This window comes from Manis pentadactyla, chromosome 13, assembly GCF_030020395.1.
Source record: "Manis pentadactyla isolate mManPen7 chromosome 13, mManPen7.hap1, whole genome shotgun sequence".
Taxonomy (NCBI): Eukaryota; Metazoa; Chordata; class Mammalia; order Pholidota; family Manidae; genus Manis; species Manis pentadactyla.
In genome coordinates, this window is record NC_080031.1 from 35,257,555 (window position 1) to 35,470,332 (window position 212,778).

General features: G+C 35.8%; 2 protein-coding genes and 1 pseudogene across 5 annotated transcripts; 2 read left to right on the plus strand and 1 right to left on the minus strand.

Moving 5' to 3' along the window:
• Positions 1 to 33,318: 33,318 nt before the first annotated feature.
• On the minus strand, positions 33,319 to 82,705 carry LOC118921051 (protein NPAT). Its single transcript, XM_036902655.2, has 18 exons — positions 82,496 to 82,705; positions 68,686 to 68,804; positions 66,946 to 67,006; positions 65,353 to 65,425; positions 63,750 to 63,790; positions 63,013 to 63,237; positions 61,487 to 61,568; positions 60,425 to 60,512; positions 59,810 to 59,901; positions 59,639 to 59,726; positions 46,471 to 46,567; positions 45,720 to 45,848; positions 41,894 to 43,570; positions 40,369 to 40,484; positions 40,190 to 40,298; positions 37,331 to 37,391; positions 36,077 to 37,229; positions 33,319 to 34,931 (listed from the first exon to the last, which is right to left on the minus strand). Exons 1-18 carry the CDS (start codon positions 82,530 to 82,532, stop codon positions 34,854 to 34,856), a joined length of 4,326 nt encoding a protein of 1,441 aa, XP_036758550.2. The 5' UTR covers positions 82,533 to 82,705; the 3' UTR covers positions 33,319 to 34,853.
• A 180-nt stretch (positions 82,706 to 82,885) lies between these two features.
• ATM (ATM serine/threonine kinase) lies at positions 82,886 to 210,319 on the plus strand. 4 transcript variants are annotated; one of them, XM_057490684.1, is made up of 64 exons: positions 82,886 to 83,217; positions 83,531 to 83,669; positions 85,358 to 85,459; positions 85,540 to 85,652; positions 86,827 to 86,972; positions 89,847 to 90,011; positions 105,450 to 105,615; positions 106,209 to 106,447; positions 107,977 to 108,140; positions 109,003 to 109,172; positions 110,444 to 110,815; positions 111,306 to 111,500; positions 112,299 to 112,394; positions 113,224 to 113,449; positions 115,558 to 115,683; positions 116,253 to 116,378; positions 117,275 to 117,364; positions 118,436 to 118,607; positions 119,646 to 119,845; positions 122,017 to 122,099; positions 122,195 to 122,350; positions 123,130 to 123,205; positions 123,336 to 123,466; positions 125,291 to 125,411; positions 127,030 to 127,203; positions 128,306 to 128,475; positions 129,408 to 129,654; positions 130,879 to 130,985; positions 134,463 to 134,589; positions 135,064 to 135,263; positions 139,888 to 140,062; positions 140,607 to 140,771; positions 141,569 to 141,701; positions 143,016 to 143,111; positions 145,723 to 145,894; positions 147,111 to 147,252; positions 148,277 to 148,453; positions 150,790 to 150,967; positions 153,473 to 153,554; positions 155,951 to 156,106; positions 164,996 to 165,083; positions 172,258 to 172,346; positions 172,446 to 172,548; positions 173,080 to 173,228; positions 174,595 to 174,699; positions 176,180 to 176,299; positions 179,528 to 179,762; positions 180,218 to 180,385; positions 181,466 to 181,579; positions 182,238 to 182,455; positions 182,944 to 183,155; positions 183,808 to 183,917; positions 184,243 to 184,401; positions 184,858 to 184,996; positions 186,039 to 186,121; positions 187,140 to 187,280; positions 188,046 to 188,162; positions 193,907 to 194,056; positions 197,176 to 197,341; positions 198,681 to 198,767; positions 204,466 to 204,580; positions 205,279 to 205,342; positions 206,971 to 207,107; positions 207,215 to 210,319. In XM_057490684.1, exons 3-64 carry the CDS (start codon positions 85,388 to 85,390, stop codon positions 207,396 to 207,398), a joined length of 9,159 nt encoding a protein of 3,052 aa, XP_057346667.1. In that variant the 5' UTR covers positions 82,886 to 83,217; positions 83,531 to 83,669; positions 85,358 to 85,387; the 3' UTR covers positions 207,399 to 210,319. The 4 variants fall into 4 exon arrangements, 3 of the variants coding, with proteins under 3 accessions (XP_057346667.1, XP_057346666.1, XP_057346668.1); XM_057490683.1 differs by having other exon boundaries at positions 82,886 to 83,669; XM_057490685.1 differs by lacking the exon at positions 193,907 to 194,056 and having other exon boundaries at positions 82,886 to 83,669.
• LOC118921176 (60S ribosomal protein L9-like) lies at positions 143,218 to 145,679 on the plus strand (annotated as a pseudogene).
• Positions 210,320 to 212,778: the final 2,459 nt, after the last annotated feature.

Genomic DNA, 212,778 nt, shown 5'->3' on the forward strand with positions numbered 1-212,778 from the left:
TGGAGCAAAAGACAATGTAGGCTGTAACCCGTTGGTAGGGCTTGCCGTTGACCTTTGAAGAAGTCAGCAGAGCCTAGAAGGAGTGCCTTGAGTGCTCTAAAAGGGACTTACAGTGAGTCCCACAGCAACATGGGACAATAGTAAAGGGGCTGATACCCCTTGTCAGGTGGAAGATACACTATGGATTTTGGTTGCTTTTCCTGCATGTTGTGCAGATTCGCAAACCACCAGAGGGGCCTATAGCATCTCTTTGCAATCTATGGCTGGCCACAGGTGATGGAGAGAGATCAGGGCACCCACTTTACCAGACATGCATTTCAAGGAAGGGTGCAGAAATTAGGAATAAAGTGGAAGTTTCATGTACCATATAATCCTAATGAGGCAGGATTGAGAGAGAGGTTCAGTGGTTTGTTGAAATCTGGTCTGATGAAGTCAGACACCAACAGTCTACAGGCCTGGTCAGATCCCTTATGGATAGTGCTACAGTGTTTGAATGAGAAGCCCTGAAAAAGAGCCTTGAGCTCTGTGGATATGCTCACACACACCCTGCTGCCTCTCCTGTACAACTGTATGTGCAAACCAAAGAGGAGTTACTGAAGCCAGGATACGGCCAGCAGAGCAACATCCTGCTGCCAGCCCCAACTGCATTAAACCTTGAAGACTCTGCTGAGTGGATCTGGGCCTGGACATTTTGACACATGGACCGGTGATGGCTGGACCTTCTGGCACTTGGTGAAAAGGCCTGGAAGCTGGCCTCATGTTTATTCCTGGAGTAACAGCATACTGGCCCCCAAAGATCACGGTAGTGAACCTGAACGTCTGGGAGGTAAGAACATCTTATGGGGAAGGTATTTTTATCTTTATGGCCAGTGTATGTACCTCCCGTAGCTCTATATATTGATCCATCTCCCACAGGGAGGGGGGTGAAAGTTGGGTATACTAGACCAGGATGAGATCCCATTCCTGCCACTATTTTATCACAAGACCACTCCCTTGCATGTATCCTACCTGAAGGACAAGATTTGCCTATGCTGGGATCATTAAAGCATGTATCTTATCGTCCTTAAGGTGTATTTTCTTCTACAGTCATTGTGGCTGCTGTCATGTGATTATTGCTCTGAACTTCGTACCTGTTCAGCTACTGACCACCTGTGGAATGGGTGATCTATGGACTTGATCTGCATAGGTCTTTGAACCTAGTTGAATCCTCTGGCTTGAGGATTTTCATGATTTTATGTTATTAGTCTGGCTACATTGTTCCAGTTTCTCGCACTGGGGCCATCGTGGAGATGGGGAATGTGTAGATTGTGACATGAGATTTCTGGATGGGTGGGCTGTGGGTAAAATTGTATTATTCACAGAATATCTCGCCTGGCTCTAGTGTATCTGCATATCAGTAGGTGTTTTCAAGAGGTGTAGAGAAGTAGTTCATATCCATATCAATAGGCATTTCAAGGAGTGGAGAGAAGTGGTCTATCTACATCTCATTAGGTAATTACAAGGGAGTGGGAGGGCTAATCTGGACCTTATCTGGACCAGAGAGGTTGGGTGAAGAGCTCTTCTGCTGCAGCCTGGTCAAGAGAGAGATGGGATGACTGCTTATAAAAAATAATGGGTCTCTTATCTTTATTCCTCCCTCTGACTGATTTCAGTTTCAAAGGTATTTTTGCCCCAGGATTTTCTGCTAGTGTTACAGGCAGTAATAGCTATATCTATTATGAGACATATATTTTCTGCTTCTCTCTCTTTCTATGATATTAGCAGTCATTTATCATTTCTCAGAACCATTATTTCTTTAAGCAATTGTTTTTGTCTGCTGCAGCTGCCAACATCAAATACCATAGACTAGGTGACTTCCAACAACATAAATTTATTTTCTTAGAGTTCTGGAGACTGGGAAATCTAAGGTCAAGTTTTCAGCAAATTCAGTTTCTGGTTAGAATTGTCTGTGTGGCTTACAGACAACCACCTTCTCACTATCCTTACATGACAGAGGGAGAGAGAGAGAGAGAGAGAGAGAGAGAGAGAGAGAGAGAGAGAGAGAGAGAGAGAGAGAGAGAGAGCACTCTAGTGTCTCTTTGCTTAAAGGGCACCACCTCTAATTGGATTAGGGCCCCACCCCATGACTTCATTTAGCCTTAATTATCTCCATAGAGGCCTAATTACCAAAAACAGTCACATTGGGGGTTAGGGCTTCAACACATGGATTTAGGGGGTACAAAATTCAGTCCATAGCAGCATTGTAGAATGTTATCTTCTAATCCTATCATTTATTCTTTATTTATTAGCCTGCATGCCCTATAAGAGAATCCTCTTCTCATCCACTATTTAGGTACTCTGAGGGATGGCTTTTAATAGGAAAAATGAGAATTCTTTTCCTATATTATTGGTTTTCAAAATAAAGAGTTAGTGTATTATTCATCTTTGTTTTCCAATGTCTTTAAGATGACTAACATATAGCAGGTGCTTAGCAAATGTTGCATGGAATTGAGGGGCCTTCATATTACCTTAATGGACAATATTAATATTTTTTCTCAATACTAAATTTTCTTCAATCTCATTTTTCTTTAGAATAACATTTTCTTTCTAACTTTTCTTGATAGTTCTCAAATTCAGAGATTATTATGGTTAATCTCTAGATAAGATCTATATATATATTTTTTGATAAGATCTATTTTTAAGCCTTTTAGAGCAAAGTTGTCACTACATGAAGATACATGAGGAAGCACTATGAGGCCTCAATCCCTTATTATTCTTATTCAGAGCTTGAACAATAGATCTCAAGAAATCCCTCCAAAACATAGCCCTGCGGCCCATCTACATAAGTTGATCAGACCTTTATCTGGCCTAGGATACAATTTAACATTGCAATTTCCATGATTAATGTAATATGTGCCAATTGCACATTGTAGAAGCTGGAGCCAGCTTGTCTGTTGGTCATGCCAGAACTTTAGCATAGAGGAAACACTGAGAACAAAAAGAAAGCAGGGACCACATCTACAGTGGCTCTAAATACAATTAAGGAAAAGTAACCCAGTGATGAGGCTGTCCCCAGTGAAGACAACCAGTAGGCCCAAGGGCTAGTTGGAAGGGAAGGTACCACCAGATCTTAAGTCTGACAATCCAAATCCTCTCTCTGCTCTCCAAGTTTAAATGGGCACATGCACACACTTACACACACACACACACACACACACACACACACACACACACACACACACACACATGCTCAAGTGTATAAATCTTCCATGTAGTTTGAGGCTGCAAACAGCTTTCCTACCTATGTCAGAATTGGGCCAGGAATCAAAACTGGACTTGTTTGACTCCAGAAACAAACTTTCTACCATTACACTGGATTGTACCACTATTTGCTTTTCAATCTCAGCTTCTGTAAGCTACTCCAAATCCTTCCTCAAAATGAGCAGGACATTTGAATATATATATATAACATAAAGCATATATATATTTGAATGTACATGTGTGTATATACATACAATTTTGTATTCTTCTTTGGCATTTACCCAGTGATGTATCTGCACAATAAATATTTATTAAATGAACAAATCAGTTCAAACAGATGGGCCTGCATGGATGAAAGAACCAATGAGTACAGAGATAGAAGAATGAAACTGTGTTAGTCAGTCGGCTTTCAGAATTACTCACCTATGGTCAATTTATTTCAATGATTCTATTCATTCAATAAGTACTTTTAACAATATGTGGTGAATGAATGATTGCATCATATGGCTAAAATCACTCTAGATAATATATTCTCTGGATATAAAATTATTCAAGTAAGTCCTATAATGAAAACTGAAATAGGAGGTCATAAGCAGAACAGGCATTACAAAAATCATAATGTCCTGCTGAAAACTAGTACCAACCAGTCTGATACCTAATCAGATTGTTAGCCCTTGTGCTGCCTTTCTTTCTATTATGAAAGGAAATGCAGCGTTGTTTCAAAAATTTCTAAAAATCACTGAGAAGGGAATAGCAAGATCTGAATACCCACATAGGGCCATAGTTTTGTTTCATTTGGTTTTATTTACTCTAGGAATACGTGTTCTCTTGGTTTTGTTTACTTTCCATTCAAAAATGGGGACAAGAGAGGAGTTCAGGTAACATGCATCCACTATGAGCCAAACACAGCAAGCACCAAGTGGTTTCTTCCCAAACAACTGTTAATATATATTATTATAATCATTTTAAAAATAAGAAAATTGAAACTCAGAGGTTAAGTGGTTTTCTCAAGGTTGGAGAGCAACTTAAGTGGCAGAGCCAAGGTTTGAAATCATGTCTGGGGTCTTCAAAGCCCGTGGTCTTTCTAACATGTTCTGTACCTCCTCACAGCACAGCCGCTGTTGATTTCCCATTTGAAGAGCACATCGATATGCTCAGCGTTAGCAGTTAGTACCTTATGAGCGCCCCCATGAGTTCAAACAGTAACAGAGGGTTAATATTATGCAGCTACGCTCTTTCCATGAGTGTCGTTTTGATGATACATAGGGGAAAAAATAGATATGAAAATAATAATAGAAATAATATGATACAATATAAAATTTAGGGATGAGGAAATTGATAAGAGGAGATCAGAAGGAAAGCATATATGTTAAAAAATTATTGCACCTTTTAAGGGGCACAAATTTGTCTACATGTATTAAGCGCTTTTTCTTATCATCTCTAATATGTAAATGGTCTGGTGCTAAGCCAGTCTACATGTGAATAATAATGCTTTAGCAAAAGTCAGCATGCCCACTAGTTACTCATAGAGCAAAACTGTTTTTATTAACAGTGAAATTCCTATAGAAATAAAGTTATTTGATCTGAATGAGTTTCCTACCATTTCTGTTTCCAAAAATATCTCAATGTAACATGATTATCCTCAGAATTATTCTTCCCCAGTGATGGCACTCTTTAATCATAGGGCACAGCTACCCAAGCTAAAATGGACTTTTTTGGGGTTCAAAAAACATTTGGCCAATAGTTAGGCTTTATCCTATGCTAACTTTCCATCATAGAATATGGAAATGTAGGTGTCTCTATTTTCAAGACACTCAGCTCTATTAAGGCAAAAGAAATTTGTATCTTTTACTTACCTCTAGAGTATCTAGAGAATGTTCATTCATTCATGCAACAAATTGTGTTACAGGGGTCTATTTATGTCATTTCTGACTCTCACCATGACTTACAGTGTTGTTATGACAACTGATATTGGCTGAAAGTCACTCAGTCACTAAGCGGCAGGGTCAAGACTTCAGTCAAATCTGTTTGAATGCCAAACTATCAGACTACATACTATGCCCCACAACAATTTCACTATTGTCAAGGGTGTGTGTGAGAATTTTTTTTAACTAAAAACAAGAAACTATAATCAATACCACAAAAGTGAAGAGACAAAAAAAGAAAAATTATGGAAATTTGGACCCAAAATAAATTATAAAAAATAATATTTTAAATTTATGAGCTCTGTTTTCTAATAGTTTTTATTCTGCTTTTATGGAATTGTCCAGATTATAAGTAGATTGAATATAACCTTGTGCAGATTTTAAATACTGATATTCTTATGGTCTAGAGTAATAGGAGGGAATGTAATAAAGAAGACAGTATTATTCTTTAAGCAAATTCAGGAGATAAGCTTTCTAGCAAAATGCAAAAATCATTATTTTCAGAGATTGATTAAAATCCTCACATGATATTCATCTCCCTACCATTATCTGAGGGAAACATAGAACTTCAACCCCTTATATCTACTGTACATAAACCTGACTTTGACTGCCAGTTTGCAAAGAGAAGCAAAGACAACAGTTATAAGGCTTGAAAGGAGTCTTGCAGCTCATCTCATGGATAAGAAACTGATTTTATCTCCAAAGCAAACACCAGCCAATTAATAGTAGCTACCCAAAATGCTGTACTGGGGAGAAGTCTGAGCTTTATTGGAGTTTAGTAAACAATTAGCAATGTCTGTCATGGGCCTGTATAGAAAGGCGACTTCAGTCTTGCCATGTATAGTGGGCTGAATGGTTGCCCCAAAAATAATATGTCCAAATACTAGTCCTAAGAACCTGTAAAAATTACCTTATAGAGTAAAAGAGTAATTATCTTGTATGGCAAAAGATGTGATTAAATTAAGGATTTCACCAAGAGGTATTTATACTGGATTATCTAAGTGGGCCCTAAATCCAATAAGTGTATTTCTAAGAGTGAGGCAGAGGGAAATTTGAAAGAAGAGGTAAAGACAATGTAACCACAGAGGTGGAGTTTGGAGTCACAGGTCAAAGAATGCTGACAACCACCATAAGCTTGGAGAGGCCAAGGATGGATTCTCCCCTCAAGCGTCAGTAGTATAACTCTACAGACACCATAATTTCAGACTTCTGGCCTTCATAAATGTGATAATATGTTATTTTAAGCCATGCAGTTTCTGGTAATTTGTTATAACAGCCACAAATAACTAATGCACCGTGTATCTACTATCTCTTTAGCTCAAGCGCTATCATGTTAAAGAAAGAGAAAGATCTGGGAATTGCCCAGAGGCGCTCACTCTCGTAAGTTGGTATGCTTTGCTTTCTAGGGGTTTCTCTACCCATGAACGATATCTTTACCCCTTAATAATGGAACTTCAGCTGCCTCCTAACTGAGAGCCAGTGAAATAGAAGAAGAGGGAGGTAGAGGTCCAGGACAGGCAGATGTCCAAATACGGCAGTACATAGGTGTGTTGATCACAGGACAGAGTTTAGACAAGGCAGAAATAGCAGGCTCCAGGTGACAACAAATATTGGTAATTGGGCTGAGTCTAAGCACAGAATCAAAGAAACTAAATGATGGCAACCCAACAGCCTAGAGTCATGCAAGGAGAAAGCAGAGCAAAGTAACTAAGTGAATGGGCTCTGGATGTATATGATTAGGTCTAAGTCCTACTTGACCTTGTAAATTGCTCAACCTCTCTGACTCAGTTTCCTCATCTCTAAAATAGGCCTGAAATATCTACTTCATAGGGATATTGTGAGAATTAACTGAGCTAATTCAAACAAATTATTCAGAAGAATGTCTGGTACTTGGTTCGTATTCTATAAATTTCAGTAGTATTACCACTAGTAGTATTATGAAGAGTGCTTACAGAAGCATAAGCCAGGAAACTAGATGAGATCAAATAATAAATACATACGCTGTAGACAGAAATCTGCTGTATGTCCAGTTATCTTAATTCTTATTTATTTTATTTCTCACCACCAGGGCCTAAAAGAGGGCAAACAGCTTCTAAACCCTGTGGCAAGCCTTAGGGAGAGAATATTGTGTGGGCATGTCACAAACATTTCTGGCCATCTCCTGTTAACCTGGAGATTGGCTGTTTCTACCTAAAGCTGGCTACATGTCCAGCCCTGCATAGAGAGGCAGGGCCATGGGAGACTCCTATAAGGATTCTCTGCTTCATTTTCAGACAGCTTCTTTATTGCCATTTTGTTGTTGTTCAGCTTTGTCTGCTGTCTCAAAGATCATAAAATGTTAAAGCTGAAAAACCATCAATCCCCTCCCTCTTGAATGCAGAAATGAGCACACCCAGTCCGGGCAAGAATATGACTTGCTCAAATTCTACACCTAGCTATAGCTATATTCAGATTCTCTGATGATCACAAAATATCAAAAGTTATTAGGAAAGGGTAGGAGAATATCCCTTTCTAGAGAATTCTATCAATTTCTCTCCATATTTTTGACAAGGCCTCATCTCTATCTTCTGGTGTCCAATCAAAGCTACAGCAAAGTTACAGAAAAAATTGACCTGAGTAAAAATAGTTTTTAGGGCAAACACTCCTGCAAATTATTATAACTTTTATTTCTCTAGAGCAATAATCACAAATTACCTAAACATTAATTATACTGGTTCTGGTACATTTCAGAATCAATAGGTATTCAGTACCATACTGTTTTAATTACTGTACCATTGTAATATATTTTGATATCAGGAAGTATGATGCCTCCTGTTTTGTTTTTTTCTCAAGATTGTTCTGGCTACTCTGGGTCTTTTGTGTTTCCACATGAATTTTAGAATTTTTTTTTCTATTACTATAAAAACTGCCATTGGAATTTTAATGGGAACAGCATTGAATCTTTACAACACTCAAAGTAGTAATATGGATATTTTAACAATATATGTCTTCCAATCCATAAACACAAGAAGTTTTTCCATTTTTTTTCTCTTATTTAATATCTACCATCAATGTATTGGCATAAAGACAGACATATAGACCAATGGAACAGAATAGAGAACTCAGAAATAAACCCACAGATATATGGTAAAATGGTATTCAATAAGGTGTCAAGAATGTAAAATGGGGGAAGGATAGTGTCTTCAAAAAATAGTGTTAGAAAAACTGGATATCTGTATGCAAAAGAATAAAGTTGGACCCTTATCATATACTCTACACAAAACCAACTCAAAATGGATTAAAGACATAAACCTTAGACCTGAATTATAAAATTCTGAGAAAAAAAAAGGAGAAAAGTTTCATGACATTGGTCTTAATGAGTTCATGGATATGACACCAAAAACATAGGCAACAAAAGGAAAAATAGGCAAGTGGGACTTCATTAACTAAAAATTTTCTGCAAAGCAAAGCCTATAGAATGGGAAAAAATATTTGCAAACCATATAGCTGGTTAATTTCATAAGAGGTTAATTTCAAAATTATGTAAGGAACTCATACAAATTAGTAGCAAAAACAATAACAAATAACACAAGACATCCAAATTGGAAATAAAGAAGTCAAACTAAATATTTGCAGATGACATAATATTGTATATAGAAACCATAAACACTGCCAAAAAATCTGTTAGAACTAATGAACAAATTAAGTAATGTTGCAGTATACAAAATCAATATACAAATAATCTGTGCATTTTTATACATTAAAAGTGAACTATCGGAAAGAGAAATTAATAAAATCCCATTTTCAATTGCATCAAAAAGAATAAAATACCTAGGAATAAATTTAACCAAGGAGGTGAAAGACATGTACATTGAAAACTACAAGACATTGATAAAGAAACTGAAGAAGACACAAAGAAAAGATATCCCATATTCGTGGATTGGAAGAATTAATATTGTTGTCCATATTACACAAAGCAATGTATAGATTCAATGCCATCTCAATGGCATTTTTTTCACAGAAATGGAACAAACAATCCTAAAATTTGTATGGAACCAAATAGGACCCCAAATATCCAAAACAACCTTGAGAAAGAAGAACTCAGCTGGAGACATCATGCTGCCTGATTTCAAACTATATTACAAAGTTATAATAATCAAAACAACATGATATTGCATAAAAATAAGGATACAGATCAACAGAACAAAATAGCCCAGAAATAAACCTATGCATATATGGTTAATTTACAACAAAGGAGGTAAGAATATACAATGGAGAGAGGACAGTCTCTTCAATAAATATTGTTGGAGAAAGTGGAAACCAAATACAAAAGAATTAAACCAGAAATCATAACACTCCTAAAAGAAAACCTAGGTGGTAAACTCCATAATGTTGCTCTTGGAGATACTTTTTTAGATCTGACTTCAAAGGCAATAGCAAACAAAATAAAAATTAGACAAGTGGGATTACATCAAACTAAAGAACTGTATGGTGAAGGAAACATCAACAAAAAAAAGACAGCCTACTGAATAGGAAAAGATATTTGCAAATTATGTATCAGATAAGGGATTAATATACAAAATATATGAAGAATTCATAAAATTCACTAACAACAATAAACACTTCAATTTAAAAATGGGCAAAGGATTTGAATAGATTTTTTTCCACAGAAGACATACAGATGGCCAACTGTGGTACATGAAAAGATGCTCAGCATCACTAATGATCAGGAACATGCAAATCAGAACTCCAAGGAGATATCACCTCACATCAGTCACAATAGACACTATCCAAAAGGCAAGAAATAACAAGTGTTGGCAAGGGTGTGGAGAAAAGGGAAACTTGTGCACTGTTGGTAAGAATGTAAATTGGTATGGCCACTTTGGAAAATGAAGGTCCCTCAAAAAACGAAAAACAGAACAACCATATGATCCAGCAATTCTACTTCTGGTTATTTATCCAAAGAAAATTTTAAAAATAATAATTCAAAAAGATATATGCACCCCTACATTCATTGCAGCATTATTCATAATAACCAAGACATGGAAACAACCTAAGTGTACACTGATGGATGAATAGATAATATCTAATACACACACACACACACACACACACACACACAGAGGAATACTACTCAGCCATGGAAAAGAATGAAATCCTGCCACTGTGACAACATGGACTGACCTTGAGGATATTATGCTAAATGAATTAGGTCAGAGAAAGGCAAATATCATATGATTTCATTTGTTGTATATATGACCTAAAAAACAAAACTCAAAGATGCAAAGAACAGATTGGTGGTTGCCAGAGGGCAGGGTGAAGAATGGAGGAGGAGTTTAAGAGGTACAAACTTCCAGTCATAAAATAAATGTCAAGGAGATGTAATGTATAGGATGGTGCCTATAGTCAATAATATATTGCATATTACATAACTATATGGTGATGGGGGAAATGACTTACTGTAGAGGTATTTTGCAGTATACACAAATATCAAATCAATGTTTTACAACTGAAACTAATATAGGTAGACCTCAAGATATTGTGAGTTTGGTTTCAGACCACTACAATTAAGTAAATATTGCAATAAAGAGAGTCAAATGTTCTTGGTTTCCTAGGTGCATATAAAAATTGTTTATGTGATATTATAGTCCATTAAGTGTGCAACAGTATTATGTCTAAAAATGTACATACTTCAATAAAAAATATTTTATTGCTAAAATATGCTAACCATAATCTGGTGTTTCAGTATCATAATCTTTTTTCTTGTGGAGGGTCTTTCCTCAGTATTGATGGCTGCTGACTAGTAAAGGTAGTGGTTGCTAAAAGGTGGGGTGCCTGTAGCAATTCCTTAAAATAAAACAAGTTTGCCATGTTGATTGACTCTTTCTTTCATGAACAATTTTTCTATAATATTCAGTACTGTTTGATGGCATTTCACCCACAGGAGAACTTTTTAAAAAATTGGAACCATTCTTCTCAAACCTTGCCACTGCTTTATTAACTAAGTTTAATATTCTAAATCCTTTGTCATCATTTCAACAATCTTCCCAGCATTTTCACAAGTAGATCTCATTTTCAGAAACCACTTTCTTGCTCATCCATAAGAAGCAATTCCTCATCCAGTCGTTTTGTCATGAAATTGTAGAAAGTCAGTCATATTTTTTATCTCCACTCATAATTCTAGTTCTCATGCTGTTTCCATCATATCAGCAGTTACTTTCTCCACTCAAGTCTTGACCCCTCAAAGTCATCCATGACAGTTGGAATCAACTTATTCCAAACTCCTGTTAATGTTGATATTTCGACCTCTTCCCATTAATCAGAAGTGTTCTTAGCTGAATCTAGAATGGTGAATTTTTCCCGGAAGATTTTCAATTTACTTTGCCCAGATCCATCAAAAGAATCACTATCTATGGCAGCTATAGCCTTCAAAATATATTTTGTAAATAATAAGACTTGAAAGTTGAACTTACTCCTTGATCCACTGGCTGCAGAATGGAATGTTGTGTTAACTGGCATGCAAACATTAACCTCATTGTACATCTCCATAAAAGCTCTTGAGTGACCAGGTAAATTGTCAGTGAGCAGTAATATTTTGAAAATAATCTTTTTGCTGAACAATACATCTCAACAGTGCACTTGAAATATTCAGCAAACCAGGCTGTAAACAAATGTGCTGTCATACAACCTTTGTTGTTCCATTTAAAGAGCACAGGCAGAATAGATTTAGCGTAATTCTTAAGGGATGTAGGATTCTCAGAAAGCTAAATGAGCATTGGCTTCTACTTAAAGTCACCAGCTGCATTAGCCCCTAACAAGAGAGTCAGTCTTTCTTTGAAGCTTTGATGCCAGGCATTGACCTCTCCACCTATGAGTGTCCTAGATGGCATCTTCTTCCAATAGAAGGCTGTTCCGTCTACACTGAAAGTCTGTTGTTTAATGTAGCCACCTTCCTGAATGATCTTAGCTAGATCTTCTGCTGCGGCTTCCACATCAGCACTTGTTGCTTCACCTTGGAATTTTATGATATGGAGACAGCTTCTTTCCTTAAACCTCATGAACCAACATCTGTTAGCTTCCAACTTTTCTTCTGCAACTTCCTCACCTCTCAGCTTTCAATAAATTGAAGAGAATTAGGGCCTTGCTCTACATTAGGTTTTGGCTTAAAGGGATGCTGTAGCTGGTTTAATTTTCTATCCAGAGAATTAAAACTCTCCCCGTATCAGCAGTTAGACTGTTATACTTTCTTGTCATTCATGTGTTCACAGAAGCACTTTTCATTTCCTTGAGGAATTTTTCCTTTGCATTCACAACTTAGCTAACTGGCACAAAAACATGGCTTTTGGCCCATCTTGGCTTTCAACATTGCCTTCCTCACAAGCTTACGTATGCCTAGCCTTTGATTTCAAGTGAGAGATGTATGGCTCTTCCTTTCACTTAAACACTTAGAGGCCATTTAGGCCTAATATGGCCTCATTTCAATATTTTTGTGTCTCAGGGAACTGGAAGCCCTGAGGATAGGGAGAGACAGGAATGGCCAGTCAGTGGAGCAGTCACCGATGCAACGTCCATCAATTGTTGTCTTATATGTGAATGATTTGTGACACCCCAAGGCAATAACAATAGTAATACCATCACAGATCACCGTAACAAATACAATGATAATGAAAAGTTTTAAATATTATGAGAAGTACCAAAATGTGACACAGAGACACAAAGTGAGCAAATGCTGTTGGAAAAATGGAGCCAGTAGACTTGCTCAATGCAGGGTTGTCTCAAACTTTCAGTTTGTAAAAGAAAAAAAGCAATGTCTGTGAAGTGCAATAATACAAAGTGCAATAAAACAAGATATGCCTATTTAATGTTGTATGTCAGTTATACCTCAATTTTTTTTTAAAGTAACGTTGAGGCCACCTGATCTGAAACCTATTTTTTATGGCAGGTATGAAGGAATTCCTGCCACTGAAAAAGATATCTTTCCTGAGGCAATTATGTTTCTTAAATATATTTTTAAAATCTTTTATATATTTTAAATATCTTATTTCATACATAGAGACAATGTAGGGAAGGTATTTTTTAAAACCACATGTATCATTTCTATTTTAAAAGCTCATCTTTCCCACACTACAACTTCTAATCTTGAGGTTCCTACAATGATAAAATCATATACAAGCCCCTTTATTGTTCCCACCTCCCAATATATTCAGGTCAACTAATTGAGTGCAGAAAAAGAAGCAAGAGTCAAAGTATCTACGGGTTACAAATGATTCATCTCTTAAAGAGCAGAGGGAAATCTGCCATCTGCTGTCCATCTCTTTCTGTAGCCTTGGGAGCAAGGCCAATGCCTTCCTGATAACTAAACTGAATAACCTCATTTCTTATTTCCAGGACAAACACACACACACACACAGATACCTTTACCCCAGCTTATGAATTTAAGTCTAATTGCCCACTTGGAAAATTAGTTCATTTCATTAAATAAATGGGACAAATGAAGTATTCTTTTACTCTGTTATTTTACTCTTCTCTTAGTGTATTTTGTATGAGTGCATCTTTGACAAGAGGGAGTAAAGTACTATGAAGCCAGGGAGATATACAGTCAGATTATCATCAAAAGAGCATGTTGAAAGAAGCATAGTTGAATGATTTCTCAGAGCTGCTTGCTGTGAACCCCAAAGCCATGCTTCTGCCTGGCTTCTTGCAAAGACTGAACATTACAGGGAAACTAGTTATGTCCCCTTCCTGCCCAGTGTAGGAATGTTCTCAGCAGCAACTGGGGGCTCCCTACCAACCTGACCAAAACATTCTGAGAATGGCACCACAAACTGAGACTTTTCCTTCCCAATCTTTTCTTCTCCTTTTCACAGGTTTTGGATCTGGGTCACAGCCAAATGCTCTCTCTGCTTATTCTTCCTCCCTTAACCTTCACAGGTATTTCCCCAATAAATCTCCTGCATATCTAATCACACCTAGGCATCTGCTTCTCTGAAGGACACGAGTAAGAGATGACTTTGCTAGAGTAATAACCCATCAATATTGTATTCTAATGACTGGTCAATATCTGCAAGAGGAAGATTTGTTTGCCTTATGGATATGTCTTTTGAAGACTGTGGTGGACCAGAGCTTCACACAGGGCTTAATAATATGACATTGCCTCTTCAAAAACTGGAAAGCTGAAAGGGACTAAAGGGGAGAGAAAAATCTGGGTGGTGGTAGTGCCCGGGGGTTGGGTGGGGTCTATGAAAAAGGAGACAGGGAGACAGAGAAAGGATGATCCATGAAAAGAGAGATTAAACAGGAATTTACAAAGCCATGTTACTAGTAAAAAATTCAGTCCTAAGTATAGGATATGTAAGTGTTAAGAAATGAGAAGCAATCTTTCTATTGACATAAACAGTAATCAGGCCATTACAAGTGATGTTTTAAAAGGCTGGGAAAAGGAAACCAATACATACAGAAAAGATCAAGGATGGTTTGATTTTTTTTTTTTTTGAGGGCATCTCATATTTATTGATCAAATGGTTGTTAACAACAATAAAATTCTGTACAGGGGAGTCAATGCTCAATGCACAATCATTAATCCACCCCAAGCCTAATTTTCGTCAGTCTCCAATCTTCTGAGGCATAACAAACAAGTTCTTACATGGCGAACAAATTCTTACATAGTGAATAAGTTACATGGTGAACAGTACAAGGGCAGTCATCACAGAAACTTTCGGTTCTGCTCATGCATTATGGACTATAAACAGTCAGTTCAAATATGAATACTCATTTGATTTTTATACTTGATTTATATGTGGATACGACATTTCTCTCTTTAATATTATTATTTTTAATAAAATGCTGAAGTGGTAGGTAGATACAAGATAAAGGTAGAAAACATAGTTTAGTGTTGTAAGAGAGCAAATGTAGATGATCAGGTGTGTGCCTGTAGACTATGTGTTAATCCAAGCTAGACAAGGGCAATAAAACATCCACGTATGAAGATTTCTCTCAGAACGGGGGGGTGAGGTTCTAAGCCTCACCTCTGTTGATCCCCAATTTCTCACCTGATGGCCCCCCTGTGACTGTGCCTGTCTTACGTTGTTCCTCCCTTGAGGAATCTTACCCGTCTCTGGCTAACCAGTCATCTTCCGGGGCCATACAGGGAAATGTGAAGTTGGTAAGTGAGAGAGAAGCCTTATTGTTTGAAAAGGTTAGCTTTTTACTTCTTTGCATATTTATGCCCTGTGGCTTCTATGCCCAGCATTTGTCTTGAGGTATCTTTACCACTTGGAAGAATTATGATACTTGGTAAATTCGATATGAGGCACGAATTCTATTTAAGGGTTGTAATTAGGAAGGAAGAAGAAAAGCTATAGAAGTAGCAGGCGGAAGAAAACATGGGAAGATTGATTATTTCTTTGACATATCTTCTTGTAGAGTAACTTCAGCATGTATAGTTTTTAAACTACTAAGTAAATTGCACACACATTAACATAATACGAGTACAGTTACATAACAAAAGCATACCTGTAATTACCAGCCATCTCCAGTGAAACCAAGAAAACCAGTTAGGCACCTTAGGCATTTGTGAAAACTTATCTATGATATGGTGGATATTGTCCAAGTGAACTTGAACAGTCTGAGAGAAATCAGACAAATTAAAACAACCCATTCCTGGGGACTGTTCACATGCCATATGTTCTTTTAACAGTAAATAGTCTGTAGTTGTAAGATTTTGGAGCACTACAATTTGCACTTCTCCTAATTCTTGGTTGAGTTCCAACAGTATAGATCCAGTCAAATTTGTTGTTTTACTGTATGCACAGGCCAGCTTAGATATCTCCTTCCTCATTCCCATGGCAAGTCCAGGAACTGGTGGGATGAGTGCATCTACACCTGCAGCAGTACGTGGATCTTTGTTGGGGTTTTTTGATGATCATCTTCTGGCATGACTCTTCCAGAGAGTGCTGATGTTGGAAGTTCTTTTTCGTATCGTATCTTAGTTCATTTTCGGGGTAGCCCAATTAGGCTTTGATCCTCTGTATAAACACAAACAGACCCTTTGCCTACACTTTTATATGCCCTTTATATCACTGTGTAGAACTCATTGGAGATCACCACACAGGAACTGCTTTTTTTTTTTTATCATTAATCTACATTTACATGATGAAAATTTTGTTTACTAGGCTCTCCCCTATACCAAGTCCCCCCTATATACCCCTTTACAGTCACTGTCCATCAGCATAGCAAAATGTTGTAGAATCGCTACTTGTCTTCTCTGTGTTGTACAGCCCTCCCCTTTCTCCCACCCCCCCATGCATGCTAATCTTAATACCCCCCTTTTTCTTCCCCCCCACTTATCCCTCCCTACCCACCCATCCTCCCCAGTCCCTTTCCCTTTAGTACCTGTTAGTGCATTCTTGAGTTCTGTGATTCTGCTGCTGTTTGTTCCTTCAGTTTTTCCTTTGTTCTTATACTCCACAGATGAGTGAAATCATTTGGTATTTCTCTTTCTCTGCTTGGCTTGTTTCACTGAGCATAATACCCTCCAGCTCCATCCATGTTGCTGCAAATGGTAGGATTTGCCCTTTTCTTATGGCTGAGTAGTGGAATGGTGTTTCTTAGAAAAACAAACAGTACTCTCAAGCAATAATGATGCTATAATAGAAGAAGAGCTCAGGTTTACTAACTGGGAAGATTTTGAAGGCCTATTTCATTAGCAAAATTAACAATCACACTAAGACTCTAGAGAGAACATAATTTCTCAAACATCTAGGTAGAAAAATGGGTAGCCTCTGTCCTTTTTACATTAAATGCCAGAAAATAAGTGACCATCTTTTTAATGAGAAAAATATACTAGGGATATGACTCATCTGATAAGGGGTTAACATCCAAAATATATGAAGAACTCATACACCTGAGCACCCAAAAAAAACCCAAATAACCCAGTTAAAAAATGGGCAGAGAACCTAAGCAGACATTTCTCCAAAGAAGAAATACAAATGGCCAACAGGCACAGGAAAAGATGCACCCACCACATCACTAATCATCAAGGAAATGCAAATTAAAACCACAATGAGATATCACCTCACACCAGTTAGGATGGCCACTATCCAAAAGACAAAAAATAACAAATGTTGGGAAGGATGTGGAGAAATGGAAACCCTTTTATACTGTTGGTAAGAATGGTAATTGGTACAACTGCTGTGGAAAGCAGTATGAAGGTTCCTCAGCAAACTAAACATAGAAATACCATTTGATCCAGTAATTCCACTTCTAGGAATTTACAGAAGAAAATAAAATCCATGATTCAAAAAGATATATGCACCCCTGTGTTTAATACTTCACTATTTGCAATAGTCAAGATACGGAAACAACCTAAGTGTCCATAAGAAGATGAATGGATAAAGATGTATATGCATACAGTGGAATATTATTCAGCCATAAAAAGAAAAATCCTGCCATTTGCAACAACATGGATGGAGCTAGAGGGTATTATGCTCAGTGACATAGCCAAGTGGAGAAAGACAAATACCATGTGATTTCACTTTTATGTGGAGTATAAAAACAAAGCAAAACAGAATGAACAAATCAGCAGTAGACTCAGACACTGAGAAGTGACTCATGGTTAACAAGGAGGAGGGGTTGGGGCAAGTTGGGGGGAGGGAGGATAAAAGGGCACAATAATTCGAAATCTCAATATAAGTTGGTCATGGGGACAGGAGCACAGCAGAGAGAAAATAGTCAATGATTCTGTAACATCTTTGTACCTTGATAGTAACTGCACAAGAGGGAGTGAGGATTTAATAATGTGTGTAACTGTTGAACCACTGTGTTGTACATCTGAAACCAATATAAGATTGTATATCGACGATACTTCGATAAAATTTTGCTTTAAAAAGGGAAGCATACCACCAACCGTCCAAATTTCTGTGAGGACTCAGTAAACTATATGGTGCCTGGAGCAAAGGTGCTCAACAGAGGCTAGGATTCTTTATTATTATTTGTCCTTTAAGCTCTTCATGACAGACTTGCATCTAATTCATCTCTATATATATATCACAGTACCCAGTGCAAAGATATGACAGTCCCCTAAGCTAGAAACCCTCACCTGAGGATGTTGATACAACCGTTGCCATTTGTCAGGAAGAACATGTTATTGTCATTGTTCCAGGAGATTCCATTGACCTCAAACTTGAATTGCTCCTCTGCTTTGGAAAGGTGTGTCTTGGCGTCGATAGAGGTCACCACATCATCTTTGTTGCCTACAGCAATGGTCTGCACATCAGGACTCCAGCAGATATTAATGTTCTCTCCTGGAAACCCAGATATAAACAGCAAGATATTGTTTGCCCACAATCCTTCAGAAGTTTATTTTGTTATCCTAGAAGGACCAGAGCTATCTCCAGAGCTCAGTCACTAAGGTCCTCGTCAATGGAAGGGAACTACCACTTAAAAATCAACTGTGAGTCCAGCACTTTTATAGTCCTCATGATCCTTCTCTAAGAGACCCTTTATTATCCCCATTTTACAGATGAAGAAATGGAAGGTAAGAGAGATAAGCCAAAATATCAAAGCTATGAAGTAATAGAACCAGTATCTAAACCCAGATTTGACTCCAAAGCCTTTCATTCCCTTTTACACCAGTATTTCTCAAACTCATCAATCACATGCCACTTTCACAATTTTTGTCCTATCAATGTAACAACTATACTTTCTCTAAGACTTTTCTTAAAATTGACTCAAAAAAGTTTTACTTAAATAAATTCAGCTTCAATTTACCAAAAAACAAACCACGAGGGGTGTCGAGGCATGCAAGAACTTACAGAATTTACAGCACTCTGATGTATCCTGCCAAAATGACCGTTTACCAGCAAGTGGAAAGAATAAAAATTTAGAACTGAGGAATGTGAGAGTTTAGAATTTCTTAAATGATTAAGGACTGTCGGGGGAGAAAAGGAAGGCAGTGGGGTGTGTGTGTGTGTGTGTGTGTGTGTGTGTCGGGGGAGAAAAGGAAGGCAGTGGTGTGTGTGTGTGTGTGTGTGTGTGTGTGTGTGTGTGTGTGTCGGGGGAGAAAAGGAAGGCAGTGGTGTGTGTGTGTGTGTGTGTGTGTGTGTGTGTGTGTGTGCTAAATAAAGGCAAATGCCAGAATGTAAAAATGAATTCTATATCTTAAATTACAATAGAAGTTAAAAGCTGAAAAACCCAATTATAAAGTAAAAAAGACGGTTCGCATATATCATGCATTAGAAGTCAAGGCAGGAAGTGTTAACATAGGACAAGAACTATTCTGTATAAGGAAACGATGAGTCCGAATGAAGTCATGGGTAATTCAAAGACAGAGGAGCACAGAAGCGGTTTTTATGGAGGAGGATGAGAATTTAGCAGGCATCTGGGAGCTGACGGAGGTCCTTTCGAGACATCACCTCTGACTTGCCCCTGGAGCCCACTGGACATCACTCTCCCTCCCTAGGAGCTCGTTGCCCCGCTTTTGCAGCTGCCACCCAAGGGACAGGCCTCTGGATCACTTGGCTCTGACAGCCAGGAGGGCTGGCATGCATGGGGTCCACAGAACTACAGCCAAGTTATTAATGGGCAAGGGGCACACGCCAAGGCTATACACCTGGGCCCAGTGCAGAAGGAGCAGCTCAGAGATCCCACCTCCCAGTTTCTCCCTGTAAGGGCTCTGACTATTTTTTCTCAGCTGCTGCCTGATGTACAGCTTCCATTCAGCCTGTATTCACGTGCTGTGATTCTCCTCTTTGTGATACTTGTAGTTTTTGGCACACCCTCTACGACTGGGGGCCACAGAGAGGAATTGAGCAACAACCAGGAGCTTGGGCTGAATGACTAATGAGGTTCATTTCCTACAAGGGAAGACTCTTATCAGGACTGGAAAAAGTGGCTGTTTTTCCTTTTGTATAGAAACCAATACAGAGGGCCGAGGAAAATGAAGTTGTGGGCTCAAAGGCTTGCTTGTTCTCCTTACAGTCAGTGATATGTGCGTTAGGAATATCATATCTTGGCCAAGGTCAGTTCCCGCAACTTAGTTATCTCCCCTATTGTGTTGTGCTGGGGAACGTTGCGGAGGGAGTTGTGCACTGAGATCACAACGAGCCAATGGTTGTATGCATGAGATTACCAACTGTCCTTGGATGTATTTCTGTGACTAATAAATATGAGAGGTGCCCTCTCAGCAGCACTCTCAAGCTGGTATGCCTTGAGTCCCCTGGGTGGCCTACTCAGGTCTTCGATATCTCATCGTGTCGCCTCCTTTATCTGCGGGTCGGAGATGGGGAGGAGGCCAACATGAAGTAACAGAGGGAGATCACCCAAATGAACAAATCTCCAGAAACAGATCTTCATGAAATGGAGATAAATGATTTACCTGAGAGAAAGTTCAAAATAATGATCATAAAGATGCTCATCAAGGTCAGGAGAAAACAATGAAAGAAATTTAATAAAGAAAATACTAAAAAGTACCATACAGCAATCACTGAAGCAAAAATGCAATGGAGGGTTAAGCTAGATCAAGTGGAAGAAAGGATCAGATAATTAAATACAGGTTAATGGAATTCATCCAATAGAGAAACAAAAGAGAATTAAAAAGAATGAAGATAGCATTTTAAATGGACTTATGAAATACCATTCAAAGCACCAGTAACTACATTATAGGGTCCCAAATGGAGAAGAGAGAAAGGGGCAGAAAGCTTATTCAAAGAATTAATGGCTGAAAACTTTGCTAACCTGGGAAACAGACATCCAGATCAAGAAGCCAGAAAATTCCAAAAAAGATGAATCTAAAGAGCCCCACATTGAAACATATCATAATTAAATTGTCACAAGTTAAAGAAAAGGAAAGAATCTCAAAGTAGCAAGAGAAAAACAACTTGTTACATACAAAGGGACCCCCATAAGACTATAAGCAGACTTTTCAGCAGAAACTTTACAGCCCAAAGGGGGCAGCACAATATATTCAAAGTGCTGAAAGAAAAACCCTACTAACCAAGAATACTTTAGCAGGCAAATCTGTACTTGAGAGTTGAAGAGATACAGTTTTCCAGACAAGCAAGAGCTGAAGGAGCTCATCGCAAGTGGACTGGCCTTACAAGAAATGTTGAAGGGACTTCTTCAACCTGTAAAGAAAGGATGCTAAATTGATACCAAGAAAACATTTGAAAGTATCAGTCTCCCTGGTAAAGATATATACATATATACACATACACGCACTTACATATATATGTAGTTTATAATATATATTATACATAAAATATGTATTAAAATACACATATAAAAGTACTGTATATATATATGAGAGAGAGAGAGAGAGAGAGAAATTCAGAATACTAATGTCTTAAAGCTCTAGTATGGTTAAGAGACCAAAGTATTAAAAATATAACTACAACTGATATACAAAGTAAAAATATGTAAACTGTGACATCAAAAACATAAAGTGGGATATGAATCTAAAGCTGTTATAGCTTAAGCATACTGTTGTAAATATGAGATGTTTCATGTAAACCTCATGGTAACTATAAAACAAGAACCTATAGCAAATAGGCAAAAGATGAAGTAATCTAAGCATACCACTTGAGAAAATCATCAAATCACAAAGAGAGCAAGAGATGATGAAAGAAACAAAGGAACTACAAAAGAACCAGAGAACAATGAACAAACTGGCAATAGTAAGTCCATACCTATACATAATAACTTGAAATGTAAATGAACTAAACTCTCTAATTAAAAAACATACACTGGCTGGATTAAAGAGGCCCAACTGTACACTGTCTACAAGAGACTCATTTTTAAGGACATAGAGACTGAAAGGGATGAAAAAGATATTTCATGTACAGAAACCAAAGCAGGGGTAGCTATACTTATATTGGATAGAAAATTTTAAGACAAAGACTGTAAGATAAAGAGTCATTATATAATGATAAAGGAGTCAGTCCAATAAGGGGGTAAATAATTGTAAATCCTTAATTAAGTACCTAACATTGGAACACCTAAATATATAAAGCATATATTAACAGACCCAAAGGGAGGAATAGACAGCAATATAATAACAATAGGGGACTTCTATCTCCCACTTTCAACAATGAATAGATTATCGAGATAGAAATCAATAAGGAGACATTGGACTTAAGGGAGATGTCAATGAATAAGATGGACTTAGACATTTACAGAACACCCCATCCAACAGCAACAGAACACATTCTTCTTAAGCGCACATGGAACATTTCTCCAGGATAGATCACATGTTAGGCCACAAGAGAGGTCTTAATAAATTTCAGGAGACTGAAAGCATACCAAGCATCTTTTCTGACCACAATGGCATCAAACTAGAAACCAATTACAGGAAGAAAAATAGAAAATTCAAACATATGGAGATTAAAAAACATACTACTTATTGAATAACTAATGAATCAAAGAAGAAGTCAAGAGAGAAAAAAATATCTTGACACAAATAGAAAATGGAAATGAAACACCAAAACTTATGAATGCAGCAAAAGCAGTTCCAATAGAGAAGTTCATGGAAATAAATGCTTACACTAATAATCAAAAAAGATTTCAAATAACGTAAAGTTATAACAAAGTAGAACAACAACAAACTAAGCTCAAAGTTGGAAGGAAGGAAATAACAAAGGTTAGTGCAGAAATAAATGAAAAAAGAGGCTAAAGACAATAGAATAGGTCAATAAAACTAAGAACTGATTTTTTAAAAAGATGAAAATAGACTGTCAAGAAACAGAGATCTCAAATAAATAAACTTGTAAATAAAAAAAGAAGAGACATTACAACTAATACCACACTAATACAAAGGATCATGAGAGTTATGCTGAACAATAATTCACTAACAAACTGGACAACCCAAAATAAATGGATAAATTCCTAGAAACATACAACCTACAAAGATTGAATCATGAAGAAACAGAAAATCTGAACAGACCAATTACTAGGTAAGGGGATTCAATCAGTTATGAGAAACCTCCCAACAAACAAAATTCCAGCACCCGATGGCTTCATGGTAAAGTCCACTGAACATTCAGACAATCCTAAAACTCTTCTTAAAACCTGAAGAGGAGGAAACACTTCCAAACTCATTTTATGAGATCAGCATTACCTGATACCAAAACCAGACAAGGACAGTTCAAGAAAATTACAGGCCAGTGTCTCTGATGAACATTGATACAAAAACCCTCAAGCAAATATTAGTAAATCAAATTCTACAGCACATTAAAAGGATCACATACCATGATCAAGTGGGACTTATTCCAGGGTACAAGTACGGTTCAATTCTGTAAACCAATTTGATACACCAGCTGACAAACTGAAGGATAAAAACCACGATCATCTCAACAGATGCAGAAAAAGTATTTGACAAAATGTAACATGATAATTAAAAACTCCCAACATACAGAGTGTAGAAAGAATGTACCTCAACATAATAAAGGTCATATATGATAAGCCCACAGCTAACAACATACTCAGTGATGAAAAGCTGGAAGCCTTAACTCTAAGATCAGGAACAAGACAAAGATGTCCACTACTGAATTTTATTCAGCATAGTACTGGCAGTCCTAGTCAGAGCAATTAGGCAAGAAAAAGAAACGAGGTGTACAAATTGGAAAGGAAGAAGTAAAACTGTCACTGTGTGTGGATGAAGTTATACACAGAAAACTCTAAAGACTCCACCAAAAAACTGTTAGAATAAATGAGTTTAGTGAAGTTGCAGGATTCAAAATCAATATACAAAAATATGCTGCATTTCTATACACTAATAATGAACTATTCTGGAAAGAGAAATGAAGAAATCAGTCCCATTTACAACTGTATTGAAAAGAATAAAACACCAAAGAATAAACTTAACCAAGAAGTTTAAAGTCCTATATACTGAAAATAAGACACTGATGAAAGAAACTGAAGACACAAATGCAAAAATATTGTGCTCATGGACTGTTAGAATCAATATTGTTACAGTGCCCATACTACCCAAAGCAATCTACAGATCAACACAATTACCTATAAAAATTCCAGTAGCATTTTTGCAAAATAGAACCAACAATCCTAAAATTGGTATGGAACAACACATACACACAAAACCCCAAATAGCCAAAGCAATCTTGAGAAAGATCAAAGCTGGAGGCCTCACCTCCCTAATTTCAAACTGTACCACAGTTACAATAATCAAAACAGTATGGCAATGGCATAAAAACAGACACATAGATCAATGGAAAAGAATAGAGAGCCTAGAAATAAACCCAAGCATATACGGCCAATTAATTTACAATAAAAGATAATGGCTCCTTATGTAATGGGGTAAAGGACAGTCTCTACAATAAATGGTGCTGGGAAAACTGGACACCCACGTGCAAAAGAATCAAACTTGACTCCTATCTTGTACCCACATGCAAAAGAATGGAACTTGACCCCTATCTTACACCATACAAAAAATGAAATACAAATACTTGAACCCCTACTTCCACCATGTACCAAAAAACAGCTCAAAACAGATTAAAGACTAAAACTTAAGTCCTGAAAGGAAAGTGGTTGCTAGGAGTTGGGGGATAGAGGAAATGTTAGTAAAAAGTTTTAAGATGAATAATCTGAGAGTCTAATGCAAATATGGTGACTACAGTTGACAATACTGTATTATATAATTGAAATTTGTTAAGAGTAGAACTCAAATGCAACACACACAAGTGACAAATTCATGAGGTGGTGAATGTGTTAACTACTGGAGAAATATGTTCACAGTATATGCACACATCAAATCATGATGTACACTTTAAAGATCTTACAGTTTTGTCAATTAGGCCTCAATAGCTGAAAAAGAATGTGCTGAGAAATAGTACTAAGACATTTGAAACAAAAACTATGCCCAACATAATTATAATGGGAAACTAAATGTTTATGACCAAAGTGTTAAAAAGCAAAGTTAGACAGGATTTGATAGTTTAAGATTGAACCTAAAATTTTATAACTTTATACTTGTTTTTAAGCACCCATGCAACATTTATAGAAATTTTAACCTATCCTTTTACAATAAAGACAAATACATTTTTAAGCAGAAAAGGCATTCTACCTTATTCCAAGTATTTAAAAAAATAACTAATCAAATCGAAAATACTCCATCTTGCAAATTTTGATGTCTGAAGTTGAAATCAGAATTAAATTCACAGCCTTAATTAAATGTTTATGTAATTATACGAGGAAAAAAATCAGGTAATTCTTTCAATTTGAGAAGTTAAATGAAAGAACTCTGAGGAAAACAGAAAACAAAGAATAAATTAGAAACCAGTAAATCAGAAAAGTATACAATTAGTAAATATAAGAGGCGATATTAAATATGAGGTTAGGAAAAAATAGTATTATCTAATTTTAAAGAGATCACAAGCAACAATTAGGAAAAATATATTTAATACAGAAAAAGCTCAAAGTCTGACTAGACCAGCCAGTCTGGAAGAAATTTGGAAGGAAAAAACTAAATTGCTTTTGCAAAGGCTTCCAACCATAGATGATTTAGTGGTGATTTACTTTCAAGGAACACTTATTTCCCATTGTAAAAAACTGTTGCAGAAAATTGAAAAAAAGTAACAAAACAGCATCAGCTGGAAAAACAGCTAGTTGTTAAAGTGGCTGTTTTCCAGATACTGACCTAAATGCTTTACATACATACTGTTTTATAGAAATACCACATTAATCTTCAGAGAAGTACTATTTATTATTCCTATATTTGGATCAACTAGAAAGAGATGGAAAGTTTCAAATTCATTGAAAAACTGGCATAAGCTTGAATCCAATCTCATTATAAATAAACATTTAAATAAAATGTTTGACAGAGTAAACTTAGTTATATTTAAAGAGCCACTAAGATTGCAAAGTACACAATATAAGGATTAATGTAATTCATGGATTTAATAAAAATAATTGATTGTGAGAATAGCAACTAATTAAACTGAACATATTCCTAACGTAAATTCTTAAAACACTACAAACAAAAGCCACCATTATACTTAACATTCCCATTAAAATAAGGAAAAATATTTGGGAGCCTATTTGATAATTATTAGTTGTACTTAAAGTGCTAATCAAGGTAGAAAGAAGAAATAAAACTGGAAAGTAGTAATTTGGAAATGATACATCCTTTGTAAATAAAAAACAAACATTAGGAAAGTCTTTGGCTGTAACAGATTTCACTAAGAAGTCTAAATATAAAATACAACAAAAAACAGATTTCCTGTAATAATAAAGATGGTGTGTTACAGACATAGCTTAAAAACAAACAACAAAAAATGTACCAACGGAACAGACTGGAGTCCAGAAGGAAACTCACATGTATACAATCTATCACCTTATGACAATAGTAACAGTCCAATATATTTGGATGAAGATGGTCTTCTCAATAAATGGTGCTGCCTTTAATTGGATGCCATAGGAAAAAACAATTCCAGATGGACGACTGATAAGATACAAAATAGTGAACAAGAAAAGAAAAGCACAGTAAAATATTCAGATTTCTGGTAACTATCTGAAAAAGGACTTCTATCTGGAATAATGAACATAAGCACATCAGTAGGAAAAGGGGCTATTAGTAAGGAAAAACTAAAACCACTATGTGATACCAATATACACTACCAAAATAGTTAAAATGAAACTATCAAGAATTCACAATGACATAGAACAACTGAAAGTCCCCTTATACTGTTGAGAGAAGGATTTTGTACAACCACTCTAGAAAACTGAAAAATCTGAACAAGGATGAGTTTATGCAGTCCTATGACCTAGTAACCCCACTCCCAAGTATATCTCCAACTGGAAAGTAGTATATTCACCAAAAAACATGAGCAAGAAGTCACAACAGTTCTATTCATAATAGCCCCAAACTGGTAATGTTCAACCCCAAAACTCCAATACACAGCATTGATGATGACAAATGAATCACATACAGCATGAATGGATCTCACAATGTAGAGCATAAGAAATTAGAAAATACTACTGCACGAAGCCATTTACACAAAGTTAAAAAGAAGGTGATGCTGTTGTGCTACAAGTCAAGATAATTATCCTTGCGGCCAGCAGTTACTACAAGGGATGCTAGGGAAGGTAACATTCCAGGCTTGAGCTGCGTGATTAAGAGTGGAAATATGTACTTTAAGAAAATTCACTCAACTGTATTAACCTGTGCACTTCTATGTTGAGTCCATAAAAATTGTACATTAACTAAAAAAGCAAGAACCAGTTAAAACAATGGAATGAAGAATTCCTTAAAAATAACAAAATATACAGTTTAGAAGGAATTTATGATAGGCATAACTACAACACTACTGAAGCACACCATGTTACCACTACCACTTGCTTTTTTCAGTATCGGTTAACTTGCTGGGTTAATGTACTTCAAATAAATATTCCAATAGAATTTTTATTTTGAAATAAAAAAGTGACTCTAAAGTTAATCAGGAAGCATAATAGGGGTGAGTACTTGAAAAAATAAGTTATAACTGACACAAAGCTATGATTTTATCAGTGGCACAAAAATAACCTATACACCCCATTAATATATAGTGTATATACAGACATAAATTTATCGCAGGTCTAAAATTGTTGATATTATTCCTTTATGGTAGCTGGGTTTCCTAATTCAGAGTATTTAGGATTTTAAAAAAGTAAAACAATATATGTGTCATACATCATCAGCTTAATCTGAAACAGCACACTAAAATTGAGCAAAATATGAATACTCATATCTCCAAATGAGATAAAGATCATATAGCCTCATGTCAAATCAGGTTAGGCTTTGCCATGAAATGAGTTCTGATGTTAAACTTAAGAGAAACGGTTGTCAGAACCTTCTGGTTTTTAGCATTGTGAATAAATGATTATGAATCAGTATAGAATACGAGCAACCTTATTCTATATATATAATTGTGGATAGGGAGAAAAACCTTATTTATTTTAACCAATTACACTGAGTCAAGTGGTTAAATATTTATGGGAAAAAGTGTACTTTGAATATTTATGGGAAAAGATATACTTTGATCATACCAAGTACCAAAACAAATTATATATGGATTAGGAACTAACTCCTAATTGTAACAAATCAAGAAATAAAAGTCTAGATAACAGTGATGGTTGACTTTATCTCTGGTAAGGGATAAATATATGCTATGGAAAAAATGACAATCTGTTGACAGGAATATAAACTGAAGAAATTTTCTGTAAGAATTTGGCAAATGTAGTGAGAGCCTTAAAAAAACGTTCTAACATCTCCACTTGGTAATTCTATTTTCTAAAATGTCTGCTAAGGAAATAACTGATGAAGTTACGTGAGGCTGGGGACAAAAAGAGGGCAGTCTAGGAGGGCAAGGCAAAAGCCTCCTCCCACACCGAACACAGAAACACAGCAAATACAACTAGGCCTGAAATCAACCCAAAGATGGCGGAACTGACCACCTACACCTGGGGAAGAGAAGACCCTACAGAAAAGAGTGAAGAGGCAGAGCCCTGATCTGGCAGAACCCAAGCCCTTCCCCTGCCCCAGCCCACAGAAGCCCAGGATCTCAGGGTGCCTGGCCCTGGAGATCTGCTCCTGGAGCACAAGCCCACATCGCATGGCACCCTGATGCTGGTGGGGCTGGGCAACAGAGATGGGCAGAAAATTGGGAGTGGCTGAGATCCTAGCCGCCTGTAGCAAACAAGCATGCCCTGCTGGCCCCCGTGAGAAAGAAAGCAGAGCGGGAAACTTGAAAGACTTCCGGCAGTGAGAAGGGTGCTGGAGAGGCAAGGACTGCACAGTGCTGCTTAGGAGAAAGGTCAGGTGGATAACACCTCTCCAGGCCACCCTCAGCCCAATAGGTTGGGAGCCCTCAGGAGCTTCAGATCCTCCATCCCCTTCTCTGACAGCACAGCCCAGAGACCCCTCAGAGTGGAACATGGCCCGCCAGTCGGCAGTGAAATCAGACTTTACTCCCACGTAGGTGGGGAGAGAATCCCCAGCCTGCTCAGCCCTATTTTTGGCCAGCCAGAGAGCTGTGTGCAAAAGCCAGCCCTGGGAGCTCTTTCTTTCCAAAAGACACAGGTCCTGCTTGCACTGGTCCCTGCAGGAGGAGGGCAGCTCTGCCCACGTCAGCTCCAGCACTGCTGCCCTGCATGAGCAGCCCAACCCCAGGAGGTCTTTCCTCCATGCAAGCGGTGGTCCCACTTTCCTGCAGCCCAGGCCACTGAGCCAGGCAGGATGGAGGGCGACTCCGCCTACCACAGCCTCAGAAAGTATTCTCCCTGCTCCTTTGACAGTTGAGGGCCCACACAGCCCACTTGAAATCAGAACACTACAAGCAAGGCAGACAGGTACCAAACCCACTGCATGCCAACAACTGGGACTCCCACACTGGAAATTGAGCTTCTGGACACTAGACGGTGTCTCCTACACAAATCTATTGTCCCAAAAGAAACACTAAAAAAATTAAGAGACAGAGGACTTTGGTCCAAACAAAAAAAAATATAGAAAAAAACACCAGAAAGAGGGCTTGGTGAAACTGAAATCACCAATTTTCTCAATAAAGATTTCAAAATAGAAGTCATAAACATGCTCACGGATTACAAAAAAGGATTCAATATCTCAGGGAGGACCTCAACAAAGAGATAGAAATCATCAAAAAAAGCCATTCAGAGTTGAAGAATACAGCATCTGAAATGAATCAAACGATGGAGGGATTTAAAGGTAGATTAGATGAAGTAGAGGAGACGGTAAATGAAATATAAATTAGAGAACAGGAATTCAAAGAAGCTGAGGCACAGAGAGAAAAAAGGATCTGCAGGAATGAAAGAATAAAAAGAGAGCTGTGCGACCAATTCAAATGGAACATTTGAATTATAGGGGTACCAGAAGAAGGAGAGAGAGACAAGGGATAGAAAGTCTCTTTGAGGAAATAATTGTTGAAAACTTCCCCCATCTGGTCATGACTCAGGTCATGGAAGCACAAAGATCACCCAACAAAAGGAGCCCTAGGAAGACACCACCAAGACATATAATAATTAAAATGGCAACAATCAAGGATAAGGAGAAAGTACTGAAAGCAGCCAAAGAAAAAAAGATCACTTACAAAGGAAAGCCCATCAGGCTATTAACAGACTTCTCAGCACAAACCTTACAGGCCAGAAGGGAGTGGCATGATATATTTAATGCAATGAAACAGAAGGGCCTCCAACCAAGAATACTCTACCCAGCAAGATCATCATTTAAATTTGAAGCAGGAGTTAAACAATTTCACCATCACCAAACGATTTCTACAAGATCTCTTAAAGGGACTGACATAGATGGAAGTGCTCCTAAGGCTAATTAGCTGTCACAAGAGAAAACAAAACTGCAGTAAAGGAAGCAGACCAATTAATTACTAAGCAAATACAAAAACCAACTACTCACAGTTAGTAAAGGGATACACAAAGAGTACAGAACATGACACCTAATATACAAAGAGTGCAGTAGGAAGGAGAAGGGGAGGAATTAAAAAAAGGACTTTTAGATTGTGTTTGAAAGAGTAACAAGCAATTTAATATAGACTGTTAGATAGTAAGGAAGCTATCTTTAAACCTTTGGTAACCACAAATCTAAAGCCTGCAATGGCAATAAGTACATACCTATTAATAATCACCCTAAATGTAAATGGACTGGATGCACTAATCAAAAGACTGAGTTACAGAATGAATAAAAAAACAAGACCCATCTATATGCTGCCTACAAGAGACTTACTTCGAATCCAAACATACACAGACTAGAAATCAAGGGATGGAAAGATATTTTGTGCAAATAATAGGGAGAGAAAAGCAGGAGTTGCAGTACATGTGTCAGACAAAATAGATTTCAAAACAAAGAAAGTAATAAGAAACAAAGAAGGACATTACATAATGATAAAGGGGTCAGTCCAACAAGAGGATATAACCATTATAAATACCAATGCACCCAACACAGAAGCACCTAATTATGTGAAACAAATACTAACAGAATTAAAGGGGGAAAATATAACTCAATTCATCTGTTTTAGGAGACTTGAACACATCACTCACTCCAAAGGACAGATCAACCAGACAGAAAAGTAAGAGACAATTTGTTATCATTCAGAGACAAATGAAAACAAAAACACAACAGTCCAAAATCTGTCAGAAGTGGCAAAGGCAGTTTTCAGAGGAAAGTACATAGCAATACAGGTTTATCTCAAGAAACAAGAACAATCCCAAATAAACAGTCTAAAAATCACAATTAAAGAAATTGGAAAAAGAAAAACGGAAACTCAATGTCAGTAGAAGGAGGGACATAATAAAGATCAGAGCAGAAATAAATTGAGAAGAATAAAGGATTATTAGAGAATACTAAGAAAAATTATTTGACAACAAATGGGATAATCTATAAGAAATGGAAAACTTTCTAGAAAAATACAACCTTCTAAGACGGACTCAGGAAGAAACAAAATCTGAACAGACCAATTACCAGTAATGAAATTGAACTGGTAATCAAAAAACTACCTAAGAACAAAAGCCCTGGACCAGATGGCTTCACCACTGAATTTTACCAAACATTATAACAAAGAGCTAATACCCACCCTCCTTAAAGTTTTCAAAGAAGTAGAAGAGGAGGGAATCCCTCCAAACTCACTCTATGAGACCAGCATCACTCCAATAGCAAAACCAGGAAAGACACTACAAAAAAAGAAAATTATAGACCAATATCACTGATGAACACAGATGCAAAAATCCTCAACAAAATATTAGCAAACCAAATTCAAAAATACATCGAAGAGATCATTCAACATGACCAAATGGGATTTATCCAGGGAGGCAAGGATGGTAGAATATTAAAAAATCCATCAACATCATTCACTATGTACATCAACAAAAAGGACAAAAATCACATGAGCATCTCAATAGATGTGGAAGCAGCAGACTCACAGACACTGAGAAGGGAGTAGTGGTTACCAAGGAGGGGTTGGAGTGAGAGAAGGGAATTAATTGGCACTATAATTCGCAATCACAATATAGATAGGTCACAGGGAAGGCAGTACAGCATGGAGAAGACAATGACTTTATAACACCTTATTATGCTGATAGACAGTGACTACAATGGTAGTGGTGGGGGCGAGGGCTTGATAATATGGGTGAATGTTAAGGCTTCATAAGATTGTGTATCAATGATACTTAAAAAAAAATGTTACTTGAAAAAGAAATTCGTATTTATTTACAAATGTCACTCCTCGATTTTTTAATAGCTAAAAACTCAAAATGCTTGATACTACTTGAATTGAAAAAAGCATTAGGAAGTTATATTTATAGTTATAGTTTAAGTATGGAGAAAAAATAATTTAGGAAAAAAACTAGTAAAGTATGCCAAAATGTTAACCAACATTTATTAAAAGAAAAGCCTATTAAAAGAGGAAGCCCAGCAGTAGTCAGAATTTGCTATATAATTTCAAGAAGTTGGGAATGAGTCTGAATGATGGTGGCTTGAGAAATGAATGCAGAATATATAGTAACATACGTTTGAAATAATTCCTTTTCGAAGCTTCAATTGTGGTCTCCCAAGTAATGATGACTTGTAGTCTTTGGCTGGATGTTGATGGATGCAACTTTAACTTACTTAAAGGGTTCTAACAATATCCAGGGCTAACATAATCAAATATTTTAATTGCAATATTTCTTAGATTTGGCATACACTGACTAAATTAACCAGTAAGTAATGTCCAAAATACAGTGGGTCCTCACATGTAGTTATAAAAGTAGCCACAAGTTGCTTGCGGTATACTTTAACCCTGAAATGCAGTCACTGGGCATTTGACTGCTGAAACAGGCTACCAGGCACAACACTACAGTTAAGTCCAGGACACCTGGATTTTTAAGGTTAAAATGGGAATTTTGGCCTTGCTCTTGAATATAACAGCAAGTCCAAGTAGAAGCTGTTTTGGACTATATTTAGTGGGTCCTGGCTAGAGAAGTAAGAATCTTGAAGAAAGTGAGCTTATTTAATTTATATATGAATTCTTAGTACTTAGCACATATAAATGTATATTAACTGAATGAGAAGAAAATCTGCAATTTTCAGCATTATGTGAACTTCCCAAAAAAAGCAAGAACTGACTTACAAAGGAATTTAATAAAACTATCTAAAAGAGAATGAATGCAAATATAAGTTAATTCAAACTTTTGAAGTTAATGAAAATATTTATTCAAATCTAACTGTAGTACAGTTGAGTTAAATAAACATTGACTGTGTGATATTTAGTTCCTTAGGAATAGACCACTGCCACATCATAAAAATTTCTTAAAACATAAATTTCTGCAGCTCAGCAATTAACGTGATTTCCACAGTAGGATAGATTTTTTTTAAATGGCCCAGTATTTAAAAAAAAATGGTTGAGGAAAATGACTCTTTAACAATATATACAACCTACAGAAAAAACCTTAATAATACTGGTATTTAACCAAACAGCAAGCACTTAAGAGAATATACTTTAATAGGCACAACTGGTCAGGTACTAATTATAATTTCTGTTGTCATTTAAAGGTTTAAGCCAAATCTTCACCTTGACTTATGTGTGTGAGTCTAATACAGAGAAGGCACCTCTTTCACTCTCCTTAAGGACTTTCTGAGAGTAATTCTTTGTAACATTTTAAGGGGCACAGAGACAATGCACTATATCTAAATATAGATACAGTTACAGTTATTTAACACAGCCCATTTTAGGAAAAACTAAATTAAAATATAAAACTATGATTTCTCTTTTTACATCTTATGATGGACATGGCTTTCCAAAAGAACACCAGAAGATATTCACCCACACAAACTTTAACACAGAATACAAGACTTAAATTAAACATACACTGGTCACTACTATGTAAGAAGTTCTATGAATTAGTGCAATTCTTTAAATCCCCAGTACTTAGGGGAAAAGTATATGCATACCAGGAAATTTCAACTACTACATAACCAACTTCTTATGGCTCAACAGTCTAAACACTTACTTAAAGTTCTGTACAAGATTTTGAAAGATACAAAGGATCAGAACACTCAAATGGTTTACAAAATTCTCTTTAAAACAAAACCAGAACAGTTAAAGTGTAAAATTTCAGGAATATAATCTTTACTGCAATTATAGATAGGGGTGGTAAATATTCACTCTAGAAAAACACCCAAATTGTTAATTTCTGATTACTACCAGTTTGAGGTGGTTATCACTTTTGTACTACTTAGTGGCTATGTGTTTAAGTCTTGTTGGACAGTCACCGAAGGCAATTTATAAGGAAAAGCATCATTTCCCTCAAAAGCGAGAAACTATTCCAGATGAGTAAGCTTCAGAATTAGAATTGTAAGAATTATTAAATCATAAGAATTCAAAAAACACAATTTAAGAACATTAGGCTGATTTAACCTCTATTTCAACAAGATTTACACAGTATTTACAATATGCAATTGTCAAAGCTATACAGTTCTGCAGATTGGCTTTACTTACATTTCTGCAAATGTTTTTCCCCAAATAAAAATATACCAGATAAATCTATTTACAAACTAGGAAGCTGCTATAAAACAGCATGATTTAGATATAAAGTGAAATTGCAGTAAAATGAAAGTGCAGGTCATGCTTTCAGATTTTGTCAATATCTCATTCCCTATACTCATAGTTTAAGGGATATGAGTTTTAAACAGATACTGTTCTTATTATATACTGTTCAGAAGGTTTACTCATCATAATGCAATGATAACAAAAATTTGTCCACATCCATTCCAGCTGGAAATGAACTGGGTAGCTTCTTTTTCTGTCAAAAAAAAAACAAAGAAATAAACCTAAGTTAACATATTGAACTCAAACAAGGTCAAAAGTCTTTCATATTAAGTGACTTAGAACAATGTATCAGGTTCTTCCATATACTTCTAAAAGTTTTGCAAAATTTTAGTTCATTAGGATTTTACTTACGTAGAAAAGTATAGACAAATTTTAAAAAGCCAAGGTTAATATACTTCAATGGCACTTAGGCATTAATTTAGGGCAAAAGACATTACATAAATCCAGAGTGTACAAATGTTGAATGAGACAAGACAGAACATGCTTTCTGTAAGGTGGTCATCACTGACAAACCAAAAAACCTTGAAAGCTTTACTAAAATATTAAGAGTAACAGGTTCTTCTCAAGTTCTGAAGATTTAATATACCCCAGGCACCTTACAAACATGACATCAGCCTTCACAGCCATCAAGTAAGATGTGTGTTCGCCTCATGTCAAATGATGCAGCTGAGACTCAGAGAGGTATGGGCTTAACCACAGTCACAGAACCACTGAGCAGATTCAGGATTCAAACCCAGGTTTGCATGGCACCAAAGCAAAGACTATTTCCCTGATACCACACTTCCTTTAACACAATTTAAGTACCGTTCTTTTCAATTCAATCCACTTACTAAATGGGTGTCATTTATCAATGCTATCCCTGTACTACCTTCCTACAGATAATCACGATTAAAGTAAAACAGATGCATTTTTTACACTGCTCCAACATATTAACATCTATAAGAGATGGCAGGGCATGTGAAAAAAACCCAAGTTGTAGGGGCTGCAAAGCAGTTTTTCATTTGTTAATTCCACACACAATAGTGGCTTCCCAACCTTTCATGCTGTATGTCATTCTCCCCAAAAACCTCGGGCCCTACCATGAGAAACAGAAACCTCTTTTTCCCAGGAAGTTGTTTCCAAATAAATGCCTTAACAATTATTTTGAAAAAGCTATGTTTCACCTACACACCACTGGCTGAGAGACACTGCTACCAAATGTACTTGTCAATGAAAACTCAAAGCTCTCCTGACCAGAGCATTCAATCAGGTAGCTGTGGCAAAAAAATTCTGAGATGTCTAATCTGTGCAGTGAAGAAAGGGCAAAGGTGTGGTTTTGAAAATAACTTTGAAACTTGCCTTTATTTTCTTCTTTTTCATTGGTATTGGTGAATTTGCAAGACTTCTGTTAGAAGTACGGGAGGTTCGTTCACACTCATCTAATTCCTCAATTTTCCGTTTTTTTGTGGTGCTCCTTGAAGATGTTCTAAATTGTTGTGTATTGTCTTTTAGAGGAGTTGTTGAAGTAGTCCTAGAAATGGCTGCTCTGGAGAGAATCATTAACGTATGGGCAGCCATGTTCACACTGTTTTCACTCCCTGTTTCACTGGCAGGGCTGCAGGCAGGCAAGTCTGGGGTGGCAGGAGGAACCATTACTTTGGCTGTGCTACTGTCATCACTGACGCGCCTACTAGAGGGGACCTTGATACTATCAGTAGGTTCTTCTTTATGTTTTTCCCCCACCCCTGAGCCAGGTATCCGGGATACAGGTAAATCAGTAGTATCAGTGAGCTTATCTGCTGGGGCATGCCACTGAACATCCTGCAGCATTTCTGTGGTATGTTTGGTTAGTGGGTTAATCGAAGAACTGGCAGACTTAGTTTGTTCTTGTTTTAGATCCTTTACAGCTGTACCTACTGAGATGACATTTTTACTGCTTGAGGATGTGCCTTGTTTTTTGGTTACTTCTTGCAGTGAAGTTATAGCTTTCTCATTCCATAAACCCCCATTTTGCTGCCCATTAGACAGTTTTGAAGTCTCTGGATTTTTCTGTGTTTCCACATCGCTGCATAATTCATTCTCCTTATTAGCTGCTTTATAGAAAGAGTCAAGCACAATTTCTGTTGGTGAAACTTTCTTTTCTGACTGTGTTTCTTTTATGGTGGCATGTCGGCTAATAGCAGTTTCTGATTTAGATAAAATCTTAGGCATAGGAGGTTTCTCTCTCTCTCTTTTCAGAGTATTACAACGGGGTTTTAAAGTGGAGGACAAAATGGATGAGTCAAGATCAGGAAATGAAATGTCATTTCTTTCACTGTTTTGGGCCACTGTCTTATGATTTGTCCCATGTGTGTCTGCCACAGGAGAAGCAGTGCTGTCAAAACACAGTACACGTCTATAGCTTTCAAATGGTTTGCTACTTGGAACTATACTCTCTACTGAGAAGGGAACTGTAATTTCTTCCAATTTTTTCCCAAGATCTGTGGTCACAGTATTGTCAGAAACTTCAGTTCTAATTTAAAAAACGGAAAAAAAAGAATTAGCAAAACATGAAGAAATCCTGCTTTTAATTTGAGCATTCAAATCTACAACAGAAACTACTTTTATGCTTACCTTTGTGCATGACATCCTGCTAAGTGACTTGATGAACCCACCAAATTATTTGCCTGCTTTCCTGGAATTATAAATGAATTATTTAGAAAAGAAAAATATTACTGAAAGAATATTTCCTCTCAAATAAAATGGAACAGATTGCAGTATCACACATTATGAGAAAAAAATCTGAATGATAACTAGGTACAAATGAAATGGTTTAAGAAGCAGCTTTGTAATATGTATAAGACAGTCAACTATTTTGCAAAGGAAATACAGACACAGCACAAATGACTTGCTTCAACTTCAGGCAAATATTATGAATTTAATCTTTGCATCTAAAAGTTACAATGTTCAAATCAATATAGCACCTAAAGGTACTACATAGATCAGAAAGCTAAAGAAAGCAATATATTTTGCCCATTTAACTGTCACGTTTGCAAGTTTGTCACTCAGAGCACCTGCTCTGGAGTTTTAATAGCCATTTTTAATTTCTATGGACTTAAGCGTTTATGTAGTATAGCAGCAAGATATGAACCTAGAAAGGAAAGCAAAGATGAGATCATGAAAGACATGTATTATGCAATAGGTTTTAAGAGAAGCCTTAAAAGTTTTAAATAGGGAACATGCGTGAATGGATTTATGTTTTAGGAAGACACTGGCAGTAGTAGAGAAGATGGACTAGAGAAGAAAAACTGGAAACAAGAATTCTAGTTAGATAGGTCTAAATGTTCCAGGTAAGAGATGATGATGGTTTTAGAGAGAGTAATGTGCATTCAAATGGATATGAAAGATAAAGAAGGCATCAGTGGTGGCATTAACCACGGGAGAAAAAAGTAGGCGGAGGAGGTTTATAAGACGTGGGATTTAGGTACATAGAACTTGAAGGTCTTTAGTTACATAAAGTTAGAAAGGGAAGTGGAAAGGAATGTTGGTTCCAGAAGCCAATAGTATCAACTGTTAGAAGGAAGTAATGTAATGTAAGACTGCAGAACGTCCATTGCATATGACAACATTATTAGAGACGGCTGGTGATCTTATTTTAAACAGTTTTAGTGGGAACATGATAAAAGACACTAAGGTGGATGACAGAGAAGTGGAAGAAGATAAGAGGGGCTGGGATGAAGGGTTGGCATGGGAGACAAACCTAAGCAACTTTATAGCAAGAAAGGCAAGGAGCCAAAATAGAAAAGTTCAAGATATGTAAAAGATAGAAATTAGAGCATAGGCAGAATGCATTTAACTTAGAAGAATGACATAATTATTCTTCCAAGAAAGAAAGGAAAAGGGAAGAATGATTTTAGAAGGTGAAGAGGTACATATTAAATGCAAGTCATGAAAGAAAATGGAGTTTACTACTGATGAGTTGGGACATAAAAGTCACTGGCCTAGAGGGAGAAGGGTGATGATTCGAGAAGGGCTGTGAAAGTCGGTAATAGTCTGAAGAGGGAAAGGGAGAGAAAGAAGATAGGTGGACATTTAATATGGTTGTAAGGGGCAGTGAGGGCGAGATATCTTTAAGTGGTATTGAATGGCACCACTTCTAAACCAATGCCAAAGGAGCCTGGATCAAAGGCAGAGGTGGGTGGCTGGACAGATCCACAGCTAGAGGATGGCAAGTAGGTATGGTAGAAGAATGTGGACATAAAGGTGTTTAAGTGCACAAGGAAAGGGGGTTGATGAGGACTGTGGGGTCTAGCTTGGACAGGGAAGGAACTGAAGTCAGAAAGGAACTGAAAGTTCAGGTAAAGGTGAGGAGTCAAATAACAGGAGCTCTCATTGGTTCAAGAGAGATTTAATGTATATATTAAAATGAGAGGCACCCCTTGGCACCATGACTGTTCTAAGGATGACCATCGAAGGACAAAAAGAGGGTGTCACCTTATTTCCCAGAAATCCCCTCCCTAATCTGAGAAAAACCCACCTAACCCAATGAATATTCCATCCCTGCTTAAATCCAGCTATAAGACTACCCAACCTGAACACAACTGGGCTGCTCACCTCTGCAGCATGCCTGCACTCCCTCCCTAAGTGCATACTTTGCTTTATTAAACCACTCTTTGCTTGTTAAAAGAAAAAAATTTTTTGGAGTGGTTACTGGCCTTTAAAAATTGTGTAGGTCTAATAAGTAGTAAAAAATTAAAGGTGAAGAAGATATGTGAGAGGTTGCCTGAAGCAAAGATTAAAGGCTTTGAAGTGGAAGGAGTTACCCTAGAAGGATCAGAGTTTTAGGTAGGTTAATGACATGGGCGTTTTGTCACATATGAAGATGGGGAAGTTTGAGGTAGAGAAGTCTGAGAACTAGGTGCAACATTCATCAAGGCCCTGAATGAAACTCTGGTGTCACTTTGTCTATGTTGTTTGTTGTTGGACAGATCTTTAATTGTGGAATAGTCAGTGCTATCAATTTTTCCATTTATAAATTGTTTTTTTCACTTATAAAAGCAATCCTTTTATCCCAATGTCATTAACATATTCTCTTACTTTTTTTTGTTTAACTGCTTTGCTTTTCACTTTTAGGAATTTAATCATCTTGAAATTTACCTTTGTAGATGGTATGAGGAAGAAACTTAACTTTTTCTTATAATATATATAATAGCTGATAAATTTCACTTATTAGAGAATCCATCCTGTCCCCTCTGACTTCTGATATTATCACCACCACATACAAGTTGCCATAAGTACATAGTTTCTCCTTTCTAAATTTTGTTTTGTCCCATTTGCCTTTTTGTTTTCATTACTGCAAAAGATTTTAAGCCAAAGTTGGACAATTACCTGTTAGGAATAGGTATAGGTATTCAAAAAGAAAATACTGTGGTGTTGCTGTAAACAAATGAATACAGAGACATAAAGCTGACATTAATGAACTTGAAAACGTACCTGTACAAGGCTTGTTCCTTAGTCCCTGAGTCTTCTGAGATTTTGGAGGGATGGGGAATTGAGGGGTACTCCTGTTGCATACAGGTGCTGCCAAAGGCATATGGAGGGCCTAAAAGAGAAGAAACCATTGATTATGTTTGAAAAGTGTCGCTGTGCCATGTTCAGTTCATAAATCTTACCTGACGAGGAGGAGCAGAAAAGGTATTTCCATTCTGTCCAACCACAGATACAGGGATCATTCCCACCACTCCCTGGAGCACAGGCTGGACTGGCGAAGCAATTATGATGGCAGATCCTAAAAAAAAAAAAGGAAGTTTAACAGATTTTCTTTTAGAAACATGACACTAAAGTAATTATTCATTTGAAATAAATTGTACAAAATTATAATCTCTTTTACAATTTACTTTCCTTTTTAAAAAACTAATTTAGGAACAACAGGAAAGCTAACAAAGTAAGAAAAAGTCAACCTGATCATTAAAGTAGTCTTACAGCACTTGGTCATGTAAGTATTATGAATAAGCGTAAGAGATCATATTAGTTATATATATATATGTAGGCATATATTTTTTTTACAGCTATATTTTAATTTCTCTAGAAAGAATAGTGAAGACTGATTAGAAAATTGATTGTGAAGGTTTCAAGTGTGAATCTTATACCGGAAAATTAAGATACCAATTGAATATCAATAGCCCAAGACTTGCTCACAACTCCCACATATTATCTCAATGGTATTGGTCAAAAAGGGTCAAGATAAATGCACAACCAAATTAGTCTGTGGATATCATAATTTAGTCCTGTCCTGTAAACGTGTCTTTTCCTACTACATTCACTGTTTCTGTTAGGTTGATTTCACTTTCATCAACACCCGCTTCAGTTTCTCAACTACCTACCTACACTGTGCTGTTTAAGACTACCTACCTTTTTTTACTCCAAATACTACCTTGTTTTTCCAAGCTTCAGCTCAAGTCCCACATTATCAGTTCTGACCCTCCTTTATCTTATTGTTAACAGCACTTGAAATAGATCCATCATGTTTAATACTTAATTGCTGATTTTAATCATTTTATTGTTGCCTAAAATATAAAAAAGAGGGGAAAGGAACTGGGGAACTAATACGTAACTTATGAATGAGTCATAAGCTATGTCCTCAAGGAACATACAATCACAAATGACCAAAAGGACAGGCATGTCAACCACTAAGTACATATAAAATGGCATAGAATAAATGCCACAAATGTGATAAACAAGGAATTCTAAAGTTGGGGATCAATCAATTCTGGAAGGTGGAAGACAGTGAGAAATTATGAAGGGCTTTATGGAGGGAGAATTTCAAGTTGTGCCTTGAAAGTCTCTCTAAACAGATTTCTTGAAAACTAAGACTATAATAGCTATTTTAAAAAAGTCTCCCACATTGGGTTTTAGTAGGTATATAGCTGTTTGACAAATTAGCTTTCTCTTCTCTCCCTTTCTTGTAGCTTAACACATGGATTGGGATTTAATTCCAGAGAGAAAAAAGTAAAAAACTAACCACTGAATTCCATAACTTACCAGTATACTTAAAAAAATGTTTGACTGAATTAACTAGTGAGAATAAAGGGGCATAATCACAAATTTCAGGATCTTTTCTCATTCTCTGAATGAGTCAGTAATTGCACACACAAGAAATTAGCTCTCACCACAAAGAAATGAACTTCTTAAAGTTACCTTGTGAAAAGTTGGGTGACACAGCTTGGCTGACAGCAAATACACTGTTTGACCTTGGTGGCGTTTGTAACTGAGGTTGAGGAGGTTGAGCACTCATGGGTGCAGAATTTCCAGGCAACACCACAACATTAGATTGACTCACAGTTGTTCCCAAGGCTGTTGGATCAGTCACACAGGTAGCTATCAGAATGTTATTAGAATTGCCAAAAGTTGTGCTTGTAGCTGGCATCAACTGTATGTATCCTCCATCCTTGGAAACACATGGAGTAAGACTGGCTGAAAAAGCAATGCTGTCTTCATTCTGAATGTTCTTTACCACAGTGTCTTCAGGGTTGAATGCTAAAAGGCTCTGCTGCACGGAGACTGAATCCCCTGCTCCTTCAGCAGATAGGACAGCACTCGCAGTTTCTTCTGAAGATAGGCATTGAACTAATTCTACATTTCCGGCAGGTGATTTAGCAGGAGAAGACAAAATTACAGTTGGCAAGTTTTCTCCACTGATACATGAAACAGCATTGTTGAGTTCAGTATCTGAGCAAACAAATGGATCATCACTGATGATAATTTTGAGAGAGACAATATTTGAAACATCTATCTCCGTTGAGTTGTCCAAAGCAGACTTATCGCTAGTATTCTGGGACTCGGGGTGAAAATCTCTCATTGAAGAACACACAGATTCCGAAGGAAGAGAAGGCCTGTCTTCTATCAGATTACCTTCTGGAGGCACCAGTGCAACTTCCCCACAGTTACCATTTTCACCTAAAGAGAGAAAAATACTATCTCCATCTTCTTTTACAGAAGACGAAGGCTCTTGTGAATCCAAAGCAACTTTCTCAGACTTGGAGGGCTGAGTTTCCTGTTCTGGATGATTTAACTCAACAGATGATGAATCATTAGATGGTTGTTTAATTGAAGCTATTGAGTCTCCAAGATGAATTTCTACTTGTTGTTCAGATACATTTAAACTTGAACTTTCAACAGTCACAGGTAATATTTTATTTTGAAGTGAAGAATTCTCTTGGCCATCTGCAAGTTGTTGTGATGAAACTGGTAATACATCATTAATTTCAGTTTTACTCTGGTGAATTTCTCTAGAATTGGGTGACTTAGAATTATGGAAATTAGTTTTAAGTCTTTCTGTATTGTTAGAACTTGCACAGAACTCACTTTCTTTAGATGGCTTTCCTGTTAATGGAATATTTTGGGATAAAAGTTGAGAACATTTCTCAGCGAAAATTAAGTTTTCATCGTTAGTTTCACCACCAAAGGAAACAAACGAAGTTATTGGCATATCAGACTGATTAGGATGTAATTGAGATTCACATGGCACATTTGGAGACAAAGAAATATTTTCAGCTTCCATAGCCATTTCAGTTTCAGTGGACATCTGACTGTTGTATAATTCAGCACAATGTTGATTACATTCACCGTTAGAATTTACTCTTTGGTTAAAGTCATTCAAATGAGGCACAGACTCAAAGGTAATATCAAGGTTACACTTCTGTTCAGTAGGTGCAACTGTTTTAAAGGACTTTTTCTGAATGCTGGAGCCTATCTGGGAAAAATGTCCATGGGCTTCCTGTCTCAGCTCATCGTGGTTGCTGCCATTCCTCAAAGCATCTGCTGTGCCTTCATTTTGGTAGGATGTACAAAATGGGGGCTGACCAGACTGGTTACCTGCAAAACAGCAGGATGGCAGAAAGATATGATGAGTATATATAGCTTCCGAGGTAGTCATCTTCACTGAAAAACCTATTTTGCCAAGGAAATCACCAATCTTTGACATATTAGTAAGTATTAAGTCTGTTAAACTGTATCTCCCATTTTCTGAGTATTAAAAACTTAAAGGTACTTATTACGAGGTCTCTTTAAACAAGTCTAATTGTTTCTTAACCTTCCTGGAAAAGAGTTGATGCAATGGAGGAGAAAGTACACAGGTTTAAGAACATCTAATATTTACCAGTATGTAAAAAAACTGGCTCCAAGCATGCAGCAGTTTTTTTCAAAACAGTTGCCTTCAATTTCTGCCATTTCTATTGAACTTATTTTTATCTGGTATATTCCTAAAGTGAAATGGTGCCAAGTACATTTTACGTGATCAACATGTGATGATATCATGTGGTGTTTGGAACGTTCAGCACATTTACTGAAGACCGACCATATCACTGATACTAGGATACAAAGAGAAATGGCCAAGTCTTAGCCGTTGGAGAAACCAGTCTGGTAAGGGAAGCAGATATAGCACAGAAAGTCATAATAAAACACAGTAAAAACTGTAATAGCATAGGAACAGAAGGCACCTTTTTGCCTAGGAGATGTGGAAAAGTGTTATAAAGGGGTATTATATGGAGATCTCAAAAAGTAAATGAACTGTTATATTGGAATAAGAAGAAAGGTTATTTAAGAAAATAACACAGTAGCTGATAATATTGTGGTCATACAGCCTTCAGTTTAGGACAGAAAACATGAAAAATATAAAAATATAGGGAAAATTTCAGAAAAATGTGTATCAACTATCATGTAATTATGTTAATGTGACACTGGTAAAATAGTATTTGGTATAGAGCACATTTAAGTCCCTATTGTAGACAGGTCGGTGGAAATCACACACAGGCCACATAAATTCAGGGGTAGTGAGTTTCAATAAAGCAGGAAGACTTTCTGAGAAAAGATTTCAAGTTTCATTTTGTGAAGGTTGGAGATTAACTGAAGCACAATCTTCCACACATAAGATACAGTAAGACATACACCCCACTGTAACTCAGCCTAAGGAGAAATGGAGAATTGGACTTGGGTGTAGGCAGAAGACTCAAAGTAGGAATGTAGTAGGATATTAAAAAACTAGTTTTTAGAAGACATGATGTAAAACTTGGAAGCCATTAAGTTTTTTTAGAGGTTTGGAGGAATAATGGCATTTAAGAACAGACGAACAAAAAAGATGTTTTGGCATAGCTTGTGGTAGAATGGGTAAAGGTGGTACTAAAGAGGTATCAAGTTGGCAAGAAGTGTGAGATGCCAGGATAATGGTTATCTCTGAGGAACAGGGATGGAGAGTAATAGGGATTGGGAAGGGATATGAAGACAGGTTTTTGTGGTGCTGGTGTTTTACTTTTAGACTTGAAAGATGGTTATGAGTATCTGATTGATGGTGATTCAATGAACAATATATACTACTACTATGCACTTTTGTACATGTTATATTTTACAAAAATAAAATTTAAAAATGGCAAATGTTCAAAAGATCTAATGTGGACATATTCACTGCCTTCCCTCATTCAATAAGTAGTTACTGTGGGCCATTTATGTGCTATCTTGGCACTCCAATGGAGGAGGGGGAAATGTAAAGAACTGATGTAGGCACATAAGAATATGCCCAAACCTCAAAAAATTAAGATTAACACTATAATATATAATTTCCTCTAAACAAATGAGATATAGATGCTGAGCAGTCAGCTAAACTTGCCTTACTTAGGTAGAATGATTAATACTATGCACCAATCTAATTTATTAGGGATTCAAATTAGTGCCTTAAAAAACTGTTAAATATTTAAGACTTCTGTAAAATTGGTCAACATTATTAGTAATCAAATTGTGCATGTTAAGAATCTATTGCATCATGAAAGAATGAGTACTAAAAATTCACCTTTTAACCAAAGTACTAAATGCTTCAGAGCAATTTTTTTTCTAAGATAGAAAACTAGAAATAGAAACATGACCAATGGGGCAACTGGAACAAATTCCAAATTAAACAATATAATCCTACCTTTGAAACTATGAGACTGATATTAGGATTTGGATTGATGATATAACAAAATCAGATTCTTACCAGATTCTTCTGTTTCGAAAGAACTTTTAGCTGCTAGATTAGTTTCATCTGCTAAGACTACATTGGGATTGGTTTCCATATGCTGATTAGAAATGCCTTGCGATATATTTTTATTATTCTTTGTTTTACCTATTAAAAAGGGAACAAAGAAGTAATTGGTTAAATGTCCAAAATGAAAATAAGCATCAATTAAAACAGCTTGACAGTGATTAAGCAAATGTTAAACTTTGGTTTTAACTAGAGTCTTTGGATGTTTTTGAACACGTTGCCTTGTATATCACTAACATGCACAAAGATTGTCCATCAGACTAGTAGTTCTTAAACTATCCAATATCAGAATCACCTGGGTCTAAGGATTTGTATACTTAACATGTTCTCAGATAATGTTGATATTGCTGGCTTGGAGACTACTTGGAGAACTGCTGTACTAGGCCAGAAGATTGAGGGCAATGGCCAATTTTTGTATTCCTTTGTATTACCAATTGTGTGTAGTATAATGTATATATAGTAGTAGACCTCAACACATTTGTGTTTATTGGCAAACAAAAACAAAACTGTTCTTCATTTTACAGCTAAAGTTTCTTTAAAAAGAAACAAAATCAAACCAAAAAAAAAGCCTTTCATATCCGTATGTTTGCTTTAATGCAAATAGAAACTTTTTTCAGATGCTCTGAGGAATGTTGCTTCATTTTGATTAAATTGCCAAAGAAACAGGAGAAACGTTAACTCCTTCAAAGAAATGTCTATTTACCATAATCAAAAAGGTCAAAGAGAGCCTGAAACGCTGGATCTGATTCTGTCTGCTCCAATATATCCTGTATTGCCTCTTCAGACATGTGGATTTCACTCTGCAAAAAAAAAGATTCTGAATTAATATGGTTTAATAGCAGCAAAATAATCAGAGGACACTTGGTATCTTTGACTTTTTATATAATACATATTCCCCTCTTTGGAAATTTCTGCTGGGTATAACACTAGGCCATTTAAAACAAGACTAGGAAACATATATAAAGAGAATGCCCCCTAATTCCACTTCCTAGTCTTAATCACTTTGAATATATTCCCCAAGCATTAAAATAAAAAGAACACAGGTACTATGTATGTACATATACATAAATAAAATCATATTATGTTGTCTTTTATACTTGACATACAGCACTGTATAAGTTTAAGGTAAAGAATAACTTAACTTAGATAACTTGATCTAGAGGAGGGGCGTAAGATGGCGGCGTGAGTAGAGCAGCGGAAATCTCCTCCCCAAACCACATATATCTATGAAAATATAACAAAGACAACCCTTCCTAGAATAAAGACCAGAGGACACAGGACAATATACAGACCACATCCGCACCTGAGAGAACCCAGCGCCTTGCGAAGGGGGTAAGATACAAGCCCCGGCCCGGCGGGAGCAGAGCGCTCATCCCCCCAACTCCCGGCGGGAGAAGAATAGGCAGAGCAGGAGGGAGACAGAGCCCAGGACTGCCGAACACCCAGCCCCAGCCAACTGGGCCCAGACACAGTACGTGCCCAGGGGGCCCTGGATACTAGGAAAACAGGGCAGCAAGAACAGTGAGCGGGCAGCGGTGGCCAGGCGCAGGAGGACACCAGAAAAGCGAGCGCCCATTTTTTTTTTTTTTTTTGCTGTTTTGTTTTGGCAAGCGCTTTTTGGCAGTCTTAAAGGGATAGGGACCCCAATACTAGGGAAACAGGGCAGCAAGACCAGTGAGCAGAGGCCTGAGGCTGGCACTGGAGAATAAAGAAAAACGAGCGGCCACCTTTTTTTTAATTAAAAAAAAATTTTTTTTTTTTTTAGTTTAAAAATTTTTTTCTTTTTTTCCTTTTTTGGTGGTCGTTGTTTTGTTTTGGTGGGCGTTGTTTTGTTTTGGCGGGTGCTTTTTGGAAGGCTTAAAGGGGCAGGGCGGGACACTTAATCCAGAGGTAGGGAATCCAGGGATCTCTGGGCACCCTAACCCCTGGGCTGCAGGGAGCAGGGAGGCCCCTTACGGAGATAAATAGCCTCCCAGCCGCTCCCGCTCCAACGCGACTCCACCACGTTAGAGTAGCTGCCCGAGCCAGGCCACGCCCACAGCAACAGCGGAGATTAACTCCATAGCAGCCGGGCAGGAAGCACAAACCCTGTCTGCGCGCAGCTGCGCAGCACAAGCCACTAGAGGTCGCTGTTCTCCCAGGAGAGGAGGGCCACAAACCAACAAGAAGGGAAGTTCTTCCAGCCGTCACTCGTCCCAGCTCTGCAAACTATTCCTATCACCATGAAAAGGCAAAGCTACAGGCAGACAAAGATCACAGAGACAACACCAGAGAAGGAGACAGACCTAACCAGTCTTCCTAAAAAAAAATTCAAAATAAGAATCATAAACATGCTGACAGAGATGCAGAGAAATACGCAAGAGAAATGGGATGAAGTCCGGAGGGAGATCACAGATGCCAGAAAGGAGATCACAGAAATGAAACAAACTCTGGAAGGGTTTATAAGCAGGATGGATACGATGCAAGAGGCCATTGATGGAACTGAAACCAGAGAACAGGAACACATAGAAACTGACATAGAAAGAGACAAAAGGATCTCCAGGAATGAAACAATATTAAGAGAACTGTGTGACCAATCCAAAATGAACAATATCCGTATTACAGGGGTCCCAGAAGAAGAAGAGAGAGGAAAAGAGATGGAAAGTATCTTAGAAGAAATAATTGCTGAAAACTTCCCCAAACTGGGGGAGGAAATAATCGAACAGACCACGGAAATACACAGAACCCCCAACAGAAAGGATCCAAGGAGGACAACACCAAGACACATAATAATTAAAATGGCAAAGATCAAGGACAAAGAAAGAGTTTTAAAGGCAGCTAGAGAGAAAAAGGTCACCTATAAAGGAAAACCCATCAGGCTAACATCAGATTTCTCAACAGAAACCCTACAGGCCAGAAGAGAATGGCATGATATATTTAATACAATGAAACAGAAGGGCCTTGAACCAAGGATACTGTATCCAGCACGACTATCATTCAAATATGACGGTGGGATTAAACAATTCCCAGACAAACAAAAGCTGAGGGAATTTGCTTTCCACAAACCACCTCTACAGAACATCTTACAGGGACTGCTCTAGATGGGAGCACTCCTAGAAAGAGCACAGCACAAAACACCCAACATATGAAGAATCGAGGAGGAGGAACAAGAAGGGAGAGAAGAAAAGAATCTCCAGACAGTGTATATAACAGCTCAATAAGCGAGCTAAGTTAGGCAGTAAGATACTAAAGAGGCTAACCTTGAACCTTTGGTAACCACGAATTTAAAGCCTGCAATGGCAATAAGTACATATCTTTCAATAGTCACCCTAAATGTTAATGGGCTGAATGCACCAATCAAAAGACACAGAGTAACAGAATGGATAAAAAAGCAAGATCCATTTATATGCTGCTTACAAGAAACTCATCTCAAACCCAAAGACATGTACAGACTAAAAGTAAAGGGATGGAAAAACATATTTCAAGCAAACAACAGCGAGAAGAAAGCAGGGGTTGCAGTACTAATATCAGACAAAATAGATTTCAAAACAAAGAAAGTAACAAGAGATAAAAAAGGACACTACATAATGATAAAGGGCTCAGTCAAACAAGAGGATATAACCATTCTAAATATATATGCACCCAACACAGGAGCACCAGCATATGTGAAACAAATACTAACAGAACTAAAGGGGGATATAGACTGCAATGCATTCATTCTAGGAGACTTCAACACACCACTCAACCCAAAGGATAGATCCACCAGGCAGAAAATAAGTAAGGACACGGAAGCACTGAACAACACAGTAGAGCAGATGGACCTAATAGACATCTATAGAACTCTACACCCAAAAGCAACAGGATATACATTCTTCTCAAGTGCACATGGAACATTCTCCAGAATAGACCACATACCAGGTTACAAAAAGAGCCTCAGAAAATTCCAAAAGATTGAAATTCTACCAACCACTTTTCAGACCACAAAGGCATAAAACTAGAAATAAACTGTACAAAGAAAGCAAAGAGGCTCACAAACACATGGAGGCTTAACAACACGCTCCTAAATAATCAATGGATTAATGACTAAATCAAAATGGAGATCCAGCAATATATGGAAACAAATGACAACAACAACACTAAGCCCCAACTTCTGTGGGACACAGCAAAAGCAGTCTTAAGAGGAAAGTATATAGCAATCCAAGCATATTTAAAAAAGGAAGAGCAATCCCAAATGAATGGTCTAATGTCACAATTTTCGAAATTGGAAAAAGAAGAACAGATGAGGCCTAAGGTCAGCAGAAGGAGGGACATAATAAAGATCAGGGAAGAAATAAATAAAATTGAGAAGAATAAAACAATAGCAAAAATCAATGAAACCAAGAGCTGCTTCTTCGAGAAAATAAACAAAATAGATAAGCCTCTAGCCAGACTTATTAAGAAGAAAAGAGAGTCAACACAAATCAACAGTATCAGAAACGAGAAAGGAAAAATCACGATGGACCCCACAGAAATACAAAGAATTATTAGAGAATACTATGAAAACCTATATGCTAACAAGCTGGGAAACCTAGGAGAAATGGACAACTTCCTAGAAAAATACAACCTTCCAAGATTGACCCAGAAAGAAACAGAAAATCTAAACAGACCAATTACCAGCAACGAAATTGAAGCAGTAATCAAAAAACTACCAAAGAACAAAACCCCCGGGCCAGATGGATTTACCTCGGAATTTTATCAGACATACACGGAAGACATAATACCCATTCTCCTTAGAGTTTTACAAAAAATAGAGGAGGAGGGGATACTCCCAAACTCATTCTATGAAGCTAACATCACCCTAATACCAAAACCAGGCAAAGACCCCACCAAAAAAGAAAACTACAGACCAATATCCCTGATGAACGTAGATGCAAAAATACTCAACAAAATATTAGCAAACCAAATTCAAAAATACATCAAAAGGATCATACACCATGACCAAGTGGGATTCATCCCAGGGATGCAAGGATGGTACAACATTCGAAAGTCCATCAACATCATCCACCACATCAACAAAAAGAAAGACAAAACCCACATGATCATCTCCATAGATGCTGAAAAAGCATTTGACAAAGTTCAACATCCATTCATGTTAAAAACTCTCAGCAAAATGGGAATAGAGGGCAAGTACCTCAACATAATAAAGGCCATCTATGATAAACCCACAGCCAACATTATATTGAACAGCGAGAAGCTGAAAGCATTTCCTCTGAGATCGGGAACTAGACAGGGATGCCCACTCTCTCCAGTGTTATTTAACATAGTACTGGAGGTCCTAGCCACGGCAATCAGACAAAAAAAGAAATACAAGGAATCCAGATTGGTAAAGAAGAAGTTAAACTGTCACTATTTGCAGATGACATGATACTGTACATAAAAAACCCTAAAGACTCCACCCCAAAACTACTAGAACTGATATCGGAATACAGCAAAGTTGCAGGATACAAAATCAACACACAGAAATCTGTGGCTTTCCTATATACTAACAATGAACCAACAGAAAGAGAAATCAGGAAAACAACTCCATTCACAATTGCATCAAAAAAAATAAAATACCTAGGAATAAACCTAACCAAAGAAGTGAAAGACTTATACTCTGAAAACTACAAGTCACTCTTAAGAGAAATTAAAGGGGACACTAACAGATGGAAACTCATCCCATGCTCGTGGCTAGGAAGAATATCATCAAAATGGCCATCCTGCCCAAAGCAATATACAGATTTGATGCAATCCCTATGAAACTACCAGCAACATTCCTCAATGAACTGGAACAAATAATTCAAAAATTCATATGGAAACACCAAAGACCCCGAATAGCCAAAGCAATCCTGAGAAAGAATAAAGTAGGGGGGATCTCACTCCCCAACTTCAAGCTCTACTATAAAGCCATAGTAATCAAGACAATTTGGTACTGGCACAAGAGCAGAGCCACAGACCAATGGAACAGACTAGAGAATCCAGACATTAACCCAGACATATATGGTCAATTAATATTTGATAAAGGAACCATGGACATACAGTGGCGAAATGACAGTCTCTTCAACAGATGGTGCTGGCAAAACTGGACAGCTACATGTAGGAGAATGAAACTGGACCATTGTCTAACCCCATATACAAAAGTAATCTCCAAATGGATCAAAGACCTGAATGTAAGTCATGAAACCATTAAACTCTTGGAAGAAAACATAGGCAAAAACCTCTTAGACATAAACATGAGTGACCTCTTCTTGAACATATCTCCCCGGGCAAGGAAAACAAGAGCAAAAATGAGTAAGTGGGACTATATTAAGCTGAAAAGCTTCTGTACAGCAAAGGACACCATCAATAGAACAAAAAGGATCCCTACAGTATGGGAGAATATATTTGAAAATGACACATCCGATAAAGGCTTGACATCCAGAATATTTAAAGAGCTCACACGCCTCAACAAACAAAAAACAAATAACCCAATTAAAAAATGGGCAGAGGAACTGAACAGACAGATCTTCAAAAAAGAAATACAGATGGCCAACAGACACATGAAAGGATGCTCCACATCGCTAATTCTCAGAGAAATGCAAATTAAAACTACAATGAGGTATCACCTCACACCAGTAAGGATGGCTGCCATCCAAAAGACAAACAACAACAAATGTTGGCGAGGCTGTGGAGAAAGGGGAACCCTCCTACACTGCTGGTGGGAATGTAAACTAGTTCAACCATTGTGGAAAGCAGTATGGAAGTATATCAAAATGCTCAAAACAGACTTACCATTTGACCCAGGAATTGCACTCCTAGGAATTTACCCTAAGAATGCAGCAATCAAGTATGAGAAAGATCAGTGCACCCCTATGTTTATCGCAGCACTATTTACAATAGCCAAGAATTGGAAGCAACCTAAATGTCCATCGATAGATGAATGGATAAAGAAGATGTGGTACATATACACAATGGAATACTACTCAGCCATAAGAAAAGGGCAAATCCAACCATTTGCAGGAACATGGATGAAGCTAGAGGGTATTATGCTCAGTGAAATAAGCCAAGTGGAGAAAGAGAAATACCAAATGATTTCACTTGTCTGTGGAATATAAGAACAAAGGAAAAACTGAAGGAACAAAACAGCAGCAGAATCACAGAACTCAAGAATGGACTAACAGGTACCAAAGGGAAAGGGACTGGGGAGGATGGGTGCGTAGGGAGGGATAAGGGGGGGAGAAGTAGGGGGGTATTAAGATTAGCATCCATAGCGGGGTGGGAGAAAGGGGAGGGCTGTACAACACAGAGAAGGCAAGTAGTGATTCTACAACATTTTGCTATGCTGATGGACAGTGACTGTAATGGGGTTTATAGGGGAGACCTCGTATAGGGGAGAGCCTAGTAAACATAATATTCGTCATGTAAGTGTAGATTAGTGATACCAAAAACAAAACAGAATACAACAAAACAAAAAAAAAAAAAGGGCAGTTCCTGTGTGGTAACCTCCAATGAGTTCTACACAAGGGTATAAAGGGCATATAAAAGTGTAGGCAAAGGGTCTGTTTGTGTTTATACAGAAGATCAAAGCCTAATTGGGCTACCCCAAAAATGAACTAAGATACGATATGAAAAAGAACTTCCAACATCAGCACTCTCTGGAAGACTCATGCCAGAAGATGATCATTAAAAAGCCCAACAAAGATCCACGCACTGCTACAGCTGTAGATGCACTCATCCCACCAGCTCCTGGACTTGCCATGGGAATGAAGGAGATATCTAAGCTGGCCTGTGCATACAGTAAAACAACAAATTTGACTGGATCTATACGGTTGGAACTCAACCAAGAATTAGGAGAAGTGCAAATTGTAGCGCTCCAAAATCTTACAACTACAGACTATTTACTGTTAAAAGAACATAAGGGATGTGAACATTCCCCAGGAATGGGTTGTTTTAATTTGTCTGATTTCTCTCAGACTGTTCAAGTTCACTTGGACAATATCCACCATATCATAGATAAGTTTTCACAAATGCCTAAGGTGCCTAACTGGTTTTCTTGGTTTCACTGGAGATGGCTGGTAATTACAGGTATGCTTTGGTTATGTAACTGTACTCCTATTATGTTAATGTGTGCGCAATTTACTTAGTAGTTTAAAAACTATACATGCTGAAGTTACTCTACAAGAAGATATGTCAAAGAAATAATCTTCCCATGTTTCCTTCCGCCTGCTACTTCTATAGCTTTTCTTCTTCCTTCCTAATTACAACCCTTAAATAGAATTCGTGCCTCATATCAAATTTACCGAGTATCATAATTCTTCCAAGTGGTAAAGATACCTCAAGACAAATGCTGGGCATAGAAGGTACAGGGCATAAATATGCAAAGTAAAAAGCTAACCTTTTCAAACAATAAGGCTTCTCTCTCACTTACCAACTTTACATTTCCCTGTATGGCCCCGGAAGATGACTGGTTAGCCAGAGATGGGTAAGATTCCTTAAGGGAGGAACAACCTAAGACAGGCACAGTCGCAGGGGGGTCATCAGGTGAGAAATTGGGGATCAACAGAGGTGAGGTTTAGAACCTCATCCCCCCGTTCTGAGAGAAATCTTCTGCATACGTGGATGTTTTATTGCCCTTGTCTAGCTTGGATTAACACATAGTCTACAGGCACACACCTGATCATCTACATTTGCTCTCTTACAACACTAAACTATGTTTTCTACTTTTATCTTGTATCTACCTACCACTTCAGCATTTTATTAAAAATAATAATAATAAAGAGAGAAATGTGGTATCCACATATAAATCAAGTATTAAAACCAAATGAGTATTCATATTTGAACTGTTTATAGTTCATAATGCATGAGCAAAACCGAAAGTTTTTGTGATGACTGCCCTTGTACTGTTCACTATGTAACTTATTCATTATGTAAGAATTTGTTCTCCATGTAAGAACTTGTTTGTTATGCCTCAGAAGATTGGAGACTGACGAAAATTAGGCTTGGGGTGGATTAATGATTGTGCATTGAGCATTGACTCCCCTATACAGAATTTTATTGTTGTTAACAACCATTTGATCAATAAATACGAGAGATGCCCTCACAAAAAAAATAAAAATAAAAAAAAAATAACTTAACTTACATTATATTGTGAAATGACTCTCACAGTAAGCTAACATTCATCATCTCATATAGATACCAAAAAAAGTTTAGTTTTTTTGGGAGATCTTAGGATCCACTCATCTTAACTTTACCAAATATACTATACAATGTTAACTAGTCATCATGTTGTACATTATATCCCAGATACTATCTTTTATCTGGAAAAATGTTTGTACCTTTTGATCACTTTCATCTAAATCCCCACACCTCAGCCCCCACCTTGGGTTAACTACAAATCTTACCTCTCTTTCTATGAGTATGATTCTATATCCTTTAATCTGTTTTTTTCACATTACTGTACACTGCTTGTTAGGTCTTCCAATAGAAGTCTATCTTGTCCCTTTCATCTGTCTGCTTTATTCTCTTCAGATTAAATGCTTTCTTTAAATGCTAGACAATCCTTGCTTGTCTGCTTGTATTTAAGTCGCATGCCAAAAGCTACCTGCAAACTCTGCTAATGGGGCGAGCTTGTCAACTACAGCTGAACTGTGAAATAATCTTACAGAACCATTGTACTTTTTTTCTTTTGAGTTAGATTTCTTGCTGGGAGAGTTTCTGCGGGACACTGGAATGGGGAGAAGATACAGAGTTTAAGTAAATTTTATACCTTAACATGCTGTTTATAGCCCTATCCTTACATTTACTTTCACAGACACTGGTTGGAGCCTTTTGGATTTCTATGCTGTAATGTGGTCTTTGAGTTTGCTTTTCCTGGCTTCAAACCTTGGGTCTGCTAAGTCAGGTACCACACGTTCATTTCAACTTCCAAAGGTTTTTTTTCTGTTCTGTCCTCTTTTCTTTGTCCTTGTGTAAATGCTTTCAAAAACTCCCTATACCATCGTTTTAGAAATAGGGCCCAAAACTAACTGTTTAATTTGCTATCCTTTTAAAGGAATGGAATCCCTTTTTAACAGACATTTTTGTTTGCATTAACTATGCCACCATTTAATCAATTCCCATTGTTGGACACTTTAATTTTAATTTTCAGTTACAGTAAATAATACACAATGAAAATCTTAACCCAGGCATCTGTTCATTTCTTGGCATAAATTCTTATCAGTGGAATTACAAGGTCAAAGGAGATATATATATATATACACACACACACACACACACATATTTATTTAAAAATTTGAAAACTACTGCCAAGCAGTCTCCCAGAGCACTTGTGTAAAAATGCCCACTCTACCTGTGTAACAATATAGGTCTTAACAATAATAGGCAATGTAAGATTTTAAGTATTATCAGCTTAATAAAAAAAGTATTCTGTTTATCTTAATTTATATTTCTTTATTATTGAATTTAATATATTTCCATGTTTAATGGCCATTTAAACTTTTTTTGGAGACCAATATGACTTAAATGCAATGTAAATGAACACATTTTAAAATAACTCATTCAAAGTTGGTATGCAACGTTGGAGTAAATGGTGCCTCTAGCCATTAGTGGTCAGCTGTGATTTCTCACACTTACAAAGGTTGTTGGAGTGCAGCATCACCACCTCCATCATCTTGTTTCTTATAATCTCTGCAAACAGATTAAACTGATTTTTTACACTGGGGAATGACAGATTCTGAGTAAAAGGTTGGAATAGTATGCCAGAAAGTGTGCAAGTAGCTAGATAAAAATGGTGTATTTTCCAGTTGCATCAATTTTACATGAAGATTTAAGAGATAGTTTTAAAAATAAGAAAACCAAAAAGTAACATGCAGTAGAATAAAAAGCAAAACTGATGGTTTCAGCTGAAACATTCGATTTCAAAAGATGTTTCAGTATACTCTTGCTATGGGTATTCATTTACTTTTATCCTAAAACAGTTGGAGATTTAAAATTCTCAATTGCAGTTCTCTATAAATCATTCCACAATGCTGTATTCTTCAGTACTTGAATCTCGTGGGATAGGAAATTAATGTGGAGAAGGGGTAAAGCGAACACTAACGAAATGATAAAAACTTTATTTTTAATAAAAATAGCCATTTTAAATTAAATAACTATTTAATAAAATAGCCATTTCATCCATAAAATGAAAAGAAAAAGTTGTTTGAAGTTAAAAAGTCAGTTAACTTTAATTATGAGGATGTACAGAAAACATCAGTAATTCTTGAAATGTGACTTTGGAGAATGCTAGGAGCTTGAAAAATATTTCTATATCCATGAACTTGAAAATTTACAATAATGTAAGTAATGTTAAGAGTCAGGAATCCAATGTTGGTCAAACTATACCCTCTTATAAAGTTATTGTTGAAGAAACACGTATTTCTAGAACATTTCTCATTTTTACTCTAAACTTTAAAAATTAGAAGTCCAGAAATACATTCCAAAGGTAACTGCAAATCAACCTGTAAATATTTTTTAAATTCAAGATGTAATTTATCTACAATAAAATGCACAGATCTTAAGTCCACAGTTCAATGAAGTTTGAAAGTTGTAAGGAATGTGTAGCCACCACCCTAACCAAAATAAAAATGTAATACATTTCCATACCCACCTACATACCATTCCCCATTCTACAGAATTTCTCCCCATGGCAATCACTCCCTTTGCCCTTCACTCAGTTAACAATTTCTGATTTTCAATCAGTATAAATTAATGTTGCCTGTTTTAGAATTTTATATTAATGAAATCATTCAATATGCATTCTTGTGTCTATCTTCTTTGATCACCATACTTTTTAAGATTCATCCATATTGTTAAGATAGTGGTAGCTCATTCATTTTTACTGTTCAGTTTTTTATTTTATGACTAGGTCAAAATTTGTTCATCCCTTTTTCTGTTCATAGACATTTAGCTTGTTTTCAGTGTCTGTCTACTATGAATGAGCAGAGCTGTTTGTTATGAACATCCTTATGTAAGTCTTTTTGTAAACTTATGTGACCATATTTATTTCTTTTAGGTAAAAACCTAGTAATTGTCAGGTCAGAAGATAGGTGTATAATTTTATATGTAATTTGGTAAGAAACTATCAGGTACCCAAACTGGTGGTACTCTCTTACACTACCAGCAATTTTTCAGAGTTTGAGTTGTTTCACATCCTCACTAACATGGTGGTGTCTGCTTTTTGTATTTTAGTAACTCTAGTATGAAATGCCATCTCACTGTAATATTAAACTTTAATTTCCCAAATGACAAAAATGTTGAGTATCTTTTCATGGGTTTATTGGCCATTCCTACATCTTCTTTTGTCTGTTCCTTTCACTCATTTTTTTAAAATGGATGGTTTCTTTTTTTACCATTGACCAGTGGCAGCTCTTCATATACTTTGGAAACAAATTCTTTGCCAGATATATGTATTATGAATATTTTTTCCAAGTTGGTAGCTTACCTTTTAATTCTCTTTAATGATGCTTTTAACAAGCAGGTATTTTAAATTTCAAGGGAACATATTTTTTAAATTGCAGTTAAGTGATTTTTAAAATTGCAGTTAAGTGATTTGGGTAATGTAGGAAATCTTGCCTACCAGAAGGTAACAGACTTATAAGTATTTTTAAAATTCCTACTTTACTCATTTGTATAACTGGCTGTTCACTTCTTAGTGATGCTGGTATATACAGTACTCAGTTGGGCATTAGGGCTTGCTGTTCTTTTAAAAAGTTATTTAAATATGAATTTTAAACTTTTCCCAAATATACATTATTATTAACCAAGAGTAGAGGTTGTGTCTTTACTTCCTTATAATCTCTCCAAGTATCTAACAGAGTGTCTTAATTATGGTATGTACCTGGTATGTTTGTGGATAAAATACAAGAAAATGTGTTAAACATTAACATAGGAGAGACTTTTTAAAGAAGTATTGGCAATAATTTATAAAGGTTGCTTTAAAAAGCTTGTCATATTTTGCTTAATTTACTGAATTTCACCTTAGGAAAATATTTAAAAAAAAAATTTTTTTTAAGTATGCTGAAGGAACAGACAAAAAAGAAAAAAAAAATTAGTGGTTTTACCCAGAACTCATCCAGAAGAAAACCTGCTGTAGTGAATTTGCTTTGTGGATAGGACAACAAAAAAATGATTACACTGTCAGAGTCTAAGTAATGGGAAATGCTATAGTAAGTCTCAGCTGTTGTTAAAAAAGATGTACATGAACAAATCTTAAAATGTATCCTATTAAATTCTTCCTTGACCAGCTTACCCTCTTTCATCTTCATTATCAGTGATTTTCAAGAATGACTATGGTTTCTACCTTCCTTCTCTTAGCAGTCTCACACAGACAATTATTCATTTAATTAGTAACCTTTTAAAAAAAACATGTTGTTTATTTTACTTGGATTCATTATATATCTTTAACATATATTTCATTGTTTCTTCAGTCATACAGTTTGCAGCAGTGTAGGAAATGCAACTTATGTATACATATACAGTGTTGTTGCTTATTACACACAAATACACCCACTTGTGAATCTTTAAGTATTAAATACTTAGATATCCATGACTGCCTGCTATGTAGATAAAATAAAGTATTTTACTGATAAACCCAAGAGTTGATTAGTTATTAGATGGGTTAGGAATGTCCTATTATTTTTAACATTTAGATAATATAATTTAGATGGACTACTTGAAAATTCATTAACATGTTTTCAAGAACAGATAACATTCAGATAGTGAAAGAATGTGTACCTTAAATTGTTTTTAATCATTTTAAACATCTAATATGTTGGCAATGGCTTTGAAATGAAACAAAAATACCATCCGTTTTAATTGTGAGTGTATGTACTCCACAGAGTCACCCTTACCCATACCTGAAGTCCCAGGAGTTCATCAAATGAAGTCTCTGGTTCAGTAGGGTTGCTCTCTGTTTGCTTAGGTACTTGAGCAATAGTGTTGTCGCTGTAATACAGACAGGAAAATTTTTGCATAGTTCTCAATTAGGCAAAAACAATTAGGCTATATCTTAAACACACACAGCTTACCTAGTCAAAAATTTATTAATGTTTTCTGCAAGCTTTTCTTGAAGAGACTTGTTGCTCAGTATTTTTTCTCGTGCATTTTCGATAACCATTTGCTGGAAAAGAAAGTCAGTATTAGCAAAAGAATAGGATAGAGCTTCCAAGTAATGGAATTTGGACAGTTTTAATAACTCTATAACTCTATGTGGAAACTCAGAAGTTATGGTGGCTCCCACCATATTAACACCTGAATACCTCACTTTACAATTTTAAAGTGTTTTCAGACCCTTCACCAACTGTTTCATCACTGATTACAGAACACAGTTCCAAACTCTAGCTTTCCATACAAGGTTTTTAATAACCTGCTTTAATAAAATGCTCCATTATTCTGCATAATCCAGCAACAATAATGTATTTAGTTTCCTAAACATGCCATTGCTTCTTACCTGATGCACCGGGACATGCTTTCTGCCCCTGAACGGACTGTCTCCTGTTGCTGAACTTCACTACCATCCATCCCAAGGTCATACAGTCTCTTAGAAATACTGTTTTGCATACTATACAGACACATTTGTATACATATCAGTATTTTAAAACTTAGGAATATTCCAAGTTACAAAGTTTGGTAAGGTCACTTACTTTTTCTACTGCAAATGCATTTGGATCCTGGAAATTTCGTACTGTTGAATGAGGCCCAGACAAAGTGATACCCTTTCTTTGAGATTCACTGAAACAAATTTTAAAAGCTTATCTTTTAACTGGTATGAACAATGGATTCAATGATAATTACAAACACATGAATCTTAAGATCATGGTAGAACAAGTATCTTCTCTGTGGTAGGAACAAAAGGCAACAGAGTAGAAGAGCATTATTAAACTTGAATTAAGAAGTAATCAATCTGAGATCTAGTTTTTTACCACTTAGTAGCTGTGTGGTCTGTAGCAAGTAGCAAGTAGCGAGGTAAAGTCTGACCCAACTTTGTAACAGGATAAGACCAAATGCATTATTGGGTTTATGCTGAATGAAATAAATACATGTAATAAAGACTTTCTAAATAGGTCAAGGTTCCTAGAAATACTGTATATTACTATAGTTGTTTTACTATTTTATATGGTTAAGTGAGAAACCTTACAACAGAGGAGACTGAGGCCAGCCTTGAATGAGAGACAATCAACAGTGAAAACAAACCAAAATACCCATGGCATAGCAGTTAAATCAGAAAAAACATTTTAAAACAAATTATTTCTCTTTCCTGGAATGTCCTCAAAGATACACAGGCTAAGGAGGACAGAAAGTCTTTTCTCAGAGACTCCTTGCAAGGATTTCTGACTATCAGTTAGTTTAGGCCTTTAAGTATGTTTGTGGACCTTAAAACATGCTGGCATTATTTATATTTGTTTAAAAAACCTATTATTAAAAGAACCCGGAGATAACATCAGTTTTAAAATATTCACTACAGAAAAAAATATTTCCAATGAAATATTGGATTGATTATGTGATATGACACTGATTAGAATAAGATGCAATCTGATTTCTGGGAGTAGAATGTGAAAAAAAAAAAAAGGTTTGGAATGGAGATGATAGTAGACGGTTCTAAGAACTTAGTCCATTCTTTTATTATTCAAAATATAAATATCCTGGTATAATTCTTCTCTTTTTAAAAAGGTCATTGAAAACTTACCCTTTTAAAAAGTATTTACCTTTTGCGTCTACCAGGAGACATTAAACTGGCATGAGTTTTCCTTTCCTGAGGACCAGGAATGGTATTTAAAACCTCTCCAGCTGTATTTCAAGGAAACAAGACAATAAAGAAATTAGTTTTCCAAGCTTAAATTAATGGAACAAGTATCATTACATAATAATCATACTAAATTTAGTTAGCATATACTGAATGCCTACTATGTGCAAGGCACTGTGGATGATATTAAGATGAATAAAATATAGTCCCTGTGATGGAAGGTTTTACAATAAACTACAAAGTACAATATAGTCTCAACAAAAAAATAACATGGCAGAATGAAAGAACTGTAAGAAGTATAAACTAAATGTATTCTATAGTATATATATTACTAAGTGTTTTTACCCAAAGTGTAGAGAGGTTGGAGAAAAGATGAAGTCAGGGAAAACAATGGATGGCAATACATTTTTGCTGCACAGAGGAGAAAGGAGACTGGTCTAGGAAATGAGAGAGCCAGCACCTGAATTGTAATCCCAATTTCATTATTCACTAGACTTTTGCCCCTTAATACCACGTTCCAATAGTTTCAAATATACAACAAGCAAGATGTACCAGATAATCTTTAAGTTTATTCCTAACTCTAAGATTCAGCTAGGAATATGAAGAATTTTCAACATGTAGAGATAGAGGTAAAATGGAAAAACATTCCTTATTTCAGGACAGATTGGCCTGAGCAAAGATGAGGTGATAAAATTTAATGTATATTCCTTTTTTTGTTTTTACTTGAAGTATTGGTGATATACAATCATATATTGGTTTCAAATATACAACACAGTTGTTCAAGTTACCCATATTACTAAATTATTAAATCCTCACCCCCTCTATTGCAGTTGCTACCTATCAATGTAGAAAGATGTTATAGAATAACTGACTATATTCTCCATGCTCTACTACTGTCCCCGTGACCAGCTTATATTGTGACTGCAAATTATGGTGTCCCTTTATCCCCTTTCCCCATCCCATCCTATACCCTCCCACTTGGTAGCCACTAGTGACTTCTCAATGTCTATGAGTCTACTGCTATATTGTTTCTTCTGTTTTGCTTTGTTTTTGTATTCCACAAATAACTGAAATCATATGGTATTTGTTTTTCTCTGCCTGGCTTATTTCACTAGTATGATATCCACTAGATTCATCCACGTTGTTGCAAATGGCAGGATTTTTTTCATGACTGAATAATACTCCATTGTGTATATTCCTTTGTAAAACAAATAGCAGCCTCCTTTCTACTGATGCAGAAAACTGAGAATTAGAAGAGAGTTCAAGGTTGGACTTTAGTTTGAATAGAAATAATAATCCTTAAAGTGTCTCATAGATTTAATAATATGCTTATTTCATGGCAAATCTTCCAAAAGTCTATTCCACTTCTAGACTCTCTTGTCCTTTTCTCTGCTATAATTTTATACTGAGTATAAAGATCTTAGTGTGTCACCTCATTTATACAATTTGATTAAAAACAAAATTTACGAGAATAAACTTTAAACTTACTGGTCACAGTGTCTTGTGACTGTGAATGGTTGACCATGACAAAATTTGACTTTAAAGTAGTTGAAATTTGGCCAGTTGGCCGAATAGCTTGTGTAGCTGTCAAAGGAGAAGTAGTAAACTGTCCTGAAAGATACGGCACAGTTAGCAAGTCTGAAATGATGGGAGCTGCTTGAGATGCAAGTTTCCTCTGTCGTTTGATTTCTGCAATTCCACTTCTTGTTCGGGCTGAAACACACGAGCATTTAAAATAATAAACTAAATGTCAGAGTAGTTTGGGAATTTTAAAGAGTCTACACATGATATATGTCTTACTAATTAACATGCTAGATTGATGGACTGAAAAGTCAGCGCTTAAAAATATCAACTAAGTTTAAGTGATAATTTCATTATGAATCAAACCAAAATGAGTATATTCAAACTTCATAAATCTAAGAGTACATTTCTCTATAATATTTCATACTGATAACACCTCCACAAATTAAGAAACCAACTTATGGAATGAGAATTAAAAGACACGAAGATATGAGAGCCAATGAGAAAAATAGGGAGCATTTAAAATGTGTATTTTTACAATAAATGAAAATATTATTTCCTAATATGATAACTGAACTTGGAAAAACAGTAATTTAAACAAAATATATGCTTAATACATATGTTGTTAATTAAAATGTTCATCTGATAATTTGAGTTTGAAGTAATTCTGAACACTACTTAAGAGTTTAAAGCTGAATACCAACCTCTCTGATTGGCAGCAAACCCTGGGGAACTTTGCATGCTCCTGAAAATAAAACAAAATAGTTAGAAATTAAAAAATTTCTGTTGTCCAGATATACTTTTTTAAGTTATAATCAGATCTGAAGTAAATCATGAGTTAAAAGTCAATAGATCTCTATCATAAAACAAAGACAAGTGTATTTTTTGGGGTATGGTAACCAAATCCTATCTGCTTTAGGGGAAAAACAGTGGCATGTAAACATACTCAACACACAAAATTTTAATAATCAAATTTCTATCCAATGCAATATGCCTTAGAGTCTTGATATCCCATTAAGAATCCAACTTGACTTCAGGAACTCTATATATTTAAGAAAGCAATACATAAATTTTACAGTTATCAATTATCTACTGTCACTAGAGATGCCTTCCTAAGGAAATTTTGATTTCACATATGACTCCAAATATAAGTATGTCAGAATTTCAAGGTGATCAAAGGACAGCCTGCTTTTATCAAATTTATGACTACGAAATTATTTTATACAACCTCTAATGAAGGAACAAAGCAAATATGTAAGAAAATTCACAATGCAAGATGATTATCTTTTAACTATGAATTAGAGTTACCCATGTATTTGATAAACAATTACAGATACTGTGCCACTGTCTTAGGAAATCTGTCAAATAAGTTTCTATCAACAAGAGCCATAAAACTCACTGAACTGAATAAGCATTTTTAATAATACACAAACCAACCTTGGCAATTAACTAAGATCCTTTTCTTTTTATATAATACTGTCAATAAACTACCTCAATAACTTAAATTTAATTAAATTTTGACTGTCTTTGAAGATTATTTGAAAGGGGAATAAAGACAAGAGCCAGAAAAGGGAAATAACGGTAAGACTATGAAATAAAATGTGGTACAAAATTAGATGGAAAGCATTTGGAGCCCTTTTTAGCAGGGCTAAAGGAAGGAAATGAGGCTTCTGCTTTATTTAAATGGAGTATCCACTTGTAGCTCTGGGAGAAAGGGTAAGAAACTGAATTTCATATCAGACTTTACAGTTAAATAAGAGATGTTATAACCGATACCAGTAGGGCTAGCATCCAAGGATGCTGAAACTGGCATTCCAAGGCCATGAGCCAGAGGAAGGTGGATATTGGTACCATGGGAAAATCCTAAATGTAGATTTCAAAATATTATTCAAGTTTGTTTCTTTACAAGGGAGGAACCAACAGAAACACAGATTCAACACATGAATTCTCCACCTAAGTAATGAAGATGTAAGTGTAATTCACACAGGCTGGAATTAGATTTGTATTCTAGCCAGAGATCTGTCACTAAATTGCTCTGGGAACTTCGGAGCGTCATTCAATTTCTGTAAGTCTAATTTCCTCATTTCTAAACAGTCTATTAAAGTTAGGAAATTTATTTCACATTATTCCAATCAAAAACAAAGAAATATCAATAACCTCTAGAGTAATTTTAAAATTAGATCAGTGTTATATAAATGCACTATGTGGATCATAAGAAGATTTAAACATTAAGTGATTCTTTTAAGTGTTTTCTTCCAAAATCATCATGTACATTCTGAAAAACTTATTACATAAGCTTTTTATTACCTGATCTGAGAAAGTGTATGGTCTAACTTCTTCCATAGAGATGACATAATTGCTGGGACATCACTTGATGTTTCTAGATCATAAGAGGAAAGGTTTCTTAATAAAATCAGAGAAAATTCATTTAATTTGGACACAGAGAAGTCAGTAAGGAAAACAAACTTTTCTCTCAACTGTTGACATTATGAACTGGGAAATAAGCGTATTTTGTAAAATGACATATATAGTTATAATGAGGCTATTTTCTTTTGTCAAGTCACTGACTATCAGATACAATATGAGTAGAAAGGGACATCTGTAAAATCTCTAAAGCTTTATACACCAATAATTTTATCTTTGTTAAAGACAAATTATTTTAGATCTTTGTTCTATTTGACACTACATGACATTTGAAAGTGAATTAAAATAATCTGATTTGTAATAAACAATAATAATTAAGGTTATTATGAACTCCTATGAGTATGGAAATTAGTTTTCTACATCCAATAATTTCATGTCCAAATCACTGTAATTGCTCAGCAACCCCTTAAAAAGTCTCACCAGTTACTGTACTTAAAATTACAGGAAAAATTCCTAAGGGTTAATTGAACTAATTAACTATCTTCTTTAGAATGGGCTTTAAAGCCACAATGATGGGAAACTTAAAAGATACTTAAAATATTTAACATTTACTTATAGAAGAACTCAAACCAGAGAAAGCTACCCAACATAAAAGTGAGATATAAACACATTTGTATTTCAGTAGCATACTGTTTTGCTGTCATTTACACTAAATATTCCTATAAGAAAGTTAAGATAGTTTTAAAAAAAGAAAACTGAAAGAAAGATAAAGTAACCTTCTTGAAGAATTAGAATGAAATTTAGATTTAGGTCCTGAACTTTCACATCTATTACTTTCTAGTTTCTAGTGTTGTGACCTTGGAAAAGTGCCCTGGCCTCTCTAATCCTGTTTTCTGATACTTAAAAGTGGGTTTAAACACTCAAAACTTCTCAACCTGAGTTATTTTAAGGACTGAGATAAAACATATGAAAACACCTAGCACAATGTGGCATAAAGACAAGTACTCAATAAATGACAAGCTTTTTTAAAAGGTTAATTTTATGCTAATTTTTTTGTTAGTGTTATAAAGCCATGGAAATAATCAGTATTACAGAATAAAATAAACAATTCTACCTTTCCGCCAAAATATTAATTTGGGCAAATAATATTTCATATTCTGTAAATATAAGCCAGAATTTTCTGACTGGCTCTTATGTACAGATTTAGATTACAAGGAGTTTTAAGATTATAAAATATTAGTTTAAAATTCTAAAACACATATCAGTGGCTATTCTTCAGGGTAGATGCCCAGAGTTAATAGTTTTATACCTTTAAAAAATGTAATTTTGTTAAACTTGTTAACATTCAGATTTTTACAATTTCTTATTCAATATAAACACAAATGTTTAATTTGCTTTATCCCAGTATAATTTATCTCATCATAACCGAGACAACTTTTCTTATAGCTTTTATGAAACCTTAAAAATTATTTCTAATTAAAATAATTATACAAGTGTAAAACTAACAGAAACAAATTCCTAAACCTGAATTCTTACCTTTTGCTTTCATAGCTACATATTCATTCAAAATTGTTGTCAAGTTTTTTCCAAATAAGGACTGAAAAGAAAAAGATCATGCATTACCAAAACTTTAAAACTACCAATAATTTCCACCATGAAACATTTCACCACATACAAGTTAATTTAAAATCTGGATTGCACAGTAACTGGTGAAGAAAGGATAAGAAGCAGGTCATTTTATATATTTTACATTTTGTTCTATTATCCATTTTGGTTAATTTTTGGATGAGGTATGTGTAGCGGATCTTTTTTTATATCTAGATGTCTTTAACTGTTCTGTCAGCATTTGTTGGTAAGATAGCCTTTCTTCATTGACTTGCCTTTGCATATTTGTCAGAAATCAGGTTTGTTTAGATCTACTTTGGGCACTACTCTTATTCTACTGATCTGAGTGCCTGACCTTCCCCTAAACCCCCTCAATCTTGACTAACAGAGCTTGTTAGAAAGTTTTAAAATCAAGTAATATGAGTTTTCCAAATTGTCCTAAGAATTGTTTGGCTATTCTAGTTTCTTCGCTTTTCCATATAAAATTTATAACTATAAAAATGCTTGAAGGGATTTTGACTGTAATGATCTAGATCAAAATGAGGAGAATTGACATCTTAACAATATTTGAGTTTTCCATCCAGGAACACAGTGTATCTCTCTTTTTAGTTAAGTCTTCGATTTCTTTCATACAGATTCTATACATATTTTGTCAGATTTATTACCTAAATATTTTATTTTTGTTTGTTTAGTGCTACTGTAGATGATATAAAAATTTAAATTTCCAATGATTCATTGTTTAAGTACAAAGAAATATGATGAGCTTTTTTATATTTTGTCATCCTGTGACCTTGCTAAACTCCAGCAGTTTTGTAGGTTTTTTTAGGTTTCCTCCATAGATAATTACAGATTTTGTGACAGATGAAATGACTCTAAGGAGCCACGTTTAAAATAAATGACAAAATACCATTTCAAATAATGTAGTTCCAGAATATATCCATCATACACCAAACAAGGTTTGGTTAGTCTAGTAATATTTAAAGAGGTGACAACAAGATACCAAAAGAGCTGTTTTATATTTGCCTGAAGTAAGCAACCAGATATAGGAAAGGTTGGGTTTCTATAAAAAACTACAGACCAGGTGGCTTAAATAATAGATACTTATTTCTCATCATCCTGGAGGTTGAGAAGTCCAAGATCAAGGTGCTGGCCAATTTGATTCCTGGTAAGGATCATCTCCGTTCTTGCTGCATGCTCACATGGCCTGTTGGTGCATGCACATGCAGAAATCTCTCTCTCTTCTACTTCTTGTAAGGGCACTAATCACATCATGAGCCAATTTAACCTCATGACCTAATCTAAACCTAATTACTTCCCAACAGCCTCACCTCCAAATACCAACACACTGGAGATTCATTCATTTCAACATATGAATTTTGGGGGTACATAAATATTCAGACTAGTAACAAGGAGAAAACAAGTAAGCCCCAAGAAAAGCAGCAGTGAAACTAATTAGAAATGAGGGTATCGTTTTGAAACTGATTCTCAGAGGCAAAGTCATAACTCACCAGCACTGGCTTAAATGTGTGAAAATAGCTGGCATTTTTTTGGTCTTTCTGGTCATGCATGAACACAAACTATAAAATTTCTGCCAATTTTGTTAATGAGCTGATTTTAAGATTGTGACATTGTCAATGATCAAGTATTTTCCTTAAGAAACAAATCACTCACCAGTAAGCAAGCTGGGATAAAACCTTCATCTGTACAGTGTTCTGCATATTCTTTTAAATTTGAACTTTCCAAAATAAAAGCCTGGCAGGTAGAAGTGAGATTTTCCTGTTGTAAGTAACCTAGATGAAAAATAAAAGTAATTTCAGTAAATTCAATAAAACTACTGTTGAAATGCTAAGCAGTTTAATGTCAAAAATGGAACTATAGATGGAATGTGCTGGGATTTTGCAGCCTTGTACAGAACCACCAACCTGTGCTACCACAATAGGGAAATTCACAGAACGTGGAGGGCTGGATGTGAGATCACTGGATGTGAGATCTCCGAAGTGTTGTCACTGGAACTGGAAATGACAACACTGGATATGAGATCAGCCCAGAAGTGACATCATTGTGAGCCTATGTATATAAGCTGTGTTCAGAAATGAAACTACGTCACTTTTCTGCCGCCAATGGTCAGTGAAGCTCCTGATCCCAACTTTGGTTTCTATGTCTTTTGTGTATCTCTGTTTTTCTTGAATCTCCCATCCACTCCTCTCAGGTTCAGCTGGTTTGCGGAGCTGGTCTCGGCAATAGAATAAATAGCTTTTTAATAGGAAAACTCTAGCTAAACCAGAAAAAGGTGTTTGATAAAGTGCAATTAATACACAGTAATGGTTACAGGAGACTCAATAAAGTAACAATAAATAATAGGAGAACCAATGAAGAAATGGTACATGTTCTTCTCTTTCATAACCTCCATACTAAGTCAGTAGATGGCATAAATTAACTTAATGAATGTATCAAATTATCACATTCTCCCAGCATTGGTATTTACTTGTACACATCATTTATTTGTGTAATGATTTGAGAGGGGAAACAGAAGACCTACTTGATATGAAAGGTAAGAAAGACACTGTTCTGATTTTTAATGCCCTTTGGGAATCAAAACACCAACTATTTCAACAAGAACTTTAAGACTGGTATCTATCTACCTGAGAATTATGAAACAAAATTATGTACCAGTGTTTAGTGCTTTTACACATATGAACACTTTATTTGTCCTAACAACCTATTCTTGTTCTTTTGTTAGGATTGCTTTGAATTAACTAAACCAACCACTATAAACAATAGCATAGTAAAAAAGAACACTGGATAGGATATAAGGAGACCAGGTTCTTAAGATAATTACAAAAATTTTTTTTGAGAGGAGGCAAACACTAACATATTTTTCAGGACTTTAGTGCTTCATCTATAAGGCAACATACTTGCTTTGACTTGTGGATCAAATTTGGTTATTCCTTTGTGTAAAGCTATTCAATCACTTCCCATTGCTCTCAGTTTAAACTTCTAAATTCTGAAAAGCTTCAGTAGGAATGGTGGAGTGAAGACAGCCCAAAATCCTCCCTCCATAAAAGCAATGAGAACACACAATTGTTTAAAAAAAACCCAACTTTTACAGACATCTGAAAATAAAGTCCTACAAAAATCTGGGAGCATTTAAGAAAAATGGTGAATGTCACTAAGAACAGCGAACACTGTGGCCTTTTAACTTGTTTTATTCCCACATTCATCTTATCTTCCTGGCTTACCGGTGCACTTGAAAACCAATAGCCTGCAATCACAGTGAAAACCAGAGTGAAGCAGCCAATGGATGGATCAGATGGGGCTGGAGTTTTTCAAAGGTCGATTCCCAGAAACTGCCATTATTTGACCTGTATGACAATGCCCTGTAAAACTCCATCTGCATGGCTTGTCTTTGAATTAAATCAGTTCACCCAGTGCAAACAACTTCTCCCTTGGAGATGTTCGCTTAAAACAATCAAGAGAAATTGCTTAACACTACAGCTGCCTGTGACAAAGATAACAGTGGGACAAACAACAAGCTAAACAACAAAAAAAGAGAAAAGCAGAGGAATGAAAAGTCCATAGGGGTCTTTGAAAAGCTGACATATTCCTGTGATACTGGGAGCCCATGCACAAGTGTAGGCTGAGTATTTAAACAATACTCAGAAAAGACCAGACAAGGCCCTAAGCAAGCAGAGAGTGAAGGCTAAGGCAGAATCATCAACCACTTAGCTGAATGCTAAAGCATGTGCCAAGATACACACAGCCCCTTGAGAAACACTGGGAAACTAACCTACTCCAAGCATTTAAGGAAATCAATGTCTAGATGTGAAATATAAACTCAAGGGATATAGACTTTTTAGAATTAGTTCACAAAACTATAAACAAACAGCAACCACTAAAACAACAACAAAGAACAATAACAAACATGGGGAATGAAGGAGAATCTGATTATAAGTAGTGTCACACTATACTACTTAAAATGTCCAATTTTCAACAAAAAATTATGAGACACAGAGAAACAAGAGAGTATGCCTTACATACAGGGGGAAAAAAAGACAATTAACAGAAATTGTCCCTAAGGAAGCCAAGACACCAGACTCATGACTTTAAATCAGTTATTTCAAACACACTCAGAAAACTAGGAAACCATACCTAAATATTTAAAGGAAAATATGAAAACAATGTCTCATCAAAAAGAAGAGATAGAAATTCTAAGAAAAAATAGAAATTCCAGAGTTGAAAAATATAACTGAAATGAAAAATTCATGTGAGTGGGCTCAACAGATCTGATGAAACAGATGAAAGAATCAATGAAGTTGAACATATATCAAATGAAATTATCCAGTTTGGGGAATAGAAACAAAGAATCATCATGAAAAGTGAACACTCTGAGACCTGTGGGACACCACCAGAGGAAAGACAGAAAAGGGCAGAAATAATATCTGAAGATGTAATGTTTGACAACATCCAAAATCTTAGGAAACATACTAATCTACTTATGTATGAAGCTCTACAAATTTTAAGTAGGAGACACTCAAGAGATCCATACCTAGACACATCATAAACTGACAAAAAACAAAGAGAGTCTTGAAAGCAGAGAGAAACAGAAATGGCTCATCACATACAAGGGATCCCTGATAAGATTAAGTTTTGTTCTCATTAGACACCATGGAAACCTGAGGCAGGGAGAAGACATATCAAAGTGCTAACAGAAAAAAGTAAACCAAAATTCTATAGCTAGCAAAACTCCTTAAAAAATGAAGAAACTAAGGATCATTCAACTATTCTCAGGTTAAAAAAAAAAACAGAGAATTTGTTGCTAGGAGGCATGTCCTGTAAGAAGTATTAAAGGGAGCCCCTTAGGCTAAAATGAAAGGATACTAGACAGTAAATCAAATCCAAATTAAAAAAATAATAAACACTGGTAAAGATAACTACACAGGTAAATATAAAACAGTAAAAGTGATTTTTTGTCTGTAACCCTTTTTTACCTCCTCTACTTTAAAAGACAACTGCATAGAGCAATAATTATAAATCTGGGTTGATGGGCATGAAATTAATGAAGGTGTAATTTATAAGACCTTAAGAGCAAAAAGGAGGGAGAAGAGAATGGTGTATTTTGGAGCAACATTTTTATGCACTATTGAAGTTGAGTTGGTATTAAACCAAACAAAATTGTTTTATTGTAATCTCTAAGCAATTACTAAAAAAAAAAAAATACAAAAAATAGGAAGGAAACAACAATAGAATTAAAATGGCAAACGGGAAATATTTAGCACAATAAAGGCAGTAGTAGAGGAAGAGCAGAACAAAGACATGATATATAGACTACAAATAAAAGGCTGACAAAACCTACACCTTATCAGTAATTACATTAAATGGTAATGGATCACTAAGTGGTAAATAAAAAGGCAGAGACTCACAGAATGGATAAAAAATATGGTGCAACTATATGCACTTGACAACAGACACACTTTAGATTCAAAGACACAAAAGAGGTTGGAAATGAAAGGATGGGAAAAGATGTACTATTTAGACAAGTAACCAAATGAGAACTGGAGAGAATATATTAATATCAAAGTAGACATTAAGACAAATGTTGTTACTAGAGCCAAAGATAATGATAAAAGGTTCAATCAAAAAGATAACTATTACATGCATATATGTACCTAACAACAGAGCCCCTCAATACATGAAGCAGAAACTAACAGTAGTGAAGGGAGGAATGACATTTCAATAATAAAATTCATAGGCTTCAACATCCCACTTTCAATAATTAATAACAACTAGAGAGATAAACAAACAGAAAACTTAACCCTATAAACCAACTAGACTTAACAGACATCTATGGTACACTCCACCCTACAGTAGCAGAATACACATTCTTCTCAAGTGCACATGGACACTCCGAGGTTAAGGCATGTATTAGGACATAAAACAAGTTTCAGTAAATTAAAGATCAAAATCATACAAAGTATGCTTTATTATTACATTAGAGATCAACAGACAATTAGAGATCAATAACAATAGGAAATTCACAAAAGGATAAAGGCCAGGTGGACAAAACCATCCTGGCACACTCAGGCCAGTGGGTTGAACTTTCAGGAGCTTCAGGTGCTTTATCCCACCTGGCTGGCAATGCAGCACTGAGGCTCCCAACCATGACATGCAGCCTGCTGCTCCTTCCTCCTGAGTGGCATGGGTTCGCAAACATGCTGCCCCCACCATCACGCCAAGCCAGACAGAGGGTGGCCTGGCCTACAGCAGCTACAAGGGCATAATGTAGAGACTCCTCCCTGCGCACTTGACTTGCTGGCCCTGCAGTGGAGGCAAGCACTGCAGCCAGGAAGCAGGAAGCTCTTTCCTCCTGGCAGGAACTGGCAGCTGCTGGCCTGCAACTCCTGCCATCGCTTCAAGTGTTGGGCAGCTCCAGAGAGTAGAGCTCTGGGCACTAGAGGGTGCCGCCTATACAAAGGTATTATTCCATAGGAACCGTTAGAAATGAAAAGGCAAAAGAACCTGGTACAAATCAAAATCCCTCCAACACCAAAAAGAGGGATAAGTGAAATAAAACACCAGTTTTCTTGATAAAGATTTCAAAATAAAAATCATAATCATGCTCCCAGAGCTACAGAAAAATATTCAAGATCTCAGGGAGGTCATCAAGAAAGAGCTAGAAACTTTGAAAAGTACAGAATCTGAAATGAAACATACAATGGAAGGCTTTAAAAGCAGATTAGATGAGTTAGAAGAGACGGTAAATGAAATAAAAATTAGAAAACAGGAATACAAAGAAGCAGAGGCACACATAGAAAAAAGGATCTCTAGGAATGAAAGAATAAGAGAACTACGCGACCAACCCAAATGGAACACTATTCGCATTATAGGGGTACCAGAAGAAGAAGAGCAAAAGGGAAAGTCTCTTTGAGGAAATAATTCCTGGAAACTTCCCCTATCTAGGGAAGTTAATAGTCTCTCAGGCCATGGAAGTGCACAGATCTCCCAACACAAGGGACTCAAGGAAGACAACACCAAGACATATAATAAAATGGCAAAGATCAAGGACAAGGACAGAGTATTAAAAGTAGCCAGAAAGAGAAAAAAGTTCACATACAAAGGAAACCTATCAGGCTATCATCAGACTTCTCAGCAGAAACCTTACAGGCCAGAAAGGAATGGCATGAAATACTTAATGCAATGATACAGAAGGACCTACAACAAGGAATACTCCACCCAGCAAGATTATCATTTAAATTTGAAGGAGGGATTAAACAATTTCCAGATAAGCAAAAGTTGAGGGAATTTACCACCCACAAACTATCTCTACTGTGTATTTCAAAGGGACTGCTATAGATGGAAGTGCTAAGGCAAAGTAGCTGTCACCAGAGAAAATGAAACCACAGTAAAGGAAGTAGACCAATTAACTACTAAGCAAATCCAAAATTCAATCAACTATCCACAAAGGCAGTCAAGGGATACCCAAAGAATACAGAATATGACACCTAATAAATAAAGAGTGGAGGAAGAAGAAAAAGAAGGGAGGGAAAAAACCCTTTAGATTGTGTTTGATATAGCACAGTAAATGAGTTAAGTTAGACTGTTAGTAAAAAAGCTGCCTTTGAACCTTTGGTAACCACTAATTCAAAGCATGCAATAGCAGTAAGTACATATCAATCAATAATCATCCTAAATGTAAATAAACTGAATGTACCAATCAAAAGACATAGAGTCACTGAATGGATAAAAAAAAAAAACCCATCTATATGCTGCCTATAAGAGACTCACTTAAAATCCAAAGACATACACAGACTAAAAGTCAAGGGGTGGAAAAAGATATTTCATGCAAATAATAGGAAGAAAAAAACAGCAGGAGTTGCAGTACTTGTATCAGACAAAATAGACTTCAAAAAAAAGAAAGTAACAAGAGACAAAGAAGGACATTATATAATGATAAAGGGGTCAGCCCAACAGGAGGATATAACCATTGTAAGTATCTATGCACCCAACTCAGGAGCACCTACATGTGAAACAAATACTAACAGAATTAAAGGAGAAAATAGAATGCAATGCATTCATTTTAGGAGACTTCAAACACTACTTACTCCAAAGGACAGATCAACCAGACAGAAAATAAGGAGACAGAGACACTGAACAACATTAGAACAGACAGACCTAACAGGTATCTACAGAACACTCCACCACAAAGCAGCTGGATACACATTCTTCTCAAGTGCACATGGAACAGTTTCCAGAATAGATCATATACTAGGTCACAAAAAGAGCCAAAAGCAATCCTGAGAAGGAAGATTAAAGCTGGGGGATTACACTCCCTGATTTCAAGCTCTACTACAAAGCTACAGTAATCAAGACAATTTGGTACCGGCACAAGAACAGACCCATAGAAAGATGGAACAGAATAGAGCGCCCAGATATAAAACCAATCCAAGCATATATGGTCAACTAATACACAATAAAGGAGCCATGGATATGCAATGGGGAAATGACAGCCTCTTTAACAACTGGTGTTGGCAAAAGTGGACAGCTACATGTAAGAGAATGAAACTGGATTACTGTCTAACCCCATACTCAAAAGTAAACTTGAAATGGATCAAAGACCTGAATGTAAGTCATGAAACCATAAAACTCGTACAAGAAAGCATGGGCAAAAATCTCTTGAATATCAACATGAGCAACTTTTTCCTGAACACATCTCCTTGGGAAAGGGAAACAAAAGCAAACATGAACACATGGGACTACATAAAACTAAAAAGTTTCTGTACAGCAAAGGACACCATCAGTAGAACAAAAAGGCATCCTACATTATGGAAGAATATATTCATAAATGACATATCCAATAAGGGGTTAACATCCAAAATACATAAAGAATTCACATGCCTTAACACCCAAAAAGCAAATAACCAGATTAAAAATGGGTGGATCTAAATAGACATTTCTCCAAAGAAGAAATTCAGATTGCCAACAGGTACATGAAAAGATGCTCCACATCGCTGATTCTCATGGAAATGCAAATTAAAACCACAATGAGATATCACCTCACAAGCAGGATGGCAACATACAACTGACAAGAAACAAAAAAAGGGGAACCCTCCTACACTGCTGGTGGGAATGTAAATTAATTCAACCACAGTGGAAAGCAATATGGACGTTCCTCAAAGAACTGAAAACAGAAATACCATTTGATCCGGGAATTCCACTCCTAGGAATTTACCCAAAGAAAACAAGATCCCAGATTCAAAAAGACATGCACCCATGTGTTTATCACCACACTATTTACAGTAGCCAAGATATTGAAGCAACCTAAGTGTCTATCAGTAAAGGAATGGATAAAGAAGAGGTCGTTCATAAACACAATGGAGTATTATTCAGCCATAAGAAGAAAACAAATCCTACCATTTGCAACATGGTTGGAGCTATTGTAGAGGGTATTATGCTGTGAAATAAGCCAGGTGGAAAAAGACAAGTACCAAATGACTCACTTATTTGTGGAGTATAATAACAAAGCAAAACTGAAGGAAGAAAACAGCAGCAGACTCCCAGACTCTCAGAAGACAGTAGGGGTTACAAAAGGGATAGGGATGTGGAGGGGGCGTGGGAAGGGAGGGAGAATTGGATTTAAGGGCATTGTGATTAACACACATAATGTAGGGGAGCACAGGGAAGGCAGTATAGCACAGAGTAGTGACTCTAGAGCATCTTACCATGCTGATGGACAGCGATTTTAATAGGGTTTGGGAGTGACTTGATAATATGGGTGAATGTAGTAACCACAATGTTGCTTATGTGAAACCTTCATAAGATTGTGTATCAATGATACCTTAATAAACAAAAAATTGAGAAAATGAAAACCTAGCTGCCTACACTAAAGCCTATGAAATCACTAGTTGGCTCTTCAGTGTTTGTGTGCTTCTTTCTCTGGCCAGGCTCCAGAGTACAAGAAGCCCTCCCAGACTTGGTGAGAAGAGTCTCCTGCAATCAGATTTATTTACGCAGGAATCACAGAATTTAGATGTGATTTGGACCTTGGGCATCATTCTCTTCAGCGTCCTCCATTTTCTGAAGAAGAAACTGAGCACATATGTTTAAATGGTTTTTCCAGGATACACAGGTGGTTAAAGGAAGATTCATGGTAAAACCCCAAATACTTGCAACATCCCAAAATCACAGAGTCCAGGAGGTCCTGAAGGTGGGGTGAATTATTCAAGACCAATGTGCTTTCGTTGGTAGAATCTGAAGAATATTTGGGTCGATGGTTGCTTTGGCTGGAATAAAAACCTAATAAAATATTTTTAAAAAAGACAACAAAAACATGCCCAGCTTTGGGCAATGTAGCATTCCCATTTTAGAAACAGATTTGATCTATTTTGCTTTACTTTTGTCTTAGCAGTTCCCAAATAATGTAGTTAACAGGTGACTACCTTCATGTTCATTTGTCATTATATACAGTTGACGCTTAAACAAAATATGGGGGTTAGGAACATCGATCCCTGTGCAATTAAAAATCTGTGTGTAACTTCTGACTCTCCAAAAACTTTACTAATAGCCACCTTTTGACTAGAAGCCTTACTGATAAGTCAACACATAATCCTGTATGTTATACATATTGTACACTGTATTCTTTCAACAAAGTAAGCTGGAGAAAAATGTTTTTTAAAAATTTCACAAATATTCAAAATATCTTCTAGTATAGTCATTGAAAAAAATCCATGTAAGTGGATGCACGAAGTTCAAACCTGTTGTTCAAGGGCCAGTTGTATGTAGTTAACCAGATTTTTGCCTACTAAAAGCTTATTTATTAAGAATCTGATTATAATCAATTCTCAATTAGAATAATAGGGGAAATTTTGGGTACAAATTACTTACATTACAATGAGAATGCAAACTTAGGACTGATTATCTCTTATAAGAATAACTGTAGAAATCATTACTTTTCAGTGAACATTAGTTTCTTTATATATCTCAAAGCAACTTTAGAATAAAATAACTATCTTTTGTGTAAACTTACTGACAAAGTTGTACAAATAGGTAAGAAAGTATGCTTGAGTTTCCCTTTTCCTTAAAATACTGCCCCCTGCCTGCTTTTTAGTGTAGGTAGTGAATGAGTAATAAAACAGATGGGGGAACATAACTGGAAAAGAGAAGGAAAGATAAAATCCTAACTGTATCTAAGGTATTCAAATTTTAGAAATTGGGATGCCAAGAATTGCATCTATTTACAGAGAAAGGAAGACAGATGACTGATAAGGAAAGGAAGAGATAGCAAATCCCCTTACCTGAAAATATCTCCTTCACATATTCTAATAATTTCCCAAAAATATCAGTGGTTTAATAACCTTAAAAAATGTAAGTAATTCTTGAAAAGACTTAATGCTTAGTGCTTTATACTACTATATCCAGAAATTGTGTCAGAAACAAAGTCTGTTTATAAAGAAGTTAAGTTCAACTAGGATCCAGAAGGTATATATGCAAGTAACTGTAACACAAAGCAAAAGTGGTAAGACAGGGCTTACTTCATGGAAGGATAGGGCTAGAGAAAGCGTTACTAGAGTTGGGGAAAACTGTTCTGTGCATGTTTCAAGGAAGAGGTGAACCTCAAAAGATGGTTGGGAATCCCAGTGAAGCTGATGAAAAGCATATATGGAGAGTGTGTTTGGGGATCATGCCCAGTTTGGATGAAGCACAATGTGCATGACAGAGTATTTGGAAAATACAACTGAAAAGACCGAATGGGTAAGGATCATAAAAAGTTTTCAGTGTCAGCAATGGCATTATTAGAATAATGGAATATGAATAAACAATCTGAATGACAGATATTCAGTAGACAAAGGGCAATGTCATTATTACAGTTGCACTTTGGTGAATAATCATTAAATATAATGTCTTAGTGATACAAAGGTGAACAGGACCAGTGGCTCTTGACCTTTTGGGAATGTGCCAGTCCTGTGCTATATGACAGGAAACCTGACCCCATGCAGGCAATGTTTCCCAGGTTCCCTATCAATTGGCTCCTGGTTGTGTTCAATCAATGGCACATACTGGAAGGAGATTGGGGAAAGCTAGAAGAAGCTAAGTGTTTTTCTTCCCATTCCCTCTTTCCCTTGGGAGAATCTCCTTTGACTACTGCTCCCTCACCAGACAAGTCTACCTTCCATCTTCCAGTGAACTCAGCCACTGGGTGCTTCATCTCTCTTTATCCTCCTGATTACCACAGTGGCTTCCTGTGTTGCTACCCTCTGAGTTGGCTCATGTAAGCTGCTTGTCTTCTTGGCTTTTCTATCACTAGTGAAACCAATTCCCTCATTAAATCCTTCTACGTTAAATCTCAGATTGGTTTTAGTTTTCCTGAATGGATGCTGAAAGGAACAAACATACTGAGGAATCTCAAGACTATTCACTCATAAAAATGCCCCGCCTACACATAAACCGTTATAGTTCTGGGGCCTCCCAGAACACTTGCAGTTTGTTCACTAATCCCACATTAAAAATACTGTATAGGCTAAAAAGGTAAGTTTCAGTTTTGGAAGATAAAGTTTAGAGGTGGATGATGGTGGTGGTTACAGAACAATGTGAATGTACTTAATGCCACAGAACTGTACACTTAAATATGGTTAAAATCTTTAAGTTTTGTTAGGTATATTTTACAAAAAACAAAAGTGGAAGTAGACCCACATCTACAATAAGACACGGTACGGGTATAACAGAAGTAACATGCAATGCTGTGGGAGCACTTAAGGTGAAAGCACTAACTGTACCTGCTGGAAAAGGTTTGAGAGATTACATCTGACCCGAACCTTGAATATGACTGCACTACAAAGACAAGGAGATAAACATTACAGGCAAAGGATACAATATATAGGAATAGCTGGAGAAACTGCAAGTAGTTTGATATACCGGGAACATAGGCAGATGCTGAGTTGAGTATCAAACAGGAGAGGGAGGTAGGATCAGTTCTACACAGCACCTGGTATGCCACTGATAAAACGAAACTGGTGGCCCAGAGACAAACACTTTGATGTATTTTCGACTGTACAATATTTAAGGAAATTACAGCAAGGCAACAGCTGGAGGTAGCTGTGTAGCAAAGGCTGTGTAAGTGGAGCAACGAGGAGCAAGTCACTGCAGAATTTAGAGATAGGTAAGGAAGTACAGCATCTAAGCAGAGTTTATTATTCTTTAACTTTGACTTGTGATGATGATGTAAAGCATTAGAATATGAAGTGGGGCTTAGGAAATTGTTTTGTGGTGTGTGTGTGTGCACGTGCGTGTGTGTTTGTGTCTGTAAGGTTAAAAAAACCTAATTACGTCAACTCTAAGTTAGAGAACTAATTTCTCTATTCTTAGCATTTAGTGTCTGGAACATACTAAGCATCCAAAAATTGGCCGAAAGAACATTATGAAGAAAAGGAGCCAACATGAGATGGACTGAAGATGGGGAGGGGGTACTGACAGGAGAAGAATCATGAGCAAACAATAAAACGTACTATATTAGTCACTAAATTTTGGAATTTTACATCTTTACATGCTGATATGAGCTTCAAGGTATATAATACTATATGAAAAAGACTGGTGAGTATAAGATTTGCTTTTCTTTCTGTTACATACTCTTTTGCACAAAGAATGTATTTTTAGTAAGTACACAATTGTTTCAACTTTTAGAATAGGAGGTGTAGTGTGAATGCTTTAGGCAGATTTGTCAGTTAATAAGATGAATTGCAAGACTACAGAAGGCACGAAAAATGTCCTAAAGAGAAGTTATGTAAAGCATACTGCTAAGATCGGTGACAGTGAAAATAGAATGTGAATGACAAAGAATTTTAGTATAATAAGAAACAATGACTCTGGAGTCCTTGTGCATAAAAAAAATGTCAAAGCTGGTTTGTGGAGAATAAATACTGTCAATTATTCCAGTTTGAAAATCATACTGATGTTAGTCTAGTAGTTCTTAGCTGGTGGAGTTTGCCTCCCAAGTAAACTACTAGTGGAAATATCTGGAGATTTTTCATTCTTTTAACTGTGGTGTGGTAGGAAGTCCTACTGGCATCTAATGGATAGAGGCCAGGGATACTGCTAAAGATCCCACAGGACAAGTCCCCATAATAAGTAATTACCTGGCCCCAAATGTCAATAGTGTGGAGTATGACAAACCTTGTTTAAGAAGACTATGGTTACTGAAACTCAACTGGAGCACCAAACTGCTAAAACTCAAAAGTTTTTAAGCAAGCATACACATGGCAGAAAAAAATAAAAGTATGTCAATGTTATCTTAACACAGTGAAAATCTACTTTCAATTGGTTTACATATAAACCTGGTAAATATAACAGTTACAAGATGGCTAGCTTTTTCTCACAGATATAGAGGTTAACTGTACATACTCAGTTCTCCATAAAATGGGCATGAGATTAACTAAACATTAACAAAATACTGTTTTAAACTTAATTCATTAGTTTCTCCAAAAAGAGATGGTGGACACATTACAGTCTAATCTTTCCCACAAAATGTGCTTATCAAGAGCCCGTGCACAAACACCATTATGGGGGAATAGGGCTTAATATTCAAAAAATAAAAAAGAGAAATGGATTTTTCTAACAATAAATGGTAGCAATGGCTGTAGAGACAACGGTAAGTTTCATCACAGATGTTTACCATTTACTTTCGGGGATGTCGCCTATGATGCCTGTAAATCACTGGCTTGGGCTTTGAACTTTATAGTGTCGGGCTCTAGTTCCCAGCAGTACAATCCTCTCTATTTTTTCGGGGGACAAACAACAAAAAACCCGTTTCCCATACAGACAATACACCCTGATAACTAGGCCGCGGAACTAACCCTCCTCAAATGGAGGAAAAACTAACTTGGCCTAGAAAACGTCCAACGGGCAGGCATTTCGCCTAGGAAATTTCTTGCTAATATAAATAACAAGAATTGCTGTTGCTTTTAAAAAAATGCAACTGGCATTTCAAACCTCTATACTAGACGAATTACTGCGAGGAGGGTAGAGAGGGAAGATCCACCCCTATTCCTTATAGATTTGTAGTTGAGGCGAGTTATGAGAAGGGCGTCAAGGAGGTTTTTCTAGAAAGCTGGGTGGCTGAGGAAATCCGTATTTTTCCTGATTTGGTCCCAGGTCTGACACGCAGCTCGTCAGTCACGTTGACGACTCTCCTTCAGGGGTCCCAATTAAGTATGCAGGCCTGACTTTCCCTCCGAATCTGGGCCTCAGGCGTTCTACCCCGAGCTTCCGTGCAGCCCTTCATCGCCACGCAGCCTCTGAGGAGCGCAGCATCCACACACAAAGAGGCTTAACTTGCCCGAGCCTCCTGCTGAAGAAGAATCACCGCCAGTCTGAACTTGTAGGCGGGGAGGCAAAACCCTGAAGCTTCCTCACCCTGGGAAAACCTCCGGCCCTAAAGGTCCTTCCGTCCCGCTCAGCCTGGTCCAGTATTCCTCCCACCCGCGGCCGCGCTTACCCAATACCAGCCGGGCTACGTCCGAAGGTAACAACATGATCCAGACCGCAGAACGAACCGCAGTAGGAGACGAGACTCAGGTAAGAGCGACAGCTCGGGCGCCGCATCTCCCGGTTCCACTGGCGGCACAGAACCCGCGGCAATCTGTCCCGCCTCTTTCGCTCCACGCCCGCCAATCGCTCGGGAGGGAGAAAGAAAGGCGCCTAAATAAAGTCCGCCTCCGTTCCCCTAAGCACTGTCGTCATTTCCGTCCCCATACTTGGAGAGGTGGGGCTGAGGGGGCGAGGAGGCGGAGTGCAAGCTCAGGAGCCGCGCCGGACGGCGGGCAGCAAACACGAGGTCGTACGCCATTGGTGGGCAAGGCGCAGGCGCGTTTCCTCGGGCGAGCCGAAGGGTTTTAGGGAGCGAGTGTTTGGGACGCAGAGCGTGGGCCTTTTGGCGCGCATGGGCAGACTGTTCCCGGCTGCCGGGGGAGAATTCCTTCCTTCCGAGGGGGATGCTTTGCGATCACGCCAGGTTTGAACCGGAAGCGGGAACTGAGCACGCACACAGCTGGAGCTGCTGTGCTCTCGCCACCTGCAGCTGTGGTCGCCGGGGAGGCGAGTGCAGGGGGGATTTAGGCCTCAGCTTCCGCTCCCTTAAGAGATGCTTGTCTGGGGGTCCGAGTCCAGCTGTAGGTGCGCGGAGGCAACGCCAGGGCTTCTGCGCTGGAGAATTTGACCGTATCCGAGACGCTCTGCTCAAACCCCGGCCGCCCCGTCTCGCGCATTCCTCCAGAGCGGCCCTTCATTCCGCTCGTCACCTGATTTTTCCCGGGCTTCGTCGCTCTCTGCCTCCCTCTCTTTGAGCTCCTAGCGGACTTGGCCGTGAGCCATCTAAATGGCCTGACTAGAACCTCTGCGCGCCCCGTTACCCTGACACTTTAAAGTCCACATTTAAATAGATGACTAATCATCCTTTCCCCCTGTTTCGTAATTAGTAGTTTTAATCAGCAAGTACTTGTTCAGTCTTTAACTACAGTCGCGATGTTACCAGCATGGGCTGTGGAATCACACTGCCGGAGTTTGACTAGTGACTGTCAGCTGTGCGACCCAGTTGTGCGGTCTTCCTTGTGATAATCCTTGGCCTGTGGTGAGCACTCAACAACATTCGCTGCTGTTTTAACCAGGAACAGGTAAGTAAAAAGCCAGGGTGATAATGTGGTAGAGTGCTATGCTGGTAGAGGAGTGAATGAGGTTCTGTGCAGACAGCCTGGGAGACTTAATTCAGTTTGTGATGATCAGAGACCTGGAAGCGTTCACTTGCCCTAGAGGATGGTAGGGGCTTTCCGGATAAAACGTGTAAAGGCACAAACTGTAGAAGCTTCCTGTAGCTCAAGAGTGTGGCCTGGCTTTAAATAAAATAGATATGGGTATTTTCAACATGTTGAACTCAAGAATGGAAGAGATCACACTAGGAGAACATAAAGTGAGAAGCAAGGAGACAAGGATGTCCTTTCACGTGTGGGTGGAAGAAGAATCACCAAAAGAGACTTAAGGAACAGAAAGGAAGGGAATAAGGATAACTGGTAACATTTATTGAGCGTTTGCTATGTTCTGGGCCTTGCGTTAAACGTGTACATAAATCGTTAAAAGAATTTAGGGGTAGGTTGTAGTATTGTTTTTCATTTTATCTTTGAGAAAACAAGTTTAGAGAGATTAGCTGACTTGCCCAAGCTTATACAGTTTTAAGTGGCAGGACCAGGATTTTAATAGTACAGTCTGACTACAGAGCCCACACTCTTACCACTAGGAAAGAATGGCATGCCAAGGGCTGACTGATAACCAGGAAAATGGGATGTACGCATTATTGTCAAATTCTGCAAAGGGGTCAATTCAGGTTGTAGTAGGGACAAAGGGGTCAGACAACTAATAAATACAAATGGAGAAGAGATTTAGAACTGTCTGCCTCTGAAATAGATACTTACTAGGTAGTTTATTCTCACTGAGACTGTTTAAAGAGAGGGCAATAATTTTGTAGTAGGAATTTCTTTGGAAGATCGGATGTGGTCTCTCAGTTCCTTCCAATTTTAAGATTAAACAGGCAGAGAAACATAATCTGGAAAGATTGAGTAAAATTTATTGGGATGTATTAGAAAAGGATGTTCCTACCTTATTTATTCCCTCTTGAAATTTTTTTACGTGTAGATATAATAGAGATATACAAATGTACAATTTTTCTTTGTTTATAAACATTTGTAATTAACAAAAATGAAGCTTCTTCATAAAAAGACTCAAAAGGATTGAAACAAAATCCTTTTCTTATATGGTTTTTTAAAAAGGTTGTCAAAAGAGGGTTTGATTACATTAGAAAACCTAAAAGGAGGAGGGCAATTGCAGTGGCATTAAGGCATAGTAAAATATAGTTGACCTTTGACATTTGCAAGGGATATCGCTATATATAATTTCTTTAATTTCCTTTTAAAACAGGAATATCATTCTCTTCCTATTTTTGTTTATTCACTGAGAACTATAAAGCCAGTTAAGATGTAGATGCTAGTCAAAGCTTAGTAGCTGTGATAACCTACTGCGTATCAATTCCAAAACAGAAGCAATTTAATCTTTTGGTTCAGCGAAATGAGAAGTCACTACATATAAGAAAGGGTGTTTACAAATAGTTCAGAGGGTCAGTATTAAATCCTTAAATACCCTTTTCCTTATTTTTTGCCTGGCTGTCTTTTACTCATCTTTTATATTTCAATTTAAAAGTCATGTTTCTTAAGCCCCATGTACAAGTTCTCAGAACAAGAAAGTAAATTATATGATTTGTATTTTTATCCACAGTATGATATAGTTTTATATATGTATTTTTTTTTTTTTACAGACAGTGGTATGTTTTCTGAAATTCTGAACCATGAGTCTAGCACTTAATGATCTGCTTATTTGCTGCCGTCATCTAGAACACGATAGAGCTACAGAACGAAGGGTAGTAAATTACTGAGATTTAATCTTTCCTTGAAACAGTTGTGTGATCAGTAACCCATTATTATGTTCTTTGATTTTCAGAAAGAAGTGGAGAAATTTAAGCGCTTGATTCGTGATCCTGAAACTGTTCAACATTTAGATCGACATTCAGATTCCAAACAAGGAAAATACTTGAATTGGGATGCTGTTTTTAGGTATCCCATTCCAGTTTTTTTACTGTCTGTATTTTTCTCTTTTGTTTTTCTTCCTGTTGTGATACTATTTTTGATTATGTAGGTCTTATTTTTGCTTCCTGTATGTGCCTTGAATATGAAGTTGATGCTTAATATTAACATAGTTTTTTAAGGACGTGCATATAGAAAAAGTTAAAAATTTTAAATCATTTGTTTAATAAAATATCTCATACATGTCTTGCTTGCTTAGAGAGAATTCCTTTTGTATCAGTTCAAAAGACTTTATTTCAAATTAGAGTATAAAAGTAAGTTACAAGTCCTTCATTATTACTTTGACATCTTTAAATATTTCTCTGAGAAACTGCCATATGTTAAATAATAATAAAAGAGCAAAAGGAATTTTAGAATATTTCCATATGAATGTAGTTAAAACACAAGACTTAGGCATTTGAAAGATGATTGCTGGACTGGAGTGGCAAAAAGAACTGATGCATTTTTATAGGAAGACAGCATTTTCAACTATAAAATTCATTTATAACTAGAAATAGGTTGTAAGACTTAGGAAAGATGAATAAAATATTTTAAATTAATGTGGAATACTGAGAAAATTGGGAACATTTGCAGCTAAGGGGAAGTATGAGTATTTATTCTTGAGTGTTTAGGACATTTTTTAGCTCTTGGTACTAGGTGGACTGTTACAGATTTCAGTACAGTTAAGAAAAATGCATGCTTCATTTCCTTTGGTTACTTAGTTTATTTCAGATACCATGAATAAAGTTGTAAGCTAAAGATAAGTGCTATTTTTCATTAGCCAATCAGGTAGGCCAAATATGCACCTGGTATTCCTAACTAATCATGACTGTCTTCTATGCAGGCTTCATATTAGGGCTAAAAATGTTACCAACTGCCTAGAAAAGAGGCAGGTCATGTACAGAATAATAGGTGAGAGAGAATTGAGATCCCTTAATAGCACTATAAATGAAAGTTATAGATGAAGAGCTGGGCAGACCAGACTGTAAATTAGTGTCGTGGGGCTTAGGGCTTGAATGAGAAATGTAATTATTTCATTGAGTTGGTTCATTGAAGCAATGTGATTTAAATGATATTCCTACTGATGGCATGAAGGACTTCTGGAACTATCACAATAATTTGAGCATCTAATTAGTTCCTGAAATTCCATTTTATTTTCTTGAAGATTTTTACAGAAATATATTCAGAAGGAAACAGAATGTTTGAAAACAGCAAAACCAAGTGTATCAGCCTCAACACAGGCCATTAGGCAGAAAAAGATGCAAGAAATCAATAGCTTGGTCAAATATTTCATCAAATGTGCAAACAAAAGTAAGTGCTGTTATGTATTATAAATACTAGCTTAATAGATTATTGTTGCATGATTTTGGTCAGAATATGCTGAGATAAAAGTTGAGTGGTAACTCTAATTTCTAGTACATACAGTGGTTTTTATAATACTGTACGTTCAAATATTTAGAGGAACTTAAGCAGCATGAAATGATAGAATCTGAGGGTTGAAAGGATTTTTAAAAAATTGCTATTTCAACTACCCATGCCTCTTGGATCCCCATCTGTATGTGTCCCTAGCAGGTAGGTAGCCTTAATGATTAAACATACCTTTTGAGGTTTTTTTTTTTCTCTCTGAATAGCTTTAATGGTAATGAAAACCTTTCTCCTTTTGTTAATGCTTCTACCTTCTGAGGCTCCATATCTTGGCCATTTTTTATTATATACTTCTACAAATTCATTCTAAGATCACATTAGCTTTCTTAAGCAGTCAAAATCCACTCTTAACTAATACTGTGCTTATTATTAAGAAAAATACCATTTTTTGCTCTTGATGAGCCACATATCTGCCATTTCAAACTGATACAGTTGATATTTTGAAGAGTTGATATTTTTTAACCAAAATGCAGGATCTTTGTAGACTTGTATAAGGAAAAGGGCTCCATGCAGTGCTGAAAACCTAGAAGCAGAAATGTTTGTTTAGAAGGGACTCCAGCTCAGACTGGTTGCTCTTTGCAGATAAGAATGTGGCTTTGTAATAAGTTTAGTTTTAAGAGTCAGAAAAGCCCAACATTAGTAAACATTTTGAGTAGGACACAGATTGTTAGTAATATTTCAGATTGAGGTATGAGACTTGGGTCTAAAAAACAGTGGTTCAGAAAACCTAGTTTTCCAGCTCCTCTGAGATGGCAGTTTGTATGGATCGATAGCTACAAGCTCTTGTCAGGGACTCCAGCAGAGACAAAGGAAAGCTACACTGAAATATTCTGCACCTGCTTTTGCCCTGTATGATAGCCCTGCATCCATTAAAATTTGTTTTGGCTACTAACATTAGGTTCTTAATAGAGCTTAATATGCCTTTACAGAGTTTGTGAGTGAAAAATACCAAGCCCATTTGTAGCCTATCAGAAAAGTTTGCAGTTTATTATTTCACTTTCCAGTGAGAAAAACCTTCAGTTGCAAAGTGAACAATGGAGATCACATTTGAAAATACCAGTATATTGACTTATGGGAATAAGTGGATGAATTTATAAATGTAAGATCATTTAAATCGTTGAAAAGGGGTGCTTTTAAATAAAAGGTTTCTGTTTCTTTCATTTTTGACTTTGTAAACATCTTTAATCTCAGAGCAAAACCAGAGCACTACTATTATGTCATCTCACTTTTTCAGTTGGTTTTTCAAAGGGTTGGAGAGTTGATCTGAATTTAAACGCATGGCTTGCTTAGTATTGGTATTCAGGGTATGATGAAAGAAACGGAGATTAGAAAAAAAGAAGCGGCTGGGAGGAAACCAGTAAGCAAATACTGTTCATTCCTTTGTCTGTTTCTGCACAGACAAGACATAGAACCTGGATAATACAAACCCCAGCTGTGCAAAATGTTAAGTTCCATGAGTTTCCTTAAAGTCTCTTTATCCGAATTAGTTGGCCTTTTGAGGAGGATTTTTTAGAGGAGAATATCAGCATAATTCTTGAAACATTTCTCAAATTTGGCAGAGGAAGAAAATATATTGGAATTAAGGGCATAGCGAAGTATGATTTCATCCTGTTATTAATTTATGTGATTATTGAACAAATGTTTATTAAACATCTATTAGGATAGTTACCAGGCTATATGATGGAATATAGAGATTAATTAATTCCTTTCCTTAAGGATGTAATAGATCTTATAGATAAGAAAATGCTATAAGAACTAAACGGGAGAGAGATACATACAAGGTGTTACAGCATAGGATCATAATAAATTCTGCATTCCATCATTAGCCAAATGCTTAAAATTGTGATGTAAGCCATAAGTAAAAGTGATTGTCCAGTTATATCAGTGTATATTTATTTACCATAGCCTGATACTTCTGAATATGACAGTCTCATCATAAGAAAATCCTAAACTAGGATATATTCAGTTATACATGACTTAGGCCCTGATCATAGTTTATAACAAAAAATGTTGTATGCAATTTTAAGATTGTTAATGTTGAAATAAGATAAAAATCTCAACTGTGACATCAATGTAATTTACTGAAAATAAGGAATAGTTTTTAAATGTATTTTTGTTACCTGCAAAAATAATTCTGAATTTTCAGAAACATCATAGTAAATTACAGTAAATTAATAAAAGTGTAAAAATTATAGCCTTTCATATCTATGTGCCGTAAATGCTGTTAATAGGACTTGGAAATAATTTTGCTTTTCAAAATAAATATCCTCTTTATAATCTTATGTTACTCTAAGGAGTTCATTCTATTAAAAAAAAGTACTAAGAAACTTTAAATATTTTAAGGTCTAGTGCCAGAAATTGTGAATTACTAAGGATAGGATGAATGATTGTTTTTGCTTTGTATTCCTACAGGGATTGGCAAACTTGTTGTAGAAGGACTAGACAATAAATATTTTTAACTTTGCAGTTTTAAACTTGCTGGCTATATAGTTAATCCCTGTCTCAACTACTCAACTCTGCTGTTGTAGTGTGAAAGCAGACATCAACAATATGTCAATGAGTACAAATGTGTGTGTTCCAATACTTTATTTCCAAAACAGGCAGCTGGTTGGATTTTGCTGGGTCATTGTTTGCTAATCCCTGTTCTGTGAGAAGGAGGTTAGTTAATAGTAATTTCCCAAATGGAATTATTTATATAGCTGACATTCCAAGTCTCTTTAATTTATTTCTCTTAAGTTTTATTTATTTATTTTTAAATAGGAGCACCCAGGCTAAAATGTCAAGACCTCTTGAATTATATCATGGATACAATGAAAGATTCCTGGAGTGGTATCATTTATGGAGCAGATTGTAGCAACATACTGCTGAAGGACATTCTTTCAGTGAGAAAATACTGGTGTGAAATATCTCAGCAACAGTGGCTAGGTATGTTTTGAAGTTCATTGTTTGTGGATTTTTTTGTGGGAAATGAAATTTCACCAAAAGAGCAGTCAGTCTGTCTGTATCACCCAAATGACCTCAGCAGTTTAACAGTACCTTAATAAAATTAAATAGTTATAGAATCTCACCCTTAGCTTTCATTTATTATGTACTTCCTAAGTTATTGTTACTAATAGTGTGTTAGATGCCTACTATCAGAACTGGAATTATAGAATCGAAAGATGCCTTTCCTTTTCTCAAGGACTTGGCAGTCCAGTGGCAGGAAAAACCAGAGGAACCAAGATGATATAGATATGTTTGGATGCAGTGAGTTCACAGGTTGATAACACCTAAACTCAACTATGATTAAAGTAGAAAGAAAACCAAGAGAGATTTCATAAAATTGAGAGCAAGACAGTTTCAAGTTGGAAGGGGTGTGACATTTTCAGTGTTTAGAAATGATAAGACACAAAAGTGTCCTTGGATTAGGCAATTAGTAGGTCACTGGTAAGATAATGGAAATCAAGGTTTTAGAATAGGCTATTATAGGACCCAGTGTTGTATAAGATAAGTAGAATGGGTGCTAGGGAGGTGTCTAGTGTTGTTGACAGTTCGTAGTTGAGAATTAGTGAGGCCACGAAGGAAGTTACTGTCAGAGACTGAAACATTTAAGTTTTTTGATTTCAGAGGTGGAGAACATCTGGGTTGGGGAGGGTTTAATTGGTGGAAATGGATTTTGGCTTTAACAAGCTGACTTTAAGCCAGATGTCAAAGTTTTTTTACTATAAACACCTCCAAAAATTTAGAAACTTAGTATTTGTTGAAAAGTATTCAAGATAGATTGTGCTAAATTAAAACACATTTATCTATATTCTTTACTGTCATTTTATCATTTCAAAGTAAGATATATGTGGATCATAAAACCATGACCTAATCAGTGCCCTTCATTACATTTTACTGTTCCCACATGAAGAAAGGCCTTCTCAGCTGTTGCATTAATTTATGAGGTATCATCTGGGGCCTTTCCTGTTTGATTTAAACACCAGGGAGTCTGTGTCCCAAGCACAGCCCTCAGCAAGTCTAATGACAGTCTTTGGAAAAAATACCAGTCATATCTAGGATACTTCAAAATGTCTCTCATCAAATGGTCCATCCTAAATATTTAGAATATTTGCACATTTTAGACGATTACTTGTAATTGTGAGTCTTACTGAAAAAAGGCAGTCCTTCCTTTAGTCTCCTTATGATTCCATCATCTGGCATGTTCTTCGAAACCCCCTTTTTAAGTTAACTATTACTGCTTCTAATAATCAACACATTTGTTGAATTATTTTCTAGTTACCTCCCTTCTCTGCAACTTACTTCTCAAATGAGAACTGCTCAAGAAGTGAAGTTTAGGTTCAAAATATATTGTTGGTAGAGGTAGTGATTGAACCCATGGTAATGGATAAGATTGTCTAGGGAGAGAGCTTAGAGAGGGATGATCAGGTGACCTAAAACTGAGCCAACATTTCCATAGAAATTTTGGAGTCCACTTGCTGATTTCTACAAAAAATCCTGCTGGCATTTTGATAGGGGTTGCAGTGAATTATTGAATAATTTAGAAAGAATAGCCACCTTAATGTGGAGTCTTCCAATATATTAACATGATCTATCTCACCATTTATTGAAATGGATTTTTTTTTAATTTAAAGAAATCAGAGTTTTAAAATAGCAGAAGACTCAGACAATGAGAAATGATTGGTAGTTACCATGGGGAAGGGGTTGGGAAAGGGGAATGAAAGGGTACAAAAATTCTTCATATAAGTTGGTCAGAAGGATAGTACAGCATGGAGAATATAGCCAGTGATTCTGTAACATCTTTCTATGTTGACAGATAGTAACTGTACTAGTGGCAGTGAGGATTTAATAATATGATAACTATTGAACCACTTGAAACCAATATAAGATTGTGTTTTATACTTGAAACCAATATAAGATTATATATCAATGATACTTCAATTAAAAAATTAGTGTTTAATAATTATCAGCAGACAGAATTTGTATATTTTTGTTAGATTTTAGTGCAGTAGTTTATAAATTATATTGTTTATTTAAATTTCAATTTTCATATTCAGTGCTATTATACAGAAGTACAATTAATTTTTTTATGTTGATCTTGTATCCTGGGACCTGCTAAAATTATTCATTAGATCTAGGAGCTCTTTTGTAGATTCTGGGATTTTCTACTTAGACATTCATGTCATCTGCAAATAGTAGAGTCTTTTTCCTTCATTTCTGAGCCATGTGACTCTTCTTTCATTTTTCTGCCTTATTATATTGGGCAGGACCTTAAATGATTTTTTTTAACAGGAAAATGTACATAACATAACATTGACTATATTAACAAATTTTAGGTGTATAGTTCACTGGTGTTAAGTATATCCATATTGTTGTACAACTGTCACCATCTATTTTCAGAAGTTCTTTCATCTTCCCAAATTGAAAATCTGTACCTAATAACAAGAACTCTCCATTCTCCCCTTCTCCAGCCCTAGGCACCCATTCTACTTTCTGTCTCTATGAATTTAACACCTCTTATAAGTGAAACCCAACAGTATTTGTCTTTTTGTGAATGACTGATGTCACTATCATAATGTCTTCAGGAGTCACCCTTGTGATAGTATGTATTAGAATTTCCTTCCTCTTTCAGACTGGATATTCTGTTGTATGTATATACCACATTTTGTTTATCTACTCATCTGACATTGGACATTTGAGTTGTTATCATCTTTTGGCTATATTGTGAATAGTGCTGCTGTGAACATGGGTGTACAATTAGCTCTTCAAGTCATTGCTTTTGGTTCTTTTGGGTAGATACCCAGAAGTGGAATTACTGCATCACAAGGTAACTCTGTAAACAAATTTATTGAGGAACTGCCAGACTGTTTTCCACAAGGGTTGCACCATTTTACATATCCACCAGTAATGCACAGGTGTTCAATTTCTTCACATCCTCACCAACACTTGCTTTCTCTTTTTCTTTTTTTTTTTGGTAATAGCAACCCTAATGTGAATGTGTTTGAGGTGGTATCACATTGTGTTTTTAATTTGCATTTCTCTAATGACTAGTGATGAGCTGTTCATGTACTTATTGGCCATTTGTTTATCATTTTTGTAGAAATGCCTATTCAAGTCTTTTGCCTGTTTTTTAATGAGGTGGTTTGTTTTTTGTTGTTGAATGGTAGGAGTTCCTTTTATATTCTAAAAATTAATCCCTTTTCATATTTATGGTTTGCAAATATTTTCTTCCATTCCATAGATTACCTTTAACTCTGATGAGAGTGCCCTTTTGTGCACAAAAGTTTTTAATTTGATGACTACAGTTTATTTTTTCTTTTGCCTGTGCTTTTGGAATTATTTCCAAGAAATCATTGCCAAACCCAATGTCATGAAATTTTTCCCCTATGTTCTCTTCTAATAAATTTACAGTTTTTCCTCCCATATGATTTTGAATAGAGTGGTGAGATCAGACATCCTTGTCCTTTCCTGGTTTTAGTGGGAAGCATTTTAGTATTTGACCATAATAATAAGCATGATACTAGCTATTAATACAGGTTGAGGATTGTTCTCTTGTGTTTCTAGTTTCTCATGGTTTGATCATGAATGGATATTGAATTTTATTAAATTTCTTTCTACATTTACTGATAATCACTTTTTTTCTTTAATATATTGATATGGTGAATTCTGTTGATGGATTTTTCATAGGTGGAGTCAACCCATGTTCCCAGGATATACCCCACAGGTCATAATGTAATACCTTTTTTACATACTACTGGATTGAATTTGGAGCTTATTGCTCTAGGAAGGTTTTTAGCTATGAACTCAATTTAATAGATACAGGATTATTTAGGTTACATATTTCTTTTTCAATGACGTTTGGTAATTTCTTTTAAGAATTTATATATTTCATCTGCTTATTTGAATGTATAAGCATAAAGTTGTTCTTGAACATTACTGCCCTATTATTCTTTTATGTGTATGGGTTCTGTAGGAATATTGTCTCTTTCATTGTTGATTTCTGATCTTACCATTATTAGTTTTTCTCTTTGTTTTGGGTTTAATTTGTCTAGTATCTTAAGGTAGAAGCTTAGCACATTGATTTGATTGCTTCTTTCCTGATGTATACATTTAATAAAACTTTTTTTCTAAACTCTGCTTTAGTCACATCTCACAAGTTTTGACAGCATATTTTCATTTTTCTTCTGGGCAAATATGTTCTAGTTTTTTTTATTTTTATTTTTATTTTAATATCATTAATGTACAATTAGTTGAACAACATTATGGTTACTAGACTCCCACTATTATCAAGTCCCCTCCCCATAACCCAGTAGAGTCACTGTCCATCAGTGTAGTAAGATTCTATAGAGTCATTACTTGTCTTCTCTGTATATACTGCCTTCCCCATGTCCCCAACCCCCTACATTATGTGTGCTAATCATAATGCCCCGTTTTCCCCCTTACCCCTCCCTTCCCACCAATCCTCTCCAGTCCCTTTCCCTTTGGTAACTGTTAGTCCATTCTTTGCTGCTGTTCTGTTCCTTCAGTTTTTGCTTTGTTCTTATACTCCACAGATGAGTGAAATCACTTGATACTTTTCTTTCTCTGCATGGCTTATTTCACTGAGCATAATACCCTCTAGCTCCATCCATGTTGTTGCAAATGGTAGGATTTGTTTACTTCTTATGGCTGAATAATATTCCATTGTGTATACGTACCGCATCTTCTTTATCCATTCATCTACTGATGGACACTTAGGTTGCTTCCATTTCTTGGCTACTGTAAATAGTGCTGCGATAAACATAGGAGTGCATATGTCTTTTTCAAACTGGGCTGCTGCATTCTTAGGGTATATTTCTAGGAGTGGAATTCCTGGGTCAAATGGTATTTCTATTTTGAGTGTTTTGAGGAACCTCCATAGTGCTTTCCACAATGGTTGAACTAGTTTACATTCCCACCAGCAGTGTAGGAGGGTTCACCTTTTTCCACATCCTCGCCAACATTTGTTGTTTTTTGTCTTTTCAATGTTGGCCATCCTAACTGGTGTGATGTGGTTTTAGTTTGCATTTCCCTGATGATTAGTGATGTGAAGCATCTCTTCATGTGTCTGTTGGCCATCTGAATTTCTTCTTTGGAGAAGTGTCTGTTCAGATTCTGTGCCCACTTTTTTAATTGGCTTATTTGCTTTTTGTTTGTTGAGGTGTACGAGCTCTTTATGTATTTTGGATGTCAGCCCTTTTTTGGATCTGTCAGTTACGAATATATTCTCCCATACTATAGGATGTCTTTTTCTTCTACTGATGGTATCCTTTGTTGTACAGAAGCTTTGTAGTTTGATATAGTCCCACTTGTTCATTTTTGCTTTTGTTTTCCTTGCCTAGGGAGATATATTCATGAAGAAGTTCCTCATGTTTATATCCAAGAGATTTTTGCCTATATTTTTTTCTAAGACTTTTATGGTTTCATGACTTACATTCATGTCTTTGATCCATTTTGAGTTTACTTTTGTGTATGGGGTTAGACAATGATCCAGTTTCATTCTCTGGCATGTAGCTGTCCAGTTTTGCCAACACCAGCTGTTGAAGAGGCTGTCATTTCCCCATTGTATATCCATGACTCCTTTATCATTTATTAATTGACCATATATGCTTGGGTTTATATCTGGACTCTCTATTCTTTTCCAGTGGTCTATGGGTCTGTTCTAGTGCCAGTACCAAATTGTCTTGATTACTGTGGCTTTGTAGTAGAGCTTGAAGTCAGGGAGTGTAATTCCCCCTGAAGTCAGGGAGTGTAATTCCCCCTGCTTTATTCTTCCTTCTCAGGATTGCTTTGGCTGTTCGGGGTCTTTTGTGGTTCCATGTGAATTTTAGAACTATTTGCTCTAGTTCATTGAAGAATGTTATAGGTATTTTGATAGGGATTGCATTGAATCTGTAGATTGCTTTAGGCAGGATGGCCATATTGACAATATTAAGTCTTCCTACCCAAGAGCATGGGATGAATTTACATTTATTAGTGTCCTCTTTAATTTCTTTTAAGAGTGTCTTGTAGTTTTCAGGGTATAGGTCTTTCACTTCCTTGGTTAGGTTTATTCTTAGGTATTTTATTCTTTTTGATGCAATTGTGAATGGAATTGTTTTCCTGATTTCTCTTTCTGCTAGTTCATCATTAGTGTATAGGAATAAAACAGATTTCTGTGTAGTAATTTTGTATCCTGCAACTTTGGTGAATTCAGATAAAAGGTCTAGTAGTTTTGGAGTGGATTCTTTAGGGTTTTTTATGTACAGTATTATGTCATCTGCAAACAGGGACAGTTTGACTTCTTCCTTGCCAATCTGGATGCCTTGCATTTCTTTGTTTTGTTAGATTGCCGTGGCTAGGACCTCCAGAACTATGTTGAATAAAAGTGGGGAGAGTGGGCATCCCTGTCTTGTTCCCAATCTCAGTGGAAAAGCTTTCAGCTTCTCGCTCTTAAGTATAATGTTGGCTGTGGGTTTGTCATATATGGCTTTTATTACGTTGAGGTAGTTGCCCTCTATACCTGTTTTGTTGAGAGTTTTTATCATGAATGGATGTTTTCTTTTGTCGAATGCTTTTTCAGCATCTATGGAGATGATCATGTGCTTTTTGTCCTTCTTTTTGTTGATATAGTGGGTGATGTTGATGAATTTTTGAATGTTTTACCCTCCTTGCATCCCTGGGATGAATCCCTCTTGATCATGATGGATGATCTTTTTGATGCATTTTTGAGTTTGGTTTGCTAATATTTTTTTGAGTATTTTTGCGTCTATGTTCATCAGGGATATTGGTCTGTAATTTTCTTTTTTTGTGGTGTCTTTGCCTGGTTTTGGTGTTAGAGTGATGCTGGCCTCATAGAATGAGTTTGGGAGTATTCCCTCCTCTTCTACCTTTTGGAAGCCTTTAAGGAGGATGGGTATTAGGTCTTCACTAAATGTTTGATAAAATTCAGCAGTGAAACCATCTGGTCCAGGGTTTTGTTCTTAGGTAGTTTTTTAATTACAGATTCAATTTCTTTGCTGGTAATCAGTCTATTCAGATTTCCTGTTTCCTCCTGGATCAGCCTTGGAAGATTGTATTTTTCTAGAAAGTTGTCCATTTCTTCTAGGTTATCCAGTTTGTTAACATATAATTTTTCATAGTATTCTCTCATAATTCTTTGTATTTCTGTGGTGTCTGTAGTGATTTTTCCATTCTCATTTCTGATTCTGTTGATGTGTGTAGATTCTCTTTTTTTCTTGATAAGTCTGGCTAGGTGTTTATCTATTTTGTTTATTTTCTCGAAGAACCAGCTCTTGCTTTCATTGATTCTTTCTATTGTTTTATTCTTCTCGATTTTATTTATTTTTGCTTTAATCTTTATTATGTCTCTCCTTCTACTGCCTTTGGGCCTCATTTGTTCTTCCCCTTCTAGCTTCATTAATTGAGAATTTAGACAGTTGTTTTGGGATTTTTCTTCTTTCCTGAGGTAGGCCTGTATTGCAATATATTTCCCGCATAGCATGGCCTTCGCTGCTTCCCACAGATTTTGTGTTGTTGAATTATTGTTGTCATTTGTCTCCATGTATTGCTTGATCTCTGTTTTTATTTGGTCATTGATCCATTGATTATTTAGGGGCATTTTATTAAGCCTCCATGTGTTTGTGGGCTTTTTCATTTTCTTTGTGTAATTTATTTCTAGTTTCATACCTTTGTGATCTGAGAAGCTGGTTGATGCAATTTCAGTCTTTTTGAATTCACTGAGATTCTTTTTGTGGCCTAGTATATGATCTATTCTTGAAAATGTTCCATGTGCACTTGAGAAGAATGTGTATCTTTTTGCTTTTGGATGGAGCGTTCTGTAGATGTCCGTTAGGTCCATCTGTTCTAATACGTTGTTCAGTGCCTGTGTCTCTTTACTTATTTTCTGTCTGAGTGATCAGTCCTTTGGAGTGAGTGGTGTGTTGAAGTCTCCTAAAATGAATGCATTGCGTTCTATTTACCCCTTTAATTCTGTTAGTATTTGTTTCACATTTGTAGGTGATCCTGTGTTGGGTGCATAGATATTTGATAGTTATATCCTCTTGTTTGACTGACCCCTGTATCATTATGTAATGTCCTTCTTTGTCTCTTGTTACTTTCTTTGTTTTGAAGTCTACTTTGTCTGATACAAGTCCTGCAACTCCTGCTTTTTTCTCCCTATTAGTTGCATGAAATATCTTTTTCCATCCCTTCACTTTCAGTCTGTGCATGTCTTTGGGTTTGAAGTGAGTGTCTTGTAGGCAGCATATAGATGGGTCTTGTTTTCTTATCCATTCAGTGGCTCTATGTCTTTTGATTGGTACATTCAGACCATTTACAATTACGGTGATTATCAATAGGTACATACTTACTGCCATTGAGGCTTTAGATTCATAGTTACCAAAGGTTCAAGGGTAATTCCCTTACTATCTAACAGTCTAATTTAACTCACTTTGTGTGCTATGACAATCACAAGCTAAAGGGCTAAAGGTTTTTTTTTTCCTCCTTTTTCTTCTTCCTCCATTCTTTGTATGTTATGAATCATATTCTGTACTCTTAGTCTGTCCCTTGGGTGACATGTATTTAGCCTTAGGAATACTACCATCTATAGGAATCCCTACAAAATGCACTGTAGAGGTGGTTTGTGGGGGGTAAATTCTCTCAACTTTTTCTTATCTGAAAATTGTTTAATCCCTCCTTCAAATTTAAATGATAATCTTGCTGGGTATAGTATTCTTGGTTCAAAGCTCTTCTGCTTCATTAAATTAAATATATCATGCTCCCTTCTGTTGGTTTCTATTGAGAAGTCTGATGATACCCTAATGGGTTTTCCTTTGTATGTGATGTTTTTTCTCTCTGTAGCTGCTTTTTAATGTCTGTCTTTATCCTTGATCTTTGCCATTTTAATTATTATATGTCTTGATGTTGTCTTCCTTGATTTCCTGTGTTGGGAGATCTGTGCACCTACATGGCTTGAGAGACTATCTCCTTCCCCAGATTGGGGAAGTTTTCAACAATTTTCTCTCTCTTTTTTTTCTGGTACCCCTATAATACAAATATTGTTCTGTTTGGATTGGTCACACAGTTCTCTCAATATTCTTTCATTCTTAGAGATTCTTTTTTCTCTCTGCGCCTCAGCTTCTTTGTATTCCTCTTCTCTAATTTCTGTTCTATTTACCGACTCCTCTTCTACTACATCTAATCTGCTTTTAAATCCCTCCATTGTATGTTTCATTTCAGATGTGGAATTTCTTAATGATTGTATCTCTGACTTAACTTCGTTCCTGAGTTCTTGAATATTTTTCTTTTCCTCCATAAGCATGTTTATTATTTTTATTTTGAACTCTCCTTCAGGCAGATTGGTGAGTTCAGTTTCATTTGTCCCTTTTTCTGGGGTTTGTGGGGTTTTGGTCTGGACCATGTTCTTTTGCCGTTTCATTTTCTGTGTGGTGCCCACTAGTGTCCAGAAGCTCCAGTCTCTGGAGCTGCTCAGCACCTAGAGTGAGTTGGTGGTCATAGGGGAGCAGAGCTGGGGCCTGGGGGGAGGAAAGATCTGTTTCCTGACTCCTGTCTGTGGTGCCTGTCTCCGGTGTCAGAGCCAGTGGGCCGAGCACACAGGTGTTAGCCTTTGTGCTTTGTGTCTGTAGCTGTTGTAGGTGGGGCCTCCCTCTGGCTGGGCTGCTGCCAGCGCAGTAACTGCCAGTTTGTGAGCAGGTGCTGGCAGGCAAGAGGAAGGCGCAGCAGGCTGCGTGTCAGAGGGGAGCCTTGGGGCTGAGTAGGCAGCCAGGGTGATGGGGCACCTGAAGCTCCTCAAAGTTCCCAACCTGCCAGACAGTGCTCAGACAACCTTGTCCAGCTCTCCCCTCCCCTGCGCAGCAAGCTCCATGCCAACCCCATCCCTTCAGCAGCCCTCTTGCTGCTAGGAAGCCTCTCAGACCGCCTGCCTTTCCCTTGTCCCAGAGTGGCTGGATGTGGATTCCTCCTCCACAAATGGCTGGAATCTCAGTGTCTCCAAATATTCCACCTGTCTTAGCATTCCAACTCCACTAAACTCCAGAGCACCATGCAATGTAGGTTTGTGCTCCCAAAGCATATCTCCAGGGCTGGGTGTTCAGCAGTTCTACGCTTCCACCCCCTCCCTGCTCCCTTTCTCTTCCTCCTGCTGGTGAGCTGGGGTGGCAGAAGGGCCTGGGTCCCACCGGATTAAGGTTTTCGTGTACTTTACCATTTCATGAGGTCTGCTCTGTTCGCGAGGTCTGTATGCAGTCTGGTGCAGCCTTCTTTCTTGTTGCTGTTTTAGAGTTAGTTGTATCAATTAACTACATTTTCATACTATTTGTGGTTTTGGGAGGAGTTCTCCATCTCACCTCTCATGCCACCGTCTTGAATCCCTCCATTCTAGTTTTTTTTGAGAGTTCCTCTTTCAACTGTGCATTATTTGGAAGTGTGTTGTTTAATTTCCAATTGTTTGTGGGATTTTCCTGTTCTTTTTTTCCCTTTTATGGTCTTCAGTCTCAGTATATTATGGTCAGGGAACATACTTCCTATAATCTAAATCACTTACAATTGTTATCATTTCTTTTATAATGCAGGATGCAGTCTAACTTGGAGAGTGCTCCATATGCACTTGAAAATAATGTGTGTCTGCTGCTGTTGGGTAAATTTTCCGAGAAACAGCAATTAGAGTCAGGTTGTTTGATGGTGTTCATTTCTAATAGACTGCCATGGAAACATGAGTGACAAGTGAGAAAATGGATTAGCAAATGCAGACAGCACTTTCAAAAGCTTTGACTGTGAGGCAAGGGAAAGAGGAGTCCTATTAAAGATGGGAATGACTGGAGTGTATGTAAGTGTAAGTGGAAGGATTCAGTGGAAAGAGTGGTTGAGTACACAGGGAAATTGATTATATATGTTTCCTATGAAGAAGAGCTTCCAAAGCAACAGCCCTAGGATTGTCCTAAGGAAAAAGATACTTTTTCTAATAATGTGGAAGGAAGAAAAGTTAAAAACCTCTAGTGGCTTTCCCATACGAGTTTAAAAGATGGACTCCTCTTCCAGGCCTTCAGAGCATTGCACTATTTTGTTTCTGATTACATCTTTGACCTTAACTCAAGGCCCACCTATATCCTTCATTTCTATGCTGTCGCTACAGAAATGAACCCAAACTTTAAAAAAAATGAGTTTATATTTCTAGAGCACTTTTAGGTTCATAGCAAACTTGAGCAGAAAGTATGGAGTTCTCATATACCTGCTGATTTCACACATTCACACTCTCCCCAACTGTCAACATCCTGTGCCAAAGTGGTACATTTGTTTGAATCAGTGAACCTACACTGACACCTCCTAACAATCAAAGTCCATAGTTTATGTTAGGGTCAGTCTTGGTATTGTACATTCTGTAGGTTTTGACACGTGTATAATAGCATGTATCCACCATTTTAGTATCATACAGAATTGTTTTGCTGTCCTTAAAATCTTGTGTGCTTCACTGATTAATCCCTCCCTTTGCCTGTTCCCTGGCATCCACTGATCTTTTTACTGTCTCCATAGTTTTGCCTTTTCCAAATGTCATGCATTTGGACTCATACAGTATGTAGACTTTTCAGATTGGCTTCTTTCACTTAGTAATATGCACTTAAGGTTTCTCCATGTCTTTTTATGGCTTGATAGCTCATTTTTTTTAGGACTGAGTAGTTTTTCATTCTTTGGATGTACCTTACCAAAGGACATCTTCATTGCTTCCAAGTGTTGGCATTTATGAATAATGCCTCTGTAACCATCCATGTGCACATAAGCTCTCATATCATGTGGATACATATCAAGGAGCATGATTGCTGGCTTGTATGGCAAAAGTACCTTTACTTTGTAAGAAATTGCCAAACTGTGTTCCAAAGTGGCCATTGTTAATTTTACATTAATTATCAGTAAAGCTTAATTTTTATTTGTAATTAATTTGAATTTAAAAGATAAGAGTGCTAGCATTTCCTTCTGACACTGCTGTGGACTCTCCCATACTTCTGTTCAGATGGGACAAGCTCGTTCTTGCCTTGTGACATTTGTCCTTTCGTCAGAGGCTGCCTTTTGTATGGCTGGTTTCTTCTCATCCTTTGCCCTTTCTAAATTTGTTACTCTCTTTTTATTTTCTCCATAGTACTCTGGTTGCTTCATAGTTACTGTGAAAATAAATAACACTTCTGAATAATTCATGGGTGGAAGGAAAAGTCTGAAAGGAAACTAAAGCATACTTAGGACAGGTTGAAAATGAAAATAACAGCATATCAAAATTTGTGGAGTGCAACTAAAGTTATGTTGAGAGGGTAATTTATAGCATATAATGCCTGCGTTAGAAAAGAGGAATGATCTCAAATCAGTAAGCTTCCATCCTAAGAAACTAGGAAAAGAAAAAAAAAATCTGATTAAACCCAAAACTTTAAGCAAGCAGAACAGCAGAAATCAATGAAATTAAAAGCAGGAAAACACTAGAAAAAAATGAGACCAAAAAAAAAGGTGATTTTTTTGAAAACATCAATGAATTCTAGAACATCTAGCAAGAGTGACTAAGATAAAAAAAAGAGATGACTGATATTAGGAATGAAATGAGATATAATTACAGATCCTTCGGCTACTAAAAGAATAATGGAATACTGTGAACAACTCTGCACATAAATTTCACAAGTGAATGTAAATGGTCCAGTTCCTTAAAAACCACACACTGTCAAAACTCATCCAATATGGAATAGAAAATCTGAATTTTTCTTTAACTGTTAAAGAAATTGAACACATAATTTAAAACCTTTCATAAAAGACATTTGGAACAAGACAAAGATGTCTACTCTCACCACTCCTATTGAACATTGCACTGGAGGTTCTAGCGAGGGCAGTTTAGACAAGAAAGGGAAATAAAAGGAATACAGATTGGAAAGGAGGACATAAAACCATTCCTATTTGCAGATGGCATGATAGTCTATGTATAAAGTCCCAGGCAATCTATGTTTAATGATGTTGCTTGGGGTTTTCTCAACTCTGAAACTTCTTTTTAATATGTTGTTTTACCATCTTCTCTCTGAGCTTTTGTTGAACTCATGGAGGGAGAGAATCTGGAGGCATGCCCTAAAGCCTTTTTTGAAGGATTTGGACTCTACTCTTCTGAGATTTTTGTTGACTGTCGTACACCAGCTTTTTAAATCACTTGTTAGGAGAGTACGTGGAATTCTGTGAGAGTTGGGATAATTTCCCACAACTAACATAAAAGCAACGAAGCTTGAGCCTTAGTCGGGGGCAGGCAGTTGCATTGTTGGCTGCTCTATTTCACCTCTCTGCACCTGTCAAAAAGAGGGAAATGATAACTCCTGTTCTTGTGTATTAACTAATGTTTTTAACATTTAGGTAAATTGTATATAGTGAATAAACTTCGGGAAGCACAGATGTAGAGGTCTATAAACTAATGTTAGATATGGTAGGAATCATTTGAAAAATCCTTTTCCTTACTATTAAAATGTTTGAGGTATTTATATTGTCCTTATTCTCTTGTGTTTAATATCTGACTACACTATTTCTGCAGAATCATGTGACAAATACAGTTGAAAAAGAAGATATCCATAGGTGTTATTCTTACTTTACTGAGGACTTTTTGATCTCTTTGTGGGAAGAAAATCCTGTATGAGCAACTTTGCTTTTCCTTGCATTGGGAGATAATTCTCAGTGCCTCTCACGCTTCTGCGTGTCCTGTGAGCAGAGACACTGATGGCTTTTATCCAGACTGATTTTTAAGTATGTGTGTATAGTGAGCTTTGGAAGATGGAGATGATGGCTTCCTTCAAAGCACAGGATAGATTTTCTTGCAGCCCATCCATTATAAAAGGCTTGGGCTTTCTCTCCTGTAACATAGCTCACTGTTTGCACTTCTGTTATCTGTCCCCTCTCACTTTGCCTTTGAGATTGAATAATTTATGCAAAAATGAAGGTACTCTGGCTGTTGTCATTGCTGGGAGAAATAAATTGTCCTCTTTAATCAGCAATTTCATTTCTTCTGCCAGCGTCAAGGAAACTAGCATTCTAATTTGTTAGTGTGATTTCTACTCTTCTGACACTGAATGCTGTGGTGTCTTTATTTCCTACATTATATGTATAACAGTAACAATATTACACACAGCAATAATAGTAGTATAACTTCATTCTGGTTCCTGGACCTGATTCCAGTGTGTAAGAATGTGGAGTCTTCCCACACATACCAACACAAAGCAATTCTCTAACAGCAGAGTGTTGGAGAACTCAACTCAATTCTAATGCTGTCTGCCTAGAGATACCACCCGATTCCCCAGGTTAAGGGCTCTGTCCCACAAGACTGGCCTCTATTCCCCATTCCAGATGCCTATTGCAAGCCCCAGGCAGTCCCTTGTGCTTCTGACCTACAGGCTACAGATTGGAGGTTCTCACAACCTTCCCCTTAGGATTGATTAATTTGCTAGAGCAGCTCACAGAACTCAGGAAAACATTTAATGTTTACAAGTTTAATAAAGGGTACCATAAAAGATACAAGTTAACAGCCAGATGAACAGAGACATAAGGCAAGATCCCAAGTAAAGAAGCTTCTATCCTGGTGGAACTTGGGGCCTGACTCGGTGACACGTGGAGATGTACTGGTTCCCCAAGTATAGAAGCTCTTCCTGACTGAGAAGCAGGCTCCAACCGTGCAGAGCAGAGAGAAGAGATGAGCAAGTCTTCTCAGGCGTTCTTGTGAGGGCCTCATTGCATAGTCATAATTGACTATATTATTGGCTATTGGCTGATTCAACCTCCACCCCTGCCCTTGGGTGGGAGGGGTCCAAAAGTCTCTCATTATCATGCCAAAACACCTATTTCACCTTTAAGACTCTGCAGTTTTGAGGAACTGTGGGTGAAGACCAAATATACCTGGGAAATACGTATTTGGTCATATGAATGATGAAATATATATTTCTCATAAGTCATTATATCACAGTTAGGTTGTAAGTAGAGTAAAATATCAGACCCTTCACAGTTCTTGATATACTTTACACACATTATTAATCAAACAGCATTAAAACCAAACGAAACAAAACTACTGTGTCAATTGCTTTGTTAGGCCTAGATGAAGAGCACAGGATTAGAGAAGTTAAGTAGTTTATCTGAGCTCTGCCTCTTAAACCAGTCACACATACTCTGCTCCCTGTAATTGTTCTGTCTTGAAGGCATTTTATGTAAAGTAATAAATATTATGGCATGCTTTACTGTATGAAACAAATTAGCATAATTTTTACTCTTTATGTGGGATTATTGAAATTTAAATTAAAATGTGACATGTAAGTTAAATGCTTTGATAGTTTTCTTTTGAAAAACATATAATGTGTTTTGTTTTTTTTTTTTAAGAATTGTTCTCTGTGTACTTCAGACTGTATCTTAAACCTTCACAAGACATTAATAGAGTTTTAGTTGCTAGAATAATTGAAGCTGTGACCAAAGGAAGCTGTTCACAAACTGATGGATTAAATTGCAGATTTTTGGAGTATTTTTCCAAGGCTATTCAGCATGCAAGGTAATATTTGTTTTGTATTGAAAATCCATTTGATCTTCTTTTAAGACTACGTTTTAGGTTTAGTAACTAAGCACATTACCAATTTAGAACTGTTGATTCCCAAAGTAAATGTGAGGTACAACAATACCTGAAATCCAACATGAAGAACATGAAATGATGTTTCTAGGTGGGAAATTTGTCTTGCTTTTCTAATGACAGGAAAAACTAAGTACCTCCTATGCAGTTTCAGTACTAAGAATGAAATAAAATAGGAATATAATTTGGAAGTATCAGTATCTTTGTGTGAAGCTGCCCAACTTAAAATTTGTAAATTGCAGGTATTAAAATCAGTTTTGCATAATTTTAAGCAGTGTTGTAACAGCAGGGAGAGCTAACAGGAGTGGTATCTTAGCACAAAATAAGAACTTCTTTTGTTGCTATATAGTGCTGTGATTTTTTTCTGAGTAGTTCTGAAACTAAGGCCATTTTTATTTGAAAATTATATTTTTCTTGCAATGTATTGCTTACAGTATGTGACTTCATAACTGTCTTAGTTTGTGTATTTCCCTCCACTCTTAATATACCAAGGTAAGTCTCTTTGTTTTTTGTCATAGACAAGAAAAGAGCTCTGCAGGTCTAAATCATATCTTAGCAGCACTTATTATCTTCCTCAAGACTTTGGCTGTTAACTTTCGAATTCAAGTATGTGAATTAGGAGATGAAATTCTTCCTACCTTGCTTTATATTTGGACTCAACACAGACTTAATGATTCCTTAAAGGAAGTAATTATTGAATTATTTCAACTGCAAATTTATATCCATCATCCAAAAGGAGCCAAAACCCAAGGAAAAGGTATAAAGGAAGTTTTTACTGTTTGGAATTTGCTTCTTCATTGAGGAATAGAGGTTTGAGTATAAAATCTGTATTTTGTAGGAGGTTATGACTTTCCTCTGGATTACTGTGCTTGGTAATGGTATTTGTCATGAAGATATTTTTCATGCTTTTTTTTAGAATTTGAAGCTGTGGTAGCAAATCATATTATGCGTTATCATGTGTTTAGTACAATGAGGAATACAAATAATAGACACAGACTGTATAAATAAAATGATTTAGAGAAGGCAAGATCTTGTTTATCCATATACTGCTTTTCTTAGAAGGTAAAATAGATAAATGTGCGCTGAAATCAGCCAGTCAGATAAGCCAGTTCCTAAGGAAGATAGGAACATATTGTCTTAAACCTCATAGTTATTCCAAGCCTGGTTTCCTAGAAAAACCAGAAATGAATGACTTAGCCTCCCTCGATTCCTTTACCTTGATTTGTCTTTGATCAAGGGAGTATTGCTTGGACTGTGTAATTCCATTTAGTAGACAGGAACGTTTTTGCGTAGAACTAGAAATGAATGAGTTCTGTTGTGCTCAGCCTTTCATCCTGTATTAGCCTTTGGACCAATTCACCATGGCTAGTTGAATGACCTTACAAAATCATGCAATACTGAGTAGTGGCAGCTGAAATGGAGGAACATTGTTATAACTACTTTTTATCAAAATTAGCTGTGTATGTTTCCAGGGCTCTTCTAGTATGTACAGTTACATATATTTGTAGCCCATGAAACCACTGTAAGTCAAAGAATGGTGGTAGCTTTTCTTAGTTTTTCATCTCTTACATAGCTCTCACTTGGATGAAAATTAGGCTTACTAGGAGAGGGTCTGACTCATTTAGGGTTTTAGTTAACTACATATTTAGGATGAATTGAACATTTGCAGGATGATGAGGTTGCCAGACATACTAATAGAATTTTAGGTCACATTAATAGTTTTCTGTTTCTTTGTGGGAAGTGATAGCACCGTTGTTCCCCATACTGGTCAGATCACAGTTGGAGTACTATGTGCACCAGTTTTCTGTAAAGTCACCATTATTATTAAGAGGGACAGAAGTTGACTGGATTGTGTCTAGGAAAAGGTGAATGGGATGATGGATGACATGCATGTCATTTGTACTCTAAAGAACTGGTAATGTTTTACTCCTAAAGACATACAAAGAACTTGGTCCTCATGAAAAAGGCAGTGTATTTGCTTCAGGGGAAAGAAGAAACTAGAGAAAGTTTGAATGAGATTTTTTATTGAGTTGATTAGAGAGATCAGATTATGGAGGAATTTTATAACAAATACAGTTAACTGAGTGTGAAATGGACACCATTATGAAGTAGAGCTTGTCAAGTGTATTGTTAGAGAAGGCATTAGTACTGAATGGAAGACAGACCAGATGTCTTCTGATGTTGTTTAACATTAGACACTTTAACAGCTGAATAGTTTTGTGGGAGCTGGCAATACAAATGGAGTGCATATATATAAATTATATTTTAATTTTTTTTTAATTATAGGTTCTTATGAATCAAGAAAATGGAAAAGTATCTTATACAACTTATATGATATGCTAGTTAATGAAATAAGTCATATAGGAAGCAGAGGGAAATACTCTTCAGGGTCTCGTAATATTGCTGTCAAAGAAAACTTGATTGAATTGATGGCAGACGTTTGTCACCAGGTATAGTGTATCTTGTCATATTTTGAAATTTCCCATTGATTTTCTCTTGCTGGGCTTTTAAAACCTGTGTTCTTATAAAAAGCCTATACAACTACTACAATAAAAGTACATGTAACTGTTCCTTTGAAAACACCATTAATATTTGAATTTCCCTTCTGACTTAAAAGATAACTCCTTTGCACATTTAAGCATAGTGAAAACTAATGATGAACTCTTCCATTCATAAAAGATTTTCTGCAGAAAGCAATAATATTACCTTGTCCCTAGTGTTTCTTTTTTTTTTACTGAAAAAGCAATCACATAACATAAATTCAGTATTATGATGTATATAGTTCAGTGGTTTTCTGTATTTTCACTGTATTCTGCAGACATTACCAGTGTCTAATTTCAGAACATTTCCATCACCCCCAAAACCAGCTTCATGCCTATTAGCAGTCAATCCCTATTTCCTACTTCTTCCAGTCTCAGCAACCAACCACTGATCTACTTTCTGTCTCTTTGGTTGCTTATTTTGGACATTTCATATAAATGGAATCATACGTATGTGGTCTTTTGTGTCTGGCTTCTTTCAGTTAGTATAATGTTTTCAAAGTTCATCCATGTTGTACTATGAGTCAATATTTTATTCCTGTTTATTATGTGGATATATTACCACATAATATGTCACTTGGTAATACCTGCCTTTTAGAGAGCCATTACAATCGTGCAGAATGTTTGTTACTGTATTATTGTATTTATATATTTCTGTAATTTGTTATTCTTGCTTTATGAGTTCCCTGTATCTTCATTTGAGGAGGTGAATGACTATTAGAAAACAATACAATGTAGAAAAAAAAAGAGGTTTTCCTTTGTTATTTTGTAGGTTTTTAATGAAGATTCCAGAGCTTTGGAGATTTCTCTGTCTTATACTACCACACAAAGAGAATTTAGTGATTACAGTGCACCTTGCAAAAAGAAGAAAATAGAATTAGGCTGGGAAGTAATAAAAGACCACCTTCAGAAGTCACAGAATGATTTTGATCTTGTGCCTTGGTAAAATGTTATCTTTTTTTCTTCTATTGTCATGTTAGTCTAATTTAGTTTTTCTCAGAAGGCCTCTAGTAGAATCCTTTATCTCAATGGTCTGGCCAAAACTAGGTCATTTGTCCACTTCAAACTAGTTACTGATAAAAGGGAAGGTGATTGCAGGACATGTTGAGATCAACCACCATGGCTCATCTCTGGGGCCAGGCACAGGGCCACCTTTCCTAAGCATATTGCCATAGCAAGGAAGAAAGGAGAATGGCTCCCTGTAGACAACCAGTAGTTTGTACATCATGGAATTCACTGCATTGTACACCTCAACACAGAGATTTTAGCATACATAGCACCTTCTAACAGAATTAGATTAGGAAAAAATTAAATATAGCATTCCGAAATCACAGAATAATTTGGACCTTATGCCATAATAATAAAGGGGTATTTTTTTGTTACATTCTTTAGTTTCAAATGGCATTCATAATTACTTAAATAATAAATCATGGAAATCTGTAAAAATCACAAAATACTATATTAGGTCTGGTAGGAATCTTTATAGTTCATCCTGTCCAGCCTATTTGCTTTACTAAAAAGAAAACTGAAATTGAGAAAAGTTAGACAGTTTACCTAAGGACAGTCAGAAATTTGTAGATTACAGTCAGACTTTTGTGATAATGGTCTTTTGGTTTTTAACATGTTCACGTAATGTTTAAATATAATTGAGGCAGGGGGCAAGTGTATTTTTTAGTTACCTATTGCTTAAGCTCATGTTTATTTTATATAGTTGAGGGTACCTATTTCAGATTTTTTTATCCATTTAGTCAAAGAGTTTTTTATTGAACATGTGCTGTGTGCCAAACATAAGGGAAACAGAGATGAATAAGGTAAAGTTCCTATTCTTGAGTAGCCCACATTCTGGAGAACTTGGAGCAAATATTTATTAAATGAACTGCATTTAATGTCAAGAAAAACCAGTTTGTTGTGTTTTCCCTGTTTTGGAGGAATATTATTGGTGGCTTAAGTGCAGGGGTGGGTGCAATAACTCAGAGGTATAAAATTGCCTATTTAGTTAACATTTTTGTGTAAGGGAAATATGGTAGCTTATCCAGGAAGCCTAAAAGTTGTCAGTCTTCCTGGCACTTTAGAAAGTAGGGCCTAATAAAATTAAGAGCCATTTTACTATGGTTATATTCTAGTTAGGGTATTATTAAGGGTACTATGTCTATATTTTAGCTTGTTTAAGAAATTAAATAATTTTCAAACTATTTATACTTTTTTTCTTTTAGGTTACAGATTGCAACCCAATTAATATCAAAATATCCTGCAAGTTTACCTAGCTATGAACTGTCACCAGTACTGATGATACTCTACCAGCTTCTCCCTCAGCAGCGACATGGTGAACGCACACCATATGTGTTACGATGCCTCACAGAAGTTGCATTGTGTCAAGGCAAGAAATCAAACTTAGAAAGCTTACAAAAGTCAGATTTATTGAAACTCTGGATTAAAATTTGGTCTGTTACATTTCGTGGTATAACTTCTGAACGGATACAAGCTGAAAACTTTGGCTTACTTGGAGCCATAATTCAAGGCAGTTTAATTGAGGTTGATAGAGAATTCTGGAAGTTATTTACTGGGTCAACCTGCAGACCTTCATGGTAAGTTGAGTGTCCATTGTATTAGAATTTACTATGCATGTTTTCTTTTCCCTGATTTTTATAGTTTGTAACTTCACTTAAAGATATGTTAAATTATATTTCAGATGCTTTTGTTGTTTGTCCTGGAAGTCTTAATAACTAAATGTAGATTTAGTTTCAAATGTAGAGAGACTACTAAAACCAATTTTAAAGAATTAAGCAACTGACAATATATCTTTTATCTGTAACTGACAATGGTTTGCTCAATATTCATAAACTTAATTTTTTTTAATAGTACCACATATTGTTACGATAACATATAGATCTTAGTCAAGAACCTTCTTAGGTGTAATCAGACTTATTACAAATTTGGGGGTTCATTTCATTAACAGAAGTTTACCATGTGCCGGGCACTGTCCTAAATATTGGTGGCACAGTGGGAAATAGGTCAGGTAAGGTCCCTGTTCCTCAAAGAACTTACTTTTAACAATTGCTCTTTTTTTTGTTATAGTCCTGCAGTATGCTGTTTGACTGTGGCACTGACCATCTTTGTGGTTCCAGAAACAGTAAACACAGGAATGGACCAAAATATATGTGAAGTAAATAGAAGTTTTTCTTTAAAGGAATTGATAATGAAATGGCTCTTATTCTATCAGTTAGAGGATGACTTTGAAGAAAGTACAGAGCTTCCTCCAATTCTTCACAGGTAATTTGAGTTTATTAGCATGCTGCTGTTTTGTTTTGTTTTTTTTTAATTTTTTTTTGGTTAGGTGCCCTCCATTACTTATTTGATAGTAGATGGCTTTATTTTACAGTGATTATGCAGGATTCGTGAGTGCTAGCCCTTAATATTAAATAGTCCCTTTTTTTGCATAGTGTTCTGTGTCTTTGTGCCTGAATCTCTTTCTAGGTCCTATTACTTTGTTCTTGTCTCTCTGCCTACCTAGACAGAATAAGGGGGATGTGCATGAAGAATATGAATATAAATTTATAAATCTTCTGTGTTCCTTTGTGATTTTTTTTGTAAATAGATCCATCTGAGCATATATCCAAATCAGGTATTTTCTGCAATCATAAGAGTGAAATAGGATGAAATATCATAACTGGAGAAAATGAAAGAAAGACAACATGAGACTTAAACACTAGGGTGGGGAGCAGCATGCCCTCTTAAACTTATCCTTAGTAGGTAGTTGGAACTGAATGATTGGAGGTCAGACCTCTAGGTCTTAGTGCTTTTGCTGTGGTTTCATAATTATTTGAGGAATGGTCTTTAAAAAGTAGACATGAGTTTGCTTCCGGGAAGTGTTGAAAATGACAGTAATATAAAATGTATGTGCCTTAAATTCTTTCAGATGTTAAGAAATTTAGTACAGATGAAAGCAATTTTAATTTGGATCCAAATTTTAGAGGGCAAGGTTTATAACCAAATATAGACATTTAAGTTCAAGGAATGCTTTAAATGGCTTTTGGTCTTCTTTGTGAAGATTTTTCTTTTTCTTTATAGTAATTTTCCTCATCTTGCACTGGAGAAAATTCTTGTGAGTCTCACTATGAAAAACTGTAAAGCTGCAATGATTTTTTTCCAGAGTATGCCAGAATGGTATGTTATCTAATGGAATTCTGTTATTTTAAGACACAGCTTTGAATACAAACATGATTTTAGCAGAGTAGTAGCTATGTCGTTCAATTAAGAAAATCACAACTATTAGCCAGGGAAAAGTTTCTTTTAATTCAATAATTGTAGTCTATGTTCTGTAGTTTTAGGTATAGTTTAGTGTTTTTTAAACCAGTATAGTAGAACATGAATTTTCCAATGGAAGAAGTACATAGTTATGATGCAAAATTAAGAACATAAAAGTTATGTGAAATGAGTTCTTTAAAAATGTGACCCATTTTTGTATGTTGATTAAATTCTGACTATTAGCTTTAGAAACTAATGATAACTGAGGTGTTAGGGAAAACAAAAATGAATCTAAAAACCTCCTTTTAGCTAAGTGAAGAGGCTTATGTTTATCACTGTGAAAATGACTCAGTATAAAGATTTCTAATCTCCCTCAAGAGTGATGAAAAAAAATTCTGGATTTTGGAGAACTCAAAGGTGAAAAAAGGGGAAATGTCTCCAGATGATGTTATTCTTTGAGTTTGTATCTGGTGTTATTAATGTTTTCTTTTTAATACTTTCAGAATTTGCCTTAGAGATTGTAACTTGTATTTCTTTTGTCTATCTATTAGTAAAATTTGTTACTGAATAATGAAATTGGGTACAAGTAGGTATCAAAATCCAGGAAGAGAAACATTTAAAAGAATAATCCATTATGTAAAGGAAGTCTGAATAATATACGAATGTTTTCATTTGTGATATATTGCTGCTATGTGGAGCGAAGTATTTGGTCATTTGATTATAAACTAAAAATCTCACTTTCTTTAAGTGAACAACACCAAAAAGATGAAGAAGAGCCTTCATTTGCAGAAGTTGAAGAACTATTTCTGCAGACAACTTTAGACAATATGGATTTTTTAACAACTGTGGAAGAATGTGCTATAGAAAAGCACAAGTCCAGTCCTGGCTTTTCTGTCCACCAAAATCTCAAGGTGTCTCTGGATCACTATCTTCTGGGACTAGCAGAACAGCTTCTAAATAACTACTCACCTGAGGTGAGTTTAAAAAAGAACTAAAGCTTATGTTTGATTCAACTTTGGTAGACTGTTAGGAAGGAAAACAGGCACGAAAGACACTAGGATGGTGAAAGGCTAGCTTTTAAAAGCAAAGTGACAGGACATTGCTACACATACGGGAGGGAGCATGAGGAAAGGAAAATTGAAGAACAACTATTTGTTTCCTTTGTGCCTGGGATTCTGGAAGACTTAAAAGCAGTAAAATTCTTTGGGTAGGTTAGTGAGGAATAGTAATGCTTTTGAGCATAAGGATTATGTGATGAAAAAGAATCTCTCGATACAGAGGAGGGAGACGTTGTAGAAACAAAAGAACAAAAGTTAAACTAGTCCAATGGATTTGCATGACAATTGAGGAGTGATTAATAAATGTAATAAATGAACTAACAGTTGCCTGTATTTTAGAGGTCATCTAGTAATTACTCAGAATTGATTCCTTTTGTCCTCTTAAAATCACAAACTCCCTTTGTGTACTTTTCTTTTGCAAAAACTTGCATTTCTTTTGAGAGGAGATGCCTTTCTGTGCATTTCTATTTGTTCAAATCATCTACAAGTCAAAATCTTGCTGCAAGCCTTTCTTAGTTAATCTCAGTTATAATAATCATTTTCCAATTTTTGTAGTGCTTAGTATTTCTGTTTTAAAATGACACTAAGCATCTTCTCGTACCATAGATATTTGTGTTTATATTTTATACACAAATACCTCTTAAATTATGCTGTAAGTTCCTTAAAGGGCATATGTGTATTTTTATTTATTTTAGTATCTTCCTTGATGCCTTGTTATATGGAAATTATAAAATACTTGTTGAATAAAATAAAACCTACAAGCTACTCAAAGGAGTGAGTTCAATAGCCAGTGATACTGACTGGAAGTAGCAGAGAAGGGACAGTGTGTCTGCTTCATCCATCTTATCCTTAGTTACTGGCATTTTTCTGGATCACAGTTATAACCACTTTCATTAAAAGTAATAGGGTCTTTGTTTTCCCCTAAAGTGACATTTCCTAGACTATATGAGCAAAAAAATCTGAAAATCTTATCTTTTTTTAATAACCTTTGCAAATTCTTACATAGTTCTATAAAATTGGCTAAGCAGTATCTACTTGCAAAGAAATGTGGAGTGTAAAACCTGAAAAAGTCAAGATTCTTATCTTTCAGAAGCTCAAAATGTCATTTTAATGTCTCTGTACATAAATCTAATTTCTTTTTTTTGATGACAACTTTTAGGATTTATTCTCAGCAACTTTCAAAAATAACATACATAATAGTCATTTAATTATAGTCATGTTGTACATTATCTCCTTAGTACTTACATATCTTTTATTATTATTATTATTATTAAGATATCATTGTATATATACAATCTTATAAAGGTTTCACATGAGTAACATTGTGGTTATTACATTCGCCCATATTATCAAGTCCCTCCCAGCCCACACCCAATTGCAGTCATTGTCCATCAACATAGTAAGATGCTATAGAGTCACTGCTTGTCTTCTCTGTGCTGTACTGCCTTCCTCGTGACCTCTCTGCATTATGAGTGCTTATAGTAATGCCCTTTAATCCTGTTCTCTCTCCCTCCCACCCCTGCTCCCCACCCCCTCTCCTTAGGTAACTGCTAGTCCCTTCTTGGAATCTGTGAGTCAGCTGTTGTTTGGTACTTGTCTTTCTGCACCAGGCTTATTTCACTGTATATGGATCTAATTTCTACTCATGTTTTAACAGTTATAGATACTTTTTTCCTTTTAGTTTTTTTTTTTTTTTCTTTCCTCAATAGCTCAAATATTTAAGAGCCTAATTCATGCAGTACACTGAACACTTAAAGTATTATAAGGTGATACCTTACCTGGCCATTAGGAGATATTGCTGCTAATTTTCCTGAGAATTCTAGTTAGCACAACACTGCAGAGGTCTCAGATGCTTTTTAGAGACACCCAAAATTATGCCACTATTAATTAAATTTTTGTTTCTTAATATGTACATAAAATTTATTCTTACAAAAGGTAATCGTAGAGTACTCAAAATTATTTCTGAAATTTTATATCTATATCTATTTATGTCTATTATATATTCATTTGTGTTTTACTTGAAGACTACAAATTCAGAAACACTTGTCCGGTGTTCAAGTCTTTTGGTGGGAGTTCTCAGCTGCTATTGTTGTGTGGGTATAATAGCTGAAGAAGAGGCATATGAATCAGAATTATTTCAGAAAGCCAAGGTAGGAGAATTTATTCTAACAAAGATCTGGGTAAATTTGAGTGAAATGTATCCCTGTGAAAATTGGTGTATTTGTTTGGAAAAACATAAATTTTTATGTAATTTAACTCTTCCTCTTTCATTTATGCAGTCTGAGAAGAAGTGGTGATACTATCCGTCCTTCCATATATTTGGAATTATTTTAAGCCAACTATAAATATATTAATCGAAATAGTATCACATTAAAATTTAATCTCATCAACAAAAATACTGATTTTTATCTGTATTTTGAAAAGTTTTTCCTGTGATCATTTACTCTAAAGAATCCTAGACTGAGCGTTAATCAAGTAGGCTCTGCTCTAAGTGTGAAACTTACTTTCATCTCCAAGTACTGTTATGTCAGTGATGAGATTTGTAAGAACAGGGTATGAGATATATCATTAAAAAATTGTTTATAATCTTTAATTATACTATATAACCAAGTATGACTTCTAAAAACACTTTAATATACCTCTTAAGTAAAACTTTAAAAAGCAGTCACTAAACTATAATTTTAACTGGAATTTGTGTATTTTCTTTCTTCCTTAATAGTCTCTAATGCAGTGTGCAGGAGAAATTATCACTCTGTTTAAAAATAAGACAAATGAGGAATCTAGAATTGTTTCGGTGAGAAATATGATGAACCTTTGTACAAGCTGCTTGTGTCACTGTGCCCAGGTAGGATGCCTTTGCTTGACAGTATAGCCTGTACAAGAGGTTGGTAACTGGTTGGTGGTGTTACCATTTTTTGGTCCATTCGTAAGTTTATACACTGATTTAAAATTAAATTGAATATTAAATGAAGGTAGATCCAGAGGAATGAAGCAATAGGTATTCTGAGTATTTGATAAAACTACTTACATTATTTCAGGAAGGTTTTTCATTTTTATCACTTTTATATGCACCTACATAGGTGATTCTTTTATTGCCAGCATATTGCATTCATTCACTCAATGAAAATGTATTGACTACTGGCTATGTGATGTGCATACTGCACATCCAAAAAGTAAATACCCCAAAAGTAAACAATTCCAACACATACTGTTCCTTTTGCCTCTAACATTGGTAGGAGCGCTACTGGGTATTATCTTTGTTTTGATTTGGAGCAGTCTTGAGGGGTAGCTGAGTCAGGTCAAAGTGTTGATGATAATTGGAAAAAACATTTTTAAAAGCTAATATTAAGTACATGTACATATATCAATGTTATTGGCATATATTACTGGCTTTGTACTATATTTTTCTGTGTTTTGGTATAAGTGCAGATGGAGAGAAGTGGAAGAATAAACTGATTTGAAATTATGCTTGCTTATGTTTAGGGTCAGTACTTGGTATTTAATGTTCATGTGCAATGAAAGACATGTGCTATAGTTATTATTCTTAAAAAAAAAGGTTAGTGTTTTTGAAGCATTTTATATGTTGTGACCCTAACAGTAAACTTTATCCATGCTTTTTCTGATAGAGTATTTCTAGTATGAAAGAAAAATTCACATTTCATTCAAAGTAGAGAAATATCTGCTAGGAATAATTCTTTTTATTTCTTTGTTTACTTGATTTTTTGTTTGTCTTAATTATAGCACAGTCCAAATAAGATTGCATCTGGCTTTTTCCTACGATTATTAACTTCAAAGCTAATGAATGATATTGCAGATATTTGTAGAAGTTTAGTAAGTATGCTTCTTGTTTTACTACTGATCAGTTATTTCATTGTTTCTAAGATGCTTAAATTTTTTCATTGAAATCTCTCTTAAATAGGATGCATCTCACAATATATGGCATCTTATATTTTTAAAACATGGAAATTAAAGTTACTTGGTTTTGAGAGGAGTATATTTGACTGCTTTTTCATATCAGTACCTTTCTTAGTGCTTGGCTTTTAGTATTTCAATAAATTATAATAGACTGAATCTTTGTGAGCTAATCATCCAGGGTCATAGCTATTTCTGTGTGACACTTTATCAAAACTGAAAATAATTCTCTATCCTTAAGAAAAAAACAAAACCTTGCCAGACAAGCAACTATTTTCACTGTGATACTTATTTTTCTTCTTCCTTACAAATGGGCTTATGCTACACATGCTCTTTTGTCTGGAACAGTGCCTGGCATACATAGTAGATACTCAAATATATATCGAATGAAAAAATCTTTAACTTACTTTCACTTAATTTTATAAGCTTTGGTCACTTTTCCATGTTGCTGTACACTGTTATTCCTTGCCTTTTTTTAACATTAGCATGGTATTTCATTAAATGGTAGTAGTATGTATGTATTTTTAGCCCATCTGATCTTAATATTTTAAGTGATTTCTATTTTTTTGTTAAAAGAGTGTTGTGGTAAAGTTTCTTTTACTTTTGTCTACTTATTCTTGTGCATGTGAAGGATGTTGAGTAAATTCTAGCACTGGAATTGCTTGTTCAAAAGGAATGTGAGTTTTACTTTTTGATGAATATTATCACTTTCCTCTGAAATATTCAGTCATCCTAATTTATACTTTTTGCCACAGCCTCATTAATATTGGTTATTATTAAGCTTAATATAAGAAATTTTTAAAGTTTGCCTAATATTCTGTTTTATAGACATATTGCAGTTTATATATCCATTTTCCTATTGTTAGACATTTAATAGGAATAATACTGCAGTGTTTATACACATGAATCTTGAATTGTTTGATTAGATAAATTTTAACTACATCATCTAAAAGAAGCCAACTCGAACATCTTTTTTCATCTTCTTTGAAGGCATCCTTTATCAAAAAGCCATTTGAGTATGGAGAAATAGAGTCAGTGGAAGAAGATACAGATGAAAATCGGATGGAGATAGAGGATCAGTCACCCATGAATCTGTTTAATGATTACCCTGTTGATAGTGTTAGTGATGCAAATGAATCTGGAGAAAGTCAAAGTATTATTGGTAAATACGTACATATTTCTTGGGATTTTTTTGAACCTCTTTGTATTGATTTGGCATTATGAAAGACCTCAGAGATACCAATTTAATGCCATTTCATTTTCCCTTAGAGTAGTCTGTTTGTCCCTGCTATGCTTTTTAGATTTCTCTGAGTTTATTCTCCATAGGAGAAATTTAAAATAATTACTAACAATATAGAACCATATGATAGATTATTTAGAAAACAGGGGAGTGAAAAAGTACCTGTAATGCTATAACTTGTCTTTTTCTGTTATTTCTCTATCAAAATTATAATCAGTATCAACATTGAAATGCTTTTTTATATGCCTTGTCTGTTTTCTTTTAACATTAATTATAAGCAATTTTTATTTAGCTACTTGTATTGATAGGTATGCTTTTTAATGACTTCATAATATCCCAGTTAACATATATATCAATTTATTTGACCATTTTTTATTTTCAGAAATTGGAGTCCTATTTCTCCATAATTAACAGTGCTTCAGTGAATGTTTTGTCAATATACATTTTTCCATAGATATTTCTTGATGATAGAATCCTATGATAAACTTCTATGAAGAATTTTGAAGCTTTTAGTATGTAATCAATTTCACCATAATTTTGCTTTCCATATACTTTCATCTCTAATTCTTTTTTTTGGTAGTGGGAGGTTTTTGAGTTAGTGTTGAATATACTGTTGACCTTTGAACAATATGGTTTTTGGAACTGCATTATTTTCAATAAATATATCGGGGAGAATTTTTTTGAAGATTTGTGAAAATTTGAAAAAACATTTTCTTTACTCTAGCTTAGTTTATTGTAAAATACAGTATATAATATAACATAAAATATGTGTTAATTGACTTTATGTTATCAGTAAGACTTCTGGTCAACAGCAGGCTGTTAAGTTTTGGGGGCATCAAAAGTTATGTAGAGCTTTGATTGTCCAATGGGTTGATGCTTCTAATCCTCACATTGTTTATGGATCAACTTTATGTGATTTTTATACCCCATCTTAGTTTAATAAGTGCTTTTTATTTTTAGGTGCCATGAATCCTTTAGCTGAAGAACATCTGTCAAAGCAAGATCTACTTTTGTTAGATATGCTCAAGTTCTTGTGTATATGTGTAACTACTGCTCAGGCCAATACTGTGTCATTCAGAGCAGCTGATATTCGGAGGAAATTATTAATGTTAATTGATTCTAATATGCTAGACCCTACTAAATTTCTCCACTTACACATGGTAAGTTTAGTGAAATGAAGAAGCTCTTCACTTCTGTGTGGTGTTGCTAGCTGGATGTAATGAACTGACGTATGAGAATCATGTACTACCTTTCAGGACTTAAAATTGTTTCCTTGAGAAATGAATCTGAGACTAGTTGTAAAATACTTTTAATATGCTGTGAAAAAATCTTAAGTGGATACTGAAAGTTAGAAACTTCCATGGACTTTAGGATAGATTTATTTTCTATATATATAGTAGATATAATTAATTATTGTAAATTATTTTAAACTAGGCCAAGAAATACAGACTCTGAATGTAAAAATAATACATATAACATTGTAGTTGAAGTCTGAATCTTGCCTTGACCTTATATATGCTTTAAAATTTTTTTGATAGAACTTTAAGGTGACAGTAAAATTATAATACTAGGAGAACTCCCATATTCTCTTCATAAGCCTCTACAGTTAACATTTTACCACATTTACCTTTTCATTCTATGAGAATGGAAACATTTTTTTTTCTGAACCACTTTGAGATTAAGTTGCAGACATGAGGACCCTTATATTATAATTCAGGGTGTACCCTAAAGCAGTGATACTCTCCTGTATAACCAAAGTTTAGTAGTCAGGAAATTAACAGTTTATCATTACATTTTAGTTGTCAAGGCCCTTCATTCTCTTTTTTAATCTGGAACCGTTCCTTCATTTTTCCTTATTTTTCAGGATCTTCATATTTTTGAATAGTACAGTTACTTGCTCTATAGAGTCCCTCATTTTGAGTTTGTCTTATGCTTCCTCATGATTCAGTTTAGGTTTAGACTTTAGTGAGAATATTAGAAAGTAATCCTTCTCCTGCCCTACCCCATCATTCTGTCCATCTGTTGATAGATGTCTGATCTCAGTCCAACATCGTAGGATTTGTGGGCCAACCCTTTACCCATGTGCTGGTGACCATTTGGGGAGAGCTCCTGGCTCACTGAGGTCAGTCCATGGTCACATGCCTGGTCCCAGCATATTGGCAGCCGTGCCAGGTGATTTCCTCAACCCTAATTAGAACCTCTTGCAAACATGCAGCTTGAGTCCCTGGTAGAATCCCTGGTCATGTTCTAGCTGTGGCAAACATAATGGTTCATGCCTTTAGCCTTGTTTTTGGTCCCTCTGATTGTGATCTTGCAAACAATCTGGTCATGTCTCCAGCCCTGACCAGTCCGGAGGACTGTATGCTTTTCTTGAAGCTTTGATGTTTAAAGTGACTTCAAGACACTCAGTAATATCACACACATTATCATGAGAAATATTTAATATGGTCCAATTTCATGTTCTTTTATAATATCTGAGAAAGTAAGAAACATTTTTTTACACAGAACTGATAGGAAAAAAGTTTTCTCATTTCTTACTACAGCTAGAGAATTATTTGGTAGCTCTCAGAAACCAGCTGCCTAAACTACCATTACAATTGGTAGCTGTTGAGCAGCCCCTTATATTCACAGTACCATAGAGAGCCTTACAAGGTTGTCTTAGTGGAAGGTAGGACAAATTTTTTTACTTCTCCCCTGCCCATGATTATCTCTGCTTTCCAGAATTACTAACAGAATATATTCTAACCATTGAAGTCTTATCCCCAGGCATCATTTTGAGAGGGTGGGGACATAATATAGTTTCAGATTCTTGCTCAGGCTCTTAACCCCAACAGTGGTAACTTTCTTTTTTCAGTTCCTACAATAAATCAACACCTTTATTCATTTCCTTTAATCCTCACAGTAATTTGTCCAGGTAAATAAACACCTTTATTCTTTTCCTTTAATCCTCACAGTAATTTGTCCAGGTAAGTGCTCTATCCCCAGGTGAGAGTACAAATGCTCAGTTGACAAGGTAAGTTTTGTAACCACACAAATAATGTGTTGTGGTGCTGAGATCTGAATCCAGCTCTGTTTGACTTCACACCCTTTCTAAAATTATACTGCCTCTTTTAAAAATTAACTGCTTTTGATAACTGTTGGACCACTGTGTTGTACATTTGAAACCAGTGTCAATGTATCAATGATACTTCAATAAAAAAAAAATTGACTGCTCTTGTGTGTGTGCGCATGTGCGCACATTAATATATGAATTTATGGTTATATATAGATGTATTTAAATTAAGCAAGTGATCTATGAAAAAAATAATTTTTTTCTCCCCAACTGTCTTAGTATCTAGTGCTCTTAAAAGAGCTTCCTGGAGAAGAATATCCTTTGCCAATGGAAGATGTTGTTGAACTTCTAAAACCACTATCGTAAGAATTTAAAACCGTATGTTATATTCACTTTAAATTTATTAACCATTGATGTGTTCTTTTATGCTTATAAAGTTTAACTTTACCCACCACAGCAATGTGTGTTCTTTGTATCGCCGCGACCAGGATGTCTGTAAAACAATTTTAAACCATGTCGTTCATGTAGTGATGAACTTATGTCCAGGCAGTATGGACCCTGAGAACACAAGGGATGCTCAAGGACAGTTTCTAACAGTAATTGGAGCATTTTGGTAGGTACAAACATTTTGTGGAATTTTTAGTTTTCTTTCTACTCCTCTGTATACAAATGCAGATTTTGCATTTCTGCATTAGTGATTTCTTCTAGTCCTCAATTGTAACCATATACATCTTTTAACAGTAGTAATTTGTGTTTCCCTCAATTGTTTAAAGAACTTAGACTGTTTCTTGTCTCATACTTGGCTTTCTAAAGTGTCTTTAGTGTCTTTCCCTGTGAATTTTGAATCACTTTATAATTTGACATGTTGGCAAATAAAGCAAAGTGTAGCAAGTCTAAATCAATTCAAGTTCATGTTCCTAAAATGAACAGATTGGCCCTGTTACCATCCTGTTATTTCATGCATGTGTGTGTGAGATAACACCATGATACTTATATAGGGGTTCCTATATGTATAGAGAGCCCATATACCATTTGATTGGTAAGGACTTCTGAATCAGTAAAGAATGTGGTTTTGAATCTTTGATATAACAACAAGAATTTTATGAACTGTTTTCCTTTTACAGTAAGTTTACCATAATGTTAGCTGAAGTATGATAGTCCACAAATGAAGCATAGTCATGTAAAACAAGTAGTATACATTAAAATGAATTTCTTTTCAAACTAATTTCCTTTAGCTGGAATTTTTTGGAAGGTTAGAATATTGGCATTAATGAGAATTAAATTTATAATGGAAAGAAATTATGGAGGCAACCTAGAATAACCCTACCAGTGATTGTTTTGACAGTGCTTTTATTGGAATAATTATTTGACTTTGAAACACTTTTATTTCAGGCACTTAACAAAAGAGGGAAAATGCATATTCTCTGTAAGAATGGCTCTAGTAAAATGTCTTAAAACTTTGCTTGAGGTGAGTTACTCCACATTAAATATTTGTAAGGTTTCTGTGAAAAATTTTAAGTAGACTTTATTTCTGTTGGTTAATGGGTGATTTTTCTCTTAGTATTTCATATTTAACTTCATTTATTCTTTTCCCATAGGCAGATCCTTATTCAAAATGGGCTATTCTTAATGTAATGGGGAAAGACTTTCCTGTAAATGAAGTATTTCCACAGTTTCTTGCTGATAATCATCACCAAGTTCGCATGTTGGCTGCAGTATCAATCAATAGGTAATGGGTCAGATATTTGTGAAGCGTCTGAAATGTTGTAGGTGGCAATGCAATGTCTAGCTCAATCATAATTCACTAGTTGTGATATTAAAAATAGCTAACACTGAGCATATACTGTAGGCCTGGTATTTACGTTTTCTCTTAATTCTGACAACTCTCTCAGATACTGTTGTTTTCTCCAATTTATGGAGGAAAATTATGTGTCTTAGGAAAAGAAAGTAACTTGCTCAGTGCCATTCAGCTAATAAGTGATTGAGTTGAATTAAATGTTTACTACCACTTATGGGTGATACAGAATGTTTGGATATTACTGTAATATTTTTTGAGTCTGTAAAATGAAAATGATCTCATTTTACACTGTGATGATTACAATTATTTTTATTTAAGTGAACTTACAGTTATGCTCTGGAATGACTCTATCATAAGGATCTGTTTTATGTTTAGAATCTGAAAAAGAAAATAATAATTTCTTAGGACTGCATGTTTATCAGATTATGGAGTTGATTTTACAACTCTACATCACAACCTTCCTCTGTGTTTCCCACCTCACATTTCCTGTAAATAAAGCCCTTCTCTGCTTTATTTTTCTCTGTAGCATTTATTACCACTTGAAATAGGATATTTTAACACATTTACCTGGGTGTAAGCTCTTAGGCAGTTTTGTCTGTTCTGTTCATTGCTGTATATTTAGCATCTAAAACAATAATTGGTATGTGATAGGTGTTTAATAATTTGTAAAATGAGCATTTTAAAAAAAGGAATTATGTTATGCTTTAAAGATATCAAAGCTAAAAATCTTCTGAGTAACTTTACTGTTCAAATAGAAGTGACCAATAATTAAAGATCTCTATTAAGATATATTGCCCCAGTAGTCACAAATAATGTATGTGTTAGATAACCTAATGTATACTGTGTGTATTAGATTACCTAATCCAAGGTTTGAGTACACTCACAGTAATATTTTCTAACTTCTTAGGTTTTGGATTCTTTTCAATAATACTATAGTGCATTGTAAGGGTTGCTAATGAATGTGTACTTTACTTCAAGTTCTTAAAAGATAGGAAATATGTATACCGAAGTTAGAGATCAAGTGTTATAGAGGATCCTAAGTTGAATGTAATTAAGCATTGTAGTGGTGATATTGAAAAAGTCTTTTAAAATTTAAAAAAGTATAAATTCAAGAATGTCATGAATATATAATTTCTGTTTTTGTTATTTACTTATTAGATACCCAGTATTGGGCTATTTTAAGAGAGGTTAGAAAAATTGGAGGAGTCAAAGGAATACCAAAAAGTGTAAAAGTTGTGTTTACTAAAAAAGCATAAAGGAGAAAATTGACTAAGGAGTTTGTCCTTAAATATGATAGTGTATTATGCAAAAAGTGTATTGTTCAATTCTTTTCTATCACATAAAAAATTTTTAATAGAACATCAAGACATTAAGCTATCCACTTTCAGGGGATAAGATGAGTTTTTGAATATTAGAGCAGGTTGACATAAGAGTCTATGGCTTCTTTTCCCAGAGGATAGTTTTTTTTTCTGGCTAGTTTGAGTTCAGAGCTATTCAGGTTTGGGCAATAAACTAAAAGATCTTTTGAGACCCTTTTAGTTCTAGGAGGAAATGAAGTATATGGTAAAGACTCTAATATCTAAGATCAGTGGATCTCAGTCTGTTTAAGTGACTCAGATTTCATTAAACTCTTGAAAGAAGACCTAGCGTGTTCATATGTCTCACAGAGAGGTTTATTTTTGTCTTATAGTATGCTTTGGAAAGCAAGATTTAAGTAAAAAATTATTTTACTTTTTGCTTTTTTTGTCCTGTAAGGTTATTCCAGGATATGAAACAAAGAGGTTCCTCCACACTGTTGAAAGCACTTCCTTTGAAGCTTCAGCAAACAGCTTTTGAAAATGCATACTCAAAAGCTCAGGAGGGAATGAAAGAAGTGGTAATTTCAGTAATGCACATTTGCTGTTATCATGTACTTGCTCTAAATATGCCATGTATTACTTTACCAAGTTTGGCCTAAGACAGTTTTTGCATCCAGTACTTACAATATAAAGCTAGACTAAAACTGTATGAATTGATTGCAATTGCCTTATGTATAGAATATGTAGGTTAGAATTTGTCGAATAGTGGCAATTTCTTTTGGTTCAACTATATGTAGCATTTTTATGGGAAACTGAAAATTTGCTGAGCTTATATTGGAGTATAAAATAGCTTTCTTTTTTATTTAAAAAATATTTTTTTGTAAGATCTGATTACAAGCTAATTCAGAGAACAGGTAATAGTAGGAAGAAATGGATTGAGAAAAATGTTCTAATAAGGGGAGATCAAATTATCTTGCTGTTCTTCAGTGAACCATGTGATTTTCATACTTCTCTGTAGAATATTCTTTCTTAAAATGGCAAAAGTTGTGTTAGTGTGAGAATTTATTTATTCATTTATTTATGCCTTGATTTGTTTGTAAAAAGTATGAAGTGGTTAATCAAATGGCTCTCTAATCTATGATAGCATAAAACTGAAAAAGACAGTTGCATGAAAGAATGTGAATTTAGAAAAAGATTTTAATAGATTAGACAGATGAGTGTAAATAATACAGAATTTTGTAGAGATAGCACATATTACGTATTTAAAATACGCCTGTCATGCAAAAAAAGGAATGGCAGTAGTTCTTTTGGAAACAGACTTAAGAAGTTTTGTATCTTGAGAACAATTTCTGTCTTAGATGTCGTTAATAGAAGCATACTGTCATGAACAAGTTGATAAAAAGAACTTAAGTCTTGTGTACATTTTAGAGGGCAGCTAACATGTTGGGTTTGATTCTGAGTAAAAGTAGATATTAAGAGAGTCTGTAGATCGATCTCTTAAGAGGAATAGGTGAAGGAGCTGAGTTAGTGGGAACCTCATAGCTATTTTCAGACGTGTCAGTGATTGACATTTAGTAAAGGAATTAGGTCTTTATTTTGTTCCAAAAAACAGAATCAGGATCAGTGAGTAGCAGTTTTCTAAATGTGAAGAGAAACATTTGTCAAGTATAGCTAGTCAAAAAATGTACCCAGCTATTGGGATACTATAATGATTGATCATTAATAGAAGCATACAAGTATCTTTCTATCTAGTTGGATGATTTTATTCTTCCTTTTGATAATATATATCACAGTATTTTTGGAAGTATAAAGAGCTGTATATTAAATTATTATATATCACAGTAGTTTTGAAAGTATAAGGAGCTGTATATTAAATTTTTATAATACAAGCATCTTGAAGGTGTCCTTGATAATTGAAGAGGGGCCATTAATCTCCTTACCTTGCAATTTGATTCTTTTTCTTTTAAGTGCTTTATATATTGCTTAAATGTTCCATAAGATCTTATCAAAAGCAGTCTTTCCCACTCTGGAAACTTTATTTCCTCAAATCTCTTACTCTTAGCTCTATCACTGTAGGATTTAAAACTGTTGACTGGCTGCTTAGATGTTGTATGGTTTACTTTGATTTGAGCCTGATTGGTTTATTGTAATGTTTAAATATTTACATTGCATTATTGTTTTTCAAACTCTTTGAAGTCCCACAGAGCTGCAAACCCTGAACTTTTGGATGAGATTTATAATAGAAAGTCTGTTTTACTGATGATGATAGCTGTGGTTTTATACTGTAGCCCTATCTGTGAAAAACAGGCTTTGTTCGCCCTATGCAAGTCTGTGAAAGAGAATGGATTAGAACCCTACCTCATTAAAAAGGTACATGTAGATGACTATTTTTCTTATAATCTTCCTTGGGCAACTTAAACAAAAAAGTTAAAGGTAGATTTTTCAAGTGGCACTTACTAAAGACTTGGAGACAGTTTTATTTTTTAGATTTGGAATATTAGAAAGCAGCAACTCTTCAGTGTATTTATTCATGTGCCGTGTCATTTTACATTCAGCTTTAAGAGCACTCCCAAGGCATTCATTGAATAATAAGAGTGAATGACTCTTCATCACCCAGACCAGGCCCTCAGGAATAGCATTTACTGAGGGAAACACATGGCACAAAGAGCAGAAGCAAGTGTTCTGCCTGGTAGATTCTGGGTCAGGACATTGGGATCTAGCAGGGCAAGAAGGTAAATTACAGAGCTGTGAATCTTTTGCATGACTCAGGAAGGAAGACTAGAGTCCAGCCTTGCAATTACATTAGCACAGTGTTGTAGAATGTTCGCCTCTGCCCTGTTCTAGCACTTCAGCATTCATGATTTGGGAAGTTCCAGGCCTTTCATTGTAGTTTTTCACGTGAGGACCCAGTGGCCTGATAGGTCGTTCATCATTGTACCAGCATGATTTCCGGGGAGCTTTACAGTAGGTTAACCTATAGGTAATCTGTCTTAGAAAGGTGAACCTTTTACTCCTCAGTATTAAAACAAGTTGTCTTTTTTTTTTAAGTCTACTGTTGCACTACCTAATTATTGTTGTAAATGAAATACAGTGTTTGGATTTTTCTTATTTGGATTTAGAACTGACAAGAATTATTTTACTTTAGATCTTCCTTTGAAATGTAATCAAAAATTAAAATTAGAAAAGTGCAACCTATTTTTCCATGTTTATTAATTTAACATTTATTAAGGGTTTGCTATGTGCCAGGCACTGTGCTGATTATATTGAATACATTTTTCTCATTAAGTCTTGCTAAAGTAGGTACTTTTATTATCCCCATTTCATAGATGAGGAAATCAAGGTATGGAAAAGTTTAATGAATACTTCAGTCATATTACAAATAAATATTAACAAGAACTTAATATTTCATCGTATCATTGATTTATTATTTCATTGTTTTCTTAAAGGTTTAACTTCTTTATGATTTATACAGGTTTTAGAAAAAGTTTCTGAAACCTTTGGATATAGGCGTTTAGAAGACTTCATGGCTTCTCATTTGGATTATCTGGTTTTGGAGTGGCTAAATCTTCAGGATAGTGAATATAACTTATCTTCTTTTCCTTTTATTTTATTGAACTACACAAATGTTGAGGATTTCTATAGGTAGGTCTACATATGGCACATGTGAAATATGTTTGATCGTTCTCCTCCCACTGTACACACACACATGCACAGGGCTGGGAGGCTGCGTGGTATGAGAAGCAGGAGAGCTTCTTTTAATGAAAGCGTGTTGAAGAGAATCACTGGACTTAGGATCTGGTCCTAGCTATGTGACTTTAGGCAAGCCATGAAAACACCTTTTGGGCCTTGGCTTTTTAATCTGTAAAGTAAGGGAGTTACACAAGGAGATCTTTACGGTCTCTTTCATGTTTAATTGTTGATAATAGTCTCTGAAAAATCTAAGATAAATTACCAGTGCCTGATTATTTCTCCTTGTTTCTCTTTTTTGCTGCTTGACTATGGACTATTTAGTCATTACTTCTATTAAATTTCAAGTTTAATATAAAAGTATTTACTTTGCTAACTCTAACTCTGGAGAAGAAACTTTGGAAATGCAGATGTTTGAAACAACTAAAGAGTAATGTTTAGATGGTCAGGATGATGGGCAGGCAGTTCATAATTGTTTAGTGGTCCTTATTGTTCTTTCACTTTGGCAATAACAATATTTACATTTATTCTTTGAATTTATGTACTGCTTTCACATTCTATTTTGCTATAATTTTACATAAATTATTTGTAGTCAGTGTTCTTACTATTGCAATATCTTCTTACCGCAGAAGAAATAAATGTAAATTCCCACTTGCTTTTGATCACAGAATTAGGGTGATGTATTCTAAAATGCCTCTGTTTTTTTTAATGTGATTATTTAGTGTTTGTTTAACTTCATTTCTCCATTTATAAAATTAGTAAGAGTCCTTAATGATCTAGATAAAGTGATCCTTGGGTGCCCATTAAGGCATTTTATTATTTTAAGAACTATATTGTAAAATCTTTCTTTGAAAAGTTATATTTAACAAATAATTCTGTATTTTTAGATCTTGTTATAAGGTTTTAATTCCACATCTAGTGATTAGAAGTCATTTTGATGAAGTGAAGTCCATTGCTTATCAGATTCAAGAGGATTGGAAAAGTCTCCTAACAGACTGCTTTCCAAAGATTCTCGTGAATATCCTCCCTTACTTTGCCTATGAAGGTACAGGAGACAGTGGCATGGCACAGCAAAGAGAGACTGCTACCAAAGTCTATGATATGCTTAAAGATGAAAATATATTAGGAAAACAGGTATGGCTTCAACTTTTAACTACTTCTTATCTCCTAACTGAGATGGAACTTAAAATTTTTAAGTCTATTTATTCATTTATGCAGTTAAATTTAGTATGTGGTAATCACTATCTAGCAGAGGCAATTCATGAATTCTTTTTTGTTGTTATATAGTGTTCTCTTCTTTTGATGGGCTTTTAAATGAAATTGTTTTTAATTAGAAATTTAGAAAAAACTTTAGAATACTTTTTATTGCTTTTTCCTTTTTAAAATTTATTTTAATTAGTAATGATACATGAATGCAAACTTGTTAAATTCAAACAATACAATACTGAACAGTGTATAGATTTTCTCCTTTTTTCTTTTTCGCTGAAATGATGGCATGGATGTTGATAATATATGCCTGAGGGGAAGGGTAGGTTCTTCACATTAGGTTCCTTTCTTGTCACATTGCAAAATACTTTTTTTTTAGCAAGTGTGTTTCTAAACCTCTTTGTGCATCAAGTAAATCAGCCATTTGCCTTTTGGCTTAGATTTAAAACTTCACAGTTCTCATTCATTTGGGTGAAGTATAATGGAGTAGACCCATTCTTTATTTTTAGAGAATTATGCCCTTTGTGAGATTACCTGTGGCAGGAAGCAAATTGATGGAGAGTCTGCTTCTGTCAGGGAGGATTTTGGTCTCTTGTTAATGACAGGGGATTATGGGTAGCCTCAGAATATAGGATGCCAACCAAATAGAAATCTGGGGATAAGTCATGCAGGGAACAAAGAAATGATTATTGCCAGTCACTGGGAATTCTTTTTTTTTTTTCTTTTGGGTGGGGGGGATTCTTATTTGTAAAATTCTATAAACGAGATAGAGTTCCCAAAAAAATCAAGAGTGAAGTGCAGATTGAGGAACAATATGGATCAGTGGGGAATTTGTTGGCAGGAAAATTATTAGGTTGAGGAATTTAATGTTAGACCTAAAGCCTCAGTCAATTAAAGTGATTCTTTAAAATTAAAGAGTTAGTTTGAGGGAGTCTTGTTTGATATGATTTCCCCACTTTCCTCTCAGTCTACAGGTTGGCTGCATAGCAGAAGAAAGTGTAGTTAACTGTATGTCAAAGATTTTAGATCTTTGGTCATTTATTTCCTTCACTGAGTAAATTTGGAAATGAGGCAATAATATCAGCCCCTTGAGTTGTTTTATAAGTTATGGACATAAAAACTTAAATGTATTTTAATTTTATATCATTGCAGATTGATCATTTATTCATTAGCAATTTACCAGAGATTGTGGTGGAGTTACTGATGACATTCCATGAACCAGGAACTTCTGGTACCAGCCAAGGCACTGACTTTTCAGGGTATGGGTATTTTATTTTATTTTATTTTATTTTTTTAAAATAATTATTTTTTATTGAAGGGTAGTTGACGCACAGTATTACATTACATTAGTTTCAAGTGTATAACACAGTGATAAAACATTTATATACATAATTCTAGGTTCCAGCTATCCCCCTACCAAGCTGTTACAATATCTTGACGATATTCCTTATGCTATACATTACATCCCGGTTACTTATTTATTTTACCATTGGAAATCTGTCCTTTTTTATTTATTTATTTATTTTTTTAAATTAATTAATTAATTAATTTTTTTTTTTTGGTGAGGGCATCTCTCATATTTATTGATCAAATGGTTGTTAACAACAATAAAATTCTGTATAGGGGAGTCAATGCTCAATGCACAATCATTAATACACCCCAAGCCTAATTTTCGTCAGTCTCCAATCTTCTGAGGCATAACAAACAAGTTCTTACATGGAGAACAAATTCTTACATAATGAATAAGTTACATAGTGAACAGTACAACGGCAGTCATCACAGAAACTTTCGGTTTTGCTCATGCATTATGAACTATAAACAGTCAGTTCGAATATGAATACTCATTTGGTTTTTATACTTGATTTATATGTGGATACCACATTTCTCTCTTTATTATTATTATTTTTAATAAAATGCTGAAGTGGTAGGTAGATACAAGATAAAGGTAGAAAACATAGTTTAGTGTTGTAAGAGAGCAAATGTAGATGATCAGGTGTGTGCCTGTAGACTATGTGTTAATCCAAGCTAGACAAGGGCAATAAAACATCCACAGATGCAGAAGATTTCTCTCAGAACAGGGGGGGTGAGGTTCTAAGCCTCACCTCTGTTGATCCCCAATTTCTCACCTGATGGCCCCCCTGCGACTGTGCCTGTCTTAGGTTGTTCCTCCCTTGAGGAATCTTACCCGTCTCTGGCTAACCAGTCATCTTCCGGGGCCATACAGGGAAATGTAAAGTTGGTAAGTGAGAGAGAAGCCTTACTGTTTGAAAAGGTTAGCTTTTTACTTCTTTGCATATTTATGCCCTGTGGCTTCTATGCCCAGCATTTGTCTTGAGGTATCTTTACCACTTGGAAGAATTATGATACTCGGTAAATTCGATGTGAGACATGAATTCTATTTAAGGGTTGTAATTAGGAAGGAAGAAGAAAAGCTATAGAAGTAGCAGGCAGAAGAAAACATGGGAAGATTGATTATTTCTTTGACATATCTTCTTGTAGAGTAACTTCAGCATGTATAGGTTTTAAACTACTAATTAAATTGCGCACACACATTAACATAATAGGAGTACAGTTACATAACCAAGCATACCTGTAATAACCAGCCATCTCCAGTGAAACCAAGAAAACCAGTTAGGCACCTTAGGCATTTGTGAAAACTTATCTATGATATGGTGGATATTGTCCAACTGAACTTGAACAGTCTGAGAGAAATCAGACAAATTAAAACAACCCATTCCTGGGGAATGTTCACATCCCTTATGTTCTTTTAACAGTAAATAGTCTGTAGTTGTAAGATTTTGGAGCGCTACAATTTGCACTTCTCCTAATTCTTGGTTGAGTTCCAACAGTATAGATCCAGTCAAATTTGTTGTTTTACTGTATGCACAGGCCAGCTTAGATATCTCCTTCCTCATTCCCATGGCAAGTCCAGGAGCTGGTGGGATGAGTGCATCTACAGCTGTAACAGTGCGTGGATTGTTGTTGGGGTTTTTTGATGATCATCTTCTGGCATGAGTCTTCCAGAGAGTGCTGATGTTGGAAGTTCTCTTTCATATCGTATCTTAGTTCATTTTCGGGGTAGCCCAATTAGGCTTTGATCTTCTGTATAGACGCAAACAGACCCTTTGCCTACACTTTTATATGCCCTTTATACCCTTGTGTAGAACTCATTGGAGGTTACCACACAGGAACTGCCCTTTTTTTTTTTTTTTTTTTTTGGTATCACTAATCTACACTTACATGACGAATATTATGTTTACTAGGCTCTCCCCTATACCAGGTCTCCCCTATAAACCCCTTTACAGTCACTGTCCATCAGCATAGCAAAATGTTGTAGAATCACTACTTGCCTTCTCTGTGTTGTACAGCCCTCCCTTTTCTCCTACCCCCCCATGCATGTTAATCTTAATACCCCCCTACTTCTGCCCCCCCTTATCCCTCCCTACCCACCCATCCTCCCCAGTCCCTTTCCCTTTGGTACCTGTTAGTCCATTCTTGAGATCTGTGATTCTGCTGCTGTTTTGCTCCTTCAATTTTTCCTTTGTTCTTATACTCCACAGATAAGTGAAATCATTTGGTATTTCTCTTTCTCCGCTTGGCTTGTTTCACTGAGCATAATACCCTCCAGCTCCATCCATGTTGCTGCAAATGATTGGATTTGCCCTTTTCTTATGGCTGAATAGTATTCCATTGTGTATATGTACCACATCTTCTTTATCCATTCATCTATCGATGGACATTTAGGTTGCTTCCAATTCTTGGCTATTGTAAATAGTGCTGCGATAAACATAGGGGTGCACTGATCTTTCTCATACTTGATTGCTGCATTCTTGGGGTATATTCCTAGGAGTGCAGTTCCTGGGTCAAATGGTAGGTCTGTTTTGAGCATTTTGATGTACCTCCATACTGCTTTCCACAATGGTTGAACTAACTTACATTCCGACCAGCAGTGTAAGAGGGTTCCCCTTTCTCCACAGCCTTGCCAACATTTGTTGTTGTTTGTCTTTTGGATGGCAGCCATCCTTACTGGTGTGAGGTGATACCTCATTGTAGTTTTAATTTGCATTTCTCTGATAATTAGCGATGTGGAGCATCTATTCATGTGTCTGTTGGCCTATGATGCGTGTTTCTACATCACCTTTTCTCTGTCATGCTCTTTTGCTATCAGAATCTTAATGTACTACAGTTTTATTTGTATGTGAAACCCACTTGATTGTGTATGAAAGTATTTTTCCAGCTTGATTGTAAGCTACTTGAAAGCATACTTTACATTTTTTAAAATATGTCCTAACAGTGCTAGGCATATAATATAATATCTATCAAAGTATGTTTACTAATATAGTTTCACTTGATGTAAATAGTATTTGATTGCTATGTTTAAAATATTACTGCATTTGCAGTACTAACATCGAGATTTAATTCACATATGACGTGAAGTAATATTAAGGCTGATTTGTGGAATTGCCATTAACTTTATAAAAGATATCTTAAGCAAATCATTTAAAATTAACTGTCATAGAAGGTAAAGGTATTTATATATATTGATGAATTTATATAGATTGGGGTATGTCATTCATTATTTTATTAAAAGTCTAGATTTTCAGTAGAAAATTACTTTAAAATTTGGAGTTGTTATAAGCTACATTTTTTTCTGGAAGTTCACTGGTCTATCAACAAAATCTGTTGTTTTCTTGGTTCTGAAAATAATGAGTGCATTTTTTTCCTGTAACTCTTAGGGATTTGGATCCTGCTCCTAATCCACCTCATTTTCCGTCACATGTAATTAAAGCAACATTTGCCTACATCAGCAATTGCCATAAAACCAAACTTAAAAGCATTTTAGAAATTCTTTCCAAAAGCCCTGTAAGTATACATTACTCGGATAATTACTGAAGAGAGAATTCTTTCTTTTTCAGCTAGAAAATATGTGTAATTAAATTGTAGAAAGTATAAACAAAAGGAAAATCCTCATTTACCTTAAGAAGGATAAATTAAGAATTAAGAAGGAAAACACTCACTTATGAGTTTATATCTAGGTATTTTACTTATCATTATTAAATTGAAATATGTTAAATATGAGGCCTGAATTTCATGAAATGTCAGTCACTTATTGACTTAGGCAATATATATATATATTTTAAGGAATATACTATTAGTGTTTACAAAATGAAAACTACAGTGTAAGGTAGTAATTTTCTTAATGTAATATTTTGCATTTGATATCAAACCCAAAACTAAATTCTATTAATTTAGTTATTTTGAATATACAGTATATTTAATATAGCTGAGTTTTTGTGATTAGAAGAGTTTTTACTAAAATGTATCTTTATTTTGTAGGATTCCTATCAGAAAATTCTTCTTGCCATATGTCAGCAAGCAGCTGAGACAAACAATATTTATAAAAAGCACAGAATTTTAAAAATATATCACCTGTTTGTTAGTTTATTACTGAAAGATATAAAAAGTGGCTTAGGGGGAGCTTGGGCCTTTGTTCTTCGTGATGTGATTTATACTTTGATTCACACTATCAACAAAAGGTAAATAATATCTTTAGACCAATATATAAGTCATTTTTCTACCCTATTATCAAAAATGAACTTTATATGCTTATAAGGGCAAGAAATCAGAGTATTAATTTCTGAATTTTGTTTTTTGATATATAATTCTTTAAAAATTGTATTACTACTTCTCCAGTTTTAGAAATATTAAGTACTAAGGGTCTTCAATATTTTAACAATAAATCTTCTAATTTTAGATGTCCTGAAACATGTGTTACGGTTCTGGTCAAAAATTGTCATGGATATGGGTTGGGAGGGTTCCCCACACACATCTTAGGAATTCTCTGGACACCAGCTGGGTGTCCTGCAATTCAACTCAGTTTGATACTGTTTACCCAGAGATTGTGTGAAGTTCCACAGGTGAAGGGATCAGTCCTACAAGACTGGCCCCTTTCCTTTTCAGATGCCAGTCGAAAGCCCAGGTTATTACCTGTGCTTCTAACTGACCAGATATAGATTAGAGGTTCCTGTGACCCTTGTTTGGGTTTGGTTAATTTGCTAGAATGGTTCACAGAACTGAAGAAACCTATTTACTCACTAGATTGCTGGTTTATGTAAATGAGTTTAACTTTCACAAAGTTTGAAGAGCTAGATTGAAGAGATGCACACAGCGAGGGACGGGGAAAAGGCACAGAGCTTCCATGGAACTCTCCCCACATCTGCACACGTTCACCAACCCAAAAGCTCCAAAAGCCTGTCTTTTTGGGTTTTTATTGTTTTACAGAGGCAGGATTGGTTAAATCATTTGGCCACTGGAGACTGATGTAACCTCCAGCCCCTCTATCCACCCCAGAGGTCAGAGGGTTGGGACTGAAAATTCCAGCCCTCTTAATCACATGGTAGATAAACATAACAAAAGACACCTTTATTGCTCCTTACAGGAAATTCCAAGAGTTTTAGGAGCTCTCTGCTAGAAACAGGGATGAAGGCCAAATGTATATTTCTTATTATAAATCACAGTCACAATTACTATAGGGTTGTATATTCAGTTTACCATCTCTATTCCGTTCCATTGATTTTAATGATATTTCTATTATTTGTTTTCTTATTAGTAGATAATGTTGCCATCAAATAAATGTAAGTCCTTCAGAGCACATGAAAAAATCTGTTTCCGTTTTGTTTTCTCATATTTTTGTTTTTGGCTTTTTAAAAATATCTCAGTTTTTGCTTTAATCTAAATAATATGCATATATAGCCATTCAATCTCTTTCGTTCACTATTTTTTTTAAGTTTTTTTATTGTAGTAAAATACATAATATAAAATTTGTCATTTTACTAATTTTTAAGTGTCCAATTCAGTGATATTATGTTCTCAGTGTTGTGCAACCATCAATACTGTTTCTAAAACTTTTCATTACCTCAAACAGAGTACCTGTACCTAGTAAGCAATAGCTTTGCATGCCCACTTGCCCACTTGCCTTACCTCTGAGGACCTCTAGTTTCCTGTCTGTGAATTTGCCCATCCTAGGTATTTCATATAAGTGGAATCAAAATATTTGTCCTTTTGTATCTGGCTTGTTTCACTTAGCATAATGTCTTCAAGTTTGATCTGGTATGTATCAAAACCTCATTCCTTTTTATGGCCAAGTAACATTCCATTGTATGTATATACCGTATTTTGTTTATCCATGCACCTCTGATGACACTTGGGTTGCTTCCACCTTTTGGCTCTTGTGGACAGTGCTGCAATGCACATTGGTATACAGGTATCTGAGTGTCTTTAATTCTCTTTTGGGTATATACTTAGGAGTGGCATTGGTGGGTTACATAATAATTCTGTGTTTAACTTTTTGAGGAATTGCCAAGATGTTTTCCATAGCAGCTGCACCATTTTATGTTCCACCTGCAGTGTACAAGAGTCCCAGTTTCTCCACATCTTCAGCTAAACTTTTAATTTTCTGGGTTTTTTTTTTTTATTATAGCCATACTAATGGGTGTGAATTAGTATCTCATTGTGGTTTTGATTTTGCATTTCCCTAATGACTAATGGTTTTCAATATCTTTTCAACCATTTTTGTATCTTTGTAAAAATGGCTATTTGGATCCTTTGCCCATTTTTTAAATTGGGTTGTCTTTTTGTTGTTGAGCTGTAAGTGTTCTTTATATATTCCAGATACTGAATTCTTAATCTTAATACATGATTTGTAAATATATTCTGGGTATTGAATCATTTTATATGAATTTCAAATAGTTTCTCCCATCCTGTAAATTGTCTATTCACTTTTCCTGATGTCTTCTTATGTGCAAAAGTTTTTAATTCTGATTAAGTCCAATTAATTTTTTCCTTTGTTCCTCATGCTTGTGGTGTTACATGTAATATACATACATAAATACAAGGTCATGAAGATATACCTCTTTGTTTTACTCTAGGAGTTTTATGGGTTTTAGCTCTCATATTTAGGTCATTGATCTATTTGAGTTTTTATATGTGGTGCAAGGTAGAGATTCAGGTTCATTTTTTTGAATGTAGAAATCCAATTGTTCCAGCACCATTTGTTGAAAAGACTATTCTTTTCCCATTGAACAGAATTAGCACCTTTGTCAAAAATCTATCAGCCATTGATATAGGGGTTTATTTCTGGATTCTCAGTTCTATTCCATTTGTCCTTATGCTAGTACCATGCTGTTTTGATTACTGTAGCTTTATAGGAAGTTTTCAGATCAGGAACTCGTTTATTCTTTTGAAATAAGTCCCCTGTTTATTCTTTCTCAAGATTGTTTTGTCTGTTTGGGGTCCCTTGCAATTCTGTATGTATTCGATGACCAGCTTTTCTATTTATGCAAAAAAGGCAGTTGGAATTTTGTTTGAGATTGTGTTGAATAAGGAATTATTCAGATAGTATTGACATCTCAACAGTTTGTCTTACAGTCTATGAACATGGGGTATCTTTCCATTTATTTGGACTTCTTTAATTTCTTTCATCCTTGTTTTATAGTTTACAGTGTACAAGTCTTTCATATTTTTGGTTAAATTTATCTATTTAATTCTTTTAGATGCTATTGTAAATGGAATTGCTTCTTAATTTCCATTTTAGATTGTCATTGCTAGTGTATAGAAACACAATTGATTTGTGTGTTAATCTTGTACCCTGAACTTTGCTAAATTTCTTTGTTACTGCTAGTAGATTTCTTACAGATATTTTGGGAGTTTCTATATAGAATCATGTTTTCTATACATGTAGTTTTACTTCTTTCTGATTCATGTGCATTTTTTTTCCTGTCTAATTGCTCTGGCCAGTTCAGGACAATGTTGAGTAGCAGCAGTAAATGTAGGTATTTTTATCTTGTCCCTGATCTTAGTGGAAAAGCTTTCAGTCTTTCAACATTGATTATGTTGTTAGCTATGGGTTTTTCATAAGTTACATTTCTTATGTTGAGGAAGTTCCTATGCTTATTTTCCTGGATGTTTTTATCATCAAAGGGCATTGGATTTTTTTTAAGTGCCTTTTCTGTGTTAGTTGAAATGGTAGTTTAATATCTTTCTTCATTAATGTGCTGCATTATATGGGGGTTGATTTTCTCATATTGACCCACTCTTGCATTCCTAGGATAAATCCTACTTGCTCATAGTGTGTAGTTCTGCTGTCAGATTCACTTTGCCAGTATTTTGTTGAAGAGTTTGCATCTATATTCATAAAGGGTATTGGAAACTAATTTTCCTGTGGTGTCTTTATGTGGCTTTGGTATCAGAGAATTGCCAGCATTATAGAATAAGTTAGAAAGTATTCCCTCCTGTTGTTTTTTTAAGATGAGTTTGAGAAAGATTTTTATTAATTCTTAAGTGTATTCTAGTGTTCTTCAGTTGTTTTTAATGTAGGTGTTTACTGTTGCAGATTTCCTTTTGCTGCCTTTGCTGCATTCCTTAAGTTTGGCATGCTGTGTTTTCATTTTACTTTGTCTCTAAAATGGCATATTTTAACAGTTGTTTGAAATACTTGTCCAATATCTGTAGTACTAATATCTGAACTTTCTCAGAAACTGTTTCAGTCATTATATTTTACTCCTTTAAGTGGGCCCTACTTTCTTATTTCTTTGTATGCCTTGTGATTTTTTTGTTGAAAACTGGTTATTTTACTATTAAGATGTCATAACTGTGGAAATCCGATTTTCCCCTTCCTCAAGATTTGACTTTTTTATTTTTGAAGGCTGTAGTAGTCCATTTGCTTCATAAATTTACTCACTTATTTTTGCAAAATACGTGTTTTGCTGTGTGCTGTCATGAAAACTTTTCCTTAGCATGTGTTCTGATAGTATTTTGACAGAGATTTCCTTGAATGTCAGGGAGAGAACACTAAAACTCCCAGTCTTTGCAAACCATCTTGTTTGTTAGGACTCTCCTTCAACACTCAGCTGGACTTGCACTGAGCCCTGGGGTCTGTTTGTTATTTCTGTCAGGAGGGGAGCTTGGTATTGCCTACTGTATGTCATTTTGCTAATTTGACTTGCTTTTTTGGCTTTTAAACCATTTAGAAATTAGATATGAAAGTGACTTTTATGTCAAGCCAATTCAGAATTAGAGCTGATGAATAAAAATGACTTTTGAATGAGCTTATATCAGAGTAGTTTCCTCCTAGAACTTACTGTTTTTTTCCCCCTATATTAGGCCTTCCCGTTTCATGGATGTGTCATTACGTAGCTTCTCCCTTTGTTGTGACCTACTAAGCCGGGTTTGTCACACAGCAGTAACTTACTGTAAGGATGCTTTAGAAAATCATCTTCATGTTATTGTTGGCACACTTATACCTCTGGTGGATGATCAGATGGAGGTTCAGGAACAGGTAATTTCCAAATCATTTTAAAAATTGTATCTGAAATATGACATGTTTTTGGAAGAAGCTGAATGTTGTATGTTTATTTGGTAAATTGATGATTTTAGTGAAACTATTTCTTGAAAAGTGGTTAGAGAAACATTCTCAATGAATTAATCTTTGTAATCATTTGATTATAGAGTATGTAATTATTTTGATCTAATAAATAACTTAATTTCTGTCTCTTACATTGAAGTGTAGTGGTAGTCAAAGCTAGGGATAGCAGCTCACACAACTCTGATGGTATGTGATGCTATTTACATAAAATGTTGCAGTAATACTGGCATATTTGTACCTCAGTGCCCATCCTGTAATAGCACCTTACGTATTTGTTGAATTATTTGAAAGCACAGAAATACCAATAGCTAGGTACCTTAAAAGTAAGTAGAACATTTTACCCGAACTAAGTAGAGTTTTTATCATCTATTATAGCAAGTTTGATTTGTTTTACTTTAAAATGTAATTAAGCCATTTCTCCCTTTTTGAGTTTTTTCTTTTTAAAAATTATATTTAGGTATTGGACTTGTTGAAATACTTGGTGATAGATAACAAGGATAATGAAAACCTCTATATGACGATTAAACTTTTAGATCCTTTTCCTGACCATGTTGTCTTTAAGGATTTGCATATTACTCAGCAGAAAATCAAATATAGTAAAGGACCCTTTTCACTTTTGGAGGTAATAATTATTTCATTATTTTACTATTTTGTATTACAGAGGATAGACGAATACTTTTTTTGAAACCTCTAATGCTCTAAAAATAAAAAGCAATCTTTTTAAAAATTGTGATTTTAAAAATAAACAGATTTAACCTCTCAAAACAGAATCTTAATATATCCTCTTATATTGCAGTATAAATATAAATATCAGTTTCTTGATAAATATGGGAATTTAAATATTGAAGAAATGTGATATAAAATATGCTTGGGTTTCATAAATATGTAAGATCTATTAATATCTTAAAATTATCTGATCATTTGAGGGACAGTTTAATGTTTGAATTAGACATGATATTTAACTTTTTAAAAGAGGTTTTCAAGTTTCAATCCTGTTTCAACCTTTATAAGCTTCAAAATTATGTTTAGGTATATTTTTGTTTATAAATCTTATAATTTAAAAATCATAATCTATATTTGATATATGTCAATATGGAAAATAGTTACATATACCAAGATGTGAAACTAGTTACAGTATTAAGTAAATAAAATTTTAAGCTTTTCCCTTTGAATGTGCTTTCACAATCTTAAAATCTTAAATATGTTAATCATGAGAGATTCTATTAGAATTCAAATAATTAAAATGTGGATTTGAAATGGAAGAAATAATTTGTTTCTACCTTGTTTGGTAGTGGTAGCAATATGAGTTGGTATCTGTAAGGTACTTAACAGTTTTTTTCTTTTACTGAGTTTTTTTCACAGATTTAACCAATACATGTCAAAAGCAAGTATTCATTGTTAACTAATTTTCTCTCCTAGGAAATTAACCACTTTCTCTCAGTAAGTGTTTATGATGCACTTCCTTTGACAAGGCTTGAAGGACTGAAGGATCTTCGAAGACAACTAGAACAACATAAAGATCAGATGATGGATCTTATGAGAGCATCTCAGGGTAGTACTTTTAATGACGTGGGTTATTTGTACCTATTTCTTTTTTAAAGAACCTTAAAAGTTCTTGCTCTTGGTTTAATTGCCATGGACTTAGTTTAGACTTGCATCACCTGCTTGAAACCCCTCATCATTTCTCATTTACCCATAAAAGAAAAAGACTTCCTAAGTGGTCTGCTCACCTGAACTATTCCCATTTTATTCACCCTCTGCAACTGCCAGAACGTTTTCTCTAAACCCAAACATGATCATGTGATTTTACTGCTTAAAAATTTTAACAACTTCCTACCACTTAAAATAAAAATTTGAATTCCTCAGAGCCAGGCATACAAGGTAATCTATATCTGCCTACTGCTGCAGCTTATTTAAGTAAAGGAAGTATGTCTCATTTTAAGCCTTTAAGCTGTATATGTATATATTTGTATGTATGTTTTTATATGTACACATATATGAATATGTGTTTAGCTTTTCTTTTACTACATTAAACATCCAGTTTTATGTTAATTTGATGTGAATTTAGGTTATTATAGTATTGCATGTGGGGGAAACTTTTCCTATTTATGTTTTAATGTTCATCTTAGTCTCATTAATTTCATATTTCTATTGTGTTAATTTTATTTTTAGTACTTATAAAAACAAGTTTTCGTTTTGACCATCTGAGCTCAGAATTTCTAGTGCATTAGTTCTGAGGGGTGTGTGTATGTGTATAATATGAACACCTCTATCTCTTGTTCTTGTATATTTGGGTATTTCATTGGATATTTTTTTTGGCCTTGTCTAATACAGCCATTAGCTATTTGTGGCTATTTAAATTTAAATGAGTTTAAAAAGTTCAGTGAAATTTAGAACTGTTTCCTCGTCACACTAGCACATGTCAGGTCTCATTGTAACGTGGCTAGTGGCTGTCATTGGATAGTGCAGATTATAGAACATTTCTATCACTGCAGGAATTCTCTTGGACAAGACTGGTCTAGACGAAATGCTAGAGGTTAAAACAAGCATGCTTCCAAGGTCCTTTCTAACTTAATGTTGAATGATTTTTATGTTTCTTTTTGTGATTTTGCTGAAGTATTGACCTCTGCACAACTTAAGACATTTGTCTGTCAGTCAAATACTGCTAATCATTTTTACATGGTCCTATTTCATAAGGAAATTCATATGCACCCATTTCATATTTTCTGAACTGCTTATGATTTGAAATCTTTTAAAAAAACTTTTATAAAAATTCTCTAATTAGAAAATCTAATAAATAAGCATATTGTAAAGAAGAGTGTTATCGCCATTATAATTTAAACTACTTTTTTCAAACTGTTCCTAGATAACCCACAAGATGGCATAATGGTGAAGCTAGTTGTCAGCTTGTTACAGTTATCCAAGATGGCAATAAACCACACTGGTGAAAGAGAAGTTTTAGGTAAACTGTCTGAAAGATTATGAATTTTTAATATTTGAACAGTTATCTCTATAATGTTTTCAAAATAAGTAAAAGCTTGTCATTTGGGGTATTGGGGACATGTGAGATGCAGGTAAGTTACATTTCTGTTCAGTTCCAAGGTCCCTAAGAAGCCCTCCTTTCATATTTCCCTTCCTTAGACATAAAGTGTAAAGCTAAGTAATTTACATGTATGCATAACTATTAATGTAAAACACCTTGTAAATACTTTGTAAAGTCAGAAATACCTATTTGTAGCATTAAGTTGCAAATACATTGACTTGTGATACATGTGCAAATGTAATTGACTAGTACTTAATATCTTTTTCATATAACAAATAAAATTGAGGGCTAGAGTTAATAAAATGTTAAGACCATATTCAGGTCCTTTCTTACCACCATTTGGTCAGGTATCATATAAATAGCTAACATCATGCCTAGCATGGGTGTTTAGATTTAGTGATGACAGGATGGGAAAATTGAATGAAGTCAGCTTGAAGTTGTCATGACAGCATTGCTTCAAAGGAAAACGGGAGGAAGAAGTGCTTCATAGACTGTATAATCTTTCAGTGGAGTCTTCCTTAACTTCTCAGTGGGAGCCTAGGGTGCTTCTTTTTTTGTAAAATTTTTATTGAAATAGATCTTTCTATTATATGTACATATGTACAGTGAAGTATATAACTTGATGAATTTTCACAGATAACACACCTGTGCATGTAACACCCAGACCAAGGAGTGGAACCTTACTAGGACCATAAGTTTCCTCTGATCAAGGAATTTACTCCTTTGTCCATAGCAGCACTGCTTCTGGGGACAAAACTGATTTGCTATTGGAGCCCTAAGTGGCTTTCCTGTGTAACATAAAATCGTAGTGGTTTGTACACACAGCTTACATCATACGTAATAGTGACTGAAAGCTTTTCTCCCTCTAAAGGCTTCCCACTTTAACTAATCATATCACCAAAATGCTGAATTGGACAAGAAAAAGGTGTCCAGATTGGAAAGGAAGATGTAAAACTGTGTTCACAGATGACATGATCCTATACATAGAGAATCCCAAAGAAAGCTGTGATATTAGAGCTAATAAATGAATTCAGCAAAGTTGCAGGATATAAAATCAACAAGCAAAATTCAGTTGTGTTTCTATACCCCAGCAGTCTAAATTTTGAACAACCTAAAAAGGAAATTCCTTTCCATTTACAATTCCATTTATAGTAGCAGCTAGGAGAATGTAATACCTGGGGGTAAATTTAATTAAGGAGGTGAAAGACCTATACACATTTTGCTTGTTAAAAGTGAGCCACTTCTCTGATGCATCAACTGCGAGAGTGAAGACCCCATTCTCACAATCTGTACTGTTGACATTCCAGAAAATGTCAACGTCACTCTGAAGGGACACAGTTATTATCATGGGCTCCAGAGGAACCCTGTGGAGGGACTTCAGTCACATCAAAGTAGAGCCCAGTCTCTTTGGAAAGAAAAAGAAGAGGCTTCTGGTTGACAAATGGGGAAATAGAAAGGAACTGGCTACCTTTTGCTCTATCTGTAGTCATGTACAGAACATGATCAAGGGTGTTACACTGGGCTTCCATTACAAGTTGAGATCAGTGTATGCTCAGCTCACTTCCCCATCAACGTCGTTATTAAGGAGAATGGTTTTCTTGTTGCAATCTGAAATTTCTTGGGCGAAAAGTACGTCCTCAGGGTTCAGATGAGGCCAGGCATTGCTTGTTCAGTATCTTAAGCCCAGAAAAAGGAGTTGATTGTTGAAGGAAATGACATTGAACTTGTATCAAATTCAGCTACTTTGGTTCAGTAAGTCACAACAGTTAAAAATAAGGATATCAGAAAAGTTTTGGTTGGTATCTGTATTTCTGAAAAAGGAGCAATTCATCAGGCTAATGAATAAGATCTAAGCTGTGCAGCTACAGACACAGCGAGATGCCAGATGATTCCTTAGACTTATTTGTGGTATTTTAAAAGTGTAATTAGAAGCCTTATTAATTTGGAGTGGGAGGGAGTGAGTGAGTCACTAAGTACAGCTCACACTCAAGGGAAGGGGAACTTAGGCTTCACCTTTTGAAAGGAGGATATGTGAACATATTTTAATAAATTCCACGTTACTGGGAAAGAGCATAAGGGAGTCTCTGGCCTGCTGAAAATGTTCTGTGTTTATCTGGGTAGTGATCACTCGGGGAGAAATGTGTGTGTGTGTGAATTTCTGCTGAAATGACTGCTTAAGATTTGTGTGCTTACATTTGTAATACCTTAACATTTTTTTAATAGTTTTAAAGTCTGTTGATACTCTGTGTTGATACTCAACTGTTGATACAGTAGCTCTGTTTAGACTTTCATGCTTAGTATCTATGTTCTATTGCTAGTTAATCTGTATCCTGGATATGTTTTATAAGGGGGAAATATCTGTTGTCCACATGGATGATATGTAAAGGAAATAACACAATATTTTGCAGCTTTTCTTTGAGAAAATACTTAAATCTTGAAGGATGACAAAACATTATGTTTTTGAAATCAGAATATTTCTATGTATGATCTCTTAGCTGTAATTTCACTGAAATGGAATTTCTATATGTAGAGGCTGTTGGAAGCTGCTTGGGAGAAGTGGGTCCTATAGATTTCTCTACTATAGCTATACAACATAATAGAGATAAATCTTATATTAAGGCCCTTGAGTTATTTGAAGATAAAGAACTTCAGTGGACCTTCATAATGCTGAACTACCTAAATAATACACTAGTAGAAGATTGGTGAGTATTTAGTGATGCTTTATATCTGATAACATTTACTTAATCTGTCATTTAAGGAGCATGATACTTCTTGTAAATTAACATTTCCAATAACTAAAGCTTTCTCTCTTAAGTTGCTACACTTTTCTTTTAATCTCAAGTGTTTTAATGAAAATAATTTTTATCCACATAATCATTGAAATCCTACTATGTGACAGGCACTTTTGAAGGTCCCTCTCTTTTGCAAAAAGTTAGGAAAAGGAGAGCTGTCACATAAGAGAGCTGAAAATATGATGGCTGACAAAAATGTCATTGAGTCTGATACTATATATGCTGGTGAGCTATCAAGTGAAGTCTTAATTCCTTTAGATGTCTCAATTTAAGACATAGAAGCTTAAACCCTAAACTTGAATTCATCCTTCAGTCCTCTCTTTCCCTCACTCCTGCACATCAAGTTCAAGTCCTGCTGGCTCTGTGAACATACCAGACAAGATCCATGTTAAATTCTAGGGAGAACAGACTAGCCAAAGAAACCTAACAGGTGGTAGTTTAAGCCTTTAGTGGCTACCCCATCATCACTTACAGTATCAGGCTTTATGACTTTTTTGTCAGCTATTATATTGTCTGACCTCTTGTATTGCAACCCTCCTTTCCCCAATTATTTGCAACAGAAAACCTTCAGTTATTTATTAAGGAGTTTTAGATGCCTTACCAAATGATCTCAACTAGGTTCTGACCAGAATAAGTGCATACTTACTGTTTGTTTAAAATTTTTCTAGCCAATAATTTTATTATTTGGAGGGAAATGCTATTCTGCTTTATCCCAAATTATTTGTATCTCTTAGAGAAAATATTATCAAAATACTGTTTTTCTTAGGTGAATCAGTGTTGACATTCTCATTCATTTTTATTGGTCAGTGTTATTTCCAAGCATTCCTATTTATGAGTCCTTTTGATTTGTAATAGTCATAATTAAACTTCATTGTATGAATGAATGGAATTGCTGTTGAAGTTGTAACTCAGGCTTATTGAAGGGATATTAAAGATCCTTTGATAATTTTGGTTTTGGTGTTACTGAATTTTATAAATGTAAAATTTCCTAACAAATGATAAGATTTTCTTGATAATATAAACTTTAGATTTTGGGTTTCAATTTTTTCTTTGGAGGTTACTTAACATTCCTCAAGATTAATTGTTGGTATACTTTATAGGTGTTTTAATTACATGTGTTTTTCAGCGTAACTGTGCGATCAGCTGCTGTTATCTGTTTGAAAAGTATTTTAGCTACAAAGACTGGACATCATTTCTGGGAGATTTATAAGACAACAACGGATCCCATGCTCATCTATCTACAACCTTTTAGAACATCGAGAAAAAAGGTCTCTCAAATAATAAATGTTTATTGAATACCCAATATATCTAGAACAGTTTTATTTGCTGTGGAATGTGAATATCAAATTGCTTAAATAGTATTATACTAACATTTACCCTTTCTTAGAAATAACTCCAACTGTACTTATTGAATCCAAGGGATTTGTATTTTTAATTATGGAAGTGTGGAAAAGCTAAGATAGCCTGGAGAAGCAATGGTTGTTTAGGGGGACTTAATGACAAGCCTTTTTTCTTAGGAATAGGAAACTCTTACTTTGATCCCATGAAAGCCATTGATCCTCAATGTGGTTTATAGGTATTGTGATCTGCAAGTGTTTATTTCCATAGCAAGTTAAAGTATCACAATTCCCTGGTGAAATAAAAGATAAACGTATAGATTCTCCCTTTTTCCATGTTGCTATAACAAGGTTCCATGGAAAGTACTTGATAAAGGGTATTTAAGAATTCTCACTTTTCCTTTAGTCTAAGCACTCCTCTTTCATATTTTCTTTTCATTAAGTGACAGAGGAATACATAGTTGTATTTTCACCAATTTCAGGGCATATGCCCATCACTGACATAGTACTTTTAATGCATCATAAGTTTAATTTTGGTCTTAAATTACTGGTAACATTAACTGTTAATAAAACTAGTAGTATAACCCATACAACATTAGTTTTAACGTTTTAAAATTTCATTTGAAATCGGTTTTGTGTGGTAGATTTGGACTAGTTGTGTATATGAGACAGATGAGGGAGAGTTTGTGGTTCATGTAATACACTACTAGTGAGCCAAGAGTGGAACCCAGGTTTCCTACTGTCCAGACCAGTAATTTTTTACTGTACCACTCTGCCTTTCATATAAACATAAGTGTATTTTAATTTTAAGAGATAGCCATTGCCTCTAGATTTAGTTTTAACTATATTTAGTTTTATTTAGGAATATATATTTTTTAGATATTTGTTTTGTGCAGGAAAGGTAAAATTCATTTCTAATTACCTTGTTTACATATTTTTATCACTTCCTTTCTAGTTTTTAGAAGTACCCAGACTTGACAAAGAAAACCCTTTAGAAGGTTTGGATGATACAAGCCTGTGGATTCCTCAAAGTGAAAATCATGATGTTTGGATAAAGACACTGACTTGTGCTGTTTTGGATAGTGGAGGCATACAAAGTGAAATTCTTCAATTATTAAAGCCACTGTGTGAAGTAAGAGATCAATTAGCCTTACTTAATCCCTTTTTACTTTTGCTTTTTTCATTTGAACCTTTTCTTAGTTTCTTTGCTCGCCCCATTCCATCTGGTTTCTGTGTGCATGTTGATGGCCTGTATATGTGAGAGTGTGGTGGCTCTCAGCTGCTGTGAGTCCATCAAGTAGGACATCTGCATTTAGCCATAAGTTACGCAGTAGCTTTCATGTGTGTGGTCACTACCGACTGGATGAGTTCCAAGGGGTGCCTTAATGAAAGTTACAGCACTGATGATTGTACATTATTTATATTAATCAAAGTCTGCTCCGATTTTTTTTGTTTGTTCACTTCTTCTAATATGGTCATTGTTATTTACTTTCGCTGATACACTTTCTTGAATGAGAAAAAGATGGTGTAGTAGTTACACTGCTTTTTTGTTTTTGAAGGTATAATTTATTTCAATAGAGGGTAAAAGTATGTACCAAATCCAACAAAATTTATACCTTTATCAAAATGTTATCCAAAACTGCACAATATGAAGATGTTTTAAGACTTTAAAAGCTAACCTAATTTATAGTACTGTCAAGCATGGTTCAATAGAAAATATCTGACTATGTCAGGCATCTACCAGTTACGAATAACTGATAGAAAAGTGAGTATTTTTGTCAAGTGCCATCAGTAGAAGCAGTTTAAAAAGCAGTCTTTGTTTCTACAGAAGTGTTGACAGTGACTAGATCATCATGCTCTCCGCAATGCTGCACTGCACTTGCTTGGACCAGGTCAGCAGAATGCAACACTCAACACACACAGGCAATTCAGTTCTCACTCGAACAAACCTAAGATTTTTATAGAGTTCTGACTTTGAACTGGAAGATAAAATGTTGCAATATTACATACGTGTGTGTGTGTGTATACATGCACATATATACATACATACACACACCCCATTTCCTAGTTCCTTAAATGCTTTGTTTCCAAAATGGACTTTTTGATTTGTCTTCAGTTTAAAAAGAAAAACGTGGCAATGGCGATCTACAGTCTGTCTTGTGTGTATGGTATGTAGTGAATATATGAAGATGGTAAGGTTGAGTACCTTTTTAAGGTACCACATGTATTAAAGCACTTTTCTACACTTGGAGTATACCACAAATACCCAAATTTTATACCCAAAATTGGGGTTTATTAAGAAAAAAAATTTAAACATGACTGTTGTAGCTCTTCACTGAATATAGAAAGTATACAAAAATCAGATTTTCAACTTTTAAACTTTGATCCCCATTTTCCCTTACATCAAATTAGAAAGCTGCTTTCATTATTAGTAGCACTTTTCAACTATGAGAATTTAATTGTAATAGTGGCATAATAATTCCATTTGTAAGCAGTATTCTGTTTCATTATAAACAAATGGCCTAGATTGGAAATAAACAATTACAATGTATCATGTATTTGGCATAGGTGTTCTAAGTTAGTTTGGTTTTTTTTTTTAACACTATCTGGTACACATGTATTTTGTTTTTTAGCAGTATGTTGAGTTCTTGACAGATGTCAAAAAAGCTGTCATTTTTTTTTTGGTATCATTAATCTACAATTACATGAGGAACATTATGTTTACTAGACTCCCCCCTTCACCAAGGCCCCCCCACAAACCCCATTACAGTCACTGTTCATCAGCATAGTAAGATGCTGTAGAGTAACTACTTGTCTTTTCTGTGTTGCACAGCCCTCCCCATGTCCTCTCCTGTATGATAATTATACATGCTAATCGTAATGCCCCCTTTCTTCCCCTGCCACCCTTATCCCTCCCTTCCCACCCATCCTCCCCAGTCCCTTTCCATTTGGTAACTGTTAGTCCATTCTTGGGTTCTGTGATTCTGCTTCTGTTTTGTTCCTTCAGTTTTTTCTTTGTTCTTATACTCCACAGATGAGTGAGATCATTTGGTACTTGTGTTTCTTCACCTGAATTATTTCACTGAGCATAATACCCTCTAGCTCCATCCATGTTGTTGCAAATGGTAGAATTTGTTTTCATCTTATGGCTGAATAATATTCCATTGTGTATATGTACCACATCTTCTTTATCCATTCATCTATTGATGGACACTTAGGTTGCTTCCATTTCTTGGCTATTGTAAATAGTCCTGTGATAAACATAGGGGTGCATCTGTCTTTTTCAAACTGGGCTGCTGTATTCTTAGGGTAAATTTCCTAGAAGTGGAATTCCTGGGTCAAATGGTATTTCTATTTTGAGCAAAAAACTGTCATTTTTTTGGAAGTTTAATATGTCAGTAACAATGAAAATTTTAAGTAAAATATATGTTACTCATACTGTTGCTTGGGTGTGTTTGTATATTCTAGGTGAAAAGTGACTTTTGTCAGACTGTGCTTCCATACTTGATTCATGATATTTTACTCCAAGATACAAATGAGTCATGGAGAAAGCTACTTTCTACACATATTCAGGGATTTTTCACTAACTGTTTCAGACATGTCTCACAAACGAGCCAATCCACAATCCCTGCAAATTTGGATTCAGGTATTCTGTTAAAGTTCTTGCATTTATACTAGTAACGTCTCAGTTCTAGAAAAAGATAGATTTGTTTGAATCCCATCAAAATGCTCTATAGGCTTAATTCCAGAACCTCTAAATATGTGTTCTCATTTGTAGAAGGAGATAAAAGTTGCAGCAAGTTTTTAATGAGATAATGTATGTAAAGCACCTAGAATAAAACTTGATGAGTGGTACTCCCTTTGTAAGTTTTGTTTAGTAATAATGGAACAACTAATTAAGCATTCAGTATGTGTCAAGCACTACGCTTGTCACTGGCAATATGGATGTGAATAAGATACACTACATTCTAGCAATGGAAAAAGCAGACAAATGTAACCAAATATTATAGTCATGAGGCTGGACATATGATGGAATTTTCATATTAAAGTTCTGGTCAATTCATTTTTTAAAAGCACCTTTTTTATTACAGAAAATTTATTGTAGAAAATAGAGAAAAATTAGCATAAATTTAAAATTAAATTACCATAATAGTATGATCTAGGATATATAGTCAACATTTGGTATATATCCTTCCAGTTTTTTAACAGGAAAAAATTAGATTACTCTCTTAACCTATTTTTTTTCCATACATTATAGTATTTCCCATGCTAAGAGCTTATAACAGGAGAAATATACACCAGAAATTGGGTACATAAAATACATAGGTGCATAGTTGAGGGCGCATTATGGGTTAGTTTTTCAAACCTAAATTTAAAAAAAGGAAAAAACTACCACATCTGTTGTGTTAACTTATTGTCTTAAACATATGTTATTAATGTATTTTATTTGCAAACACAAAACTAGGTACAATTCGACTTACTTTTCCTAAAACCAGTACAATTTTAAGAAAAGTGTTGATTTCAGGTGGTATTTTGCTGCAACTAAATTGCTCTTCCCATCCTTAACTATGATTCTAGTCACTTTTTACATAGGTTCTGATCATGTGATTCCACTAATTGTTCTTTTGTTTTTACTACTACAACCTTAATTTGACATTACTGTGATGTTATTTAGACCTCATTTTGTTTTGTTTTACGTACTTTTCTATTGATTAACAGTATTTACAACCTATTTGAAAGAACATAATTATAAACATAGATTCAGATGCCCATTCTGTGGTCCTACTAGATTATAAGTTGGTCATGTAAATGTGAATGATTCATATGCTTATATGAATTTTCTTTAGATCATTGAATTGAAATTCCTAAAAGAAAAATTCTCAGAGATTTTGCAAACTAGACAGACTGTATTTCCTATCCTTAATTTGGGAAGTAACAGTGTAAGTGATTCATAGTTACCAGTAAACATTTAAACTTTAAATATTATGTAATTTAAAGAAATATTAAGAACAACTTTATTACCAAGTTTAATATAATCACTGCCTATAATATACATATACTGACAGTTCATTATGAACATGGCCAAGAAATTTTTTTCATATTTATCATTTGTACATACGTATTTATGCTACAATTGAAAGGTGAAGTCAGCCAGTTTTGTTCTTTGTGTAGAGTACCAATATTTTTATTGCCTTAAATGAAAATTTAAATTTACATGTAAAATTCTATTATTGAAAAATAAAGTAGACATAAATTTCCGTCAGATTAAGTGGTGTATCTTTTCTGCTGTTAGTGTCACTGCCTTCACTTAATTGTTTCATGTGCATCTTAGACTCAGCTTTCTGAAGGTAAACTTATCATTTTCATTCTCTTCTCTTGGCCTACTTCTCTTAATGTGTACCTCTTCATTGAATGGCATTCAGTTGCCCAAGCCAAAAACCTCTCTCCACAGGTCTCCTGTGATTATCAAATTCTGCCGATTCTGTTATAACTAATGTCAGTCCATCCATTTCTCTCTGCCTCTAGGATCCTTACTGCTTTGTAGCTCGGTGGTCCAGCACAGTTGAAATTCTTTCATTAAATTCTCCAATTTCTTTGTTGTTCCAGCCATCTCAGACAGAGTTACTATTAGCTGGAACACTTTCCTTTCTCTTCTCCTGATGGACTATTCCTCCTCTTTCAGATACCACTTTTGCTGTGAAACTTTTCTTGTTCTTGTTTGTCTCTTTTCTGTATGCATCTGTGGTATTCTAAAATTGCCTTACCATAGCACTATCACACCGTGTTGTCTGTCAGGCAGGTCATTTAGTTTTATGTGGTTAGAAATAGTCTTATGGTTGGATACTGAGTGCCTAACATATGAAAGATCCTAGATAAATATTTACTGAATCAATGCATTAGTCCTTTTCAGATATAAATAAAAATTCAATTAAATACTCAGTTTTATTAAGCACAATCTTTTTTTTAAAAGGAATACCATTAAATTCCACTTATAAATTCATATTTCTTGAGAACCAGTTTTGTGCTAGGCACTGCCCTGCAGAATCTTAGAGTACAGAGGGCGACAGACACACCAACAGGAGAAAGAAAGTGCTTAAGCAAATCTGCCTGGCTGGGACTGAGGAGGTATCTTTTTTTCTTTATTTGTCAGAGTCTGAGCCCTTCTTTCGATGCTGGAAAAAATCACAAAGAACAATGCTTGCTGTTGTGGACTACATGAGGAGACAAAAGAGGTAATGAAATGCATGTTGTTTCTTGAGTTTGGGGATTTAGCAGTGTAGCTGGTCACTGCTGGCTGAACTTTGACATTAGTTTGGGTGGTGCTGCTGCAAGGCGCTTTATTTAATTTGTGTGATGCCCTCAATATGGACCTTCTTGTAGTAATCCATGTTTAGCTTGGCACTTGGAAACAATCAATGTCAGGAACTTTCTAAGATATAAATTTCTTTACAGGGTACCATGGTCCTCAAAAATCTATGGTCTGTGTAGTAATATTGGATTATGGCAGTGTTCATTTTTTTGATTCTGATAAATTGTTCTACAATACAGTATTTTGTTCCTATTATTATTTCTCATGGTATTTTTAACAATGAGTGTGGGAATTATAGACTGGGCAGTCTGACTGTTCTGTACTGCTTCAGAGTTGAGCAGAATTTTGAAGAAATAACATAATAATAAGCCTGTAGGTAGGTAGGAATTGATGTCTTGAGTACATACGATGGTGGTGGCAGTGGTTGATGAAGAATGGGAGTGAGAGATAGGAGAAAAATGAAAAGTCCTTAAAATGCATTTACAGGTTAAAAATTAATTTCTCTGTATCCCCCAATGACCATCCCACTCCATTCTTAGAAAAGAAATGTGAGACCTTTAAGGTGGTTGGAAAGTTGCTGATTCTCCTTGTTTTGTACAATATCCTCTTCTAAGAAAGCCCTTAAGAAGCTTTAACTATAGCGGTGGAAGCATCTCTTTTCTTGGTGTTGGGAGGCAGTTTCACCTTTGAATCATTCACTTCAGATTTATCATTGAGGTAGAATGGTTATGATATTGGCAGGCCTTGGAGAAGATAAAAATTCTCTGTATTCAGTTTTCATTCTTCATAGACCTTAAAGAAGATCCTTGAGAGAATATGAAGGATGTAGAATGAAGGGTAAGGGTTTGAGTGCAACTCCAAGTGTGGTACTTAAAAGATTTCTGATCTCCAAACTTCAGGTTTCTCAGAATAGCTACAATTAAGTGTTGGCTATTTGGTAGGCACTTTGTTCATCAGCTTTTAAGCATTACTTCATCATTGCAGTTACTCTTAGATATATATTTTCCCCAGGTTTTATAAATGAGGAAAATGAAGATTAAAGAAAGTTGCTGAAGATCATGCAGCTTGTAGTTGGTGATCGGCTGGATTTGAACCTAGCTGTATCCTCTTCTAAAACCAGTGCTCTTAACCACTGATTTAACACATCTCTATGTTAGTTTTGAAAGAGATAAATAATATCTATGGTCCCTTCCAATTCAATTCAGACCTACTATTACAGTGGAAGGTTTTCTTTTTCTTTTTTTTTTTTTATTAAGGTATCATTGATGTACACTCTTATGAAGGTTTCACAAGAAAAACAATGTGGCTATTACATTCTCTCTTATTATCGAGTCCCTCCCCATACCCATTGCAGTCACTGCCCATCAGTGTAATAAGATGCCACAGAGTCCCTATTTGTATTCTCTGTGACAGTGGAAGGTTTTCATTAAATATCTTAACTTAGGTGTAAATTAAGGAGAAATAGGCAAAATATGTAAGTGTCTTAGAAGAGACAATGTTTTTCATTAAATTGTTCATTTAAAAAGATTTCTGTTTGTGTTACTAGCTATTCTCTCTGCAGTCTGTTCTTCGACTATAATCCATTAATCTCTTGGTGGAGGGCAAGTATGAACCCCAGATTTGTATGGGGTGATAGTGCATAGCTTTCATCAAACTGAAGGGTTTGTGCTCCAGAAAGTGAGAAATAGGGCTCTTCAGCCATGTTATTTTAGAATGTTTGTGGCTATATATTGGAGAAATGGATTTTTTGGTTATTCGAATGTAGTTTTCTTCTTAATTTTTTAAATTGAAGTATAGTTGACCTAAAATATGTTAATTTCAGGTGTATATACAACATAATAAGTTAACAATTATATATAATATAAAATGTTTACTGTGGTAAGTGTAGTTACCATCTACAAAGTTATTACAGTATTATTGACTATATTCCCTATGCTGTATAGTCTTCTGTGATTTATTTATTTTATAATTGGAAGTTTGTACCTCTTCATTCTCTGCATCCATTTCACACTCCCTCCTACCTATGGCAGCCACCAGTTTGTTCTCTGTATTAATGTGTCTGTTTCTGTTTTTTTTGTTCTTTTGTTTTATTTGTTTAGATACCACATGTAAGTGAAATCATATGGCGTTTGTCTTTATCTGACTTATTTCACTTAATATAATACCCTTTAGGTCCATCCTTACTGTCAGTGGCAGCATTTCATTCTTTTTTATGGCTAATACTGAATGTAATTTTCTTTTTAACTTGAACTTGCTACCACTGTGTCAACATACTTTTCTTTTGATATTGACATGACTTTATATTTAATTTTTCCTTAGACCTTCTTTAGGAACAGTTTCTGATGATGCTTTCTGGCTGGAGTTGAATTACCTAGAAGTTGCCAAGGTAGCTCAGTCTTGTGCGGCTCACTTTACAGCATTGCTCTATGCAGAAATCTATGCAGATAAGAAAAGCATGGATGATCAAGAGAAAAGGTAATGGAGCTTTGAAGCTTTGGTCTTGACATTGTTTCAATAAAGGTATATATTAAAGGTTGGTTTTACTCCCACTTCCCTCATTTAAAAGATATTTTAGATGAAAGTGTCTGGTCTTTTAAAGTGAAATCATAATACATATTTTAAAAAGAGATAAGTAATTCTGCTCTGAAGTAGAAATATTTATTACTTAAGAATTGTAAAAATTACCCAGAGAGCAAACTCCTGGAGGACAGAGACCATACTTATTTTTCTCTGTATTCCCCCGTGGCAGGTAGCTTTGGGAACTTAATATAAGTAATTGGTAAATATTGTCAAATGGTTGACTGATTTCTTGATTTCAGTTAAATTAGGTTTACCAGTAATCCCTCCTTATTCAAGATCTATTTTACTCACTGATTATAAAGTAATATAACTCATTTATTTGACTAAATCATTTTCATTACTTTGTTATATGCCTTTATTTCTACTGCTTTAATTTGCTTTCTCTCTGAGATAGAACTCTAATAAGAATCTAGTAAAATTATTGTCCCACATCATAGTGAAAAATAAAAAGCCAAGAAGGTTGAAGAGTAAAACACAGTCATTATTATCCCAACTACCCTCCTCTAGTCTTTATTCATTTGAAATAACGTAGTGTTTGTTTTTATAGTTAGTCTCACTTTCCCACCATAGAATCACTCATATTACAGAATTGAAATAGCAAAGACATATTATGTTGATACATTTCTCATGCTTGCTACTTATAATTTCTACTATGGACTGTCATTAAGCTGGAAGCAGTGTCATTTTCAGATGGTGGAAAACCAGGGAACAGAATTTAAATTCTCATCCAAATAGAAATAACTTAATGGACTTGGACTGATTTCTTACTCTCTGGTTAGAGTTTACCTTTACTTTTAAATAGAAAAAAGTTTTTAAAAATCTACAATATGGAGAAGCAGAAAAGATGGTGGCGTGAGTAGTGTGGCAGAAATCTCCTCCCAAAACCACAAAATTTTGAAAATACAGCAAATACTACAACTATTCCTAAAAGAGTGACCAAAAGTAAGACTACACCAGCCAGTCTACATCTGGGAGAAGTCAACATCTCATAGAAAAGGGTAAAGTAAGAAAACACAACCCTGCGGGACCCGAGCACTTCCTCTACCCCAGCTCACTGGCGGGAGGAAGAGAATCAGAGCAGAGAGGGAGTGGAAGCCCAGGACTGCTAAATACCCAGCCCTAGAAATCTACCCTGGGAGCACAGACCCACATTGCATGGTGCTCTGGAGATGAGAGGGGCTTAAAAGCAAGGTCTGAGACTAAGACTGCGAACAGGTTCCTACAACTAGCTGCTCTGGGACCAAAGAAAAGCAGGTGCTTTAAGAGACCTCTCAACAGTGAGAGGGCCGCTAAAGGGACAAGAATTTAGGAGAAGGAACAGGCGGACAAAATTGTCCTGGCACACTCAACCCAACAGGCTGGGAACTTTCAGGAGCCTCAGGCACCCTATCACCCTGGTTGGCAAAGCAGCCCTGAGGCCCCTCACTGTGATAAGCAGCCTGCCTCTCCTTCCTCCCCACCAGCATCTACATGGAAACCGGCTATCCCCGCCATTGCTGCAGATCAGCTGGAGGGCAGCCCTGTCTACAGCAACTACACAGCTCAATGCAGAGGCTTCTCCCTGTGTGCTGCTAACCAGCCCTGCCCCAGAGGCTGCTCCCTGCACGCAGTTGACCACAGATAGTGGAGACGGGCACTGAGACTGGGAGTCACAAAGGGACTTAGTTATCCCGGCAGAATCTGCGCTGCTCACCTGTGACCCCTGCCATTGCCTGAGGCCATCCTGAGGGCCACCCTGCCCACAGCAGTTTAGGGTATTAACTGAGAGGCTGTGCCCTGTGCATGTTTAACCAGCAGAGACAGGCACAGGAACTGGCAAGTGCGAAGGGACTTTGTCCTCCCAGCTGACATGTGCGCCACTCTCCAGCGACAACTCCCATCGCTCTAGTACTATGAAAAGGAAGAAGAAACTTGTTCAATCCAGAATCCCTCAAACTCCAGAAAGAAGGCTCGGTGAGACTGAAAATGAAGTCAAAATAAAAGTCATAAGCATGCTGATGGAGCTACAGAAAAATATTCAAGAGCTAAGGGATGAATACAGGAGGGAGAGAACAGAACTGAAACAAGGGAATTAAAAGCAGATTAGGTGCGGTAGAGGAGACAGTGAATGAAGTAGAAATCAGAGAACAGGAATATAGAGAAACTTAGGCAGAGAGAAAAAAAGGACCTCTAGGAATGAAAGAATATTAAGAGAACTGTGTGAACAATCCAAACAGAACAATATTTGCATTGTGGGGTTACCAGAAGAAGAAGAAGACAGAGAAAAAGGGATAGAAAGTGTCTCTGAAGAAATAATCCTGAGAACTTCCCGAATCTGGGAAAGGAAATAGTCTCTCAGACCATGGAAGTCCACAGATCTCTCAACACAAGGGACCCAAGGAGAACAACACCAAGACACATAATAATTAAAATGGCAAAGATCAAGGATAAGGACAGGCTATTAAAAGCAGCCAGAGAGAGAAAAATGATCACATACAAAGGAAAACCCATCAGGCTGTCATCAGACTTCTCACAGAAACCTTACACTCCAGAGGGAGTAGCATGATATATTCAATGCAATGAAACAGAAGGACCTAGAAACAAGAATACTCTACCTGGAAAGATTACCATTTCAATTTGAAAGAGGGATTTAAAAATTCCCAGAGGAGCAAAAGATCTGTGAATTTACCTCCCACAGATGATCTCTACAGTGTATTTTAAAGGGACTACTCTAGATGTAAGTGTGCCTGACACTAAATAGCTGTCACCAGAGAAAATAAAACCACAGCAAAGCAAGTAAACCAACTAAATACTAACTAATTGCAAAATTAAATCAGCTACCCCCAAAGTCAGTCAAGGGATTCACAAAGAGTACAAAATATGACACTTAACATATTAAGAGTGGAGGAGAAAGATAAAGAAGGGAGAAAAAAAACAACCTTCAGACTGTGTTTATAATACCATAATAATTGAGTTAAAGTAGACTGCTAGATAGTAAAGAAGCTGCCCTTGAACATTTGGTAACCAAGAATCCAAAGCCTGTGATGGTAATACATACATACCTATCAATAATCACCGTTAATGTAAATAGACTGGTTGCACCAATCAAATGACAAAGTTACAGAATGGATAAAAAAGCAAGACCCATCTATATGCTGCCTACAAGAGATTCACTTCAAACCCAAAGACATACACAGACTAAAAGTGAAGAAATGGAAAAATAAATTTAATGCAACTAATAGGGGGGAAAAAAGCGGGCATTTCAGTACTTGTACCAGACAAAATAGACTTCAAAACAAAGAAAGTAACAACAGACAAGGAAGGACACTACCTAATGAGGAACAGGTCAGTTCAACAAGAGGATATAAACATTATAAATATCTATGTCCAACACAGGAGCACCAACATATGTGAAACAAATACGAACAGAATTGAAGGGGGAAATAGAATGCAATGCATTCATTTTAGGGAACTTCAACACATCACTCACTCCAAAGGACAGATCAACTGGACAGAAAATAAGTAAGGACACAGAAGCACTGAAAAGCACATTAGAACAGATGGACCTAATAGACATCTACAGAACACTCTACCCAAAAGCAGCAGGATACACACTCTTCTCAAGTGCACATGGAACATTTTTCAGAATATACTAGGCCACAAAAAGAGCCTCAGGAAATTCAAAAAGATTGAGATTGTACCAACCAACTTCTCAGATCAAAAAGGTATGAAACTAGAAATAAATTGTACAAAGAAAACAAAAAGGCTCACAAGCACATGGAGGCTTAACAACAAGCTCCTAAATAATCAATGGATCAAAGACCAAATTAAAACAGAGATCAAGCAATATATGGAAACATATAACACCACCACCACAATGCTCCAACTTCTGTGGGATGCAGTGAAGGCAGTTCTAAAAGGAAAGTATATAGCAACCCAGACCTATGTCAAGAAGAAAGAACAATCCCAAATGAAGCCTAAATTCACAATTACTGAAACTGGAGTAAGAAGAACAAATGAGGCCCAAAGTTAGAAGGAGGGACATAATAAAGATCAGAGAAGAAATAAATAAAATTGAGAAGAATAAAAAAACAGAAAAAATTAATGAAACCAAGAACTGGTTCTTTGAGAAAATAAACAAAATAGGTAAACTCATAGCCAGACTTACCAAGAAGAAAAGAGAATCTACACACATCAACAGAATCAGAAATGAGAAAGGAAAAATCACTATAGACACAACCAAAATATAAAGAATTATAAGAGAATATTATGAAAAATTATATGTTAACAAACTGGATAACCTAGAAGAAATGGAGAACTTTATATAAAAATACAACATTCCAAGACTGACCGAGGAAGAAACAGAAAATCTGAACAGAACAATGAGCAGGAATGAAATAGAATTGTTAATCAAAAAATTACCCAAGAGCAAAATTCCGGGACCAGATTGCTTCATTGCTGAATTTTATCAGACATTTAGAGAAGACCTAATATCCGTTCTCCTTAAAGTTTTCCAAAAAATAGAAGAGGGAATAATTCCAAACTCATTCTATGAAGCCAGTGTCACTCTAATACCAAAACCAGGGAGAGACACCACAAAAAAAGAAAACTACACACCAATATCCCTGATGAACATAGATGCAAAAATACTCAACAAAATATTAGCAAACCAAATTTAAAACATCAAGAGGATCATACATCATGATCCAGTGGGATTCATCCCAGGGATGCAAGGATGGTACAGCATTTGAAAGTCCATCAGCATCATTGTATACCAATAAAAAGAAGGACAAAAATCACATTTCCATAAATGCTGAAAAAGCATTTGACAAAATTCAACAGCCATTCATGATAAAAACTCTCATTAAAATGGGTTTAGAGGGCAAGTACCTCAACACAATAAAGGCCATATATGAAAAACCCACAGCCAGCATCATACCTAACAGCAAGAAGCTGAAAGCTTTTCCTCTAAGACAGAGAAACAAGGTTGCTCACTCTCCCCGCTTTTATTCAGCATAGTACTGGAGGCCCTAGCCATGGCAATCAGACAACACAAAGAAATGAAAGGCATCTAGATTGGTAAGGAAGAAGTCAAACTTTCATGTCACTGTTTGCAGTTGACATGATATTGTACGTAAAAATCCCTAAAGAATCCACTCCCAAACTACTAGAATAAGTGAATTCAGCAAAGCTACAGGATACAAAATTAATACACAGAAATCTGTTGCATTCCTATACATTAATGATGAATTAGAAGAAGTCAGGGAAACAATTCCATTCACAATTGCATCAAAATGAATAAAATACCTAGGAATAAACCTAACCAAGAAAGTGAAAGACCTATACCATGAAAACTACAAGACACTCTTGAGAGAAATTAAAGGACACTAATAAATGGAAATAGATCCCATGCTCTGGCATAGGAAGAATTAATACTGTCAAAATGGCCATCGTGCCTAAAGCAGTCTACAGATTCAGTGCAATCCCTATCAAAATACTGACAGCATTCTTCAATGACCTGGAACAAATAGTTCTAAAATCCATATGGAATCACAAAAGACCCCGAATAGCCAAGGCACTTCTGAGAAGGAAGAATAAAGCAGGGGGAATTACGCTCCCCAACCTCAAGCTCTACTACAAAGCCGCAGTAATCAAGACAATTCAGTAGTGGCAAAAGAACAGATCATAGACCAATGGAACAGACTAGAGACTCCAGGTATTAACCCAAGCATATATGGTCAGTTATTATACAATAAAGGAGCTGTGGATATACAATGGGAAAATGACAGCCTCTTCAACAACTGGTGTTGGCAAAAGTGGACAGCTACTACATGTAAGAAATTGAAACTGGATTACTGTCTAACTCCATACATAAAAGTAAACGCGAAAAGGATCAAAGACCTGAATATAAGTCATGAAACTGTAAAATTCTCAGAAGAAAACATAGACAAAACTCTCTTGAATATAAATATAAACATGAGCAACTTTTCATGAACATGTCTCCCCAGGCAAGGGAAACAATAGCGAAAATGAACAAGTGGGACTGTATCAAAGTAAAATGTTTCTGTACAGCAAAGGACACCATCAGTAGAACAAAAGGCATCCTCTAGCATGGGAGAATATATTCATAAATGACATATCCATTAAGGGGTTGACATCCAAAATATATAAAGAGCTCATGTGTCTCAACAACCTAAAAGAAAATAACTTGATTAAAAAATGGGCAGAGGAGCTGAACAGACACTTCTCCAAAGAAGAAATTCAGATGGCCAACAGACACATTAAAAGATGCTCCACATCGCTAATCATCAGAGAAATGCAAATTAAAACCACAGTGAGATACCACCTCACACCAGTGTTCAAAAATATGAAAATAGAAATACTATATGACCCAGTAACTCCACCTCTACAAATTTACCTGAAGAAAACAAAATCACTAATTTGAAAAGATACATGCACCCCTTTGTTTACTGCTGCATTACATTTGCAGTAGCCAAGTTATGGAAGCAAGCAAAGCCCATATATGTGATGGACTATTATTCAGCCATTAAAAAGAAAGAAATCCTGCCATTTGTAACAACCTGGGTAGGCCTAGCAGAGTATTATGTTAGCTGAAATAAGCCAGGCAGAGAAAGACAAATAACGATATGATTTCATGTATTTGTGGAATCTAAAAATAAAACAAAATGAACAAAACAGCAGTAGATTTATAGACACTGAGAAATGACTGGTGGTTACCACAGGGGCAGGATTGGGATGGAGGGGTGAAATAAGTGAAATGGATAAAGAAGCACAAAATCTCAATCATAATATAAATTAGTCACTGGGGTGAGAAAGTACAAAATAAGGAATTAGAGTCATTGGTTCTGTAACATTTTTCTATGTTGACAGATAGTAACTACCCTAGTTGGGATGAGGATTTAATAAAGTCTATAATGTTGAATCACTATGTTGTATACTTGAAACCAATATAATATGGTATCTGAACTATACTTAAATTTTAAAAAATTAGAAAAGTAAAGTGATCATGAAAGTACAGGTAAAATAGAGTGTAAGCAAAATACAGATCAACAGTTTACAAACACTGTCATGTCAAGAAAATGAATTGCTCTCATTTCCTATTTATGTTATTCAATAGCAAAATGCCTCATAGTAGATATTCAGGAATACATATAAAGTTTTACCTCATTTGCTCCTGAGAAAGAATAAAATTTCAAAATTAATGCTCATAATTTTTTAGAAATCAAAACTCCCTCAAATGTTTAGACCACAGTGGTCAGTTCCCGGCCTTCAGGATTTTAGTATTCCTCATCCCTAAGGCAGCACCTGATGGAAATCCTGGCAAGGCTGTTTTTGGCCTGGGTGAATTACAGCTTTGGACTTACAGAGTTGTAACCTCTAATATTATGTTTCCTGCTTTCCACTATTTTCCAAATTTCTCCTCTAAAAGCCAAAATTTTTTCTCTGTGACTTGCCAATAAGGAAAATAGATGTGATATCTACATACAAAGGTTATAAAGCAAAATAGAGTATTGTCAGTACGATTATGTCAACCAGTGATGTCTGTCATCCCTCTGTGCTCCCTCCAAGAGGGAAATGTTCTCTTGGATTTTATATTTACCATCCTTTTGGATGATTTGGATGATGTTTTTCTCATATGAATATGAACCGGAATGAACCGATAAATATAGTTTCACTTTCTTTATTTTTGAGCTTTATGAGAAATTTTGTGTATCCTTTCCTACAACTTGTTTGTTCAGTCTGTATTTCATAATATTTATCTATGTTGTATGTTACTGTAGTTCTTTAATTTGTCACTGCCACCTAATGAACCATGGGAGAATATGCCACAATTCATTTACCCATTCCCATGTTGATGATGTATATTGAAGTGTAGAATTACTGGGTTGCAGGTTATGCAAATTTTCAACATTATAAGGTAGTCCCAAATTGTTTCTTAAAGTGGTTATACCAATTTGCATACCTGTTAGGAATGTAGTTTGTGAGGGAGTGGATCAGTAGGAAGCTTTACATTTGAAGATGGGAGCCAAAGTACAGCTAATAATGGTTTGAGTAAAAAAGTAAAGAAGAAGCTGGACTAAGGTTATGTTGCTAAGTAATAGAGGCACTGTAAATTATAATAGTATTTATTGATTCATTGGATTATTATTTTCATAGACATTGTGTACCTGGCATGATTTTAGAACTGAAATTACTTATATGACTGAATATCTTATGTATAAATGCATGGTTCAAAGCTAAGATCTTGGAGTAGACAAACCTGAGTTCTAATTCTGACTATCATGTATAGGTTTTATAATCCTGGGTCTGAGTGGATCCTACTGATCTGCTTCTTCTCAACACTTATCAGTTAGCTCAGTTTTTAATTTTTGTCATTTATCAGGTGTTAAGTGGTATGTTAGTGTGATTTTAATTTGTGTGCCTGTGAATATTAATGAGGTTTAATTTCAGGTAAAAAACAATGGCAGGACATTTAGGAACTGAATTGGGAGGCATCTGCTCTATTTTTAAATGGACCTGTCTCTATTAATAAGCATATTTTTGTATATTGCCATCCCATATATGAGATTGTCATTAAAATTAATTCTCTCATTCAAAGAACTAACATTTGCAAATTTCTTTTTCCATTCTAGACCTAAATGGTATTATATTTTAAAGTACAAATTATTCATTATGTCTTACTAGTCACCTTTGTTAGCTTTTTTGGCAAAGTCTGTAGTATATGTATTAACCAACTTCAAAATAGTATATTTTCATGAAAAGAAATGCTCTTGTGACAAACAGAACTCTTGCATTTGAAGAAGGAAGCGAAAGTCCAACTATTTCTACTTTGAGTGAAAAAAGCAAAGAAGAAACTGGAATAAGTTTACAGGTAAATCTTATGAAACCTATTATTTGTGATAATTTATTTTCCTCCAAATTTTTATTATGAAAAGTTTCAAACAAAAACAAATTTACAAGATTATATACCACCACCTCAATTAAACAGGTGTTCATATATTGATATGATATATATTTTGCTGAACCATGTGATTTTGAGTTGCATATGTAATGACATTTCACCTACTGAAAATTAACCAAGCATTTCCTAAGAATAAGGATCTTATATAACCAATCATATCGCAGTTCGGAAAAATTAAATCATTAAATTATCAAATATCTAAGCCATAATTTAAAATTTCCCAAGAGTCTCAGAAATGTATTCCCCTAACTGTTTCCAATAAAGATCTAATTAAAGTTCACTCCTTACATTTTGTTATATCCCTTTAGTTCCTATAGTCCAGTTGACAACCTCCACCTTTCTTTTTCGTTTTTGCTTTCCACAATGGTTGAACTAATTTACATTTCCAATAACAGTGTAGGAGGGTACCCCTTTCTCTACACCCAAACCAGCATTTGTTGTTTGATGTGTTCCAGTTTCATTCCCTTACATGTAGCTGTCCAGTATTGCCAACACCAGTTGTTGAAGAGACTGTCATTTCCCCATTGTATATCCATGGCTCCTTTATCGTATATTAACTGACCATATATGCTTGGGTTGATATCTGGACTCTCTATTCTGTTCCATTGGTCTGTGGGTCTATTCCATTAACCTATGGGTCTGTTCTTGTGCCAGAACCAAATTTTCTTGATTACTATGGCTTTGTACTAGAGCTTGAAGTCAGGGAGTGTAATTCCCCAGCTGTTTTCATCCTTCTCAGGATTGCTTTGGCTATTCCAGATCTTTTGTGATTCCATATGAATTTTAGAACTATTTTCTCTAGTTCGTTGAGGAATGATGTTGGTATTTTGGTAGGGATTGCATTGAATCTGTAGATTGCTTTAGGCAGGATGTCCATTTTGACAATATTAATTCTTCCTACCCAAGAGCATGGGATATATTTCCATTTATTGGTGTCCTCTTTAATTTCTCTCATGAGTGTCTTGTAGTTTTCAGGGTATAGGTCTTCCACCTCCTTGGTTAGGTTTATTCCTAGGTATTTTATTCTTTTTGATGCAGTTGTGAATGGAATTGTTTTCCTGATTTCTCTTTCTGCTAGTTCATTGTTAGGGTATAGGAATGCAACAGATTTCTGTGTATTAAGTTTGTATCCTGCAACTTTGCTGAATTCAGATATTAGATCTAGTAGCTTTGGAGTGGATTCTTTAGGGTTTTTTATGTACAATATCATGTCATCTGCAAACAGTGACAGTTTAACTTCTTTCTAGCCAATCTTGATGCCCTTTATTTCTAGGTGTTGTCTGATTGCTGTGGCTGGGACCTCCAGAACTAAGTTGAATAAAAGTGGGGAGAATGGGCATCCTTGTCTTGTTCCCAATCTTAAAGGAAAAGCTTTCAGCTTCTCACTGTTAAGTATGTTTTGGCTGTGGGTTTGTCATATATGGCCTTTATTATTTTGAGGTAATTGCCCTCTCTACCCATTTTGTTGAGAATTTTTATCATGAATGGGTGTTGAATTTTGTCAAATGCTTTTTCAGCATGTATGGAGATGACCATGTGATTTTTGTCCTTTTTTATTGATATAGTGAATGATGTTGATGGATTTTCAAATGCTGTGCCATCCTTGCATCCCTGGGATGAATCCTGCCTGATCATGATGGATGAACCTCTTGATGTGTTTTTGAATTTGGTTTGCTAATATTTTGTTGAGTATTTTGCATCTATGTTCATCAGGGATATTCGTGTATAGTTTCCTTTCTTTGTGGTGTCTTTGCCTGGTTTTAGTATTAGAGTGATGCTGGCTTCATAGAATGAGTTGGGAAATATTCCCTCCTCTTCTAACTTTTGGAAAACTTTAAGGTGGATCGGTGTTAGGTATTCACCAAATGTTTGATAAAATTCAGCAGTGAAGCCATCTGGTCGAGGGGTTTTGTTCTTAGGTAGTTTTGTGATCACCAGTTCAATTTCGTTGCTGGTAATTGGTGTGTTCAGATTTTCCACTTCTGGGTTGTATTTTTCTGGAAAGTTCTCCATTTCTTCTAAGTTATCCAATTTGTTAGCATATAATTTTTCATAGTATTCTCTAATAATTCTTTGTGTTTTGGTGGTATCCATAGTAATTTGTCCTTTCTCATTTCTGATTCTGTTTACATGTGTAGACTCTCTTTTTTTCTTGATAAGTCTGGCTAGGGGTTTATCTGTTTTCTTTATTTTCTCAAGAACTAGCTCCTGCTTTCATTGATTCTGTTGTTTTATTCTTCATGATTTTATTTATTTCTGCTCTAATCCTTATTATGTCCCACCTTCTACTGAATTTAGGCCTCATTTGTTCTTCGTTTTCTAGTTTAATTAATTGTGAGTGTAGACCATTCATATGAGAGTGTTCTTCTTTCCTGAGGTAGGCCTGTTTGGCAACCTACTTCTCTCTTAGCATGGCCTTCGCTGCTAAGTGTTGACTTACTGTTGTCTTTTGTCTCCATATATTGCTTGATCTCTTTTTATTTGGTCATTGATCCATTGATCATTTAGGAGCATGTTGTTAAGCTTCCATGTTTTTGTGGGTCTTTTTGTTTTCTTTGCATAATTTATTTCTAGTTTCATACCTTTGTGGTCTGAGATTCTGGTTGGTACAATTTTAGTCCTTTTGAATTTACCAAGGCTCTTTTTGTCACCTAGTATATGATCTATTCTTGAAAATGTCCCATGTGCACTTGAGAATAATGTGTGTCCTGCTGCTTTTGGGTTTAATATTCTGTAGATGTCTGTTAGGTCCATCTGTTCTAATTAATATGTTATTCAGTGACTCTGTGTCCTTACTGATTTTCTATCTGGTTGAACTGTCCTTTGGAGTGAGTGGTGTGTTGAAGTCTCCTAAAATGAATGCTTTGCATTCTGTTTCCCCCTCTAATTCTCTTAGTGTTTGTTTTGCATATATAGGTGTTCCTATGTTGGGTACATAGATATTTATAATGGTTATATCCTCTTGTTGGACTGACACGTTTCTCATTAGGTAGGGTCCTTTGTCTCTTGTGACTTTCTTTGTTTTGAAGTCTATTTTGTCTGATACAAGTACTGTAATGCCTGCTTTTTTCTCCCTATTAGTTGCGTGAAGTTTCTTTTTCCATCCATTCACTTTTAGTCAGTGTATGTCTTTGGGTTTGAAGTGAGTCTCTTGTGGGCAGCATATAGACGGGTCTTGTTTTTTTATCTATTCAGTGACTCCATGTCTTGATTGGGGCATTCAAACCATTTACCTTTAGTTTGATTGTTGATAGGTATGTATTTATTACCATTGCAGGCTTTAGATTTGTGGTTACCAAAGGTTCAAGGGTAATTCCCTTACTATCTTTAAGAGTCTAATTTAACTCTCTTAGTGTGCTATTACAAACACAATCTAAAGGTTTTATTTTTTCCTCCTTTTTCTTCCTATTTTGTATCATATTCTGTACTCTCTGTCTATCCCTTGGCTGACTATGTGGGTAATTGATTTGATTTTGCATCTGTTTAGTAGTTAACTGTTCTACTTTCTTTACTGTGGTTTTATTTCCTCTGGTGACAGCTGTTTAGTCTTAGGAACTCTGCCATCTATAGTCCCTCCAAAATACACTGTAGAGATGGTTTGTAGGAGGTAAATTCTCTCAACTTTTGCTTACCTAGAAACTGTTTAATTCCTCCTTCAAATTTAAATGATAATCTTGCCAGATAGAGTATTCTTTGATTTGAGGCCCTTGTGTTTCATGTCATTAAATGTATCATGCCACTCCCTTCTTGTATGTAAGGCTTTTGTTGAGAAGTCTGATGATAGCCTGATGGGTTTTCCTTTGTAGGTGATATTTTTTCTCTCTCTGGCTGCTTTTAATACTCTGTCCTTATCCCTGATCTTTGCCTTTTTAATTATTATGTGTCTTGATCTTGTCTTCCTTGGGTCCCTTATGTTGGGCAATCTGTGCACCTCCGTGGCCTGAGAGACTATCTCCTTTGCCAGATTGGGGAAGTTTTTAACAATTACCTCCTCAAAGATACTTTCTATCCCCTTTTCTCTCTGTTCTTCTGGTACTCCTATAATGTGAATATTATTCTTGTTGGATTGTTCACACAGTTCTCTTAATATATCCTAGAGATCCTTTTTTCTCTCTGTGCCTGAGCTTCTTTGTATTCCTGTTTTCTAATTTCTATTTCATTTACCGTCTCCTCTATGTCATCTCATCTGCTTTTAAATCCCTCCATTGTATGTTTCATTTCAGACACTGTATTTTTCAGTTTCTGTGTCTTTCTTGAATTCCTCCCTGAGGTGTTGAATATTTTTCTGTAGCTCCGTGAGCATGTGTATGGTTTTTATTTTGAAATCTTTTTCAGGAAATCGGTGAGTTAAGTTTTAATTGGTCCTCTTTCTGGTATTTGTGAGATTTTGCTTTGTACTAGGTTCTTTTCACATTTCCTATTTGTAGTAATAGCATGGTGTAGGCGACACCCTCTAGTGTCCAAAAGCTCTACTCCTTGGAGCTGCTCCACCCCTGGGGTGATGGCAGGCATCACAGGCGAGTGGTGCTGGTGCCTGCCTGGAGAAGAGAGCTCCTTCCTGTTTCCTGGTTGTAGTGCCTGGCTTCACTGTTATGGCCAATGAGCTGCACATGTAGGAGCAGCTTCTTCAATAGGCCCCCATAGGTGCTGTAGGTGGGGCTGCCCTCTGACTACCTTGAGCAATGGCAGGTGTTGCAGGTGAGCTGCAATAGTGCCTGCTGGTGGGAAAGTGCTCTTTCCTGCTTCCCAGCTGCAGTGATTGCCACCACTGCCAGCGCCAGTGGGCCTACTGCATAAGGAGGGGCTTTATGCTCTGTCTTGTAGCTGCCATATGCAGGGCCATCCTCTTTCTGGCGTGGCGCAGTGGCAGCGGTAGCAGGTTTGCAAGCCACTGCTGGCCGGGAGGAAGGAGCGTCAGGCTGCATATCATGGTGAGGTGCCTCAGAGCTATGTTGCCAGACATGGGGATGGAGCACCTGATGCTCCTGAAAGTTCCAACCTGCTGGGCTGAATGCATCGTGACAATTTTTTCCCACTGTCCTTTCTCCTGAGCAGCAAGCTCTGTGCAATCCTTGCCCCTGTAGCAACCCTCCAGCTGTGGAAGTCTCTCAGACTGCCCGCCTTTCTTTTGTCGCAGAGCGGCTTACTGTGGGAGCCTGTTCTTCACAAGGAACTGGAATCTCAGTCTCTCCAAGTATTCTGCCATTATTAGCTGCCCAACCCTGCTGATCTCCAGAGCACCATGTAATGTAGGTTCGTCCTCCCAGAGCAGATCTCCAGAGCTGGGAGTTCAGCAGGCCTTGGCCTCCACCCATCTGTGCTTCGTTTCTCTTACTCCCGCTGCTCAGCTGGGGTGCGGTTAGGGCTTGGGTCCTCCTGAATCACGGTTTTGGCACTTTACCCTTTTCCGTGAGGTCTGCTCTTTTCCCCAGCAGCAGCCTTCTTTCCTGTTGCTCTTTTAGGAGTAGATGTATTTGCTATATTTTCATATTATATGTGGTTATGGGAGGAGGTCTCTGTCTCACCTTTCATGCTGCCATCTTTAAGCCAGTCCTCTATAAATTTTTTAATGTCTGTTTTAAATTGGTCCATTATGAAATTCTTTAGTCAGTTCATTCCTGTGAAATAACAATTTCTACTCCACCTTTGCTTAAACCTCTGGTCTTTTCTCTCTGCTTTTGCTTTCAGCTTGCCTGGTATCACATCCCACTGTCAGACATGGAAACCTGCCTGCGCCTGCTTCGTTGTAACCTTTCCTCGTGTTAAAGTAGAGAAACAGTTTCTCTTTCTGTCCAAGACTGATCTTTCCAGTGCGTTATTTTTCATCAACTCTTTCTCAGAAAATTTATTTTTCATTGTGCTGTGCTCCCTCTCAGCATGTTTATTTTCACACTTCTCCTATTGAAAACATTCTCCTTCAAACTAACACAAAACCATTTACTGCTTCTCTTGTTTTCTCTTAAATATCATCCTTTTTCTCTCCTTTTCCTTCACAGCCAAACTTTATGAAGAGTTGTCTGTCTTTGCTATCTCCATTTCTTTCTCTTCCTGTCTCTCTACTGAGTTAGCACTTGAGAATGTCACCCCTAAACTTTATTTTAAAGTCTGCTAGGCACCTTTCAGTCAGTATCTTCCCTTAATTTTCATTAACATGGGCTGAGTGTGCTGGGATGACTTTTTCCACCTGATTCTGTCCGTCAGCCATGCCTTGCTTGAATTATGTTTTGTGTACCTTTTTGATCCCATTCTCCTGATTTTTTTCTTTCCCTTTTTTGTCTCTTTATAGTCTTACTCTTTTTTATTGAGTTTTTGGAATATCTTTTGTGTACCAGGCCCCGTGGTAGGCTTAGGTACTGAATGGTCCAAAATGGAGGGCATGATTTCAGACTTATGAACAGAATAAACTAGAATTGTAGAATTATGTAAACATCAATGATTTTTATTTAGAAAATACTCTCTGGAGCAAGCACCATTATGACTTTTAAATTGCTTTTTCAGTTTTCTAAGTGATACAGTTTTTAACCTAGTCAATTTTCTATTTTTTTCTATTTCATTTTTTGTTTTACTAACATGGTTTTAATCAGAATCAATTTAAACAAGCATCTTTCCTATGTAAATTTTACAACAAAAATTTGAGTCTTCAAAGCATTTCTTTATCCATATCACATCTTACCAATTGTGGAATAATGCAATTTTGAATTTTCTTTCAGAAAAAACTCATGACCTTTATTTTTACCAAATTCAGTTTTTTCAAGAACATCATTTTCCCATGTACAGTGTAGCTGTTGATGGGGTTTTTGTTTTTATGATTATTGTTGCATGTTTTAAAATCCTGTATGTTAGGTTTTATTTCTTATGTAATTCAGAAAATGGTTGGCAATTTTTAGGTAATCACAACCGTTCTGTTGTCTGGGATGAGTTTGCTGTGTTGCTGATTCTTTAGTAGATATTTCAATATCATATTTTACTTTTATAGCATAACATTTTAGAGTTGGCAGTCACGTGTAGGTATTGGTATAATCCAGTTTGCTAACTTCCTAAGGTGATTTTTTTCTCCTAATTTTTGTGGTTTCCATTTTTGTAGGATCTACTCTTAGAAATCTACAGAAGTATAGGAGAGCCAGATAGTCTTTATGGCTGTGGTGGAGGGAAAATGCTACAACCTCTTACTAGGTAAATTGCATTTTTGTAAATAATGGTGTACTAATTCTACTTGTGAGGGAGTTACATGCATGTACAACTCAAAGGTGTTTTGAAAATCTTCAATTGTAGACTACGAACATATGAACATGAAGCAATGTGGGGGAAAGCCCTAGTAACATATGACCTTGAGACAACAATCGCCTCCTCAACACGCCAGGCAGGAATAATTCAGGTATGTGCTATTTCTGCTTTGGTAAAGCACTACTTGTGTAGTGCTAAGATTATTTCAGTATGTCGGTGGAGTCGTTACACAGCCAGATAAACTCTAGAGATAAGACTGAAAGTTTCCAATTTTTTAGGCATTGGGCTAAAAACTCGGAGGGATACACAGGTAAATTGGACAGGTCACTGACCTAAAAGGTAGTGTGGATTTGATCATAATCTTGCTAGTTAACAGTAAGAAGACATTTCCTAACTGTGTACAGTGTGTCCGGTAGTTAATTAAGTCCTTAACATGGAAAATCTCTTATAAACTATTTCTCATAGTTTGCACTAGAATTGGTGTCAGAAGCTATCATTTCTGTTATGGCTAATATTCCTCAGTCATTCTTCCGTCAAATATTAGAGTCCTTTGAGCTCTTTGTGTTTTGTGGGAACATACTAAACAATATTTTGGAATTTTAAGTGCTATATTGTGAACTAAAAATTGTTTTAAGTTACTTGTCATGTTTGCTATTCTTTTTTTTTTTTAACTTCTGCTCAGGCCTTACAGAATCTGGGACTCTGCCATATTCTTTCTATGTACTTAAAAGGATTAGATCATGAAAATAAAGAGTGGTCTGCTGACCTACAGGAACTTCATTACCAAGCAGCCTGGAGGAATATGCAGTGGGACCACTGCATTTCTGTCAAGTAAGAACTTTTGATACATATATATTTTTTGCCTATTTCTCCTAGTTATAAGCAATAAACTTTTTCTCATGCTCTATAAAAGTAACAGGATTTGTTTTTTATGTTTTGTAGGTGATGCAAACTGTAGTTAATGCCTAAATGCTAAAATAAGATAGCAATAAGCAGTTAACGTACTGAGGCCTGAATTTCACTCTTTTTTTGTCTGTTAAGGCAACTCCACCCCTACCCTCAAGATACATTTGAAAATAGAAATATAAAATGTATTTTCTCATGAGAATCTTCTTGCTTATTGTTTATAAATCCAAAAAAGAACACAGGCACCCCCCTTCCCAATCCCTGATGGAGACATTTGAGTTAATCAGATAGCACTTTTATTGACTGGATGGTACACAAAAGACTGCTTATCTTCATGAAATATATTCTTTTATAAAAAATACTACTAAGTCATTAACATCGGGTAATGTTTATAACATATATGAAAGATCACCATGTTTTCCGAATGAAAAGCCAATCCCCTAATTTAATGAAAGATTTGTATTTATGTAAAATGTCTTGATTATATAAACAGCAAAAAATTAAATGTGAATTGTGTATTTAATTACCACCAGAGGAAAAAGGTTTTCACTAATGAAGTATCTTTCAAATTTCAGACTAATTAGATTGCTGTAAAATTAGAGATACGCATTCATGTTTTTAAAGCATTTTATCCTATGAGCTTGCTTCTATAAATCACCATATTTTTCCTTTTGCCTACTACATTTCAGCCACATAGACCTCCATGTTTTTCCATCAGGCCGACCTGTTCCTACCTATAGGCTTTAAATGTATCTTCTTTTTTCCCTGTTATTATGTGTGTGGTTTCTTGTCATTTCAGACTCTGGTTTAATAATGTTACATCTCAGAGAAACCTTTCCTGATCAACCATTCTTAAGTAGCTACCCAGTCATTCTACTTTTTATTCTATTTTAATTCTCTGCATGTTCCTTGCCACCTACTTGATATTTTTCTTAATCTGCTCCAAACCACAACATTAACTTCATAAGAATAATGACCTGATATGACTTGTCCACTGATGGATTCTGTGCATCTAGTACCTAATGCTTGGCATATATTAAGTGTTCGTTGAATAAATAAATGAGAATATAGCATACTTAGACTAGGCAAAATATCTGAGAAATGTACTTCTGCTTGAGGAATTTAAATAACTAACAAAATTCTTCGTATTTCTTATCGAAATTTCTAGAGATGCATTTTTAAATGGAAAAAATCTTAATTTTAGTGTTCAGATTTTGTCTTTTGGTGAAATTCTTTATGTATGCATATTCTGTTTTTAACTGTATTTTTCATTTTAAAAATTATCTCACAGCAAAGGAATAGAAGGAGCCAGTTACCACGAATCATTGTACAATGCTCTGCAGTCTCTAAGAGATAGAGAATTCTCTACATTTTATGAGAGTCTCAAGTATGCCAGGTATTATAAAAACAAAGAGTTATTGTATTTTAACAGTTAATGTCGTGTCTTCTTTTTTTGAAAAAATTTATGAATAATTTCAATGTAAGGATTTACACTGGTGAAGAGAGAAGACTTGGTGGCCATGGTGAGACTGTTTCCTTGTCATTCCTGCCCTCCTCTCAAAAAAAACCCTGTGTAATAAATAATTCACCCAATCAGTGTTGAAATTCAAACAGTGCAAAAGGAAGAGGCAATATCCAGTTATTAACCATTTTATAGCTTTAACACATCTGAAAAATGGATACTCAGATGAGTTTTACCCTCTGCAACCATGTTTTCATAAGAACTGTGGATTTGCCTATCTTGACATATTTTCTGTATCTTGAAACAATACTTTCCATGTTTTAAATTAGAGAGTTCTTTAATGTGCATTTGTCAAATATATATATATATGCATGTATGTATACACACACATACAGTCATATAACATATAAATAGTACTAATAGTTACCTTTTATTTTACATTTAACATATAAGTAGTGCTAATAGTTACGCTTTTATTTTTTTCTTTTAGGTGTAGGAGCATGCTCATATGTTAGGTACTCAACATAAATTGTTACCTTATTTTTACATATGTAATACCTTTTTCTTTATGTATGTGGTACAAATATATTCTTTCCTCCACAGTGTTGTTTATGTGAAACCATATTAAGGTTGTATATCAATGATACTTTAATTAAAAAAAGAAAAAGAACATTTTCAAAAATGAATAAATCATGCTAAAAAAACTTATATTCTTTCCTTTAAAAAAGGAAATTCCCTTTGGAACCCCAGGTCTGTTCTTTATGCTGAACCCTCAGGAAAGACTTGTTGATTCCCCACTCTTTTACTCTCTTCCTATGCCAGTATACTGAAAGTTTTCACCTTGTCTCCCCGAGTAGTTGTGTGGTGTTTTTCTCTTTTAACACTAGTGCTCTTTCTATAAAGTGGTGACTAATATTCAGTAGTTAAAGGCTTGTTATGAGGCACAAATGAGATAATGCACAAGAAAGTGCTTAACTATAACAGGCTGAACAAATGTAACTCACTGTTTTTTGTTTAATAGTAGTGACCTATTAAATACTGTATTTTAATTACAGAAATAATATTTGCTACCATCTAAGTGCTTATTATATTCTAGTTACTTTGTTATTCTCTTTCCATGTGTTCTCTAATCTTTAAACTAATCCTGGAGGTGAAAAAAGTTAGGTCCAGAAGAATCCAATAGTGTGCCCAATGTTACATTGCCATGAATGGCAAAAATAGGATTTAGATCTAGTTCTGCATGATTTCAAGACTTACTTTAGTTCCACAGCATTCTGCTGGTGCTTGTGAATTAGTAGGCCCAGATCAACATCAAAGCCTAGAATGACAGCTCTTTAATAACGAATTTGAACTTTGAACTTCCTGAAAACCTCTTCTTATTTTTCAAAGTATTTTTTGTCTTTTTTGCCACTAGAGTAAAGGAAGTGGAAGAGTTGTGTAAGGACAGCCTCGAGTCTGTGTATTCTCTCTACCCCACACTTAGCAGATTGCAGGCCATTGGAGAGCTTGAAAACATTGGGGAGCTTTTCTCAAGGTATGTGATTCATATGACCTTGTAATCCTCAAGTACAGTTTTTCTGTTACCAATAGTCACTTTGAAAAATAAAAATAGAGACCAGCAGTAGGTTTTTTTCTTTCCTTTTATGAAGATTTAAGTTATCCACAATGAAATATCACTTTGCACCAGTTAGAATGGCAGGTATCAAAATGACAAGAAATAAGAAGTGTTGTAACAGATATGGAAGCAACCTAAGTGACCATCAGTAGATGAATGGATAAAGAAGACATGGTGTATATATATACATATAGAAATGCATATATATGCACACACAATGTGTATATATACACACACACATACATATACACACACAATATACAACAGCCATAAAAATGAGTAAAATCTTGCCATTTACAACAACATGGAGCACCTAGAGGGTATTGAGATAAGCCAGACATAAAAAGACAAATATATGTGTTTTATATGTGGAATCTAAACTATAAACTACAAAAAAACAAAAATAGACTCAAAAATACAGAAAACAAATTGGTGATTGCCAGAGGGGAGGATTTGGGGGGTATGGGTGAAATAGTTGAAGGGGTTGGAAAGTACAAACTTCCAGTGATAAAATAAGTTACTGGGATGAAAAGTGCAGCACAGGGAATATAGTCAGTAATACTGTAATAACTTTGTATGGTGACAGATGGTAGCTACACTTAAGGTATTTCCTTTAAAAAAAAGATAAGCGACTAGCTGTTACCAAAGGGAAAGGGATGGGGAGGGAGGGAGGTCACGGGGAAGGCAGTGCAGCACAGAGAAGAGTAGTGACTCTACAGCGTCTTGCTGTGCTAATGGACGGTGACTCCAGTAAGGTGTGGGGGGACTTGATAATGGGAGTGAATGTAGTGACCACAGTGTTGCTCTCGTGAAACCTTCTTAAGATTGTATGTCAATGATACCTTAATAAATAAATACGTTGATGAGTGGATTATGCTCTTATTAAAATAAACATGTTCAAAATTATTCATTGTAAAAATTCAAGCTTTTAAAATTTAGCTTTATTGTGTTTTTTTGTAGTTTTTTCCCTGTTCTAGTCTAGATAAAATTATTTCCTCATGTTTTTTGCCATAACACATTGTACTTCATTCTGTTTTAGCACTGCATTGGTGTTAGTATCATTTTGTGTATATTCTGCCAAGGATATGAGAAGCTTCTAAAAGTGGGACCCATTCTCTAGTTTACTGTTGCATCCCAGTGCTTTTTCCTGTGACTGATTCTTAGTAATCATTCAGTGGTCTTTATTCAGTGACTGTCAGTGTATTTGGAGTAGGTGGTTAGTGGAGATTACATCTTATAATGGTGAGAAGGAATTGACCTAGAAATACTGGAAATGAGATAAAAAATTTATTCAGGGTAGTGTGGCTCTAACTTTGGAATTTGTTACCCTGAGAAAGACTTGACCTCTTTGGGCCTCATTTTCCTTATTTCTAAAATGGAGAATCTATGTTTGATGTTCTCTAGAGCCCCCTTGAGACCTGTCATTCTGAGTCATTGTATTACCGAAAGAGGGTAAGATCACTGTACTTTTGCTACAATAAAGTTTGGAATATGCTTTGTAAGTAGAAAGGAGAATGAAATTTTAGAATTAGTAAATTTTTTTTTTTCAAAATTGCATAGATAATGGAAGACAAAACCGTTAATGTGGGTCATCTTAACTAGAGAATAAGGGAATAAAATTGCTTTTGCTTTCATTAATAAGTATTTTGGTAGTTCTTACTGCCAGAAATCAGAAACTTTTGCTCTGAATAAAAAATATCTTTAAACAGAGGACAGAATTGCTTAAGAAACCTCTGAAAAAAAAAAAGAAACCCCTGAAGAGTAATACTGGCCCTTTCTCTGGTAGGGAATGATAAGGAAGAGGTGGAGGGAATGTCGGAGGAGCTGGTGAACAGACACGTGTGCAGCAGGGCTACAGTTCTCCTGGTGCGGCGTGGGGGTCCCCGGAGCCCCCGAGGTCCTCTCGGGGGTCTGTGAGATCAAAGGTGTCCTTACACTTAGAGCAAGATGTCACTTCCTTTTTCTTTCATGAGGTATAGTGGAGTTTTAGTGAGGTATCAGAGAGAAATATCCACAACTGCCTGAAAAGGCTCTAAGCAGGCTCCTCCCTCAGATCTGCAAGAGGGTAGACTTTGTTCATGTACCTCGGCCAGGGCATCCTACACAGTAAACCCGTGCAGAAGCAACAGTGAGAGTTCAGCTATCTCTATTACACCAGACATCAGAGGTATTTGCAGGCATGCCAAACAGTGCCATTCTCACTAAATGTTATTTTGGGAAGTTTAGTTATTTTTCATGAAAAATGTTATTTATGACATATAACAGATTTATTATTTTTAAATAATATATATTTTTCTCTGTTTTAGTTTCTTATATGGTAAATGTCAGTATATATAATTAAATGAAAAAATACTTTGAGATCATCACTAATTTATATGAGTGTAAAGGGGTTCCAAGATTAAAAAGTTTGATACTTAATGCTCTGTCATTTGGGGAGGAATTAAAGTTTGGGTTCCTGTGAGTTTGTGTGACTGTTTCCTTCTTTATCAAGCGACTGGAAGAGCTTCCATTTCCTTGTCATCATCCTGTCCTTTTAGACTCCTTCCTTCATGCTGATTTCTCTCAGTACAGTTGTCCTGAAGGATTGGATGGTATTGCTTAGTTTGAACATCTGGGAAACACACTGTCCCTATAAACTGTACGATACACATTTTGTCTTCCTTTGATAAATAATGTTGGTAAATGAAACATTTGCCAGCTGCCTGAATTTCCTTCACGGGTCTGTGATTTCTTTAACAGCTGCAATTATGTATAAAGTCAACCCCTTTTTTGCCTGGTTGACACACTAGGTAACTAACAAGTTTACTTCATTTCTTGGCTGACATGTCCTCTTTTACCACAGGTCTAGAGATGCAGGCATTCTGTGTTTCAAGCCTGATAATATGTGCTCATTTCAGAAGAATATATATTTATAAATGCTGCTTTTTGCGAGGTTGAAGAGTATTTTTTAAATCTTTTAAAATGTTCATCATTTGTGGCTTCTGCTGACCCTCAGAGGTCTGAGCGTTTTGTAGTTTTTCTAAACTTTTATCTTTGTTTACTTGTTACTGCAAAAACTCCATCATATTACATCTTAAGTTTAAAACTTGCATAATAGCATTTTGTTTTTTCACTTCTCTTATGTGTATCCTGTGAATTTGCTTTCAGATCAGTCACAGAGAGACAACCCTCAGAAATATACATGAAGTGGCGAAAACACTCCCAGCTTCTCAAAGACAGTGATTTCAGTTTTCAGGAGCCTATCATGGCTCTGCGCACAGTCATTCTGGAGATCCTGATGGAAAAGGAAATGGAGAGCTCTCAACGAGAGTGTTTCGAGGACATTCTTACCAAACACCTTGTAGAACTCTCCACACTAGCCCGAACTTTCAAAAACACTCAGGTAATAGGATTTAAAGCTGTGTTACCTCACCTCTTGACTTTTCCTTTTGTTACCCAGAAAGTAGAAAGCGTGAATAAGAAGGAAATGTCATTGAGAGACAAAGGTCACTATTAAGATACTGCATAGCAACATTAAGATTTCCCATTTTGGTGTTAGACCTGAGTTTAATTTAAGCCTTGACCTCCTTTAAGCCTCAATTTCCTGATTGTAAAATGAGAAGATACCTAATTTATATTGATAGCAATTCAATGATTTTATGTATATACATATATATGTGGAAAGCAGACAGGCAGACATGGGCTTGGAGAAGACAGGTAGAGATGTACTTAAGACAGTCCTGACAAATAAATAGTCAAGCCCTCAATGAATAGTAGTTACTACTTTCATTATTATTATTAGTGGTAGTAGAAGTAATAGTTTAAGTATTTATTCCTGTATGTCATTTTCCTTTTCAGCTCCCTGAAAGAGCAATATTTCAAATTAAACAGTGTAAGTCAGCTAGTTGTGGAGTCTCTCAGTGGCAGCTGGAGGAAGCGCAAGTATTTTGGGCAAAAAAGGAGCAGAGTCTTGCCCTGAGTATTCTCAAGCAAATGATCAAGAAGTTGGATGCCAGTTGTACCAAGGTTCACTTTTTTTATTGGCTGAATTAGTATTTTACTGTTATAAAAAAAATTACTATGTTTTAAAATATTTTTAGTAAATCCAAGATTTTATTAAAGCCTTAAAATTACTGCTTCATGAACAAGGAATTGTAATAGAGTCTGGAAAATTAATATTTGCAAAAGAAGTTCAGAAAGTATTCATTTTCCCTATTTACAGCAATTCTGTCAGCCCATCTTGTGATAGATTTATTTAATTTATCCCAATGTTAAGCTTTTTTATTTAACTTTGTATAAAATTCAAGAAAAGTGGGAAACAAACATGAAAGAGCTACTATAAGTTTGAAATAAATAACAATATGAAAGGTCAAATGCATGAGAGAACAAAAGTTAAAGAAAAGCAGGTTGGGATAATTAGGTTGTCAATCCAAATACTTTGAAAATATAATATGTTATCTTACATTTATTAGTTATTAAAAACTTGGTTGCTTCTTAACTCTGTAGCGTATAGTAGACAAAGTAGAGGCATATGTAGGAATCATGAAATGTTTAAAGGTTTGGCCACAATGATGTCCTTCTGACACCTATTGAGTGAATGTCAGCTTACAACACTTTCAGTGTTGAGCACTTGTATGATTTTGTCCAATATTAGAAAATTCATCATTATACTAAAACATGGACACCAACATAATATTTAAATATTGCCTAACAATATGAGCCCTGGAGTAAAGTTGGCTTGAGTTACCTACCCTCTGTGTGCCTTAGTTTTAGTTTTCTACTCTGAAAACTAAGAATAGTAACAGTCCTCACTCCATAGGGTTCTTGTGAGGATTAAACGAAGTAATATATGTAAGGCCACTGGGAAGTGCCTGGTATATATGCAAGTATTCAACAATTGTAAGCTGCTCCAATAATAGAAATAATAATGAAAACAGTAGGGGATGATTATTTCATAAACTTACATACTTGGAATTATTAAAATAGTGGTATGGAGAAAGATGATAAGTAAAAACATTTTTAACCTGCTTTTTTCCCTTGTATGGGAGATATTTTTATATAGTCATGATATGAATTACATTTTAAGATTTTCCTTTTCATATACAGAATGATCCCAACCTAAAACTTATGCACACAGAATGTCTGAGGATTTGTGGCACCTGGTTAGCAGAGACTTGCTTGGAAAATCCTGCGGCCATCATGGAGACTTACCTAGAAAAGGTAAGATTTTCTAGCAATGCTTGTCAGAGTCATTTAGCATTAATATACTTGACCTTTTCATTACTGTTGTAGCTCCATATAATCTTTAGGACAGAATCAAACAGAATGTTACAAAAGAAGGAGTGTATTTTAAAAGTAAGCTCAAATGTGTCTTCTTTCTACCCCCTAACACCAGCTCCTCTTTCAACAAGTTGTTTCTGATCATTTCTCCATTTATTAATCTATAGAAATTGCTAATTACAGAATATGCAAGTATCCTTTATTATTCATCTGTAGCCCAACCACCCTACAATAGGACTAGGATTTCAGTACTCCGGCCCCTTTCGACCTGTTTTTCTCTTATTCCTTTAGTTTAACTAATTTTGGAAATGGCTAACCTCACTAAATAACTGTAACATGAAAAGCATTATATGATTGTCTTTAAATTTTATATAGTCCTTTGTTTTTGCATAGTTCTATACTAATATTAGCTGTTTTGGTTATTTCTGCACTGTCAAAGTTGTTTTGAAAAGTCAATAAAATACTGTACTTTGTATAATTTGGTTTATACATATATATCAGTCATACTTTAGTGTGGGTATTTCTTTGATCTGGAGTGGTTCTTTAGATGTATTTAGTATTTATAAATGTAGTATACATGGATTATATTTTCTTGAAGGCAGTGGAAGTTGCTGGAAATTATGAAGGAGAAAGCAATGATGAGCTCAGAAATGGAAAAATGAAGGCATTTCTCTCATTAGCACGGTTCTCGGATACTCAGTACCAGAGAATCGAAAACTACATGAAATCATCAGAATTTGAAAATAAGCAAGCTCTCCTGGAAAGGGCCAAAGAGGAAGTGGGCCTTCTTAGGGAACATAAAATTGAGACCAACAGGTAATTAGGTGTCTACAAGTGACAGTTGACAAGATATACAAATATACAGTGACTATATATGTATAGATACTTAGATATATATCTTGCTCTGGTCCTAAGTTCATTGTAAAGCGCATGGATGTTAACTTTTTGTTCTGCCTTTTTGGTTTGTTGGTATCATAATTTAGAAGCAATGTTGAAATTAAATAGTGAAGAGTTACCTATTTTGATGTAATTAAACCTTTTATTCAAGCCTGCCTTTGGTCTGTACACTTTAGTGTAAGTAGAGAATAAAGTTACCTAAATACGTGGGATGAGTCCACTTCATCCAGTTGCCTAGGATAGCTTTTAAGTTGCACAAACTTAAGACAGATGTAAGTTTTGCTTAGAATTTTGCTTTTACCTTGGGATGGATACCTGATTTTTCATTAATTTGTTTACGATTTATGATTTTGTAGTTCTAAAAAATTTAATGGCATTTGTGTTTTACTTTAATTATCCAATGCAAGATACACAGTAAAGGTTCAGCGAGAGCTGGAGCTGGATGAACGTGCGCTTCATGCACTTAAAGAGGATCGCAAACGTTTCTTATGTAAAGCAGTTGAAAATTACATCAATTGTTTATTAAGTGGAGAAGGACATGATCTGTGGATATTCCGTCTTTGTTCTCTCTGGCTTGAAAATTCTGGAGTTTCTGAAGTCAGTGGCATGATGAAGGCAAGTCTTTCTCAAGCCAGTATTCCAGCCTGTGCTTTAACAACTTGGCCACAAGCCCCTCGGTGTCATGGCTTTTCTGTACTTCTTTGTATCCCTGGCACTTGGTTCAGTGTTGTACACATAGACACTTAATTAGCTCCAATGATACAGGTTCATGTAGAGACAGAGAATTTAGGTTAGTCTTTCCTTGTATCTCTGTAGTTACCACAGGGAAGTGCTCAAAATGCTAGATTGGGAGATTTGGGAAGCAGTTAAATAGCTGTGATGCCAGGTGGTCTTTTCTCCCTGCTTTATTCTTTTCTGGGATTTATTTCTTCCATTTTATTACAGACTGACTTCTCAGGAGTCAAGACCACAGGAGTCCTCAGATACACATTTGTATTCTCTGGGATTCACTGGAATATAAGCAGTGCCAAGCACTCCATTTCTGACTACAACTAAATTTAAAATCAAAGATTAAGACTTACAGATGACTCAATCTAGAATACCCATCAGAAAGATAAATCACAAGGAAACAAATGTAGTTAGTAAAGTTTTATTAACAACCAGTTGTGCTATTAGAGGAATATTGTCTTAGAATAATTCATTTGCTTAGATGTGTGACTGTTTGAAATGCTTTGTCTCTTAATTTTGTATTTTTTTTTCATGGTAGAGAGATGGAATGAAGATTCCATCATATAAATTTTTGCCTCTTATGTATCAATTGGCTGCTAGAATGGGAACCAAAATGATGGGAGGCCTAGGATTTCATGAAGTTCTTAATAATGTAAGTAAACCTGAAAATCAAAACAGAATTGCCTTTCTTTTATATTATTACATACTATTGTTCTACTCTAGGAAATAGAAATACAAAAAAAATGTTGGTCAGTCATTTTTATTATGTAAGGGCAGGAATAAAGATTTCCTTTTGTTTCCTCTTATTCCACATAAGTTACTCTCTCTCACTCCTCATGTACCACTCTCTCACACACACTCCACCCACTGCAGCATATAGTCCAGTAACACATATCTTAATGTTAAGCAAAGTGTTAATGGATTTTTCTTTTTTGTGTGTGTTTGCTTAAAACTAATAATTCATGATGTTCTGACAGCTAATCTCTAGAATTTCTATGGATCACCCCTATCATACTTTGTTTATTATACTGGCCTTGGCAAATGCAAACAAAGATGAATTTTTGACCAAACCAGAGGCAGCAAAAAGGAGTAGAATCACCAAAAATGCACCTAAACAAAGCTCTCAGCTTGATGAGGTATTTGGATTAAATACATTAAACTTTTTGATTTGTGATATTCATTTTTTTCCCAGGATTTTCCTTTCTTAAACCTCAGGGATTCTAAGAATGTATGTTGCTGATAGTATTTAGTCTGTAAATTGTTTGCTATTAGGATGTCACCTAAAATTGGTTCAAAATTCCTGAATATTTCTCAAAGCGTAGGAGATACCAGTAGTACTTTTACATTTTTTTCTCATAGCAATGAGCAATGAAAAAATCGATTCTGAATGACCCAAGTCATTTACCCTTGAGTTTCATACCTTTGATGTATTTCATTCATAAGATGCCTGTTTTGTTTGTATCTGACAGATTATAGTCCTTCCATTGTCTAGATATGCACATAAATTGTTTTTCCTTTTGTTACTATAACTCCTAGCAGTTTAACTGTTGGGTATCTGTTTATGTAATGTTTTTTATTTTTTATATTAATAGGATCGAATCGAGGCTGCACACAGAATAATATGTACTATCAGAAGTAGGAGACCTCAGATGGTCAGAAGTGTTGAGGCACTTTGTGATGCTTATATAATGCTAGCAAACTTAGACGCCACTCATTGGAAGACTCAGAGAAGTATGTGTTTGACTGAATGAGTGTTGTTTTCTTGCTGTGTTATTCCCTGTAAGGGTATATTAATTATAGAGCCTAATACGTAAATCTGTTTAACTCACATACACATATTAATGACAGATATGAAGGTCCTGATGATTACAATTCACCCATGATCCAAAACCCTATTTTTAATCTAATAGCTTCAACACCTTCCAGTCACTTTTTCACTTAATATCTTTTGTTGGAACTGATAATAGGTGACATTACTGAATTAATTATCTGATTTTTCTGGGTAATCGCTGGTACAAAAATTTGTTGCAGAGAATTCATAGAGGCAAGTCCATTAAAATAACTGAATAACAGAGTTTTCAGGGTCAAAGGTTTCTTAAAATTATGTTGGTTATTCACTGTACCCTAGGACTTGAAAATGAAAGGCCATACCAAATCATATTGGCCGTAAGTTAGAGGAAAGTGTTAGAATGCCTTGCATGTGATCCTTCACTCTTTTTGCTGTATCTGTTCAAATAATTATAAGTTGCGGTAATATCTGATGATATGCATACACTTATAAGTATCTCCCAAAACTTTAATCATCATATCCTGTTTCTGTTGAAAATCATTTAAACCATGAATCAGGATCATCTTCACATTTAAATTACTACTTTAAAATAACAGACTTCTCATGGTGTTTTTCTAAGCAAAGAATATTGTCGCATCTTTCAGTCACATTTAATAGTAATATGGAAGGAGTACATTATATGTGTGCTATACAGACTGTTACATAATTATCTTAAGATGCTCAGCCTAGCCCCTCAGGTGGAATCTGGTTTAATTACCAGTGCTAGGTAACCTGCAAATTCACTGGTAAGCCATGATAACCATTGTTATGCTATGACCCTGAGATACATTGTGTCCTGAAGCCTGGGTCATCATTTCTAAATCCGAACCTGAACCACAGATTAGCTACAGTTTGGAATGTATGGCATCTGCTGAGTTCTCCTCCATCTTCAGTGTTGTTCCTCAATTTGCAGTTGTCACTAAAACCTCTTTATTTTCAATATAGAAGGCATAAATATTCCAGCAGACCAGCCAATTACTAAACTGAAGAATTTAGAAGATGTTGTTGTACCTACTATGGAAATTAAGGTAATTTGGCCATTAATTGTTTTAGTTTTCCTGTTAAACTAAATTCCTCCTTATAAGGTAATCTATTCAAGCTATTTTTTATAGTCAAAATTAGTTAAATATTGGCCATTTCATTTGTTTCAACTTAAGAGTTTTTTTTCTTTATTACATTCCCTTTGCCAAAGCCTTAATTTGCCAAAGGCAAATACTTAAAGGACTCTCCTGCTTTCTTTTCTTTTGCTGTCGGATTTACATTGCTCATCTTTCTAATAAAGATCTGTAGACTGTTACCTTCATTGGCCAAAAGAAGGAAATATTCCATGTTCTTATGCCAAGATTAATTTTTAACTTGGCAAGGAAGTTCCTAATTATTTTATACTGGTTTTTAAAATTCTGTATGCATTAGAATGTGTTCACTGTGATGTGTTATAGTATTAAATAATAAGGTATATATTATAGTAATAAACTGTAGTATACATGATATGATTAGACTTTGTGGACCAATTTATTATTTCGTTAGAAGTAGCATGTGGGCAGGGATATATATAGGAATAAAGCTTATAGTTTAGAAAATAATAATTTTAATTCTATCAAGTTTGCAGGTTTTAGTGCTTAGTATTTGTACTTATTTGATTGGAAATGTAGCTGCATCATGTGGATTAACTGCTATCTTTCCAGCTATAGTGGCAAAGTTATTTTGCTGTATATTTCCTGAAAATGCCATATTTATCAGTGAAAACCTAGAAAACTTCCTTTCTGTGCTTTTCTAAAATTCATCTCAGTACACTACTGTAATTTTGTATATGTTACTTTCATTAAGAGATAATAGGGAGGCAAATTATGTTACCTATATTACTTTTTAAAGTCTTCCAATGTCAAATCTTTCTTTCATTTAAATAGAAAGTAATCACTCCAGTTCATAATCAATAGCACATTGTCATTCATTTCTCTGTTTGATACTAAAATTGTCATATAATTCTTTTTTTTGTTAACACAAATAGTATATCTGACCTATTATCATATTTACACTTTTTATTAGGTGGACCCCACAGGAGAATATGGAAATCTGGTGACTATACAATCATTTAAAACAGAATTTCGTTTAGCAGGAGGTTTAAATTTACCAAAAATAATAGATTGTTTGGGGTCTGATGGTAAGGAAAGGAGACAGCTTGTCAAGGTGAGACCTCCCTTCTGTGCTGTGGTTCTTAGAGGGTTAATGAAAGAAGTCCAAGAAAAACTGTAGTTGATATTTTCTTGCTTTAGTTGGGTCTTTATTTTTATTCTGAATAATTACAAGTATGGGAAACTTACAGAGTAGAAACATATTTCCTAGAAGCAAAACCCTTTTCCTCATTTTTTTTTTGTGCCTCTGAAAGACCATCATTATTCCAACAGTTGCTTGAAATAAAAGAATACTTTTAACACATACAGACATGATGAAGTCAACAATCAGCTTGCTTGTTAGGGAAAAATATTTTGGTGGTTGTTGCTTATTTTCTTGAATAGTTCAAGGTGAAGACCATTGTTTCAGTATCTTGAGGCTAAGCACTGTGCTTAGTGGTATTAAATGTACCCAAAAGGAACAGCATCCCTCTCTTAATTCTGTTCCCCAGTTCTGGGCCTTGCTGGGAAGTAGTGGAGATGAAACAGTGCTGCCCCACCCAGGTATTTTGCAGCGTGCTCTCAAGTAGAGTTTTAATTAGTCTAATTGCAAAAGCAGCAAGGGGAAACTTCTTTTTTCTGAATTGGTTTGCCTATACAGTGTTACAGTGTACTCTAAATGAAAGAACAGCATTAGGTCTTTGTTTTTTAAGAGACTGTTAAGAGGAGCACAGATGCCCAGACTGATATCTGATTGCCTTTTGCTGTCTTCAGATGACTCTCTGTGATTTCATAGTAGAATGAACTGTGTTTGGCTGTTTGTGCTTTGGTCATTCTGAAGGGCCGTGATGACCTGCGACAAGATGCTGTCATGCAGCAGGTTTTCCAGCTGTGCAATACACTGCTACAGAGGAACACCGAGACCAGGAAGAGGGAACTGACCATCTGCACGTATAAGGTGACTAGTTTATACTCTGCTGCTTTAACAAGAAGGTATAAAAAAATGTTCAGACCAGGATTCAGCAAATGTTTTCTATGAAGGACCACATAGTAAACATTTTAGACTTTGTGGGCCACATGAGGTCTCTGTTGCATATTTTCTTTACATACCTTTAAAGCTGAAAAACCATTCTTAATTATAGGCTGTTCAAAAACAGTCATGGCTGGGTTTGATTTAGACAATAGTATTTTTCATTTTCTTTTTTTAAAGTACTTGTTAATATTAATTACACTTAGGTGTTTCTTGTAATCACCTAAAGTATTTTTCTCTTTTTTCTGACTATTTGGCCTATTTTTGGTATAAAATTGCTCTTAAGATGCAAAGTGGTGTTAAAAAGAAAATATTGATTCAGTAAAGACTATAGTATATTACAGGTTAGTTTTGACTTGGTGATGCATTTGAATGGTTCAAAAATCCAACAACAGAAAAAGGTATATAAAAAAGAAGCCCCTCTTCCCCTATTCCTATCAGCCTTATTACCCTCTTAACTCCCTTAAGCACCATTTTCATTTGTTTCCAGTATTATACAAATAGCATATATGACTATATTTCCCTATTACCCCTCTTTCTTAGAGAAAGGTCAGTATATATATCTGAGTTTTAAAAAAACTCAACAATGTATTACTAAAGTTCTAGAAAAAGTTCTTACTGTATATGCTTGGACTCAGACATAGCCTTCTGACAACCAAATATCTGTGTGCCTGACCTAATTTGTCTACATTTTTACAAGTATATACTGACTGTATATGCTTGGACTCAGACATAGCCTTCTGACAACCAAATATCTGTGTGCCTGACCTAATTTGTCTACATTTTTACAAGTATATACTGAACAACAAGTCTGAGATCTTAGATGTTAGAGCATTCATTTTTTAAAAATGCAAGTCTCTTAGAAACAATACATAGGTTCTGAAAGAGGCTTTATACTTAACTCTTCATCATGCCTTATGCCAGTAAATACTTTTTCTTCTTTGTGGTAGCTATTTTAAGCTTCCTCCTCAGTCAGGGTTCTGGAAGAGAGAATGAATTAACTTCATTTCTATGTGTCTAGGATGGTACTAGCTCTGCACCTTAGGAGAACTGAGAAAACAGTCATCAGTTATTTTTTGTTTGATACACAGAAGACCCCAATACCCAGCTGAAATAGGCTATTCCAGAGAGTCTTAGTACCGGGGTTACCATTTGACTTTTGAAATTTAAATTCAACTCTTTCTCCCTCAACCAGTATTATAGTTGGACTCCGAGATGAGATAGAGGAAAAGCCAGTCTATTCCTTACTAGATCAGTCTCTCTCTCTCTCTTTTTTTTTTTTTTTTTCATTGCTGAAGCCATCTAGAATTTTATTTCTTTTTTTTTTTTTTTTTTTTATTGAAGGGTAGTTGACAACAGCATTGCATTACATTAGTTTCAGGTGTACAACACAGCGACTCAACATTTATATACATGATATTTCTAGGTACCAGGTATCACCATACCAAGTTGTTACAATATTTTGACTATATTCCTTATGCTATACATTACATCCCAGTTACTTATTTATTTTACAATTGGAAGTGTGTTTATATATATATATATATATATATATATATATATATATAGTGAGGGCATCTCTCATATTTATTGATCAAATAGTTGTTAACCACAACAAATCTCTGTATAGGGGGGTCAATACTCAATGCACAATCATTAATCCACCCCAAGCCCATTTTTCGTCAGTCTCCAATCTTCTGATGCATAACGAACAAATTCTTACATGGAGAATAAGTTACATGGTGAACAGTGCAAGGGCAGTCATCACAGAAGCTTTCGGTTTTGTTAATGCATTATGAACTATAAACAGTCAGTTCAAATATGAATACTCATTTGATTTTTAAACCTGATTTATATGTGGATACCACATTTCTCTATTATTATTATTTTTAATAAAATGCTGAAGTGGTAGGTAGATACGAGATAAAGGTAGAAAACAGAGTTTAGTGTTGTAAGAGAGCAAATGTAGATGATCAGGTGTGTGCCTGTAGACTATGTGTTAATCTGCGCTAGACAAGGGCAATAAAACATCCACAGATGCAGAAGATTTCTCTCAGAACATGAGGGGGGAGGTTCTAAGCCTCACCTCTGCTGCTCCCCATTTTCTCACCAGATGGCCCCCTGCGACTGTGCCTGTCTTAGGTTGTTCCTCCCTTGAGGAATCTTACCCGTCTCTGGCTTCTCTCTCTTTTTTTAATTGAAGTATCATTGATATACAATCTTATATTGGTTTCAGGTATACAACACAGTGGTTCAACAGTTTACCCATATTATTAAATCCTGACCCCAGCTAGTACAGTTACCATCTAGATCAGTCTCTTAAAAACGTGTTTGACATTTTCCCCACCTAATTAGATACTGATACAGAGTAATTGATCAATGGAAAAGAGACCTTAGGTGGAATATACTAGGAGGCAAGAATGTTAATGTGATTAAGCATTAGGGAGTCAATGACAGGGCAGGGTCTCCTGGGATGGGGGCATTTAGAGGTATTTAGACAAAAGGGAAATCACTTGTAAAGGCCATAAGATCACATTCATTCATTTGTTCAATAAATGATGATTTACATGCCTAGTATTATGTTGGATACTCTACAAGATGCAGTGGATATAAAAGTGATAAAACATGGCCTTAGTCCTTAAAAAGCTCACAGTCTACTAGGAGAGGTAGGCGCACAAACATAAATTATAATGCGGATTGTTACATGCATTGTTAGAGATGGTGCTCCTAGAGTTATGGAACATCACAGGAGCAGATGGCAGGCAAGAAGTCATGCAAGTCTTTGGAAAAATTTACCTTGTGGATTGTGACTCAGTAGTCATGGACCTTTTGCTCTTTGCACATATTCCCTGCTTAAAATGAAACCCTATTTTTCCTTTAGTCTATAAAAGAAGTCTTTCATCAGATCAGATTCAACCTTTCAGAAGGGCTGATTCCAAATAAGGTTAGTCGGTTATGTAGTATCTCATACTCAACAAATTTAAAGTAGAGTTCTTGATTATTTACCTCCACCCACACCCCAACCCCCCCAAAAAACCCCAAACCAAAACAACTCTTCCCCATCTCAATAAATGATGCAACCTTCACCCAGTTGCTCAGAACAAAGCCTAGAGGCCTTATTTTCTTTTTACTTTTATTGTTATTGAAAATTTCAAAGATATGCATAAGTAGATAGTACAAGAAGGTTTGTTATATTATTCTGTCACCCAGCTTCAGTTGTCAACTTATGGATAGTTTTGCTTCATTTCTGCTTCCACCCACTTCTTCCCCTTCAATATTTTTTTGAAGCAGGATGTCATATCATTTCATTGGTAGTATTTCAATGTGATAATGTCTCTTAAAAAAAAAGCATAAGCACAATACTGTCATCACTCCTAAAACAATTAGTAGTAATTCTTACATATCACCAAATATTCAGGTTCATTTTAAATTTCACTCTCTCAAATCTCACATGTAGTCTTTCAAGTTCTTATTGGTCTACTTATATTTAGTCAAGTCGCTTTTTATCACCTCTGCCATTACTGCCCTGCTCCAAACTACAGTCACTTCTAGAGTATCCAGCTAACCCCTTACTTCTGCCTTGGCTCCCCAAAGCTGGTTCTCACAGCAGTTAGAATGATCCTTTAAAAGAGCATGTGACAGTATGTCCCTGTCCTCTTCAAAACCCCAGATGACCTCACATTAACCCTGAGTGGAAGTGATTTGCATCTGCTGTTCTTTTTCCATTTTCCTTCCCACCCTTCCCACCCTTACCTCTCCCTTGCTCTTTGTGATGAGTAGTTACCTCCACTTGTCTCACCTTAGGGCTTTTTTACTTTGCTCAGCCTGGAATACTCTTCCCTCAGATCTTTGCATGGGTTACTCCTTCATTCAGGTTTCTCTCCAGGGCACCTCCTCAGAGAGGCCTTCTCTGACCGCACCTCTCTTATTCACTGTTTTTTTTGTTCTGTTATACTTGTTATCTGGCATCATTAAATGTTCATTATCGTATAAGTCCCCTCACCAGGACGAATCTATCTAAGGGCATGTTCATTTGCCTTACTTGCACTCTGTTCTCAGTATGCTGGCCGCGTGTGACATACATGATAGACTGCCAGCAAATAGAGTGAATAAATGAATGAAAGGCCTCCTTAAGACACGAAACATAAAACAGGTCAACAGATTTGAGTACATTAAAATAAAAAAGTTGTAGAATTAAAGAGACTATAAAGCAGCCAGTTGAGAAAACAAATATAATAATGTTAATAACAATAAAAAGGAATTAATAACAAGGGATTTATATATAGAATATGTAAATAGCTCCTATAAACCAGTAATAAAAAGACTAAGAAGCCAGTAGGAAAATGGGTAAAGATTATAAACAGGCAATTCACAAGAAGAAAACATCTGAATGGCCAATAAGTCTATACATAATACTCAGCCTTACAAGGAATCTGGAAAATACAAATTGAAACTACAGTGAAATATCATCACACACTCAGATTGGCAAAATGTAAAAGTCTGACAGTACTGCATGCTGGGAAAGTTATGGAATAAACTTTGCTAGTGAGTATATAAATTGGCACTACCACTTTGCATAGTTATTTGGCAATATTGTTTAACTTAGTTGAAAAGTCCATCCCAGTGACCGAGCTATTCAATTCCTAGCGTATATATGCTCTAGAGAAACTGAAATATGTTCACCAGTAAACCAGCTCATTGCAGCAGTGTTTTGAGGAAATCTGGAAACAATGTAAATGTTAATCAATATGCAGAGTGGATAAATTGGATAATAACAGCATATTTGTACAATATACAGTTGTTGAAATGACTTAGTTAAATGTGCTAACATAGCTAAAGGTAGAATATTGTTGAGTGAGAAAAAAACAGATTGCGGAAGTGTACATATACAATACTCTCTATTTAAAGCTTACAACTATTTATGTATGTATTGCTTTGAAATAAAAATATACTGAAAAAATACATGGATGTGATAGCAAATTAGCAGTTATTTTGATGGTGGGGAGGAATAGGGGGTCAGTGAGGCTACAAAGGGAGCTGCTTCTCTTTCAGCAAATACAAGAAAATCTTAAATTTTTTAAAGCTGTTTAGTGGAGAAAAGGGTGTTTATATGATTTTTTCTGTCCTTCATGTATGCTTTTAATATGTCATAATTTTTAATCTTCCTAGTAAAACGGCTCATTTTATGTTGGGGAATACATTTCCTTTTGGTAAAGCTACAAGGCTATAAAGAAAGAATATGTATACTTTTGATTACTAAGGTATACTAAAATTGAGATGACCTGCAATATTTTCCAAAGTGAAATTCTTCATATTTGCTTGACATGAAAAGTATAAGGAAAGCGGAGTTAATTCCTCTACTTAATGGAGCAAACCAAGTATGGCCCAATCACATGTGATGAAGAGCATTGTTCACAGGATTGACCTCTCAGATAATCAAGGGGATTGAGGGATGAGCGGATTCTCATTAGTCTCAGCAGCCTAGAAAATGTTATTTTTTTAAACTTAAGTTTATTTTTGGTTGCTTTTCTCCAAGGAGCTTTGTGCCTTATGGACAGAGAAATAGTAATACAATTCGAAAAATTGCTTCACACTGACTATAGTAGTTGAATGATGGTCACGTGTGCTTTAATGTCCTTCCATAATCAAAGACATTTAATCCGTGTCTTCAGGTGGTTCCCCTTTCTCAGCGAAGTGGTGTTCTTGAATGGTGCACAGGAACTGTCCCTATTGGGGAATTTCTTGTTAACAATGAGAATGGTGCTCATAAAAGATACAGACCAAAGGACTTCAGTGCCTTTCAATGCCAAAAGAAAATGATGGTGAGTGACACCCAAAAGTATAAATTATTGCAAGATTTAGTAGTTTATTAAAACTGATAGTTATCGCATATTATAGAATGCAAAAGGATTTAATATAATGTAGTACAAAAGGTTTTAATGATACTAAATGAAAGTAAATGAGCTCATCAAAATGAAAGTGTGTGAGTTGAAAGGAAGGTTTTTAGACTTTGTAAAGTGTCAAATCTTGTCTGATGAAAAATTCAACATTATTCAGTGTTTGCTAATTCACTGGCCATCTGATTTGACATTCATTTACCCTATCAGCAACATTTATTGCATATCTCCTCTCTACCAAGTACTCTGGTGAGACTTTAAATATTATGACAAATCTTTATTATTCTTACCTGGTCTTAAGATGAGTTTAGAGAATTTAACTTACCCAAAGTCAATGAGTTAATGATTGGTGGAGCAAGGATTTGAATCTTGTCTATGCAACTCATGTCTTGGCTGTTGTAAATAGTGCTACAATAAACATAGGGGTACATATGTCTTTTTGAATCTGAGGACTTGTTTTCTTTGGGTAAATTCCTAGGAGTGGAATTCCTGGGTCAAATGGTATTTCTGTTTTTAGTTTTTTGAGGAACCTCCATATTGCTTTCCACAATGGATAAACTAATTTACATTCCCACCAGCAGTGTATGAAGGTGCCCCTTTCCCTGCATCCTCACCAGCATTTGTTGTTCCTAGTCTTTTGGATGTTGGCCATTCTAACTGGTGTGAGCTGTTATCTCATTGTGGATTCAATTTGCATTTCCCTGGTAATTAGCGATGTGGAGCATCTTTTCATGTGCCTGTTGGCCATCTGAATTTCTTCTTTGAAGAACTGTCTGTTCATATCCTCTGCCCATTTTTTAAATAGGGTTATTTGCTTTTTGGGTGTAAAGTGTGTGTGTTCTTCATATACTTTGAATGTTAACCCCTTGTCCCATAGTAGGATGCCTTTTTGTTCTGCTTATGGTGTCCTTTGCTATACAGGAGCTTTTTAGCTTAATGTAGTCCTGTTTGTTCATTTTCACTTTTGTTTCCCTTGCCCAAGGAGATGCATTCAGGGAAAAATTGCTCATGTTTATATTCAAGAGATTTTTGCCTTTTGGGTGTTTTCTTCTAAGAGTTTTATGGTTTTATGACTTATATTCGGGTCTTTGATCCATTTCGAGTTTACTTTTGTGTATTGAGTCAGACAGTAATCCAGTTTCATTCTCTTACATGTAGCTGTCCAATTTTGCCAACACCGGTTGTTGAAGAGGCTGTCACTTCCCCATTGTATATTCATGGTTCCGTTATCGTATATTAATTGACCCTATATGCTTGAGTTAATATCTGGGCTCTCTATTCTGTTCCATTGATCTATGGGTCTTGTGCCAGTACCAAATTGTCTTGATTACTGTGGCTTTGTAGTAGAGCTTAAAGTTGGGGACCATAATCCCCCCTGCTTTATTCTTCCTTCTCAGGATTGCTTTGGCTATTCAGGGTCTTTTGTGGTTCCATATGAATTTTAGAACTGATTACTCTAGTTCATTGAAGAATGCTGTTGGTATTTTGATAAGGATCACATTTAATCTGTAGATTGCTTTAGGCAGGATGTCCATTTTGACAATATTCTTCCTACCCAAGAGCACGGGATGTATTTACATTTTTTGGTATGTTCTTTAATTTCTCTCATGAGTGTCTTGTAGTTTTCAGGGTATAGGTCTTTCATTTCCTTGGTTAGGTTTATTCCTAGGTATTTCATTCTTTTTGATGCAATTGTGAATGGAACTGTTTTCCTGATTTCTCTTTCTGCTAGTTCATCATTAGTATATAGGAAGGCAACATTTCTGTGTATCAATTTTGTATCCTGCAGCTTTGCTGAATTCAGATATTAGTTCTAGTATTTTTGATGTGGATTCTTTAGGGTTTTTTATATACAATACCATGTCATCTGCAAACAGTGACAGTTTAACTTCTTCCTTACCAATCTGGGTGCCTTTTATTTCTTTGTGTTATCTGATTGCCATGGCTAGGATCTCCAGAACTATGTTGAATGAAAGTGGGGAAAGTGGGCATCCTTGTCTTGTTCTGATCTTAAAGGAAAAGCTGTCAGCTTTTCACTGTTAAGTGTGTTGTTGTTTGTGGGTTTGTCATATGTGTCCTTTATTATGTTGAGGTACTTGCCCTTTATACCCGTTTTGTTGAGAATTATGGGTTATATTTTTGAGAAAGCTGTCTAGAGGTCTTAGATGGGAGGTCTGCACTAAGTCTAATAACAAGTAGGATTGGAGAATAGGCAATGCGTGTAAGAAATATTAAGAAGCAGAACTAATAGAATGTGGTTGCTGACTAGAAGTAGGATTAGGTAAAAAGAGTAATCAGGGACTCCCACTTTTCTGGCTTCTGTGATTGGGTGCATGGAGAGGCTGTTTACTGTGGCAAAAAATAAAGGAAGTGGTTGAAGTTGCTGAAAATGAGGAGGTGATGAATGAGTTTGGAATTGGGAGTGATTAAAGTGAAGATGCTGAGTGGGCACTTGGAGAAGCAGTAACTTGATAAAGTACCTGGGCCAAAGATACAGATTTGGAAGTCATCAGCATATAGATGGGTGTTGATCCCTTAAAGTAGATAAGCTGTGCTTCAGGCAGTGTGACATATATAGTGAGATGCTGGAGGACAGCTGTGAGACGTGTTGGCTGTTTTGCCAGTGGTGATTCCATTTTTCCTCCTTTCCTGAATTTCCTGTTGTATCCCTAGTTCTGTGATAGAGTTTTTTCGACTTTAATCTGTTGAACAATGGGAAGTAAATTAAGACCATCTGGAGCTACCTTTGGCATTTTTATGTTTACTTCCACATAGATTACAGAATCATTCAGATTAGAATTGAATTAAGACAAATAACAGTCACTAATGGTGTGGCTCTTTCCCCTAAGATAATCACACAAACCCTAAAGGGATTATAACTTGTTATTAATTGCTTCCTGACCAGACTATTATTTCTTGTTCATCTTTTTATTGCCTCTATTGTCTATCATACTCTTTTCCATATAGAAACTCTGAGTTAAGGAGACCTTAGTTAAGTTGAACATATATTGAAAAAATAATCTTATATCTAATCTTTTTTAAAGGATGTGCGAGAGAAGTCTTTTAAAGAGAAACATGAAACTTTCATGAATGTTTGCGAAAATTTTCAGCCAGTTTTCCGTTACTTCTGCATGGAAAAATTCTTGGACCCAGCCATTTGGTTTGAGAAACGATTGGCTTATACACGCAGTGTCGCTACTTCTTCTATTGGTAATATTCTTAATACATTTTGGTGGATTCAGCACTTCGTACATTCTGAGTTGCAAGGAAATGTTGATGATGATGGTACTTGTCATTCAAACCATCTTCATCATTAGATTATTGTATATCTTGTTCATTTTGATTCTTAGCTTCTAACTATAGCTCTTCTGAGCTTTGCCAGGAGAGAATTCTCCTATCTCAAGGTAGGGAAATAACATTGGTTATTCTTCTTTGTTAAATAGTGACTGTGACTTATTTTTTCTCCCCTCAATATATTATTTTCTGAGATTTTCTTTGAGATATAATAAAACCCATAATAACTACAATAAATCATATCCTGTAAATACTGTTCTTTTGCATAGAACCTCTATAATACCATAATATTATCATCCAATAATTGATTCTGTTTAATAAAATTTTGTTCTCCAAATAGAAATCATGATGTATATTTAAATATGAAGTGTACATGTATTTTGACTTTTTTCTTATTTTCTAAGATATTAAAAAATGGCAGTTAACAAAATCCTAAAGTATGAGAACTGACAGGAATATCAGAGATCTTTTAATCTATTGCTTTTTAACTAAAGACCATTCCTCTATCACTAGAATAACATACCCCAAGAAGGCAGAGGATGTATGTTTCGAAAAAGTTCTAGATAATTATGAATCCCTCTTCTTTTCTACATTGAAAAATCACTAATATGATTCAACTAATTTAGTTTATAAGCAAGAAAGTAAGCTCCTAATGACAGAGCTAGCCAGGCACCCAGGCATCCTGACTCCCTATCTAGTGTTTTTTCTGGATATTGTGGCTTTCATTAGGTTAAAAGCATTTTAAGCATGTTCCATCTTAAAAACAGAAATATAGTTTTTCCTGGATATGTACCTGATGAAATGAATCAATGATTAATTGGTGTTAAATATAGTTCATCAAGAGGGAGAAATTTTCGATGAAGAATGAATTTACCCATAGGCTTCTCAATTTAAAAGTGTACTCAGTAAATATTTGAGTGCATATAATGAACTGCTTTGCCCTGATAAATAATGGGTGTCAACTTTAACCACACTAGTTTTCAAGTACTGATATTTTTAAATGTGTGCTTCTTTGTGAAGAAAAAACTTGTTTTAACAAATCATCTCGGATTTGTAAAGTGCACTATAAATGAAAATAGCTGGCAAGATTCGACTTAAACTCAAAATGACCAGTTACATATGTAATTTCCATTAAGTAGACTAAAAAGCCTAAGCTACTTAAAAATAATACTGATTCCATGGTATTAGTTGAATTATGGCTAAATGTGTTACAGAAATAGATGACATCAGTGATTTGAGGTGTTTTTTTTCCCAGTTGGTTACATACTTGGACTTGGTGATAGACATGTGCAGAATATCTTGATAAATGAGCAGTCTGCAGAACTTGTGCATATAGATTTAGGTAAGTAATAAAAGATGTGCAACTTTATTCTGTTTAATAAATATGTGGCCACCAAGAATGTCTGCCTACCAGGATATTACATGAAGGATAAGGAGCATACAGCAAAGTAATGAATACCGTTTAAGAGAAGAGCATAAGCACAGTGAGTGATGCTGGATGGAACAGCCGGCTCTGCCTGGGGTAGGACTGAAACTTAGTAGAAGAGGGGACATTTAAGTCAGGTCAGAGAGAAGGGAAGGAAGGCTAAATAGTTAGACAGCAGAACAGATGTGAGAGGAGGAATGAGGAAGATGTAGCATGTTTTAGGGATGGGGAGACAAAACACGGCTGGAGTTTACCTGCAGTTGAGTAGCTTGAGAGAGAGAGACTGGTACTAGTCTGTAAAAAGCCAGCCTTAGAGTTTCAACTTTAATCTGGTGAACAATGGGAAGTAAATTAAGGTATATTTAAGTAGGATATGATCATATTTGATTATTAGGAAGATCATTTGGAGAGCAGTATTAGCAACAGGAAGACGATCTATTATTATTACTATTGTTATCATATAATTAAATTTAGAAAAGAGATGAAGTTTTGGACTGAAGTTGTAGAGACTAGGAGATTGGATCTGGGGGACATTTTCATAGTGACCTGCACCAGTGATACTGGATGTGGAAGGAGTGGGAGAAGGGAACTCCAAGGGAACTGAAGCCCCTAGCAGGTTTTGTAAAGAATAAGAAAGCACTGAGTTTAGTTTTACACATTGTTTTGAGGTATTAATGAGACTTCCTGGTGGAGTGGGCAGTTTAATTATAGGAAAGCAAGGAGGTTGAGCACAATGACAGATGTGGAACCCTCAGGAAATAGATTTCACCTCAAGTCATTGGACTTGAGGAGTTCTGATCTTACACATCATCCTTGATAAAGAGGACTAAGAATACAATCTGAAAGAATTGTATCATTTGTATCAGCATTGAAAAGGCTGAGTTGGAAAAAAACTCACCAACAAGTTGTGGACTTGGAAACCAAGGGAGGGAAACTGTGATGAGGGAAGAAGTGCTCAGAGTGTCTGCTAAGGGGATGCTGCAAACAGGCCTGTGAATTTAATCAGTCTTAAGTGGCCTGAGAAGTAAGCTTTGGATAGACTGAAAGAAGAGAGATTGTGCAAAAGCAGAGTGTCAAGTGAAAGGTGAGGATGTGCTGGCTCAGAACATGGAATCGATCTGTAAGGAATGTAGATGTGAAGGAAAGGGTAGGAGATAAATTTGATTAGAGACACATTTGGTCCTTTTTGTTTTTTTGTTTTGAGGGTTGTTGTTCATTTGCTTTTCTAAGATGGGACAGATGTGAACATGTTAGATATTGAAAAGATACAGGAGAGAGAAAATTGAAATAGCAGGGGAGGTCGTAAAGGTGGAGAGGGTAGAGTGGCTTTACATTGGAGGCACGTTGGCTTTTCCGCTGAGAGGAAAGGATGAGCATTAATAAGTCTTACCCTAAAGGGAAAAGAATTGGAGGTAAATTATATTTGCTCCTCTTTTCTCTGAAGCATAGAAAGCATGTTTATTTACTAAGAACTGGAGGGAAGGTAATTACCTTAAGAGAGCAATAAAATTCTAAAACAGGCACCATGGAAATGAGACCAACAGCTGACTAAAAAGGAGTAAATAAAGACATGTGAGGCGGTTGATGGGGCACTTTTCTTAGGTGATAATCCTAAATTCTAGTGTCATTCACTGTATGCTTTCCTCCAGCATCCCTGGAGTTGAAATGGTATGTGTGCAGGGCAAGGGGCCAAGGGAATCTGAGGTGCTAGTGTGAGTATCCACCCTTGCAATCTCTTCCCTGAGCTGAGCAGGGAAGGAAGAGAGGTTAAAAGACTAGCAATCTCAATGAGTTTAAAGACTGTTTAATAAGAATAAGGGTGTAGAAGAAGAAGAGGTTTTTATTAGGATGTGGAATTTAAGATTTCTAAGAATGTGCAGTTTTAGGGGATTATGAATGCTATAGCATAGACATTTAGAAAAGACATAATACCCATTCTCCTTAAATTTACCCCAAAAATAGAAGAGGAGGGAGTATTTCCAAACTCACTATGAAGCCAGCATCACTGTAATACCAAAATCAGTCAAAGATACCTAAGAAAAAGAAAACTACAGACCAATATCCCAGATGAACATAAATGCAAAAATACTCAACAGAATATTAGCAAACCAAATTCAAAAATACATCAAGAGGATCATACATCATGACCAAGTGTGATTCATCCCAGGGATGCAAGGATGGTACACTACTTGAAAATCCGTCAACATCATTCCCTGTATCAATAAAAAGAAAGACAAAAACCATGTGATCATCTCCATAGATGCTGAAAAAGCATTTGACAGAATTCAACACCTACTCATGATAAAAACTCTCAACAAAATGGGTAGAGAGAGCAATTACCTCAAAATAATAAAGGCCATATATGATAAGCCCACAGCCAACATCATACTTAACAGTGAAAAGCTGAAAGCTTTTCCTCTAATATCGGGAACCAGACAAGAATGCTCACTCTCCCTGCTTTTATTCAACACAGTACTGGAGGTCCTAGCCACGGCAGTCAGACAACACAGAGATAATAAAAGGCAGCCATATTGGTAAGGAAGAAGTCAAACTGTCACTGTTTGCAGATGACATGATATTGTATAAAAATCCCTAAAGAATCCACTCCAAAACTACTAGAACTAATAACTGAGTTCAGCAAAGTTGCAGGGTACAAAATTAATTCACAAATCTGTTGCATTCCTATACACTAATGATGAACTAGCAGAAAGGGAAATCAGGGAAACAATTCCATTCACAATTGCATCAAAAAGAATAAAATACCTAGGAATAAACCTAACCAAGGAGGTGAAAGACCTATACCCTGAAAACTACAAGACACTTGAGAGCAATTAAGAAGGACAAAAAAAGATGGAAATTCATCCATGCTTTTTGGTAGGAAGAATTAATATTGTCAAAATGGACATCCTGCCTAAAGCAATCTACAGATTCAGTGCAATCCCTATCAAAATATAGCATTCTTCAACGAACTAGAGCAATCAGTTCTAAAATTCATATGGAATCACAAAAGACCCTGAATAGCCAAAGCAATCCTGAGAAGGAAGAATAAAGCAGGGGGGATTATGCTTCTCAACTTCAAGCTCTACTAAAAGCCATAGTAATCAAGAGAATTTGGTACTGACACAAAACACTCATAGATCAATGGAACAGAATAGAGAGTCCAGATATTAACCCAAGCATACATGGTCAATTAATATACAATAAAGGAGCCATGGACGTACCATGGGGAAATGACAGCCTCTTCAACAACAGGTGTTGGCAAAACTGGACAGCTACATGTAAGAGAATGAAACTGGATTACTGCCTAACTCCATACACAAAAGTAAAGTCGAAATGGATCAAAGACCTGAATGTAAGCCATGAAACCATAAAACTCATAGAAGAAAACATAGGCAAAACTCTATAAAAACATGAGCAACTTTTTCATGAACATATCTCCCCGGGCAAGGGAAACAAAAGCAAAAATGAACAAGTGGGACTATATCAAACTAAAAAGCTTCTATACAGCAAAGGACACCATCAGCAGAACAAGAAGACATCCTACAGTATGGGAGAATATACTCATAAATGACATATCTGATAAGGGGTTGACATCCAAAATATATAAAGAGCTCACGCACCTCGACAACCAAAAAAGCAAAGAACCAGATTAAAAAATGGGCAGAGGTCTGAACAGATATTTCTCCAAAGAAGAAATTCAGGTGGCCAACAGACACATGAAAAGATGTTCCACATCACTAATCATCAGAGAAATGCAAATTAAAACCACAGTGAGATATCACTTCACACCAGTCAGGATGGCCAACATCCAAAAGACAAACAACAACAAATGCTGGTGAGGATGTGGAGAAAGAGGAAGCCTTTTACACTGCTGGTAGGAATATAAATTAGTTCAACCATTGTGGAAAGCAGTATGGAGGTTCCTCAAAAAACTAAAAATAGGAAGACCATTTGACCCAGGAATTCCACTCCTAGGATTTTACCCTAAGAACACAAGATCCCAAATTAAAAAAGACATAAGCACCCGTATGTTTATCATAGCACTATTTACAATAGCCAAGCTATGGAAGCAATCTAAGTGTTCATTAGTAGATGAATGGATAAAAAAGATGTGGTACTTACACACAATGGAATATTATTCAGCCATAAGAAAAAAAAACAAATCCACTTGCAACAACATGGATGGAGCTAAAGGGTATTATGCACAGTGAAATAAGGCAGGTGGAGAAAGATGAGTACCAAATGATTTCACTCATCTGTGGAGTATAAGAACAAAGCAAAAGTGAAGGAACAAAATAGCAGCAGACTCACAGACTCCAAGAAGGGAAAGGGACTGGGTAGCGTGGGGGGAAGGGTGGGATAAGGAGATTAAGGGGCATTAAGGTTAGCACAATAATGTAGGTGGTTCACAGGGAAAGCAGTATAGCACTGTGAAGACAAGTATTGACTATAGTACCTTACTATGCTGATGGCAGTGACTGTAATGGGGTATGTGGTGGGGACTTGATAATGGGGGGAGTTCAGTAACCATAATGTCACTCATGTGATTGTATATTAATGGTACCATAATAAATAAATAGATAAATAGATGGATGGATAGATAGATAGATAAATAAATAAATAAATAAATAATCTGCAGCATTATCCATATAAGTGGTTTGCTGAGAGAGTATAATTGAAATTCCGTTTGAACAGGGAAGATCAGGGTTATTATATGGTTTTCCCCAGAATTAATTCAGTTTTAAAAAAGAATGGATTAGTGATTGCTAAAAGAATCGGGGTGCAGGGGTAGGTCACAGGAGGGAAGTGGGTGTGACTGCAAAAGGGCAACACAGGGATCCTTGCAGTAATGAAAATATTCTCTGTCTTGACAGCATCAATGTCAATATCCTGGCTGTAATATTGTACTATGATTTTGCAAGATTACCAATGGGGTAAAGTAGATAAGGGTATATGGGAGGATCTTTGTATGTCTTGTTGACTGCATGTGAGTGTGTAGTTGTCTCAAAGTTCATTTAATAAAATTTTTAAAAATGTAGCTATGATATACCTGTATATTTAAGTAATCTTAAGTTTTATATATATATATACATATATATATATGTATGTACCTCCTGCATTTAAAATTTTAGCCAACACTACTTTATTTTCTATTTTTTTAAAGTATCATTGATATATAATCGTATGAAGTTTTCACATGCACTACATTGTGATTTAAGCATTCACCCATGTTATCAAGTCCTCACCACCCCCATTTCAGTCACTGTCCATCAGCATAGTAAGATGCTATAGAGTCATTACTTGTCTTCTCTGTCCTGTACTGCCTTCCCTGTGATCTACCTATATTGTGATTATGAATTATCCAACAGTACTTAATTTTGAAAAATCATTCTTTAATCTGGATTTCTCTACGTCAAGAAGTTGTTGGGCTTTTTTAAAATTTGAGGTGGAACTCCTAGACAAAGGCAGAACAAAAATGGAATAAACTAATGTGTATTCTAGTACTGATAGAATTTAGGTGACAAATTATTTGGGGCCTCTCCCAAGTTCTCATGCCAGTTGGGAGGAGAGTTAGCTGTAGAAACTCCTAACCCTGCTGTATTATTTACTTTAGGAGTCGCTTTTGAACAGGGTAAAATCCTTCCTACTCCTGAAACAGTTCCTTTTAGGCTCACCAGAGATATCGTGGATGGGATGGGCATTACTGGTGTTGAAGGTGTCTTCAGAAGGTAAGTGATAGAAGGTGATGTAAGACCGATGATTTTTGGTGTCCGAATTATTTAGATTATTGATAACTATAGATTATAGAATTCATTGCTAGAATTATATCCCAGTGCTTTACCAGTTCAAAGGAAAAGACCCTGGGGAGAGCAGTAATAGGTTCCTCTCCCATCAGCCCACCTGGAGCCTCACCCAGTATAACATACATATTGTCCTTCCTGATCTGGAAGCAGCTGCCTTGACCCTTAACACTCTGTCCCAGCTCACTGTGTTTCTTGTGCAGAATGCCTGTTGGGCACTCACTGTGGTGTGGGATCTAACTGTCCTGAAAGGGCTTACGATCTAGGGCCACTTACTGCTAAAGGACCTGTGCAGTGCCCTGTGTATTTCCCAGCACAGGCCTATGCCTTCAATTTTTAACGGGGCAGATTCTACCCACAATGAACTAATAAGTATCACAAAAATTAACAATTGAAAGAAGTGTTTCTTAGTCGTATTGTGTTACTCTTACAAATGCTAAGCTTATATTCACATATATATTTAAGAAACCACTGAAAACCCACTCTGTCAAGTACTGTGCTGTTTGAAATATTAATTTGGAAATGAGCAAGAATAGTCTCAGGATACATATACCTAAATATTATATTTAAAGATATGTTGAGAATATTGGTGTGTAACAAAATCCATATTTACAATGTGTTTGTAGATGCTGTGAGAAAACTATGGAGGTTATGAGAAGCTCTCAGGAAACCCTGTTAACCATTGTGGAGGTAATGTGTATCATAACGAAACCTATTTCTCTACCTGATAGACTGTGTGTCTCATTAGGAAGTCACCGATTTGGGGATCAGTGCTTCATTGTAAGGTGCAGGGATAATGCTGGGCAGCAGTGGGGAGGTCACACCTGTCAGTAAATACTGATCTAGAAATGTCTCCAGGCCCCTCATGTTTCTTGCTGTGTTACAGCATTATAAGGAATCTCTAGTCTTCAGTACCTCAGTCAGCTCTTTGCCAGCTTGGATTTCGTATGATACTGTTTTCAGAATGGTTTCCATTGGGGTTTTAAGAGAAATCAGTAAGTTATATCTCCTTTTCCTCTGGCCAGGTTCAGAGCCAGCTAGACAGATGTGGGTCAGTGTCAGCACTGTTAGTAGAGGAACATGGCTTAGGACTGAGGCCTGATGTGGGTGCTCCTCAGCACCTCGCCCCATGGGGCTTTGGGTCTGCAGAGCACTCATGCTTAATTGCAGCCACTGCCTCTTGATCAGGGTGGAAAGGGAAGGAAGTCAAGCAGATTTCCAGTGCTTGCCAGTTAGTTCTTCCTATGCGACCATGTTTTCCTAAAGCAGTCACCACCCTGCTATGGAAGACGTGGGGCAAGATATCAGATTTTAGGGTTACTCATCGAGTATGTGTCCTGGAATTGAACATGTAATGCTATAGGCGTTTTATAGTCCCAGCCTGCAGACCTACTGAGAAATGCTATAAAGGCAGAAACAAATAATGTGGTACATCTTTTTAACGCTAGAATATCCTGCAGAATCACCCATCCTTGAAATTGTCTTCATTTATTAGTAAGACCTGTATGGTAAGCATTTGTTAAGGTATATTAAAAAAAATTCTGTGCTTATAAAGACCAGGACAGTTAGCTTTTCTAAATTGGCAAAGTCAGAAATCCCTCATGACCTCACTTAGTAAAATTTAAGACCTAAGGTCACTTGTTGTGGTCATGCCGGTTATATTCATATTCAAATCGTCCTCCACATATTTATATCTGAAGATGCCAGCCGTCGCACTAGACCTTGGGCTCTAAGGAGCTTTCAGTCAATTATATCCTTTTTCTCTCCACCCAGATTTTGAACTAACTGAGAGAAGAAGAAAGGGACATAGGAATAAGGCGGAGACTGAAATGTTAGGTTTATTACTGATAAAACTGTTGCAGAACATGGCTTAAGAGTGAGGTCCAAATAGGCTTGCTAGTACCGTCTGGCTCCCACAGCTAATGTATCCCTGGGTGCAGCGCATCTGAGGGAGAATGGGGGCCTGCAGAGCTGATGCCCTTATCCAGGACCACACTGAGCAAGAGGCAAAAGAGAAGGAAAGAATGTGACAGTGCTTACCTCCTTCTAATAGATCGGTTTCACTCAGTCAGGACACAAGGGTCAAGGGATGTCACCACCACCATCCTCGAAGAAAGAGTGAAATCAGAGTGGAATAGGAGGCCCAGAGTGCTAATGCTAGTACAGGTCTCTCCGTGAAGAAACATGAGGTGCTTGCAATGGAAACATAAAGTGCCTACCATGTGTTGGCCTCTGTTATTTTTATAATACTGGTTTTACTGTTTCTAAGTATATCATCAAAATGTACATTGTTCTTCTAATACATATATTCTCTTTAGGTCCTTCTGTATGATCCTCTCTTTGACTGGACCATGAATCCTTTGAAAGCTTTGTATTTACAGCAGAGGTCAGAAGATGAAACTGAGCTCCAATCCACTCTGAATGCAAATGACCAAGAATGCAAACGAAATCTCAGGTGAGCAGTATTTTAGGAAGGACCTTCTGTCAGTTGTTCAGATTTTCCTATTCCCCAGACCCTTCAAACTGTTCCACCTCATAAACCCTTTGTGTTTTTGTCATTAGCGATACTGATCAGAGTTTTAACAAGGTAGCTGAGCGCGTCCTGATGAGACTGCAAGAGAAACTGAAAGGTGTAGAGGAAGGAACTGTGCTCAGTGTGGGTGGACAGGTGAATTTGCTCATACAACAGGCCATGGACCCCAAAAATCTCAGCCGACTTTTCCCAGGATGGAAAGCTTGGGTGTGATTTTCAGCATATGAATTACCCTTGAATTCAACCTCTAGAGATTACATTTTGGCCTTCCTTTTTAACCTACTGGCATACTTTGAATAGGTATTAATTAATATTTAACTAAGTGAACTACTATGTCTTTTTACAAAAATGTTTAATACTTTCTTCTGTCCCCTAAAGATACTTTGATAGTCTCAAGGAACAACTCTTTTCTCATACTTTAGAAATAACTGTCATTCATGCTCTACTTCTAGGCTGAGGTTTTTCTTGTATTGTTTTCAGTAGAATCACTGACATGTTTTAGCTGAAAATGGTGGCAGCAGAGGTGCAGGACCATCACTGATGGGATTACCTTTGGTTTTGATTAGAACAAACAAATACCTGCTAGTTTTGATGTGGCTTTTAATTAAACTGCATTTTCCAGGTATTATACATATGAATGATGAATTATTTGATATTAATATATAAAAGGAAGAAAAAACTTTAAAATTGTAACCATCTATGTATATATATAAGGTACATTAAAAATAAGAAAAAATGTTGAAAACAAATTAGTCCTTAAGAAATAAATATGTTTGGCTGTTCCATGTTTTCCATGGGTTTGTATTTTTTAAATAACTATAGAGTAGTGTTGAATTTTTTTCTTATGCACTTCCTGCATCTATTTTGATAAATATGTATATTCTCTCCAAATTAGTAAAATTGAGCTATTGAACTGTCCTTGCATTTTTGAAATAATTAATCTTGATCATAATATATTTTAAGTTTTTCTTATAAAATCACTCTTTTATTTTTTTTTAATGTATGTTGGATTTTCAGTACCAAGAGCACCCACTGTTACTGAATGATTAACTTGTTGTGTACCATGTTCACTTGTATATTAGGGAACATAATTCCTCCTCCATCTTTAGGAAAATGTTCATCCCAGCAGCGAAGTAAGAAATGGGTGGTTAAACTTTGCTCTTATTTGAAAAGAGTACAAATTTCAAATATACAGCATAGTTACTGTTTTTTTTTTAAGTATATTGTACCTTCCCATTCTATTCTATCTTTTAAGCTCTCCTGTGTTTTCCATTACTTTATCTTTCTGTGATACCTTCATATCTGTCTTCTAGTTCATGAATTCTCTTGTTAGCTGTACGTTATCTCTTTTTTAAACTATTCACTTAGTCTGTAATTTTAAAAATTATTTTTCATTTCTAGCTATGTATCATTTTTCAGATCTGCCTATTTGATCCATGATGTCTAGTTTTTTTTAACTTTTCAATTCCTTTTTATATCACTAATGATTTTAAATATCCTTATTTCATAGTTTGCCCAAATCAAAATCCTGTTGTTTGTTGATTCTTATATTTGGTGGACTGTTTATCCATGTGTTTTGTAATTTTAAAAGGTGAGCTTATTTTCAATGTGGCTTTCTCTTTGGGAATCTTGAGTGACCTGGTTTAAGAATAATTCCATCCAAAGAATTCTGTGTCTGCTTATGTCATATTCACAGGGGTATCACTGACAGAGGGCCACTCTTACTTTAATTTCTTGGCTTCAGAGTTTACAGACATCAAGAGAATTATAAATTACCAAGAGAAAATTCCAGGCCAAGACAGACCCTCTTGGCCATCATCTCCCTGAACTGGCAGACAGAATGTTGTATGGGCTCCCTTTTCACCAAGGGTGTGAGCCTCCATATGTCCCACCTTTATGGTGTACAGAAGGGAAAATGCATTTAATGCATGCCTGCTGCTTTTTGCATGTCCATGGTTTCTTCAGTCCCTTCACAGATGTTAAAAGCTGAAATTTACAAGTTAATGCATTTGGCAAATTGTGCCAGGAAAGCTAGAATGTCAGCTCACACATTTACTTCTCTGATTTTCAGTTCCCTTCATATTTGGTTCTAAGGATTTTCCCTTACTTCCTTGTAAATTCTGCTGTGCATTTAAAGGAATATTTCTTATTCAACATATCTGTATGTTTGTTGTAGGAGGAAGGGTTTAGGTATTGATGTATCTAAAGAGCTTTGAATATCATTAATCCACTATTCAACTTGAATGGTATGCTATGAAGCTCCTGTCATATGCTAGTAGTCTCATTAATGGCTTTAAAAAGATTACCAAATTTGTGGATAATAAACCTATGAGGAATTCACAGGTGATTGGATTAAGATTCTAGAAGTCTTTGACAAGTTAGAACGCTGTCTGGAAATGACTAGGGTAAAAATTTACCAGGAACAAACAGTTTGCTTTAGAATATTATTCATATAATATTTATTGTATGTTGAGTATGTTGCATTCATTATAAACATCTCTTGCAAGATGAGGATGTTATCCCAGTTTACAGCTGCAGAAGGTGAAGTTTGGAGAAATAAGATAAATGGGCAATTCCAGAATATAATAAATTGAAGGTACCTGTTTCATATGGACAGTCTCTAACTCGAAAAGCTTCCAAGTGAAAAGAATCTAGGCTTCACTAGTCAGTTGCTCACAAGGTCAATGGAAACCAAGTAGAAAAGCCTACTAGAGAAGCTAATAAATTATAGACTAGTTGAACAGTTATGTGGAGAGTAAGGAACATAATAATCCTCCCACCATTCTCTGTGCTGGTCATACCACCCCAGAGTATCTTCCTAAAAGGAGATACATAAATCCATGGTCATTATAGAATACACTTAAAATACATGCACTTAGAAAGGCTAAAAAAATAAGGAGAAAATACTTTGGGTTTCTTAAAGATTAAAGTAGGCTAGTCTTTAAAAAAGTAGAAAGCTAGTATACTGAATTGAAATACATAGATGTGTGCCATTTCAAGTATTTTAATTGCACCTTAGTGAAATTATGTATTTTATATAATTTTAGTACTGTTGAATGTATTTCTTGACTACAGTGTTACTAGAATCCTGTTACATTGTTACCTGTCTTTGAATAAATAATTCTAAAAGAAAATACATGCTGTGACTCATTCATTTTATTCAAATAGTTGAATTTTCTGTGTGCCAGGCCTGGTGCTTGTTCCTAGGGAGACAACAGTGAGCGAGGCAGACATCATCAGCCTTTATAAAGCTTGTGAGAAAAATGTAAGTTCCCATGGCCAGGATCCTCACCTGACCCTGAACTACTTGATGATGCAGTTGGCCTACTGCTAGGCCACTGCTTCTACACCCATAGGCAATGAGCTATGATTGACTGAGTCACTATATAAAGAGCTCTGTGCTCTGGATGGCAGCAGAGATAGAGGTGGATTATGGACCTGCAGACTGCTGGATGCAGACATGATTCTAGTGCTTAACCTATACTGCTGGGAGAATAAAGCTGAACATAAACCCTTTTACCCCAAGAACATTTCATTATCATTTCTCAGTCTCAGTAAATCCAGAGTGAACTTGCCTGGGACTTAAACCCCAAGGCAAGACACCATTTGCTCTTACATTGTTTGCCAATGGATTTCAGCCCTGGGCAAGTTCACTATGGATTCAGTGTGACCAAAGAAATGACAGTAGAATGTTCTTGGGGTGAAAGGGATTATTACCTGGCTTGTTCTCCCGGCAGTAGGTCGAGCACTAGCGTCTCTGCCTCCGCCCAGAGCACTGGGCTGAGCTCTCTATGTAGGGCAATAATAGCTTATTGCCTACGGGTGTGGAAGCAGTAGCCTAGCAGCAGGCCAGTTACATCATCAGGTGGTTTAAGTTCACTGAGGCTCCTGGCCATAGGAACCCCAACTTCCCTACACTCCACACCCCCAGGATTCTCGCCTTACAATCTACATGCTTTCAATCTTCTGAAATGGTCCCTGTGCGAGAAACCCGGAGAACTGTAACCAGATTCCACAACAGCAACAGAGGCTAATAACAACTTAGAGATAATAACAAAAATTAAGATACAACAAGATTTTGATACAGGTAACAAAAATTATAATAATACTCAAGCCAGAAGAGGTTCCCAACCCACAAAGAACTTAGGGGCAGTAAGACACATGTTTTAATGATACCAACATAGGCAAATCTTGTCCATCAGGTAGGATGCATGCAAGAGAGTCGTCCTGTGATAGGACTGTAGCAGGAAGGGGGTCCCTTCTGGGTCTAGTATACCATACTTTACTCCTTTCCCCGTGGGGGTTACTGAAGGGTCTATATATATAGTGCTGCTGGAGGTGCATGCACTGGCCATAATGATAAAACAGAACTCCCCGGTAAGATACTCCTACCATCTGGCCATTCAGGATATACTACTGGGACCTTTGGGGGGCACTCTGGTTATTCCAGGAATGCACAGGAGGCCAGCTTCCAGGCCTTGTCCCCAAGGTGCCAGGAGAGCCAGCCATCTGTCCATGTGTTGAAAGGTCCAAGGCCATGTCCAGTCAATGGAATCTTCAGGGTTTAGTACAGTTGGTGCTGGCAGCAAGATACTATTCTGGTTTGTACTTGCAGTTGTTATAGGGGAGGCAACCATATATGTAAACATGTCTATGGGATTCAGGGCTGCCTTTTGGGGTTTCTCATTCAAACGCTGTAGCACGGTCCATAAGCGGACTGACCATCCCCACAGACTATGGGTATCTGACTTTAGTCCAGATTTTAACAAGCCATTGTGCCTCTCTATCATGCCTGCTGCGGTAGGATTGTATGGCACATGAAACTTCCATTTGATTCCCAGCTGTCGCACCCATCCTTGCAGTGCATGTTCAGTAAAATGGGTGCCCTGATCACTCTCAATTACCTGTGGTCGGCCATAGGCAGCAAAGAGATGCTCCAGCCTTCTTTTGGTCATCTGCTGGTCTGCACAACGGGTAGGAAAAGCAACCAGAAGTCCAATAGCTGTGTCCACACAAGTCATGGCATAACGATATCCTTCTGACACAGGTAGAGGCCCAATATAGTCTATCTGCCACCTGACAAGGGGTATAGGCCCCTTAGCTATTGTCCCATGTTGCTGCGAAATTTGGTGTAAGTCCCTTTTGGAGCACATGACACACTCCTGCTGTGCTCTACTAACTTCTTCAAAGGACAAAGGCAAGCCCCACCTATGGGCTACAGCCCACATTGTCTTTTGCCTGCATGCAACAAATGCTGATGTAACCATTGGGCTACATCAGAGGCAGGCATTCCTTCTAACCAACGTATCTGGGCCAATTTATCTGCTTCATCATTTCCTGGGTATGCCAAGGACAAATGACCTGTCACATGGTACACTGTTGTTTTTGTCTGATCACAGGCCCATAAGTCTTGCCACAGTTCTTGCCCCCAAAGGGGTTGGTGACACCCAGACAGTTGGCCTTGTACCAGGTTGGTAGCCACAGGGTCAAGCCCCGATAGATAGCCCAGCTGTCAGTGCAGACAACTATTGGTGGGGGGGGGGCTCCTGGCTGATCATGAGCCACACAGCCTGCAACTCTGCCCATTGACTGC

Bases quoted from the DNA above. Each gene is read 5' to 3' on its own strand.
- LOC118921051 (XM_036902655.2), bottom strand. From the start codon at position 82,532: ATGTTGTTACCTTCGGACGTAGCCCGGCTGGTATTGG. The intron at 68,805-82,495 runs GTAAGCGCGGCC...TTTTTCATCTAG, and splicing joins CGTAGCCCGGCTGGTATTGG to GTTACTTACAACAGGAAAAT. The intron at 46,568-59,638 runs GTATGGGTAAGG...TTTTTTTTGCAG, and splicing joins ATGAACTCCTGGGACTTCAG to AGTGAAATCCACATGTCTGA.
- ATM (XM_057490683.1), top strand. From the start codon at position 85,388: ATGAGTCTAGCACTTAATGATCTGCTTATTTGCTGCCGTCATCTAGAA. The intron at 123,206-123,335 runs GTGAGTTACTCC...CTTTTCCCATAG, and splicing joins GTCTTAAAACTTTGCTTGAG to GCAGATCCTTATTCAAAATG. The intron at 172,347-172,445 runs GTAAATTGCATT...CTTCAATTGTAG, and splicing joins ATGCTACAACCTCTTACTAG to ACTACGAACATATGAACATG.